This window comes from Vigna angularis, chromosome 10 (assembly GCF_016808095.1).
Source record: "Vigna angularis cultivar LongXiaoDou No.4 chromosome 10, ASM1680809v1, whole genome shotgun sequence".
Classification (NCBI taxonomy): Eukaryota; Viridiplantae; Streptophyta; class Magnoliopsida; order Fabales; family Fabaceae; genus Vigna; species Vigna angularis.
Genome location: NC_068979.1, coordinates 4,205,219 through 4,493,576, shown reverse-complemented (window position 1 = coordinate 4,493,576; position 288,358 = coordinate 4,205,219). Strand labels below are relative to the sequence as shown.

Below are 288,358 nucleotides of genomic sequence, written 5' to 3'. Positions count from 1 at the left end.
ATTACTTTTCTATTTTGTTAAAATAAAAATAAAAACATTACAAATTAAAATAATAAATATTTGAAAAATTACTAATATATTAAAAAATATCACACCTGCGATATCTAGATAGGAGATACGAACTCATGACAGAAAAAAAATGGGGTGGAAGAAGATATTTTTAATTCTATCCTTAATTTTAAAGAAATAATACTAACACCAAAAGGGAAATGCGTTAAGAACATTGGTTACTGTAAAGAATGCTTCACACACTGGAGTAATAAAACAAAAGAAATTGCCAATTACTCAGTAAACAAACTAAAAGAAAATAATAATATTAGATAAAAAAGAAATTTACTCTAGGTTCAATTATGATGGAGTAGAATTAATGTTGAGATTTGTTTGTAAAATAAATGACAAACAGAATCACAAATGTAGAGAAAAGTGGAGAATTAAAGAGATAAAGAAATAGGATAATAGAAAAAAACAATAAAAAGAAAATGAAAGAGATGAACTTTTAGTTTCATGATATTACATATCAATTATATACATATACATGCACATTTATATATATATATATATATATATATATATATATATATATATATATATATATAAGATATTAAAATAATCATATTAAAAGAAAAATGTTTTATTTCTATAAACTTAAAAAATTCTCTTTAATGCAGAAAACAAAGAGAATAAATATAATTTTATACTATATTTTTTTAATCATCTCAACTACAAAAGTTATTATGTAAGGCTTTATTATTTTTAAGATTTTTTAGAACTTTTACGTAATGTCCATACTTAAATAAATATTTTATTTAATTATTAATATTTATAAGAAAAATATATATTTTTATTCTTATTAACTCAAAATTTCATTTAAGATTCCATTTAAAAATTTTATTCCTGTTAATAAAAGTGCTAGAAAATACATATATTAAACGAAAATGGTCTCTTGAGATGTCCTTGATTAAGATAACTGTGAATCAACGATGGAATTTAACTCATTATGGCACCGTCCTATAACTCATTACTAAGAAATGGAGAGTATTGAAGAATTGAAATGTGTGCTAGGTTGACGTTTAAATAAGAAATTATTGGGTGTAGGTGCAGTGACGAGATTGCTTTTTAAATGCACTTAATTGTGGTTCGTAAGCGTTGCAGTATGAACCAGAAAGCCTGAGCACAAGAACAGTAGGAAAGTGTCGGCAAGGGTGCAAAAGTCGCTGCTTATTACACATATTCTAAGGATAAGATAGGATAATAAAATCAGCTCCTCTTCGTCGTAAACATTTTCCCATAAAATTGGGTAAACATTTTTTTATAAAAATAAAACACACCAATAAACCAATAAACTTTAACTTTAAATTTAACTCAATAGAAAATTTATATATAAAATAAAATTTATTATTAAATATATAAGATAAGTTCAATTTATAATTATAATATCCTACTGAAAAATAAACTTTAAATTTAACTTAATCTCATAAAACTTAAATCTGCTTTTGTCCTCAGATTCATAAAGAGTGTCAAAATATTTTGATTTGTAGAATCAAGATTGAGTCTTTTTATACAAATTGTCTTCTAATTTCAAGTTTAAATTATAGTATGGTGCTTAAATCTTCTTACACTATTCGGTTCATTAGGATCTTATGTGTATAAAACACTTCAAAATTGTATATGTGCTTGTCTTAATAGTTTCATAATAAATGCATAATAAAAGTATCTAACTACTTGAATATCAAATATGTATTTATAGACTTTAATAATTTGCTTCTAATTAAGAGTAATTCACTTATAATACATATATTAGTAATCTGATTTAAGTTTAACCTAATTACTCTTAATAGTTAATCTTGTTTGTGATCCGATCCACCATTTTATTGTCGGATGGTCGCCTGCTTGCTGACCAAACGATCATACATTACTTTTTTTTTTCTCCTCCTCAGCAACACAACCTTATGTACTATAATCCTCACCCTATGCTATCTTATTTTTTGAGGAGAAGGATGAATCAAAATGATAAAACTTACCAAAGAATTGCAATTCACGTCCATTATCATATTATGATTCATGTAAGCAGAAGCTTGGACTGGTTCTTTGTCACTTCAGTCATGCTCAAATAGCTATATGTAACTATTGTGGACTAATTCTGGTGTTTCAAACTTTCATGTTTGGTTTGTTCCTTCTGTGGTGGTGGACTTCGTCATCTTCTAATGATCAGAAAGTCCTAAAATTCATAAATATACTTCGTTGTTTGGTGAATGATGTTTTCAACTAAGCGCCATTTAAACATTTTTCTACCTTTAGGCAGAAAATACAGAATTGTGTCACTGATTTGGGACTGGTAATTATTTCATTTCAGCAGAGTGGGCTAGTTGGACAGCACACAGTACTCATCCTGTTCACTACTTCACACCGTCATTCTAGTTAGTTCAATCATTTAGGCAAGCTGAACACATTTTTGTGGCAAATCAATGCGATCCTTGGTTGAATTGTGGCACTTCAAATTCAAGTTTTTGTACAATAGTACTATAGTACTAAATTTGTGCATACAGAAAAGATGAGATGAGTAACGGGTGTTAGTTGGAAATCGAAGTAAAAGTATAATTTGATACGAAAGTAGAGAAAAGAGTAGTCTGGAATGTGATCCATAATAGCAAAGCATGCATATGATAAGTGTGGTTGGAAATTTGTGTAGGGTTGAAATGCAGAGTTCACTTTCAGTGCAGAGTCATTGCCAGTGAGCATTGATGGAATTTGAAATGGGTTCGGATTTCATCCTTTCCCTTTCTCTTCATGAACCGAACTAACACACAGACCCCACTTGAAATAACTTCATTGCATGGTTGGCTTTTGAAGAAGCACTAATACTACAACAACAAAGAAATAATTGATGGTCCTAAATAGTTACAAAGCAGCAGGATATTCGTTGTAGCATGGTGAACGCTTTCTGTTAGGATGTGGACTTCTGGAAATCAAATTGCCACACATGTTAATTCTTGTTTGTGGAAAGTTATCATGATGTGGCTGGATAAGAATAAAGCTTTTTTATCATTCTACATGGAATAAAGAAACAGTTTTAGATTTACTGTTTTTTATTTGGTACGAAATACTGTATTGTTCGAAGAGATATATGTTGCATCAGAAGGATGACTAAATATCTGTAGGATTGTACCTGCTACCTAATATCTGAATTTGCAGAAGCTCAGGTCCGTTTATTACCCGACCGGCTAATTAAGATGATTAAAAAGGAGTGAAGGGTTCCATACTTTTTTCTTGTTCATTGTATAACAAGAGTTAAAAAATATATAAATAGTCAAATTAAATTATAAATAATTATTTTATCAATAGTTTTAATTTAATCATTTCACTAAAAAATATTCATTTATTATTTATAAATAATTCTTTTTTATCTTTAAACTTCACATTCTCGTATAGGAATGACAATAAATAAGATTTGATTACTTAACCTCTACTTTAGAACTAGAAATTTCTTTTTATTTTTATGGTTTAATGTCTTAATAAGTCTCTATTTTTGTTTCGAATTTGAAATAGGTCCCTGTTATTTTTGAAGTCTTAATTAGATCCTTATTTTTGTTAATTTGATGCAAATTAATCTTTTCCGTCAATTTCATAAAACGACGTTAACGAGTGTGTGACGTGTCCTCTGTGAATGCAATTTTTTAATAGTCAGAAATAAAGAATGAAGTAAATATAGTATAATCCATGCTAAAATTAATTAAAGAGAGGGCAAATATGGAAAGTGGTAATGTTTTTTTTGCTGAAACATGCATCATCTCTGCAAGTGGGAAATCAAAATCAAATTGGGGGATTTTTCTATTCTAGGACTCGTGTCGTCTCAGAGTTGGAAAAGAGTGGATGTTGTTCGAGTGGATGCGCAATGGAGAATCAAATGCAGAATTCACATTCAACTTGCAATTTGCTTAGTTAAACCAAGTAATTCATTTAGAAAGTCACAGTCAGTAGTGGTATATGTAATAGAAGACAGTCCATGAATACGCAATCAGAAGTTTCGTGGTTTGAGGAAGGAAAGCGCAATCAGTGAAAAGGTCATAATCACTTGCAAATATTTAATATAGTGATGCACATTCTGCTGTTTTTGTAATAAGTGTATATCAGTATATTTTAAAATTATTGGTATAAAGAACTCAGTGTATATCAGTATATTCTATCATCTTAGTATTTGACCACAGCAACTCTAAGACGACACGAGCCCTAGAATAGAAAAATCCCCCAATTTGATTTTAATTTTCCACTTGCAGAGATGATGCATGTTTCAGCAAAAAAAACATTACCACTTTCCATATTTGCCCTCTCTTTAATTAATTTTAGCATGGATTATACTATATTTACTAATAAGGATCTAATTAAGACTTCAAAAATAACAGGAACCTATTTCAAATTCAGGAATAAGGATCTAATTAAGACTTCAAAAATAACAGGAACCTATTTCAAATTCAGGACGAAAATAGGGACACATTAAACCTATTTTTATTTATATCTTCGTTTTCAACAAAAAAGATTTTTTTTTGTCACAAACATATCCATATTTCCTGTAGAGAATGTGTGTACTCGTATTTGTCATTATTTTAAATATTAATTAAATACTTTTTTCAAAAAATATAAATTACAACAAAAAATACTTGATATTACTAAATATTCAATTTGAATGTGTTATAAGACTAAAAAAAGGTCGATATAGTTTTGTTATATTATTTATTAAATAAATTAAAATTGCTTTGGTGATTTAAAATAAAAGTAATGGAACGAATATGAGAACGTGGAAGAAAAGGATGTGTATATATTCATCTCATCTTCATGTCCAATTAGATATTATCTGTTTACTTAGTCAATGCATAAATTTATTTATCATAAATAGAAAATATTTAAATAATGCTTGCAAGTACAAATTTATTTGTCATTTTATTATTATGAGAGTAATATATTAAATAAATGTTAGATACCAATCTACTTTAATAAATTATTATATGTATAGGTTTTACTTTTGATGTAATTTGTTAAATATTTACAATAAAATTTTATGACTACAAAGAAAGATTTTTATAGATTAGTCATATCTAAAGAATGAGATTACAACATTTTTATAAGTAAAAACTCAAATTTAAGCTTACTTTTTTTATTCAAATAAGTTTTTATTTCTTTGAATCAAACTTGTCTATTTCAAAATGAGTGATCTTGTAGGTTCTAAGATAGAGCTCACATGATGTATAATGAAGTATTCAAATTAATCTTTATTTGAAAATAATAAATTTAGTTCTTATATGTGAATATTTGATGATTGTTAATTGTGAATAAAATAATAAATTTAGTTTTTATATGTGAATATTTGATGATTGTTAATTGTAGGCCCAATCTTTCAGGAACAAACTAGAAATATATTTTTCTCATAAAATGAATTTATTTAAGATAAACAATAGAAAAATATATAATTATGAAGGTTACTTTCAATGAAATTGTTTACTAACATTAGTTAGCAAATTTCATCATCAAAGTAAATGAAATGATTTAATTTATGTAAACATCATTTATTGTAAACAATGTTGTTTTAAGAAAATTGTACTTTAAAGAAGAATAATTAATGCAAAAATATCTTTGATATGAATGTGAATAAGAGTGTCAAATGCCAGTCAACCTAACTCAAATAAATTGACATATCACATGTTGAGGTAAATTAAATCAATTTAATCTAGCTCACTTAACTTTATAAGACAAAAATTTATTAATTATACTTTATCTACCATGAGTTGGTAGATTGACATACTTATGCAGGTTTTGTTTTACTAACTTATTTTGTATAAAGTTAAATACTAATTTGGTCCATGTTTTCTTTGAGTTTATTTAATGTGGTCTTAGTTTTTTCTTTTTTTTTTTTGATCAAGTCACAATTTTTGTTATTTTTTTCAATTTAATCATTTTTGCTAAAGTCATTTAAATAGTTAAAAGTGTAAGGTACATTGTGGCCAATTACTTTTGCGTGACACTCTATTTGGTTTTTTCTTCATGCAACTTTGACCTTCAAACATCATCATCTTTCTCACTTCCATCATCACCTCCACCATCAAAGTCTTATTCACCTCCACAAATTTCATTACCCATTCAACATTATCAGTTTTAAATTGGTAATTAAATTATTCTTTTTTGGTTTGCTTCCTAATTGCAGTAGTTTTGTGCATTTAAGACATAGGAGAATAAATTGGTGAAAATGGAAGAATTTCCAAAAGTACAAGAAATGTGTAAATTACCATAGTCACTCACAACTTTTACACATGTAACAGAAAAATATAAGTTCATAGTTACTTAATGTAAAATCCACTTCCAAGAAAACAACATTAACACTAACTTTCCAAGAAAGTAACATTAACACCAAATCTTACTTTCTCTAAATCACCCACAATTGCAACATTTTATTCAATCACAATGATTGGAAGTGAAAGATGTGCTCTTTGAGTGTTCGTGTGCCCCTGATTTAGGATTTTAGGTTCTAACTTACTCATTTTCTAACTAAAATGTCTCCGTTTTACTAATCAAAAGTGGAGAAAAAAAATGAAAGAAATGATGAATGAATGATTGAGAAAGAGGTGAGCTAAGAAAGGTGATCGAAAAAGGTGCAAAGACCAAATAACCACGTCATAGTAATTGACCACATTGTACATGTATCATTAACTATTTAAACTATGTTAATGAAAATGAACGAACATTGAAATCTAATTAGAAAAGAAAAGAAAACTAAAATTACATTAAACAAATTCACTGAATACATAGATCAAATTATTATATGTATTGTAATGCAATAAACAAATATTTAAAAATAATCACTTCTTTCATGAAACATTATTACAATGTGAAAATCAAATTATCATCTAAAATAATTTGGATTGATAAATAAATTAAATATCAAAATTATTAAAACATTATTGAAATTGAAATAGTATTTATAAAGATTAAATTGTAATATTAAAAATTTGTAGTAAAAGTGATGGAAGGCTGATAAAAGATGGTTGTTTGTAAATTATAAGTTAACCTACCTAACAAAATTATAATTTTATAACTCTCACAAAATTAACAAAAACTCACTAACATAGCTTAAACCTGTTTATTCCACATATTATATGAGCTGGATCAATTTGACACAATTAAAATATATATATATATATATATATATATATATATATATGTATGCATATGTATGTATATGTATATGTATATGTATATGTGTATATGTGTATATGTATATATGTATATGTATATGTATATGTATATGTATATGTATATGTATATGTATATGTATATGTGTATGTGTATATATATATGTATATGTATATGTATATGTATATGTATATATGTATGTATATGTATATGTATATATGTATATATGTATCTGTATATATATGTATATGTATATACATGGTTGTCAAACTCGCGAGATAACTCGTTAACTCGTTCGAGTATATGTTCCCAGTTATGGTTTCTGAGTTAACTCGGAACCAAACTCGTTTTTGGACTGAACTCGATAGAATCATACATGGACTCGGTGGAATCATTCAAAATCGTGATTTCACAGTGATTTAGCGAGTTCGAAAAAGGCAAAGACGAAGAAAGGAAGATTTGTTCTGTTTAGGGTTCAATAACTTGATTAGTGTTCTTCATTTTTATTTTGTTTCACTTCACCACTGATATTTGTCGCTCGTGGTCAAGCTTCGCTCCGTCCGATCGTCGTTTGTGGTCGCCGTTTGTGATCGCGTTTGGTCTGCTTGTCGATCGTGGTCGTCGCTCGTTCGCTTGTCGTGGGTGGTCGCGTTTCGTCCCCGATGCCGATCTCCTGATTTGCGATCACTGTCGCACTCGCCGCCATCCTCACCGCCTTCCTCGTTGTCACAGCTTCTGGTCCGACATTCTCCGAGTCGTGATAAGGGTTGATTTTACGTGTTTTTGTGTATATATTTTGTGAATAAATCAACACCTTCATAGCTTTTATCTTGTTTTATCCTCAAGTTTAGTGTGTTTTCTAGTTTTCTTGTGTTTTATTTAGTATATGCTTGTTTTTACCTCTAATCTCTTTATTTGAGTGTGTGAAATAAATGAATAGGAAACAATTCTAGTGGAGGAAAACAAGCAAGAACTCAAGAGAACATGTTTTGGGACAATAAAAGATCAATTTGAAGCAAATACCAGTGTTGGACGCCTTTGGAGCAAGCAGATCTACAGAAAAAGTGAAAAAGATACAGTACAGAAAAATCAGGCCAGGCCCCCCTAGTTCAGGGGGGCTAAGCGCCACCTGCACAGAAACTGATTTTTGGTGTGCTCGAGCTGGGCGCCCCAGGAAGGGGGTTGGGCGCCAGTCTTCACGCAACTCTCGCGCCGGGTGCCCCAGGAAGGGGGCTGAGCGCGGTAGGTGCTGATGTGTCAAAATGGGTTATTTAAACATGGGTCTCGCGATTTTTTGAGCATTCTTCTCCTCCTACACTTCATTCTTCACCTACAGAGATTGGGAGAGGCCCTTGGAGGGTGTTTGGGGTGTTGGGAAGCTCTCCCACTCCTCCTTGGGTCTTCAAGCTTCATCAATGGTGATTTTGCCCCTTTTGGGTTGAGGAAGAGATGAGTCACAAATTGGAGATGGAGATGCGAAGGGGAGGCGCAAATGGAGCATGGAGCATCTGCCAAAAACTTTGGAAAAGGCTGTGCATCCTTTCTTTGGTTCCAATTTCTTCCCTATCTCTTTAATTTTGTAGAACCCTAAGTTCTCCATCATGGAGGGCTTTTCCTATTTGTTGAGATTAGTTGTAAAACATGGAATTCTTATATATTTTGTGATGTTAATGTTATATGCTTTTCCAATTCATGTTAGTATTCGATTTCTATGCTTAATGCTTGCTTTGGATTGACCACCCATGCATGAATTTTGATTCTTGATGTATTGAGAAATATGAATTGAACTTAGAAGTGAAATTGAACACCTATTGGATGGAATTGAGATGTTTGTGAATGCATGAGAATGAAATGGATGAATTCTAGTCTTAACAAATTGTAAATACTCTCTGTTAAATTCCTTGCACACCAATTGTTTGATAAAAATACCAAAAAGAGTTTCTTATGTTTTTTATACACTTTGATGTCTAATTGAGTTATGAAAGGAAGCGTTGTCATGTATTGCATAAGTCCCTTGGGAGAGAACGATATTTATCACTTGCTACGCTGTGATCGGTGCACTCACCGTTTTTTCAGCTAACAAGCCGCAAGTGGTGTTGAGTGAAGTTTTCTAATTCTAAAATTAGAGCCTAACCCTGATCCTATATGATTTTATTAGAAATTGAAATTTTTATTGAAGTTGAAATTTATAATTTTTTATTAAATTTTTTATTTTAGTATATAAATGATTTATTAAAAAATTAAATTCTTATGGTTTTATTACATGAAATTTTTTGTTTGTTTTTCTAAATCCTAAGTCCTGCCATTTTTTAGTGAAAAAATTTAAAAGTAATATCAAATTCAATAATGCCAACTAATCCAAATCCAAGTGTATCTTCATTCCATAAATGATGCTATTACTATAGAAATAATCATAATGACTTTGATATTTTTATTTATATTTTATAATATTTTTATGAACAATATTCTTATGAAACTTATATATTTTAATTAATATATTTATATGAAAAATATTTTTATGAATTTATATTTTTTTTTCATTTAAAAATAAACTCTTACGAGTTTACGATTTGTATCGAATTTACTGAACTTTCACGAGTTTACTTAAACTTTCCCATTTGAAAACCTTTTATATATATATATATATATATATATATATATATATATATATATATATATTTATAAATAAAAGATTAAACACTTTGTACAAAAGATTAATCCAAAACTGATTTAAATGCATTTTGACTCTTTAAAGTAAACTTTTTTACTGAACCCATTTTAACAAATTTAGCATAGAAGTAAAGTTTTGTACAAAGTGTTTAATCTTATGCAACATTGTGATATCCTTTTTTGCTGATGCATTGATTATTTTAGAAAGAAAAAATGGAAACAGTTTTTAAATGCTTCTTTTTGTTGCAGGTGTAACTTTTTTTATGATCATAATCAAGTGGGCGTGGGTTGCTTCGTATTTTGTTTTCTCTCAGAAAGTGGGTTGGCTCAGCCTTTAACATCTGATTGGACTACACACTAGGAGTGGAGAATCATTCATTGTACAAATTGGGCCATGTCATCTTTTCACAAACAAGAAAAAAAGCTTTGGAGTTTAGAAAGCCCAAATTTGTCAATATGTACAATCAACGTCTGAGATTCATAACGTGTTTGAGTAAGTTCAGAAGAAGGAAACCTTAACATAATTTACCCACGTTTACCAGAAGTAATAAGTTATACTTTCTGTAATTTAATCTAAATTGACACGATTAGGTGAAATGCAATAACTTAATTTAAAATTAACTCAATCTTACAAATCCTTTGTATAGTATGAATTAGTGGTTTTTGTACTGAACAAAAGTAGATAAAACGACAAGAGATGCGAGCGTGGGAAAGATGTTATTATGTAAGCATTGGTATGCGGCTGAAGGCTGGTTATTAGTCGCTAGCTTAGCAGTGTGAGTATGAAACACAGCAGAAGGAATGCATGTTCTGAATCATTCCATCAGATTTACCAAACCCCAACCAGAGAAAAAGAAGAATGATTGCCAGGATCTTATGTGATTGCATAATGATAGAGTGAAAAGATAATACCATAATGTTGAAGCCAGAGAGAGATTATGTTCTTTCTCTTTCTCGCACTCAGACAGAAAGAGAGAGGGGAATGTAGAGTAATACCGTTGTATATGTATTCTATGGTGGGACTACTCTGCTGACAAATACTACAGAACCAATGGTACACCTCAAACCAAAAACAAAACACATAAAATTAAAGTTATGAATTAAAAACAGTATGCACATACATGCATGCAAGCATGTGTAAAATAAATGAAAAACGAACAAAAATCTACAGCTGTAAATGCATGTCCTCTAGTGGGAGATTTTCCCTCACATCTGGTGAAAAATGGTGGCCTTTTGCTGTTTATATATTCTACTTGTCTTATCTGCTATCATGTATTTGGGGTTCTCAGTTCTCAGTCAGGGATGTAATTGTAATGTAATGTCTATGCTTCTCCCTTGCAGTTGCAGCAATTATTATACAATCTTTGGTTTCTTGTTTTGACAGAGGCTCGTCGACCAAAGGAGAGGTGTTTCCCTTTTCGGGGCTCCTCCTTTTCTTGCCCCTCTGCATTTTTCTCATTTGTCCTTCTATGTTCCATCACTTCAACATGAAAAGGTCTTTTTAGCAATATATTTATTCCTCCCTCCTTCCACCCTGTCACTCACTCACTCACTCACTTTGTGCTCTTTGCTTCATCTTCTCCTACTATATTATACTCTCCGTCCTTTCATTTCTTAATTTCTCTTTCTTATTCACCTCTCTTCACTCTGTGCTCTTTATACACCACAATGGGACGACGTGATCATCACCATTTTATCTGTGCCCGAACACTCACACTTGTTACCATTTCTCTTTGCTTTCTCATAATTTCAAGTTGGACCCAGCTCGGACTTGTTACTGAAGGTTCATTCATTACAAGTTTTCAAAGCTTCCAAATGGACACCAGTACCATCTGCAACTAACAATTTCATATCTTTGTTCTAACAGGTCGAAAGACTCCCAAACAGAATGGATTTTATCAGGTACAACCCAGCTTACTTTTAAAGAGGTTCTTCACTCCCTGCTAATTATTAGCATGACTGATTCATTACTCATTACAAACATTAACTGCATGAGAAATGATGCTGATTTGTGTAGACAGTACATGATGACAAAACAATGGTAAGGGCGCAGATAGGCTCAAGGCCACCAAGATGCGAGAGAAGGTGCAGGTCTTGTGGACACTGTGAGGCCATTCAGGTACCTACAAATCCTCAAGCGCAGAATGGGAGGATCAACTCTTCAACTCTGTCAACTAGTGCTTTTCCAATGGGAGAAGGCGGGTCCAACTACAAGCCCATGAGTTGGAAGTGCAAATGTGGGAACCGTATTTTCAACCCCTGATTCAAATTGTTCCACAATGTAGTTGTTAGATAATCAAGGATGACAGCAACTGATTTACCAATTTTGTACATGAATATACATTTCTAAGTAATTCTTTTTGTTTTTTTAGTCTTTTGGCTTTTACCTCTCAATGACCTCTCTCTGAGGAGAGCTTTTATTTTTCTATAGTAAACTGCCCTCATTTCCTTTAGTTGTATCATTTGCGGCTGCTATGGTCGTCTAACATGTAAATTGCAGTTTACGAGTTAATTTAGCACTTACTTCCTCTTCTCTAAAGCAGATTCTGCAAGCTTAAAACTTAAAATGAGTGCCAGTTTGCATAGAGCAGCATAGTTGCTTTCTTCTGTTCATTTCTGGGGTGATAGTAGATGGACATGGAGATTGGAGTGAATATTTCTGTTTTTATTTCTTTTATTTTTCTGTAATATATATATATAAATAAATATTATATATATATATATATATATATATATATATATATATATATATATATATATATATATATATATATATATATTAGCATGGCTAAAACTTCCCAAATAATATGAGAAGTTGTCATTGGAGATATACAAAGGAGAAAAGTGATTTTACGACAGTACAATGAAACTTATAAAATTAATGGAAGGAACAAATTTCCTACCTAATATAACTGACATGCAACTAATTTATAGATGTATTACAGAACATTTGAAAACAAGTTAAATGATATTCTTATTTGTTTTCCCTTGAGAATCCTGCACTAACATGAGGTCAAAGAATACAATCAATCTTTTCTAAGTTTTGAAAAAACAGCACAGAACTGTGCTTTACTTTCTGTGTTCTTTCTATTGAGAAATCCTGTAGCACTCTCTAGACGGAGCCAAACTCTGCTACATGCAATATGAGAAAGCAACAAAAAGAAAAATTGACAACCTAACCTCTGATTGTACTCTTGATTTCCTTTTTTCTTATATTATTATTCCAAAACGTGAACAGACATTAATTGTTCACTACTTGTCCTGAGCGAGTATTAGGTTGCTTTCAACTAGATTTCTCATATACTGTGACCCACACCACTGAATTGGAGTGATCAATCTATTCTGCATTTTTCTAGAGCAAAAATTTATAAATGATGTCAAGCAGTTTAAGATATATAATGATTTTGTTTACTTAAATGAACAAGGAACAAACAAGACAGTAAATAAAACTAAAACTAAATTTTTGCTGAATATCCAAGTACTAGAATAATGAGTGATGTAACATGTTCAAAGTCGCACTTTGGTTATCACTCATGCATGTAGAAAATGATGAAGATGTATTATGAATGCATTGCCACTGTTTGACTCTACAGTGAATTGTAGTATTCGAGAATCGATATATACTGTGTGGTCAAACGATAATTGGCACTGATAACTAGCCACCGAAAGGAAGCAGAGAATGGTATGCAGAGCTAAAATTTTCCTAGTATCCTAAGAAATTGGCAGCAGTTTTTCCATTAATTGGTGGTAAACTGCTGAGTCCATGAACAGAGGGAGATGGTTTGTTGGAATGAAATCCTACTCTGTGATTTCTGTTCAAAATGACAACACAATAAGAAGTCACATGATGTAACACCCTTCCCATCTTGAACATGTTGATTGGTGCATCAATAGTTAGAAGACACCAGATCAGATGCTGTTTTCAGTAAAGCAAACTTTGTGAAGGGTTATATAAACTTCTTTCTGTGTCAGTTATTTTGAGTCCTTTTCGTAGATGTCTAAAAATACTCTTTCTTTGTACTAGTTTTTTCATGGGTGCTAATAAAATCATTTTCTTTGCCTAAACAAACATCAACTGAAGTTTTAACAAAATTAGAGACTAAATGGCAAATGCGTCAGATATGAAGATTAAATTCGAACCAAACTGCGTATAACTTGCATTGTCTTGAACAGCAATACTGGTACATTTGTTGTTTGGACAATTCGTCTTATTTTACGAATATCCAGTCACTACAATAATGGCTTCCACACTGTGGATTGAATAGATGATTGATGGATTTGCGCGACTGCTTTTGCATAAAAATAAGGTGCAACAGTAGTACCCTTCGAAAACCCATTTGTCGTGAAGCAAATTTGAACCCAATGCGCATAATTATTACTATAATTTTCTATTCTGTGTACATAACTTGTTGAAAACGAAGAACATGCATTGACCTCTTAATTTAAATGGTTATGCAACTTTCCAAAAGTTATGCGAAGCATAACCATAAATGGGTCAGAGTCTGAGACACAAAGAAGCTAATTTAATAACGGAAATTGATTTCAGTACCATTATTTCTTTGGTATCAATAGTAAGCCAAAAGCTTTCACTTTCATTTAGTTTCATGAGCATTTCTAGCCATCACGGGTAGCATTTCTCGTTCAGAAGATGATTGCGAATTTAATCATTCTACCCAATTGTAATATATCAAATATCAGAACTCTGATTAATCATTACATTCATTGCATGAAGAGAAATGTTTTCTTAACAACAAAAGTTACATTTATTGTTGCATCTGAAGATAAATTATTGCAAACTAGTTTTTGATTACAAAATGCTGAGCAGACGAAAATATGACTACAGAAAGAACAGAAGGTTGTGTTATTTGTTTAGTTGAAAAGTTGAAGGAGAAGGCATATTTTTGAGGTGAATAATGCAGATGAAGGAAATGGGATTAAGCAAGAAGTCCATGAACATATGGTATGTATGAAAAACAAGAAAAATAAATAAAGAGAATGTTGGTGCAAAGCAAAGGTCAAGACAGAGACAACTGAAAAGGTTGGGTTGGGGACCACGATGAGAAAAGGAATAGTGATTCCAATGCCCCCCATACATTACATACATGACATGATATATACAAGCCTTTTTCTCTCAAGTTTTTTGTGCTGTAAATATCAGCAACACGGTTTTGAAGATGGCCCATCCCTGTGGCGTGGACAAATAAAATGTACTGAATACACCAGTCATTACTTTAATTCCCATCTGATGCTGATGGAGCAGCAGCTGTGGTAAGTGATAAAGCACTCACATTCTCATTCTGATTCTTATTATTATTATTATTATTATTATTATTCTATTATATAACGCCTTTGTCAGGATATATTCACCAAAAAATGCCACATCCCACATCGTTTTTGGCATTAACCTCAATGCATTTTCAAGAATTAGTTGACTTGGCTCTATTGTTTTGGGTTCCCCACCTTACAAGCTACTTTAACCACACTCAATTCTTACCGTTTACTTTAACCACACTTATCAAACGTTAAGTTAAAAAAACAGACCTAAATATTCGTGTACCTCGTAACTAAACATCATGTGCTCACGTCTGAAAGGCCCAACATAAATCTTGGTTCGCTAAGATAGAATTGGGCCACAAACCTAGCTGTAGAAAAAAGAGGGGAATTTCTTCCCGCACCTCCATTTTTCCTCCTGCAGTCCCCATAAATTTTTATATTTCCATTTTACCCCTCCTAAATTTATAATAAAATAATTTCACCTGAGCCTCTCCTTTCTTAGTTGTGCACCTCTGCCCTCCCCTCGTCTTCACGCTCCCTACATCACCTACTTTGCTCCTTACACTATCATATCTTTTTAAATTCTAAAACTATTCTTTATATTTTAAAATATCTTACACTTTCACTTCTTTTCTTCAACAGAATGTCAACATTTATTAAAGAAAAAATTATTCAACGGATGTGCCACATCCATTAAGTTTTATTTTTTTAATTTTTAGTTTTTCAATTTATTGTATTTTAAATTAATATATAAATATTATTTAAGTTTTTTAAAATTATTACTTAATTATTTATAAATTAATTTTATTTAATAAAATAATAATTATTAATTTAATTTATGTATTATTATTTAAATAATAATTAAAATATTTTTTATAAATATATTAAAACGGATGTGCCAGATGTGGCGATATCCGTTGAATTTTTTTTTTAGTTTTTAGTTTTTTAATTTTTTGTATTTTAAATTAATATATAAATATTATTTAATTATTTTAAATTTATTACTTAATTATTTATAAATTAATTTTATTTTATTTAATAAAATAATTATTATTAATTTTAATTTATGTATTATTATTTAAATAATAATTAAAATTTTTGTTATCAATCTACTAAACGGATGTAACGGATGTGGCGACATCTGTTGAATTAGTTTTTTTTTTAGTTTTTAGTTTTTTAATTTTTTATATTTTAAATTAATATATAAATATTATTTAATTTTTTTAAAATTATTACTTAATTATTTATAAATTAATTTTATTTTATTTAATAAAATAATAATTATTAATTTAATTTATATATTATTATTTAAATAATAAATAAAATACTTTTTAAAAATCTATTAAACAGATTTGGCACATCCGTTAAAGTTTTTTTTTAAAATAAAAACAATAAACTAAAATATAAAATATGTAAACGGATGTCAATATCTGTTGAAGGTGAAACAGATGTTGACATCTGTTTTATAGAAGGACAAATTAGGTATGAGGGTGGTGCAGGAAGCTGTTGGTGGTGGTGGAGGGAGCAACTCTCCGTCTTCACTTATTTGAACCCTTCATCCACGATGTTTCATCCTGCACCTCTAACCCCTTCATCCTACACCTCCAAAATTTTCTAAAATACCCAAATTATCCTATAATCAAGAAACTTTTAATATTTAAAAAAACAAAAAATAAAATGGTCAAAGATTCTTCCTCTTACCAGTATGCACAGAAATTCTTCCCTCATACTTCTTTCTTGCATTTTAATACTCTTTGTATCTCATTTTTCTTCTTTTGAATTTTTCTCATCCTCTCTCCATTCTTCCAGTATAAAGGTCATCTCATTGTTAAAAATTTTCATATCAATTCTAAATACTAAATTTTTTAATAAATAAAAGAAAAATTAATAATTTATTTTATACACAAAATTTAACAAAAAAAACCTAATACAATAAATTAACATTTATAATTAAATTATAAAATCATAAACTAATAATATAAATTATACATTTATAAATAATATAATCAACTTACGAATAATTTAAATAACTATAAATGTGATTTTTTATATTATAAAAATTAAACATTTAAAATACATAACAAAATTTAATAATTATAAAAATTAAGTTAACTGGTTTTATTTATATTTTTTTATAAAAGAATTCTATTGTTAATTAATATTAATAAAAAAGCATGCAACAAACATAAAGCAATGTAAAAAGACTTAATAATGCATAATATTAATAAAGCAGCGTGCAGTAAGGAAAAAACATGTAAAAAAAAAAAGCTTAATAAAGCATCATGCAGCAAATAGAAAACAAGTAAAAAAAATGTAAAGAAAATAACAAATATATACAAATTGGATCTGCATGATACTTTATTTATCGGATATTGAGGACCGATGAGTACTTTCTCGGATATTAATATCCGATGAATATTTTCATTTCTATGATATTTATATTAAATTTTAAAAATTTATAAAAATTACTTTTTAACCATTAAAAATAATTTAATTAAATTATAAATTCATAAAAATTATACATAAATTTAAATATAATTATAAATTAATAAAATAATTAAATAAGCATACGGAATTAAACTTTAAAAAAACAAAAATTAAATTTGTATATCCCATATTTGATCGCATATCAACATTAGATGACCTCTCATTCGGATTTTTATATTCGATACACATATTCCAAATTTTATTAAAAATATTTTTATTAAATTTAATAAATTCATAAATATTATTTTTTAACAATTAATTTTTTTTAATTAAATTATAAATTCATACAAATTAATATATAAATTTAAAAATAATTATAAACAAATAAAATAATTAAATAACTGATATAATTAAATTTTTATATAATAAAGATCAAACATTCAAATATAGACATGTGAAGTTTTTTTATATTCTATTAATTGTTGATGCGCTTCTCATGTAAGTGAAACAAATTACAACAAAAATAAACTGTTAACCTCCCAACAATCTCCCACCACCAATTCAACCAGCATATCACCAGAAGTACGTATCTCAACCAGCAATGCATTCAAGTAACAACACTCCAACCAACCATCTCTTTCCACATGATAGGATGAAATGGAGGTGTGGTCAATAATTAATATACAACTTTTAAACAAAACATAAAATGGAGATGCAGACGAAGAGTTTGGTGATGTAGGATGAAACACCCTTCAGCCATTTATAGCACTTGATTAACATTTTTCGGACAACAACATTCAAAGTCATCCTCTCTTTCATATTCTTTTTTTTTTTAATTATGGAATGTCTATTTTGGAAAGTAGTTTTGAATCGAACTTTTTTTTCTCCATAATAGACATTTCGAAATAAAAAAAGTTCCAGATTAAATGTTCAAACATATTTTTCAAAACACCTAATTTAAAAGATATTTCCTTGTTAGAATATGCCATTCAGAATGGAACAAATAGGGTATTACTATTTACTTTTCCTTTCCTTCTTTTGTGTATCAAATTTATCTCATTAACCTTAATTTCTTTTTTTTTCTTCAAATAATTCCATTTATACACTCTCCTTTTATAGTTTTCACGTTTCCCATTTCTCACCCCTTCTTTTAGTTTTTTCTTTCACAATCGGAAATGAACAACCACGGTCCCAACTTTATCAGCATTGAAAATCAATTCACTCATCCTAAAGGTCCTTTCCCTTTTTTTTTTAAATGAAAAAAATGTTATTCATTACAACAATTCCGAAACATACTTTATGAAAGTATCCTAATTGGGAACTATCTCAAAAGTTACTTTTTATAACTATCTTGCAAGGTATTTTTGGAATGACAAAAATAATAAAATATATTTCAATTTTATGCACACAATCTACCATTCAAAAACATTTAAAATTCTACCATTTAAAACTCAACCATATTAAATTATACTATTTAAAGAAATACATTTAAGATTATATAATAAAAATATATTATAAATTATTTACCCTTAAGTTGAGCGTGTTCTGTGATCAACGGTCATGCGCCTCAGCTGCTTCTTTTCTGCAATTTTTGAAACATTGACGTTTTGTTCTACCTACAACAAGGCAGCAATTCCCCATGCCGAAGTGCTAGGCCTTAACAGCGTATGATGGGGAGCGACTTCAAGAGTTGCTTAAATTCTTAGAACCCTGAGCAAGCATGTGTGAATGCATGAGAATTAAAAAACAAAAAGTAAACAAGATAAAGAAAAAAGAATAAAGCTATTAATGTTGTGCATTCGATCGATAACCAAATGCACGGTTTCCCAGGACCTATTGAAGAAACAAACGTTGTTATTAGCTTAGTTTGATTTGGGAGGTATTAGTTGTATGTTAGTAATAAAGAAATAGAAAAACAAAGTGGCTAGAAAAGCAGGTGCGAGTGATGATATTATAAGCCATGATAGTGTACTCCCTCCAAAAAGAAGAGAAGAAAACAAATAGAAAGTATCAAAACTGTTGTCATGCTGGACAAGGTCTCTCCCTGACGAGTGATTCAGAGGCTTTTCTCTTAAAAAGTTGCCACAAACTTTCAAGATGCCTATCAACGAACTAAGTATTTGAGGATTTACTTTTGATACCACTTCAAAAAAATCTCTTATTAAAAAAAGTATTTTATATGTGTATATAAATTCACGTGTATTTCATGTTTTATTTGAGGTGAGATTTTGTTTGTATCCAACCATCATCACTGCTACTATTCATATAAGATATTGCACATTACCATTTGGCTCTGCATGCCTTCACTCCATCACCTTCCCTCTTCTCAGTTCAATCCATACCCTTTTCTCCAAACATTAACTTTAGCATAAAACACTTTCATCTCATGCATATGCACGTGTCACCTACTGTCCCCCCTAGTCTTTTACATACTTTATATCGTATGACATATGTTTTAATTTAAACGTTAAAATTTGAAATATAATATAACAAATTAAAAAAATTAATATTAAATTAAAAAGATTATATTCACTTATGAAGACTACAAGTTAATTCAAAACTTAGGTTAGGAAAAACATAGCAGCAACTGTGGATGGACTCTCATCCTTCATCTTCATGCCATGCCAAATTGTCGACATGTTGTTAATCCTTATGCCAAACAGACAATATAACTTTTACAATTTGTTAAACGTTTTGCATTTTTTAATAGCATTCCTATTTATTGGTATAGAAAGATTGTCCCTTCAATATTTCACTAAACATAAATTGAAAACTGATTTAGACTTTAATCATGAAATTTCAGATGAGAGACGTGAGTCGATTAAAACCAAGCGATAGTGCAAGAGAGAAAAGGAAAAATTTATTGTTTACCAGAGATAGGAACTAATAATTTGTCTTACTAATGCAAAAGAATAGAACTCTTATAATTCCATTAGAGCAGCAATTAATTATTAAGGGGTTAAAGCTAAAATCCAATGGTCGCCCCAAATTAAAATAAAGTTGCAACTTTTACACTCTTGTTTACCTTTGGTTGACCTTTTACACTCGTTGGCCTTGACCGTCCAATGAATTATCTTTTTATTCTTATACTTTATATTGATTTCAATTTAAAAAATTTTAAAACTAAAACATAGGTTTAATCGTTAAGTTACTTTTTATTTTCGATGAGCTAATATTGTTAAAAAAGTGTCACCAGCTTATGATTTTTTTAAATCTTTTTAAAATCTTTTTTATTTTTATTTTTTTTAATATTTTTTTAAAAATAAAAAATTTGTCACGTGTCAACTTCGTCATGTGACAATGACAATCCCAATTTAGCAATACAATTAGAAAAACCAAGAAGAAATGAGCATCAAATACAGAGAAACTGACCCCTATAACATTTTTGGCAATTCCAAACAATCCAAGAGTCATTATATCGGGTCACTACAAAACAGAAGAACAAAAGCTATTAGCAGATCCCACAAAGCTACCAATGATAATGATTAAGGAAGGAAGTTCTTGAAGAAGATTGTTATTCCATAAGAAATTCATTATCCTAGAAGGTTAGGCTTCTTTCTTAGCTCTCACGCTTGCTGTGTATCATCATAAAAAGCCTAACAGAAGCAACATAATTGCAACACGATAAAAAAAACGGTTTAGTACATTCATTTATTATTTTATATACTTTAATTGCAACATAGGGTGTCTCTGATAGGGAAATGTGAGAAGTTGGAGGTATGTATAATCTAAATAGGGTACTCTTGTTGTCTACTACTTTAAAAATAGAATTATTCTTTCAGAAAATAGGTTTATCATTTATGAAAAACTCAGTGTTTCGGTTGAAACTGTCTGATGGTTGGTCGTCCTTTTTTGTCCTACTCTTTTTTAACCGTTTAATCCTCTTCAATAACATAATCCACTCCGATGGGTTGTTGATTTGCAAGTCAGATATCATTTTCAAAGAGGTCTTTATTTTATTAAATAGATCAATGTTATTTTACCTGCACATCAAATAGTATATTTATAGGGTTGTAGCAGCCAAACACATTGATTAATCATTAATGTAGTATATTTTTAGCAAACCCAATAATTAATTATTAATAGAGTATATTTGTAAACCGTAAGGCAATCTAACACATTAATACCTGCTAATATACGTGCTAACTACCCATAAATGATCATTAACTCCGATCGGTATATTTCATATAGTACATTCGACATTAAATGTAACCTGCATAATGTCATATGTATATAAATAAACTATTACTTAACATGGAGAAGATCGACTACGGTTTCAGATTCAATTAACTAATATTCAGTGCTTCACATTATTTTCATTTTTTACTTTATAAACCATTTTATCGCTAAGGCTTTGTTGAATAGATTTGGGAGAGAGTGATTGAGGGAATTTCAGAGGATTTCAAGGTAAATTTTTTTGTTGTTTATTTTAGTAGATTTGGAGGTAACAACAAAAATTTTTACCTTCAAATCCCCTCAATTAATCTCTCCAAATGAACAAAACCTAAGTAACGAAGATTTTGGGGAGCTATTTATGACCTAATTTCTCCCCGCTAATATCCTGATCCATATTCTATCTAGACTTACTCGTGCGTCTTATTAATTTAATGACACTTTTCATCAATTCAGAATATTTTTTAAAAATTAAAAGTACAATATGAAAAGTATTTTACAAGAAAGTAAAAGAAAAAAAGTGTAGAAAGTAAAGGATGTTTCCGAAAATATTTCCCAAATCTAAAATTAATTTCCGAAATATTCAATCTAAAAATATTAAAAATAAAGAAGTTGGGGGAATACAACTTTCATGGAAGTGCAGGAAGAAAAAAGGAAGGTGCAGTAAGAAATACCTTTTTTCCATGTATTTGTTTTTAGCTTGTGTTCTTGGGCTTTATGGGCTTTAGCATTACCTAAAGACAAGTATTTAATCCCTGCAACGCAAGATTTTTTTTTCTTTAATTTTAAAATATAAAAATTAACGTTATAGAAGAAAACATTTTTTTAAAGTAAAATATTTAAAATAAAAATCAAAATTATACATGCTTAATAAAAATAGTATGATATACAATTAACTTATTTCCAATGTGTATAGTAATATTTTATATTCAAGTCATTATGGTTTTATTGAGTAATTCTTTTTTTAAGATTATTTTTTCAAATTATTTCAAAATATTTTTTGACAAATTAAAATTTGTAATATATATATATAAAAGAGTTATTTTTTATAATTAATGAAACCACCAAAAATAAAATAAACGAGTTAACACCAAGGTAAGTAGGATTAAAGTAGTAGTTCAAAAGCATTTATATAATTATTCTTAATACACATATAATTAAATAAATTACATTTTGTAATTATTTCATTACCAATGATTTAAAGTATTATGAATTGAAACGGTATTTTAGTATAAAAATGAAAAAGATTGATTGAGATTTGAAGGCAAGTCAAAGTCATGTTAAACATCAATTTTGAAAGTTAATTGACACACACACAACTTCTGTCTACATGCAAGATGATGGCAATTTTGTCATCAAGGACTCCAACTTAGTACCTGTCTGGCAGAGTTTCAACTCTCCAACCAACACCATCTTACCGGGCCAAACCTTGCTGAGTACTAAAACCCTCTTTTGCAAAGGGGAAGGACCTTCAAACTAGTCGTTGGGAAGTTTCATGTTACAAATGCAAGAAGATGGCAACTTGGTGCTCAAAGCGTACCTGTGGGCAGACCCTGCATACTGGTACACTTCACCCATAACCGCAAATATGACATTGGTGTTTAATGCTACCACTGCTCTCATGTACCGTGTCGACGGTGCTGGGAACATCTTCACCCTAACCGAAATCACTCCAACCCCGGTGGAGGATTACTATCACCGCGCTACAATAGATGAGAATGGGAATTTCCAGCAATATGCTTATCACAAGAGGAATGGGACCGGTTGGAGGAGGGTTTGGAGAGCGGAGGATCCCTGCAGAGTGAATGCTATCTGTGGTGTGTATGGCTTGTGCACTTCTCTTGACAATGAATCAATCAAGTGTGAGTGTATTCCAGGTTATATCCCTTTGGATGATCAAGATGTTTCCAAAGGGTGTCACCCACCAGCTGTCATCAATTACTGTGCAGAGAACAACTTCAAGCTCCAGGTCTTTGACGACACTGATTTCTATTTTGATACTCATCTTGTTAGCTTAGCTAGCGTTGACTTCGAAAGTTGTAAGAAGGATGTAATAGATGATTGTAACATTGTTGCTGCAACTTATGACCATTCCACCTCCACATGTGCTAAGAAGAGACTGCCCTTGCTGAATGCTAGAAATAACTCTTCTTCAAAGGGATTGAAAGCACTGCTTAAAGTTGCTAACAGGATTGAGTCTGGGACATCTGAACTTCCTAAGAAGAAAAGTTTTAATGTAAGAGTCTTTTTGAAGGTTCTTGTTGCAGTTACTGCAACTCTTGCATGTTTCTTTGGTGCACTTGCTGTCTACTATCATCCTTTCACTCGGAGACTTACAAGGAAAAAGAAGCATCTGAATGCAACAACTATTGGAATCAACTTCAGAGAATTTACCTTTCAGGAGCTGCATGAAGCAACAGACGGATTTACTAAGATTCTTGGAAAGAGAGCTTCTGGAAAAGTCTATCGTGGTTCTTTAGTAATAGGTGATGCAGAGATTGATGTTGCAGTAAAGAAACTGGAAAAGAAAATAGAGAAAAGTGATAGTGAATTCACGACCGAGCTCAAAATTATTGGTCGTACTCATCACAGAAATTTGGTGAGGCTTTTGGGGTTTTGCATTGAGAGTAGCCATCGAATTCTTGTGTATGAGTTGATGCCAAATGGTGCCCTCTCTAGTTTTTTGTTTGGAGAGGGAGAAAGGCCTCAATGGGGTCAGAGAATTGAAGTGGCTCTTGGAGTCGCAAGAGGCTTGCTATACTTGCTCGAAGAGTGCAACACCCAAATCATACACTGTGACATAAAGCCAGAAAATGTGTTACTTGACGCCAATTACACAGCCAAGATTTCAGATTTTGGACTCTCGAAGCTTTTGAACAAAGATCAAACTAGAATAGTCACTAAGTTAAGAGGGACAATGATACATGGCACCTGAATGGCTAAAGAGTGCACCAATAACTGCTAAAGTTGACATATACAACTTTGGAGTTATGTTATTGGAGATTATTTGCTGCAGGAGGCACGTTGAGATTTGTGAGGATGGAAAAGACAGTGAAGATTACAATGTATACGGTGGTGGTGAAGGGAGCAACACCCTCCATTCAATAACTTCCTCATGTACTTGTTTGTAAGGAATTTCTTCCTACACCCCGTGTTTTCTTAAAAATCAAATTAAACCCTGCTGAAATTATAGTTTCGGATTGTGTAATCTATAAATATTTTAGATTACACATCTAAAAGTCAAAATTATTAATTTTACATATTCCGTATTACAATTTTACATTTTGAACTATATAATTTATAATACAAATTTATTTTCTGAATTATATAATTCATAATATAAATTTTATCATCTGATTATCATTACCAGAGGATTACTCCCTCCACCGCCACCGCCACAGATTGGTCCTGCACCTCTACAACTTTTTTTTATTTCCAAAACTGAACTTATTTAAATATTTACTTTTATTTTTATCTATTTTAATCTAAAATTCTAATCTAATCTTATTTCCTTTCATTCTTCGTTGCCACAGCTCCCACACCCCACACCATATTGATTTCCGTCGACGGAACTTGCATATCCGTTAAAGGAATCCTCTCACTTGAAGTTGGAAGAGGAAGAAGAAGAAAAAATGTCTTGTGTGAAGAGAGCGCTGAGACAATTTACGTTCGGAAGCGGCAAGACGTCGGCCGCAACTAGTCGAGGCGCATAACGTCGTTTCATAGAGGCGGTGCGGCTGCAACGAACCGTAGATCTCAAAAGGAACACCACTTCTTCCCTGGGTGTCGTCGAACGGATCGAGTATGATCCTAATCGTTCTTTCGACATCGCACTCGTTCGCCGGCTACAAGGCGTCCACCACCGCCAACGTCGCGTCGGCGCTGCGGCCTGTTCGTCCAAGCTCCTAGCCCTCAATCCCACTGTCACTAACAGTGACAACATTCGTGGTGTTTAGTGATTCAAATCCAACGATATCAAGCTGGTGGGAAACTCAACTATGGATAAATCAAACGCCAACAAGTTCCTCGAAACGTCAACCATCTGCATCGTTTTGTTGCTCCCGAAAAGCATGGAAACGTCGTCTTCCAGTTTGTTCCTTGAAAAGTCTATCCGTTGTGGGTCTATGTTGGCCAGGGAAGCCAGAATGGGCCCCGAAAGCTGGTTGTGGGACAGCACAAGGCTTGGGCCAGGCCTCTTGAATGACCCAAAGGAATTCGGGATTGGACCAGTGAGCCTGTTGCAGCCGAGGCGCAAGGACAACAGGTTGGGCAACTGGGAAAGCGAGCTCGGTATGGGGCCGGAGAGTTTGAGTAAACTTTCTACTTTGTAAAGTGAAAATGAAGTTTTGAAGCGACAAGTTCTAGAAGCCGAGAGCAAGATTTCTCAGTCTTTTTCCCAAAAATGAATTATTGGTTGGAACAAACATCGACCTAAGAACCAAGATTGATGAACTTGAGGAATCATTGAACCGTGCACTATCAGAGAAGTACGCCACTACTCAAGAACTTGTGGCTCATAAGAACAGTCTAGCTGAATTGAATGATTTACAATCAAAATTCACTCAAATTCAAAGTGCAAATGAATCCCGCACTCTATAAGTAGAATCACAATTACAAGAAGCGTTGGAGAGATATACTGAGAAGGAATCAGAAATCAAGTGTTAAATAAAAAGCTGAAACTAGAGAATCAAATAAAGGTGCAGGGAGTAGAATCAACGGTTTCTCACATCCGTGCAAGGTAAAATGGGAATAATGAGGTATAGGGAGTAACATGTGGTGGTGGAGGGAGTAACTCCCTCGTTACCATGCATGGAAGATCTCACGATCTTCATAATCTTTCATTTCTCTGCGGTGGCTTGCTTCTTGATTTCCATTTTTTCTTCATCTGTACGAAGAGCAAAAGCGCTACAAACAAAAAGCTCTAATCACATCACATTATTCATTCATTCATTGCCGCCACGCTCCTCTGCCGTTGAATATGTTCTCTATTTCACATGAACACTGACATATATAGTTGAAATTCAAGCAAAAACCGCTCAATTATTGCTGCATAATTTACTTCATTCCATTCAAATGCACTACCACTACCACTGCTACTTTTTCTCATGCTGTTATGAGGAAAGAAAAAGCAAACGTACACAAGATGGGAGTCATAAGATTCAGAAACGTTGAGAAAATGAAACGTGTCGTCGTCTAAAGTTACGTCCCACCGGGCCCCGCATCTTTGATCTGTAAACCATTTCATCATACGGCCTTCTGTATAACTTCCACAGCGGCAAGAACGATTCCCGACACACCCTCTCTCCGCGCCGGAACACCATTCCCGCCGGCGATTTAAAAAATGACGGCCGAGGAGTGCGCTGCTGCACCGGCGTTCTGCTCGCCACTGACGTCTCCGACAGGCTCAGATACCAAGGCTTGAGGGAGTCAACGTGATGAGACGCAAAGCGCGAAGAAGAACATGATCCTGCATTCATCACGCTCCTTCCTCCAGTTAAATCCCCCGATGATGCATCCTCACCGTGGAAATCCAACGATGAAACCAGCTTCGTCACTGCCGATAGTTCCACGAATGTCCCCACACCCTGCACCCGCAGCACACACAATCATTCACTCTCCCACGGCTTTGGACCATACTTAAAAAGCATTGGTCATTGCTGAAAATGGATAGATTATTACCATAATTATGTTGTTTACTTTCCAAAAATAAGGAAACAGCGAGGGAGGGTCTATGATAAACGCTTTATGCAGTCGCCCAGGGTAGTATTCCCCATTATCTTCAGTGCTCCCAGCAGTAAGTTCGTAAAAGCAGATGCAGACATGTAAAAGCCTGCAACCAAACGCCTCCTTAATATACATGATTCCTTCAAACATCATTAAACACACTCATATCCATGTCCCTGCCTAATTATATTAACATTTTCTATGTAATTTGAGAGTATCTTCTGCATGATGCAAAATTTAAGGAACTAGGGCAAGATATTCATAATAATCAGTTCCATGAATACCATTCACAACATGGCACTATAGGAGTTTTGACCGTGACAGTTCATGGCCACCCATACACATTCTGAGAGTGCCTTGTGAAATGTGAATGATTTTGATTGTTCTGAGAGAAGAGAACAATAATTTTGTTTATATATATATATATATATATATATATATATATATATATATATATATATATATATATATATATATATATATATATATATATATATATATATATATATATATATATATATATATATATATATTAATAGATTGACATAAGTTCTCTTATGTAAGTTTGTATAAAATTTAATTTAGTTGAAAAGTGGGTTGAAGTACTTACTTGCATGGAAAAGCAAGACAAATTGCTGAACGTATTTTGGCATGGTCGAAACAGCCACCTCCATTGTAAAGACCAACAAACGAGTAAACCTAGAAAGAGAGAGAAAGAACCAACAGTGAAGAACCGCAGTTTAGTTCTACTGCAGTGTCTGCAGCAATGCAGATCATGAATTTAAGAAACAAAAGGTTCAGAACGATTCTTCTCTTCTGTTTCCAGACTTACATTTTCTGGGAATGAAACTTCTGATACTCTTGCTTCATCCGCAAAATCTGTTACACCATGTTCAACTCATTACTATTATTATATCATTATCTCACAATTAAACACCTTGAAGAAACTTGCAGAGTTTACACACACTCAAGTTCAGAAAAAAACAGGAGTATACTCATCGTCATGACCAGCCACGTACGCCAACCCATCAGACAGTTCTCCTGACAACTCATCTGCCATTAAATAATCTGTTTAAAAATAATTAACATAACAAAATTAGTAATGTTATGTTGAAGGAAAAAGAAAGAAGAAAACCCTTTGTTTTAGGGTGTGGAGGGAGAGTCATTCATCATCTATAGGGTGCATTCTGTAAGACTTCATTCAAATTATCTAAAGGGAGAGCAAGATTCTTGCTGGTTTTCACTTTCCTTTATATGTAAAGTAATAAGAAAGAAAAGAAGAATGTTAGAACAGCACTGTAATAATGTATATATCATAATTTACCAGCGCCTATACTCTCTCTCCAAGAAAGACAAGTTCTGAGTTGCTTGGCAGCTCTTTTCACATTATCCCCTTTGCTTTCAGAAATCGTTCCACACAAGCATAGTTGCAGAACTTCTCCTACACTCGAAACAGTTAAGAACAAAAAACATGTTTGTATCAGACCCAGAACACCACTTTGGAGTAATTCTCCTCCAAATAACGGCTTTTAGGAGAATATATATATATATATATATAAATATATATATATATATATATATATATATATATATAAATATATATATATATATATATATATATATATATAAATAACCAACAAACCCAGCATACTTAAAGGCAAGAAAAAGTAATTAAAGTAAAAACGACCAAAACTGCAACTGTTTACTCTCAGCTCAATAGATTTTCCACTTTTAATTACAAGTAATGTATTTGCAAAAAGAACAGTGAGTGAGTGGAAGAGGATGTGAAAGAAGAACCTGTTTAACAGTGAGCGGTGTTTGTTTCCTGATGAGTTCGAGAACTGCTTCAACTCTACACCTGTCTCTCTCATCCTTCTTACTCATTTAAAAGTCTTTGTTTGAGGGAGGATGTTGGAGTGCAAACAAAGCCCCACATTGAGTGAAATAAGGACTGGTCAAGGGTTTACATACACATAGATATCTCCAATGATAAGAGATCTTTTGGAGTGGTACCAAAAACAAATCCGTGAGGGCTTGACCCAAAGCAGACAATATCTTATCACATATGAAGTTCTATGTGTGTGTTGAACCTCCCCCAACTTTGTTGGATACTAAACTAATGAGAAGGACGACTTTTTAATCAAACTATCTCATCATATATATTTATAATTCTTTTTTAAACTATACAGTCACGTTCACTCCTTACATTTATTGACTTTTTGTTTTACCTCTTTGTGTTTTGAAGTATTATAGAAAGTGTGGTTAAATATGATCTTATTTATCATAAATGTGATAATACATACATGGAAAATGTGGTCATAAATCCAAAATAGAGTCCGACCACAACTATCGAATTAATTATCTTCATGCATAAGAATACTAGATTCTCCAGTATAAAAGATTGAAAAATCATCTCAAACCTCTCTTTTTCTTTTCTATTGCAATTTTTGGATTATTATATAACGATTTTTCAATTTTAAATTTTGCATAATTTTCCATTTATAGAAATAGATAGACTAGAAATAGAAACGACATCTCTTATCTCAATAACACCAAAGATAGGGATATGAAATGAATGGAATTAAGATGACATAAAGCACCAACTTTAACCCAAAATCGGACGGATTTAGGTCAAAATTTAAAGAGATACAGACAGGGACGGATTTTGGGGGCAGACACAAACTTTTAAAATTTCTAATAAATAATAAAATATAAAATTTAATATAATAAAAGATAAAAATTTATTACCATATTTTTTATTTTTTAAGTTACTTACGTTTGTATTCATTTTTCACATCTTTTCTTTTATTTCTAAGTAAAAGAAATTAAACACAAATTCAATATTTTTGTTTTTATTTTTCACTTGTTTATTGGAAAATATGTAACTCTCCTTTATCCCACTTTATAGTTAAATATTAGTTTTTTAAAAAAATTTATCTCATGAATTTATTGTATAATAATTTGTATATAATGTATAGTATTTGATTTCATTGGCCAATAAAGATGTGAAAATAATGGTAATAAGTGTAAAGTGATTTATTATTTATATAATATTTTTTTTCTCTACTATATCTATTATTTTTTATCTCTTTAATATCTCTTTATCAAAGGATTATTTGTAGAAAAAACGTACAAATATATTATTTTTCAGCTCTTTGCATGTGACGGTTGGCTACATATTTTAAAAGTTATATTTTGATTAATACGTTTCTACTCATTAAATAGTTTTTTTCACTGAAAATTAAACTGTACAAATAATTCTAGAGGGCTTAATTGATCCCTCTCATAATCTTTTATTTATAATAATAAATTAATATAAGAGTTCATGACTAATAGGTAACTCTTCGGACAATATAATCATGATAAATAGGGTAACTCTTCACACAGTATAATCATAATAAATAGGATAACTCTTCACACAATATAATCATGATAAATAGAATACTCCTTCACACAATATAATGATGATAAAATAGGATAAATAACCTAACATTTTCATTAAAATTAAAATAATCTATATTTGGAAAATATGTTAGAATACATGGTGTGCGAGAGAAGTAGAACGTAACAAGTTGACTAATTAATAGTAGTTTTTAATATAAGAGTAAGGGTTTAAAATTATTGAAAGTTATCTTAATATTTTGAATTAGAAATAATATCAAAATTTTATATATATATATTCAATTATTGTTTTATTAGTGTAATGTTTTTGTTACGATTCTTTATAAAATTTCATCAAATTTCACTTGAAAATGTGAATAAAATTGATTTTATTAGGAAAAAAATATACTTTGATATATATATATATATATATAATTTTTTTACATTCATTTACATTATTATTTTTTAATTTTTATTCTCTTTTCTTTTAAAAAATAAAAAAATAACGGGTGTCATCTTATTATTATTTTTTATAATGAATTTGGTGGTAGAAGGTTAGATGTATCTTTTTAGAAGAAGATGCTAATACAAACATATTTATTCTATTACTCTAAAATGTTCTTTTAGAATATCAGAGGATGTCTCACCAAAACCAGTCGCTGATACAATTTTTCTAAATTGATTTTTTTGTTAAAGTTTTTGTTTCACTATCTTAGTACACATGACATTTAATAGGTTAAGTATGGTATTAGTAGCAGTCAAAATAGACAACTACAGATAATAGGTAATATGCATAGAAAATTTACCTGGAGGTGGAGATGATGAGAATTCAAAAAAGCAATAGGATCAGCATCAGGAAAATATTTTTGAATATATCTTTCAACCGCGGCCTTGCTCTTAAAAACTTTGGTGAGAGATGTCTTCTCCCTTCTCTTCTCTTCCTTCATTTCAAACAGTCGATTTGGTAAATGAAGATATAAGTATTTACCAGACATTTGCTGTAGGTAAAATAAACAATTAATGACAAAACAATAAATAATTAATGACTGCACAGTCCAATACATCCGGATCATTTAAATCAAGAAATTAGAGAAAGGCATAATCTAAAGAGAATAAATGAGGAACTCACCTCTGTAACATTTTTCCCAAACAATTCAAGAGCCATTAGGGTCACTACAAAACAGAGAAACAAAATTATTAGCAAAACTCACAAAGCTACCAATACTTTTTGACCAATTAGATTGAGGTCAAAAAAGGCTCAAAATAAATTCTCACTAAAAAAACCCAGCTAAATATCCCTCAGGCTAGTCCATGGGCTTTTTTTTTAAATTAAGACTTTTTTACATAAACAATAAACAAGTCATTAATTAAATTTTGAGACATTATAACATCACGACACAACAGTTTCACATATCAATAGAAACTAAACAAGCTACAGTACATGATAGACAATTTTTATGCTTGAAAATAATCTCATTCCTCGATAGACAATTTTGCACATTAAGAAACACTTAATATCAAGCCATAGAAATGGTTAGGGTCGGACTCCATTGTTCTTTTAGAATGTCAAGACATTCCATTACTGTTGATGTTTGGGTGGAATACCTTAGTCCTAAAGGCAACCTGCAGTACATAAAGACGTTAAATTCAGCATTTCTAAACTATAGCACTTGACAGGTGTTAAAGATATTGACTAGCAGCCAGCACAGGTGCTTAAGATCATCAGTCCACATATCAAGAAAAAAAAAATGCATACAAAAAACAGGAGAATGAAACAGGCAAAGAACAGGAAAATTCTTAACACATGAGAAAACTCAAGATAATCCACTTTTCACTGAATGTGCGAGAAAAGGGAAGGTGATACAATTTGTATCAGGTGCTGCAAAATAACAAGACTTTCAACTAAAGAAGTGATACTCCTGCTTTCAATTTGTATCAGAGGTGCTACAACAAGTGATACTCTTGCTTACTTTTATGATAAGTTCAATTAAAGCCCTGTGGATTAACTAAAAACTACACCAAAAACTGATATAACAAGACAAATTTATTTACAATTAAATGCTCCATGCTCTATAAGAAAGTCATCTAATATAATGATAGAAAGTCATCCAACAGATTATATAATGTAAGATGACTTTGATTCACACTTTTGTCCATCACGGGCAAAGCAACAAGACAAGACTCCTAAAACACCCAGTCCTAATACTCTAACGTTTCCTACAAAAAAAAATATTAATATCCACAGCAAATTAGTTTAAAACACGCAGATCTTACTAAAATAATAAATACAAAATCCAATAAATTTTTTAATTGGATAAAACAACATGACAATTAATTTACAATATACTTTTCAAAGAAAATACCAATACTTCAAGCACGTAGCACTTTTTCCTCAAAATTATGAAAGCAGAAAGAATCAACAAATTTTCAAAAGATGGATTGGCCCAAAAAACAAGTTCTTTAAAGAATCTTTTGGTGTGACTGTAAAGTTTCTGTCAATTTACACACCAGTAAAGACCGACTCCTGTCATAGAACAGAGAAACACCTGTATCCTTCTTAACTATTTATTTAACACTACAGTAGAGAAACAGTGATTGAAATTTACTCTTTGATTTATTACAGTCATCAACCAAGTGTAATTTGTCTTCTTGACATAGCCAATGATGGAGATAGTGTTATCAACCATATATTGCAAATTTGTAAATAGTTAATTTATATAAGAATGCAGTAAAATCAATAATTGGTTTACTGTAATAAATTTATCCTTTTTTTATATACTTGGATTATGAAATTTGGGGCAGATACTAGTTATTAATCTTTTTACACTATTTTGTTAGAGAATTGGATAATATTTAGATGAAGTAGAGTAGAAAAATAAATAGGGATTTTATTGATTTTATTCTGTTTTCAAGATCTAGATAAAAGAGATATCACAGGTCCAAGACAGAAGAAAACCAAGAAGTGTACAAAAGGGAACTCTAAGGAAATTTGAGAGTCCTTGTTCTCCTTAACTTTTCTCTACAATTTTCAGTCAATACTCTATTAACCACTTAACAACTATCACATAGTGGTTAAAATCTTCTAAACTATTGGCAAGCTCTTCTGGTGTATCCATCACATGTGAATTGGGACAGCAGAACTAGATGAAGGACAGCGTGTTAATGTTATTGACATCCCAGGTAAAGACATGATAACATATTAATTCAGGAGCATGTGTGGTTGTGATAGGAATCACACTCATAATTCCCTATTAGCAGACTCCCGTGGGCTCAAATCCCCCAGGTTATGGCCCAATACACCCGTAGGTAAGAATAAATGGTTGTATAGAGAGAGTGTAGATTCCATTAGGGGTATAGGGAATATTGTTGTTAAGTCTAGAGCTTTTTCTTGTACTTGGGGCTACGACTCTTATCCTTCCCTGTTTTTTCCTCTTTTATTATCAATAAAATAGCGGATTATTCAATGTTATATGGGAATTGCTATCCTTTGTGTTTTGTTTGAGATCATTGCCCAAGTCATCTATGCCAACACTCGTTTCACTGGTTTAGGACGGAGAGGTGCTAAATATTGAATCTCTAATAACCATGGAGGGGAAGGAGGCCGAGGAAGGGAAGGAGATGGTATGACAAATCTTAAATTGTAGACCCTTCAACAACCGCAAAGAGCTTTCTTGTTCAAAATCCCTTAAATTTGAAGGACTTTTGGAGGGGTACTAAATTCTAATCTTTAGTCTATAGTGCTGCCAGTCACAACTTTATGCCTTTGTAGTCTGTTGGGACTCTAGGAATGAGTTTTACTAATACGTGGGGCTTTATAGTCAACTTTGGAAATGGTAGCTGGTGTGCTTCTCAATTTATGTGAGGGACTGAAGGTTAAAGTTGGCTAGTATAATTTGGATATGGATGCTTGTGTGTTGGATTTAAGAGGGGTTGACTTATTGTTAGGAGTGGATTTGCTGGAACAACCTGGACAAACCATAATAGATTGGAGGAAGACACTGAGTCTTGATGAGAATGGATGAACTATTACTCTAAAAGGGAACCACATATAGGACAAGTACCAAACTATAGCTTTACAGTGTATTTTAATAGAGATGGCAGAAGACTATGAAGTGAACTTGAGGAATACTAAAAAAAATCAGAACATGGAGGTGATACTAGTGCTATAATGATATTCCCATTGAGTGTGAGCTGCAACAAATTCTAGAGTTTCATGCCTGTTTCAGAAGATACTAAAGGGTTTCTTCCTCTGTACCAAGTGATGCCTTGATTAAGGCTTGCCCTGCCACATTTTTTATTCTAACCTGATTTCTTAAAGGAATTTATTATAGAACATGTTACATTTGGGCATGGGATTGATGCAAGATCAGTGACCCGTAGCATGTTTTAGCAAGGCACTATCCTTAGGTGTATTACCAAAATCAGTTTATAAGAAGGAATCATGATTCTTTCCTTAGCAATTCAACATTGGAGACTCTATTCCTCCCAAAGTATTAAGGAATTCACAGATCACTAGAGACTGAAACATTTTCTTGTCAAAAGACCAACAATGTTGACTTTTCAACTTAGTGTGTTACCTAATTGAAGTTATTTATAAGCCTAGGCCTATGAATAAAGCAGTTGGTGCTTTTTCTAGGAGGGACAATGTTGGTAATCTAAACTCCTTTTTTGTGAGCCCTTATTGGTCGGACTTTCCCAAACTAATAAAATAATTATTCTTGATCCAAATTTGAACCAATTATAGGATAAGCTATAGGTTGATCCAAGTTCTAGTCTAGCTTATGAGCTGAGGGAAGGTTTGTTTTTTTTAAGGGTAGTTGCTGATGTCCACTCTCATTCATATCCTTCTAACTGAGTTTCATTCCACTTTAGTGGGTGGATGTTCCGTGTTCACTAAGACCTACAAATGTGTTACAAGGACCTTCTTTTGGCTAGGCATGACAAAGGGAATCATGGAATTTATTCGTGTCTAAGAAGTAAACATTCTGCTATGTCTTCCCTTGGTTTGTTTCAACCTCTTCTGCTTACAGAATGGACTGAGGAAGACATTTCCATGGATTTTATCATCAGGTTACCAAGTTACATGGTTGTGAGGTCATTTTTGTGGTGGGATTGCTTATTCAAGTATGCTTATCTCCTTGAACTCAAACATCCTTCCAAAAAAAGTCAGTGGCTTAGTCTATTCCTAAATATGTTGTCAAGTTGCATGGGTTCCCAAAGTCAATAGTAGTGATTGTGATCCCTTATTCCTCAGTAGATTTTGGAAGTTGTTTTTGTCTTCAATTCAAAGTACTGTTCTAGGGATGACAAATTTCTATTATTCTAAAGTTGTTTAGTAACATTCCTTCATTGTTTCTCATCAGAGCAACTCAAAGAGTGGTGTATTTTATTGTCTCAGGAGTTTTGGTATAACCTCCGTTCACACAGCCACAGGTAAAATCCCTTTGGGGGTGATATGTGGTCATCTTCCTCCACTTGTGATTCGTTATTTGAAAGGGGAAACTATATTAGATTCGATTAAGTGGTAGTGGATCAGGTTGAAGCCTTGTGACAATTGAAGTGTCATTTCCATTGGAGCCCAATAAAATATGGAAACCACATGCTAATGCACACGGGAAACAAACCAGTTTTGCTGAACGTGATTGGGTTTACATCAAACTTTTAGGTGTCGTCTTGCATTGGTGAAGTCAATTTTACTGAACGGGATTGATTGCTTCCTGAACCAATACTAAGTTGTCTCACCAAGGTACTACGGTCCCTTTTAGGTGCTGTCTCACATTGGTGAAGCCATCTACAAGCTCATATTTTCAGTGACAACATGCATCCATCCCCTGTTCTACATATCTCAGCTCAAGTGTTCCAACAAATGACTTCATTAGCACCTCTATACCACCTCAGGTGGCTATAAAAGGCCATGATCCTTTGTTTCCAGAAGCTGTACTAGCCACATTAAAAGTCAAACATGGTGGTTGGTCATTGGTTGGGTGGCTTATTCTTTGGAGATCTCTGCCAGTGAGAGGAAGTTATGTGGGAATCAATTGTTGCTATCAAGGAACAATTTCTTTCCTATTGCTTTGAGGACATGCAAGATGCTACAAGCTAGGGAGACTTAGGAATTTTTCTATTAGGGTCAAAATGGTTTTCCTTGGAGATGGAGAATTCATCCACTGAGAATGAAATTGGTATTGATAAGAATCACACTCCTAAGCCCTTTTTAGTGTATTCTTGTTGGCCCAAATTCCCAAGGTCAGGGGTCAAACAAGAATTAGTGGGAGGGGCAAAGTTGGTTTTAGAGAGTGTAGAGTTTATTAGGGATGTGGAGAATATCATTGTTAGTGGGAGTCTACAGATTTCTCTCAGACTTGTAGGCTATAACTGTTATCCTTCCTTCTTTTCCTTCTATTATCAATAAAATAGTGAATTATTCAATATTAAATAGAAATTCTATTAGAGTGTTTATCTATGTCCTTTGTTTCTTGGAAGCTTTTGTTACATTCATCTGACCTACAAAGTTTCACAGGATTATTTGATTTGTCTTCTGGATCTGAGTATGTTCGAAAGAAAATTGTCAAATGCATTGATTTGGCTAAGGATGGGATACATGCTGCCATTTTGGTGTTCTCGGTTAGAACACGCTTTACTGAGGGACAAGAAACTGCTTTATTTGGAAGCAAAATTGTAGATTACATGATTGTGTTCTTCACCGGAGGAGATGATTTGGAAGAAAGTAAAGAGAGCTTGGGGGATTATTTAGGTCGCGAATCTCCAAAGGCTTTAGAGGTTTTTCTTTGAGCATTGCAATCTAGATTAAAGTCTATTTTTTTTTTCTTATATTCATTGGATTTTTAACCTGTGGTCTAGTTTTCTGTTTAAATTGAATGACGGGCTTATCAATCTTTGAACGTATTATACCTTTAGGTCAAAACTTTGATAAATACATTTGGTCTTTGCTGAAATTTTAAATATATATTGTCAATTTTGAAAGTGTGTACATAATTTTTTTTTTGGCTAATACATCCAATTTGTTCATGCCCCTCAGTAAGTGATTACCTAAACCTTTAGAATGTATTTTTTAACTCATTTTCCTGGTGAACATATCTTTATGCATGTTTGGATATGCTTTAAAAAGCACACATTTATTCCATAGCCTTTTTTGAGTTTTCCCTTCTAGAAGCTGCTTTCTTAACTTATTAGAAAAGTAATAAAACTGGTTTTATTTTAAGATTTTAATTTTTCATCTACTAAAACTTATCTAATAATGAGTACATTAAACATTTTTTAATTAAAACACTTTTTTCTTATGAAATTCACAAATAAACAGGTCTAAACACCCATCTGATGCCATTTGGAGATTAAAACTTTTACATGCAGAGAGATTGGTGCAATGGCTTGTTTTTCTCATCTGCTCTTGTATCATGCTTGGCAAATATCTTATATGGAATTGATTGTATATGTTGTGAACTTTAATATTGGTATATCTTGTAAGAAAAGATATAAATAACCGAGTAGCAGAATTCTTAAAAGTGCTTCACTTGCCTTGTTTTCATGTTGGATTAACTCTCGTAAAAAATGTCAGCGAGACTCTAATTTTGGTGGTTTTATTTCTTATTTATTAAATCTCTGTCTTGATTGATGTGAAACTCATCAAAATTTGTAATTGTCAACAAATTCCGGCTAATAAAAGTATTATTTTCTGCTTCTTTTAGTGGCATGATACTCTTTTTTTCCTGGCTGAATATATCTTGGATTATAGGACAGTCCATCTGCCGAATCTCAAATGGGAAATTCTTAGTTTTGTGGATCTTCAACTGAAATATTGAATTTAACTGCAGTGTAGGAAATTCTTGGTCTGTGTGAGAATCGTGTTGTACTTTTTGATAACAAGACTAAGGATGAAGGGAAACGTTCTGGACAAGTTCAAGAACTTCTCTATTTTGTAAACATTGTTCTATCACGAAATGGTGGACGACCTTATACAGATGAGTTGTTTACAGAACTGAAGGTGAAGCTTTTGTGAACATCAAATCTTGGAAAGCATACATGATATCAGCTAATTCATCATTTCATTCATTTGACTGCAGAAGCGAGCAATGGAGCTGCATAAGCAACAAAGAAAGGTTGATTCTTTTAAAGAAGAATATGCTAAAGATGCAATATCGGAGTTTGAAAAGCAAATACAGCAAACATATGATGATAAATTAAAGCGAATTACTGAGATGGTACTCTTTACGTCCATGACTTTTTATATTAACCATTTTAATTAACTTGATGTCATTTAACCTTTTTTTTGAAGTTAAATAATGTGACTCTTATATTTTAATGATTTTTTTATAGCAGCTTTGCAATAGCATATGTGCAAGGGAGTGGTCACTGTTTCATCTTGATGTTAAATCTGCATTTTTACATGGTCCCCTTGATGAAGAAGTGTATGTTATGCAGCCACCTGGATTCATTAAGAAGAAGAAGGAACACTAGGTATACAGACTGCAGAAGGTGCTTTATGGACTGAGACAAGCGGATTGACTCATTTTTAATCAATCTGAAGTTCAACAAATGTATAGTCGAGCATGGAGTATATGTAAAGGGAGATTCAGAGGAAGATTTGTTATCATCTGCCTATATGTAGATGATCTACTTGTCACAAGACCAAATCTAGACAACATAGATGAGTTCAAGAAAATCATAGAAGCTGAATTTGAGATAACTGACTTGGGAAGATTGAGCTACTTTTTGGGGATGGAATTCACCTATACAACTACTGGATTAGTAATACATCAGAGGAAGTATGCAAATGATTTTCTGAAAAGATTTAACATGATGGAGTGCAATATTACAAGGAGTCCTATGGAAGTCAATCTAAAGTTGATGAAGGATGACTCTGAGAAGGATGCGGATGAAACAAAGTTCAAGCAGATCATCGGTTCAATACGTTTCATTTGTAATAGCAGACCTGATTTAGCTTTCTGTGTGGGAGTGATTAGCAGGTTTATGAGCAAACCAAAGGAATCTCATATGCAAGCTACAAAGAGGGTGTTATGGTACATTAAAGGCTCAATGGACTGTGGGGTGTTATTCCCTACTAGAAGAAAGAAAACTGTAGAGGAGATAACAGGTTACATATACTCAGATTATGGAGGTGATCCGATTGAGAGAAAGAGCGCTTCAGGTTATATCTTCATGTTGAATTATGCTCCTGTTTCTTAGTGTTCTAAAAAGCAACCAGTGGTGGCACTCTTAAGTTGTGAAGTTGAGTATATAACAGGGAGTTTTGCTACGTGTCAAGGCGTGTGGATCAAAGAGCTTATGGAAGAGTTGAAGGTGCCTATGAAGAAGCCAATTCAGTTGAAGATTGATAATAATTCAGCAATCAACTTAGCCAAGAATCTCATTAGTCATGGAAGGAGTAAACATATAGAAGTTAAATTTCATTTCTTATGGGACATAGTGAATAAGGATAGAATTGTTTTAGCCCACTGCAAAACTGAGGTGCAGTTGGTTGATCTATTTACTAAGCCTTTAAAGATTGAAAAGTTTGATATGTTGAAAGAAACATAGGAGTTGTTTCTCTTAAGTATCTGACTTAGGGGAAAATATTAGATATTATAAGTCAGCTTTTGGTGGCCAGCACTAGTGCAGAAAAGGCCTTTAACGTCACCCTTTAGACGTCCAACCCTCGAATATCCAACGTAAAAAATGACCGGTGGCATTTTCTGTAAATAAAACAACTATATAGACGTCTATTCTAGAGGGAATAAACGTCTAAAGCTATATAGACATCTGATGTGGGGGAACAGACTTTTATATACTCATTTTTTAAATCTAAAAAGTCACTTTTTGACTCCATTTAAACGCCAGATCCCACCAATCTGACTTCTACAACCATATAGACGTCCATGTGGGGGGAACCGACTTCTATATACTCATTTTTGAAATCTAAAAAGTCACTTTTTAACTCCATTTAGACGTCTGATCCCGCCAATCCGACTTCTACAGCCATATAGACGTCTGATGTGGGCGGAACCGAATTCTATATACTCATTTTTGCAATATAAAAAGTTATTTTTTAACTCCAATTAGACGTTCGATCCCGCCAATCCGACTTCTACAACCATATAGACGTTCGATGTGGGGAGAACCGACTTCTATATACTAATTTTTGAAATCTAAAAAGTCACTTTTTAACTCTATTTATACGTCCGATCCCGCCAATCCGACTTCTACAGCCATATAGATGTCCGATGTGGGGGGAACCGACTTCTATATACTCATTTTTGAAATCTAAAAAGTTACTTTTCAACTCCATTTAGACGTCTGATCCCGCCAATCAGACTTCTACAACCATATAGACGTCTGATGTGGGAGAATCGACTTCTATATGGCTACATTAAAACACCGCGAACGCGAGATAGCAGTTACGCGCACTTAATGTTCATCATCTTCCTCGCGTTTTCTCTCTACGGGTTACACTTTTCAGGTTCGTTTTCTCACTTTTGCACCGTTTTAAATTAATTTTACTCGTGTCCTTGGGCAGTGTTCTTGGGCGGCGATTTCTTGCGTTTTGCTCTCCTCCAATTCTCTCCACTATGTTTTTGAAACCATCCAATACAAAAAAAACGTACAATACATTCTCTTCAACTAAAACATAAAGTTGTAAACTCGAATCATCATGAGCCATGAGCAACCCGAGAGGCCTCAAGCAGAAAAAAATGCAATCAAATACGGCAACGTTTTAGACGTCTGATTTATAGTGTCAGACGTCTATACAGACATCTAACCTGTATGGACCGGACGTCTATATAGACGTCTAACCTGTATGGATCGGACGTCTATATAGACGTCTGACCTATTGGGTCTGACGTCTCATTAACGTCACTCATATAGACGTTGGACAGAGATCAAACATTAAAAACCCAAAATAATAAACGTTTAAAGTCTTTTCTGCACTAGTGCAGCTGTCAATATAACACCTGCACATATGTTTTTCTTTGCTTTGTATAAAAACACTTGTAATCCATACAGAACTGAATATATAGATAATACAGTTTCATTCCTCTCTACCTCTGTTATTCTTTCAATGCATTATCTTCTTCATTACTCCAACAATTTACACCGTTAGAAAATCATTAAAATTTTTGTAATAAGAGAAATGTAAGAATGAGTTGTAAGCATTACGATTTCACTATTAAAGGAAATATTTATATTTTATACATATCGGAACGAGTGTTTTGGATGATATTTTTTTATTCGAAAACATATTTTAAAATATTCTATTCTGGATTTTTTTATATTCTAAAATAATTATTTTGAAATACAATTTTTAATCTGGTAATATATTCTGAACTCAGAAATACATTTCAAAATTGAAATAAAATTGAAACGGTTATTCCTAAAGTCATTTCTAAATGTTATTCCTAAAGTCATTTCTAAATCTTAAAAAGATGATGATATTTTGATAACATATTTTTATAATATTTTAACATTATTTACGTATCATTTTATAATTGGTACAAAATTACTCTACAATCAATAATAATAATCATAAAAATCACCATGGACCAATCACAGAATGACACATAAATAATATTAAAATATTGTCAAAAAAATGTTGTCAAAGTATCATTATCCATCTTAAAATACTTTCAAAAACATTTGCTGTAGATTTTATTTTTGTATTTTGGAATGATGGTTTAGGAAGGTATTTCTAGATTTAGAAACACATTTCAAAAGGCTTAAATGCTTACTTCGTCCCATGTTAGGAGGTAATTGGCATACACTAAACTGAAAATTACTTCCTAACATTAACATGGAAACGAAGTAAGCATTTAAATCTATTTTAAAACAAATATTTTAGAATAAAAAATCATGAAATGATTGTTCTGAAAATTGTTTTTATGTTTCGAAATATATAAATTTTCGTAGTGCTCTAGAAAATAAGTTCAAATCTAAAAATGCCTTCATAAATATTTATTTTGGAAATTTTTTTCTTATAATCCGTATAAGATGTTTCCGAAAACATTTTCCGAATACAATAAAAATAAAATTAAAATTAAAATTAAAAAATAATTATAATAATAATAAACTACAAATATAATGATAAACCACAAATCTAGGAATGATTAAATATAACTCCAAGAATATAAAATTATAATAAATTGGAGGTCTATATCATAAATATAAATTAAAACACATTGTTCAAAGTCCAAACATGAAGAAAAATTATCGACATTCAAATTATAAAAATATCCTTCATGATAGAGATGGATGAAACATCTCTGCCACTTTGATAGATTTGACGAGACATATAAATTTCACTTCCTTTTTATTGGAGGAATATTTCTACAGCACCACCATGAAGGAGCAGTAAACCAGGTGTCTGTCCACATGTCTATATCACCATGGAAGAAAAAGGGCTCATCATCCTCATTGCCAAAAGTGAAAATGCCCCAATTGTTTACATCAGTCCTATTCAAGCCTAAACGGGTCATTTTACGTTTTACATGACTAAAATCCCATTCATTCGCCCAAGGATCCATTTGATCATTGCATAAGTAAATGCTGTTTCTAATTTCAACTCCAAGTTCCTTTGCAGAGAAGGATGTTGAACAACATTTTCCCAAAAATATCATTTCATCTCCTAAATCCTTAACCTTCTTCCAAGCTAACTCCTCAAAGTCCATTGCATATACCTCAAATTTTTTGGTCTCAATCCATTTATTTTGTTTGAGATTAAAATATCTACGAACAATTAAAAGTTTCCCAATGGACTCCACAAGATATGTAAAAGTTTGATTGGTATCTTGATTCCGTAATATTATCCCGTCGTGTTGTAACTGAAATATACCAGGCCTTTGTACTTCATAAATCCGTGTTTTTATATCGGAAAGTGCTCCATCATCATTGTTAATGGCAGAGTAGATACTTCGAACATCAATTTGCCAAATATTTAATCCATCATCGAGAAGGTAAAAACTTCCATTACAAAATACAGCATCCTGAAATGGCTTATCTGTTTGTTTCTTATATTTAATCCATGAATTTGCTCCTATAACCCAAAAAGCCAACTTACGACGACGGCGGTGTACAAGCATGCAGATAAATTATTCTCATAGGGAAGCCCAAGAGAGCACCATTTTGTGATAACTTACTTGATGGAGGGAGATCAATTTGACTTCCTGAAAATGGATTCAGTAAGTTAACTTCAAGTAGAAAACTGTATACATTATTTACCATAATCAACCAGCCACAAAATGATCCCAACAATACTTTCCACATGACTCTGGCAACTTCAACTCCCAAACACGATTCTCTAATACACTTATACAAGTTTTAGTCTCATTGTTCCCCAGACCTGAAACCAAGAGACAAGGAAGTCCATGCCTTTGTGTACTAGGAAGTTCTTCTCCAAGAATGGCATTCCAACTCATACAAACTTTGCTCATCGATAAGCAATCAACAAAGGTCAATTTTTCAGCAATCAGCTAAGTATACCATGAGGGAGACTACACCAATAGTTAAAATATTTCTAGAGAATAACATTTAAAAATAATACTAATAACTAAATGAAAGAAAAATTTAAAAATAATATTAACAACTAAATAATAAGAACCATGAAGGAAAACTAACTGAATAAATAAATGTTTATTTACAATAACAAACTTACAGGGCGGATTGATCTTTCCTCAGTCATCTGAAAGAAAGGAAACATACAAAACTTTAGAAAAATGAATCAAGAAAAACAAATAGAATGATTTCCATGAAATGGTAAGACAAACCTAACTGCAACCATATTCATTAACGCTTAGGGATTTCTACCAAAACCCCTCTTCTTTCTGTTGTTTTATAGGAACCCTATATATCTAGGGTTCCTCTTCTTTCCTTTTTGTACAGATTGAAACAATACAGAGTAATAAAGTGTTTACCTTTTCTCGTTTCTTCTTCTTCTTTCTCTGGTTCTCTTTCTCTGCGTTTTCCCTCAGCTTCTCCAGCGCTTCGCTTGCCATGGAAGCCTCTCAGTGTTTGCACGAGCCTCTCTCTCTTCGACAGCCCTAAGTACCAGTTCTAATAATATTGATCGTGTTAATCAGAGGTTAAACGAAATAATATAAATATATAATACAGAATTTTGAAAAAGTACCTATTTAGGAAAGGAGAATGTATAAAAGCCAAACGAATAAAAATAAAAAGTATCTGTTATATATGGATAACTACTTAGAAAGATTTACGCTCCCAAATTCTAACCTTTTTCAGCAGTAATTATCAATTTAACAGAAAATCAACACGATTAGACTTTACCTGGTCAACATAGTAGAAATAAACAGTAGAACAATGGGCAACGGATAAAATAATTAGAAAACGTGACAAGTAATTCCAGATATATTTTATTTTAAATATGTCAAAAAATCAAATTACGATATTTAAATTTTAGTTATAGTTAAGATAATTCAACACATATTTAATCTTTATCAATTATCAAATATATGGTTAAGTTCAATATATAATTAATTTTAAAAAATATTATTTATTTTCTAAATTTCATTTTTTTATGTAATTTTTAATATCAACTATATATTAATATTAATTTTTCTTTTAACAAACATTTAGTGATAATTATTAAAAAATAAACAAGTCTTCAATGACTTTAATCATTAAATTTTTACACTAAAATTATTTTTTATCATATTTGTAATTGTAATTGTGAACCAAAAATAAACTATTTAAGAAAGAAAGTTTTGGAAGTCATCATCCTAATTTATTCTGAAAAACCTATAAAAATCATAAAATAAGACAAGGTGTACAAAACTGAATTTAGGTTCAGAGGTAGATTACGTTATTAACACCCTACCGCACAAAAAAAAAGGACTTTTAATTAATTGTACGATGATTGACCTTACTCTTATGTAATATCATTTAGAATGAGAAATCAGGGTTATGTGAAAATTTGTTTAGCAATGTTGATATTTTGGTTTTGAAAATTTTGTAATTTTTTAGTATTTTAAAAATGATGGGGAAAAGAAAAGAAAGAAGTACTAGACCGGATTATTATAATACTTATACCTTTTCTAAAATAATATTTAATTATTTAAAAAAGAATTAAACACTAAGACGTCCTATACATGCGGTCACATGAGTGCTCGTACATTTACATATGTGAAAACATCTTTATTCTTTATTCTTTATTTTATGATTTATTACTTTTTAAATGAGAAAATATGTAATAAGAAAATATTCTTTATTTTTTTGAATTGTTTATTTAATTTTTTTTAAAGAAAATTTGAAAGCAATACCAAAAAGATGAGGGAAGACTTTTTAAAATAAGATATTTGTGAGTAGTAAAAATAATGTTCTTAAAAAAAAATGTCAAACTTTAAGTGTAAAAGAAAAATGCATGCAATATAATATTCCTAACTTTCGGTACTCCAAACTATTTCTTCTTTTTGTAATGATTCTTGACAAAATCCATTTTATGTGAAAACTTATTCTCTTTTATACTTTTCTCCCCTCTTTCTATGTCCCTATTATTTCTGCATGTCTATGCTTATTTATATACACATATTGTAATATTATGGTAATGTTGCTTAATTATAAATTAATTGACAATGAACAAAACAGCCAAGAAAAGATCTTGGTTGCAAAAAAAATTAAATCAGATAAGATATTAAATATAATTATTATCAGAAATTTTGTCAATTTTTATAATCATATATTTCTCTTTTATAAAAAAACTGATGCAACAAATTATAGTATAATACTAAGATATTATTTTTAATTATAAACAATAATATTGCTTACAATTATTGACATAATATTGATTTAAATTATTACATATTAAAAAAAACATACCAATATTTTAAAAATATTTTCTAATAATATGTCTTGTAACTGGTATAAAAAGTAAAGGAGTGAAAATATACATAAAATTCTTGAGTTCTCACGCTAAATTAAAGTTTGAAAATTATATATATAAATATATATATATATATATAATTAAATAATATTCAGTGCATTACATTATTTTCTTTTTTTACTTTATAAACCATTTTTTTACTTTAATTTTCTTCATTCAATTCCTTGCATTTCATCGCACTCCCTCCAGATAATCAAAATAACTTGGATGGGTTTAAATTAATATTTCTATTAAATTCAAATAAAAAATTCAGTAGAGAAACTATTTTTGTATTTTTTCAAATTACATTTCAATAAAACTTTTAAATAGTTGAAATGTACAAGTATCCTGTTTTTCCATTGATTTTCAAATAGTTATACAGTATAAGACTTTCTTTCTCTAGGTTTATTCAATTTTTAGAATTAAAAATAGCAAATAACATATTTGTAGATACTATATAAACTCATGTCAATATTTAACAAAGAATATTAACATAGGTATAAATATAAATATTAACTTTTTTAAATTAAGCATAAACAAATATCTACATGTCCAGAATTTACATGTCCAGAATTTACATTATAAAGACTCTTAGTTATTTTATTCTCAAACATGCCCAGAATTTAAATTGTAAAGACTCCTAGTTATTATTTATACTATTTCAAAATTTATACAATTATAATTGTCATTATTATTTAGCATAAAAAATGTATTTCTTTTAAATCAAATTATTACTAATATCATATTTTGTTTATTTTTACTTTTTATTTAAAATATATATATTTAATAAATATTTGAATTAATAGATACACATACGTAGATAAACCTATTATTGTGGAATGAAAAGAAAACACAAATTTCATTCACGAATATATATATGAACTTTAATGAATATACAATTTCCCCACAATATGCATGCAAATCAACTTATTTCTTAATCATTAAAGAAGTTTGGAATTAAAAGTATTACACTTGGAATATAAGTTTTTTTCTTATTATAATAAAATCCAAATATGTCACTATTTACCCAACAAACAAAAAAGACAAAGAGTAAGATGGACCAAATAAAAAATGAACAAAAGAAAATGTCACAGCATCAATTATCAACCTGTGTGCACATGAGAAAACACTAAATATATATAAATAATAAATTAAAATTTCAAATATGCATTAATTAAGCAGGTTCAACACTAACCCTATATTCCATCCAAACATCAGAGGTTTGATGGATTTATACAAACATTCCACAAATTGCAAACAATGGTGTTTGAATGTTTGGATTGAGTTGATTTAGGTTTATAGTTAGGTACCCGCACTTTGAACACCTCCAACTCCCTCCTATGTTTTCACCACCGCTCCATCCCTTCCCATTTCAATACCCTCTCGTTTGTCACAAGTTATAGTCTCAAGCATTTTCTGTTGAATGGGTAAAGTTGTAAACATTTGACTCCATATAGTAATGAAAACTTTGTGCATTCTTTAAGTAGAGAAATCTTTAATTCTTTCAATGAATGCACTTAAAATTTGTATTCAAATTTCAAGACTTGAAAGGATACGAGAACCATTGGACCAACCTTTATTGACATTACCAAGGCAAGGAAAGAGGCTGTGCCTCAGTACTAAATAGTTTAATGCCCACAGTACAAACTAAAAGAAAACAAACAAAAACAAAAATACGGTACCTGCGTTTGATCCCCTAATCCACCACCCAAGAACAAAGATAGTGCTAAACTTGACAGGTAAACCTTAAGCTGTGGGAGAGCTAGGATGCATTGGAGAAGGTCATGTGATCATCTGAAACCATAAATAACGCCGACATCGGAATTTATCCACAGAGTACTAATACATGTTTTCCTTTTCATAAGCACTAGCGGCAGGCTAAACTAACAATAATTGAAAATAATGGTGTATAAGTAGCTCTACCAGGGTAAACTTTTAATTGCAGAATGTAACCTCGAGATACAATCTATAGCTAAATAATAAGACATATCTGAAAACCGACAATTGCAATAGTGACAGTTATGCTTGGAGTCCAATCACTGTTCCTTCCCCATCACCTGTACTGAAATGCAATTGGAAAGGCTAATAATGATCAGTGCTGTGCCCATTGAATATCCTTGATGTTGATCCCTTCCTTGACCATTTCATACAGCGGACTCATTTCCCTCAATTTCTCCACCTGCTGAACAGTGAGCTTCACTGCTCTGTCAATTTCAGCTTCGGTAGTGAACCTCCCAATTCCAAACCTAATAGAAGTGTGAGCCATGTCCTCCTCCACTCCCAACGCCCTCAAAACGTACGAAGGCTCCAGGCTAGCACTAGTGCAAGCACTGCCACTGGACACAGCCACCTCCTTCAACCCCATGAGCAAGCTCTCCCCTTCAACATACGCAAAAGACAAATTTAAATTCCCCACATAGCGCCTCTCCAAGCTCCCATTCACCACCACCCCATCAAGCTTCTCTCTAATCCCATTAAGGAGTCTTTGTTGCAAACTAGAAATCCTCTTCTCATCATAATCCATCTCGTTTTTAGCCACCTCGCACGCCGCACCCATGCCCACAACCAAAGGAGTGGGAACAGTACCACTCCGAATCCCCCTCTCTTGGCCACCTCCGTTCATCTGAGGCTCAACCCGAATCCTAGGCCTCCGACGTAGATACAAAGCCCCAACTCCCTTAGGACCATAAACCTTATGCCCACTCAACGACATCAAACTCACATTCCACTTCTCCACATCGATGGGAATCTTCCCCAACGCCTGAGCCGCATCAGTATGAAACGGCACATTAAACTCCTTGCAAATTCTCCCAATTTCCTCCACCGGCTGAACTACTCCAATTTCATTGTTCACCGCCATCACCGAAACAAGCCCCGTGTCGGTCCTAATCGCAGCCCTAAGCTTCTCCAAATCAATCAACCCGTCAGATTCAACCGGAAGATAGGTGACCTCGAAACCTTCCTGCTGGAGGTAGCGGCAGGAATCGAGGACGCACTTGTGCTCCGTCTGCGTGGTTATCACGTGCCGCTTCTTGTCCTTATAGAAATGCATGACGCCTTTGACGGAGATGTTGTTGGACTCGGTCGCCCCGGAGGTGAAGATTATCTCCTTGGGGGACGCACCTATGAGGGACGCTACCTGAGCGCGCGCGTGTTCCACGGCGTCGTCGGATTCCCAGCCGTAGAAGTGGGTGCGAGAGTGAGGGTTTCCGTAACGAGTGAGATAGAAAGGCAGCATCGCGTCAACTACACGCGGGTCCATCGGGGATGTTGCCTGGACGTCCAGATAGAGGGGTCTTCCGGAGATTCGAACGCCCTTCATCGTCATTCCGGACGAGTTGTTCCCATCGTGTTCCGGGACCGCCGCCTCCACTGCCGTGGAGAGAAGCTTCGGGCGGAGGTTTTTGGCTGATTTTGTGATGTAGTGACGGAGATTGGAAGCAACTAGCTTAGAGGTCATTGGATCGGTGAGGTTTGTGGGATGGATTATTCCCACCTGCTTGGAAAATGAGGCAGAGAGAAAGAGAAGACCTAATTTTTATTTTGATTATTTGATTTGATCCTTGGGGTTTCCCAATCCATGAAGAAAGGGTTTCCCTATCCAACTTCGTGGATAATCTAACGGTGGAGAGTGAGTTGAGTGTAACCGACTTGGGTAATTTATTACACGATGCCCCATTTTGAACTGCGATTCGTAGATACCGTTTGGCACTGACCTATCTCTCTTACCACGGTGTCGTTTTACCTTTTCTCAACTTGACTTATTACTATATAATTAAAAAAAGTAGTGAACATTATTTGGATAAACAGCAGTAGGGTGCTATATTTCTGTAGACTTGAAAATTTTATTCAAAAATTTTGTGAATATATAACGTAGAAACCAAAATAGATGAAAGGTCTAAACACTAAACTTAAAAAATATATATATTATCAAGTGATGGAGATGATTTGGAATTAATATAAAGAATATTAAAATTAAATTAACTGGAATTGCTTAACTATGGTTTATAGAAAAATGTTTATTATAAAATAACTAAAAAAACGCAAATGAACTATTTCATTATCTCAAATTTCTTCACTAACAAAATACGAATATCTTTCTCTTTTCATTTTTTTGTCAGAATAAAAACTCTCTTTTTACTATTATTTGCAAATCATTTAAATTAGAAGTCGATAAATTATTACCCAACATAATTTCATCAAGGTAATTCATACTTGAATGATAATATTTAGATTATTTTTAATCATGCTCCATGACTAAAATAGTGAGAATAAAAATATTTATCCTTTTTTAGATGCTTTTTTAAATTAAAAACATAACATTATGTTAACTCTAAATTTAATTTAATTTTACAAAATTGATTTATAAAATAAAATTTATATTATCATCAGTGATTTAATTTAATTTCACAAAATTGATTTATAAAATAAAATTTATATTATTATTCACTGGTGATATTATGTCAAAAAGTTAACTCTAAATTTAATTTAATTTCACAAAATCGATTTATAAAATAAAATTTATTTCCATTTATATATTATAGATTGACTTTATTTATAATCCATATAATCGATATAAAATTTTAAACATAAAACAACCAAGATGTGTATCCAACACATAATACAACTTTAAACATAAGACAACCAAGATATGTAACCAACACATAATACAACTGAAAAACAATTTGAAACATCAGTTAACAACAAGGAAGAGGAATCAAGTTTGCATATACAACATTGGAATTGAAAGATTATAAGTTAGATGTTACAGTGGACCAAGTGGATTCTACTTCAGCAAAATTCATTGACAGCCCATGAAAGCATGAACAAAACAAACGAGGGCACAAAAAGTGCTAACGACGATGTTTCTGATGAGTCAATCAATGTTTCTAATTCTCCTACATTTGACTACGCTAGACAGGTCGAGAATGAGAATGTTGATACCAGTGAAAATGAAAACGATAGAACTCAAAATGAGTCCGTTAAACTGCACAAAGGAAAAAAAGAGGTTACACACTGAACTATTTTAATTATATGATTCATTAGGATTTGAAATAGGTCTTGAAACTTTGTGATAAAAAAATACAATAATGAATTACAATAATCTAATTGTATTGTAATTATAAAAATTTATGTTTCTTCTCTTTCATCTAATCTTACTATTTTTCTTATTTGATCGTCAGAGACAATAATTATTATTCATGTGATTAATATTACTAGAATTGTTAAGATATATTTCTAGTTTACACAAATTAAACTTTAACATAAAAAGATATAAAGTTACATGATTAAATAAATGAATGATATTTTTTTATATCAAATTATAATGACCATGAACATATACAATGTCAGGGTTTTATTAGAATTTCACACTAAGCATTATTTTATTTTAAATAGGTTACATAATATTACATCAATTTTTAAACAACTCATTATTTTTGGAACACACTCTTGCAATTTTTTTCATTTGCACTTAAATATTTTACAGCTTAAAATTTAGTTTTGTACATTATTGTTAAGAGAAAATAACTCGAAATGTTTGATTTTGTTATTAAGATCTAAATCTTACTTTTAAGACTTTAAATATCTCATTTTATTGTAATAAATATGAGAATTTTCTCATAAAACATTATTAAAACCTTAAGAAGGCATCATAAAAGAGAAGAGATTAGAGTGAAAGAAAAAAGAAAAGGAGTTAAGATCAAAGGAAACATGATGATTTCTGAAGAAAGAAGAGTAAATCCAGAAGATGATTTACTGTCTAAGACTAAAACCATGGATTTGAAGGGGAAGCATTGTTGGCAAGAGTAACTATCTCTTGCACGACCATGTGTAGCAGATCATGGGTTTAGAATGAGGAAAAAAATGCATTCATTAAATATATAAAAGTGATAAAATAATGTTTATTTAATTTAGTAAGAGAGATAAATAAATAAAAGATTTAATACAGAATAGATGAGTGAGGGGTCGGGCAATGTAATAAGGGTGGGTATAACGATAATTAAATAAAATTAAGTGTTTCTTTTCAATGTTGAAAGAAACTAATCGATGCATAAGACGAGTCAACACTACCAAAGCAAAGAACCAACTTTGCAGTGTACATTAAAAAAATAATGAAATTACGCAAAAATAATAATTTAGTTTATTATTAACTACCACTTTGGATAGCGTAAAATTGTTGAAAAGTGCATATTTTCTTAATTGTAGAGGAGTGCGTAAATAATTGGTGGTAATTAGTATTAGACTATATAAAACTTAAGAAAGTAATGAGTGTTGCGTAAGAGCTTTGATCGTGTGATTGAAACAAATGGAAGCATGTAGAAATTGTACTAGTTGTGAAGAAGGGCATTGAGGTAGCCATGCTTAAATTTTCCAAGGATCCAAAATGTGGAGAGTAAAAATTCCAAAAGGGTTGCCACTTGCATAAAAAAACCCACGGAACATTTTTCTTTGGCAGGTCGTAACGCTCTCTTTCGTGTCACTGCAATCACCCTGTTTTCTAGAAACAAGTAGAGAGAGGACTTTTTCCCCAATTTTCCATCCATTTTCAGTGTGCCCAATTTTCCTAAACTCGGTAACCCTTTCTCTACACGGCTACTCCCGTGACAATCACTTACATAATCTTAATTATTATCAAAATTTAAAAATCTCATGATCACGCAAGTAAAGAATAAAAAATAAACCGCTAGAATTGAGAAATGCGTAATGCTTTTGGGTTCACAAAAAAATAGCATACCAGATATGTATTGCGTAATTGTGGTCCAGGAATGAAGCTTGAAACAGAAGCACATCTACCGCATAGGGCGAGTCAATTCAGTTGTCATGCTCCATGTAAATTCGCATCATTTCGTTCCTTTTTTAATGGCAGCAAAACCAGGGATTAGTTAGTTCCGTCAATAATACTTTAACTTATTTTTTGGTCAAATAAAACTGAGTCCACATGAACTCACAAATTAAAACTAGGTCTTGCAATTGCAATTTCATCGCCCCTCAATTTTTTTTACAAAAAATAGGTCTGGAATCTAACTTCTTTTGTATGTATTATATATTTTTAATTATACTCCTAATATGTTAAATATAAAAAAAACATTAAAAAAGCGAAAAATGAAAAATGGGATGCGACAGGTTGACTAATAGTGATGAGAGATGAGAAGCGACAAGGTTAGAAGCCGTTGATGTTGACGTTGCGTTGATCTAACGATTCTTGATGGAATTCGAGGGAGGATTTTTCCTCATCACCAACCACCCCAAGCGAATACACAACATCTTCCCTGCTCCACCCCGCACGCAGCAAAACCAATGATAGGACTCTCACGTGCCGCGCCAATGCCTCTTTGTTATTCAATTTCAACTCGTCTCCCTTCTTCTTCTCTTCCACCGTCACCATCTCGCGTATCTCCTCCTCCGTCCACCCTCCCTCTCTCAATTTCCACACCGTCCTATCCAAGCATCCCCCGAGCTCCTCCTTAGCGATGCCCCACCACCACCACCTCCCGCACCGGTCCTCCGCCAGCTCCGACCAGAACCTCACCCTCTTAGCCGCCGTCGCAGCCCACACTGGCTCATCCATTTCCTGCGCCAGAAGCTCCCGGAAAAACCCCGACAAGTCGAAGCTGAGCAAACAGACATCCCCGCTGTCATCCACGTAGAAAACAGGGTTCCCGGCGGCCTCAGGGGAGGAGGGAATGTAGCAATGCCGGTAAATCGGGACGAGGCGCGGTGCATCATTTAACAACCGGCGAAGCGCCTGGGTCGGGTCGGGCGGCTTCGGACCCCACGAGGGGTGCCAGAAGCGCGTGTTGGAGACGCGACGGAGAATCAGGGAGGCGGGGAGGTTGAGGAGAATTTGGAGTTGTTGTGTCGAAGAGGAACGCCAATTGGGGAAGCCTTGTGATATGGGAAGGCCTTGTTGGAGGATCGCGCGAAGGTCCGGTGGGAACGAGAATTTCAATTTGGATTCTAGGTTTCGGAGTTCTAGGTCCGACAATCCTTCGTCGATTACAACGTTCGAGGATTTTAGGTTGTTAAGGAGGCTGCTGGCGTACGCCGCGAAAGAGAAACATATTCGTTTCGGCCTCGGCGGTTTCCGCTTCGCTTTCTCATCCTCCTCCTTCTCTTCAACCGTGGCCATTCTTCACACTATGAAAATTGGTGTTCGTGAATTTGGGAAATCAAAACACAATGGGGATCACCGATTTTGTTACATACTTCCTTTTACCTAGTCATCAACTCTGTTTTCTGTTTCCAAGACTCCGCATAAAGTCATTACACAGAGAGAAAGTTTGTTTGACTTTTATAGGTTTTTTAAAATAAAATTAAAAATAAAAATACATTTATGTTGTTGCTGTTAACTTATAGGAAAGAGATGCACTGGAACTCTATCTCTATCCATCTCAAACTGAGAATGTATGGAGCTGTAACGTAACCATGTTACCACTCACCCACGTGTAATTCTCTATTGCCATTTAATATTTTCTCTTTTTTTTTTTCTGTGTATTCTTATTAATTTATCTATATCATTTTTCTTTTATGAGTTAACCCTACATTTGATCATAAGGTAAGAATTCTTATTTAGAAAGGATTACAAACCATTTAATATAAGTCCATCCATGACTTTTTATTATTAAATGATAAATCATTGTTCTACTCTTCATAATGAATGAATCTCTATGATTGGTGCATAGGAGAAGATATGAATGTACTCATTTATCTTGCTTAAATGGATGGTATTGGAATTAATTTACATGTTTGGTTTAATTACATTTTTTGATGACCCACTATCCCCATTTTCTGCTAACTACTATATAAGTTTCAACAATAAAGTCACAAAATTCAATTCTATACCTCCCATATTCTACCATATAGTCCGGATCACGGATTATATGATATATATAAAAACTTTTGAGAATTCTATAAACTTTTAATATAAATAAATATTTTGTTCAGATAACAAAAAATAGTGTAACTTATTGTTGATTAGTTTATAAGATTGTATAATTTTAAAATGCGTATGTTCTGTTTCTGTAGGTTTTTGTGGGTGCACATAACAAGTAAATTTGAATTTGTAGGTACATGACCTAACTTTGATGAAAAATAACCTGTTTTAACCAAAGTTTGAATTAGTTTCTTCCTTCAGTATAATAGTGGTGATGATTGGTGTTGGACTACCATTTGAAATGTTTTATTACTCACTTAAAAATATGATGGAAAAATAATTATGCGGTTACCTTGAATTCTAGAAATAGACAGTTTGTTAAAATTAATATAGCCTACATTTCATAAAAGTACTGTAATACAAAGAAAACATTCTCGGTCAAAATATTTATTATATAATTTTTTAATACGTCCTAAATGATCAATATCCAGTTTCTTCAATCCACAGTTTACTTTTAAAAAAATTAGCATATAATTATGTTTGCTTTCTTTAACCCAACAAGGAATATTTAGTTGATCATAAAAAAATAAACTTTAATGAGAAATAATTTTATATTGTTGGTCTTAATTTTGTTCCATTAGTAATTAAGGTTTTCAGAGAAATTTTAAGGAAAAATATCTATTCCTCATTAAAATATTAAATTTATATCAAAAGATTATTTTATTTTTAAATGCACTGAAGAAAATATATAACCAAAAAGTTTTAGTACCATATTTAGCCGCTGCAATTATGGATATCCAATTTGTGTTTTTTTTTTTGGAATTACTGCAATTTAACTATATTTTCAATGAAGTAACTGATAATTATGTTTTAATGCTGTTTAATATTTCCCATCGTTATTTTAGCTTTATATTTAAAGATTGAAACTTGTGTTATTTTTAATTATAAAGAAAAAAAAACATATTTCTACTGTGGTAAGAATTTTTATTTTATATTTTTTTTTGGAAAATTCATACAGAAAAAACGTTATGATATTTTTATACTATTAATAAAAATGGAAACACGTCTTATTAAATATAGAAGATAATTTATTTCAGACTGTTATTTTTTTTTTCAGTGTACTAGTTTATTATTTTATTAATAAACTTGATCTCATTATTAATAAAATGTTTGATCAAAATGGTAAAAAACATAACAGCTTGACCATTTACCACCAGTTAACCATAACACGTTAGTAAGCAAATATAATAATTTTAATTTGCTTATAATAATATGCACACTGACAATTTATACAACTAGTAATATTATTGAGTCAAATTGTCACATGATTAAAATTAAATGACTAAATTAAACTTTCAAATACTGCATTTATAAAACAGAGGAACTTAATTAAAATTTTTATTTATAAAGAAATAGATTTGAACAAAATAATAGATAAACAAAAAGTTTGGAGCTTTATTTTTGTTTTATTTTACATAACCGTGCTCGCTAGTCCAGGACTAATAAAGTACAATTTCAACCTTTTGATTTTGTATAAAATCAAACCTTATTCTACAGCCAACTCCACTCTGATACTGTGCAAATCCTTTAAGTGTATAGATTTAACAATCAAATCATTTTAAAATAAATAAGAGCAGATTTATTAAAAAAAAGTACATTAAAAGAGTTTCTACAGAATAATTTATAAATAAACTAATTTCAATTATTTTTACAGAAGATCTATTTATTTGTATTCAATTTACTAATATTAAAAATTAAGAAAAAAACTACTTATATTTTCCAAGTTTGAGGTGCAAGCCACAAAACTACAAAAAAGATGTTTATTCATTTATATTATTTAAATAAAATAACATGATATTTCATATTGTATTAACTTCTTTTCATATATATTTTATTATAATATAACTGCAATGTTTCTTTTACCAAAATTATATAAACAAGTGACTCATTAAGGACAAACCACTTGTAATTCCCTGAATGATGTGGCAAAATATTAACAAAAATCTACATACTGCTTTATAGTTCATAACAGCTGGATGATTATCCCAGTTGATCAGAGTGATTTCATTATCAAAAAATTCTACTGTTAAGGCAGTAGATGTAAGGCATTTCTTCACAAAACACTATTGCCAACTATTGCGGTAAACATAGCTTTTGGACTAGATGCAAAGCATTTACCCATGGGGCAACCAACCACCTAGGTTTTTTGTTACACCAATTTCTTCAGCTGCGGAGCTAGTGTCATCCCCCATTACCTCATCTTCATCTTTAGCTGATCCTTCAATATATTCTGAAACATCCTCCTCTTCTGCCAACCTCAAACTCCATCCAGGAGTTATGTTTTGTCCCTGTTGGATGAAAATGCCATCTAATACATCCTTTACATTGTCTTCCAAATGTCTGCCAGAATTCAACCCTGTATTTCCAATATATTTTTTAGATGAAGCACTCTTGTCATGGTTTAATACTTCTGAGGGTCTCAAGTCTTTATCCTTTCCAAAATTAACATGTACTCGACTTCCACATATCAAGACTCCCTCAGATTCCTGTTGAACATGACCTTGACATGCAGACTTGATTGGGTAAGTCTGATTTATCTGGGTGTTGCAGCTCCCATCTTTTACAGTATTTAAGATGTTTACGTTGTTTTCCTGCTGAGCCATTGTAGTGGCGAAACGATTAGTTATTTCTTTATTTTCCACCTTCTTAAGAATGACTTTTTCAAAGATGGGTTTAACTGGTGATTTATTCTGAGACAAAGAGTTACACATTGAAGGTCTTTTACCACCAGCCAGGAGGTAAGACTCGTTTAATGCATCGGCTGAGGCCAACGATCGATTAGGCCTCCCTCTCTTCTTCAAAGGTTGAGTTGTTCCTGCAGGCACTGTTCCAATAACTTGTTTAAAGGCCAGTTCTGCTTTCTGTTTGAATGAGGAGACTTCTGCTTGAAGCTTCTTCAGCTTATCCTTGTAACCAGAAACTTTAGCTCGCAATTTATGTGCCACCCTCCGCAGCTCGACATTCTCTGCTTTCTGTAAGAAAGAAAGTTGTTCATGTCTGTAGGCAAGATTCAAGGCACTAGAAGTCATAATGATCACAATTTGAGTGTGACATGGGGAGAAGTACTCACCTCAGCTTCCCAGAGTTGTTGGTACTTCTGAGTAAGTTCTGAAGGTGATTTGATATTTCCTATTTGAGAATAATTCTCTGCAGAAGCTGAGCAATTTGGCACCTTCGGTGTTGCCGAAGAAAAGTTAAGTGCATCAGGAAAATTGTGAACATAAGGATACTGCATTTGGTACAACTGAGCCATGTAAGAAGATGGACCCCAATAACCTGTAAACAACGTATCAAACTTTATGTTATTGCTTAAAGTATGTTTACTACACCCAAACTGTTCCTGGCATTGACAATGAAAGAAGCACACACTTCAAAAGCAAAACATTGGTCATGTTCGGGACTCATCCATGTTGAACAACTCAATAATTGCCCATATAGATTTTAAACTTTTAAGCCAAATCAAATGAGAATACCACAATAATTATACAAATTAGAGTGTATAGTATTTGAAATGTGTAGATGTATTATGTATACATCGACCCATGCTCTTCATTATATTGTTTTATGCCATTATATTATGGTCCTGTTAAGTTTGTTATATTCTTGCTTTCTGGATGACAATGATATAGAAGACCGTGTACTATGAACTAGTAAAATTCACCATGCTCAGAAACTTACATACGTGTCAGTTTCAACTCTAAAATAACTGTTGTATAAAGTACTGCATGCCATGTGAAGAGTAAGAGTTGCATACTTACATGGAAACACAGGAAATGGGTAATTGTAACACATACTAGGAGGTGGTGTCTGTGTTGTAGAGGAAGGTGCTGCAGGAAAGCCAGAATCAGTGAATGGGTGATAGATGGTAGGGACAATTGCTCCAAGTAATGGGCCAGCCACGGCGGAGGGTGGATGAGATTGCCAAAAGGGTGACGCTGACTGGGCAAATAGGTGTGGATACTGCTGCCATTGATTTAAGGCACCAGCTGCTGATGCTTGGGTGGGGAAGTGCATTGCCAAGAACTGTTGTGTGGCACTTTGAGGAGTGTAGGGCCGTTGAACAATTGAAGCTTGTTGTTGCTGATTTGAGTTAGGTGTGTTCTCAAGTGAAGCTGAGGAACTACTAATTTTGGCACTCGGAACAACAATCACATTTGGTTGTGCATTATGTCGCTTGGTCTGTTAATAATCATATTCATCTAAATAAATTCAACAGGAGTATTTAAACAACACAAAATAGAAATACATACATGTTATATTTCTTCGCAAACGAGGTATCCCATTGAAAAGATGATAACCCTAAGATACCCAAGATAGAAGAAAAGTAGATAATACAATTTTTTTTATGTCAAAGATAAAAAAAAACAAGCGAATAAAGAATCAATCTTTAATTCCTTTACTTTAAAATTCATTATTTTCCCTACCTATGACTGACATTCATTTTTAGTCTCTGATATTCTGTGGCGGCAGCAACATAGAACTAAGCCATACAAGGTAGGAAGAAAAATAAAACGAACAAAAAAAAAACATTCTTCACAAGAAGCTGAAATTGTAAAGGCAAAGATTGATTACTTTGGTAAAAATGAGAGATAGGATAGTTCCATACCTGAGTTTCATCAGTTGTGTGAGATTCTTGATTACAAACGAAAGCTAGTTTCTTGTCCTTCTTTCTGTTTTCCATAGGCTCTAATAAAAAAGTAATAACCTTAAACCGGCAATGCAAGGATTCACTGGATTGAAGCTGTAAATATTATTTGGAGACGAAATCCTTCAGCTTCCTTCAACTTCTTACCCGCGTGACTTTTCACAGCCTTTTTTCTCTCTCTTCTTTCTCAGTTCTTGGGCTGACTGAAGACTACTTTTTATTTACCAAACCACGTTAAAAAAAAAAGGAGAATTTGACTATACATGGCTTGATCGAATTTTGTCTCACATATACTATTCGCTACCTGAGAAAGAACGAGAATTCTTATTAATACTATTTTTTTTTAATTATTCGGATCATGACTGACTCAATTTTAACACTTGAAATTAAAAGTAAATGAAGATGGACAACATATAAATGTTTAAGGGTACAAAAAATAATAATAAGAATAAGAGAATTTTTTTTATGAGTATAGAGTTTAAGACAATCCTTTTGTTTGACAAAATTTGAAAATTTGAAGTAATTGAATGAGTTTAAAATAGATATTGCAGTTTAAATAAGGATGGATAAATATGATGATGAGTTTACAATTTGATGATCTTCACCAAAATTAATTAATATTAATCTATAATTGATGATGAACTTCAGAGATCTAGAGATCTGCATTTAATTTCTAAACTTAACTATTGATACATAATACACAAATAAGAATAAAACTAATTTTCATGTAATATGTATATCTCTTATTCATGATTTTGTGTAAGATACATTTGCTTTTATAGATTTTCAAATACTTTTTTATAAATAACGTTATATTTTCATCTTCATAAAAAATAAGTATTTTCAATTGTTTGTTTTGACTCCAGAAACTATTTTAGAATTCAACTTTAAAAAGAAATTCACTTTGACTTTTGTTTTTTTGTCATGGTAAAACATTGACCTATAAAAAGTGTTTTATTTAAAATTTGGAAAACAAATCAAAATCAAAAGAGATTAATTATATTCTTAATATGAATAATTTATCAATAATACCCATAGTTTGAATTGCATTTGTATGTGCATAGCATATAGTATATAATATGGTAGTATTGGATAATGATATATTTAATCAAACTAAATTGGTCGGTTAATTTCATATTATAAAAATTTAATTACTTATTTAGTCTATATTTTCGTTTAAAAATGTTAAGTTGATTCTCTAATTTTTTTTTTAATTTCGATTTGCAAAATTTGATTTTGATACGTAAAAAATTGATATAATTTAGTGATTTTCGTTAAATTTCTTGTAATGAATAAATAATTTTTATAGTAACTGAAATAATCATAGGGGAAATTATCGCACGAATGAATTAGCAAAGGACGGGACTCAAATAGTTCATGTCCCTGGCCAAGATAAGAGAACCACTTGGTTCGTTTTACATTTTGAACTGTAATAATTTTAAGTGACACATTTATTCTGAATTTCATCAAAGCTAAGTAGCACTATCAAAGAACCCCATCATATGGAAGTCAAAGCTATTAAATTAAAATTTTTATAAACTCAGTTTTCATAACTAAATTTGTGGTTGTAGTCTTCTCTATTTAAAGTGTGTTAGTAAAATAAATTTTATTCAAATAATAATACTACTAGGCTTAATTAATAAATTAGTGCATTTTATAGAATACTAAAAAATTTTACATTAATTATAATATTGTAAATAACAGTCACGGTTAAAAAAGATAAGTATATAACAAATAGCATATACGTCACTCCATTAAAAAAATTAAATAATAGAAATTAAATTAAAAAAATTAATAAAATTTTAATTGAAAATACTAAATGAGAGGAATTTGATCTTTGATGTAAAAAATTAGACCATGGAACTTTGAAAACCATATTTAATGTTGACCGTAAACTCAATTTTTTAGTGAAATAAGAAAAATAATAAATGTTTCTTCCCCACCTATTTTACACTTTCATATATTAATTAAAGTAGGGTAACGTTTTGGTGACATTGGTGAACTTTATATCTATATTCAAACATTGGTGACATTGGTGAACTTTATATCTACAATATTAGCTAATACATTCAAACATTACATAATTATTAAAAAGACTTTAAAAACCCATAATTATTATTAATCTTGTAATAACACGAAAAATTAATTATCATTCGATATAATATTTTATTTAGATTAATATAATTGTAGATTAAAATATTAGTAAATAGTGTCAAATTAGTGTACAGAATTTTAGTAGTATATGTGAGTGACATCCAAACATAATAGTGTGTTAGAGTAATTAGTACCCATAAAGTTTTCAATTCTAAGAGAGCCACGATCATATCATTGAAGTTGTTCTGTTCTGGATCATATCATTGAAGTTGTTCTGGTCCACCAGATGGACAATCCCATGGAAACAATCATATATGCAAACACTTAGAAAGCAAAGCTAATGAAAGTACATAAAAGAACACCATCACGAAAACAACCATAAATAAAAAGTAATGACATACAAACTTCGTAATCAATACTCATCCCCTTCCTCGCCTTCTTCGCCTTCCCCAGGCTCTGCACCGACCTCCTCATAGTCCTTCTCAAGGGCAGCAAGATCTTCACGAGCCTCGGAGAACTCACCCTCTTCCATGCCCTCACCAACATACCAGTGTACAAACGCCCTTTTAGCATACATAAGGTCAAATTTGTGATCAATGCGTGAGAAAACCTCAGCAACACTGGTGGAGTTAGAGATCATGCACACTGCCCTCTGCACCTTGGCAAGATCTCCCCCTGGAACAACAGTTGGAGGCTGATAATTGATGCCGCACTTGAACCCAGTGGGACACCAATCAACAAATTGGATTGTGCGCTTGGTCTTAATAGTAGCTACAGCTGCGTTAACATCTTTAGGGACCACATCACCTCTGTACATCAGACAACAGGCCATGTACTTACCGTGTCGAGGGTCGCACTTGGCCATCATAGAGGACGGCTCAAACGCGCTATTTGTGATCTCTGCAACTGAAAGCTGCTCGTGGTATGCTTTCTCCGCTGAAATCACGGGAGCATAGGATGAAAGCATGAAGTGAATCCTGGGATATGGTACCAGGTTAGTCTGAAACTCAGTAACATCCACATTAAGAGCACCATCAAATCTCAGAGATGCAGTCAGTGATGATATTACCTGAAAATATTATCATATCAAACTCAGAACACGATGATATACAATGATAAAGCAGAACTTTTACTTCCATTGAAATGTGTTGAATAGACGCAAACCTGAGAAACTAAGCGGTTAAGGTTAGTGTATGTGGGTCTCTCGATGTCAAGGGAACGCCTGCATATATCATAAATGGCTTCATTGTCAAGAAGCACAGCAACATCGGTGTGCTCCAAAAGGGAATGAGTGGAAAGGACGCTGTTGTAAGGCTCAACAACAGAGGTTGAAACTTGTGGAGAAGGATAGACAGTGAAACCCAGCTTGGATTTCTTGCCGTAATCCACTGAAAGTCGTTCCAAGAGAAGGGAACCAAGACCAGAACCAGTGCCACCACCCACAGCATTGAAAACCAGAAAACCCTGGAGACCAGTGCAGTTGTCCGCAAGCTTTCTGATGCGGTCCAAGCAAAGATCAACTATCTCTTTCCCAACTGATTCAAGAGATTACCGTAAGAAAAAGAATATGCTATTAGTTATTACAAAATGGAAGAGAATGCACAACATATCTTGTGAAATGTGCGAAAAAGGGGGAAAGAAACAGTACTGGTGTAGTGGCCACGAGCGAAGTTGTTTGCTGCATCCTCCTTTCCACTGATAAGCTGCTCAGGATGGAACAATTGGCGGTATGCGCCGGTCCTAACTTCATCAATGACAGTGGGCTCAAGATCTACAAAAACTGCACGAGGCACGTGCTTTCCTGCTCCAGTCTCGCTGAAGAAGGTGTTGAAAGCATCGTCACCTCCACCTGTCGTCTTATCGCTCGGCATCTGTCCATCAGCCTAAAACACCACACCACACAACAACATTCAACATCCATCCATTCCAACCAATAACTTCTTCGCATATTGCATACTCAACAAATTCAACATTGGCTACAATGAACACGTAGATGTCATTTTTTTTATTTTTTTATTTGAGATTATTTCTTAGCTATTGCCATTGGTCGTGCATGGCAAAATGTTAAGCTCAAAGTGGATCCACACGCAATTGTCCATAAACAAGGAATTCGAATTACAAAATAACTAAAAAAACGAAAAAAAAGAAGTAATTATTTATAATGTGTTGTTGGATTGGTAATATCCGAAACGGATCTTGAATTTACGAACAAAATAAAAGCAGTTGGATTACCTGAATGCCATGCTCGAGGCAATAGAGCTCCCAGCAAGCATTTCCGACCTGAATGCCAGCCTGGCCAATGTGGATGGAAATGCACTCTCTCATTTTCTCAGAGATGAAAATGGAAGGAAGAAGAATAAGGAAGAGAAGAATGCAGAGGTTAGCGTTTATGAAGACGCCACTCCCCCAGTTTGTGGCAGAATGATCCGTCTTTCTGGCTTGGGCTTCTTTCTTTTATAGACGTAGATGTATGGAACTTATTAAACACTAGAGCGAAACAGAGTGGTTAAGTGGAGGTTTAAACTTTAACCACGGTTAAGTTAGTTTCTTTTCATTCCACCCAAGAGGGTGAACTCAAACTTTGCTATATCCGATTTTACCCTCCTTCTTCCTGTTCACGCGCTCCATGACTCATCACCCTCCACGTGGATACCTTCTGTGCAACGTAAGGTATCCTTCTTTCCAAATTAAGACTCACTTTTGTTATTATTTATTTATTTATTTATTTCGAATTATACCATTTGAATGGGTTGTAACCTGTGTGACGGTCACTGTAACAGACTCAATTTTTAAATCCATTATTGTATTTATTTATATAATAGAAAACTAATTGACAAATAGTGCTGCTACTTTTTTTCAATTTAATTAAAAGTTTAAATAAAATAATTTAAGAGAGATACATATAAAGTTATGATATATATATATATATATATATAAGATTATTATACAGATATTTACGTCTACTTATCTCGACTTAAATTACAGAATAATGAAGCAATATGTGGAAACTTGATGTGGCACATAGAATTTTATAAAGCCATAAGAAATGTACGCTTAGAAAGTTGTGAAATTGAATAGAGTTTCCTTTTTGTTTCTGGGCAATTGGATGGGCTTGAGTTCTTAAATTTTCTATCAATACCCACTTGCCTTCAGGTCTCATTCACTACAGCTTTTCTGTATTGGAATCGCCCTTGCTTCAAAAACAAGCCATCACGAGGGAAAGAAGATGAAGAAAGATTCGGCCTTTCTTTGGGGAAGAAAGTAGTAGGAAAACAATTTCACCTTATAAAAGCAAAGATAATAATGATATTTTAACACATATTTTCTTTACAACATTTTGATAGATTATACGTATCACTGTCTTATTAAATTTAAAATACATCAGTATAACAATAAATAAATAATAAAAATATATGTGTGCTTTCTTAAAAGTTCTATATCAAAATATTTTTTTCTAAAAATAAAATATACTGTATTTTTTTCCCAACAATAAGTTACTCCAACTCTATCTAATACTTATCTTCAATAAAATAATATATTTATAGTTTCTAAATATTTGTATTGTGTAATAATTTAATAATATATGTAAATTAATTAAATTAATATATAAGAGAAAATTAATGAAAGTGAATAATAAAAACTACAAATATAATAAAAAAACAAAAATAAAAAGAAATATATGACAATTTTATAATAAATATTTCAAAATAATAGTTACTTCTAAAAAATTAGTTAATAATTATATTTAAAAAAAATTTGATAATTATATTATAAAAATTAAAATGAAATAAAAATTGTATACACCCTCCTTATATTAAGTATAAATATTCAAACATCAATTTCAATAAACAAAAATTGCTTAGTTTACAAACTTTCATAAATTAAAATTAACATTTCATGTAAGTTAAAAACAAATATTTTAAAAGTTTATGTAGGAAATTTTCTGTAAATTAATGTATAATTTAATCTTAACCTTCAGCAAACTTGTTTTTTTAATATGAAAATAGTTTGTCTCTAGACCATAGGATACTTTTATCAATGTGACAAGCTAATATTATTAGGACTTTGGAATTAATTAATCATGTTATTTGTGTTACATGGGTGTGATCAGTTTTATAATAGTACTGGAATAAGTTTACTTTCATAAAAATATTTTATTTGTGAAAATTTAAGACTAATGTTGGATAAGTGATTTATTTAATCATAAAAAACGAAATTTATATATGAAATTAGGTTGTAAATAAAAATAACATGAAAGTTGTTTGAGCTTCAACAATAGGAAAAATAAGGATAAAATTATAAGTATACTAGCTATTTAAAACTCAAATAAAAAACTTATACTTACCAACATAGCTGGTGTTTCTAAATCTTTTTAAAAATTTGTACAAACAAAGGCTATCATAGAATAAAGTATAATATTAGTGATACCTTAAATTTAATTGATATTTAAATTTCATAACACATTCTTGAAAGAGGGGTACAAAGATAAATTTGAAATTGAAATAATGTGATAAGTTTCTACGTGTGTTATTTTATAGAGTTTGATTGATTATTAATGTGAAACCATCTAATATCACACTAAATCAAATTAATAGTATATTATATTTATCAATAATTTATTAATTATTATTTACATTAATATGTTGATATCATAATACCTTATTAGGATTAATAGCAAGTCATGTATAATATTTACCCTAAATTTATTAATTAGCATTTCATACAAATAAAAGCACACAGAAATATTTTTTATTTAAGATCAAATATTAAGAAAAGAAATTATAATTACATAAATATTAAAATACAATATCAAATAATAATTACATAAATTTTAAGTAATTATAGAACAAGGAAACAAATTTCATACATTTAAATATTGATAACAGTTAGAAGATCAATTCATCTATTAAGAGGAAAATATCTTGATTATTTGAATGAACTTGGTAAATATTAAAGAAGTTGAAATATAAAGGAAAATTGTGTAAAAAGATTAAAGAGAACTTGAAAGCAAGATATTGTCATATGTCAACAAATAAATAAAGTACTAAAAAGACATAAATATAATAAAATATATGTCCTAATAACAATTAATTAAATGTAATTAAGATTTCTGTTTTTTTTAATACTATACATTATTTGATGAACGAAGTAAAAAATAAATATGTAAGATTACGATAAAAAGATAAATATTTTAAGTATCAGAATAAAGTTAAGTAAATATCGAAGAAATAAAACTTGAAATAGGATAAAGAATTGTATAGCCAAATAAAAATTTCTCAAATAAAATAAAAATCAGAACAAAAGAAAATAATAAACAAATAACTATGAAAATATTTCATATGTTTTTAAAATTAGGATGAGCTGGTTGAAGATATGAGTTTATTTGTGACAATAATACATGAAGATATTATTTTATTTATTATCCATACTGAAAAGAAAAAGTTCAGATATCAAGGTTATAAAAGTGAAGAGTTTACATAAATTTATTTGTTAAAATCGAGAAAACTCAGTAAACTTAATTCGTAAACTTGTAAAAATGTATTTTAAATGACAAAATATTATATAAATAATATCTTAATTCAAATAAGTTTATAAAATTATATAATTTAAATAAATAAAATTTATAGATATATTATTTATAAAAATAAATATTATAAAAGATAAATATTTGGATTATTGAAATTAATGATACATTTCGGTAAGGAGACGAGACATGGTGATAACCATGGAGAGAGACACAGGGGCGCGAGATATAGTGACAATCAGATCATGAAATCCTAAACTCGAAACGACCTTGTTTTTCTTAATTTTTTTCTCTTTCAAACTGGTAGAATTGTTCTAAACTCGTTATCTACACGATTATACCAAGTTTACATTTAATTTTATCAAGTTTACACGGAAAACGAGTTTACTTCCGAGTTAACTTGGAAATCATGTTTAGAAACAAACTCTTACGAGTTTACAAGTTAATTCGAGACTTTGATAATAAGATATAATGCTAAAGAGTACACGAATGTGTTTCTTTATATATGATTATGACTTTATTTTCCAATTCCCTGCGTTTTTTACTTTGATCAAAGAAAGGTTTCAGGAGCCATCATATCTACAAAAAGATTTACATTCGATAAAAAAAAATACAAAGTTTACATTTGCATGCAATGAAACTAAACAATTATTCCTTAACCATTAAATATGTAAAAATGTATATGCTCAAAATTTCCTCGTAAGTAAGAATTCATGCAAGCATACAGAGACATAAATAGCTTTCTTGTGGTGCCCAGTGAGACTCCCATACAAAATTTGGGTCCTTTTGTGGACAGAACCTGTGAAGCTCAACACAGTATCATGGCAGTTTATGGTCCTTGAGCAATTCAACCACCCTTCTCATGGAAGGTCTATTAATGGGAAATGCTGAGGTGCAGAGTAGGGCCACATTTAAAACCTTCTCAACCTCTTCATAGTCACAAGTGCTTCGGTTCAATCTTGGGTCCACAATCTTGGTCATAATATACTCTTTACCTCCTCCCACATTGCCACTTCCTCTTTCAGAGGACGTTGATAAAACAATCTCAGTCATCCATTTCACTACATCCTTGTTCTCACCAAATGAAGAGTCATTTGGCCTCTTCCCGGTGACCAATTCCATCAGCACAACCCCAAAACTATACACATCGCTCTTCTCGTTCACTTTCATTGTATAAGCATACTCTACAAAATATCAGATTCGTACAGATATATTAGGAATTACTCACATTCAAACCCCTTTCAATCATATTAAAGTATCAGTGAACTTAGTTTAAGGTATATGATCAAATGTTTGATTTCACATTACTAAAAAAATTATTTCAATTGGCCCATGTCTTTGTTAATGATCCCATTTCTTGGCAAATTCGCTCGCTACCATCACTATTGATTGTGTTCATATAGGGAAAAATAAAATAAAACTGACCTGGAGCAATGTAGCCATATGATCCAGCAACCTTGGACATAACAGCATCCTGGGTTGTCTCAAGCTGCAATGTCTTAGCGAGGCCAAAGTCTGCAACTCTTGGCACAAACTCGTGGTCCAGCAAAATGTTATTACTCTTCACGTCCCTGTGAACAATTGGCGGCACACAATCATGGTGCAAATAAGCCAACCCCTTAGCCGCACCCACCGCAATTGCGAACCTTCTAGACCACTCCATCAACTCCCCACACATTTCCTCACCATGCAACACATCCCCTAAGCTCCCGTTCTCCATGTACTCGTACACCAATACCCTAAACTCATCATCACTGCAACAAAACAACAGTTTCACAATATTGGCATGCCGAATCCTGCCCAACGTCTCAATCTCCGCCCTGAACACCAATTCAGTGTCAGGCTTATGCACTCCGCCGAACAGCTTCTTCACTGCCACCGTGTGCCCCGTTTTCAGCTTCACCCTATAGACCCGACCCGAACTCCCTGCTCCAATCACGTTCTCCCGGGTTAAGTTTGAAATAATTTCTTCTTCATTGAACCCAACCCTCTGAAACGCGGTTGACAAATACGAGCGCTTGGATTTACGGCGCGTCTTGCTCTTCAGGTACCACAACATGGACCCCACAAGGAGCGAAGCACAGGCAACTAAAATGACAATCGCAAGCAGAGAAAACGGCCTGCGTTTCGAACATGGAGGTAGGGTTTTGATAACGCCGCTGCATAGACCCGGGTTTCCCTCTAGACTGGAAAAGTACATTTGGTGGTTGAAACCTGAAGGAACCTCCCCGTAAAGATTGTTATCAGAGACGTTGAACTGGTTGAGTCTGAGGTTCGTCAACTCCACCGGGATCTCCCCTGTTAAAGAATTACTGGCGAGATCAAGGTTTGTCAAATCGTGTAAACTACCAAGTTCTCGCGGGATTGAACCGGAAAATCGGTTAAATGACAGGTTCAACTCTGTCATGTCGTTCCAGAGGGCCACGTTACTGGGTATTTCGCCGGTGAACATGTTCTCTTGCATCTTAAGTTTCTGTAACTTTTTCAACCCAGTTATGCACGTGGGAACTTCACCGGTGAAGCGGTTCTTGCTGACGTCAATCTCCAGAAGGTGAGGGAGTCGGCAGATTCGCGTTGGGAATTTGCCAGAAAATTGGTTAGCAGACAAAATGAGTTTGGTGAATGCCGCAGAGATGGAAGCAGAGACAGAACCTTCAAACCTGTTGTTGGACATTTCAAGAAACTGAAGCCCTGTAAGGGCCCAAAAAGCTGGAGGCACCTGGCCTGATAACTGGTTGTTCTGGATTCTGACATACTGAAGTGAATCACACTTCCCGTATTGCTCAGGGAGCGTTCCTGAGAAGCGATTCGCGAACGTGATGAGACGCTCGAGTTTGTTTCTCTTGCAGAGGTACTTTGGCAACTCTCCCACGAAGTCATTCGTCGAGACATCGAATTCCTGTATGTCTGAGTTTTGTCCCAGATCTTGTGGAAGTTTCCCGGTGAAGCTGTTGTTGAAGAGTTTCAGCTGATGCAGGTTGGGATTTGAAGCTAAACTTTCAGGAATTTCCCCCCCGAGAAGGTTGTCATTTAGGTTGAGAGAATAGAGACGCAAAGAGGCGATTGCATGTGGTAGTTCCCCGATCAGAGCGTTCTGAGAGAGGTCCAAGAGAATTAAACTACTGAGGTTTCCTAAACCTTGGGGTAATTCACCGGAAAGTTGGTTTTCAAATAGTTCAATTTGTTCAACGTTTTTCAGACCTGAAATGTTGTTTGGGATATTACCAGACAAACCATTTTTTGATAAGTCCAAGTTTTTGAGCGAGGTGAGGTTACCGATAGTGGGTGGAATTTCCCCTACGAGGTTAACAGCAGCGAGGAACAGTGTTTCAAGACTAATTAGGTTTCCTAGTTGGGGAGGCAACGGTCCTGGTTTGAAGGGGTTATAAGCTAGTTCCAAACGAGTTAACTCACTGAGATTGCCTAAAGAGGGAGGGATCGTTCCGCTCAGAAGGTTTCCGCATAAAACTAGCACACTCAGACGTGGAATCTGTCCAAAACTCCCCGGAATGTTGCCAGTGAAGTTGTTTTTCGAAAGGTCTAACACCCTTAGTTCGGTGAACTCCGGCGTGAATTCCGGCAGGTCTCCAACGAATAAATTGTCGGAGAGGTTCAAGAGACGGAGGTGGGAACAGAGGAGCAGGGAGTTGGGGGAGACAGAATTGGAGAGAAAATTGAATGCGAGAGAGAGGTTTTGGAGGGTGTGAATGCGACAAAAACCGAAGGGGAACTCACCGTAGATTCCAACTTCTGAGAGGTCAATGGAGACAAGTGATTGGTTTTGTGCGTCGCAGGTAATGCCGGTCCAGTTGCAGGGGTTGTGGTCTGTGTTTGGTACCCAGTCTTGGAGACTCTTGTTTTTGTCTTCAAGCTGGGTGTTCTTAACCCGAAGTAAAATTCGAGACTCTCTTTGGAGGGAAACCGTTTGGGATAAACCACTTGAGAACAATGTACATAAAAGTAAAATCAGAAACAATGGCTGAGGCATGTTGAACAATACAAAGAGAGCGAAGCAAGGAAGAGTTTAATTTGCTCTGTGCAAATGAAAATGCTTAACTTTTGATGGAACCTTGGGACCTGGTTGTTGGGTACGAGTCTCAAACCGGCTCCTTCCCTCGTGATAGCTCATCTTCTTCTTCATGCATGCGTACAAATGATGACAAGTGGGAAGCGGACATGACTGATGGGAGCTCACGCGGGTCTCTTGGTTTAAGTATATAAAAGGTATCATCTTTTAGGATTATGAGAGGGAAAGGGGAAGTTGACTGTGGAGTGGAAATGGACGTTTGTGTATCAGAGACGTGATTCGTGTTGGCGTATTTTCAAAGTTGTGAGAGAAGTGGCAAAAAGGAACTACTTTAACTGTACACGCCGAACCTGAAGCGGAGAACATGGGACACTGCCAATGGACAGAGGCATACTTCCAGAAAGAAGAATCACTTTTGGGATCGCTTTCTGGTGGATGACACTTTGACACCAGCCAGATAAATGATACTGTTGTAGGTTCCTGGTATCACCAAAGAGCTGTGTTGTAAGACTTTGGATTTTATTTGGACTAGTTTGGTGTGGATCACATCATTTGAGTTTGACACCAATTCACTTTCCTCTTTCTTCTACATGAATAATGCAACTAAAAAGGCACCATACGAATTATAAGAGTTTCTGATCCTATAACTCAGACATTCTAAAATTCAGAAATAGAATTTGTTCCACCCTACACCTATATTCTACTGTAAGAACAACTAGTACTTTGGAAAGAACAGGAATAATAATCATACACATCCACCTCATCGGGGTGAATTAGGTACACAGAAGAAAGTGATAACAAAGGAAACAATAAACTAATCAATAATTCCTTCCGATTTATTTTGTCACAAGTCGATTCTCAATTTATCATTTTAGAAAACCATATTTATTTAAATGCTCAGATTTTAATATCGTATTAACAGTTTTAATCTACGTAACAGGATATAAACTATCTATTTACTCATAAAGACATCACAGTGTGAGCTCTGAATGTATCAACAGTTCATTGAACCTCTGAGGTATATTCTTAGTCACATAAAAAAGACTAGAAGCTACCAAAACGTTACGAAATAAAACACTATAACCTTTCACTCACATACGTCAAACTAACTAAGAATAGAATTGCTTGATAATTTTGATACGCAGGTAGCCAGCTACAGTACCACAGGCTTGGGTGTGAGAATAAGTAAAGCCTCACTGCTGAGATGGGAAAATGACAAAAGCATTGCAGTTAAATTTCCAAACATCATAAGATCTATTACAGATTTGAAAATGGAATTTTAAAATACAGAAGTTAATGTTTGGGAAGAATGTGAAGCTCCTGGCTCTGCGTCGCCGTGAAGAATCAGCTATTTGGTACAAGAAGACAGGAGTTGTCTCCCACCTTCTTCCCCTTTACAATATTATTCCCGAGAGTCATTGTAAATAAAGAAATACTAGTACTTAATGAACCTCACTTCTTCCCATTCCACTTCATTATAGTAGTTCGAATTATAGCACTATTTTATGCTTCAAAGCATCAATTAAATTAAGTTACACGAGTTATACTTAACGTAATGGCTATTGCGCTGATAAAAAAAAAAGTAATGACTGATGACGCAATCCAAACAAAATGTGGCACGGTTTACTCGTTGTTAGCCAAGAAATTACTACAAGCATGCATAAGAACTTAACCAGCTCTCGTGATGGTTGGCTCCTTTGGCACCAAATACAGCATCACAAAATAATGAACCGTATAATAAATGCATTTGCTGACTCCACAGTTGTACTGCTGAATATTGTCACCATGTCAGTGCAATTCCCTATTAATCTTGATAAGGTGACAGTGACCTTTGCAAGTTGGCAAAAGAATTAGTCGTGAGTCGTGATAAAACATCATTTGGTCATTGAACTAGAAAAAAAGATACCTCTATTTACGCGTCATGAAGCTGTAGTTTCATGGCCATTTATCATAATGTCATGGACTTCTTAGTTACTGGCTATGAGAGGGAGGCACTGGCAAGCATTTGTAAGCAAATGGCATATTTAATGTTACATTCTGTATAAAATAACTTGTAACGAAACAAAAGGTCAAATTAGTTGAGCTACTTCAGCATTGTGGTTTATTATTAGAGACATTGGCTATCAGATTCTCTGTTACCACATCTATATAGAATCATATACACATAAGCGACAAGAGAAGACATGCTAATCTTCTGTTTATGGTATTGCTTTTTTGACTTGGCTAAAGATTGGGAATATTGTTGTCACTTAGTCATTGGATTGGGTTCCTTGATTAACCTCTCCAATTGGAAATGGTTTTTAGCTCTTGAACTTTTCCAGAGCTCTGTTGTGTATGTCATGTTTCGACGTTGAAACAAATGCTACACATGTTGACCTGTAATGACTTGTGTTCAATCGCATAAATACCAAAATCTTAAATATTCGTTTCAAACAATATTCACTGAAAATGTTTTCTGACTCGGGTACACCAATTTCGATGGACTACATAGCCCAAATTGAATACTGGTTAAAAAAAAACATGTGAATAACTTAATTCTGTGTTGATAATAAGCAACAAAAGATTATCATTCAGTTTCAATGTTTAATTCACATGCTAACTAATTAAATAAGGTACTCGTATGTACAAGAAAAACTTTATCGTAAGTCTAACCAAAACTGCATTCTCGTTGATTTTACAAGTTCATGGAGTATATTATATTATTTCGAAAATCAAAATTGGATATTGAAAGAGGGAAATGCCGCACCTTTTGACTGTACAGGAACACCATGGGGAAATTATTTTCAGGTTTGAAAATAAAATAAAGCATAAAGAAAACCGCGTTTGGCATACCACTAGTATTATTCGCTTCATTCATATTTGTTATGATTATATACACTCGTTATTCAAGATATACATAAGATATTTGCGATGAAGTATTCTATGATGCTCAACATTTCAAACTGAACATTGAAGATGCTATGAATGTTTCATACACCATTATGAAATAGCCCAAGAATGAGTTTTTTTTTTTTTCTAACAAGAACATAAAAACTTAAGATTAGAGTTAACTTTTAAGATTAATGACAATCAAATTAAAAAAAGAAATGATCTTTTATTGAAGCATTTATGTTCTGCTATTCAAACATTGGTTAGTATCATCATTCTGTGCAACACGAGGGAAGCTTCGGCAAGATTTGCTTTGATAAATTTACCACAAATCGAGGTTTGTGTTTATTTGAAGCAGTGGTTGATTTCAAGTTTGAGGAGTTTATAGCAAGTACCACCAGTTTTAACTAAAATTTATTTATTAAAAAGTATAAATAAATTTATAAATAGAAAATTAGGTTTGTTAAAAATGTATGATTATTATAAATTTTAACCAATAGTTGTGTTCGACAAAAATATGTTAATTATTAGCTTTTTCTGGCATACAACACTTTGAACTATATGAGTTGTTTACAAATTCGGTTTCAGTAAAGTTCTATGTTTTAGTAAATAAATCAAATTGATTTCATCATTAAATTCAATTAAATAAACAAACCCAAAATCTAAAAACTGAAAATATTTTATGTGAGCACTATTTTAATTATGAAAATGTTAATTTACTAATTATATATACATATTAAAAAGTTCTCATCAACTAATTAATTAGTAGAACATGATTGATAAATGATTTCATTCCTTGAACATGTAATTAAGAGTTTAATCGTTAACTCCTGATTATGTAATATCTCAAATTCGTTAAAGGAGTTGCCATTAATATACCATTTTGTATGTTCAATTTTTATTTTTCTTTTATCTTATTATCTTGAACACAATAATGGTAAGTTAAAAATACTTTAAAAACACTAGTTTCATAAATAAACATCAATCAAATTATTAATTAAACTAATTAAACCAAATAAGTCTGTACAAGCTTCATAGTTTTACAGTAAATCGGGACTTTAAATTTTAGTTTCTGCGAAATGAGTAAAGTAATATAACATTACAGATTTTCCAGGGGAATCTTAAGTTTTAAGTGTTCAATATTAATATCGCGTGTACAATTCACATCTTTAATAAATTAGGAACTGATGATTGAAGAAGTTGCTGAAGTAACAGCGGAACTTGAAAACTGTTTCGCCAGAACAGAAAATGAAGAAACGAAGAAATTTTTGTCAGCCCTGCCACATATATTTCTTTGTAATCCGAATAGAAGCAGCCACAAGCCACACCACAAATCTTCATATTTCCTTATGAAAAAATTAAGTACGATACCAAACTTATTTAATACTTACTAAGTGGATTAATAGAAAAAGTTAAAAGAAGATTCATAATCATTCTAATTAAGAACATAAATATCTGAACCATAAAATATGGGTGGATGAAATTTCATTGAAATAATTGATTCATTGCAGCGGATTCCTCCTCCGACAGATGAAAACTAGCTATTTTCTGGACAAATAATTCACGACAGAACAGAAAGTACACAAAGGAAGAAGAGGAAGAACTTGAATCCATTACGAACGAAAAGTTAACAGAAGAAGAAGGTGATTATGAAGAAATCACTGGCACAATATGAATAATTTCTAAGCCCACAAAATGAGCATTTAGTTATCAGAATATCATATATCCTTATAGATAATGAAGATACATGGCCTAACCCAAGTGAAAAAAGTTGGCCTTTTCTATGTGCTTCCCGTCCTCTCCAGAAGAACAAAAGAAGGAGAAAAGAAATTTCGACCAAATTTATTAACTTTTTCTATGTTATAAAGGGAACCATAAATCTAAAACTACCACTGCCTGGCTCCATTCTGTCTGCCTTTTTTTTTATCCATCTATCTAGATTAGAAGATAAATCTTTTTTTTTTTGAGAAAATTAACAAAAAAGAAAGGTGGGAAGAGCAGAGTTACATTGCAATCCTGCGGAGAAATGATACAACAACCTCAGCTCTTATTTGCGCAGCATGAGAAGGTGGGAATGTTAGCTTATATTGTTGGTGTCGGTGTCGGTGATCGTGTGTCGAGGGAGAGAAAGAAAAGGAAGTGTGCAATAGTGTTTTCTTCTTCTCTTCATTGTTGTTGTCACTGAGAGAAGGAAAAGAAGAAGCATGAGATAGGATAGGAAGAGAATGGTATATAAGAGAAGAGAAGAGCAGAGAAGTGTGTTTTGTTTTGTCCGTGCGGCAAATCAAATGCGTTTTTCGGCCGGTGACGGGCCTTTTTCGGCTTACGCTTTGTCCCCTTTTTTTTCGTAAGACACAAAACTCTCCTTTTCTCTTTCACATATTACCATACTAATTATTAATTACATTATCTTAATTGTATTTGGCGGATTAATGTTCTAGTGTTCGCCATATCGTAAACCATAACATGTGTGTGTGGATGCTGACGGGTTTTTTAAGCAGTTCTTGGCCGGTTTTCTGCGACAAAAATCGTGTCAAGTCCAAATACTTTTTTTAGATATATAAAACTCACTCATTAAGAACTAAAATAAATATTTGGCTTTAGATTTGTGGTTTTTATACATAGATTATAGATAATAGATATATAAGTACGATATATTTTATCTAAATAATAGATAAATTGGCTTTCTTACAAATTGTACATTCAAACATCGGAATTACATTAAAAAAATAAACTTTCTCTTATTTATATTATGTGTAATTCTATCTACAAAATTCTCAATAGTTTATAGTGATTAGTTTATCTCCATACAAGATAAAATAGTATGATTATGTTTAAATATTTTAGTGTCCATTACAAAGTCTTTTAAGGAAGACATTCACAATTCACCATGAACCCACCAACAACAATAACAACATTAATCTTAAATGGTAGGTTACAAACCACCACATATATTATGTTTCTATATTATTAACATATAAAATAATAATCTCTCTTCTTTTTTCTTCAAAATTAATAATTTAGGTAATCAAGAGTTTTCGTGAACTTACTCGTTGTAGTTTATGTATAGTAAACCTTTAAACACTCTTACTCAAATACTTTTATTAACATAAATGTAAGATTCTCATTGTTTGATCTCTTTGTATATTCACCTAAGTATTCGTCTCTCAATACGAAGATCTTTCATCTCAACTTTTAAGTTTAATATTCTCTACATCTTATTTTATCTTTTTATTGAATAACTATAAAGATATCATCTACTTAAAAAAATGAAAACAAAACATTGTTTTCTTCTTGTACCACTTTCGCATACTTCGATTTAAGTCATAAAATGTTTTATTTTGCAAGAGACAAAAATTTTCTTAATCTTCAAAAACTCCTTAAGTTATTACATATAGATTGCATCCCTATGTCTTAATTCTCCAACATTGTTTTTATGCTTAATTGTTATAGTTATAAATTATACTATTTAAATTTACATAAAAATTATTATCAAACAATGATTTTCAATAAGTCAGAAAATATCATTATGTTCAATTTTATACTCAAGTAAAACCTTTCATTTTTAGTTTTGCCTTGAATTTTTTTGTCTCCAAACACGGTATTCGTTCTTTTTTTCTTGAATACCTACTTGAATCCAACTACCTTCTTATGTTTAAGTAGATCAATAAGTATCCATATATGATTTATGTTCAAAGTAGGAGTGACAAAACGAGTCAACTCACATCACTTTGGTTTATCCCACTGTTGGTTTGAAAAAAACAAGGTGAGCAAGTTAGCTCATCGTAAGAAAGCAGGCTAAGAATCGTATCCCATCCCACGAAAGGATGGGTAGGTGGGCAACTTTTTCTTTTAATTTTTTTTTATTTTTAAATTTTGTTTTGTGTGTATTAAAAGTACATTTTTTTAAGATTTTTTTTAAACTTTAATAGATTGGTTAATATTTTTAATAGAATAAAAGAATTATTATTATTTTATATGTTAAATTATTTCTTTAAAATTAATAATTAGAACTTAATTTATAAGTATTAATGATTTAAGTTACAACATTATCATATTTTTTATCCTTTAAGTAATATAATAGAAAAAAATTAAATTATTATTTTATTAATTTTGATTTAAAAGAAAAAATGAATTGGCAGGCTAGTCAATCCCACCTTATCTTTGTCTCGCCAAATTGGCATATCAAACAAGATAATTCAAGACGGACCAGTGGATTGAAAACTTCAACCCAATTACCAAATTTTGACTGAGAGACAAGTTGGTTTGTAGGCCTGAGTATGTTTTGTCATTTCTAGTTCAAAGATTTAAGTTATTTATCCATGACATATTATCATTGTTAACATAGTAAATAATATCAATACATTAAAACTTTTGTGTAGGTTTAGTCGTCTTTTGCTCCCTAACACACATAAGCTAAGAATCATAACCCAAGTTGACATGTTTTTTATTTTCTCAAGTGAAAAATTGAGGTTAATTTGTATTGTTTGATACCTTTCCTAACTCGTCTAAACATCTTGAGAAAGAAAATTGGAGCTCTATTTGGGTTTTATCCTTGTTCTTCTTCATATACTTATATATCATCATTTGAATCTTGTTGAACGTAATATCCCTACTCATGAAACATATAATTTTCATGAGTTTCAACGTCCACAAATTATACTTTTTCACTTCTACAAATCTAACAAAAAAACACTTGTATTTGTTATTAAGGATGACAATGGAGCGAGGTAGGGACATGTTTCGTTATCCCATATCCATCCTCAAAGAAAAAGTTCATCTCTATCCTTATACCAAGTACAACGGATATGAAATTTTCGTATCATCCTCATCCCACCAGATAACCCTGTACCCGTGCACCCATACTTGTTTTCTTAGGGTTTTAGTATCTATAAATTAATTTTTATAAAATTATAAAAAATTCTTACAAAGAAAACATAATATTATCAAATATTCAAGATCAAAAGAAAGTATTCTCGTTTCTTCAATAATAAATATTTATGAAAAAATTATAATGATATATATTTCAAATTAGAGTATCAAATAAAATTTTTTGAGAATCAAAATACTTATTAAATTTTCAAACATTAATAAAATAAAGTTGATAAAATTTAAAAATGTTTTTAAAATATTACAAAAAGAAAACAAATATTCGAATTATTACAAATATTTTAAATGTCTCTCTACTCTAATTCTTTAAAGTTTAATGAAATCTCTTTTTTATACACTAATTAATAAAAAATTATAATACACCATTTACTGAAATCACACTAATAATAATTTAAGTTTAATGTATATCTTTCATTTTTTTAACCTCAATATTGGATGGTGATAAAAAAAATATTCATGACAATGACATTAAATTACTATATTTTTGTAAGTAAATTTTTTTTACACTGTGATAAAATTACACTTATGATAATAAGTTAGAAAATAAAAATAATTATATAAAAAATATCAAAGTAGTATTCTAAATAAAAATAAGCAACAAATAAAAACGTCAAAATGAAGTACAAATAATCAAATGTGTGTTAGAAATAATTAGATACACCATTGAATGAAATCTAAAAAAACAGATACATAACTAAAGGTATGATAAGATGAAAATACCTTAGATATTTAAGAAAACTTTTTAAATATGAAACTAATCAAAATGTGGAAAGATAATGAAAATTGTTTTAGAAAAAAAAAAGAGTTATTCAAATTAAACATAACATAAATAAGATAAAGAAGATAAATTTTTATATTATCTAAATGAAGGATTTTTCTATTAAACACTTAAACTTAAAGTTAAACATTCTCATGCGAAAAATTTAAACAATAAATAAAATTATAAAAAAGGAATAGAAATATTAAAATATGAGACAAAAAATATTAAATTTACATATATCATTAATTTACATACATTTTTTAACATAATTGTATAAATGTTATAATAAGATAGAAAAAATATATTAGGAATGTGAATTAATTTCATGATAAACTTAATAATTAGAAAAAGAAAAAAAAAGTGTAACTAAAAAAACAAAAATCATAAAATTAGAGAGTAAAAATTATATATATATATATATATATATATATATATATATATATATATATATATATATATATATATATATATATATATATATATATATTCATCTCTATACCCAATTTAAAACATCGAATAATACCCATATTTATATTTATAATATATTCTCCATCAAAACAGAACATATTAAACAATATTCACGAAGGCAAATTTATTTTCCAGCTCTATTTTGTGATTTCAACTTATCGTGGTTAAGAAATGTAAATATTACAATATTAAACATCCCATGAATAACACTATTATTTTTTATCTCTATTATGTGATTTCAATTTATCCTTATTAAGATATGTAAATGTTAAAATGTTAAACATTCGTGAATAACACAATTTGTTTACTTTCCACTCTACCTCACCATAAGAGTCTTAAAATTTTAAATAGACCATAAACACTTGTTTATCAAATAGATTATAGTATTTACATTCTCGTAAAGAAATTTAAGAAAATTAATTCTTAATAACATACATCTTACTCATTCATACAAATTTGATATATCATCTATGAAAAACTATTTAGTTAAAATGTACTTGCATCCTTTTCTTAAAAAATTATTTATTTTATTAATTATTTAAATCTTAATTTATTAGAGGACATGAATTAATAGTAATTTTTAATTTACGTATTTAATATATAATTATGATGAATATCTAAAAAAACATCAAAATCAAATTATAAACTTATAAACAATTACAAAACTTATAAAGCACTTGACATTTTTATTGAAATTCATGAAAAAAAAATAATCTTAAGAATCATTATAGTTAAATATTCATATCTATTAAAATAAAATTAATTTATAATATATGTAAAAAATATTAGTATAATTTGAACACTTTATTTAAAGTGTGATCCACTATTTGTTAGGTTTAAATTTATTCACAAATAAATATAAACTATTGTATTATAAACATTAATCTTTCATAAGAAAGAAATAAAAAAATGTAAATATCTCTCCTCATTACATATGAATGCTTTATAAAATTTTGTTGGTTGTGTTGTGATCTTTAAAACGTGATGATTCTATTTGAAATGTTTAATTGGAGATTCTCTTAAAAAAAACGGAGGTGGTGTCCCGTGTGAATGAGACTGAAATGAAACGGGATTTCCATTTACTTAGACAACTTCTGACGCTCACCGTGTTTACTGGACTGTGGTGGAGATTCCAATTTCAACAAAATTGGGAAAAAACACCTTACATTATACTCTTGTATTTTGTGCCTCTGTGTTTGTTGAACTCAAAAATTATTAAAATCATCGAATGGAACAATCAATTAACAAAGTTTTCACACGTGCGGTCTGAATAAGTGGTCAAAGGAATGAAACCATTTTCTTTGACCCAACAAGAGGCGTGGTTAGGAATTATGTTTTAGTGTAATTTACTTTAAACTCCAACCTTCCAAAATGTTACTGCTTATACCCTAACTCTAACAGTGTGTCTCCTGATGCACTCTCCTAACTACTGGACATTTAAAATAGTCACTCAAGTTAAATATTTTTTTTAATGGAACACTCAAGTTAAATATGTTTCTAAAAAAACACTCTTAAACAGGTTTAAATTATTTAAAAAATTTCATTTACCTTGAAACTAAACATATATTTATAAAATAAAATAAGACAAAACAATTAAACTTGATAATTGTCCATTAATAATTGTTACTGACTGTATTAATTACTCGTTATTGTTATTACCATTTTAATGACTATCCTTTATGACTCTAATATATGTCTCTCTTGCTTAGTTCTTGTATGACTTCGTTCATTGGCCATTCAGTCCTATATGGTACATTAGACAGAGCAGTCTCATATGATACACTGGGCCAAGCGGTCTATGCAGTAAAGTAGCAATATCATATTTCTAACTAGGAAAAAATAAATTATTAAAGTTTATTTTATTTTTCTAAATTGTATTTTTCTTTTTACTAAAGTATGAGAATTTATTCTACTCCCACATCATGTTAAATAAATAAGATAACAAGATGATAAGATAGTTTATTTTTATCATATTTACGTACATAAGTTTATAATAAAAGAGTATAATTATACTCATGGACTTTCTTTTAATATTACACTATATTTGTAATACATTTGTTGTTGGACTCAAATAGTTTGTTTGCTTTTTATTTTCTTTTTGGGTCAAAAAACACTGTTTTGTATTGAGTGTTTTATTTTACACCTCCATCTATATTTTCAAAAATTTCATTTTTAATCTTCTAACATGATGCACTTTCAACCTTTTTAAAAATTTTATTTTTAATTTTAATAAATATTTTTTTATTTTCATCTCCTTCCTATCATAGACACTTTAATAAATATTGTAAGGACCTATATTTTAGAGAAGGATGGGGACACGGTTGCATTATTAGAATGCAATTATTGGAAGTGCAATTATTACTGGAAGCAGAGCAAAGGAGAGGGTCGGGGGGGATTCATTTCAAAACCATTCTTTCTCTCTCTAAAACTTCATCTCCAAAATTCTCTCGTTTCTCTCTAGATTTCCAGCACCTTGAACCATAAGAATTCAATTCTGATGCTACCATGGCCTCCGCGGAGTAGAGGGCTTCATTTCAACCGAACGTTTTCGTCTTTCCGATCGGGGCAGAGTTCTTGGCTGTAGGATGGTTGTGCTTGGAGAAAACCAGGTAAGGGGAGTTAGATCTTTTGTTGGATTGTTGAAATATGTTGTATTTGATGCAAATATGGGAAGAAGGGGATGAAAATTGGGAGTTTCTGGGTTTCTGGAAATCTGAGTTCGATTTTGCAGAATTCTGCAGAATCGCGCGTTCGTCCCAAATGGCTCGACCAAATCGCGGTCGACGAAAATGTATGAGCGTTCGGTTTGGTGTTCTAAGGTAACGAGCGTTCGCGTTCGTCCTTAGGTAAAGCTAGTATTATATTAGACGTTCGTCCAAGCTGTATACAGTGAATTAGTTATTTTAGGCGTTCGTCCTTAATTTAGAATTCAATCACGAGCGTTCGTTTTGGTGGATTATTGATTTTTAGCGTTCGGTCTCAATTTGGATTCTTATGTTGGAGTAGTGAGCGTTCGGTCTTGGTGTATTAGTGATTTGGCGCAATCGGTCTTAAATTGGATTCTTAGGTTTGAATCTTAATCGTTCGGTCCCGGTGAAATAGTGATGGAGAGCGCTCGGTTTTAAGTTGCATTATTAGATGTGAATCTCGAGCGCTCAGGTTTAGTGTAATAGTAGTTGTAGGCGTTCGTCCTTAAATTGGTATTCTCAGAGAGTGATCTTGAGCGTTCGGCATTGGCGTATTAGAAATTGTAGCGTTCGGATTGAACTAGTATTCCAAGGAGTTGATTTAGTACCGAACGGTCAAAATGGATTTAGTAGCGTTCGGTCAGGTTTTGATTTAGAACCGTTCGGTTAAGTGGATTTCGACCTTAGCGTCCGGCCTGATAGTGTTGATGATGTTTAATATTCGTCATAGGCAGCGTTCGGTTTTGATGAGGTTTAATATTTGAACGTTCGTCTAAACAGTTAAGTCTAAGTGTTCAATCTTAGTGTTCGTTAAAATAGTGTTCGGTTTAATAACGTTTGGTGTTTTAGTGTCGAGTCTAAGAGATTGATCTTAAACGTTCGTCCAGACAGTATCCGATTTTAGTGAGGTGTTCAGTGTTAGCGTTCGCCCGAATAGTGTTTAATCCAGTGTGGTGCTCGGTTTTAGCGTTCGTCCAAATAGTATTCAATCTAAAGTGGTGCTCGGCTTGTAGCGTTCGGCCTTGATCTTTAGCGTCCGTCCAAATAAGTGTTCGGCCTGGTGTGGAAAATAGCGTCCGTTCAGTAGCGTTCATCTAACAGTGTTCAGTGAATAGTGCTCGTCCAAATAGTATTTTACAAATATGTTGGATTCTAAGTTCCTTTGCTCTTGGGTTGAATTATGTGTACTAATGTTTGGAATATTGTCTATGACATGTTTTATGTGAAAATATGTGAATGTATGAGATATGTTGGATTTGTTGTGATAATATGGTGGTATCTGATTATTCATAATTGTGGTTAAGGTTCAAAGTAACATTATAATTCATGGACGTAATTCCATGATCCTCAAGGAAAGGATACATGGTGGTGTTTTGGGGTTGTATAGAATGATTACATGGTAGCTTAGTTTTGGGGGTCATCCTGAAACTCCAATGGTCTTTCTTCTCATGTAGAGAGGTTTGAACCATGTGGTGAGGAGTAGCAGGAGGTCCTAGTCTTGGGTGCTTCCATATGATCCAAGGTGAGTGATAACGGATTAACCTCGTGACTGTGGCCGGGCGGTAGTGCCCAAAGTTCCACCTTGCGGTAGTGTCCAAGTTTCACAAGGCGGTAGTGCCCAAGTTTCATAAAGCCACCACGAGTGCAAGACCCGCCATAGCTCGGTAATCATTCTGGTCCGGATGAGTCGGTCTATAAAGCAACAAGTCGGGGTATAAAGTAACAAGTCTTGCGATGTCAGTTTACCATGTTTGGATGACTTTTGCATGTCGTGTGAGTGGGTGAATTGTGGTTTAATGAGTATGCTCTAATTGTTCTTTTATACGAATCTAAGTATGATTACATGAATTAATTGTGCTATATTTATAACATGCTTTTTTTATATCTAGCTCACCCTTGCATTGTTTTGTGTTGTGTGCTGTTTAGGTATGTTTCTTTTGCGATGATCATCCACTTGGATGGGAGCAGATGTTGTCGCGGAGTTTCCCTTGGAGCAAGAGCTGGAGGTTACTGTCAACACCCAATTTCGTCCGGATAAATATAATTTATCACAAAAAAAAATAATAATAAAAATAATCAAAAATAAACCAAAATGAAAAAACTATTTATTTTACTTTTTGCACCCCTAAATTTTCTTTTAAACACTTAATCCAATGGCCCAAAATAATCTCACTTTTTTTACTTCCTCACCACCCATCTTTTCTTATCACACCCCATTCTCCACATAACCATCCACCTCACCCTCCACATCATCTACCTTTTTCATTTACTTTTTCCACATCATTTCCATATTAATTTTATATATCAACTTTTCTAATTATTCCACTTACACTTTTTAATTATATCTTCTCCATCAACATTTTTTATTATCCATTTTTCTCCACCTTATTTTTCCACCAACTTTTTATATTATTTCTTTCACTTATTTTCCACATTAACTTTTACTATTCACTATATTTTATTTTACCTACTTTCTCCACCAACTTTTTATATTATTTCTTTCACTTAATTTTCATACCTAATTTCTCCACCACCTTTTTATATTATTTCTTTCACTTAATTTCCATACCTAATTTCTCCACCAACTTTTTATATTATTTCTTTCACTTATTTTCCACATTAACTTTTACTATTCACTATATTTTATTTTACCTACTTTCTCCACCAACTTTTTATATTATTTCTTTCACTTAATTTCCATACCTAATTTCTCCACCACCTTTTTATATTATTTCTTTCACTTAATTTCCATACCTAATTTCTCCACCAACTTTTTATATTATTTCTTTCACTTATTTTCCACATTAACTTTTACTATTCACTATATTTTATTTCACCTAATTTTTCCACAAACTTTTATATTATTTCTTTCACTTATTTTCCACATTAACTTTTTCTATTCATCTTTTTTTTATTATATTTTATTTCATCTAAATTTTCCACCAACTTATTATATTATTTTTATTCATCAACTTTCTTCATCCTTAACTCCATAAATACCTACATTCTCTTCACTTCACACACACACAAAAATTACATAATATCCATCTCTTATCTCTCAAAATCTCTTCATTCCATCCCAAAACTCTACTTCATTTTTCTCTCACATTTTACTATTTCCTAATCCCTCTATACATAGTAAATCCCATACCACATTTCTACTACAAATTCATCTTCTTCACCATCAATCTACCTCTTCTCACAACTTATTACAAGCAAAGTATTGCTTCATCTTTCAAATCTTTAACAAGGTACACATTTTCTTTTCATTCTATTTATACACATTTTGATCATTTTTTTTAGTTTATAAATTTATCCTATTTTCTACCATAATTTTATCCTATGCTTTTTGATATTTTTACGTCATAGATATTTCAACTCATCTCTCTTTCTTAATAAAAAAAATAAAAAATATAAAACTTTAAAAACATGTAATAATAAATATCGGTACGAGTACTTGTGCGATCGTACGCATCAGCCTAGTACTCGTTACCCAAAATATAAAATAAACAAAAAAAAGCCGTATGAGTGCTCGTGCGATCGTACGCATCAGCCTAGTACTCATTTCGCAAAACAATAAAATATAATAAAAAAGCTGTGTGAGTGCTCGTGCGATCGTACGCATCAGCCTAGTACTCATTACGCAAAACAATAAAAAACAAAGAAAAAGCCGTATGAGTGCTCGTGCGATCGTACGCATCAGCCTAGTGCTCATTACGCAAAAAAATCTAAATATTACATCAAAAAAAATACCAAAAAATATAAAAATCTTCAAAAACTAAAAACATCCACATTTTCAAACAACAATATATATTGCTAGCCAGAACTACGTGATCCTTGATTCTCCATCAAAAGTGGAGATACGTAGGAGCAAGGCTAGTCCTTGTCAGGTTCATTTCCCCAAAAATCCAAAATCATTTCCAAACAAATTTCTCAACAAATCCTTAAACAAAATTTTCAAGCAGTTTCAGAAAGAACTACGGAACCCTGATTTCTCATTCTTAATGAGAATACGTAGGAGCAAGGTCAATCCTTGTCGGGCCCAAAAAACTAAAAAAATACATTTTTGTTTCTTTATAATTTTATTTTAGGGGATAGTTACATATTTTGAAAACCACATCATATTCGCATATTTAGTTAAAGGTACTGCCTTAGGGTAGGCGTTGTAGGGTGCTAATACCTTCCCTACACGTAACCGACTCCCGAACTTAGAATCTCATTTTTGCAGACCATGCCTTATCATTTTATGGTTTTTCCGTAGTTTTCCAGAATAAACTATGGTGGCGACTCCAAATCTTTTTTTTCAAAATCCGTTTTATTTATCTTTTTCGGATCGTCGTCCCGTCGCGATTTTTTCCGGTTGCGACAGATGGCGACTCCACTGGGGAAATGAAAGAGAGTCAGGCCATTTAATTAGATAAGCGAATTCGATGTGGTTTTTCATTATGTTTTTATTCCCTTTTTCCTTATCTATGTTTGACATGTCTACTTATTTGTGTTTATTTTTGCAATTGTTATTTTGCATTATAATCTCCCTCCACACACAATATGCATATCATGAGTAAGGCCATATACCCGGGTCTGAGCGCAACTTAGAAATAGAGGGGTTGTATAGCGGTGTCACTCTGGGATGTACTTCCTGTCTGGCTATCGTGAGAACTCCAGCTAGAGTCTGTTCTCTTCATTTGTGTCTCCACATCTAGTTGATTACTCTGACTGTTGTGGAGAAACAGTGGAAAGAGTCATAGCTCTAGTGGCCTTGATTTAAGAATTAGGAAACCATCCTGGTGAGTGCATGTATGTGGTCTTAGAACTTTAAGTACCATCCTTCGATTAAGACACGAAAGGGAGATCGTTTTGTAATTTCTTTTTCATCTTTTCTTTGTATACAGCAAATAAATGTACCAAAAAAAAAACGTAAAAAAATTTAGAACAATAAAAAAGTACATGTTCTGATTCATATGTATTTTGTTTCGCATTTATCTTGTTATCGAGTTCATGGAATAATTCTCAAGAAAATAAAAATAAAATTGTCAAATAAAAAAATGCTTTTGAAGCAAAACAAAGATTTTTTGGTCCAATCGTTCAATTCAATTTTATCATTGATTTGAAATGTTCATCCGGCTTTCATGATATGAAAATGTTCAAGATCATCGTTTGACCACTGATCCATCGCCCATTTTCGTTCGTAAGAGAGGAGTCATCAGATAAGGGGCTTTATTCGTAAATGATCGCAAGCAATTCTCACCAAAGTAAATAAAAAATAAAAATAGGGGCAATGTTTTGTAAATTTTTCTTGTAATTTAAGATGTTTAGAAATAAAACAACCACGATTTATGTGTGAACTTGTTTTGTAAAATTGTATCGTCTTTTGGTAGTGATTTTATTAAAAAAAATGAAAAAAAATGTTCCAGTTTTGTTAAAATAATTTGTGAAAATTAGTCACGACTGAATTTTGTTTTTCATTAAACCATTTGGAAAATAAATGATGATAATTTGAAATGATTGAAAATATATTCCTTTGCTACTAGAAATTATATCATCTTTTGTAATCCAGTTTAGGGTCAAAAAAAAATATAAAAAAATAGAAAATATTTCAAATTACTTTGAACAAGGAGATTATTATGATTTTTGTAAAAAGAAAAATTTGCAGAGAAAATGTTTTCGAAAAATATTTAGAAAATGAAGCATATTTAGATGAAATTTTGTCAACAAATTTTTAAGTAATTCAATCCATTTTTAGTTATTTCACAAATTCAATAAAGTTCGCACACATTATAGATTGGTTGTTTGTTCTCTAAAGTTTTTAACTCAGAGGAAAATGTTTAAATGTGTAATAAGTTGCCCTGATGAAAAATAAAAAAGTGCGTTAATAGATTTGCTTGCGGGCCATTTTTGGATTATTTTCTCAATGATCATCACTTTTCAAGGGTCCATCAAATTTATAGTTTGTTCACCGTGTCATGGGCATTTTCTCATTTTGTACCCCATATTCCTTTGTCATCCGATGTATTTGTCATACTGGTTCAGAAACATTTATCCTGTTGAAGCCCAAATCGTAATCCACTGTCAGTCTTAATCTCCCTGTCTTAACCTTAACCTTGTCATGGTCGGCCCATCATCTGTGCCTAAGCCTAAACATTGTCCAAATCGTTTTCGTTATCGTGTCCGTGTTATAATCCAGCCATGTCAAGCCTGATTTTTGTTTTTAAACCTCTCTCTGTCTAAGCCTATTTTGGCTCTCATTAACATGTGTTATTCATTTTCATGGTCGTTAAGTGTCAATCTGATTTTCCATTTACATCCATTCAAGTCATGTTAAATTTGTGTAGGGGCATATTTCCACGTCTGTCTTAATGTGAGTTCATATTGGTCAATTTTTAGTCTCTGAGCATAAGCTTTTCCAAATTAGGGGCAAATTCGTGTTCATGTCTGTTTATCGAAAAAAAATGTTGACGCATTTTTAAAATCTTGAACAATTTTATACATGATTATTCAGATGTTTTTTTTCCAATTCAATGATAAATTAATTGTTTTTCTTTTAGACCAATTAAAAACAAAGGAAAATTTTGAGAAGAGTTCCATGAACCCAGATTGCATAATATGTGTAAATTAATTTGTGTATATTTTTGAACATGTACGTAAAACAAAAAAAATACATTTAAATTTACATTACTACAAATAAAGGTCTTCAGGTGGCCGAAACATAAAAAACCAAATTATAAAAAAAAAAACAACAAAAAATAAATAAATAAGAAAGGAAAATTACAAAAAATAATGTTTGCAGATCTATGGAGTTCTTGTCTTCTGCCGGTATTCTCGAGTTTTGTAAGATGAAAGTCTGCACAAAACTTATTAGGTAACAAAAAAAAACAAAAATATAACAAAAAAAAAACGCATCGTAATAAAGGAAGCATTAAACGTACATATTACGGAATTCGTCCAAGTTCGACCACTGACCGTAAAAAAAAAAAAAAGAAAGCAAATAAAATAAAGCATAATAAGCAATGTTCGTGGTTCGATCACGAGTGATCGTTAAGTTACAGACCATAAGAAAATTAATAAATAAAATTTTCAACGAAAAAATTCCCGAGCTGGTTGTGGTGGTCTAAGGGAGAGCTCCGTCAAAGGAGCTCTGGTTCGGAAGGTGAGAAGCATGGGTGGAGCGATTTGTCGTTCGTCTCTGTCGTCGTCGATGATGATCGGAACGGGGAACAGGTCCAGCAGCCTCGGCGCCCTCATAATTACCCAGTCGTATTCTTTAAAAAAAAAAAAAAACTTTGTGTCAATAATAGAGACGGAAGAGTAAAATTCAAAAAATAGAGGTGATCAGGTTTCTTACCATACATGTGTAGCGGCAGTTGTGAAAAGTGAGTGCCAGTGGGGTCTATCTCCGCTTGCCAGCGCCTGACCCGATTGCCATGGTTGTTGAACCAGCAGTGCACGTTATATTCGCTGGCATCTCCGAAAGCCCTTAGTCGAGACGTAATCTCGACGACTTGGGCTCTGCTGGGATGTGTGACCCCGTAATTATAGATGTTGGTCATCATCTTGATCTGATCGTCAGTAGGACGCCACCGCGGACTGATGTACCTCTCTATTTCCATCTCACTCATACTTCCTCTTGAAGTATTCTAAAGCGTAAAAATAAAAAAAAATATAAAATAAAAAGAACAAAAACAAAACAAAACAAACCATAAATAACAAAAATATTATGTTCATAGTCTAATGTCTTCTTCCATTGTGTTTCTTTTAAGCTAATTTTGTTCTTTGTATTGGGTCTTTCGAGTCTTATTGTCCAATTTGTGATCTGTTTCATGGTCCTCGCAAAGGTTCCTAAACGGATCTATGTCCATATTGTCCATGTCCGGTTCATACAAATAAAATTCTCTTTTTAAGTTTTCTGTTTTTATGGGGTACGTGGCGTTGTTCTACCTGATTGTCTCTGTCATACCTTCAATCGAAGGGAGATTAACGTCTGGTTTCCAGCCTATATACCCCTTAGTTTAAGACAGTGTGTTCTTGTTTTTAAAGTTAAGAAAGAAAAATAGAAGGTGAAGAGGAAAGCGAATAAAAATTGAAAATAAAGAAGCGAGCAGGAAATAAGGAAAAGGAAAGCATAAAAGAAAACAAGGAAAAGGAGAGCAGAAAAGCTTAAAAGAAAAACTGAACAGCATAACGGAAAGAAAGAAGCAAAGAACAGAAAGCGTAAAAAGAAAAAAAAAAAAAACAATAGAGAAAGGGAAGAGGGAAAGAAAGGCAGAGAAAGCGAAAAGGAGAAGGAAAGCAGAAACAGAAAGCTAAAGAGTTAAAAGGAAAAGAAAGCATCAAAGGGAAGAGGAAAAGAAGAACAGAAAGCTGAAAGGGGAGGAGGAAAGGAAAAAGGAAGAACGAAAAAAAACTTAAAGGAAAGAAAGAGGATTAAGATCTTAGAGGACTTACCTGGAAGCAGAAGGGCTTGCAGAAGCTGGTCGCAGGAGTCGAACGCCTCCGAAAGCACACGGGGGCAGAGGCTCCTCGCAGAAATCCAGACGCTCAAGGAAGAGAGAGAAGAGAGAGAAGAGGGAGAAAGAGAAGGATAGAGAGAGAGCGAGATCGGGAAAATGCCGCTCAGACGCCGAAGGGATACCCGTTTTATAGCTGAGCAAATCCACTGTGGCTACAGTTTCGGTCGCTGCAACCGTCTGGTGTCGGTCTGATTTCTTTCTGAGTTCAAAAAATAAAAAATAAAAATAATTGAAAATTTGAAAACGGGTAGGGTTTTGTTGGGTCGATCCGGCCCAATACAAGACTTCTTAGATGATCCGATTTCACCAAAAAATAATAAAACAAAATATAAAAAATATGATTAATAGAAAATTTTCAAAAAAATAATAAATGGAGTGATGTAAAATTTGAAGTGTTCAAAATTGTTTTTCATTTGCAGGATAAAGGACATTTTTCAGGTTCATTGGGCCTCATTGTCATGTTTACCTTCTTTGAACCAAATTCTTCTGAAATATAAATTTGAGTGAAGAATTATTTTGGCATGTTTGTAATTTCATATCACACCATTTTGTCTGATTTTATTCCTTCTTCTACATTTTGAATAAATTCAAAAAAAAAGGAACAGTGCTCGAGCCCATTAGGTCCATTGGCATTCGTGGTTTTCTCTCGAGTCTACTTCTTTTGAAAATATGTCAAAAATATTTTGTTTTCACATTTTTCCTGTTAAATGAGGTACCATTTTGAGATTTGTCAAAAAAAAGAGAATTCAAGTTAGATTTCAATTTTAAAGTAGGAATAGTTATCATTGAGCCCATCTGGGCCCATTTTCAGTGTAATGTTTTCCTTAGTTTTGTTTTCTCAATAAAATAAAACAAAAAAATATTTCCCTCATCATGTTTCATAAATTTCACATAATGTCATACTTCACTTTAAAACAAAAAAAAAAATGTAAAAGGCAATTTCAGTTCCTTGAGTCGCTCTGATATTGGGTTTGTCCGGCCCATTAGGCTCCCTATCTACATTCATTTTGCTTCAGGTCAAAGTTTGACCCATTTTTCTTTGAAGTCTTGTAAAATAAAAGTCATTCCAAAAATCTCAAAAAAGTATCAAAGTGCAAATTTTCAACAGGGTCTTTAGAGTACAATCTTCCAAGTTGTCATGTGTGATTTTCTTTGAATTTGTAGTAAAAAAATCTGAGAATGAAAGATGAACAGTTTTGAGCCCATTAGGCCCCGTTGTCATATGTGGTTTCTCTTGAACCAGTGCATCTGAATTTCTGAAAAAAAATAAAAAATGTTTATGAAGATTTTGTGTTTTCAATTCATAATTTCCCTTTCCATTTGTGTGAACAAGTATTTGTGCAAAAAAATAAAAAATAGAGGAATTCACACCCTTGTCATGGTTGTAAAAAGAATAGTGTTGGGCCCATTGAGTCTAGTGGTGTTGCAAAATTTTCTTTAGTTCAATCTTGTGAAATCCTCTTATAACAAAAAAATGAAAAAAATGAATTTCTTTTAGCTTGTTCCATAAACTATGAAAAATGAAAAAAAATGTTTTCTTTGTCATCTTCTTGTGTCAGGTTCACACGGCTCAGGTCATCTGATACATTGGGTCAATGTGCCTGGTAAGTCCAACTTCCTTCTATGTTACTTCTCCTCAGGTCCGATCCGATCTGGATTTTCCCGTGTCGGAAAGTAAAAAAAAAAGATCGGTTCGGAGCCCATTGAGTCCAATTGTCCTTCTCTGTCAAAAAAAAATACAAAAAAATTTCTTTCCGTAAATTGCATAATTTTCCTTCAGTAATATATTTGTCAAATAAAAAGCAGCATAATTGTGGCAGATACAAATTGTTAACAATGTGTTTTAGTACAGTCTTCCAAATTATCAGCGTGATTTTCTTGGAATTTGTTGTCAAAAAGAGGTCTAGTTTCCATGCTAGTCCGCAAGGCCCAGATTCCACACAAAAAAAAATCTCAATTTCCACATTAGCCCAGAAAGTTCATTTTTCATAATGGCTTGCAAAGCCCAGTTTCCATGCTGGTTCGCAAGGCCCAGTTCTACACTGGTCCCCAAGCCCAATTTTCCATTTTTGGCCCACAAAGCCCATTTTCCATACTGGCCCGCAAAGCCCACTTTCCATGCTGGCCCGCAAAGCCTAGTTTCCACATTGGCCGAGAAATCCCAATTTCCCCAATGGCTCACAAAGCCTATTTCCCATATCGGCCAGCAAGGTCCAGTTTACAAACTGGCCCGCAAAGCCCAATTTTCATACTGGCCACCAAACCTAATTTTCTCTAAAACAAAAAAAAAATCTGCTTTTCAACTAGCATCATCCTTTTCATTTCATATTACTTTTCTTCATGAATAAAACAAAAAAAATACGCAAAATTTGATTCAATTATTTTCAATGCAAATCATCCATTTTATGATATTTCAAAAAATTTGTGTAAGAGATGTCATAATCTCCTGGAGTCAAATGATCAAGTCACATTTTCTTAAGAGATATCTGTGTGTGCATTGCTTGAAAACATCATCCTTTAGCCTTCGCTATACCAATAGATTGGCCCAATCATGTTCTTGAGCCCAAACGATAAACACCAAGTTTTACACTAGGGCAGATTTTCCGTCACCTCCATTGGCTTTCATTTGGGAGATCCTGAAATCCGTTGTGAAAAAAAAAGAAGGACAAAAAAAAATGAAAAAGAATGAAAAATGACTCTGTTGAGATCATTTAGTCTTTGTCTCTTAATTCATCTTTTGAAAATAAAACAACCAAAATTTGAAATGATGTGTGGCCATCTTTCTTCATCCAAAAAAAAAACAAAAAACAAAATATATCCTTTGATACCAAATTTGAGCCAATAAGAAATTTCTTTTCAAAATTTACCCAAAAAAAAGTTACCATCACAGTAGAAGTCAACTCAAATTGCAAGAAAAACACACTTAGTGATCAAACGAAGAGAATTCATCAAAAGTGAAGCAAAAACAGAAAGAATCACAAAGTGATGACAAACAAAGAGTGAAATTTGCAAATTAGCAAAGAAAGTTAACAGTGTTGACGAATGACTGATACAAGGTGCAGATGGTAACTCTTGTTTCAAATAACCCACAAAAATTTATTTGGGCCTTCATATCTTTTCTTTTAATACCCTTCAGCTCAAGCCACATTACAAGCCCAATAAAAGTCCACGCGGATTGAATAATGGTTGCTTAAATTTTCATAAAGCTTAATTTTGAGACAAGACAAAATGACTAACAATGCAGTAAAAAAAATGATGAAAAATAAATGTCCTCGGATGAAGGGAACTCCCTTTTGATTGAGATTATACAAAGGAAAATCAAGCCATTTGGGGCAATCCTTTCAAACCAATCATTTCCATATCCATCACAAATTCATATCCCATTCAAACTCTTCCCCCGATTCCCAAACTAGGGGGCAACTTTGGGAAACTTTGTGAGTTTCATATGTTTTGGCCCATTCAAAATATTGGGTGTCTTTGTTAATCTTTCATCTGAATATTCAAAGCTCATACAAAGACTGGAGCATCCATTGTCGGGCCTCGCATGATCTTGGTCCGCCCTGAACTTCAAAGCTCGCACAAAGGCTGGGGCATCCCTTGTTGGGCCTTGCCTGATCCTGATTCGCCCCAAATTTTCATAAATCCATCACCACCAAAATTGGGGCAATTTGTAAATCTCACATGATATTCTCACTCCCTGATTCATGACTTATTCCCTCACAATTCCCAGATACATTGGTCCATACCTATCTTTTTACCATGCCCTCAAACTGGGCAACTTTTGAGTATCTACGACTTCACGTTGACATTTGTAACTGTTTTAAGGAGTAAGAGGCCCAAGTAGCCAACCCGGTACTCTCCACATCCTTCCAAACATCCTCCATACATTTGTCTCAACCCTTGATATCAGGCATGCATACACTGATGTTTCAAAAGAAAATGTTGAACGCACAAGTTTGAACATTTGACTTTAGAATTTGACATCCATCGTAAAAAAAAATGAAGGTCTAAATCTTCATAAATTTGATGATTTCAAAGAAAACAAATTGACTAAATAAAAAAAAAGTGTCATAGTTTCATAATCTTCCAGCAAAACAAAAACAAAAAAAATCACAAGTCAACATCATGTACATATTTTAAAAAAAAAAAAAAAAACTTTGAATTTGTTCTCGTAAATATTTATCAAATCTTCTTCCTTTCAAAAAGACAAAAAAAATCAACATGCATAAAATCTTTCTCCTACAATTTCCAAATTTACATCAACCATGTTTCTCATTTACAAAAAAAAAATATATGGACACTCATTTCTATCTCAAGAAATAAAATATAAAAACAAAAATCAAATCAAAATAAAAAAAATCAAAATAAATTTTTTTTTCAACATCTCAAAATTTCAACAAAATTCAAAATTTTCAAATTCAAAACAATCAAAAAAATTTTACTTTCTGTCATTGATGTCTCGGCCCTCTGTAAGACAATGGTCGAGCACAACAATCAAACTCAAATCATTCACTTATCCATAGGGTTGGTACACCCTCCACGAGGTTTCTACACCTCATGAACTTCATCCATAGGGTTGGTACACCCTCCACGAGGTTTGTACACCTCATTAACTTATCCATAGGGTTGGTACACCCTCCACGAGGTTTCTACACCTCATCAAATTCATCCATAGGGTTGGTACACCCTCCACGAGGTTTGTACACCTCATTCACTTCCATAGGGTTGGTACACCCTCCACGAGGTTTTTATACCTCATCAACTTCATCCATAGGGTTGGTACACCCTCCACGAGGTTATTACACCTCATTCACTTCCACAGGGTTACAACACCCTCCACGAGGTTATGACACCTCATTCACTTCTACAGGGTTACGATCACCCTCCACGAGGTTACGACACCTCATTCACTTCCACAGGGTTACGACACCCTCCACGAGGTTATGACACCTCATTCGCTTCCACAGGGTTACGACACCCTCCACGAGGTTATGACACCTAATTCACTTCTACAGGGTTACGATCACCCTCCACGAGGTTATGACACCTCATTCACTTCCACAGGGTTACGACACCCTCCACGAGGTTATGACACCTCATTCACTTCCATAGGGTTACGACACCCTCCACGAGGTTATGACACCTCATTCACTTCTACAGGGTTACGATCACCCTCCACGAGGTTATGACACCTCATTCACTTCCACAGGGTTACGATCACCCTCCACGAGGTTTCTACACCTCATCAACTTCATCCATAGGGTTGGTACACCCTCCACGAGGTTACGACACCCTCCACGAGGTTATGACACCTCATTCACTTCCACAGGGTTACGACACCCTCCACGAGGTTATGACACCTCATTCACTTCTACAGGGTTACGATCACCCTCCACGAGGTTATGACACCTCATTCACTTCCACAGGGTTACGACACCCTCCACGAGGTTATGACACCTCATTCACTTCTACAGGGTTACGATCACCCTCCACGAGGTTATGACACCTCATTCACTTCCACAGGGTTACGACACCCTCCACGAGGTTATGACACCTCATTCACTTCTACAGGGTTACGATCACCCTCCACGAGGTTTCTACACCTCATCAACTTCATCCATAGGGTTGGTACACCCTCCACGAGGTTACGACACCCTCCACGAGGTTATGACACCTCATTCACTTCCACAGGGTTACGACACCCTCCACGAGGTTATGACACCTCATTCACTTCTACAGGGTTACGATCACCCTCCACGAGGTTATGACACCTCATTCACTTCCACAGGGTTACGACACCCTCCACGAGGTTATGACACCTCATTCACTTCTACAGGGTTACGATTACCCTCCACGAGGTTATGACACCTCATTCACTTCCATAGGGTTACGACACCCTCCACGAGGTTATGACACCTCATTCACTTTCCTGTTGTTCATTGTCCATTTTGAAATCCAGACGAAATTAGTGATCTTTCTTTACTTAGCTTTTACTCCGATAATAAAAAAATATCAAATTTTCATATTATCCAGTAATATCTAAGTAAAGAGGGGCAGCTGTCAACACCCAATTTCGTCCGGATAAATATAATTTATCACAAAAAAAAATAATAATAAAAATAATCAAAAATAAACCAAAATGAAAAAACTATTTATTTTACTTTTTGCACCCCTAAATTTTCTTTTAAACACTTAATCCAATGGCCCAAAATAATCTCACTTTTTTTACTTCCTCACCACCCATCTTTTCTTATCACACCCCATTCTCCACATAACCATCCACCTCACCCTCCACATCATCTACCTTTTTCATTTACTTTTTCCACATCATTTCCATATTAATTTTATATATCAACTTTTCTAATTATTCCACTTACACTTTTTAATTATATCTTCTCCATCAACATTTTTTATTATCCATTTTTCTCCACCTTATTTTTCCACCAACTTTTTATATTATTTCTTTCACTTATTTTCCACATTAACTTTTACTATTCACTATATTTTATTTTACCTACTTTCTCCACCAACTTTTTATATTATTTCTTTCACTTAATTTTCATACCTAATTTCTCCACCACCTTTTTATATTATTTCTTTCACTTAATTTCCATACCTAATTTCTCCACCAACTTTTTATATTATTTCTTTCACTTATTTTCCACATTAACTTTTACTATTCACTATATTTTATTTTACCTACTTTCTCCACCAACTTTTTATATTATTTCTTTCACTTAATTTCCATACCTAATTTCTCCACCACCTTTTTATATTATTTCTTTCACTTAATTTCCATACCTAATTTCTCCACCAACTTTTTATATTATTTCTTTCACTTATTTTCCACATTAACTTTTACTATTCACTATATTTTATTTCACCTAATTTTTCCACAAACTTTTATATTATTTCTTTCACTTATTTTCCACATTAACTTTTTCTATTCATCTTTTTTTTATTATATTTTATTTCATCTAAATTTTCCACCAACTTATTATATTATTTTTATTCATCAACTTTCTTCATCCTTAACTCCATAAATACCTACATTCTCTTCACTTCACACACACACAAAAATTACATAATATCCATCTCTTATCTCTCAAAATCTCTTCATTCCATCCCAAAACTCTACTTCATTTTTCTCTCACATTTTACTATTTCCTAATCCTTCTATACATAGTAAATCCCATACCACATTTCTACTACAAATTCATCTTCTTCACCATCAATCTACCTCTTCTCACAACTTATTACAAGCAAAGTATTGCTTCATCTTTCAAATCTTTAACAAGGTACACATTTTCTTTTCATTCTATTTATACGCATTTTGATCATTTTTTTTAGTTTATAAATTTATCCTATTTTCTACCATAATTTTATCCTATGCTTTTTGATATTTTTACGTCATAGATATTTCAACTCATCTCTCTTTCTTAATAAAAAAAATAAAAAATATAAAACTTTAAAAACATGTAATAATAAATATCGGTATGAGTACTTGTGCGATCGTACGCATCAGCCTAGTACTCGTTACCCAAAATATAAAATAAACAAAAAAAAAACCGTATGAGTGCTCGTGCGATCGTACGCATCAGCCTAGTACTCATTTCGCAAAACAATAAAATATAATAAAAAAGCCGTGTGAGTGCTCATGCGATCGTACGCATCAGCCTAGTACTCATTACGCAAAACAATAAAAAACAAAGAAAAAGCCGTATGAGTGCTCGTGCGATCGTACGCATCAGCCTAGTGCTCATTACGCAAAAAAATCTAAATATTACATCAAAAAAAATACCAAAAAATATAAAAATCTTCAAAAACTAAAAACATCTACATTTTCAAACAACAATCAATATTGCTAGCCAGAACTACGTGATCCTTGATTCTCCATCAAAAGTGGAGATACGTAGGAGCAAGGCTAGTCCTTGTCAGGTTCATTTCCCCAAAAATCCAAAATCATTTCCAAACAAATTTCTCAACAAATCCTTAAACAAAATTTTCAAGCAGTTTCAGAAAGAACTACGGAACCCTGATTTCTCATTCTTAATGAGAATACGTAGGAGCAAGGTCAATCCTTGTCGGGCCCAAAAAACTAAAAAAATACATTTTTGTTTCTTTATAATTTTATTTTAGGGGATAGTTACATATTTTGAAAACCACATCATATTCGCATATTTAGTTAAAGGTACTGCCTTAGGGTAGGCGTTGTAGGGTGCTAATACCTTCCCTACACGTAACCGACTCCCGAACTTAGAATCTCATTTTTGCAGACCATGCCTTATCATTTTATGGTTTTTCCGTAGTTTTCCAGAATAAACTATGGTGGCGACTCCAAATCTTTTTTTTCAAAATCCGTTTTATTTATCTTTTTCGGATCGTCGTCCCGTCGCGATTTTTTCCGGTTGCGACAGTTACTAATGTTGCAGAGTAGTCTTCTTATAATTTCCTGATTGAACACTTGTAATGTTTAATCCTTTCAACTGTTCAAGTTTAAATTTTCAGTTTCTTTTATTTCTCTATATTTGGATGTTAACGTCTTTATTATATAATATTGGTTATTATATAATCGGGATGTTACAAATATCGTTTTATTTTATTATCTTTCTTATTAGAGGAATTTTACACCACCTTAATAATAATATAATTTAGTTTAAAATTTAAGAATTATTTAATATAACTTTACATTTTAATAATTATTAAAATATGATTTATATTATAATAAGACTAATATTAAAAAAATAAAAATAAAAATAATAAATTATATTATAAAATTTGATTTAATATATTCACATGTATTAAATTATATTAAAATATTAAAATAAGTTAAATAATTATTGAATTTTAAATAAAAACAATTTTCTTAAAAAATTTGTTTATGAGATATCAAAATCACTTTTGTTTTTATTTAAAATTTAATCAATATTTAATTTAATTAAAAATTATAATATTATTTTATATTTTTATAATTTAATAACTATTAAAATATGATTTATATTTTTATAATAATTTTATTAAAAAATAAAAATAAGAGTAACCATGAAAATAAAAATAATATTAAAAATGACATTTAATATATTTAAATATATTAAATTATATCAAAATATTAAATTAAATTAAATAATTATTAAAATTTAAATAAAAAATAAAATTTTAAAAACATGTTAATCGAATATAGAGATTCGATAAATTTATGATAAGGATATGGATGATAAATAAAATTTTCTAAAATTTTAATTTTTATTTAAATTTTAATAATTATTTAATTTAATATTTTAATATAATTTAATATATTTAAATATATTAAATGTGATTTTTAATATTATTTTTATTTTCATTATTATTACTCTTATTTTAGTTATTATTATTTTTATTTTTTAATAAAATTATTATGAAAATATAAATCATATTTTAATAATTATTAAAATATAAAATATAATAAATAATGCTATAATTTTTAATTAAATTAAATATTGATTAAATTTTAAATAAAAAACAACTGATTTTGATATCGATAAATAAGTTTTTGAAATTTTTTGTTTTTATTTAAAATTTAATAATTATTTAATTTATTTTAATATTTAAATATAATTTAATATATTTGAATATATTAAATCAAATTTTATATTATTATTATTATTTTATTTATTTTATTTTTATTTTTTTGATATAGTTATTATTATAATATAAATCATATTTTAATAATTATTAAAATATAAAATTATATTAAATAATATTTAAATTTTAAATTAAATTAGAATTATTATTAAGGTGGTGGTGTAGAGTGTCTTTAATAACAAAGAGAAGAAAATAAAAAGATATTTATTAAAATATCTTTAATTAGTTTAAGAAAATAAAATCATATTTATTAAAGTTAAAAATAAAATTTTTGAAAAAGTTGGAGGTACAGATGTTAAAAGGGTAAATTGAAATTTTTGAAGGTACAAGATGAGATGTTAGAGGTGTAAGATGAAACACTCTTTTGTATTTTGTAATGGGCTTATTTACCTTCGGCTTGTGGGCCTCTTACTCACCCTAACACCACGCATACATAGGCACGGACAAATTAAATTAAGAATATAAAATACGTTGAATTATGTAATTTCAATTTAATGGGAAATAATATTACAAATAAATTCATAAAAACAATATGATAAAATGATATCTTATGAATGAATTGATTTTTTACGATAAATTATAAGAAGTATTAAAATTTCTATTATCAGGTAAAATTTATTTAAATTCGTAAAGTTTTCTCTTTTACACATACTATCGTGAAATTTTAAATATATGATTTATTCGTGAGTGTTAGAGAAATGGTGTGTATAAGCTTTTTTCCTGTTTTTCCCAATGCACAAATCAATGTATATCTGACTTTGGTCATCTAAACTTTTTCAAACTAATTAAACCGAAAAGTTGTAAAGTATTTTCTTACGACCTAACTACTTTTCATCTAGTAAATATGATGTCCACGTTGTAATAAATGGCATGCATATGCTGCTGTTAAATTTGAGGATACATGTCTTGCATCTAATCTTTTGAAGATTATTCACTAATATGAATGAGATATTAGTTCAATTTATTAAAAAAAATTAACATCTTTAAGATGATGGATTTATAAATATTTTTATTGCTTAATTTTTTTCATATTAATCCAGCAAATGTGCATAAGTTACTCATTTTTTTTTAAGAATATATTTGAGTTGGTGGTTTATTGTCCTTAATACTCTGTTCACTTGGATGAATTTGAAAGAGATTGATTGAATGGATTTGGAAGAGAGTGATTGAATGGATTTGAAGGTAAATTTTTTGTTGTTTATTTTAGTGGATTTGGAGGTAACTGAGAGTGGATTTGGAAGTAAATTTTTTTAATCTGTCACATCAATTAAATCCTACACTAATTCTCGCAAACTTTACTTCCAAATTCACTTTCACTTACCTCCAAAATCACTCAAATAAACAACAAAAAATTTACCTTCAAATTCATTCAATTACTTTTCCCCAAATCTATTCAAGTGAACAAAGCCTAAGAGAAGGTATCATGGAAAGAAAGTTGATATCAAACAAGTAAATATTTTTTTTCTTTTTTGTTGAGACGAGTTAATGGAGTAAGTTTTATATTCGTTAAGAACATAGTTTGTTTTTTAGAAATTTACCTTCTTCACATAGAGTGAGGATAAGGTGGGACATTATTAGAGAATATATATTAGAGAATATTATATTCTTAAAAGTTGATTTTAAGTTTATTTCAATTTCATAAAATTAATTTTTAATATGAGATTTGCAGTAAGTTATATTTTCTAAATTCGTCTAATATTTACTCGATGTAGAATCTTCAACACATCCGCTTACTCTTAAGTATATACGTTTCAAATGTGGAACTAAACATTAAATAGCAGTTCAATAGTCGATGACACGATAGATCAAACTAATAATAAATATCATTATGATAGACTTTAGGTAACTCTAATTTCCTCTTAAGGAATAAACTTTAAGTATAACTCAATCGTACAAATCAATTTTTTAAGATTGATGAGACTTAAAGTGCATTTCCCAATATGATATCAGATATATCTAAAACTTATCATAACATGATTTATTGTTTGTTGGACCTCTTGTATCACATATTATCGAAATATTTATTAACATTTCCTTTATGCTCAACATGTATATAACTCAAAAGAATGTATTGAAAATTTTACATTAATTAGACATAAAATGAATATACAATAGGTATAATGATTTTGAAATAGTAAGTTAAGTTTAAATTTTACTTTTACAAAATATATATTAAATTTTTAATTTTAAAATATCAAGACTGAAATAATACGTGTAAATACTTTAAGATGGAAAATGAATAAAAAATAAGATAAAAATTTGTAACTAAAATTTAATAACAAGAACAAGAAATAAAAACTCGAGTAAATAGAATCCAAGTTCTATTCGATGAATGTTCAAAAACTCTCTGCCTACAACTTGGGAAAGGAAACATGGGCCTTACAATTACATGGACTCATAGAACAATGATGTTGGGCCATGATACTGGGCTTCTCACCATGGCTTTAGATACAACAAAATTCACACACTGAATGAAATTAAACCCTCTCGCGTGTTGAACGCAAGGTAAAAAGAAAAATTAAAAGAACATACTAAGTGGTTGAATAAAATATTCTTAAAATACCTTTTAATAAATTTAAATTTCTATTTGTTATGACTTTTTTTATTTTTATGATATCAATCATATAATTTTTTAAAGGGAAAAAAAATCTCAATTGAAGCATGTTATTATTAAATTGATTTTTTCCTCAATTAGCATGAAGAACGTAGTTTAAAGAATGAATTTCATTTTTAAATGTTAATGAGAAAATTAAATGAAGTTAACCAAATCACACTCTCTTTGAATAAACAAGCCTAAGAACATAGATAATTAGTTGTCTTCCTTCGTCTGTGAATTTGACAGGGTTCGTATTTCTCAACAACTTTGTCTCCCCCAGACACTATGAGTACATGTTTATTTTAGGATATTGATAACACATGGATTACATAATTATTTTTAATTGAGAATCGTATGAGAATATATTAAAAGTTATAGAAAGAAGCATTTTTTTTTACGTATTTTAATTAGCAAACATTTAATTTTTTATCAGCATTTCAACGTTATTGATTAAATGTTTTATTTTATTACTGCGATACTAATATCGCTGCAATTTGGACATGAAATGACAAATGAACATGTAATTTCAGTTTTTTTTTTTTGTCAAACATCGATCCTAACCATTGGTCAAAATCTCCTATTTTTGTCTTTGTTACGTCTATGTGGTGCCAGAAAAGCGTAGGGCAGTGGGAACAGCCCAAAGAACTTAAATTGGGGGACCTGTCCTACATACAGATGCATTATAGGGATAATAAAAGATCACGTGCCGTGGATATCAGTTAAAATAATCTTACGATAACTTACTTTTTAATATTTTAATAAAAAAATATATTAGATAATGGAACACTTTCATGATCGTCATCAATGTAATTACCAGTAAACGTCAGTGTCATTTAAAATAAGAGTGATTTATATAAATATAAATAAGTAAAATAATAAAAATAATGATATTTAACAACATATATTTTATAACATTTTAAAATCGTGTCATTATTTGATTAGTTTATGTTAATATTTATAATTATTATTATTAATTGTTAAATAATTTTGGACCAATCACAAAATAATACATAAACGATATTAAAATGTTATTAAATATTATTATTTAAATAATAATAACCAAACTATTGGGTTAATGAAAAATTAAATGATAAATATTTAATTAAAAATATTAAAACTTTAAATATAACAAAAAAAAATGTTAAGAATCTAACTAAAAATAACTAAATGTTAAAATTATCTAAAACTTAATAAAAATCCCTTCTTATTATCTTTCAGATATTTACTAAATAAATTAACTGATTTTTTTCTGTGATTAGTTAGCATATTAGCTAATATCATTTAAAAATAATTCTTTTACACATAAAATAGGGGCATAGCATCACTCGAGCCGGGTGCTCTCAAACTTTTCAAAATTATGTGTATTATAATAAAAATTTATGAAAAATAAACAGGTAGATTTTTTTTTATAAAATATATGTTTAATGTAACATCCCGATTATATAATAATCAATATTATATAATAATCAATATTATATAATAAGGACGTTAACATTCAAATATAGAGAACAGTCAGAATTTTGACGTGTAATTAAATGTAATAAATTACAGTCATCCAAATAAAAGGAGTAAGAATTTAAACTTAAACAATTGAAAGGATTAAACACTACAAGTGTTTAATCAAGAAATTCTAAGAAGATTACTCCGCAATATCAACAACCTCCAGCTATTGCTCCAAGGGAAACTCCGCGACAACATCTGCTCCCATCCAAGTGGATGATCATCGCCAAAGAAACGTACCCAAACAGCACATAACAAAAACAATGCAAGGGTGAGCTAGATATAAAAACATGTTATACAGATAGAACAGTTAAATTCAATGTTTTCATACTTAGATTCGTATAAAAGAACAATTAGAGCAAATTCATTAAACCATAATTCCACCCACTCATACAACATGCAAAAGTCATCCAAACATGGTAAACCAACATTACAATACTTGTTACTTTATACCCCGACTTGTTACTTTATAGACCGACTCGTTACTTCATAGACAGACTCGTCCGGACTAGAATGAATTTTGTGTAGCTTCGATGTTCGTGCACCCGGGTGATGTAGTAACTGGAACTCTCATCAGCTGCCACCCGAGGTTAGTCCTATCTGTCCAGATACCCTAGGACTAGGACCTCCTGTCGTTCCCACACATGACGTACCCCCTCTACGTGAGGACGAGTACTCACGGAACATCAGGATGAACAACCGGCTAAGCTTCCCACATTCATTCTTTACAACTCTCAATAATCAAATTCTGAGTCGTTCCTCCTTGGAACGCTCATTTAATCATTCATACTTTCATTTCATCTCATATATAGTTCATCATTCACTTTTGATCATATATTCATAAATTGTAACCGAAATATTTAAATAACATAACTTACTGTTACATTGAACCTTAACCCCAATTATGAATAATCAGATACTACCATATTATCCCGACAATTCCAACATATTTCATACATTCACATAATTCATGTCATAGATAATATTCCAAACATTGGTACACATAATTCAATCTAAAAGCAAAGGAACTTAAAATTCAACATATTTGTAAAATACTATTTGGACGAGTACTATTCACTGATACTATTGGACGAACGCTCACTCAATTAAGGACGAACGCTCAACATGTAACCGAACACTCAACAATTTGGACGAACGCTCCACTATTGGACGAACGCTCCACTATTGGACGAACGCTCATATATTCGGACGAACGCTCACTCACTGTTTGGACGAACGCTCGATGTTGATCATTTTGGACGAACGCTCGGTTTGGACAAATGGACGAACGCTCACAGATGAAATCAAGGACGAACGCTAAAAATTGAACTAAGGACGAACGCTCACTCACACTCGCTCAAAGGCCGAACGCTCAACACTGAATTTAAGGCCGAACGCTTGGTCGAGCCATTTGGACGAACGTTCACAAGTTGAAGTCATGGACGAACGCTCTGAAGTCATGGACGAACGCTCACTCACAAAAGCAGGCCGAACGCTTAACTGAGAACCAAGGGCCGAACGCTTGATAGAGTCATTTGGACGAACGTCCAATGTGGCTCAATACGGACGAACGTCCAATTTGAGTCAAATTGGACGAACGCGCTCCGCAGCATCGCGCGCTCAGGCGCGACAGATGCAGAATGCAGAATTCTGCAGAATGCAGAATTCTGCAGATTTGAGGTCATAACCTCTCTTACCATTTTCAACCCTTTTTAATTAACTTCTAACACCCTTAATTCATGTTTTATACTAGATTGGACTTACCTAATTGATTATAATCGTTCCTTATTCAATTCTTAAGGGATTCATACTCAAATTCAACCATAAAACACCAATTTTCATAACTTTGATATTCAAAATCCAATTCTACCACTTTACACCTATTTTGATCAATTTGATGGTTCTAACAAGTCATAATACAGTGGGTGAAACTGTTCCAAATGCTCAATAACACTCTAGACTCCAAATACTCAAAATCACTACCTCACTTCCTCTCCAAATGACTAAAAAGCTAAGAAATTCCAACTTTCTTCAATTCTAAAACATACACGATTACATACATGAATCAACACATCAATTTCAGTCCAACCATACATACAACCACAATTTTCCAGCATCCTACTCATGCAACAACTATCCACATCCAGAAAATCCAACTCCCCTTACCTCTTGAAGACCTCCTAGCAAATCTTGAACCAATCTTTGCACTGTGTTCCTCTTCCCTCTGCTGTTCCAGTCCTCTGCTACAGTGCCAGCTCTCCCTTTCCAGATTTTGCAGCAAGCCTATTGCTCCTCCAGATGCAGCACCGAACACCCCTCTCAGAGATATGGCAGCAAGAATTCTACTCTTCCCGAAGTTCAGAACCAACACCCCATGAATCCATGGCTTCTTACTTTTAAGGGAAAACAAATAAATTGGACCCTCCACTGCTGGAAGAACCACAACCGTTCCCTTCTACTCCTTGGTGCAGTGTCCATTAACGAAGGAGATGATGGTGTCTCCCTTAGTGGCTGAAGCACTCCAAAGTGGGAAGACCGACTACCCATTTTGATGCTGCCGAAAGAATGGAGCCCCCACCACTTACAGTTGCACCATCTGCTGTTAGATAACCGCCCCTCCCTCTTCCAGAAACGTGTAGCCACCCACATGAGGCCCACCTCCACCACAATTCTTTTCCAAAGAATATACGGTCCTTACATTTAACATTCATAAATAGTAAAATGTAAAATTGAATATAATAAAAAATAAAATTATTAAGATATATTTTTTCTATTTTCTTTTTCTTCTCCTTTTAATTTGGCTTTTATGTTTGTCTTTCACTCTCACATACGTTATTTTTTTATTACGAGGAAAAAAAGAAATTTAAATATACACTTATTATTTTACTTTCATTTCTTATATCATATTCTTAAAGAAAAAAATAATAATTTTTCTTTGTTTTCCTTGACAGTGAAATATTATTTTTATAATATAGTGTTTTTTTTTTCATCTCATAAGTTTATTATATAATAACTTTTGAATGAATATAATAGGAAAATTTAATTATTATGTATTTTTTTATTTTAATTTTTATAATTTATTTTTTAAAACTTTAACCTTTTTAAATAAAATAACTAAATTTATTTTTTAAAAATGATAAAAGAAACGTTATAAGTGAATATGAAAACAAAATAACCTCAATTTCTTCATCTATGAAATAAGATATTAATGATTCAATTATTTAATTAGAGAATATTTAATAATAATATGTGGAGTAATACAAAAAAATATCTTTAAATATGGAATCTAATTAATCAAAGTGATGAATTAGAAAAAATTATTTAAAATATATTATATACAATTTAAATATATAAATTTTAAATATATTATTTTAATACCTTTAAAATTATTGATCAAGAATTACAAATAAAAATGTAATCTTAAAATGCTGTCTAAAAATATAATTATATAATGATATATAAGTATAATAAAATCAGTCATTGAAAAAGTAATTTTAAATAAGTTACACTGCAAAATATAAATTTAAATAAAATTATTTTTTCAAATCAATTTTAATTTCATAATATGGACCAAAAAATGTAAATTATGGAATTAAATTATAAAAAAAAAACTGTTAATGATTTTTTATCAATAATTTTACTTTAATTATTTCATTATAAAAAGTACATAAATAAAATTTACTGATGAATAAATTATTATAATATTTATTTCTCAAATAAATGAGTAATTAAAATATTTATACTTGTCATATAATAAATATCCTTGTTTTATGTAGGATCTATCATGGATTTACGTGGAGGTATTTACTTTTGAGTTTTTTTTGTTGTAGTCCAAATACAAACATCAATGTCAGCAACATTTTTTTAGTTTTTCACATTTCTTTTTACTTTAAATATTATCTTTATATAATATTCTTCAATGAAAAAAGTATTCTTTAATGTAACGGAAAAAACAAGAAATAATATTTGTATTTTATTTAATAGGATTTGAAAATGAAAAATACATTACTAAAATAAATAAATAAAAAAATCACATTTTAAAGTATACTATGAAATATACGTAGCTATGATAATTACGTCCAGACTATAAGTTAGTGGTAAAATTTAATATATTTTTTAAGACTACCTAACATTATATTAATTGGTATTTTAATGTGATACACATTACTCATGAAAATAAAGACATACTAAATGAATGTAGTAGTTTAGTGGCAATTATTAACATAATAAGTTTATTAGTACTATTTAAGTGAGTATTTATAACTACCAACAAGTTTTTGATAAAAAAGTATATAATGAATGGTTATTTGTCAGGGTAATATATATCTGAATTAAAAAGATTCAGCAATAAATACTTGTTGCCATTTTTAGTACTTGATAAAGTAATTAAAAGATAAAAATGTATGAGGCAATATTTGAGAAAAACATTAATTGATGAAAAGTGGAACATTATATTTGATCCTTGAATGTATGAGATGCAGAAGAAAGAGAGAAGAAGAGATGTGACAAACATTATAATAACTACTGTGGTGTCTGCAATAATAAATGAAGTCAAAGAAGGTAATGAGATGGAACAATACTAAAAAGACAGATCTTGTGGGCAACCACACAACACAAATAATCAATCACTCCAGCTACTACTTCGACTTCTCATAATACATGTACTTTTCCCACCATAAAAAACCAACTTTTTTTTAACCTTAATATAAATTTAAATCTTATATTAAGTAAAAATAAAAAAACTTGAACATCAAATAACATAAAAAATTTATAAAATTATTATTTTAATATTTTAGATTAAAAATGATATTATTATGTTTTATAATTTAGTTCTTATTTTATTGATATTATATTTTTTTTCAGTGTAGTTAATTAAAATGTCTAAATGCAGAACTTTTGAATGATCACCAGCCATTTTTTTATCTAAGAAAAAATGTGAGATGTTTGACATGATATTTCCAAATGCAAACTGTCAAATAAGAATCTTATAAGAATATTTAGAGGGAGAGCTTGGGCAAATATTCAAAACAAACAACTGCGAGAAAATGCAGAAAATAACAGTTTTCATTCATCTTGTTTTCTGACACACCTTTTTCCTAATACACTCACCATTAATCAAAATTATAAAAAATCATAATATTTTATCATTTTCATTTTATTCACAGCTTTTCACTGAATATGTATTCTAAAAATGTTAAATTTAGGTATAAGGAGATACCAACAACATATATGGAGTGAATTTAATTGTTTTTATCTGGTTTCTGGTTGCATAAATGCAGAACGTAAAAATAACTAAAATTGTATATTTTAAGAGTTAGATAATTAAATTCATCAATTTAAAAATAAGCAATAAAATTTAGAAAAAATAAAAGAAAAATAATTTTCCCTCAAAAATTGATTGAAATTATTCACGTCGTAGGGTACTGTGCATGTCGTAGCAATCCCTATCCTGTATGAGTTTTGATAGATTTTTGGGTAAAGTTGTTTGTCGTTTTGGGAGAGATTCATCTTTCTTTAACCATTCATCTTTTTCCTTCGTTTCTCAATTTCAGTACTTTCAAATAATTTGAACTTGAAAGCCGCATTGAAGGGCTTTATCTTGTGTTCTATCGTGTTGGATTTATCTTGCACATAGTACCACACAAAAATTGATGTATAGATTTTGTCCCATGCTTATGGTGTCTCCGTTGTCCACAGCTTCTCTGGTTTCAATTCCATGTTCCAATCCTCAATTCTCCAATCATACACCAATAATCACTACCAATTCAAGTTATATTACGTATTTTCTTTCCATGCACAACTAATGCTTTATTTTTTTATAATTAATCTCCGTTTTTTATTATTAATTTAAATATTTTATTATTATTCCATTTTTTATTGATATCTTTAAATATTTATTCTTCATTTAACTTATATTAAATTAGTTTGTTAAAGATTTTCTTAGAACTCAATTTTAGATAAATAAAGTTTATTCTTTTCCTTATCGTAGCTTGATATCATAGTATTTATGTCATTTAATGTAGGAATATCGTTTCCGGGACTATAACATATGCGTTTCTAAATAGTGTCTCAAGAGTTGTGTTACACATTAATCTCATTTACGCACATATGTTATTGTGTGAGTTGTCCACATTTGTGTTTTTGTGATGTGCATAATTTATTTCATCTGTTTAAAAACTAAATTATTAGTTATTTAAAATAATTATTAGTTATATATATATACACACACACATGTAAATAGAAATCATGTGTAATATCAATTTCAATATATTTATAAATATGATTTAAGTTAATTATTTTGTGGAGGCTATTTCTTAACAAAATATATATATATATATATATATATATATATATTTAAATGATGTTGCTGTATTTAGTAGCCCACTTTTCAATATATTTTTTATGTTCTTCTTAGTATTTAGACACTATTTACAAACTTACTTACAAATATTTCAAACAGGTAAATGGTACGTTACATTCAATGACATGAATAGTACAATGTAAAACCAAGATGAGAAAAACTTACACTCTCTGCATAGCCAAAAAAACGGATTTAGAGGAGTCGCTTTAACCAACTACTTAAATAAAAAATTCTACCAACAAAATTTGTAAGCAAATCCAATTTAACAAATTAAAGAGCGTATTATTTCAAATCTTCATTTAGTTTAACACTAAATAATAACTTATTCCTACAAAATAAATTTTAAAACTAAGATTATTAGGTTAAAAGAAATAAGGTAGCATAAATTAAATTTCAACTTGGCAGCTTTGTTGAAAAATAATAGCCATGTAGTCTATCAAAATAGCATATAAATCATTCCATGTTTGCATGTTTAAGGAATCGTTTGATTATTTTCTTTTTCAGAAAATTAATTGAATTGAATTTTTTTTTCCAACGACCTGATTGACTGTATGCTTTTTTTTTTTGTTTTATTTCTTGTAAAGGTGTGGAATCATGAGATTATTTACCCGTCAGAAAATAAAATATTTGAATAAAAAGTGTCACCTTTTTTTTATCATTTATTTATTTATCTTGTGTCAATGAGATCCTCTACCAGCCATTTGAATTTTTGATAATTTTTCATTCACAAACTACTTAATAATATCTTTTCTGGGACCACATGAATGTTCAGTTAGACCTAACCAAAGAACCTCATCCTTAGTACAACCGTGAGCCTCTTCCCACCATCGTGGTTTTGGATTCAGAATGAAAAAACATTTTATTTATAAGGGGACCCTCGTCTCTCTCGCTCTCTGGTCCAGAAAAAAGTAGTTTAATATAATAAGTCTTAATGGAAATTTGAAGGAGATATAATACAATGCACGAATTTTTCACACATAGCACACATTCACTTTATTTTTGCCAAAATAGCATACTGTTGTGTAGTGTTACTCTCGAAAAAGTATGCCAATGTAAAGTTTCTTGCATGAGTCTTCAGAGAAATTGTGGCACGACAGATTCTTATGGTTGCTAGCAAGGCATCCCTAGCAAAGGTTTATGTGAATCTCCAACGAGACAAATAACTGGTCAATCTTCCTAAATAAATTACTACACTTTATTGTAGGAGGTGAAATATGACAACTCGACGCATAACAAAACTAATATTTAATAGAGCATCACGTGGTAAACCTTCGCCTAGCTCTTTCTGCAAGGTGAAACTAAAATTCAATGGCTACAATTCTCTTGGGATTATATCAGGGCCAGCTACCATGTTTCAAGCAGTGTGGTCCGTTTCCAGAATGATTGAACGTTTACGCTAAAGATAATATACATATAAATTGATCACAAGATTTATCTTTTTTAGTTATCCCCAACCTACCTCTTATGTTATTTAAACGGGGAAATTCTTCTATCCTTTTTGTCTTCTGGGAAAATGAAAAGGCTAAAGCTAAAACACGTATTATGATTCACTCCGATTTTCTCGAAACATGTTAACTTCTTCAAATAAGCTAATCCAAAACCTGATTGATAGACTCACAGTCACAGCTCAGGCTCACAATTCATACTGAGGCAATTCTCTCAGGATTCACCACTGTTCAATACCCCAACCAGTTTGCATCGTTGTGTCCCTTTCACACTCCCTATTATTGATCCCCTCAATGAACAGGGTAATCCCTTGAACCCTCCCCAGCGTACGCCAGCACAACGACGGCTGTAACAAAGATTAAAAGCAGTACTGCATGATGAGGACAATGACTTTATAAGAAAATACCCCCACCAATCCTACTGTACAAAAACCTTTAAAAAACCCAGACACTAACAGAAAGTAAACGAATAAGCTATCACAAACCAAGGGAACTATAATTAAACACTAAATAGAATTTCAGATGCTAAGAAGATCGGCTGGTGGAGATTGAGAAGGATTCTGATGATCTTTAGAGGCTGTGGATGGAGATTCTAAAGCATTGGATGATGTCAGAGAGGATTCTGTTAAGTCCTCCTGTTTAGAACCAGGTGGCTTTGGAAGCTCTGTTAGCATTTGGACTACTTCACGCATAGTTGGTCTCTCTACAGCCTGTTCTTCAACACATAGCATGGCTACATAGAAAACATGCATCACTTCGTGGAGGGGAACCGAAGAAAGCCTAGGATCAAGAACTTTAAGAACTTCTTCCTTGCTAGAGTCCGTCATTTTCCTTGTCCATTGCACAATGTCTACACCGTCACCAAATTCCCCAACAGGTTTCCTGCCAGTTACAAGTTCTAAAAGAACCACGCCAAAACTGTACACGTCGCTTTTTTCATCAACTTTCAATGTGTAGGCATACTCTGCAATCAAACATCAATAAGGAATCATGAACTGAAATGAAGCAGGCTAATTAATAAACTATAAGTACCAACCAAACATGAAACAGGTATCACAAGCAAAATAAAGCAGGCCACATTGATTAGAAACCAAGTAAAAGAAAGGCAGTACGTGAAAATTTGTATATAGTTCTATAAATCTGGTATTTTGCCCATAACCATCAGTTTTCTGTTGCGAATGATTCCAACCTATGACTACAGTGTTATCTACTTCATAGGTGTGGAGAGCGGGCTATGGAAAACAATCAAATTCAAACCAAGCAGAGCTACCTACCATTTACTTTCAGTACTTTGGCTTAGAAATAAATAGACTAAATAAATAAGCACACCAATCAAGTGATCATTTAGGTATGATAGAAAATCAAAGTGAAGAAAAACCACGCGGCAATGTTAATTAATTTAGGCGCATCACCTGAATATCAACAGTCAACACCTAAACATGATGATAGTCAGTGAGTCAAATTCTCAACAATAATTGAAAGTACAAACAGTAATGATCGGGCGGGAAAACATGTTGCCACATCCATGTAGTAATGCATTAATTATGACAAAATTGAACAGTACCCGGAGCTATGTATCCATATGAACCAGCAATAGCAGACATGCATTCAGATGTTCCAGAATCTTGCAGGAACTTGGCTAGCCCAAAATCAGCAACATGGGCTTCATGATTAGAATCAAGAAGGATGTTGTTTGACTTCACATCACGGTGAACAATGAGCGGAGAACAATCATGGTGCAGATAGCAAAGCCCTTTGGCAGCTTCCACGGCAATTTTATACCTTATGTCCCAATACAAATGACCTCCCTTCTTTCCATGAAGAACCTCACCCAAGCTTCCATTGGGCATGTACTCATAGACCAAAAGGTTAGTCTCATGATTCGAACAGAAACCCAGCAGTCTAACAATGTGCCTGTGTCGGATTCGACCAAGTGTCTGAATCTCCGCATTGAACCCGTGGTCGTGGGAAGAGCCTCTACTCATAGCGGGAAGCCTTTTCACGGCAACATGATCCCCGTTAGGCATAGCCCCTTTGTAGACAATGCCTGCACCTCCTTTGCCTATAATATTATCCTCCTTCAAGCAATGCAAAACATCATCAACAGTGAAGTCCAAACGTTGGAATGCAGTCAACTTCCATGTACGAGCCTCACTGGCCTTCTTCAGTGATCGAGCCTTAAATATTGCCGCCACAGCAAAAGCAATGGAACATAAAAGCAAACCGACAACAAGTAGAAGCTTCAAGGAAGACGAGAGTCCTTTGGCATGAGGTTGATGTGCACCATTGGCAACCCCATCCTTGCAAGCACCTAAATAGGGACCACAGAGGTCAGGGTTTCCCAGGAAAGACGTGTAGTTGAAGTAGCTGAACTGACCGGTACCAGGCACCAAACCAGACAGATTGTTGTACGAAAAATCAACAGATGTTAAGCTTTGCATCGAGGATATTGAAGAGGGAATGCTACCCACTAAATGATTACTTGAGAGATTAAGGTAATTCAAGATCCTCATTCCAGTAATCTCATTTGGGATCTCTCCGGAAAGCTCATTGCGGCTAAGGTCCAGAAAAGTCAACAACTTACACTGACTGATCTCAGGTGAAATAGGACCCGAGAACTTGTTGCCACTAAAATCAATCTTTGAGAGCTGTTGCAACTTCCCAATCTGAGGAGGTATCCGACCAGAAAACATGTTACCGTCAAGAAGGAGCTTCTGCACGCCGGAGAAGTTACCGATAGAAGGAGGCAAAGACCCAGAAAGCTGATTGTTGGAGAGAGTTATCTGACCAAGATTAACAGCTACAGAGCCCGCCTCCGGCAACTCTCCAGATAGATAATTATCCTGAAGCTCAACCTGGGTCAGTTTGGGAAGTCCAAAAAGCCCTTTCGGAATGGACCCATTTAGAAAGTTCTCTCCCATTCGAATCCGAAGAAGGGATTCACAACTCCCAAGCGATTCCGGAATTGGACCGAACAAGAAATTCTCGAGAGTTATCAAAGTCCGAAGGGTGTTCCCAGAACAGAGATAAGGAGGCAAAGTCCCGGTTAATTTGTTAGAAGAAAGATCAACAACGTTCAGTCTCCCGTTCTTGCCTAAACCCTCAGGAATGCTACCTGTGAAGTTGTTTTCCCACAGTTGCACCACTTCCAGTGACGGAAGGTCCCCTATAAACTCCGGTATTGCTCCATGAAGCTTGTTCCTGAACAGGTTCAGCAGCGTAATATTCTTGAGCTCGCTGAAACTAGCCGGAATCTCGCCAGAGAGCATGTTGTTAGACAAATCCATCGATTTCAGGCTCTTCAGGTTCCCCAGCTCCGGCGCCAGAGGGCCTGTTAGCGCATTCACCTGAAGGAACAGCGTGTCCAGCTTCTGCAGCTTACCCAGCGCCGGTGTAATCTCGCCAGACAAACCACAGTACGCGGCGTCCAGCCTCACCAACTCTGACAAGTTCCCGATCTCCGGCGGAATGCTGTCCACGTAGGTGTTGTAGTAGCCGAGGTAGAGCTCCCGAAGGCTGGTCAGGTTCCCGATCTCGGGCGGTATTTTCCCGCCGAGCTCGTTGCCGGAGACAGCAAGGTACTCGAGGCGCGGCCACTGTCCGTACTCCGGCGGGATCCGGCCGGAGAAGAAGTTCCCGCCGAGATGCAAGTGGCGGAGGTTAAGCATCTGCGCGACGGCCAGAGGGAGTGCGCCGGTCATGTTGTTGTTGTAGAGGTCGAGGACCTCGAGGGTCTGGAGGCGCGAGAGCTCCGAGGGAAAAGTTTGGTTAAAGCCATTGTTGGAGAGGTTGAGGAGGCGGAGGGCAGAGAGGGAGGAGAGAGCCGGAGGGATGGGGCCGGAGAACTTATTTTCGGCGAGCGAGAGATTGGAGAGGAATGTGAGGTGAGCTATGTCGGCGGAGAGAGTCCCGGAGAGGTGGAGTCCGGTGAGGTTGAGAGCGACGACGTGGCGGTGCGCATCGCATGTGACGCCGAGCCAGGAACAGTAAGAGGTGGAGGCATTCCAGGAAGAGAGAACTGGTGGAATGGCATCGGTAATGGCTGAACGAATAGAGCGAAGGGCATTGTACTCTGAGAATGGCAGCGAAAGGGTTTGATGAAGATGGAAAAACAGAAATAGAAAGAGAACACGCATTGGGGTATGGAAGAGAAGAGAAGAGAAGCGAAAAAGTGTAGAAGCTAGAAAGAGAAAGAGTGATATCCCCAAACTCAAACTCTTATCTTAAAGGAGAGGGAATTTTCTCAACATATGAATTCTGATTCAACTCTTTTTACCTTTTTCAAAATATAATTAACGGAGCTGCTGCTGGTGGATCCACCTCCTCACCAACTCTATTCTTTTAATCAACCCATTTTTCTAACCTTAACTTCTCATCTACTATTCTTATACACTTGGAAGTCTGGTCGCAAACTCACCAAAATACTTAGCTATGTGTATCAATACGAATGGGTGGCAGAGATACCGGTTCTATTACTTTATCGTAAAGTATTATTGTTATCTTCATCTCATATTACTTATACTTATGTATTTAATTAATACAATAATTTTCTCTTGATATCGTAACAAATTAGGACAACGTTTACTAGAATGAGTTCATTTATCAATCTTAAGATTGTATACATAGTTTCACAGTAAGCATGAAAATAAGGTAAAACAAATTAACTTCGTATATAAAAGCAATTAATTTTGATAATGATGGTGAAGGTAAATAAAAATTAAGTTGATTTTGAACTCATGAGAATCGTAGATATTAGTTTAGAAATTAGTTTTATATTTGTGCAATATGTTTTTGGAGTGTATATATATATATGTATGTAGATATGTATGTATGTAGATGTGTAAATATATATGTATGTATGGATTTTGATTGGTAAGGTTGGGAAGGAATGGATTTATAACAATGATGACATATTTATAGTGAGAAGAAGATACAATAAAAATTTAGTAGAATGTATAAAATTAATGTTTTTTAATTGTAGAAACTTATGGTATAACTCATTTAGGACTTTAGGATTTATTTATAAATTATTGATTTTTTAAATTTTGATTAAGTTAAAAAAATTTAGTATTGTTTTCGTTTATTCTATGTGTTGGAATATATCATTACCTTGAGTTGTTGTCAAGTTTTCATTATTGAAAATATTGGTGGAATTATGGCAAATTAAATATTTTTAATAAATTTGATTTGAAAGTTTTGAACTGGTTACTTTTAGTTTAAATAAGCTTTTATGCAAGTTTACATGCAAAACCAGTTGTTCTGGCTGTTTTATATGTAGGAAGAAGATTATAATTATTAAATATTAGTTTATTTGATTTGATTTATTTTTTATGCGATGGAACACATTATTATTTCAAATTGTGGCCGAGTTTCTAACATACAAAAATTTGGTAAAATTAGGATGAATAAATTTTAGGCTAAATTATATTTTAAGTGTCTACTACAAAAAATATTAATTATACAAAAAATATTAATTATCTAAGGATTTATCCACGATCACATGAGAGATGATAATTACAATTTTCATTAATTCAAAATTAACTTAATAATTGAGGTCATATATTCTTTCTAATTTAAAATAATTATTTAATTTTAAAAATATTTTTAAGACATATATATTAAAATATATATACTAATAAATTATAAAAAAAATTATTGACCTTATTAAATTCTTCAATCGAACAATCCATTATTTAATACTTATAAATTATTATAATAATGTCTTCTCTTATATTAATTTTTTCTAAATATATTTCTTTGAAAAAACTTGAATTGAATCTATTATAAACTTGTATTGAATTGGTAGAGTCAAATGTCAAACATAACTTCTTTTGGTTAAGGAAGTTATTTTATTATTGTAATTTTAAATTTTGTTACCATTAACAATTTCAATTTTATTTTAATTTACTTTTTATTACTTAAATTAAAATTTATATAAAAAATCAACATAAAAATAAATTGATAATATTTTTTTATCAATTAATGTTTTTTTTTAATTTCTTACACATCACATCATTCACGAACATTTATTTCATTTATCTATTTAAATTTCTTAATCTAAATAATCTTACAATTTTGTTTGCATTTCCTCATATTCATCCACTTAAATCCGCTCATTAAGCAAACATGATATATTATAGACGTCGTCATCTTAATATAATAGAACAGTTAGAGTAAGACTAACAGTTTAGTTAAGGTTACGATCATCCAAAATATTACCAGAATTTGAAAACTTAAACATAAAGGACTACTATAGAGTATTTTCAAAATAATACAACTTAATTAAGACCATAGAAGTACTAAGATGCAGCATCCCCGTCCTCCAACGCTTGCTCCAGGGACACCTCCTCAACATCTGCTCACATCCAAGTGGATGATCATTGCAAAAGAAAAGCATACACAAGCAACACAACATAGAAGCAAGGGTCAGCTAGGTATAAAAATCATATTATACAATCACACACAACATGCAAATCAAAGCATATATAAATTAGACTACACTATCAAGACTTGTTTCACTTTAAACTTGACTCGTCCGGACTAGAATGATTGTCGAGCTATGACGGGTCATGCACTCGTGGTGGCTTCTACTGTTTTGCAAAGTCGTTGCCAATGGGTTTCACCCTACCACACTCACGAGGTTAGTACATCATCACTCACCTTGGGCCATACTAGAAGCACCCAAGACTAGGACCTCCTGCTACTACTCACGACATGGTTCAATCCTCTCTACTTGAGAATGATTGACCATTGTAGTTTCAAGATAACCCCCAAGACTGAGCTTCCATGCAAATCATTCTAAACGCACTAAAAGGGCACCACCATGTATCCCTCCCTTGAGGATCATGGAATTACGTCCAATACTGATACTTTTCACTTTCAACACAACAATACATCATACCTTCACTTACTTTCAATTTAACCACATTACAACAATCATACTTTACACGGAAATCATCACACACACTTAATTTACCCAAAACAATAGCTAAAGAACTTGAACCGAACGCTAAGAGCTTTGGCCGAGCACTCAGAGCTTTGGCCGAACACTATGAGCTTTGGCTGAGCACTTAGAGCTTTGGCCGAACAATTAGAGCTTTGGCCGAGCACTTAGAGCTTTGGCCAAGCACTTGGAACTTTGGCCGAACACTTAGAGCTTTGAGACCGAATGCTATGAGCTTTGGCCGAGCACTTAGAGCTTTGGCCGAACACTTAGAGTTTTGGCCGAACACTTAGAGCTTTGAGATCGAGTGCCAGTCAAGACCGAACACTCATTAAGAGACCGAGTGCCAGTACAAGACCGAACACTCTTTAAGAGACCGAGTGTCAGTACAAGACCAAACACTCTTTAAGAGACCGAGTGCCAGTACAATACCGAACACTCTTTAAGAGACCAAGTGCTAGTACAAGACTGAACACTCTTTAAGAGACCGAGTGTCAGTACAAGACCGAACACTCTTTAAGAGACCGAGTGTCAGTACAAGACCAAACACTCTTTAAGAGACCGAGTGTCAGTACAAGATCGAACACTCTTTAGGAGACCGAGTGCCAGTACAAGACCGAACACTCTTTAGGAGACCGAACGATCATGAACTGGTAAGACTCAAAAGAGACCAACCCAGTTATGACTGAGAGCATCACAAGACCGAACGGTCAACTGCAGCGTTCTGCATAATTCTGCAAAATTCGGCATAATTGCAAACAGAACCCAACATGACCATTTCTAACCATTTTTACTAACTTCTAACACCCTTAATTCTTGTTTTATACTTCATTAAACTTATCTAAATGATTCTAAACATTCCTACTACCATTCTAAAGTGATTAAAACTCAAATTTCAACTCTAAAACATCAATTTTTCCAACTTAGGGACCCAAAACCCAATCCTACCGTTGTGCACCTAGTTTGATCAATTTAGTGACTCAAACAAGTCACAAATACAGTGGCTAAGACTGTCCCAACAGTCCAATTTCGCATTAGGCCCCAATTGCTCAAAATCACTACCCCACTTCCCTTAAACATACCTAAAACCGCTACCTCCATACTTGATTTCCCATCTAACATTGTTACCACAGAATTTCCACTCCCAAGTACTTCCTACCAGTCCAATTTACAACAATTAAGTTCATCAAACTCACTACACAGGCAATCAATCACAATTTCATCATTCACACTTTTCATTAGTTTCATAGTTCAGCACATACCACCCAATATTCCTAAAACCTAACATGCAATTCAAAACAACATACTAATCAAACTTCCCCACACATAGAGAGCATATCATCAATTCAAAGAAACATAACTAGCTCCCCTTACCTTAGGGTTTCACGGCTAAGCTCGCAACTTGATTCGACAATACTTGACTCCACAAGAACTCAACCAAACCCTACAAACCACCCAATGGGTGACAGAAGAGCTCTTTGGAGCTAATTTTTGACAAGAAATTGAAGGAGATGGTTTCTAATTACATGCCCTAGGTTCCCAAAAGAGGAGGAAAAAGGGGAAACGACTTACCCGCTGAAGAACGAGAATCTAATCGGATGGTTGCGAAGCTCTCTGCGTCGCGGTCACTTGAGCACCACCTAATCAAACATGCAATAACTGAATGTGAGGAAATGATAGAGAGAAGGCAGAGAGAATAAGAATCAACTTTCTAGAGAGAGAGAGAGTGATTTTTCAAGAAGTGAACAGAATTTAGTAAAATTGTTAAGTTGTATACATAAAAGAAAAAACTCTTCTCTTCATTTTAATCATTTTCTTTATTATTTAATATATATATATATATATATATATATATATATATATATATATATATTAAAATAAACAATAAAAGTATCTTTCTTAGATCTCAAATGCAAAACTATTTTAAAATTGATATATCACAATAAAAGTGAGAAAAGTTAAATTAAAATGTTGTAAAATAAGTCTTAAGGTGAAAATGAAGGTATACACGAAATCTAAGTTTGCATGTTACTCACAGCCTTTGAAATGTAATAATGCTTGCTGATTTTTGGATAAAAGGCAAGCATCATGTAAAAGAATATACAGGTTACCCCCATACCGAAGAATAATATAAATTTTGTAATCGGTGAGAGTTTTGATTATTAGGGTTGCAATTGCCAAAATTGAAATTAAAGAAAGTGTACTTAGATAGTTAGATCGATAATAAGAAAGAGGAGGAAGCAGATACATTCCACTTCTGTACAACAATGATTCCAAAAGGACAAGGGTAGTTTTGAATAAAAGATGTGCAATGTTGACCCACTTCACCTTTTTCTCTAATAGCTGCTCCTTTCCTTTCTTCTTGTCCTTCTCTTACCATTAGACTAATTATTAAAGAATATGAACCTCACTTCCTCTTGTCACTCTTGACCACTTGAATCATAATGGCGCATCAATGGTCACGTCACTCTTCTTCTTCATGCTCACTGCAACACTGCATCTAATCACTTTCCACGCTATAACGTTACAACAAGCAACCACAAAAACTGCATGTACCCTTTCACGTTTCACTCTCTCTACTTATAATTTTCCTTATTATTGACAACGAATTAATCAGTATAATGAAATTTTCACAACATTTTAATATTATTATTTTTTAATTGATTTAAAATTACTATACAATTAATAATAATAATCATAAATATTAATATGAATCAACTACATGTAGATAATGTTAAAATATTGTAAAAAAAAATGTTGTAAAATATTATTGTCTTACGTATTTTATCTAATCCTTACAACCTCGATACTTTTTTATACGTTATATACGTGAACTCCGTACAGGTATTAAATCTTCATAATCAACCAAGAACTCTTGTTTAATCATTAAAGTATGAATCTTGATACACAAACCGTATTGTCATAATATATACTTAACTAATAGCCAAACATAATATAATTGTAATAAATGTTAGTTTATCATACCAGGATGATAACCAGATAAGGAAATGTAAAAGAAAAAAACTTGCTAGACGAAGTCACAAAATGTCGCAAAAGTATCCTCTATTTTTTTAAGATAAAAATTAAGTTTTAAGTTAAAGAAAAAAAATTAGAACTTTAAAAAACAAGCATGAGTTTTTCCCTTTTTGTCCAAATTTATTATTATTTAACTTAAATTATCCTGTCAAGTAAAAAGCTGATGATATGTTTTTTCCACGTAAAAATGTTAGTTTATTTGAAACCATTGTTTTATCTATTGAAAACTATATTTATAAAATAAAAAATTGTGTAAAAGTAATTTAATATTTACATAAATTATTTTAATGATAATAAAAGAGCATGTATTTAATTTTTTTATACATAAAAAGATTGCTTTAATTAATAAAAAGTATTTCACTAACGGTTTACGAATTATACACCAACTAAAAGCGATAAAAAAAAATATATTCAAGAGATTTTCTGTTATCTTTCAATTAGTGTCGTAAAATTGGGTGTAATATGCGAGTTAACCCGGTCCATCACATGTTTGGGTCGGGTTGAGTTTAAAAAAAATGTAATTTTTTAATGCGGATTAGTTTTCAACATAGCTCACTTAGAATGTGGGTTGACTCACCAATCCACCTAATTTAATTTAATTATTTATTATTTTGTGTTTCAATATTATTAGTTAGCATTTTTTATTATATTATAGATGAAGATAAAAACAAAGATAATTTAAGTGAAAAAAATATTATAGATTTATCTGTTGAAAACTCTAATATTATAAATGGACAAGTGATATAAAAATTATCAATATTAAAAACTTATTTGTTCATCTTTTGTGTTTGTTTTTGGATTAGGCTTGGATTGTATGATATTTTTTTATTTTATTTTGATTTGTCTTTGGAATTTAACATCATTTTAGAGTGAAATTTATTTAGATTTGAATTAAAAAAATTATAATTTTTTTTATTTTAAAAAAACTTATAATTAAGTGAGCTAGTGAGACAACCCGTTTAACCTACCAAACCATGGTGGGTCGAGCCGGGTTCGAATTTTTTTAATTCACTAATAAGTGAGCAAAGTTGGGTTTACTCACTAAGTCACCAATCCATAGCGCACCAGACCGGATCGAGCGAGATTACCCGTTTTGACAGTTCTACTTTCAATTATATCTTGAAAGAAACAAGAAAAAAATTATTTATATATAGCTTAATAATATTAAATTGCATGAAAAATTAATACATAATTTGTAATTAATGTATAAATGTTGAGTTTTTTTTTCAAGAAAAGCCCTAAAGAAATATTATAAGTGTAAGCGAAATTTAAAATCTTATTTATTTTCAAGCAATATATAATTTGCGACTTATATATAAATGTTGAAAAAAAATAGCAAGAGTGTCCTTAAAAAGAATAGTGACCGAAGTCTTTAATTAGAAGATTGGCGGAAGCGTTTCGTTATGAATTTTTGTTTTAGAAAAATAAAGTAAAAACTTTGGCAAGAGTTATCTTTGTCACTTAAATATTGTTTTAGAAAAACATGAAAATAAAATTAGAAAAAGGATGGTGAGGGAAAAGTAAAATATAAAACACTACATAAACAAATTTTTAATTTTTTTTTCTTAAAACTAAACAGGCAAAATATACCACCAATAAAATATGACTTGTCATATAAGACACTTACTATATTTCACTTAACTTTTTTATCTTAATTTGTTACATTCAACTCATTTTTACGTTCCTATATAATTTTTACGATATATCGTGAACACACTTTTTTATTTTTATTTTTGAGAGTATAGTTAAGATGACTTTATAAATTAATTTAAAATGTAAAACTAGTTAAAAATTTATAAATGGTATATGTTTATATCATTTAATATTATCTTTGAGTAATACTGCTTTTCTTGGAGACTTATGGTGAAATTAAAAATTGTATCAGTAAATAATATAAATACAATATTCTTTTTAGTTGTAAATCATTTATTATTACGTCGTCGATGTTTGATCATATCAATATCATATTGTTTTCAAATATGCTAAAATGTAGATCATTTCACTTATTTGTATTATGCGTTTAATATGAAACTATATTTTTAAAATTGATTCAGTGCTTAGATATATTGTTCACATGTTTTAGAAATTTTCGTTAGATAAATAAAAAGCACGACAGAAAGTTCGTGGAAAAAAAGAAAACAGTTTAATGAATAAATTTAATGTTTTGTTAATTAAGTTTTTATATTGTAATGTTTAGCTGAAACATAAAATAAAGATCAATAATAAAGTGAAGTACATTATTAGACAGTAGTTTCGAGAGTGCAAATTGATTAGGGGACCACTCTAACTAATAATACAACTAATTAGACCTGAAATTGAGAATGCGTTCAAATCCATCCTATTCTCTAGCTCAAACTTCAAAACGAAGTTTAATATATTTCAACGTCACTGTCCTTCTAATTCTGAGAAACAACTTAGTGGTCCCTACTTTCTATCCTAATCTTTTGCTATACAATTTTCAGATCAAACAATTATTCTCTAATTAACCAAAATATCACTTGCAAATTCATTTTTAATCACGTAGTATATTCACAATCATGCAATAGATTTTCAAATACACTACTATATATAGAATTTTTTTCCAATTTTACATATTTCAATGCCAAATGTATTTTAAAAAAGTCTTGTTTTTTGTGATAATGCAAAGATAACTTTTAGACCTATATGAAATTTTGTAAAATTGGTAAAGTAAGTAAACTATTCAAATCTACTTTGGATATTTTTGAACGCAAATAAATTTTTATTAATTTTAAACATAAAAATAAAATTTGGATTTTCTATTAAGTTTTTTTTATCGTACCTTCAAAATAGACACTGATTTTAATAATTTAAAATATATAAAAAAGTTAATATACTAACACCGATATATTTTTAATATCCATTAAAAGTCTAACAGAGACTCTGATCTCATAAGAACTGAAATTAGAATGGCAAAAGTAATAAATAAACTGTAGTTATTTCTAGAAAAAAAGTATACGTTTTAACAAAAAAAAATTGATATTTCAAGCTATTTTTAAAATTTCGATGTGCATATAATATATTTTGAATTTTTATTATAACTTTTTCAAATGAAGTGAAGTATATAGATATGAAGATTGAATAAATGGCAGCACCTAATGGGTATTTTATTTAACGAAAAATAATCAGTATGAGAAATTATGAATAATAGAGTAGGAACTATGATTAAGAAATGACAATGATAATTGAGGAGGAGAGAATAGTGAAGCTTTTAATTGCGTGTTTCTGTCGTTTTGAATCCAACAGTCTCCTTATCCAACATGATAAGGTTCAACAATTCCTATCACCCAACAAAATGCACTTCTTTTTTTGTTCACAAATTTGGAACTTATAACCTGTATTCAATTTCTGTGATAATCCTATTTTCCCCTTAGTAATTATAATTAAAACTATAATTCAATAATAATAGTTTATTTTAAAATATGTTGTATTCCAAAATAGCAACTAAAAATTTAATCTCCTTCCCTTACTAGCTTCTGTTTCATTGCTACTATTTTCATAAATTCCCAACTTTGTTTTCGTTATACATAACATACGATCATAAAAGAAACAAAAACAAAAAAATGCAATAATAAACTATTTATCACAAAAAAATAATAATTGAGAGATATAGTATTTTTTCCAATATTTTAAATTAAAATAAGTTAACTTTGAGTATCAAGCTACAAAGAAAATTTTAGACTCTTCCATAAGATTATCCTCCTTTTCTTCTTTTATACAAAAATAACTCAAGTAAAACATCATATATTTCGTCCAGAAAAGATACGACTAACTTCATTCTTAAGTGTGATCTTTTTCATATCATATATCCTATGAAATATTTTTGACTCTCACCACTTAATTATGTTTTTGTATGTGAATTTGATAATAATAAAGTCAAAAGAATCCCAAGTATTTTTCAATACACTTAACCTCATCCTAAATTAACATTTATCCTTGAAAATTAATTTAGGATTTATCCTTGAAAATAGTTAATGTAACAATCATAATAGACTAAACTTTCACCAATCATCCTACATTTTAGAGGTATAGCTAAGTTTGTAAAATAAACTATATATTAGATACTATTCTTATAATTTAGTTTTTTATTAACAAAATATTATTATACGAAATTTATTGATATAAATGTTCTTTTAATACATAACTCAATAGAATCATAAATATAATTTGTGATGGACAAAGAAAACCATTTAGTAAAATATAAACCACGATATTAAAAAATGTCACAAGGTTATAATTGTCAGAAGGTTATCATCCAGTGGCAATCCTATAAACAAATTAAATTTTTTGAAAATTTAAAGCTTTCTTATCACTTCATATTTTTCTCATTCCTATCCTCAATTTATAACATCTACTGGACATTCTAATAAGCAATCCAATATGCCATATTCATTACTATAACATTAAATTTGATTATCCCTTTTTTATTATTACAAAATAAAGAATTAACACTTCAATCATGTTTTCAAACAACTCATCAATCCAACATGCTTCCAATCATATATTTTAACTCAAAATTTCACAAACCACACTGCTACGTAGAAAATTTACATTTTGAACCATAATATATTTCAAATAATTCCTTAACTTTTTCATATTTAATAGTCAACTACAACGTTCATACCTTGGTATTTAAATTCAACCATATAATTTTAGAATTGAAAGAAATTTAGTTTTCCTTACCTTATATAGAATACACTTATCAATACAATTATTACTGTTATTTCCCTACACGACTTCACCATTTAAGATTATTATAGCTACACAAAAAATAAATAAAACCAATGATGATGACATAATTTTAGAATCACAACAAGATGGATCCCATCGGGAAAATAAAGAAATTACATTCAATTTAGAAAAAATGTGCACATATAAAAAACAGATTAGTTTTACATTAAGGACAGAAACTTGAACTTATCTTAAATAAAATTAGATTATATGGTAGAACCCTTCCAAAATTATAAAAGTGGTCAAATTTTGTTTGAAGGAGAAGAAAGAAAGGTGGGAGAACCTAGCTTATGAGAGTTGAAAATGAAAGGGGTTTTAGAATCTGCTTTTGAAGTAAACCTCTTAAATCTTTAACTTTTTATTATATATAAATTAACAAGAAAATAAATAAAATATTTTGATAATAATATATAATTTTGAGAGAGGACTCAAAAGAGAAGAAAAAAAAATTATATTTTGAAATATAAAGCAATATAAGGTTTTTTTTAATAATTTTTATAATACAAAATTGAAATTAATAAATGATTAATATCAATGATAAAAAGTAAAAAAATAATTTGCATACTTTATTATGTAATAGTTGTATAATTTTCCTTGTTGGACCATGATATAATTACCTTTTAGCAAGTCATTTATCAATAAAATTTGATAAAAAAAATACCTTAAGGATTTTATGTTGTTAGATTTTGTAAATATTTGTTTTCAAAAGTGATATGAGACAGGGTTTAAAAGTTAATAAAAAGTTATATGGATATTTTAAGTTAAAAAGATTAAATGTATAGATTAAAAGAATTTTTTTCATTGCTTTAAAATTATTGTCTCTCTAAAATCTAAATTATCGCTCCCTTATTTCTACATTTGTTTGGCCATCTTTTACTCTCTTTCTTTTTCCAAATCACAGTTGAAAGATAAGAGAGAATAACTCTAAAGTAGTAGAACAAAACCGTGTTTAAAGTTTGGCTTCGAAAGTAAATTAAAATATATTTGAGTATCCCAACCCAATCATTTATGAAGAAATAACTTCTCGAAGAAAAGTTATTCTCAAATAAAAAACAAAGGTACTTTGAGATTTGATTTTAAATTTGATAATATTTTGGAAACTCAAAATATTGATCTAGTTGTATAAATAATTCTTTTTTACAAAAAAATAGTTTGTTACCTGTAGTTGCCCAAACCTAAAAACAATCTCATTGAAACTAGAATTCATTGTTATCATAAATTTTAATATATTTAGGATATTATATTTATTATTTTTAAAGTTTGAAAATTAAAGTATCAAACATTGAAATAAAGATAAATTTTGATTTCTTGTTAAAGTTGATACACTAAAAATATATTTAATTTTAAAAAGAATTATGAATTCTAATTACATAACATTATAGCATTATATAATAATTGTATCCTCTAAATTGAATAATGTATTTTTGAATTGATCGATTCAATGTTAATTTAAAAATATTTCTTAGATTAGTCAATCTGTACAACTTTTTCGACTATACCATTATTAGACATTCATAATGTTGGGCTTCATGGTCCACATCAGGATGCTCCTTCATTTTAAGAGGGTTACTCCCTCCACCACCAGATGTTGCTTCCTCCACCTCTTCATTATCATTTTGTCCTACAGTTAAAAGTTTTTTATCATGAGGGTTGATGTAAATCAAGATTCATTGAACAACACATCTCTCACCACCTCACTTTTTTAAAATCCTAATTATGCCCCACCACCTTACTTTTCTCTTTTAAAAATTTATTTTATTTTTTAACAATTTTTAATACATAAAAAATATTACAAAAATTATGTAAAATCTACACAAATAAACATTTACAATGTTCATAAATTAAAATCTACAAAAAAAAACTAAAAATAAAAAGATTAAAAGAGTTGAAACGCGAAGTCTTGAACGGATGTGGGAAGTCCGTTCAGCCTTCAACAAATCTCGACATTTGTGGACGTATCACAAGATCCATTGAAGACTAAACGGATTTCCGACATCCGTTCAAGCTTTTGGGTTTCTCTTCTTCTCCCTCTTACACAGGAGACCATATACATCCACATATAGAGCACATATACCAAAAGTGTGTGCAAAGAAGAGATGAAGAAAAAAAGTAAGGGGGTGGGGGCTCTCTCTGTGAAGAAGAGAGGAAGAGGGAAAGTGAGGAGGTGAAGTTTGTGTGTAATTAGAGAAAGAAAAAGTGAAGGGGTGGAGGTTGCGGAATTAGGGCTTTAAAAAAGATAATAAAGTTAAATGATAAAAGTTTAAAACTTTTAACCTAGGATATATTTGGAATAAAAAAAATTAGGGAGGTGTAGGGAGCCGTGGGTGGTGGATGAGTAACTCTCTCACTTTAATTCTTAGGTAAAAGGGACTCAGCCCAATTAAAATTGAAAATAAAAGTGTTTCATCCTATACCTCCAAGATATCATCCTGCACTTCCAAAAATTACATTTTTAACCTTCTAACATCTCATCCTACACCTCCAACTTTTTCAAAATTTTCATTTTCAACTTTAATGAATATTTTTTCATTTTCTTTTGTTTCTTATTCACCATCTTAATAATAATTTAATTTAATGTAAAATTTAAATATTATTTAATATAATTTTATATTTTAATAATTATTAAAATATGATTTATATTATAATAATAATTGTATTAAAAACTTATAAATAAAATAATAAAAATAAAATTAATAATAATAAAAATAAATATTTATAATAATATATTAAATTATATTAAAATATTAAATTAAATTCAATAATTATTAAAGTTAAAAGAACAAAATTTTGAAAAGATTTATTAATCGGATATAGATATCCGATAAGTAATGTCACGGATATCCATATATGATGAACAATTGTTTTTAGAAATTTATTTCTTATCTAAATTTTAATAATTATTTAATTTAATTTAATATTTTAATATAATTTAAATGTATTTAAATATTTTATTTAATATAATTTTATTTGATTTTAAATAAATAATTATTTTTAAAGTTTTGTCTTTTATTTAAATTTTAATAAGTATTTAATTTATTTTAGTATTTTAATATAATTTAATATATTTAAATATATTAAATATTTTATTTAATATAATTATTTATTTATTATTATTATTTTTATTTTAATTATTTAATTTTTATACTTTTAATATAACTAATATTATAATATAAATCATATTTTAATAATTATTAAAATATAAAATTGTATTAAATAATATTTGGATTTTAAATTTAATTATTGTTAAGGTGATGTAGAGTGTTTTTAATAAAAAAAAGAAAAAAATGAAAAAATATTTTTTAAAGTTAAAAGTGAAATTTTTGAAAAAATTGGAGGTGTAAAATAATAATGAAATGTTAGAAGGTTAAAAGTGGAATTTTTGAAGGTGCAGGATGAGATGTTAGAGATGTAAGATCAAACACTCTGAAAATAATTGGGTCATTTCACCCAATTCGTATAGCCCACCAAAGGAGACCGGGCCCATATACTACAACTTACTGTTTGGAAATTGGTATGGCCAGAATGCGTTATATATATATATAATAACGTAAATAAAAAAGGAAGAAGCTGAAATAGTTAAAGTCAACTAGTCGTCAGGTGTATATAAAATTTGTTTTGTCGTTTATTTTTTTAACTGGAATGACCAGAAAAGACAAAAAGACTTGTAGATTGGTTTATGAATTAACTATAATAATATAATAATATGAAGTATTATGATGAAACTGATAATAATATGAAATAATTAAACATAGATGTAGATCGAAGAAAGGTATGGGTATATTCAAATGGTTACCAGATTAGCAAGAAGATCGCATAATCTGTGGTGGGACCAAATGCTTTCCTCTATTAATTTCCAATTTTATCTCATATACTCCCAGTTTCCTCTGTTTAATTCCTTGGTACACTTTCTATTTGTTACAAAGAAAAGTTACAACCAATAATACTTTAGTTCAATTATTCATTTAATTTCCACGTACGCATATTATTTTAACCAGGTTTGATCTTTACATAATTTTATTCCAAGTAAAAAGTCAAAAGAATTAAAGATAATATACATAAGAACTAAACAAGTATATTCTTTTAGTATAGGAATTAAAACCAAAGTTTCTTAGCCATAGAATGAAGTAAGTAATTCAAGATGTTCTATTTTTAAATTTTGTAAATAGTGTAGAACCGTCATTTTCGAAATAATATATCAATGGATGAATATCGAAGCAAGATATATAGATATATAACTTGACCCACAAAAAAGATAGATGCAACTAAACATAATGAAATAAATTTAAGAATGAAAAGAATAGCAACTTGTCGCGGCTACAATTAGAAGAATTTTATACAGAAGTAACCAAACACAAAACGACAGAAGAACAAATTTAAAATTCGTGTCTGATATTTAGTATCTATCAAACCAGAACCTTTTTCACAAGCTGAGAAAAGACAAGAAAGAGGTCTATATGGTAAGTCAAGCCTCTCAAAAACCCCTCTTGAAAAATCTACCAAATATCTGAACATGCTATTCTGGTGTAGGGTAACATAGCCGATTAATCAACTACGCAAAAAGCAACAGAAGAAGAAACCTAGGCACCGTGTGCTTCTGTTCAAGATTCCCACAACTCAGAGCTGAACAAACCTATGTACACTATGCAAACTACTCCGCAGGCCCTTCATATATAACTCCAGAATCCAGTTCATGGATGAAAAAGGAAAAATAAAGCACTGCGATTAAAATCATTATTCACTAAACTTATTCTTGTATCATGAACATCATAAACATAAATTCATTGAACAGTTAGGCTCCATCAACTTGCTTCAAAGCCTTTCGTAACCTTCCCAGGAGATCCTTTGCTGCCATGTAGTTTTCCTTCATCTGCAGGAAAGAAAAATACCATGTTGGTCTTGGTGTATCCACGAGAGACTATTATGTAGTCTGAAATGGTGATTAACTAAACCACACTTGCATTGCATGAGTATTGTTCACGAGTACTAAAAGGTAAATTTTTACCTGAGCAATAATAGTTACGTCAATATTGTTATTGCCGAAGGGCAAAAGGCTGCTACTCTGGACAATGAACTGAAGCTTTTCTAATTCACTGAGTATCACTGCCGCACGCCCACTGTGTTTATCGCTCTGAGTTCTGATGAGCACGTCTTTCCCAGAAACTCTTACTTCGATTTCAGGGAGTGAATTGGCGCAGTGGCTGTCAGAATTTTCACCGTCAGCAAAGAGAATAGATCTTTTCACCAGGACTGAAGAACCAGTTGTGGTCTTCGCTGATTTCTCCTCTAGATTTTTCACGCGCTCTCGTAGTTGTTTCACATACTTGATAGCATCTCCCAACACAGAAGCCTTGTCCATCTGTGCATGCAACCACACACATAACTTAGTTCAGCATTTATTTATTGTTAACATAGGTTAAGTCTTCAACCGTGTGTGCTCTTTATATATATAAATTGTAACTGTGATTTGATCAGATAGGATCTAGCATAAGAGTTGAATTAACGTAGTATGCCAGGTGGTCTGGTAAAGTTTGTTCACTGAACCTAAGGTTTGTAATGGCATGGCCCTGATGAGGATGTAAACCTAAGTGACCAAAATTTTTGAGGCTAGATAAAAAAGAACAGTAATTGTTAAGCTGAGAGTACCTTCTTGAGGCCAGGAAGGACGGCAGAAAGAGCGATGAACCTCTGGCTGAGCTTTTCCCTTCGTTTTCTTTCAGCTATTACGTGCTCTTGGGCTTGGATAGGGTTCCTAGTGGTTAAGCCAACCTGGTTCGTTCGATTATCAGAACTGAAAAAAGTTTTGTCCTGATATGAACCTTGAGAAACGAAGTCTGTAAAGTCCATGTGCTCACTGGACGGGTTTTCGCTTTTAGGCTTCACATGGAAGTTGTGAAATTGCTGGGAAGCACGTGGTGAAGCATTAAAGTGGCCAAAAGAAATGAATTGGGAGGAAGGAGAAGCGGAAACATTGTGGGGAATTGAGTCACCCGCACAAGTTTTGAAGGTATTGAATGTGTTCTTGAGCCTCTTGGTTGGTCTTGGAGGGGTAAATGACTGATCAGAACTTTGAGCTGGGAAACAATTTAGAGTGGTTTCGGAGTTTAGCCGATAAGATGAATTGCTCTCAGGGGATCCGGAGAAAGACTCGAAGTCAAAGTCATCCAGTGGGCATGCAAAAGAATCCATCTGGTACTGATCAAGAAAGATTGGATACTCCATTTCCTGTCAAAAGTCAAAGTAAGATTACTTTTTCTTCTTATATGTGCTAAGAAGCTTGTGAGTTATGATGAGTTCCTATGCATTTTCTTACAAGTTCAGGCAAGTAATTGGTGGACGCGATTTCCATCATCTTCAGTTTCCTTCGTTTATAGAGGCCTGAAAGAGAGTCAACAAGACATCAATTAATTATTTCGGAAGATAATTGAAGAATCAAGAAATGAACTTTCCCAGTTGAGTTGAATGAAAATGATGAGGAGAAGTAATAAATGAAACATTAATCAGTAAAATGCGAAAAGATCTTGCAAAGTTTGGGTTGGGGAGATCATAATGAGTGAAAATAAAAGAGTGAAGAGATTGAGAAAATATGGTACCTTGAATGGAAAATTCGAAAAGCGGAGGAGAGGGTGGAGATTGAAGAGAAGAGATTAAGGTTGTGAAGTTGGGAGATGAGAAAAACGATGTTGTTGGGAAGGTTTTATAAAGGGGGCAGCGCACACGCTTCATACTCGGGTCAATAGGAGCACGTGTGAAAATGTATCCCATGTTCTTTGGTGGTCAGTTGGTGACTTTTGAATGCGGCTGATCCCTGTCTTCACTCACATTTACATTTGGTCAAACTATGGGTTCTTGTTTGTTTCCATCGTATGTATTTTGTTCATCTTCCTCTCTGTTCCAACATTTTCAGCATCATTCAGAACTTAAAAGTGGTATTTGGACTCGAGAAAAACAGAGAAAGCAGAAAAGACGTAAACAAACAACTTTCAACAGATTTTCCTCTCATATCATGTGAAAACTGTGCTAGGATGTTATTTTAGCCTAACTTAATTTTACAAAACCGTTTTTTTAATATGATATCAGAGTCATGATTAGAACCTATTAAAGCGAGTTCTATATGGGCATTCTATTTTTCTATTTCGTTTACTATCGAGTTGTTATTGGATCACCCATTTCTACTATCACGCATCAGATATCTATACCTGGATGTGAAGAGGTATATTGGAAGTCCTAAAAATAAAACCAATTTATAATATATATGAGTTGTAAACTTCACCTTTCAAACCGATTTTTTTTAAAAAAATTGATTTTGTAAAGTTGAGTTAAGTTCATTGTAATAAATATATTCATTTAAACGGAAACAAACACAACATGAGTTTCACATTATTCATAAAAAAAAAATCTTTTGATTTAATTTAGAGAATTTACAACTATGATAAAAATATATATCGCAAAATAGGTCTTGAAATTTTGGTCTCATCTGTTCTAATTTGGTGAGTTATGTTACAGTTCAGTTTATTAGGTCACTTTGATTGGTTCAACCGTTAAATTAGCGGATCAACTATGGAATGAGACAGGTTGATTTTTTTTTTTTTAAATCAAAATTAAAATAAAGAATAATTTATAAAAATAATTTTTGTGTATTATATTAATTTAATACGAAAATATATTATAATATTTTATCATAAATAATCAGCATTTATAAATTAAATCACAATTATTAATTATAATAAAATAATATATCTAAATATAATAGTTATTTTAATTTATTCTAATTACTTAAATACAAATATATTATAATATTATGTTTTAAATATATATATATATATATATATATATATATATATATATATATATAATATAAAATTTTAAAAAAATATGGTTAAATATATTTTTGACACAATACATTTCATATATGTATATATTATGTTTCGAAATTTTAAATATATTTTTTATTTTTAAACTTTAAAAATAAATTGTTATAATCATTTCAATTAAATTATGTTAATTCTTTTTCATTTATCAAATGCACTTTGTGTTAGTATTTAAATTATTTATGTGGTTTAATACATTTTGATTTTAATGTTAATTAAAAAATATGTTTAATACTTTAAAATTTAACATAATTGGATTAAATAAATTATATTCATTTATTTTTTAAATTTGAAGATTAAAGTGTATTAAAGATTCATACATACTTATATTTTAATTTCACATCAAAATTTAAAGCCTAACAATATATTTAAAGAAAAAAAATATTAAAATAAAAGAATTTTAACTACTAGCTCGCCAGTTATCCCTTCAAAGAGATGAGTTGGATTTTCAACTCAACGAGTTATCTTGTTCTGCTCCACTTTCAGCATATCAATAACAATGCAAGCTAAAAGGGATCAAACCAGCCCATTTTCACACCTTAAAAATATTATTTCGTCTCATTATTATAAACGTCTAGTTAATAATAAAAGCACGTTAACTCATAATTAACCGAAAAGTAAAATACACATAAAAAAGTGAAGGAATCTTGAGTTTAACTATAAGTATATCTCATAACAATATTAACACGTTTATTAGATATTAGGTGAATTTTAAAAATAAATAAAAGTACTTTTATTTTTTAAATGATGATATAACCCGATGAATCGTGTTTGTATTTTAAAAACATAGTTTTATGTACAATTTCTTTAACTAAGTTGTATTTGAATTCATAACTTGGAAATTAAAAGTTATATATTGAGAAATGATTTTATCTTTTAAAATTGACAAATTTCAAACTTGTTAAATAAAAACGTACGTAAATACACAACTTTCGTTAAATGAAATTTTAATAACAAGTTTTGTTGCAAACACAATTCTGTATTAAATACTTATCTTGTTGAAAGTCTGAGATAAAATCAATTTATAATTTATAAGTGAGTGCAAACTTCATCTCGAAAACCGATTTTGTAGGGTTATATTAGATTTAAAGTCCATTTTTAATATATCTTTTTAAACCACACTAAGTTAGTATATTTGAAGTAATTGGAATGATAAAATGGTTAAATTAAAAAGGATTAAATTTAAGAAAAAATGATTAGTAAATATTTAATTTAGTCTGTTAGGGTAACAAAGGCTAATTTATTATCTTAAAATGATTAAAGTCATAAATTGTTTAACATGAAATACTTTTTTATTACAACCCTTTGTTCCTTCCCACTCCCATCAAACTGGAAAGAAAACGCAGACAACTTTCCTCTGAAATAAAATATAATCATAAGAACATGTCTTTCCCCTATTTTCTTTATTATCGTTTGAACACCCACTATCACTTTTCTTCCTTAATTTTATGATTATTCATTAGCATCACTCTTTTTTTTTATTCACTCGTTGTGTTTCTGAATGATTCATTCTAAGCTTACACGTTTGCTTTTCGTATATCACTTTCAAACCAGAATTCGATGATCGCTCGCGTAAGCCTACTGACGAATGAATCTCAACTTTGTTTCCAATCATCTTATAATTATCAAATATTATAATATACCTAAGTGGATCAAAATTTATCATAACTTAAACAAGTATCAATAAATATTTCATGTCACCTATATCTACTTCTATATAGCCTTTTATCCTTTTCGTAAATCCTTGACTTGGTTTTGATGAAAATTATAATATATAGTAAGCTTGTTGATACAGTAAACAACCATCAATTTTGCTTTCAAATGTTCACAAATACTCACACAAAGCCTCTACAGTTGTCATTAAAGGAAAAATCAGAAAGAAAAAATTATAAAAAAAAGTAAAAAAAAAAAACTCTAATTTAAACATTTTTACGTTAAATGGTTAGATATTTAACGTAAATAAATTTCAATTATTTATAAAAATATCCGACATGTTTTTTCGCCGTTTTCTCTTTTTGGTCCAACAGAAAACATATCCAACAGAAAACATATGACATATTATGCATAAAATAGCCCATATTTTTTTCGTGGTTTTCTCTTTTAAGTCCAACATAAAACATTTGACATTTATACAACTAAATCATTTTAAGGCCTATTTTCTAAATTAATATATTAAAAATTATTTTTTAGGATATCAATCTGTATTACTTTTTGTTTCGGTAGGGTTTGGAGGTCCCCTGCTAAAATATTCCCGATTGTACTTAAGACTGGATGAACATTGAAGATCGGACGGACGAACTCTGTTCGAAGTGCTTCAGGTTGAAGACCGGGCAGACTTTTCTCCAAGCGGGCGGGTAGGCTCCCTAGTTGTCCTTGCATTCCAAGTTGTTCGTTCTCCCTCCTCCTTCTTAAAGCCGAATGGGCGGGTACCTGTTAAAGGCACTCCGACGTTCAAGTCAGTAAAGTGACCGAGCGGTCAGTACAACAAGTAATGCGTGTGTATTATGCATCGTGTCTAATAAAGTCATACCTGAGACCTTTATTTATATTAGTTGTGATGGATTTTTACCTTTCGCCAGCCTAATGACGGTCCAACCACACCTTAACCTTTATTAGGGGCTTAATGAGTCATTACCGTTTATAATTTAACCATGTGGTCGCCCTGGTGATTGGCCTGGATGGTCGGCCTAGATGTTCGGCCTGAATGGTTGGCCTAGATGGTCGGCCTAGATGATTGGTCTAGTGATTAGTCTGAATGGTTAACCTGAATGATTGACCTAATGATTGACCTCGATGGTCAGTCTGGTGGTGCACCGTACGGTGTACTCTTTATTACATTACTAACCGTAATAAATAAAGTGAATGATGAATAGTATGATATCCTTAATAATTTTTCTTTTCAACGGCCTTTATCACATTATTTGTCTTATATGTAAACCTTTTTCCGAAATTATAAGAATTATGAAAATAAAAACAATGTGGAAGAAACATAATTTCCTAATACATTTTTACAATATTTTTGTTAGAAATTATAAATTCGTATAAATCTTAATTTTTATTTAACAATTTTTCTCTCTGAATTAATGTTAATTATTTAACGATAAAAAATATTGAAAACCGTGTTAAAAATATTATTGATACTTCTATTAAAAGTTTAAAGTGAGAAAATATGTTATGATATTTGCATTAACAATTATAAATTTAATTGCTGTTCAATGAACTTGTTAAAATAATAAATAATCTATGATTAAAATAATAATTAAACATGTAATAGTAAAATAATATATACATTTATCCAATGTACACGGTATCAGATCAGAAACTGACACATTCCACGCGTTTAATATACTGTTGGATGATTAATGATGACTAGTATCAGGTTTCTTAGTTAATTTACCGTTGAATAATACCAACATAAAATGAATGATTAACTCCACGTGAAAAGTGAGGTCAATTTTATGTCAATCAGTTTTTCAAGTTGGAAAATACTTTTTTAATAGTTTTTTTTACAACTTTTTTATAACATTTATGTAGTTATTGGTGATGGGTTTATTTTAAATATTTTTAAAAATAAATTCAAATAAATTAATAAAATAATGATGCGTAATTTATAAAAAAATTATTATGAAAAATTATTAACATATATTCTTTCTAAGTGTTGACGACTGACATTAACCATCAAAATAGGTGTGCCTTCCTTTTAGTTTTTATCATCATTCTGTTAAAATAATGGATTAAAATAGTTTTAATAAGTTATATTCTCACTTATTTTGAGTTATGATATCAATTGACATATACAGTGTGATTGATTATTTTTTATAAATTAATTAAAGAGTTAATATGATTTTGATCTCCAAACTATTTCAAAAAATTAGTTTTATATCTAAACTAAATTACATATATATTCCGTATCTATAAAGTCAAGTAAAATATATTTCTTATTATAAAACGCAAGTGAAGATGATAATATTATAGTTATCGTGGAAGTCCATTTTATACGAAAAAAAATTCCGGGTATTATTTGTTGGAAATGATGTCTTAATAAATTTTATAAAGAATAGAGACGAAATAGATATATAAATTAGTGTAACGATAAAACATATTTTTTCAAAATAGTTTGAAAAAAAAATATATTTACCATTTTATTTTTCTTAATAATACTCTCTAACTATAACAGCGATATAATAATATATAAAAAGTATTGAGAACAACAGTACAGATTTAAATTGTATGTTATTTTCTGTACCAACTTATTTTATATATATATATATATATATATATATATATATATATATAATAAATCATTAAAAACAACTCTTATATTTTATTAATCAATTTCATAAAGTGATTTAATTAATAATTTTAACTAAAGACATATATGTCATATAATGTTTATTGGGTAAAAATTATTAATATTTTAATTTGTTAACGAATCATATTATTCTTATTGTTTTTCTCTTCATATCCCTCAAAAGAAAAAATCAAAAAGAAACTCAAGATATTTTATAAAAAGAAAAGATCATATATCAGTTTGTTTGTTAATTGTTCTTTTATGTCTAATCTTCTAGGTAAGCTTCTATTTTTTTTATTTTAAAAAGAATTGAAACCTTTTATATTTAAAGAAAAAGATTTATTATTTATTAATTATTGATATGTGTTTTTATTTATAATTTAACAATTGGTATCATGCTAGTTTGTGATTAATTGGCTTGAATCCTATTTTAATCTCTCTAAATTCATGAAAAATTCTATTTATAAAATTTGTGATTTTTCAAAAAAAAAAATCATACTTAAGTTTTTCAAAACAACTTAATCGCCATAAATTTAGTCACAGATTATTTATGAAAATTTAAGGGATATTTTTATGACACTTGTTGACATAGACTTTATAATTAAACTCACATTATATTTTATTTTTCAATTCATATCTAGAAAAGATTACAAAGAACATCTCTCATATAAATAAATTGCTTCAGCCCAACTGTATCACAGACTGGAAAAATTAGCTGTTGAATTATATATCTATTTAAGATTCTGTGGAAAAATTAGTCCATACATGTTATTTTCTTTTTGGTAAACCGCTAACATACAGTTTCAAACATCGTGCAACTATGACTTCATATTTAGTCTCCATTTGTCTGTACTTAACTGCAAATCTTTATCAGATCCTGATTCAATTAGAGAATACATGAAGATAGTAAAGAAATGAACACAGCTAGGACTAGATTTTAACATTTTTTGAGCCATAATTGAATACGTGTTCGTTGCAAATTAACAAAAAAAGTGCAGTGGAAGAATTCTTCTATCTCATGTCAAATTCATACTTATTTCTAATTAAGAGAAGTTTAGAAATGTCTAAATGATTATTTCAGGCTAGTCTTAGATTTGAAAATAAGAAGAAAAATGTTTAGAATTGGGTTGTGGCCCATTTACTACTTATTATATTTACAATCCAGTGAATCTACTATAGCAATATTTAATCCTTGCTGTGATGACATGGTATATGAAATAATAAAAAAGTTGAATTGTTTTAGTAAAGCTAGAAGAAAAAGATAATCTCTTTTAGCAAAATGACATATATCAGATGGATCAACCGAATTTATAGAAATATCTTAGTAATATGAAGACAAAATTTTCAACCTATCATGAGACAAATCTTTCATTCTAAAATGCCGAAGCTTAGCATCATCAACATTTACACAAAATTTATTGATGTTGGCATTTTTATTAGAAAAGGTGGTAATATCAATTATATTATCCCATTGTTGCTTTGTGATGCCTTTTAAATACTTGAAGTCCTTTGTGATAAATGTTATGTAACCTCTAAAGTGTACAAACACTTCCTATTTGCAAAGGAACAATGAAACAAATAGAAGGTTGAAAAATGGTCAAACATTTATGATTCGCAATCAATTTTGAAACTGAAATTAAATTGACTTGAAAAGAAAATGCAAATAAAACATTGATGAAAATGAGAGATTTGGACAGTACCAAACTGATTAACGCTCGATTGATTTCCATTAGGTAAAGAAAGTAGTATAGATGAAACTATGAATGGAGAGGAAAATATTTTTATTGTGCGATATATGATTTGTAAACCCTGTGTCTAGTACACCATCCCATCATTAATTAATTTGAAAACTATTGATATGATTAGAAGTTGGGTATGATTAGAAGTTGGGGTATGTAAAGATGATTGTTAAAGCAAAGTCATCAAACTCTTATTATTGAGAAAGTTGAATATAAGAATTAGGTCTACAAGAAAAATAGGTATTATTGAAAGTCAAAATCTCTCGAAAACTTAAAAGATCCGTTGATAATGATTTTTTTACCGATGATAACATTTATCCACGAAATTTTATATTCATTCGTAATTATCAAAGGAAAAATCTGTTGATATATATTTTTTCGGTATTTATTGAAGGAAAAAACTATCAATAAATTTCATTAGTAAATATCGCGATCTGGTTCATCTTCTTATTCATCTTTCCTTCTTTCTTTCTTTTAAGGTTTCATTTTTTTTTTATTTTTTCTTTTTTAGAATCCCGCTTAACTCTATCATCGATAAATGAAATATGTATTATTGATAATTTTTTTTTGGTAAATAAAATATACATTAGTGATGAAATTTTATATAATCATCGATAATTATTAAAGGAAAAATATTTTGATAAATTTTGTCAATAATTATCAAAGAAAAAATTCATCAGTAAATACCTGGCGCATCTTCTTTCTCGTCTTTCCATTTTGTTCTTTCTATTAGTTTTTTATTATTCTTTAATTTTGTGTTTATTTTTTTCAAAATAGTCCTGTTGTCGTTCACTACCGGATTTTTAGATTTTCAGTTCGATGATGCGTATGTATTTCAAGTGCACTATCTAATAGTGGAACTGCTGGTTTTGTTATCTGCAAACAGGTTCTAGAGGTCGAGATGCAAGTGAGTGATGCTCGAATGGTGGTGAAGCACGTGAATTTGCATTTTTGTTGGTGACACGATGGAAGCTCTCTAGCAAGTGCATGATGCGTTATCGACTTGTGATCTCCACCAAGTGCTGATGCAAGATTTGTTAACGTTTGATAAAGCTTTGATTTGCATCAATGTTGCGGGTTTTGTTTTTAGAGATGAGATGGAGATACTAGATGTTGTGGTCATGAGAAAATGGAGATAAAGAAGGACACATTGCACTTTTTTAAGAGAATGGAGATGAAGAAAAAATCTTAAAATTTCATTGATGTTTTCATATATTTTTTTTTATAGTAGATGGATTAACCTCGTTGTATTTTTTTAGCATTGATGAATGAATCCATAGTCGTGTTTAATAAAGTTCTTCTCTCCCTCCTTGGATTTGTAGCCGTTGGGTTGTCATGAGAAAAATTGGAAGAGAGATTACTAAAATTAGTGACGTGAAAAAAAATACCAAGAACTTTATACCATATAAATTAATAAACTTTCTTTTTTATAAAAGAAAAAAGAAAAAATATTTTTTTAATCTCGTATACTTTTACACTTCTATATGTATATTTATTTAATGAAATACGAAAACGAAATAAGAGCTGTAGTTATAACTCATAACTGATAGTGTAATTATAATATAATAAAAAATAAAAACAAAGTTATATAATGAAAACTTAAAAATTGATATAAGATTTATTTATTATCTAATAATCCTTTTAAATTTCAAAAAAATGGTTTGATTATGTAATTTATAAATTTCATAGTCTAAAAATAGTATCTAATATATATATATATATATATATATATATATATATATTGATTTAATAATTTTTCATATCTAGAGATACACATTTGATTGATTAGTAATAATAGGGTTTGTTCCATTCTATTTTAATTCACTAAAAACATATTGAAATAAACTGACATGAACACTTACAAGTTAACATGGACAACACTTACAGGTTAACATGCACAAACGTAAGTACGTGTAAATTTAGAAACAATTAACAAATTTTTTTGTAAACATTTAATGTCATTATTTTTACAAAATTATATGTTTTAAAATTATATTATTTTATTATAATAAAGATACATATAAACTCACGATAAAACATATATATTAATAATAATAATAATAGTAATAATAATAATAATTCTCAGTTTCTACTTTTAGACTATACTGATATTTTCTCTTTTCTATGTTATAATAGTAAATTATAATAAGTATTTTTAATCATATATATGTTTGTTTCACCTTAAGCATATATCTCATTATATCATTATCTTTAAGATTTTCTTTCAAATTTCACGTTAGATTATAACACCCAAATTTTCATTATTTGTATTTTAAAACTTTGTGATTTAAAAAACTGAGTTAATTATATGAGTGAATACTTTTTATTTTTAAGTATCTCTTGTTATCAATTCTATTCAAAATTCAGATTTTAAATTTAAGATGTTCAAATAACACACCCGAGTATGTCAGAATATTAACTTTTATTATAATTTGTCTTATGTTTCACATGCAAGTCCAGGACCAATTTATTTTCATCCAATCGACCACATTCTCCAATGGAAAAAATGTGGGTCAGCAGGATCAAATGTTTAATAGGAAAACCTAGTTCTTTAATGTTTTTTTTACTATAACTAAATATCTTTTTCAAAAAGAAAATTGATTTTAATTAAAATAACAAAATATAATATAAAAAAGTTACATATATTTTTGTCCTTTTTTGGAATAAAAAAACAGAGACATTGAATGCAGCATCTGAGATTCAATGATGTTTTGGGCAACCGTGCTGCGATGCATTATCAATATTATCACCTACCGCTCCATGACATGTTCACGTGGATTTCAAAGTAGCCATGCGGAGGTTCTTTACAAGGTCATTTATAGTCAAGTTGTACTCCGTCCCCATCTACAAAAAATGTTAGTCACTTATCACTGTAAATTATTAAAAATCTGGAAAAGTATTTACTTTTCTTTACCTGAGCAACAATTGTGATATCAAGGTTGGAATCTCCAAAACGCAGGACACTGCTATTCACAACAAAGAGATGAAGGTTTTGAATCTCCACAAGCATTTTCAGCAAAAGACCTTTTCGCTTTTCGCAGTGGATGCGAAGGAGCACATCCTTCTCTGACACTCGTGCTTCCACGCGAGGGAGGCTTTCCCTAAAACACCCATCACCGTCGCCTGAAGCTGAACCATCGTGGTAGCTCAGCCGTGGCTTCTTCACCATCACCACCTCAGACTTCTCATCTCTCTTCTTCTTGTTCTTTCCTTCAAGATTTTTCAGACGCTCTTGAAGATCTTTCACATACCTGACAGCGTCTCCCAGCACTGAAGCCTTGTCCATCTGTTCATTCACCCTACCCAGTTAACCACCTTTTCTTCTTACAATTCAATCAATCTTTCTGAGAATAATTAATGTCGTGATATGTCGTGTGCAATGAACAAATACACATGATCTATGAGAGTTGAGGAAATTTTAAATTAAAACTAAGGCCTTGAGTGAATACGAGGGAGAATAATGGAAATTTTAAATTAAAACTAAAATACGAGGAAGAATAATGGAAGAGATTCAAGAGAATCTAAAAGATAAATATTTTGTTCCGTATATTTGAATGAATTTGGAAATAAATATTTTTAATTTATTATATTAATAAAATCTTATATTAATTCTAAAATATTTTACTTTTAAATTTATTTTTAAATTTATTTAAATAAATAATAAAAAGATTTATATCTAAATTTTTTGACATCTTTTTAATTACTCTCTCGCAAATTCATTCAAGAAAATAATGCCTAAAAGTGCGTAATTTAAAAAATTGAAAGATAATAATGCGAATAATTTTATAATTTTTAAAAACAAGTTATAATTGTAAAGTAAGTGTTCATTTATTGGAGATTAATTTCAATCACTAGCTTACAGTGAACAGTACCTTCTTTAAGCCAGGAATGAGAGCAGCAAGAGCAATTAAGCCCTGGCTCACTTTCTGTCTCCGTTTTCTTTCCGCGATGATGTGATTCCGACCGTGACCGGAAGTCTTGCGGATTCCTTTGTCTTTCAGATTTTTTGATGATCTTGTTCCGTTCTCTGGGATTGAAACTGAAACACCTTTGTTCTGTTGCGGCGGGCTCAGCGCAGCAGAAACAATCCCTTGAAACTGAGTGTTCTCCACAGACAACGAGTTTGAGTTGTTTAGAAACATAATCTGGGAGGGTGGTGAAGATGAGGAAGAGGAAGAGGAGGAAAGTTTGGGTGAAAAGTGTTTGGTGGAAATGGGGGTTGAGTTCCAACTGCAGAGATTCGTTTTGGGCTGATTGATGGAACTGTTGAAATTAGTGGTTTCGGAATACAACATGTGACTCTCCGAAAACAAAGGTTGCTGATGCTGTGGTAGTGGCAAGTTCTCTAGGGCACTTGCTATCTCAAGGGAAAGTAACTCGTGATCATCTTCAAGACATTGTCGGAACATGGTGCAATCCTCAGTTTCCTGCAACAGTTGAAATAAAATAAAATATTAGTAAATCATTATATGTTTGATCACAGAAAATAGTGATGATGAATGAAAATTATTACGAAATCCAAAAACCAGCTGGGTTCTGATGAGTCCATGGAGATGCGTAAATTTGTTCCTTGTTCTCACATGCGTGACCTTTTCTTTTAGAATTCAGAGGTTTTCTTTATTTTTTTATTGCACTCGCCCATGGTGTGCAATCTTGATAGCTGTCAAGTACATTCTTTACCTACACGATAAATTATTATGACACACTTTTAAATTTATTTTTGACACATGTATTAGAATAAAATAATTATAAAAATATAAAATTTATATTTTCTTTTATAAAATAAAATAAAATAAAAATATTATTAAATGAATGAAAAAAATTTATATATATCAAAAAGAGACATTTATAAAATTCAAGACTAAAATTTATTACATGAAATTTTATTTGGTGTCTCCTTAAATAATTTTTTATGTCAAATTTATTGAGATAACAAAGATTTAATTTTGAATTCATCAATAAAGGTCTTGATTTTAAAAATGTATTAGAACATTAAAAAAAGTATATCTAAATTGGTCTAAACTTTTTAATATTATTTAATATATCAGAATAATTTTGAATCAATTTTTTTGTTTTATATTTTTTCCTTTTTCTCTTCATTTATATGGCACATATCAATATTAATAAATATGATAAAAAATTGTTAGAAGGACCAACATTTTGAACTGGTTTTGAATTTTTAGCTCTTTGATTATTTGAGTATTGGAAATATTTCCTTTTGCCCCGTCTTTTGTGGGAGGATGATTAAAATTGCTTCCTTTAGTGCTAATAATGTTTTTCTGAAAAAAGAAATATCCCGACTAAACAAATTATAACAAAAAAAGTTTGTAAATATTATATTAATTATTTAGTTGAAGAGACAAACAAAATCATAATCAATGATATAATCAATGATATAATCAATGATAAGATCCATTATATTAGAAAAATCTCTAAATAAGAAATTATTTATTGATCATAATTGATTACTTTCTCAAGATAATCAAATATTTTTTTATCATATATATATATATATATATTTATTCTTTTTTCTTTTTTTTTTCAAGTTTGAACATCTTAAGATTAGGATGACAACAAACTGTGGTAAGTAAAAATAATCGTGTCATCTCATTATTGTATCACCAAATATATTTTTACAAAATCTTTCATAGTTTTACTATCAACAAAATTGGTAAAATTTAATTTATCGTGGTTAAGAATCCATTTCAACTTTTCAACTATACACTTAATTAACTTGTGGCAAGTTGAGTTAAATACATAATGAGTGGACATTTTGAAATATAACATGCATTCTATTAGAAAACCTCTAAATAAAAAATTATTTATTGGCCATAATTGATTAGTTCCTCAAGATAATCAAATATTTTTTTATTATATATATATATATATATATATATTTATTTATTTTTTTTCAAGTTTGAACATCTTAAGATTAGGATGACAACAAACTGTCGTCAGTAGAAATAATCATGTCATCTCATTATTATATCAACAAATATACTTTTACAAAATCTTTCATAGTTTTTCTATCAACAAAATTGGTAAAATTTAATTTATCATGGTTAAGAATTCATTTCAACTTTTCAACTACATACTCAATTAACTTGGGGCAAGTTGAGTTAAATACATGATGAGTGAACATTTTGAAATATAAGATGCATTCTATTAGAAAAACCTCTAAATAAGAAATTATTTATTGTCCATAATTGATTAGTTCCTCAAGATAATAAAATATTTTTTTATTATATATATATATATATATATTTTCTTTTTTTTTCAAGTTTGAACATCTTAAGATTAGAATGACAACAAACTGTCGTAAGTAGAAATAATCGTGTTATCTCATTATTATATCACCAAATATACTTTTACAAAATCTTTCATAGTTTTTCTATCATCAAAATTGGTAAAATTTAATTTATCGTGGTTAAGAATCCATTTCAACTTTTCAACTACATAATGAATTAACTTGTGGCAAGTTGAGTTAAATATATGATGAATGGACTTTTTGAAATATAAGATGCATTCTATTAGAAAAACCTCTAAATAAGAAATTATTTATTGGCCATATGTAAGACCCATGAAAAATATTTACCTTAATAGTAACAATTTTATTACTAGATTTCTTTGTGAATGGAAAATATAATAAGTTTATGTAAAAAAAATAAAATGTGGAGAGCTAAATAAGAAATTTTGGTAGCTTAATTGGTAGAAAATTTTGGTGATTTCAAGAACATGGGTTCAAACTCTCTTCTACCTTTTTCTAAAAAAAAATTAAAAAAAAATTAAAAATATTGATAGTGGATAAAGCACTCAGATTTTAAGGCATTATTGAGGGATGGTTATTCTGCACAAAGAGAGGAAGAATCAAGTGAGAAATCTTGAGAAATAGAGAAGAAATAGTTAGGAAGAAATTTTTAGTTGCAAGAAGAGTAGAGGTTCTGGAGGGTTTTCGGAGAAACAAATTTTGAGCAAGAGATTGAGTCTGGAATAGAGGTAGGGGAGCTAACCTTTCTAAGCTTTTATATTATGATTTAGTATTGTTTTATTACTATTCATGTCTTGAAATTCTAGTATTGTTTTATTATTATTCATGTCTTGAAATTCTATGTGAATACTGTTAGTGAAAACATAGGTACTTGTTATATATCTATCTATATTGAATTTCTGTGTTAATATTATATGTTGTTGTTTTGAATCTGTAAATAAGAAATTTGTTAAAACTAGTTGAGGAACACTTTGGCTAAGGAAAGACTTGGTACTTAAGTTGTCCATTGTGACACACCTCTCTTTCTTGGAAGTCTACTCGACAAGTTTTTAACTTAAATCTTGTTGAACAGATTATGTACTATTAAATTATTATGCAATATATCTTGTTGGAATGAAAATTTCTGATGAATTCATGTTACTGTGGTAGATATGGAATTATGAACTATAATTGTGATGGTAGGATAGAGGAATCTTAAAAACCGGAGTTGGTACATCCCTTATCATAGAGTAGCCCTGGTCAAATTCAGTAAGTTGTGACTAGTCATATGTACTGGCGTTTATGGTGAGTTTGATTCGTCAAACATTTGATTCTTCTCCGGTGATCATTTATGGTGATATTTTAGTATTGTTAATTTATTTTGTGATATATTCATTTTGTATGATTTCTATGATGATTGTATTTTATTATATTGGATTTGAATTTATGCATCTGAACATGATATGAGTATTATGAGGAGATTTTGTAATGGTATAATATGAGTTGAGGAATATGAGCATGGTATGAGTTTCGTGGAGAGATTCTGTGATGATATGGTATTTGTGTATATGTTGATGTTGAGGATCCTGTTGTTGGAGGTTATCCTGATACTCTAATAATCATCCAGTCTCAAGTAGAGAAGGATGAATTATGTGGTGAAAGGGGCAGGAGGTCCTGGTCTATGTGCAGGTTTTGGACATAGTGTTGAGGACTAACCTTGTGAATGGTATGGAGTATTTTGGAAGTGTATTTGTAAGAAGAAGTAGAAGTCATCACAAGTGCATAATCTCCCGTGACCGCTCATCAACGTATCATCCGGATGAGTGTCTATTGGGTATTGTGGTGTCTATTGGGTATTGTGGAACGAGTGTTTATTAAGTATTGTGGGATGAATGTTTATTGGGTATTGTGGGACGGGTGTCTATTAGGAATTATGGTATGATGGGATGAGTATCTATGGTGTGATTGTGGTATGATGGTATGAGGGTGTCTAACATAATTATTATATGATGTTTGTATCAAAGTAATTATGCATGTTTTATAAATGATTTGTTGCATGTTAGCTCACCCTACTTATTTGTGTTTGTGTATGTGCGATGATCGTATAATTCGTTATACGGGAGCAGATGAAGGAATGTCGTCTGATCCAGTACCAATGAAGAAAGAGATAGAAGAATAAATTAGAAGAATTCGAGTTATATTTATGAGTTTGTAGTTGAAATCTGAGTTTAAAACACACACACACACACACACACACACACACACACACACACACATATATATATATATATATATATATATATATATATATATATATATATATATATATATATATATATACATATCAACTATGAATTTTCAAGTGTGAGATTATGAGATGTTACCTTAAATGTAATGCTACAATATATAAATTATGAATTATCAAGTGTGAGATGATTGGATGCTACACCATAATTGATTAGTTCCTCAAGATAATCAAATATTTTATATATATATATATATATATATATATATATATATATATATATATTTTTTTTTTTTTCTTTTTTTTCAAGTTTGAACATCTTAAGATTAGAATGACAACAAACTATCGTCAGTAGAAATAATCATGTCATCTCGTTATTGTATCAACAAATATACTTGGGTTAAATATGTTTTTCGTCCCTTAAGTATCACACGATTTTGGTTTTAGTCCCTACTCGAAACTTTGATGGTTTTTAGTCCTCATAGTATTGAAACTATTAGAATTAGTCCTTAAAAATGGACGGCGTCAACTTTTAGTTGATCTGGCAAACAACGAGACCACGTCTTCTTCTTAAGTATCTGCCACGTTGCTTCTTCATCATCTCAGTTGGGGGCAAAGCTGAGTTCTTCTTTTTCGTCATCTGAGATTAACCAATTCACCAAAGGCTCCCTATCATCCTTCTCGTCAATCCTCAACGCCACTTTCAACTCCTTCAACCCTTGTGCTGCAAATTCGAACCTTCCACTCCTCAACGCTTCCTTCACACTTTCTAACCTCTTGTTCAACCCCACAACGGTTCCAACCAGCCCTAGGATCTCCTTCTTCACCTTTAGCTCCTCTTTCTTCACCTTCATTTCTGACACAACCTCGCGCACCTCGGCATCGATCGGTCGGTCGGAGAGGAGTCAGATAATGGCGGCGACGTCGTCGGAGACTTCGCGAGTCTGCGAAACGGCATCGTTGCAGAGAGAGAAGAGGCGCGCGAAGTCTTCACGGTGTGAGACGAGGTAGGACTAGACCTGAGAGCGGATCTGGAGGGATTGCGACTCGAGGCGCTGGATCAGGAGGTGCAGATCGGGCGCTGATAGAGGGGAGGTTGGGTCCGAGAGGTCCTGGGCCGAGAGAAGGTCGCAGAAGTTGATATTGTCGAAGAGAGACTCCATCGACGGCGCTAGCGTGGTGGCGAAGATGGCGGAGACTGCTAACGTGCGCTTGAAGTGTGTGTTTGTGTGGAGGGTGTTAGCGTGATGGGTGCGTTTGGACTTGATGGACTTTTGGTTTCAGCTCTGCGTGACATTGGTTAATCTGAGATGACGAAAAATAAGAACTCAGTTTTGCCCCCAACTGAGATGACGAAGAAGCAACGTGGCAGATACTTAAGAAGAAGACGTGATCTCACCGTTTGCCAGATCAACTAAAAGTTGACGCCGTCCAGTTTTAAGGACTAATACTAATAGTTTTAATACTATGAGGACTAAAAATCATCAAAGTTTCGAGTAGGGACTAATACCAAAATCGTGTGATACTTAAGGAACGAAAAACATATTTAACCCAATATACTTTTACAAAATCTTTCATAGTTTGGTAAAATTTAATTTATCGTGATAAAAAATATATTTCAACTTTTCAACTATATACTCAATTAACTTGTGGAAAGTTGAGTTAAATATATGATGAGTGGACTTTTTGAAATTAAAGAAAAATAATTTTCCTAACTTAATGTATAGTTGTTTTTTTCTCCCTACGCAAGAGCAGAAAATAATGCATTTGGTAGATAATAGGAAAGTGTAGATGAAAGTTGATATATAAGGTTCCAGTGGTGCATGCATATTCCTCTTCAGATAATTCCATGTGCTAGATTAGTTACATAATGTTTCAAAATTTCACTGCTATACACAGTCTTGTTTAGTGGAACCATATGACTACCTTCAAAATATCCCTGCAAAGCTAATAATAAGATACTTTAATTTAGATCCTTATGTTACTTTTGCAACTGTCTCAATCACTTTAAATTTTAGAAAAGGAATATTTAGAGTTTATATTTACAAAGAATAACTTAAATTATGATGTAATATTATTTTAGATTATATATTTTTCAAAAGTATGTAAATCACTTTTAAAATAAGAATAAAATGCAGTAATATAGATCCTACGCATCTATGTTATGATCTTCAATTTTGGTAAGAACTTCGTATATATTTATGTATGTTGAATATAATAATTGTGAAAAGTATTATTTTCTCCCTGATATTTGATTTAGTCATGTACATGCAATGTTTCTCCCAGGATCAATCATTTTTAAATATGGTTTACACATTGAATACTTAAATGCTAGATTTAATATTGAAATGAATATAAATGTAGAAGACATTACTCAATAAATTAAATTTGCATTTATTTCTAACAAACAACATAATTTATTAATCTTAACATTACCAGTTCTCTTTACAGAAAACATTTCAAACTGAAATCATAACAATTTGTTGCATTTTTAAATAAGATAAGAGATATTTGCGAACGTTGAAAATCTATTTTTGATGTGGGGATTATTTTTATCGGATCACTTTGGTTACGTAAGTATGACAAAACCATCCTTTGGAAAATAAAAATCATAATTAATTAACATATACGACAAACAAAAGTCAGAAAGAAATCAGAATAAAAAGTTGCTGATAATATGGTACACCGCTAAAGGACTCAGAATCACCGTTAAAGATAATTATAGAACAGAAAATATTAATCGCTAAGGTAGTGATTTCTTACTCTTTAGTCACCGTACGTATAGGATTGGACATGTTTGGAGGATTATAAATAAGTTCAAAATTGAAATTTTATTCTGTTTTTTAAAATATTTTTGTTCTTTGAATTTAAAAATTAAAATGTATATGGTTTTTTTCAAAACAGTGTTAAAAAATTGTTAGATTAATATTAAAATTAAAATATGTCAAACAATATAAATATTTTAGACAAAAAGTTTAAAATCTTTTTAACATATTAAAAAATTAGATTTATTTATTGTTAAGTTTGATTGTCAAATTATATTAAAATATGAGATAGACACTAATTTTAATTTTCCGTTAAAATTTAAAAATTAAAAGCATATTTAATTTGAAATATAAAATCAATATTTGGATTCACTTTAACATTTCTTTATTTGAAACATGAGAACGTTAAACAGATTAAAAAATATAAATTGTAACTACTCAATAAACAACATATTATGAAAATTTAGAACTTAATTAAATTAAAACAATAATGAGAATAAAGCATAATTTTGTAAAATAAACTTTGATAGTATGATGTGAAGAATGTCAAAGTCGAAGAATAATGAGAATGCATAAGAACATAACACATTTACCCAACTTTCTTAGAAACAATGATAAAGTCATTTTGTTCAAATAGAAGCAAAGTTAATTTTAAATTATTTACACATAGTAAAAGTTCTTTTAGTTGTTTAGTGTTGATCAAGGAAACAAAATATAATAACTATTGCATTGCTTTACTTCAATACTTCATTATTCAATATCTTCCTTTATTCCTCAACCATCTAAATTTCTTTAGATTATCTATTTTATATTAAATTGGAAATCCACTGTACCTCCAAATATATAAAAAAAGTTATCCATTTTACCCCAATATCTATCTATCTATATCTATCTATATATATATATATATATTTATATTTGGAGAATTTTTTTTATACGTAGAGGTACAATAGCCCATAAAAATATAGGACATCCGTGCGGGTCTGTAGTTGCAATTGGCGATATTTTTGCATGTTTGAATTCTTAATGAACACAATGATTACAAAAGATTATTCCTGTAAGGCAATGACTTTAAATTAAAAAAGAATTAAAATGAGCATCACCAGCACCAAATCTAAAATATATTCATAACTGCCGTTTACCTTATTATCATATAATCCTACCTCACTATTCATGTACTATTGACTCCACTTTTTTAATTCACTACTCAAATTTACTGTTCTTTCTTAAAAAAAATATCAATAAAAAAACACTAGACAATTGCAATATAAAATCTGAGAGTGAAAAAATTTATCAATTTGTATTCATCTTAAGATTAGATAATAATTTTAGATAACCAAAGTGTACTAATGATGAAATATTGAAGGGTTAAAAGAAAAATATTTAAATATCCTTCACTATCATAACTCCACTGTTATGATCGCGGTACCAAACCGCTACTAGAAAAGAAAAAAAGAAAAAAAGAAAAAATGTCAAAAAGAATCATTTCAAACAAGTTTTTCAAGAAAAATATTTCATATGTTTCAAAAAAATTCTTTTCAGAAACCCTTTTCATATAGGTGTTTCAGAAAATTCATTTTGCAAAGTATTATATGCATTTTCTGAAAAGTGTATTCCGAGAATTTATTCAAAAAAATATGTTCCGGAATGTATTTCACCTGTTTTTTGGAGATTTATTTCAAAATTTCACACGAAAATTTTATTCTGATATTTCGTTTCAGAAAATTAATTCTGGAAAGCCTGTTCCGGACATTATAGTTTGAAAGTCACTTTTATAAGGATAAAATGGTCACTTTCATAAGAACATTTAAAGGACATTTGTGATTATTTAAAAGGCTTGATTTGGGCTCTTTTCTGGGCCAGATTTCACAAGCAGTCTAGAGGGGTTACTTTTAACACCACTCCATATTGTTCCTCCATCATCATACATTTTAAAAATTTGAAAACTATCTTTATATTTTAAAATATTCTAACTCCTAAATTTTTTCTGAAAGAATGTCGATATTCGTTGAAGAAAAAAGTACTTTAATGAATATATTACATTCATTCATGTTTTTTTTTTAATTTTTTATTTATTAATTTAATATTTTTATATAATTAATTAAACGGATATGGTCACATTCGTTAAGATTTTTTATCTTTTATAGTTTATTAATTTATTATATTTTAAATTAATATATAAATATTATTTTATTTTATTTTAAATTTATTATATAATTATATATAAATTAATTTAATTTTATTTAATAAAATAATTATTATTAATTTAATTTATATATTATTATTTAATTATTTAATTAATTATTATAATATTTTTTATATTATTAATTAAACGCCACATCCGTAAAAAAAAAAATTTCAAGTTTTTAATTTACGGAGATAGTCACATCCGTTTGACGGATATCAACATTCATTAAAAATGAAATGGATGTTAATATCGATTGAAGGTAAAACGAAGATGGACATGAGTAAATTAGGTATAGGGTGGTTCATAGAACATTTGGTGGCCGTGGATAAAGCAATACAAAACTTATTTTTAAACATAATTATACACTTTCTTTTATAATCTTAATTTATTGCGGTCTCAATTTACTAAAGCTTCTTAATAAAATACTTAATCATATCACACATACAAACAGAAGTGAATGTTTGCGGAGTCTGTTAACAATTTAAGTCCATCACGTAACTGGAAAAAATCCTGGTAGTAACGATACTTTTAAATATAACCGATGTTTAAATAATTCAAGTTTATTTATATTTCTATAATAGAAAATCAATGTATAAAGTTATTAATTCAAATTAACCAACTTAAATATCATTTTAAATTTATTAGTATTTAAATTTCTTTATTTATTTCTTTTATACATTAAAAATATAAATTATATGCGTCAAATAATCTTGGATCTATGAGAGCACTTCAACATTATAAATATTTCATTGACATTGATAATGTCTTTGTATTATATTATCTATTATATATACATACGCTTCTCTTTACTTTGTCTCCGAAAGCAAATTAACGTTGTAGTTTTATGTTTTATTTAGAAGATGTAGACCATGTATTCTAGAAAAGAGGCTATTTTATATTTTATTTACCAAGATGAAAACTACATATAGAATATATTTTATAAACAAATTAAAAAAACGTCATAATATTCTCAGTAATTGACAACACGAAAATCTAAAACCTAGCTTGGACCTTGCCACGTTGAAGTTGAAATCTATGTTAACCCATATAAGGAAAAGACAAAATGGATTCATCGATGGTATATTTGTAGAAACTTATTTGGTGACCACGGAATTAAATTTATCTACTAATATTAGCAACTACTGATATATCTTAAAATCAACCACTAATATATGAATAATCTCAGCGTTGCAGTTAAAATTTAATTAGAACAATTAAAAAAACAACTGAAACCCAATAGATGGTTAATAATTGAGAATTCTAGTTGCTTTTGCTTGTAAAGATTTCTTTCTTACAGATTTTGTCCCATTAAATTTAATTTTCCCAGATACTGAGGCACGTCTCATTTTAATTATATTTTCAATAATGCAGATATTTCAATAGAAAGAAAATGTGTCATTCCACCAAACACGACATCAGCTAGATGCTGTATCAGTTTAATAGATAATTTCAAGCATAAAACTGTATCAAATATTCAAAAAGATTTTTTTTTTATCACACATAATAGTGTTAAACGATTTCATTGTATTGCGTTTTTGTTAATGAAGGGTGCATGCGATCACTGTTCTCCATTACTCATGAATTAGGTGAACTGTGAAAGAAGTGGGAGAAAGCTTTACGAAAGACGGTAGATTAGAAAAATATTATCGGAGAAACTTAAGTTTTTTATATTTATTTAACATTATTTTTTCTTACTTTTTATTTTATTTTTTTAAAAAAATATAAAAATTTATATTTTTATGATCATTTTATTTTTATAATATATATTAAATAAATGTAAAAGCATCTCATTCTATTATTGTAGTACCATTGTATTAACTTACTTAAATGAAAAAGGAAAATGCAAAATTAGTTGATGGCTTCAACATAAATGGAAAACCAGAAAAAATCATGGAATTTCACGTAACTGGAGAGTTGCCAACGTTATCTCCACATGGCAGGGTGTGGTTGGTTGTTGGGATATTCTAATCAATCTTGTCCAAGTTGACCACTCCATCTTCAAATCAGCTTCTCTTCCTCACGACTCATACAAACCACACCCACAGAGATACGAACACGAACATTGGTATAACAATATAGGAGATGCTGTCATATGTTATTGTATGTTACAACCTCGCTGGCAATTAATGAACAACGCCAAATCTCACACCTTTACTTCTCTTTCCTCCTTCTGAACAATCCTTGTCCTTGTTGTTGATGGAGCTGTCTCTGCGGCTCACTCCTTCGCCTTCGAGTTCAACTTCATCTCTTCCTGCAGCACTTGCTCACTGCTCCAAGCTCTGTGAATTTCAGCCCAGGAAGAAGAAGAACAACGTGTGTTTCGACGCGCCTAAGCTTTCGGTGCGTTGTGTCAAGGCTTCGGCGGAGGGAAGCGGCGACGCAATCGATGATGGAAAGGCTCGAACTGGGTTCACTACACCTGCCATGGAGGTCACCACATTCAACCGCAGCACTTTCAACGATGCCGACTTTCCCGTTTGGGAAAAGATTGGTGCTGTCGTCAGACTCAGTTATGGCATCGGTGAGTTTAGCTCAGTTCTGACGACATCACGCTAACTTTTAAAATCTAATCAGTACCAAACTTCTGAACTTTTCTGCTACCCTTTTACTTTCTTTGAACTGAAGCAGAGAGTTGCTTTGTTGTGTAGCACATGAAGTAAAAGTGTTGGAAGATTCTCTTTAAATCAATCGAATTAATGAATTTTCCACTCGGGAAAATGGAAATTAGATTTTATATGTGAGTGGAACTTTACTTTTTCTAGCATGGGTTGATTGTGATGAGTTCCTTGTTGCAGGGATTTATGGTGCCATGGCTGTTGCGGGGAGTTTTATCTGTTCGATTACAGGAATTGACTCTCTGGGGGGTTTCCATCTATCGCTAGATGCCATTTTGGAAGGACTTGGATATGCAGCTCCTCCAATTATGGCCCTTTTGTTTATACTCGATGTAAGTTTGTTCACACGAATTGAGCCTTTGTGAATCTAAACTTTCCTCATTTTGAAAGCTCAAAGTAACGAGTTGACATGTTAACTAATAGGATGAAGTTGTGAAGCTATCACCCCATGCCCGTGCCATCAGAGATGTTGAGGATGAAGAACTGTGGAGCTTTTTCTATGGGATGTCCCCTTGGCAGGTAATTTGATGAAACTTGCTTGCTTTGACATTGTGAATTGTTTGAAATCTAGTTCTATGACGAAGAAAGATCTAATTGAATGTTCCATGCAGTTTATACTGATGGTTGCTGCGAGTTCAGTTGGAGAGGAGCTCTTCTACAGGGCTGCTGTTCAGGTTTGTTTAGGAGCTTCTGCCTCTGGTTTTGATTAATCTTTGGATAAGCTTAAAATTGGGAATAATGAAATGCCTTTTGTGTTTAATGTACCTATGATGAATAATTCAATTATGAATAAATGCATGCAGATGAATTAGATCCGGTACTGCCTAAGATGAAGGACTGTTGCACAGTTCTTCAAGTGTAGCTGGATTCTATACTTGAACTTGAACTCTATAGTGTAATGCCCGGTAAACAGTTGAAAATGTAGAAATAGTATATAAGAAAAACAAAGTTTACAAACATTAAGTCTTAAAGTTTTAGATTGGAAGAAATATCTGGTATTTTGTATGGACAACTCATATCTTAGAGATAGTCAAACTTTCCGGTCTATCTCGACAAAAAAAATAAAATTCACATCACTAAATTCATTTTGTCTGCTTCAAACTAGAGCTTTATGGTGAAAATTTGTTGATGGTGAAAATAAAAGAAAAAAAATTGTAGGCTTTATAGTCATTGTTTTCTGCATAGGACACTGTATATGTGTGTCTAATAAGTTATTATTGCAATTCGACAGGGGGCATTGGCTGATATATTCTTAAGAGGCAGTAATCTTATAACAGATGCTCAAGGAATGGCATCATTGGTACGTATGTGTACAATTTCTTAATTTGTTATGATAAATTTGGTGCCTTGACAACCCATAATGATGGGAGCCTCATGCACTTAACAACCCATTATTCAGTTTCCTTTTATGTTACAAGTGTTAAAAGCTAAAAGTTTGATTCCAAAGGCTAACTTATGATTTTTGTATGGTAAAATGTAGACTGGTGTGCTGCCTCCATTTGTTCCATTTGCTCAGGCATTTGCAGCAGTTCTTACAGCTGTCCTTACTGGATCTCTCTATTACATGGCTGCCTCTCCTAAAGGTCACTTTTTTTTATTTCTCTTTTTAGACTTTCCCTATTATGTTTTCAGTCTGATTAACGAAGGCCTTTTTTCTTTCTCTTTCAGATCCTACTTATGTTGTTGCACCTGTTACACAGTCTCGCTCTGGTCGTCAAGATTTGAAAAAGCTGTTTGAAGGTTCAGTTCTTTTCTCCTGTAGCACACTTTTGGAATCAGTTCACATCTTCCTTATTTGTCATCATTCTAAACGAGTGAATTATAGTTCTGTCAACAGATTTATATTGTTGTTTCCATGAAAATAAGATTTGGAGCAAATTTGACTTGTTAATTTACTGATAAGTAACGATGGTACATTTGATCAAGAAAATGCCTTTGAGAAACATCATTTATCATTTTCTAGCAGTGATGTCTTGATCTGAATCATTCTAATTTTGGTTTGCAGCCTGGTATGAAAAACGGCAAATGAAAAAAATCTATTCTCCACTTCTGGAAGGATTACTAGCCCTGTACCTAGGTCTGGAGTGGATCCAGGTAATCTTTAACTTGAAATTTTATTTATTTCACAATTATTTGGTTGTTGTCTTGGGTTTAAGAGGTAAAAACTAATTTTTATTTATTTATTTTTCTGTTTGGAATGCAACGTGACAGACTGATAACATTCTTGCTCCGATTATCACACATGGCATATATTCCACTGTGATATTGGGACATGGGCTCTGGAAGATACATGACCACCGGCGTAGACTACGTCAGAGAATCCAACAGTTAAAATCAGAAGAAAAAAACACCAACTAGATTTTGAAATATTATCACTGTTTTTGGTTGAAAAGAAGTGTATATTAGAGTTGTTGTATAAAGAGAATATATGTATACTCATTTTAGTTTTTGTCTCGTACATAAAGAATAATCAGGTTTTGTTTACAGAATTTTCTAAATAAGAGTTGTCACCTTTTTTTCCCCAGTAAAATGGGATAATAAAAATGTTGGTTCTTTTGGTCAGCGACACGAGGTTTATAACATAGACAATTGCTAAACGTATTCGCTGTAATTGTTAAACATATTCTCTCTTTCAATTACCTAATACCCTTAAAACGCAACTGCTAAACAGAAATGGTCAACTCTACAAGAAGAAAAAGAAAGGTAACAATGAAAACAAATGGAAAAGTATTTGGAGAATTTGAAAGGGGATGGCTGTCAATCACGACCATATGTTTTTTAATGCCAAAAACTAAGATTTTTTTTTTTATCGAAATTACTCGCAAGTAAAAACAAGAGAATTGGATCAACTGTTCACCCAACATGAGTACCAAATTAATGAATCACTGATTGAATATTATATTAATGATTAAACTGAATCAATATATAAATAAAATCTGGCATAGACTTTATTGAAAGAATTTGTTTACATGTTGGTAATATTTTAGCAATTGAAGGGTATGGAGTCCAAGTTTCAATCCATAAACGACACCTAAAAAAAGAGAAATAGAAATAGGGGAGAAATAAATGCAGAGATTGAGTTGGAGAATTGACGAGATGTTGCAATAAATGAAATGTGCATATCGGGAAAAGAAATGATGAGAAGAGAGACTCAAGGGCGATGCCTAAAGAGAACGCAGCATCAACCATAGAGAAACACGTTTTATTAGGGAAATTGGTAAACTCGTATCACTACTATTATGGGCTTTCGTCAATCAGGATTGCTTTTTCATCCCAATTAACCGAACGAATGAGTTATCAAGTCCATGATTTCTTTTAATTATTACTACTATTATTCAAATAAAATATGATTCATAATACTATTGGTATTTTCTTTAACCTACAAACTATGTTTATCAATAATAGATATATTATTACACTTTAAATGACTCCGGTGCATCCATAGGTAAAAATACTAGTTAATAACAATTTTAAGGCAACTTTTTCTAGAATCTGCCCGCACCCACATACACTTTTATATTTCGGATTATATAATTTAAAATATAACTTTTTGATTTCTGTATTGTATATTTTGAAATATAAAATAAAAAAATAAATTCTAAATCATATATACCAAATTATAAACAATAATTTAATTATACATTCTATAATATAAGATGAAAAATATCTTCTTCCATTCCGGCCGGAATACAAAAATGTATGAGTACATGCTAAAATTATGGAGGTGCAGGAAGTTTCCATTTTCAATCTAAAAGTATAATATCGGTCCTAGATCCAGTTTTGATTGAATCAACTAGTCTGGTCCGAATCTTAAAATACTGCTCACAATGTTAAATTATTTATCATAAATTTAAAGTATAATGTAAATGTTAACAGGTGATTATGAGTTTTAATTATAGTATTTATATGTTTATAAATATATATATTTTTAAATGTAATCTAGAGACTAAAATAAAAAAGTAATTTACTTGCATGTATTTGATGTTTAAAGAAAACACTAGGCAAGACAAAGCATTTGTGTACAACCTTGTTGGTATTTGCTGCCATTTGTTTAAAAAAGGTACTTTGGCCGGAGAAGTGTATGGGGATGAATGAAGAAGTGAGTAACCTCTTGACAGCCCATGGAGCAGCAGTATTATTTTTCTCAATCTTCCAGCTGAGAGATGATTCTCGCAAAGACCCGATATCCTTGGGACATATCCGTGAAAAGGCAGTACTCGTTCGCAGCATGGTATGTAGCCATTAGGCCTGGACATAACGTTAAATACAATAAGGTACTTTAATTACTTCCAAATTCAATATGCATCATATTATTCTTAGGCATGTCATACCGTAGCCAGATGTTTGGACATCAAAACCTTCTTCCTGTGACACAAAGAGGGAGCTTAAGTATTTAATCTATGTAATACAAACGCTTTTCATGAACCAATGAGAGTATTTCTCTTTCACCTGTAGTTCCCGAATGAGAGGCAAACTCCCAGTAATCGAGTAAGGCTTTACGTACCCAACCACTTCTTCAGTTGCTTTGCATAAAACATGGAAACCTTTAGAATTAAGATCACAAGCAACTCCAGACAGTGCCTCGTTAAAAGTTAAAGTTAGGCTGTAAAGAAGAGGAAGGAAGCCTAATGAGTAACAGATAATCTTTTAGTTCAAAGAAAACGATCCAATCAAGAGATCGAAGAAGATACAAGTGATTAAAGATTCTAAAGTAAATGGCTGACTATTTGGAGTTGAGCACTAAACCAGAATTTGCTACGTCAGGGAGGATAGACAGGGTCTCACCTTCCTCTTATGTTTTCATCGGGTAGGACATATTTTGAAACTGGACCTCTACTTTCTAGCTTCTGAATATTCTTATTAATATCGTCCACGTATTCTTGCAGCTTCTTCATTACATCCTTTACACTGACCAAGGCATTACGCATTGGATATGATATTATTTACATAAAATAAGTAAAACTGAAAACTGCCATCCTATAAATATATATAATTTGCACTTACAATAAGCTAGTAAAACAAATAAAGAAAAAAAACTGAACCATATAACTTCCTTACAACCAAAAATTTGACCGTACTGTAAGACGTAGCTTACTTGTAGAATGGAGTCAACCTGCAGCAAACAAACGAGATACATCTGTAATGCAATGCCATTCTTAATAAATGCCCAGGGTAATTCCAAGGAGGAGAATTAACCTCACATCTCCTGAAATAGTACATTCCCCTGGAATTTGGTTGATTCCACCTCCTGGATCTGCAGTAAGGATGTAATAATTATGAAATGTGTAGATTTTATTCTTCATAAAAACAAAAGGCAGACAACTTACAGCTCCATTGGGTTGGTTTCATGGTTGATGGAGTTGCAAACCCGTAGACCTGTTCCTGAGGATGAGGTGGGAAGTCTCGGTAAAATCGGGACTGGATTTCCTTTAGAGCATCCATGCCTAGCTCCAATGCATTAATAGCCTACAAGTAGCCAAATGGAAAATAAGTTTTCAACTGTGATACTTATAACAAATATGCCCAATTTTCAGGCAGCAGGGATATGACACAAGAAAAATACAAATATAGTATTGGTATTTCCTTTATATCTGAACGAATGATACCCAGCAATTGTAACATGATACACACACAATCAAGCACAGGATGCAGCCGAAAGTATTTTCTGCTCCTTAATTAATTTTGTCAATAATAAGGTAGGAAGTGAAAGCAAAGGTGTATAACCAGGGATGATACTGTAATACAACAGAAATATTTTACTTTTTACTCAAAAGAAGAAAATAGGCAGTATCTACCAAATATCGTTGGGCTAGAGTGCCAGAGTAGCAATCCTCTTCCAATGGTCCCACATTTTTGTTATGCCATGTGTAAAGTACTGTAGCTAATTTTTTACCTCACTACTTTACCATATTTTTGCTTATTTTGTGCTCAAATAAGCATACCCTAAATAAAGACAAATGAAACCACAGTACAGTCCTCATCAAACCTCAGTTATAACTCTTCCAGACGCTAACTACCTAACCCTTTAAATCCAAACCAATCACGCCATAAACTAGCCCGGAGGTTCTGACACCTTACAAACCAACCAATACTTTTGACCCCAGGATGCAGTTCGTATAGCCCAAACAAGCTACATGTCTTAAGACTAGTCTAGATGGTGAATACATGGCTACCCATAACACTCAAACAATCAAAGGTCTACTTAACATGACCTGGTGGTGAATAAAAGATAGAATTAAAATTTAAAATCCCCAGTGATTTGTTCCATTACTTTCCCAGCATTCTAAATTTTAATAATGTTAAAAATTTGCACATAAGCTAAACTAAAATTCTTTCCTTAACAAACAATATAAGCATATTATTACTCTAATGCATAATAAATAGACATGTGTTAATAGAATGGATTATTATTTGTTAGCTTCTATCCCTGCATAGCACTGGTAAAGGTCTTTTAATCTGTTGAATTACAGACTCACATTAAAATATCTATTGCTACCAGACCAAGACAGCAACTACAACATATCTGAAAAGCAAGTTTGGCCGTATAATGGGCAGACGACTCAATTTAATATTAAAATAGACGTAAAAACAGATTTGTATTGTGCAGTTATTCCCATAGTTTTCAGCTCCAAGGGACAGATCATGGATCCTTCAAGTTAATCAAGTGAAAACTATTACTAAGCATAAATGTGAAGCTGAAATTAATTTGAGCTGTAACATTTCTGCACAACCGAATCACTATCTAATAAGTCTAAGTATCAAACAATTCCCAAATATTTTACTAGCTTCAAGTTTGCTATGATTGCACACATTTGACATGCCTTTATAGAGGAAAACACTTATTATATTTCATATTTGCTTACCTTCTGAACTAAAGCAAAGCATTTTTTTTTCACGGATTCTAGTGGTAAATGGCCATGTTCACAAGGCATTCTTTTAATTTCAAATGTTTAAAGATTTTTCATTGTAAAAAAATTTTGGGGCAGGGGGTTCAGAGGAACATATTTCATCCATTCCCCAAAAACCGTGCCCGGACGCAATCATAAACAAAAGCAGAGTTCAAGAAGCAATTATGATTGGATCGGTCACATTGTGCTAGCCTCTTGGATAATCAGCACATAGAACATTGTCAATACTATGTGAAGACTTTATCAGACAGAAAATATAATTGCTCAGAAAATTAGAACAAGATTGTAGGCAATAATATAAGAGCATACTTTATGAGCTAATCCACTGTGAAAGAGCTTCCCCGTGACCTGAAGTTTCCAAGGTATCATACCACCAGTCCCTACGCATGGTTGTTTATCTGCCGTGTCAATCCAGTACCTGAGCAGAAACTGCACAGAATTAAAACTAGCAGAAATATTAAAAGTGGAACTGAAATCGCTAATAACGTTTTTTAAAGAGATCAATTCAGAGTTACTTAAGAATTTCTTTAATTTTAATTTAGACACGCATTAACGAGATAACAAAGACTTACAGAGGGCCATTCTTCAGCTTATTGAGGAGACCATCTTTGACAAGCGCATCCACACCAATACCAGTAATTGAAGAATTCTCTTCGTTGGCTATAAAAACAGCAACAACAGATGATTTCAAATTCGGCTTGGTTTGCCCGAGCTTTTTCATGAGTTCCGCGACAAGTGCCACGTGGCCCAGACAATCAGTAGTTCCACGACCCCGAAGCTTATCCCCATCAATGCTCAGTGAAAACGGATCAAAATCCTGCATCACATCGAAATGGTTGCGAGTGTTATGGTGGTGATGTGAGATGGTAAATGGCACAAAATAAGAAAGAATGAATGGATACCCAATCGTTGGGATTGGCGGTGACGACGTCCATGTGGCAACCGACGAAGGAGAGGATTTTACCGGGAACGGTGCCGGGGTACTCGACGATGAGGTTCCCCCGTCCGGGAGTGTAGGTGACGTGGTTAAGGAGCAAGGGACCGCCGCCGGTGGTGGTGCTGAAGGGTAATAGAACGTCCAACACGTGTTTCACCACTCTGTCCTCCTCGGGAACGAGCTCCGGTGGGTTGTTCTGCACGTGCTTTGATTCCCCAATCAGCTTGGAGAGAAGAGGCACGAATGAGTCCCTCTCCAGATCCCCTAATGTTGCTAACAACTCCGCCATTGAATTTCCAAAACCTTTCTCTTCTCTTCTTCCTCTTTCAGTTTTCCTCTTCTTCTTACACTCTTATCCCATTCCTACTTCTTTGTTACGTTACGTTATTCTGCTCCTCGTTCGGTTTCGGTGCATACTTCGTTCTTGGACCGCGGTGACCCACCTTGAATCAAGGGCCCAGATTCAGCATATAATGGGCCAATACAATGAATATCGATTCCAGCCCATTTAGTTACTCAGGTTTGAAATTCGAAAGATAAAGTAATAAACAAAAAGCTTTATCTGAACTATTATGGGATTCAATTTTACTATAATACATCTTTTGTCAAAAACCAAGTATATTCGTTATTCCTTTCATTTCACAAATATTTTTTCATGAAATTCGAATTATCAATCAATTGTAAACTATTTTATGTTATACCAACTCAATCAAAAGCGTCTTACATTATTTTAAAGTTTATATATTTTGAAATAATTGTTTACTAATAAGATTTTTAACTTAAAGTGAATACCATTATTACACCGGATTAATTTCTGAAGGGTATTCAGATATTAGCACCTGGTATTTTATTTCATCCGAAACTCATTAAAAAAAAGTTGTAGGAAACAAGTGACTATATTTCTAAATATTAGGGTGCATAGGAATTTTTAATTTTTTTAAAATATATTTAAAAAAATTAGTTTTATTTATTTAGTTTTTAAAACCCTTGCTTTGAAAACAAATTTCAAAACTTAACAAGTTTTTAGATGAAAAATTAACTACTCACTAACATAAAGTTATTTTATGAAACGGTTTTTCAAAATAACAAATTGGAAATGATGACTTTGATACTGGTTGTGATAAAACACATTTTATTTTATGATATTAGGTTTATTTAAAAATAATTTAACATGAGATTAAGAGTCTTTTAAAATTAAGAATAATAAAATAAAATCAAAGAAAGTCTTAATTTTTTTAAGAAAAGGTTAAAAAAACATTAAGACTGGGATGGTCTTGAGTAAATATAAATAATAGCTGGAATATAATGAAGATGATACGTAAAAAGGCAGAAGCAATAAATAAATAAATAAAGTGTGTGAATTGAAAATTGAAAAAGACCAAGCGGACATTGTCATATTCTGAGTGAGAGGAGAAATGTGAATGTATGCAAAGTATGTATGTATGGATATGTTTACGTCTATTTCTGTGCGGGAAGTGTCACTGTTAAGAACAGTCAATTGTTAGAAGGAAGGGAAAGAAAAAAAAAAAGGAGAGTGACAGGGTTCCATGCAGATGCAGGCAAGGTAAGCATAAGGAAAGAGCAATGATTATCGATCTGTGATGACTGACTGGGTATACGAGCCCAGACCCTGACCACGACTAAACCTCAATCCCACCTCCACCTAATATAATAACCATAATCATTAATTTAACATTAATACATTTATTAAGAAGTGCATGCATGCAGGCAGAGTAGCTTTATAAATAAATATATAGTTTTTTATGGGTATGTAGAGATGTTAGGTTTAAATTCCTAAAAAAGTAACCTGGGTCGGTTAAATATTCTTTTGCCGAGAAGTTACAGATGAATAGAGGACAGGACAGACACTGAAAGCATGGTTTATGAGATGTGAAGATGTTTGAAAATGGTGGTAATAAAGCAGAGGGTAGAAGAGAAGAGAAGAGAAGAGAAAAGGGGGACCAATAATTAAGGTGTCCATAAATATATGTGCTCCTCTTAGCTGGCTGTCCTGCGCTCCTATGGTTTTCGCGGGGACCGCGACAGGGTAACGTTAATTATATACAATCTGTCCTATTCTCAAACATCAACACACTCTCTCTAATACTCTTTACAAATATTATATCTCCACACCACACATCTATTTCTTCCCTACGCTTCAAACCAGACAACACACCAAAATAAACTTTTACTAACTCTCATCACTCATCACTCATCAGATCATGTAACACAATCATCTCTCACACCACTCACAATATTAAAAAATGGTTTTAAACCTAAAAAGAAACTGATAGAACAAAATGTCCACATAGATCTCACTAAGATAGGTTCTAACTATAGTTCTGATACAATGTTAGAAGTAAGCTTTAAGCCTAACTCAACCCCATACAAAACCGGCTTATAAGGAAGAGTTTGCACCCTATTTATATATATTATAACTTAACTTTATCTTTAGTCGACATGAGATTTCCAACACACAACCTAACTTTTCATTATTTCTTAAGTGAAACATAGATCTCGCAAAACATATAATATCAATAAAAATATCCTTTTAAAATTATTAAAAAATAAATTTTAAATTTGAATAATAATGACAAGTTATTAAACTTTAAATCTAACTTAATCGTACAAAATTTGTTACGTAAAATTAATTTTGACTAGTTTTACAAATTAAATTAGACTAAAATTTTATTTTTTAATATAATATATGAGTAATGAAATAAAACTTACTTTAATAAAATTTGTTGTTAATTAAAATTACAGTTCTATCTTTTATTTATTGAATTTTTTATTAATATTTAATTTCACTGTATACGTCTTGACATGAAATATATACTTAAAAGTTCTATCCATTGGAAATAATATATAAGTAGAAATCTTGTTTTATAAATTAATTTTGTAACTTGAAATGAACTTAAAATTTGACTTTTTAACAAAAACACACAATGATTAATAAAAGCAAATGTTAAAATAATTTGGACGTTTTTATCTAGAAATATGTTTTAATTTATTATTGTTTTATTTTCATTATTATATCAAGTAATGGATTATTTTACTTGATATAATGAAAATACAGCATCTACATCTTAAAGTAAACATCAATGAAAAATAGCGCTTCCATATCTATGATGAGATACTATTGAAGAGTACCCTTCCTTTATTGTACAGAACATTTGTTTTATATGTAGGGTCACTGAATTGATTCCTGTGTATAAATGTTGATTTAACATGGAAGCGTTTTATAATTTAATTTGACTTTCTTCAGCAATGGAGTTGAAATAATTAAAGCAGATTTTGTGTAAGGTGTCGTGATCATCTTATTATACTTCTATTATACTCACCTAATTCAATACTAGTTTTAGTATCTCTTAAATCTCAAATACTTACACCTTTATTCAAATATAGTGCTAAATATTAATTCTTTTAATATATTTTGGGGAAATTTTATCATAAAACAAAGGAATTACTTTTATATTTATAAACTAGAATTTCCCTTTCATATGTACTTTTAAGTCTACTAAATATTCTTATTGTCAAAGAAAATGAAGAAATATTTTATTTAATTCGAAAGACATATTTATCCTTGTTGTTGTAACAAGTCAAAATAAAACTCAAATTACTATTTTTCTCCATGACATTTGTATAATTAAGTGACATAAATAATTACCACTTATAATCAATATTGGTACATGATTACATAAAATCAGTGATTTAAAATTTTAATTAATCTAAAAATATAATTTATTTTGCATAGTATTAATATTTAAAGTTTAAACTCGCCTCAAATTTACATTAAAATTAGATTTATGTATTTGAAATGAATAAAAATAACATTATATGTTTAAGAGTAGTCACATGACTTGGTGTAGAAGAAAATAACTCAGTAAATATTATGTAAGAAATGTTGAAGCATCAAATTAATATACAAAAAATTATAAATTTATAATGTAGTTTTTTCATCTTTTACCAGTTAATAATAGATGAAAATACAGTTAAGTGTAACTTAATTTCGTTTGAATGGTACATTTACTTATATAAAAATCGATTTATTTCTATATGACGTGTATCTCCAATAAATAAAATCACATCAAAGGGAGTATTTAATTATACCTGTTTGGAAATAATCATTAACTCAAGAAGTCAAGACATAAATGTGAATGTCAAGGTCAAAATCACACGCAACCCATCTATATTCGCCAGCAGCACCTGATCCTACAAACCTAATGTGATACTCTAAAGTCTAATCTATCGAAAGTTGGAGGCTTCAAACTGATTAAGAAATCATGTCCTTTATGAATATAATGTTTTCTAATATGTATTAAAACTCTAACTTATGTATATACACACACACAGAGAGTGGAGTATCTGATATGTAATGAGCTGAAATTAGTGCTGATTTGAGGAAGAATTGAGGTCGGAGTGTCGTTCTGGGCCATGTGTTTGTCTTATAATTGTAATAAAACGACATCATAAACCAAACAAAGGTCATATGATTACTCACGTAAAAGTGATTCGAGTTTTGGATATCTGGGTTGGAGTTAGGACCACATGCAGGGAGAAGACATTCATATTGAAGTATGCAACAAAACTAGAAAGCTATATAAATGTACGATTTCTGCTCAAGCCTTCCTCAACAAAGATTGCACGCCAATGCTGCTGCTTAATAACTAGCAAGAACACATGCACATGTACCACGGGGTCCCCTGCATAGTTGTAGCCCACTGACTCCCATTTATTGTCCCCATTTTAAGTTTGTTTTAGGAAAATGTTTGGTGGACATGCATTGGGCTGTCCACATCCCCATTCAGAAACAAATACAAAAGAGAGAGAAATCATACTTCTGTCAACTAATAACATGAACTCATAACATATGCTACTCCTTATTTATTGAACTAAACATATTACCCAATTTTAAAAAATTTATATTTGTAACATTTCACATTACTATTTCCAAAAACACTACTCCTCTCCAATGGATTTCGGTGTGGAAGCCTACCAATTTTGTAAAGTTTGTCTTTTTATCCTGATTATGAGATGTAAATGTCTTTTTTATGCTGAGTTAATACATGATTCTCTCCTTAAAATTATGTCTCTAAAGCATCTGTTGTTGTCTTTTTACCGGGGGACAACTAAGCAAAGAGGATTGGCAATTTATCTGAAAATGAGGCGCAATCTATTGTTAACACGCTATCAGAATTTACATTCAACTTCTGTAAACTTCACCCTAGCAGTGAAAAGTACAGGAGTGGAATTAAAGCTGGTCATAATGTTAATCAATTTACCTAAATATAAAATATGAAATTAACTTCTCTAAATGAAATTTAAATAATAAATAAATAATAGGAACTTTCTTTACGTACTAATTTTTTGGACAAATATTAAGCTTTAGAAACAGACCAACAGCCACCCATTTGCCTAATACTACAGTTCTGCTGTACTACTGTTACATTACTTTAATCTCTCTTCTGAGTTGCTTCGCAGTGATGACACTCTATAACATGGAACTAAATGATAAACACCATTTCGATGAAAATGAAGCTTCTCTCAAAGGGTTGAGTAGCTGCAGTTTCCCAAGCCTCCTTCACTCACACATATACCATTATGTAATTCACGGAAAATCGGTTGGTCAAAACCATGGGTCAGTACACTGCTCGTGTTGTGGAGTTGAAATCCTATTTTGAGCTTGATTGAGGTGAATGAAAAAAAAAATGTTATCAATACAAAAAGTCATGTAAAATGTCATTTTTAAAGTAATTCAATGCATAACAGTTATATATACTATAACTATTTGCAATTTATTTTGGGTGAATCTGATATTTTGCATTTTAGAGGCTACCAAATAGGAGCAAATCTATGGAGTAGAGCATTTGTAGCTGCTGTTAAAGAGGATGCTTAGACATTACAATTAGGATCACAAGCAAGTTAGCATCTGTTGTCTTAACGGACGGAGCAGAATCTACAAAACCTACAATTCTGCAGCTTTTTCTCCCTTTCAAGTTTGAACACATGTTTATATCTTCTTTCGATTTTTTAACTCCAAGAATAAGTTGGGATTTCATCCTTTTGGATTCTAATCTATGATAAAACTTTTAAAATAATATATATTGAAGTGAATAATTATAAATGAATTCATTTGTTTTATTTATATATAGAGCAGTGCTTTGACGGAGAAGTCTTTTAAATGATCTGCAGTGGGAAATAATTAATAAATGATGAAATAATCTGAATCTTACACCATTTATGCCAAAAGAAAAAAATTTTGGTGGATGATACTTGAAACTAACTCTAACAATGTAAAGATAACTTAATCCAAGAACTATTAATTATAATTGTAGATCATATAAATATTTTCCCACCTAACTTTTTTCCCCCTGTAATTCATATATATTCATAATTTTCATTTCAAGAAATTACAAATTTTATTTATATATATATATATATATATATATATATATATATAGAGAGAGAGAGAGAGAGAGAGAGAGAGAGAGAGAGATCGTTTTAGTTATTTTAAAATGTAATATTATAATAAATTTCATTCATGTTAATATTTTTTATGTTTTCTCAAACTGAATTCATTTTATTTCATAATTTTTTTACTTACTCATTTTTACTTATTTCAGTTTTCTGACTTGAACAAACAAAATGTATGAATGTAAAAAAGAAAGAAAAAAAAACTCTATGAAAAAATATAGTATGTTATTCATCTCTCCTTTATTATTTTACTATATTTTAATCCGTTTGGCTTTTATTGTTTCAATGATACCGTATCCGGTTGATCCTTTCAATGACAATGATGACAATTGAAAAAAACAAGGATAGTAAAGAATAACTATTTATTGGCTTTATATCAGTAAAATAACCAGTTAAAGTTGTTTATAATAAATACCCTGTCCAATTTTTTATGAAATAAATATTAAAATAATTAATTATATAATGTAAAGAGTAGCACTAAATTTATCTTTTTAAATTACTTTTAACATTCATATGGTATACATTATTTCTTAAAAAATAATCTTGAATCTATTTACTCTTCCCTAATGCATACATTGACACTCGTTTTAAAAAGATATATATTAAAATGTTTTAAATTACCCTTTTATATAATAAATTAATTAATGTATAGTGGAATTCTATTTTTCATCAACAGGAGGAGTAAGGTTATAAAAGTACTCATCCCAAAATCAAATCTAAAAATATAAAATATTAATTTGAGATTAAGAAAACTATTTATTTATACAATTAAGGTACGGTTTCTTTTTAATGTGCATATTTCGGTTTTCGGTTTTATTCTTTTAGTAATTTTTTAATTTAAATGATTATTTATAATAAAAATTACAAAACAAATTATATATAATAAAATTATAAAAATAATTTAATTTTGCAATTATATTTTTATTAAAATAATTTAACAATATTTTTTGTTTTAATATCTATTATAAAAATAATTTGATTATTATATTAAACACCATGGAAAGTATAATATGAAATTTAGGATTTTCTTTAAAAATTAAGAAATATAATTAATACTAGTACAAACTTGAGTGTAATTTTTGCTATGGTTATATATAACTACTATGGAATTGGGGTGGAATAATATTAAATTATACTATCAATAATATAGCCGATAAATTATCTCTTATAAGATGTTTATTATTGTATAAAATAATTATAATGCCTTTTACAACTTTTTTTATATAAAAATATAAATCATACAATAATCAAAGTATTAAAAGTAATTATTTTTTTTAAAATAGAAATATTTAAAAGATAAAAATTTTAAAGTACATATATTCAAAATAATGCTATCCCTTGATATTTATAAAGAATTAAATACAAAGGCAAATGGTGTCTTACAAGTATTTAATATTTTCTTACTTAATAGGTAGAAGGATTAGAAAAAAAAGTTTACAATTGATATGAATAGTATACTGAGATATTTCACAAATAAAAAAGATGACCTATCTTTATTTTAAAATGAAATAAATTTTAAACTTTACTTAACTACTAATTTATTAACTGGTAAACAATAGACCAGCTAATTAACTCTTTTTAAATAATTTCAAATTTAATAGTTAATAGTAATAAAGTGTGTGCCTTAATCAGTGGTTTCTTGAGAGATTTCTTAGAAATAATTTGAAATTAACAATGTTCTTATACAATAGGAAAACAGTTAAGGAATGACTTACTGAGTGGATGAAATAGAGGGATAGAAAAAACTTAATTAAGTTTTAAGTTTGATATATATATATATATATATATATATATATATATATATATATATATATATATATATATATATATATATATATATATATATATATATATATATATATATATATATATATATATATATAATGATAATTTAGATTCTATTTTTGTTTTAAGTACTCAAACTTTTTATGTTTTTTATTTGAGATTTTGTTGTGTTATTTTTTTTATTAATTTGATCATATGACTATTATCTTGTTTTTCTTATTTATATATATTTGTTAAAAAATTTAAGATTTTGTGATTAATATAAAATAATATCGTATTAAGATAAGAAGACTAGTTTTATTACTGTCATGTTTTCTTACTTTATTGTTGTCGTTATTCAACACACTTTAAATGAAATTAATAAATCTTGTTTTGTTTTATACTAATTACAAATTCATTGTTTTAACACTTGAAGGCAAATAAGTAATAAGAAGTCATGATAACAAAAGTCATACAATACGAAAAAATTAAATTAAAAAGTATTCAATTAAAAAATTAAAAAATTCGATTAAAAACTTAAAATTCAATTAGTAATATATATGTTATGTATAATTCACATTATATATATAATCCAAGTCAAACATAGTAGCTTTTCCTAAATCTTAGTGTCAATATTCCATAATCATAAAAGTTTTGTAGTATTTCATCTCTTAGAATTAGAAACATTTGGAGGTTTAATTTTTCTTTATATTTACACAAAGCTCAGTACAAATAAATATATAGATACAGAGGCAGGTGAAATGAATTTATCAGTAATGAACCAAAAGAAATATTGAACAAAATGACAGTGGGAAGTTTGCAGTTTTGTCTAAACAGAAAGGTGTGAACAGTGAAAATATTATATATTACTAAAATGACATAACAGGTGAAGGATGGAAAATAATCCCCACGGAAATGTATGCCCAGACAGACATATATGTATGTACTTAGACAACTCTAAAATAGAAAATGACACTTCACTGCAACCTTTTTCAGTGTCTTACTCCGAAACCCTAATCTCCTCCCATAATTACTGCCAATATTTCTCCAAAAATTAATACCAACTTACATTTTTTTCTTTTTCTTTGAAAAATTTACATGTGGTGCCTCTTTCCTTCTTTCCCATCCCCACCCATAGCTTGCTCCTCCCTCCATCTGCACCTTCAGTCAAAAAACAATCACACACAGATGAAATCGATCAACCAACAAAAATAACAAAATCGAACCCAAAACAAAAACCCACAGGCCTATCCAAATCTGGACATGGTAATGCTATCATATCACAAACATCATCAAATAACATCACTGTCGATCTCTTCCAGACACACAGCCAAGAAGGAGATCAGCGAAATAACAATACTTTAGTCACTTTACTTTCTCTTCTCATTTGCTAATACCACTATATGTGGTTGTGGTTTAACCTTTATATCTATTTATATTTTTGAGTTTCTGGGGGCAAGATTTATGAGGTTTGTGTTGGTTTGTGGCCGAGGCGGAGCTCTAGATCAAGCTCTTCGAGGTGGCCGGCAGCAAAAGAGGAAGAAGTTGCCGATTGTTCCACTTTGCTGGAGTAGAAAGAGGAAACAGTGGCAGTGTTGATCCCAGTCGAGGGTGCACCAGGAAAATTAAAGGAAGTTTGCATCAGAAAGTTGGTTGAAGGATAGGAGGAGATAGAGAGAAGAGTGGAGGGAGAGGGAGAAGAAGAAAGAGTATTGGTAGAGGGGGAATTAGAGAAGGGTGGTGCACTAGGGCTTGGTGGCAAGTGGTAGAGGAGGCATAACCCAGCATTTGCAACAAGGTCTTGAGGAGGGATGTTGATGTAGGGTGAAGAAGTGGGAAGAGAAGAGATGGCGGTGGAGGAAGGAGGGGGTTGGTTGAGGCGTGCACGGTCGCGGCGGTGGACGTTCATGTGGCCGCCGAGAGCTTGGGCGGAGCGGAACTCCCTTCTGCAGTATGTGCAGGTGTAGGAGCGTGGAGGCCATGTGGTTCCCATGATGTTCCTTGTGTCTTCTGCAAAAGCTCTGACCTCCCATGAGTCATCGTCGTCTTCTTGGTGGTGCAGTTGCTGGCTAGGGTTCCACATCCAAGAGGAGGGGGTGGTGGTTGTGATGTTAGGGTTTGGTTGAGGTTGTTGTTTTTTGGGGTGTTGGGATTGTGATAATTTTTGGATCTGGGTCATGGAGACTAGGCCAATCTCTGCAGCCATGGTACAGTCACTGACATTTAAGATAGATAGAAAGATAAAGAGATAGATAGAAGGGATGGGGATGAAATTTGAGCAAGATTAAAAACAAATTAATTTGGTTAAATAGGGGAATGGGGGTAATTAAACAGCTGGGTCAAGACAAAACTAAGCTTTAAAACATCAAATCGAATGTATCACCAATGTTTGAAGTAAGCAGTTGGAACATAGTGAGATTGACATTGTAGTAGTAGATTAATTTATTATTGTCCACACAACTGGTTTTTACCTTTGCTATGGACAATTTCTGTTCCTTTGGCTTCTACGCCACATAAATATCTCACGCTGTATCTCCGAATAACTTCAAATTCTTACATTTCTCAAATCAAAGGGATATTACAAACAAATTAAACTGCCACCCAAACCAATAACATTTTAAAGAAATAATAATATAACCAGTCATAATTTCTTAAGAACTTTAAAATTTGAATTATAAACCAAACTATATAAACGTTCAAAAATACTTATAAAAAAAATGCTTTTAATTAATGATACGTTACTGTCACTGTCACATTCTTTACATTGATTTTAACAACGTCATTTCAAGAATGTGAGTCTTCCAACATCAAAGTGTCGCAAATAGCTTTATTCCTTAGTCGCACATCCTCAATAAAATTCCAAACATGTATACACTAAGTGAAGCAAATAACATATAGCCATAACTACGTAATTTTGCTTTCATTACTTCGCCTTAATGATTTGATTAGGTTGAAAACTTCTAATAAATCCCACGAATTAGAACAAAAAGCCTTTGATCTTTTATCAGTCATATACAAATTAATAAATTAGTAACACATCATATTAAAAAACAACTCAATCAATAAACAAATTTATCATACTTTTAGTTACATGGTAAACCAGAAAATGTTAAGATTGCATATTGGACAACACATAGTGAAATCCCAAACAGCAACTGAGACATTCCACCCAAATCTCACAAAATATTTATATTCTGCATTCAAAAAGACGCATAAACCCAACTTTTTCATCGCTCTGACATGTATAAGATTTTGCTGATGTAGTTGTAGCTCTCTCCTTTTCAGGAGAATTTGTTAGTTTACGATCTTAACCAATCTTTTATGTAAAAGTAATCAAAATCGTCATGATTTTGAATCACATCATATTGGAGAAGATATACCTTCTGAGTGAAAACGTTAGTGTTCAGAGGTATCGGCTTTTCCCACTTCCAATATCACAGTTGGTGTTAGATCAACAACCATCACAGTCCCTTAATTCATGCTATGTATGTTCACTATATGCTGTGAAATCTGAGATATGATCTAATATTGAAAATTTTATTATTTATTATTACTTTAATAAATCTTGAATTTTATTTATTTTTACTTATGCATGCAGTGTACTGGTACTGTGTCTGCATGAAAGTTTTGCTATGCTGTGCTGTGAGACACAACGCAGAAGTCATACTTGACAGCTTTAAAATAATTAAGAAACATATTATGATGACTATGATTGGAGAATATGAAGATGAGACTAAAAAATTATTAAGTGGATACCGAACGGTTAATATTCAGCACCTTTCGGTCCATTCATTCAAGACTGTTTGGTCTAGCTACAGTAAAAATGCCAGTCAATCAGGTCAAATGGTTTTATCAAATAATAGGTCGAAATTGGGCCAATGTCTAAAGTTATTGGGCCAATAGTCCAACAGAAGATAAAATAATCAAGGATATCTGATTAAAAATATTGATAAAACTGTTTATGAGCAACTGACTGAATTTTAAGGTAATTTTGTTTATATTTTATTGGGTTCTATGAGATTAGATCATGAGAAAACTTATAAATAAAGGTCAAGAGTCAGGTACGTTCACTAAATACTCAACTAAGAACCAAGGTTCTTCAGATTCACGTCTAACTTGAGCGTCACGAATTCGAAGGCAACCGATCGGCCAAGACTGACGTGACCGAACGGCCCAAACGAAAGTCAACCGAACTATTTAGGCAGAAGAAAGACAAGCAGCTCGGACAATCCCAACTTTCGAAAAGAAGAAAGACGCGTAAAAACATATTAGTTTCTCGGTCCCGTAAATTCATACAGGTTTCTTATTTAATAAAGAAAACTGTGGATTAAAAAAATATTGATATTTAAAAGACAGAGAACTTTTTTGCTGGTTGTCTTTGTATATGGAGGAATAAAGTAAATGAATAATTTTATAAAATAACCAAAGAGCAACACTAATGCTCTCTTTTGTAGGTTCTTCCTTGTTAACACGCAACCCCAGCAGAAAAACCTCTAAGGATTAAAATCAAAAGTGCAGTAATTAACAAATTACGACACCAGACACATATGGGACAATTGATGAAGAAGTTAACATTTCCTGAAGAGAAGACATAGCTTTCTTCGCCTACGAACATACCAAGAAACAACTTCCATACGTTGTGGTGTCATTGTTTGTGTCGTCCCACTAGTCCATGCCACTAAATTCCCAGACAGACATGAAACCTTAGTTAATTTATAGTTGACTTGCACTACAACTCATGTTACGTTCATTAGTTAAATAAACAATTGCATATCCTACTTATTGAACAAGTATAATGCTACGTTTACAAGCAATGTTATATTTCTTTCACTGTCTCTGAGTCTAGTGAGTAACGAATTGTTTGAGTATTTTAAATTAAAAAAGCATGTGTCTTTATCGGATTATTAGCCTTATCGTTCGGAAGTATATTCCTCGTGGCTGGTGTCACCAATTCCCAGCTCCCATCGCTTGTTTTGCACTTCGATGAGTATGTGATATCATATTAATACTAATCCAATAAAAGACAATGATAAAGGTCGCTCAGAAAGAAGACAAAAGGAGAAGAAAAGGAACAATTCTTGGAAACTTGCATGACAACAAATCTTGCATACGTCTCTGTCAGATTAAAAACTAATGTTTCTTAAGGAATGATTTCAAACTAATGCACTCGGTTAATTAACATGCGATTTCGTCTTTAAACTCATTTTTTTTCCTCTCCAATTTATCATAATTATCGATGCTATTATTTGTTCCCGCATAGTGTTTAAGTCCAAAAGTTACCCGAAAATGAAGTAAGCCAATGTCTCCCGTTTTCTCCTAAATTTTAATTATATATCAAAAGAGAGAGAAAATTAATAATACATTTCATAACTTAATAGATAATTAGATGGAAAAAAATCTACCTTTAAAAATGGACAGTTAAAAATCTTGTAGTTAAAATAATCTTATTTTAGTTCATGCGTACTCATACTACTTTTAATTTATAACTTGAACTTGGGCACGTAATGTCAAAGCAAATTTCAGGAAAGACGGGATGTTAATGCACACAATTTGGGGGCATTAACAGAAATGAGCTTTCAAGTTGATTGGATATTGTATTGAAGCTTTGCGAGTGTATCTCCTTACATCACCTTACATTTATACAAGCAATTCTACATTTTAAAAATAACCTTCTTCCGTTCAAGTATTCAAAAATCTTTTTGATAAATTTCAAAATCTATTAAAAAAATATCTTTCACCAAATTTTAAATTCGTTAAAGTATTTTTCAAAAGCTTCAAAAAATTCTAAAATTCGTTGAAAGCTTCAAAAATTCGTTGAAAATTTTTTCTTTAACAAATTTCGAAATCTATTAAAAAAAATAATGAGATGTAAGGTTTTTCTAAATATACATGGTAGTTTTAGAATTTAAAAAAAAAAATAAAGATACAATAAGAATTGTAGAGTGATGTAAGGAGAAACACTCAAATTTTGTTTGGACCTATAATGTTTTCTTTGTTCTGCTTCGGACTTTTACTTCTGCACTCACAATATGTTTTCGTGCACACCAGCAAAACTATCGAACTAGAACACAAATTTTAAAATAATATTTCTATAATAGAATTTACAGTATATATAAATTAAATTCTGGAATAAGTTTGAGATTTTCAGAATAAAGTTTTTGAAGTAATTCTAAGTATTTTGGAGCTGTAGTTAGTAATTGTGGAAAGCAGGAAGCAATAGCCTCTGCTTAGTTTGTGGTGGGCTTTTTACCCTTTATGTCTCTTTATTGTGTAAGGGCCGGCAGTTTGAAAATTTTTCAGAAGCCCTATTTGTGAGTAAATTTGATTATAAAGCGTGTAAACGTATGTTGAACCACATTCATACTTTCTAAGTAAGAAATGCTTTAAGATTAATAGACATGTATGGTGTTAAATGAAGTGCATAATGAGTTCAGTTTCTCGAGCCTATTGAAATAACTATTTTGTAATTAAATATAAGAATACTGTTGCACGTGTGAACAGACAAACGACGTAAATAACCTACAAATTGAGAAGGTCTACCGTATGAATTATGATAATAAAACGACAATATGGTGTCATTATCACCACGTGGTCCACTGTTTAATGATGGTGTTTTGGTTTGATCGTGCTTAATACTTTTTAATAAACCACAGGCGAGATAATGATTTTTTTTAAGTGTGGCCCCTTTCTCGGAAAGAACAAGGAACACTAGATTATTAAATTATGTTGTTAACAAGTTGGCCATTAATGTGTTACAATGAAGCAGACTTTTGTTCCAAATGATGGCCCAGAATGGGCTGGATTAATAGGTTCTGCATTTGGATTTGTTTCTATAGTTCCACATATGGATCATTGCCTTTTCGCGTCACAATTAATTTTCTTTTGAATCTCTATTTTCTTTCCCATTTCGAAAAGGTTAAAATAATTAACTCTTTTATTCAACTTAATTCTATGTGAACTATGTCAAAGAACAAATCTAATTAATAGAGTTTACAAAATGTTCTCTTGTATAAGTAGTACTAATAAAGGAAAAAAAAAATCTACATTCACACAGTTTGAACTAACTATATTTTAAAAATGGTTAAATATGTATTTTATTCATTAATTTGAAGTGAAAATTGAAATTTGTTCTTTTTAACTTTAAACATAGACATAGACAGAGCGTTTGGGATATAGGGATAGACTCAATAACTTGGTCATTCTTAGCATTAAACTTAATGCAAATTGTACGTTAAATTGTAGCGTGACTAAGGGATTAACATTTTGATATATAAATTTAGACTAGTTGTTAAGGGATTAGTACTAGTATGTCATGATGTGAATGTTTGAATGAAATAATAATATATTATACAGAGTTTTATCTTCATATGATTCATGAAACTCAATTCTAACGTTTTCAATATAAATTTCTTGTTCACCAATTGTTTGATAAAATACCAAAAAGAGTTTCTTGTGTTTTTTGTTCATTTTGATGTCTAATTGAGTTATAAAAGGAAGAATTGTGATGTGTTGTACAAATGCTTTGGGAGAACCATAAACTTACTCTATATTACTTGAAACGATTTGATATACTTCCCAAAAAGTTATCATAATTAATTTCAATTTTTACTAAAAATTAAAAAATAAAAATATATTTAACCATTTGAAAAATAAATAAAAAAGTTTAATATGGTTGAATTCGATGTTAAATACGGGTGTCATTTTAATTCAGTTCAAAAAATAAAAAAGCAATTCAAAATTTTAAAAAATAATAAAATATATATTTTTTAAAATTTTGTAAATAAAATTAATCTAGAGATAGTAATTTGCATATGTAATTCGATGTTGCATATTGTTTTTTCACTTAATTCAGTTTATTGCGAAAACCGTATTAAATTTTAAAAACAGTAATTGATATATTTGAACTATAAGCAATAACATACAGTAATTCCTCCAATGAAAAGTTATGATAATCTCAATTCAATGAAATGTATATGCTAAGCTTATATATCAATGACATACCTTAGTGCTTTAAAATGAAAATACGTTTTTAATTACAATTTAAAAATTATAATTTAACAAGTGTATTTTAAAAATTAATATATAGATATATAAGGTGAAAATTAATTAAAAACAATACATTTAATTTTTGCCATTGTATTTTAGAAATAATGCTGAACTATGTTATTAATTGTTGGTAAAAAAAAATTATTACGAAGGCAAGATGAATTTTATGTTAGCTTTGCCACAGAAATATTGAATTGGTCAGCTCACACGGCTTTCTGTTCTTCTTTTCTCTATTATAACAGAACAGCATTGGATACTTATGTTAGGTATTTTTATGATGATTTATCCAAAAGAGGAAAATATCCTAGGTAGGCATGGCATTTCTATCATCCCAATAATGACCAAGACAAGAAACACATATAATAAAGGTTTAATTGCTTCCTTTGTCCCCAGTTTGGTTGAATTGTGTCAAATTCATCCTCATTTTTAAAAAAGTTTCATTGTCGTCCTCACGTGGTGTAAAAGTTTCATTGTCGTCCTCACGTGGTGTAAAAGTGTCAATTGAATCCAAACATAGAAAAAATTTGTGTCAAAGTAGTCATTTTTCCTATATCTTTGTGTCTTCCTTTCATACAATCAAGTACAGATATTCATTTTACCTTATCCAATTTAAGGCTTTTCATAGCTCTAGAGAAGTGACATATGAAAGAAAGACACAGAGATATAGGAAAAATGACTACTTTGACACAAATTTTTTCTATGTTTGGATTCAATTGACACTTTTATACCACGTGAGGACGACAATGAAACTTTTTTAAAAATGAGGATGAATTTGACACAATTCAACCAAACTGGGGACAAAGGAAGCAATTAAACCTATAATAAAATACCAACTACTGCCTATTGTTGTGTCTTTTTATATAGAAAAATTACTTCAAAGAGTTAATTAGTATATGGCATACTAATGCATTGAGCTATATATGACATATAATTAACATATTAAAAATAAGTTAATTCTTAAATATTAATAAAAAAATTAAAGCTTAGGTAAGCCCTCGGATTTAAGTGTGTTATAACGTTAAGTTAATAATACCTATTTGGCTTCCGAATTCAGATTACGAAACCGATGTTAACCTTTGCATTATATATTACATTAACGATGTTTAACTTATAGTATTGTTTAAAAAAACGACAATTTAGTGTGTGAATTGGCATCAGAGATAACAGTTGCTTTGAAAAACCCGAAAGGGATTAATTTAATAAATCGTTTGCCTTGTTAATTAAAGCCATGACCCTCAGTGTAAGTTGAGTTGTAGCCACTGTCATAATCGTCATTAATTAAATGAAAAGAAATGGTATTGTTTGCAATGAACACATCATACACGTAAGCATAAAATTACAGATACCACTTTTAAATATCGGAAAGGATCATATATTTGATGACCTTTACTTAATTAACGTACGAAAATGAATGATATTACATAAATATTACTGCTTGACTTTTCATTTACAGCAAAAAAATTAAAACGACAGAATACCGGTTAATTAATTATAATATGGTTGAAAAAATAAATTAAAACCTAAAGCATGATTGCGTTTTATCATCCATTTTCTTCCTTCAATCGTACCCTTTTGAAGATCTTTGGGTTGTGATTCTACTGGTTTGAATGCGTCACGGTTAAGCTTGTGATCACAATTAACGTTGATGGTGTTATTCAGATAGAGTATGGATATATCACAGAGCAGAAACATCGTTATCCTCAAAAAGTGTCTAAATATGATGTTGGTAAAGTGAACAATTCATGTACATATATGTATATTGGTTTGACATGAAGTTTGACAATGGCTGATATGACAAAGTAGGAAGAGGTGAGTGATGGGAGTTGGTGGCAGTGGACCTTCCAAGGATGGATTAGAATTGGAACGGTTCAATCATGATGATCATGTCAAGGGTGGTGGTGGTGGTTGTTTGATTTTCCTTCTTTTATTTCCTTAATCTCTTGTACACTTTATGACAGAGAAACAATCCTCTTCCCTCTTCCTCGTCCTCTTTTTTGCCTCCATTGTTGGAAGGTCACAATTGAGCGTGACTGCATCACAATTTAAGAAAGCCTAAATTTCAGGGAACTTGCCTTTCCTAATTCCTAATTCATATTCCTCGAGTTCACCTCTTTCTACGTTATTCATCTTTGTTTATTTTCATAAATGTTTCGGTAGGGTTTATGAGACCGAGACACTAACCTTCGATTTGTGTGTTTCGCTTATTGATGGATTGTCACTTTGGGCGGAAGGGGAGGTAACTGCAAAAGACACTCTGACGCTCAAATTAGGAACGGTTTAATAAATGGGACTATATTTTATTATCATAGGTCCCTTTTCCTCGACATTAACTTTATATTTATAGGGTTTATAGCAATTAAGCTCATTAATTCATATTTGATATGACAATAAATCCAATAATACTTGCTAACATACCCGCTAACTATTCATTAATATCATATTCTTGTGCAATATGTCCTGTCAATCAATCATAAATAACGTATATTCGCATTTAATATGGCCATTAAATGTATTAATTAGCCATTAATGATATTTACCTTTCCTTATTGGTGTACTCGACAGCCGGTCGGTCACGAGGCATAGTACAATAAACAAGTCTTGACTTTGTATTATGCAAACACCTTTTACAGATGGCTAATACCGATAAAGTAGTGAACAAAAAGTAATTTGTTTGAATTAAAAATTAATTTAATCGAACTAAATTGAATAATATTTTTTCTGTTAAATTGCACTTTATTAAAATTTATTTTCTATTTTGATTCAGACACAACTTTAAAATAGATTGGAATAGGTCAAAGGTTGAGATGGGTTGGGTTGGACTGAAAGTCAAGACAAACTTATTTAATCCAAATTCAAAATGAGTAAGGTCAAACAGATCAGGTCGAACCAAATGTTGAGAAGGTCAAACAAGACCGAAGATTGAGACAAACTAACATGAGTCAAAGTTCAAGATGATAAACTTGGGTCAAAGGTTGAAATAAGTCGTATCAAACTAAAGATTGAGATGACCTAGGTTCGGCCAAGGGTTGAGATAGGCCAAGTCGGTTAAAATGTTGAGACGATCATAGATGAAACTCGGTAGAGTAAGTCTGACCGAATATGGCCAAATTCTGCCTCGACCAAAAAATCAATCAAATTCATTCGGAAGAGTCACGGTCAAAGTTTAATTGAGTCGACCGTAATTGAAAATTAGCCAAATTCGAGTGAGTCGGCCATGGCAAGAACTCAATCATGTTTGTCTGACCAAAATTCAGCCGAATAGGCCTCCACCGAAAATTGACTGAATTCGACTAGTAAGTCACAATTGAAACTCAATTGTGTTTGTCCCGATCGAAATTTGGTCGAGTCAGCTTCAATCGAAAATCAACCAAATTTGATTGAGTAACTCCTACCAAAGATTGGTAGTGTTGTCAATAACCAAACTGAATTGTAACTTTAAAGACTCTTAAACAAGTAAAAGGTATAAAATAAAGTAGTTTTAAAGGTCAAGTTTTCTAGAACTATAGTACAATTCATTAATCTAAAAAGTTCAATTATTGGTATATAGTATAGTTAATCGATAGGTCCATATAATTCAATTAATTATGATAACTCCTAATCATTTATTTATATTTTTTTATCTAATATATTTTAAATCTAACCCATTTTACATGATCTTCGTTGCATCAAGTTATATATATATATATATATATATATATATATATATATATATATATATATATATATATATATATATATATATATATATTAAATATTAATAATTAAATTGGATAAAAAATCTATATGACAAATCTTATAAAATAATTATTGTCTTAAAACTAATTCAATCTCTCTAAATAAATTCATAAGATAAGTTTTGCACTGTTTTAAATTCATTTTATATGTAATTGATGTAAGAAAAGAAGTAAAAAAGTTTTTTCGGCTCAAAAATAAAAGTGTAAAAAAAGTAAATATTAACCACCAATATGTAAACAAAACATAGTAGACCAGGTTTCACTCACCTTCCGAAGCTACCTTATTGGCTGAAGTCAGCTTAGATCAATATAATGTTGGGTATTAGTCATACAGCACAAGCACACACAACTTAAATAGAGAAGATAAAATACTGATAATAGGCAAAAATAGAAATTTTATACTGGTGGAAGAAATTTACAGCACCTCTCTCTTTCAATACAAAACTTCTCATAATTATGAAAATACAAAAAATGAGAGAATAGGAGAGAATGAGATATATAACAAAGGGGGCAAGGGGTTTCTTTTATAGCCACCAAGCCATACCCCTTTACAAGTTCCCACCAATGTGGGACTTCATTCCTCACAATCTCCCACTTGAAGATTTTGATGAAACTAATCAAATCTTCACACCATCTTTGCCTTCTTGTTGCTTGTTCTTCTGATAAACTTCAGTAGAATCGAACTAACGTAAATATGCCAATAACCTTTGACACCTAATTCTGATTCTCCGAAACGCAATGCAACACCTGATCAATATTTTACTGCTCTCCACCTAATCCTACCACGAACATACTAACCATTCCCACTGCTTGTGCAATGTCTGGTCTTGTACGCATCATAGCAATTATAAGGCTGTCCACCACCGATGCATACGGTACTCGAGACTTTTCCATCCTCTCCACTTCACTGCTAGGACTCATACTTGAGGATAATTGATAGGAGATGGGGTAAAACTGGCTTGCACTCTCGCATGTTGAAGCGCAGCAAGACTTTCAGTAAGTTTTACTTCTGAGAAAGCCAAATCTTCCTATCTTTTTCTATCTCGGTGAATTTGCATCCCTAAAATCTTGTTTGTAGGTCCCAAGTCCTTCATATCAAATTCCCTAGCCAATTGTTCCTTCAATTCTTGGACTCGAACTTTGTTGGAGCCTACCACCAACATATCATCCACGTACAACAGCAAAATGATGAAATCATTATCCTCAAACATCTTGTAGTACGTACAATGGTCTGAACTTAATTTGTTGTATTTGAGGCTAATAATGAAGGAATCAAATCTCTTATACCAACACCTTGGCGCCTACTTTAAACCGCATAGAGATTTGTTCAACCTGTAAACCAAGTTTTCTTGTTCTTCAAAGCCTTCTGGTTGGAGCATCATTTCATTCCTGCTTAACAATAACCTTGTGAGCGGTGGAACTCACAAGCAATACCCCTTCACATTGTTAGCATAGCCCAAACACTTCATTCTTTCCTAGTTTCAAGCCCTACTCGTGCTTTGGTTTTCTTAAACTAGTAATAACAACACATTTGACTTCCTCTTGATGTAATACACCCACAAACTCCTGGAATAAACTTTGCTCCTCCTAGGAATAACTCTGGTGATTCCCTTACATCATAATGAACCAAGTCTTCTTGTGTTTTCTTTTTTGGCAGTCAAACTTGCAAACTTCGATCTATGTTGTTGGCTTATCACACAGTGCTCGCATAAAGGTAAAACAACCTTCTTAAGCCCGAGTACAGATTACGTTCCGCCTTGCAAACTTCACTTTGGCATATGTCCAAGTACGATGTCACGTCAACATCGTTTCTTCTTGACTTGTCAATGCAACCATTGCATTAGCTTTCTGCAACGTATCTCCCATAAGCACATGTCATGATCTTCTGAGCTTTTATGACTTACCAGATTTCCACTCTTTCTCACAAGAATATTCTTGTGTGGAGAGACTTCACCTCATATAATTTTATGAGGGGATCCCAAATCTCCCTTGCAATTTCTTTCCACTTCTACTCTGTCATTTCTACGGGTTTTCCTTCAATTACAGCTATGCAATTGTCCTTTCTCAAAATTGCCTTTATCTTCAATTTCCACAACGAGAAATTGTTCCCGTTGAACCTCTCTATCTTGTATTTTGTTGTCATAATTTCTAAAATATCGGCTTATGCACTTCTCACTATGAATAGTATTGTCTACTGGAACAACACAGGTAAACCGTGAAGTAACACACCAAGAAGTTCCCAGGAAAGTGATTCAAGGGTCTGAATTACTGAGTATTGTCACAGTTTCCACAACCAAACAAACGCAAAGAATTCTCCCTGCTTCACACAATGACTAATGCTTTGTTTAGATATATATTGACATCAAATTTAGCACAGATGTTAGAAGTAGACTTTAAGCCTAACTCAACCCATAAAACTAGTTTGTAGGGTGAGGTTTGCACCTACTTATAAACTATGAATTGACCTTATCTTTAATCAATAATGGGTGGTCCAATAATGGCCCGATAGCGGAACAATATGTCCAATAAACAACAAATATCGCTAGGATAGACTCTAACCATGACTCTGATACCATGTTAGAAGTAGATTTTAAGTCTAACTCAACCCACAAAACCAGTTTGTAGAGTAAAGTTTGTACCATAAACTATGAATTGGCCTTATCTCTAGTCGATGTGAGACTTCCAACACACCCCCTCACGTTGAGGTATATACATCTTGAGCGTGAGATTACACATTTTTAATAGTCCTTGACTCGAAACAACATGTATTGTGATTTCTATGAAAAGTTTTTATTTTAGGAGTTGGTGTATGTTTTAAAAGGGTTAGAGCAAATGATAAAATTATTTATTAATTTTTTCTTGATAAAAGAAAAAACAAATGATAATAATATTGTAAAATTAGAATAACCCATATAATATTAAACACCAATCTTTCACAAATAAAATATTTTTTTTATCACGATTATTTATTTTTACTTTGTTTTTTATAGTTTTAATTTCTTTTGTGATATTAAGAATAAATAAATAGTTGAGGTTTACAGAGCGCTTAAAAAAGAAATAGACCGAGCGAACACAAACAGAAGTCTACCAGCAAGCCTTATCATAACGCTAATCAGCTTATGCATGCAGTTTTTGATTGCTTGTCAAATATGCCAAAGTAAAAAGCTGAGGCAATTTCTTCTTTTTTTTTTTATTGTTCAGTTATAGTTTATAATTGTTATTTCGAAATCCTTAATTAAAACATAAACAACTATATATCCCTTATTTATTTTGAAATTTAAATTTACAACATCAAACATCCAACCAGATAATTTCTCTTTCAATCCATCTCCTTTTGTCGTGTTTATTTTTAGCAACAATTAGGAAGCACGAAGTCTCTGAGAAGTACCAAAATTGCACGCATGCTTTTGAATGTTCACCTAGGCAATAATTATTAGTTACATCTTAATCAAGATAAAACTATGATTACATTTAGACAGTCCAACGTCCAGTGACTGTATGTAACAAGGATATGTTTCGCTAAACGACATAATTTGTTTTTTGAACAATCAATTTAATTAATCAAGTGTTTTTATGAGATTACATATTATTTATAAATTCGTATAGTTATAATAGTTGTTTTTATCTAATTTGTAGATTCTGCCTTTCTACCTTAAGTAAATTATTATAGAAGGATCATTGGGAAGAATGGGTAAAAAAAATTCCCCTGTATTTTTTGGTGTAATCACGTTAAAACATAAGAAAATGTGGAAGAACAGTTTGAACAATTCCGATGGATGTATATGGATTGGTTGATACTGAAATTTCTTCGTTGGTAAATTGTCGTTTCAGGAAATGTAAACGGCAATTATGTGAAAGATAGAATCACTTCTGACAACAATGAGAAGGAAAGCTGGAAAACTGATTCCAAGGAAACCCTTTTAAATCTACTTTCTATATTTCATGTCCTAAGCCTTTTGGCCAATTATTACTGATTTACCGTACTTAATATATTGTTTAATAATTTATTTATTTTTATAAACAAACTTTCTTATAACTAGCTTATGTGATAGTTTTTTTATATTTTAACAACCTTGCTTTTACAAAATACGATGCTTAACTCATTTAATGATACCTTATAGCTATTATATTTTGCTAAATTAATATTTAATTATAATAAATTTATTATTTTTAAGCTGCCAAGAGGTAAAATATAAATAAAAAATTATATATGAGTAAAATTTTATAGTAACTTTTATTAATTATTGACTTTATATATAAGTAAAATGTGAGTAGTGGGTAAATATGGGTATATAGATATTTAAGTAACACGTTGAAGTGACAACCACAGCACAGCACACCCACTTGCATCATTCCACACTCTTTCTTAATAATTAATTAGTAATTAATAATTGTAATTAGAATTTTGTGGTGGAGTGAGTAACTTTGGTGGCCGCGGTTCAAGTTTCCAAGTAAACCCAATCAATCTAACCCGGTCAACTTAAATTACATAAACCGTGGTTCATGTCAAGTCAACCTCCCAAAGACAAGATCCCTAAATTCATGCAAAACTGTTCTCAGCTAACCCCATCCACACATTCTATTCATCTGATATTTTTCTTTCTATTTTTCTCTGCAATTTTTTTACTACTTTTAAATCATTGAGAAAGTAAAGACTCACGGAAATCAAAACTTTTTCTTTTGGTTTTAACTTTCTCTTCAACACAAAAGTGATTTGCCACCAAAGTTAAATAATTTTATTTTTAAATAAAGTTAGTTTTTATTTTAATTATAATAATAAAAAAATAATATAATAATAATAATTAAAATATTTTTGTAATCTATCAAATTTGTTACATCATTCATTAACTCACATAAACTTTCTTCTTAATTTTTTTAATCATCATTTTTTTTAATTCAAACAACTCAGTATTCACATCATTTTTCTCACAAATCAATTTTCTTCAATTCATCTTCAAATCCAAACACAATCTTAATCTTTGTCTTGTGATGTTAAAAAAGTTTAACTTTGAATAATTTATTTATATTTATATTATTGGTAAAAATCTAAATGTGAAGACAATTCTCCCTTTAAATCTAAAAAAGTTAAATATCTTATAAAAAACAAATTTATAAATTTATTATGTTTTGGTTTTAAATTAGAAGTTGTATCAATCTTTTTGTGATTGGACTTATATTTATAATTTTGTTCTTAGAAGATGTATCGATTTATCAACTTTGCGTGAAAAAAGAGAAAAAATAAATAAAACAAATTTGATATTTACATTTTAAAATTGTACAAATAAACAATATAACACTAATATCATATGGGATTTATTTTTTCTCATTACCATTACATAATAGTAATATTAAATCCACGAATCTTATATTTGAGATAAATACTCGAATACCATAGTATATATATAGATATATAAAGTGAAATGTCGGCATGCATTTTCTTTGACTACGCATATGACAAATTCGGATTTAATTTTCAATTTAAGTTTTGTGATAAGATAGATATGTGTCTCTGACTAATTAGCCACTTTTTTTAGATATCATACTTGTATTGTTTCAAGGTTTGACATTTGTGATTATAATAATGTGCCATCTTGTTTCATGGTGAAAAAGGTAAAATATATTGAGTTTAAACACTTGATGTATTGAAATTTCAACAACGAATGTAGGCGTTGTGGTAGTTGTGTATAGAGATGAGTATACTATACTAAAGTATAGTTAACTATATTTTTAATAAACTTAAAAAACTATAGTTGTGTAAATAGATTCAAGATTTTTTAAGTATTGTCGTGATTTGTGAACCAGAAATATTTTGTCCTTCTATTAATTTTTTTATAACCCTTTTGAATTAACTTTTGCGTAATTTAAAAATATTTTTCACTTATTTTTTATTGACTCCTTATAAAATGTTGAGATGTTTTTAATAATATAACATTATTTTAAAAAATATTTTGTTTTCTTGATGGTATTCTCTACGTTACATAAAAAAAAGTTAATTTTTTAAGATAAGATATAAAATTATTTTCATTTTTTTAACAAATAAATATATGTGTTAGTGTTAACTTAAAATGCTTATAAATTTCGTTTAATATAATTGGTTAAGCCAATTCTAACACATGTAAAAAGATATTTAAAAAATAAAAATAAAAGCGTAAAAGTATTTTAATATTTTTTAGAAAATAAATATTTGTGTTATTGTTAGAATAGCATTTATTTAGATTACATTAATAAATTTTGTTTACTGTGGAACATTAATAGAGTTAGTTTTGTCAACTTTATCACGACACTAAATATTAATTTTTGTATTTATATTTATTTTAGTTATCATAGGCTCAGTCAACACTTATATATATTATTGGATTCGTGAGTTTTTGTAACAATGAATAAGAGTCATAGAATATTTTTAATTTAAAGACCTATATTTAAAGATAATAAATTTCGAGTCATAATTTTCTTTTCTCAATTTTTATATAAATTTTTTCATACCCATCTCATGTACCCACTCTAATCATCTTCACTTACACATATCTTTCATTCACAATTTTCTCTTAATTGTTTGCATTTCATTTTGTTAAAAAGGAAGGTGTTTGTACAAGATTTTTTTTTAAGTATATCATTAGCATCGTACAAACCGACACATGATACTAAAAATATATCATATTGTTGATACTAAATTAAATAAATTTTAAAATAAAAGGACATTAACGGCAACTTGACTGATGTTAAATTGTTTTGATTAAAAAATTAATTTAACAATTAATGGTAAATTAACATAAGTTAAGCATCAATGTTAAACCTACTGGGGTATAATTTGATTTTTACTTATTAGCACGGGTCAAAAAATGACACTAAATGTATACTTTTTTGGATGGTATTCTATGAGATGAAAATCTTTTACCGAAAACTATACCAATGTTGTTGTGAATATTAGAAAATTATCACCAAAAATAGTAGAAAGCATATATATTAAAAATGATAAATCTTTGACAACATGATTTGTTATTATATTGGAATAACACTTGACCAGTTTAAAATTAAAAATGATGTATATAATATGTAAAATGTGGATGACTGACCGATATTTAATTTTATACAAATGAACATTTTATGATATATTTTGAAGTAAGAAATTTAGGTGAGATAAAGACCATGATAAATGTTACTGCTGTAATTTTCGTTTTATAGTACTTTATAATGCATGATACCATCCAAAAAGTACCTAATATATCTTACGAGTATGAAATGGAATTAAGATAATTGAATTCAATGGATAAACATTTAACATAAGAATAAAAATGTAGTTATTAAAATTTAAGGGCAATTTTCATCACGTCTTGTAATTCATTCCCTTTGCAATTTTCTTAAAATAAGAACATTAGAAATTCATTTTGATAGTGTGGTGGATCGAGTTTAAGAGCATTTCAAGTGGAGTTTCTCAAACTGTCACCGATTATGTTTGATTGAAGGGTTATATTAGAATGCAATTATTGATAAATCGCGCAGAATATTTTGCTTTGTTTAGTATAATGTTGAGAATTTATAAGAAAGTAAAATATAACTTAAAGTTGAATATCAATTATTTTAAGATTTTTTGATAGAAAATGGTATCAATCCAACACAAATCTCGTTTGTATTATGTTTTACAGTGAACCTCTTTCTCAATAAACTAACACACAATCATATTTTTATTAATAACACACAATCATATTTTTATTAATAACACACAATCATATTTTTATTAAAGTCGCATCCACGACTATGATGTTGCATGAGTCCCTGCAGAGAAGTGAATTATTCGACCTTTGATTAATGTTTTCATTAGGTTTGTTGGTCCAAGGATTGAAGACGAGGCAAAGTTGTTGTTGTTAGATGGGCGGACAAATGAAATATAACACCAGTGTTGTCCATGTCTAGTGACTTACAATTATGGTTTCATTCTTCTTTTATAAATCAGAAGGTCCTAACGTGGTTATCGCTTTGTTAATTTTAATTAGAACGAAGTTGTTCCCAAATTCCAGCTTGAGAACTCACACAGCAAGCTTGGGATTGAATACTTGGGTAAGGGGTATCTATCTATCTATCTACCCAAATCTATTAGTTGAAGAATTATTTGTAATTAAAGTTGAGAACACTAATTTATCCAATAATGAATTTAGGATCGCGTACCACGCACGCTCCGGGAAATGGAGTGACGATCACTTGCAACCTATTCTTCCCACGCCACCATCGTCCTTTCGAATAAGGAAGATTGAATTTGTCACCCAATAATTAGTATTATTTTACGTCCATTCCTTGAACTTTTTGTTGTCCAAACAAATGACTGCGTTTTAGGTCTCTGTCTCCTCTCTCTTCCTTCACTTGCTTCCTCTTCTTCTTCTTCCTCTCTTCCTTTTCTTTCCCTGCACTCCATCCTCCCTTCATTCTCTTTCTCTTCTCTATTTATCAATTCTTCTACAAGCTACCTCTCCCTCCTTCCTTCTCATCGTCTTTGTCCTCTTTTTCGTTATCTTATTTCTTTACATAACACCTCTTTTCCTTAAAAAAACCATAAACAAAAGCAAGTGAAAAAGAACACACGCTCCTAGTATTACTATTTATTATTATCGACACCCCAAAAGGGTAAACTACCATTTTTTATTTTTGTTTGTTTTCTTTCAACAAAAATTCAATACCTCTCTCTTCCTTTCATGCGTCTATGTCTATGGCTGGTTTGGATTTAGGCACGGCTTCGCGCTTCGTTCAAAGTCTCCAAAGACCAGACTTTAACCAACAACACCACCAGCACGAACCTCAGGAAGACGACAGACAGTCAGACCCTTTTTCGACCGAAGATGGGGCGCAACAAGCCAGCCCCGGCGACGTGGTCGGGCGGCGGCCGCGAGGGAGGCCGGCGGGATCGAAGAACAAGCCGAAGCCGCCGGTGATCATCACCAGGGAGAGCGCCAACACGCTCCGCGCGCACATCCTCGAGGTGGGCAGCGGCTGCGACGTGTTCGACAGCGTCGCCAGTTACGCGCGGCGGCGGCAACGCGGGATCTGTATTTTGAGCGGCAGCGGCACCGTGACGAATGTAACCCTGCGGCAGCCGGCGGCGTCGGGGGCGGTGGTGACTCTTCACGGGAGGTTCGAAATACTGTCGCTGACGGGATCGTTCCTTCCTCCGCCGGCGCCACCGGGAGCAACAAGTCTGAGCGTATACCTGGCCGGAGGACAGGGGCAGGTGGTGGGTGGGAGTGTGGTGGGAGAGTTGACCGCGGCGGGACCGGTGATCGTGATCGCAGCGTCGTTCACCAACGTGGCTTATGAACGGTTACCGTTAGAAGAAGAAGAGGAACAGGTTCAGATATCCGGTGGTGCCGGTGTGGGAAATAATAGTAATAATATTATTAACAATAACCCTTTTCCCGATCCTTCTTCGGGACTCCCTTTCTTCAGTTTGCCCATGAATGTTCAGTTCCCGGTGGATGGTTGGGCGGGAAACTCAGGTTCACGTTCACCATTTTGATCGCTCCAAAACGGAGTCGTTTTCAACCTTTGTTACTGTCTCTTACATCTTACTCTAATGTGAGATTAATTGATTTATCATTAGATGTTGCCTATCGATGATGATGTGTTGTTCAATTCAGGTCAGCCATTTCATGTACTTCACACAAATTTATATATGCTGTGTTACAGTTGCTGTTTTTTTTCCTGCTACGAAGGACGTGTGTTGTTGTAGTTGTTATATTTTTTTAGTGTAACCGGTTTTCCATTTTATCTCTGAGATCCTTCTCTTTTGTGGAGCCATGTATATGATATATGACTGATATATAATGTCTTGATTAGTTGTTCCGTTTTTTTCTTCTTTTAATTTGAGGGATTCAGATTTGAAACAACCATATGCACTTGCTAGCCTCCTGTTTCATACCATAACATTAATTGTATGTATTAGTTAGGATTTTATGAAAATTAGGGTCTAGTTATAACAAGATCTAATGATATATAAAAAGCTTAAATTTGAATTATCGTGGCTAGAAATCACAAATTCATATAACTATTATGCATGCAAACATATCCCCTGTCATTTTTGTGTGACTATAATAGTCAAAATTGGTTTCCTTCAATTAATCTTATAAAGTAATTTCAACGTGACTTCCTTTGACTAACTTATAGATTACAAGAACTTTCAATTATTAAACCTTAATGTTATTATATAGGTTTAGAGAAGATACATAATGAGCTTAAAAAAATATATTGATTTATTTTTATTTATACCCGAAGTTTGAGTTGCTTTTGGTTCCTTATTTCCTCTAAGGAATTAGTTGAACCTGCAAAATGTATCAACCTTAATTTCGCATCCAGATTATAGTATGGAAGATGTGATCAACAGCAGCTTCTGCTGGCTTCTGATAACTAATAAACTACTTGTGGTAAAACATGAATTTGAATTCTTTGTAAAGATTTTAGTGTTATGATATGTTAAGTCTTTAAAATGCAGTTATATAAACTAATTTTAATGTTTTGAAACATATTAAAAATTATTTTAATATATTAATAAATATCAATGTATTTTAAAGACTCAACATAGAATAAATAACACTTAAAAACTCAACCGATAATCTGGGATTCGTAAAACATTTCACTCACTAACTTAAAAACTTGGGCAATCAATCTTATGGTGATGAAATCAAATTCTAGTAAAAAAGCTCCATAAACACACTGGTGTGAGGGATGGTGATTACAACATATTAATTTTGGTTAATTCATATTTGATTAAAGATAATCTTAAATGGTTAGGAAGGGGTAGGCATATGCTATAGTTATGAAGATATTGTCATTGATTGCATTATAAGCCCTTTTTCCCGGCCGGAATCACTCTGATCTTACCATATATGACCTTTATTTATTGAGTAGCTTGAAGGGGTTAATTAGAAGTCGGACCTAATTAAGTATATATTTATCCATAGATCTGCAAATCATTAATGGTTGTTGGATAAGGTGGCTAGGTTTTCGGCGCTGAAGACATAAATAATTCAAAGTATGTGTTGTGTGAATTATTTCCATGGGGATGGTCTCCCTTGAAATCACTGGATACCATGTGGAAAAATTCGTTAGACCCAATTTGCAATTAAAGAAATTCAAGTGTTCAATGAAGAAATTTGTCTTCCACGTTGATATTATTTATCAAACACCCATACAACAATCATTATTGTCATTATCGTCCCCTTTCACTTCAAAGAAAGAAACGAGAAGAGAAAAGGACAGAATTATGAGAAGAAAAAAAAAGTCTAAAATCCTAATTCAAAAACAGTTTTGCATATATATAATTCATAGTAAATAAGTTTTAATTATTTATAAAAATATCACCATGTAACTTTTTTTTCGCTGTTTTTCACTAAGACTTAAAACGTGTAACTTTGAAAGACTAATTCTACTATACTAATTTTGGAAAAATTATGACTCTTGAAATATTCCAATTTTGGGGCGTTTAGTGTTCAATTTTTACTACGGAATTCAACTCCATCCAGTTGCGGCCACTTCCAATTAGGTTCTGAAAAACATAAGCAATTTGCAATGCAGACATTTGACTGTACCTCCATCTTGACTTTAAGCAAAGTCATTGACTTTAAGCATCCAATTAAGCTAGCATACGATCTGGAATTCTTAAAAGTCAAACTTTTCTTATTTTTCAGAGCGTGTTATATTATTTATCCAGAAATAAAAATCATACATAATAACTTAGAATTTTTCAATCTATATACAAATATTATCTATACATAAAAGAAAATACATTTCAAATTACATAGCCCTTGCAATTATGAATTAAATCCATGTCAGAAACCTAACATTATTTCTGGTCTAAAGTATATGTGTTCCCCATCTTTTTTATTCCTGGATAAAGTGTGACTCCATCTTTAATTTTTCAGAGTGTGAGATCAATCACATTGATGGATATATATTTTAAGATTTTAAAGTTATTTCAGTGGCGGCTATTCGGACTTGTATTTTTCTTTTAAATAAATTATATTAAATAGCATAAGTATCCAGAAATAATCGAACCAAAACTATAATGGCCTTATCTTGAGAGAACATGTTCCAATTTTATGAAAATCTTAATTATAATACAATGATAAAGCTTAACGACGAATCCAAGAATACACATAAGAGGTATACGACACCTGAAGGGTAGTTGGGAAGAAAGATTCCTGTTTCCTGTCAATTAACATAAACAAATTGGTGCAAGTGTGGTTAATTATTAACTAACAAAATATTTAATAAGGTTTAGATGAAGGAATCAGGTTGACTGAGTCGTAATACAATATAATATTTCATCCAAATGTTCATACCCATTTGTTTCTAAGCTGTCAACTTCTTTTATATATTTCCATAAAATAATACTTTATAGCAGTTGAATTTTATATTACTTATGTGTTTGAAATTTAATTATATATATAGTAATTAAACATAGCCACGTTTTTAGTATTGTTGATATAAAAATGGTGTTGTGGCATAGTGGCCAAAATGATAATGATGTCAAAGTACTGCTAAGTAGCTTTGAGAGTCTTTTATTCAAACGTCAAATTAAAAAGGCTTTGAGTCTAATGTTAAATTTAAGCTATGATGAACATTTGTAGCAACAAGAGTGATGTGTGAGTAAATGTAATTGCATTCATGTCTTAGTTTAGGTCATTTGCATGCATAATTGCATTCATTGAAGGATTTAGTCATGGATTATCTTTGTTTCGGATCATACATTGGCATTTTGTGTTTTTATTGTAGATTGATGATTTGCCAAAATCACAATTTGGGAATAATTGATGTACAAGATACCAAGATGAAACCAGAGAGTTCAACAACCAAGCTGTTAACAGTCTCACAACCTGTGGAGTTACATGTGGATGTTGCTTCTAAATGGAGTTGCAAAACAGAAAGTTCAACAACTGTGCTGTGAAAGTTCCCACAATCTGTGGAGTAATCTGTGGATTCACTTAAGAAAACAGAATTAAAGCAGAGAAGAACACAGGCAGAGTGGGGAGTTTTCCATGGGCTGTGAAAGTTTCTAGGAGCAGTTATTGATCTCTTCTATGACTGATTTAAAGAGATTAAATTAAAGGAAAATTGGAGGAAGTTAGGGAAAAGGAAAACCACTCTCCTAAAAAGGAGGAATTTGTGGAAATGATGGGAGAGAAATGAAAACACGTGGAAGGGGGAGACAAAAAGGGTATTCACGCACAACAAAGGGGTTCTTCTTCTTCGTCTTCTTCTTGGAGCTTTGGGCTGCAACTTTTTGCGGAACTTTTTGCTTTTTGATTTTTCTTTTCCATTATGCATAACTAAATTTCCTTTTTTTAGTGGATTGATGTAGTGCTTTGGATTATATTTTCTAAACCTTTTTCAATTGATGTTAAGTTCATTTTAATTATCCCAGTGTTCTATTTATGTTTTAATGTCTATTCTATGAGCAGTTTCACAGTTGGGAGATTGGGAATTGCTTGCGTTTATAAATAGAACATATTAGATGCTGTCACAATTGGGAAATTGGGCAGAACTAGTTAGTTTGAATTGAGATATGATTGTTCTTCATGATCTTGTTGAATTTGTAATTGGCCTAAGGGATTGGGGATTCAAATTTAAGGGATACGTTTGCTTACTAAGGGATTAGGGGTAAATAAGCTCTAAATAAACTCAAGTGGATAATTATAATTTACACATCGATTGAAAATGGGAGGAAATTATATGAAAAGGTATGAAATCAATTCTCTAACATTGTTTATATCATTTGAATTTCCATCACTTGTTTATGTTCATCATTTTACTGGATAAATTTCATCACTCAAAATTAAGTAAGTTAGTAAACTGGTACTCAACTCATTCAATCCCAGAGGACGATATTTTGTTACTACAATTACGATTGGTACACTTGCCAAACGTTCATCAAAGAGCTTGAAACTTCAATATATGTTATAATGTTTTTGTATCGATGTTGAGTTTATTTACATGTTTATAATATCCACAAAAACATTGTTGTAATAAGTAGATGCTAAATAATAATATAATAACCCAAGGTTTTAGGAAGATCGATTGTAAAAAAAAAAAGTTATTTTACAAAAATTTTGTGGTTCTTGATACTGCTGATTTGTTTATGTGATTCGTTAATAAATAGTTTAGGGTGTTGCTCCCTCCACCATCACACCTTTCTCTCTCCACCTCCCTTTTACTATTTTGCCCCTCAGTAAAATTTTATTTTTAGGGTTATTATTTTTTAATTTTATCCATTCACAACTTATTTCACTAATAACCTATTCTAGTCCCGTACATGAGTAAAATACTTTTTTTTTCATTTTAACATTATATTTCTTCCTCTCTTTCTTTCGTCATTGTGAGATACTACAAGTTGTAAAGGTTGGTGGTGATGGAAAGAATTATCAAGCAATCTTCCTCTCGTGGTGCAGTGTCGCTCTCGTGGTGCAGTGCGTGGAGTGCTTCCTCCAGGTGCGTATTCGAATAAACCTTGAAATAAAACCCTAAAATAAAAAACGTAACCTTTAAACGGAGGTGAGGATGTCAGCATCTGTTTAAGGAAAAACGGATGTCGACATTCGTTTTACCTTAAACGGATGTTGACATCCGTTGAAGGTTGAAGATGTTACCTCCGTTTAAAGGTTACGTTTTTTATTTTAGGGTTTGTTTTATTAGGGGACATCCGTTGAAGGATGTCACCTCCGTTGATGTATACTTCCTCATGCTGGTTGATGCTCTGGACGCTCCTCGATGTTCCTCCACACCACGGCGGCGACGCTCCTTCACACCACAACGACAATGGAAGCTTTCAAATCAAAAAAATAACTGGGAAGAAAAAGGAATGGAAGTGCGGGAGGTGGGGAGGTGGGGAGGTGAAACGGAAATGGAGAAAGAGGAAGAAAGTTCCGTGGGTAGGTGCTGGGAAAGTGAAATTAGGGTTTTAAATTATTTAAAATAGGGTAAAAGTAAAAATCTTTTTAACTTAAGGATATAATTATATTTAAAATAATATAGGAAGGTGGAGGAAGTATAGGGTGGTGGTGGAGGGAGCAACACCCAATTGTTTATTAGGACCTAAGATTTCATACTTTATCTTTGGACCTACTATATAGATTGATAGTTCTTTTAACTGTTATTATTAATTACAGAAGTAGATTCATACATTATAATAGTATTGTTTGAATTTTTGTATTTTATACTATTTGACAACGTATAAAATTTGATAGAATTCGTATACATATTGGGATATTTATATAAAAATGTATAACTTATTAAAATTCAAGATTTTTTTTTCTTAAAAAAAGAGAGTATTGGGTTAATTTTAATAAAAAAAGTATTATGATATATAAACACATTTTTCTTGAAGACATACACTCGACGATTATTATCAATGTTACAAGATTGTATTCATAAAAAATTACGTATAAATAATAAATTGATTATGCAAATATGAAAATTATGTAAGCATATTTGGTTGTAACTAATATCTTGAATCTTAAGTCACAGCATATATGGAAAATATTGTAGAAGATACTTTTGAACGAGCATTGGTTAGAAATAAAATTATAAAAATAAATTATTATATGTCCCATTAAAACAGAAGAAATATTTAGCCAACCAATAAAACAATTGCAGTATGGTGTCTTACAAGTCCTGAAGTAAAAAATAACTTCCAAATTATATTGAAAGTCAAAAATAAATTCCAAATTATACTAAAAAATAACTTTCTAATTATGTGATCTGAAAACCAAAATTAAATTTTGGATTGTAGATCCGAAAGTCAAAAAAATAACATCTAGATTGTATAATCTAAAAGGCAAATGGAAAAAAAATTATAAGAATGCAAAAAGAAAGTTATGCAGGTGCAGGAAGCAACTCCTCAACCCGAAGAGTATAGTGACCCAAATCCATATTTCGATGGACCAATAGCGAAGCCCTTTTTCTATTTCATATGGGCCATATCAAATTCATTGTATATTATATTCAGAGAGTTACTCCCTGCACCACCCCACTTTGCTTCTGCACCACCACATTTTCTTTAAATTCTAAAACTATCCTTTATATTTTAAAATATTTTATACCCCCACTTCTTTTCTTTAACGGATGGCAACATCCGTTGAAGAAAAAATTCTTCAACGGATGTGCCACATCCATTGAAGAAAAAATTCTTCAACGGATGTGCCACATCCGTTGAGGCTTTTTTTTTTTTAATTTTTAGTTTTTTAATTTATTATATTTTAAATTAATATATAAATATTATTTAATTTTTTTCACATTATTACTTAATTATTTATAAATTTATTTTATTTAATAAAATAATTATTATTAATTTAATTTATGTATTATTATTTAAATAATAATTAAAATATTTTTATAAATATATTAAAACGGATGTGCCATTTCCGTTAACAATGTGACGACATCCGTTGAATTTTTATTTTGTTTTTTTAGTTTTTAGTTTTTTAATTTTTTGTATTTTAAATTAATATATAAATATTATTTAATTATTTTAAAATTATTACTTAATTATTTTTAAATTAATTTTATTTTATTTAATAAAATAATTATTATTAATTTTAATTTATGTATTATTATTTAAATAATAATTAAAATTTTTGATATAAATCTACTAAACGGAGTAACGGAGGTGGCGACATCCGTTGAATTAGTTTTTTTATTTTAGTTTTTTATATTTTAAATTAATACATAAATATTATTTAATTTTTTTACATTATTACTTAATTATTTGCAAATTAATTTTATTTTATTTAATAAAATAATAATAATTAATTTAATTTATATATTATTATTTAAATAATAAATAAAATATTTTTTGAAAATCTATTAAACAGATGTGACCACATTCGTTAACGGATGTGATCACATCCGTTGAAGTTTTTGTTTTTTTTAAATAAAAACAATAAACTAAAATATAAAATATGTAAATGAATGTCAACATCCGTTCACGGATAACAACATTCGTTGAAGGTAAAACGGATATTGACATCCGTTTTATAACAAGGACAAATTAGGTATAGGGTGGTGCAGGGAGCGGTTGGTGGCGGTGGAGGGAGCAACTCTCTTATATTCAAAATGAATTAACTGTCATGAAAATTGGACTATTTCTTGTCCACTTACTTTCAGGATTTCTTCTTTCTGCACCCATATAGTTTATTTCAGTAACTTTATAGAATATGGAGAAAATTCAAATTGTCCACGATAAAAGTTTGGGAAATGATACTTCAACAACCACTTTTGACAACATTTTGACACGGGACAGGTGTCAAAATGCTAGTGGTCCACATGGAAAATTGAATTGAAAATTTTAAATGACGTGGAAAGGGAGTGCATAAGGGGTTTCAAGTTTGGCGATTCAAATTTCACTTTTCAGATTTTCAATTTGGGACATTCGTAGAGAGAGAAGAGAAGCTTGAGAGAGAAAGTCGAACCTAGAGAGAGAGTTCGAGAGAGAGCTCCGACGGAGTGCCCGCCGGAGTGCCGTCGGACAACATTGAACGTCGTCGTCTTTCTTCCACCCCTCCAGCCAATTCCGATTCAGGGCCGCCGCAGCTCCGGCGTTGGCCGACGAAACGAAGACGGCATCGTCTTCCCTCCGACCTAGCCAACTAAGGGCGCGTTTTGAGTCTCGATTCCTCCCACCCAGCCAACTAAGGGAACAATTACTTAAGATTTTATTAACAAATTCGTGCCACAAAAACCACAATTTGTAAGACTCATGGTGCAGGAACAGATCTGGTACCAAAGGCAAAATAAGTGAGTACTTGGGTTGAAGTTTTTGCACAGCAAGGTCAACTACGTCCACCACACTCATTTTGGAGTGCCTTATTTTTTTGTGGGATGACATTGAGAAATACGAAAGAAACACAATGCCCACTTACACAACTATAAGTTGTAAAACTTTATATGTTGTGGATCTTTCATACAAATGTTGCATTTGATTCATGTGTTGTGCATTATTGTCTTTGCAGAAAGAACTACAACAAGTTAGGGAGCAATATGTTTGTCAATGGATTTTGGATGTCGACAACGTGCAGAGGAATCAAGTGTTGCAAGATTTAGGCATTTTGTAGAATGTTGGGGAATATTGATGAAAGAACAATTGTTCTTACATTTCATATTTTTCTATTGGTTGTACATCACTTTTTATTTCAGAAATTGTTGACAAATATATTTGGCAGTTCAAATTCAGTTTGTAGTACTTAATTGACTTAAGTACCCACTTATATATGTGCTAAAATTTTAACTTAAGTACCCACTTATATCGCCCTTGGAATTTATGTGTCTGCACCATGACTGTTACTAAATATGGTTTGTTTGCAATTTTTTTTTAATAAATTCTTAAATAATTGTTCCAAAATTACTTAGAAGTAGAACAAATGAGGGAAAATAAATAAGGCACCCCAAAATGAGTGTGGTGGACGTAGTTGGCCTTGCTGTGCAAAAACTTCAACCCAAGTACCCACTTATTTTGCCTTTGGTACCAGATCTGTTCCTGCACCATGAGTCTTACAAATTGTGGTTTTTGTGGCACGAATTTGTTAATAAAAACTTAAGTAATTGTTCCATAATTACTTAGAATTAGAACAAATCAGGGAAAAAAAATAAGGCACCCTAAAATGAGTGTGGTGGACGTAGTTGGCCTTCCTGTGCAAAAACTTCAACCCAAGTACCCACTTATTTTGCCTTTGGTACTAAATCTGTTCCTGCACCATGAGTCTTACAAATTGTGGTTTTTGTGGCACGAATTTGTTAATAAAAACTTAAGTAATTGTTCCATAATTACTTAGAATTAGAACAAATCAGGGAAAAAAAACAAGGCACCCTAAAATGAGTGTGGTGGACGTAGTTGGCCTTGCTGTGCAAAAACTTCAACCCAAGTACCCACTTATTTTGCCTTTGGTACCAGATCTGTTCCTGCACCATGAGTCTTACAAATTGTGGTTTTTGTGGCACGAATTTGTTAATAAAAACTTAAGTAATTGTTCCATAATTACTTAGAATTAGAACAAATCAGGGAAAAAAAATAAGGCACCCTAAAATGAGTGTGGTGGACGTAGTTGGCCTTGCTGTGCAAAAACTTCAACCAAAGTACCCACTTATTTTGCCTTTGGTACTAAATTTGTTCCTGCATCATGAGTCTTACAAATTGTGGTTTTTGTGGCACGAATTTGTTAATAAAATCTTAAATAATTGTTCCAAAATTACTTAGAAGTAGAACAAATGAGGGAAAATAAATAAGGCACCCCAAAATGAGTGTGGTGGACGTAGTTGGCCTTGCTGTGCAAAAACTTCAACCCAAGTACCCACTTATTTTGCCTTTGGTACCAGATTTGTTCCTGCACTATGAGTCTTACAAATTGTGGTTTTTTTGGCACGAATTTTTTAATAAAATCTTAAGTAATTGTTCCCTTAGTTGGCTGGGTGGGAGGAATCGAGACTCAGAACGCGCCCTTAGTTGGCTGGGTCGGAGGGAAGACGATGTCGTCTTTGTTTCGTCGGCGAGCTACGGCGGCCCTGAATCGGAACTGACTGGAGGGGTGGAAGAAAGACGACGGCGTTCAACGTTGTCCAACGGCACTCCGTCGGAGCTCTCTCTCTCGAACTGTCTCTCTCTTGGTTCGACTCTCTCTCTCAAACTTCTCTTCTCTCTCTACGAATGTCCCAAATTGAAAATTTAAAAAGTGAAATTTGAATCGCCAAACTTGAAACCCCTTCTGCACTCCCTTTCCACGTCATTTAAAATTTTCAATTCAATTTTCTACGTGGACCACTAACATTTTAACACCTATTCCATGTAAAAACATTGTCAAAAGTGATTGTTGAAGTATCATTTCCCTAAAGGTTACATTGTTTTTTTATTGAGAACTTGAGGAATGCTGGAAAGCACATTCCTTTTCTATTACTCTCTTTTTAGTTTTATTTTTTTAAATAAAAAAAAAATGTGAAGAAGACATCATATTTAATTCTTCTCTCACATAAATTTTAACCATTAAAAAATCATTCAAAAGTGTGTATAGAAAGTATACACTCCTTTTCTTTCCTCTTTCAATGGTAACCATGTAAAAACAACCACCGTCACACCAGAAATAAATAAATAAAAATTGTAGCTTTTGTAGGAAAAAGTAAAAGATAAAAAAAATAGAGGTTCTTTTGAAGGCAAGTAGAAGCCAGTTGATTGCTATTGACTTCTGACCTACATTTTTAGATGCTTTTCAAGTGTCTCTGAACACGACAGAAACATCAGCTACTGTGTATGCCATTTGCAGACACCGGTTGAAACATCTTTCGGCAGAGAAATTTTAACGAAGGATTCAGTTCTTCTCAATCCATTTTATCGTTTTTCTCAAAGTGATGAACACTCACACAATATAGGTCGTAAATTCAGAGGAAATGCACCTTTCATCAGAGGTGTAACATGACTGCAGAACACATGTAATAATCACGTAAACAAAAACAGAACAAGATATTCCAGCATCCTAATCCGTTCCTTGTTTGCATTTCAGAAACAAGCCTTCGAAAGTCAGCAATTTATATTGAAATTAATCAATAAATACATTAATTAAGCTTAAATTAAACATGTAAGCAAGTTCAGGATGTCGACAGACACACTTCAACCAACAAAGATCAGAAGCCACGAAACTTGGAAGAAAACCTTCTCCCACATCCACGAACCTCTTCTTCTGTGTGAATGTAAAAGGAATATTTTTTTGTCTCAATCAACACAAATAACAAGGTGGGAAAAATCAGCCATTAAACCAAACTTTTATAATCTAAATGTGATCCCATATCAAACACATAGTATGCATTAGAAACTGTATTTTTTCCGTATCTGAAATTTACAAAACAGAGTAATTGATTGAGATGATGAGTAATTGATTAAAGAGATTCACACATCGTGAGTATAGAAGTCAATAATCTCCTTCAAATTGAGCTGGAACAAAGAAGAGGCATCATTGTGCATGAGCCACAACATGTGCTCGAACAAGATGTCATCCACGTCGACAAAGATTACTCTTCTTTGAGTGGATGTGAAATGGAAGTGCTTCTTTTCCGCTGCAGGATCCTTCTTCATGGATATGTCCATCAAAACGCGAAAGGGGCTCTCTTGCAATATGAAAGGGTCAACCATGAACACCCTCTTCTCTTTTCCCACCACCACCGTCACGCTCTTCTCCGATTCTTCCTCCAACCCCTCTTTAGGAAGCGCCATGTAACGCAAACGAGAACCAGTGGAACGACGCCGGATCAGTGAAACTGGCATCACCAAACAATCCATGGATGCAACAAAAGCAAGATACGATGTTCCAGCTGAAAAGGGGAAGAAGAAGGAGAAGAAAAAAAAAAGTGGATGATCTCTTCTGACTCTAGAACCTGCCAACGAGTTTATATAAGTATATAATAATAATAATTACATTATGTTAAATATTAGATAATAGCTTTGGGATTTTAATAATTATTATTATATTAATATTTAGGTGACCAGAGAGAAAAGAAAGGGTTACTTTGGATGTATACTTTGGGTGGTGACTTCTGCAAATGGGAAGTAGCCGTTGGAGAAAGGATCCCTTGGACTGCAAGAGGACACGGGTACCCTAGGCTCGTCACCAAGCGCGTGGGCACGTCGAATTTTAAGTTAATTTTACTAAAAATTTCACTTCCGTTTATTAGACCTATTTTACTTTTAATATTATAAAAATAAAACCGTTTTTGGTCTATGTATTTGTTTATTAATTTTTATTTCCGATGTTTGTTTTTGTCATAGTTTATCTTTTCAAACCGTTTGCTCAAACTGAGAAATTATTTTGATAACAGTAAAGAGATTCAATGTGTAATAAATATAAATCATTTATTTTTAATTTTAAATTCGTATAAGCTTTGAGATGAAATTTAGATTAATAATAGTCTAATTACGATTCAATTTATAACAATGATATTTTATTTTAAACTAATTTTTATCAACTTATTAATTTTTATCAACTTAAACATTGCTAAAGGAGGGTAACGATTTGACCTCTATGATATATTTGTTAATTTTTTTAATATTGGTTAACTGTTTTGAATTAATGACAACCTAATTAGAATCTAATTAGTAATAAACATATTTTATTTTAAATTAATTTTTATCAACATAAAAGTTGCTGAAAAAAGATAATTGTTTGTCATGTATGATATAACTGTTCGATCCCTATGAATTTTTTTTATATTTCTGATTGTGTGAATCGTCCTGTCATAAATTAACGGCCACAATAAAAAAAATTACTAATATTAAAAATAAAATACGTTAATATTATTATTTATTCATTTAAAATTTGTTAGTATTTTAATAAATCAATTTTTCTTTCATTGGATGAGGAATTAGTGGCGCGTGGGTGAAGTTTGGATTGCCGACTTCGGTGAACAAGACACGACATTGGATTATACATCTGAACTGATGTGTTAGCATCGGTAGTAGGCAGCTTTTCTTTTTTTGCACCGTGACAAGTGTTATTTATGATAAGTAAACGTTAATGTATACCAATAATGTAAATAATAACTTTCATTTTTTTACCATTTAATCCAAAGTTATAAAAGGTTAATTCGAGCTTATTGTCATGTAATCTCAGACAACTCTTAATCATAACGAAATGAGTCTCACTGATGTATGAATAAATATAATTCTATGCGCACAGAATAATTAAGTGATTATCAGACACATTTATTGTAACAATTAATTGACAAGTTATGTATTTAAAAGCGAAACAAAAAGCAGGGTAGGCTAATAATTCGTGTTAATGTTATAGTTAGTTATTTATGGGTCAAATATTGTTGTGTTTTGGTAGTTGATGGTTACGCATATGATTGTTCCTATGGTTAAAGGTATGATGAGTGAGATTACTATTACCGTACTAGACTAGATTTGAAGTAACAAAACATAGGCGTGTGCAATTTTTGTTACATAATCATGTCCTAGATATTATTAACTGACGGATGAAAACGAAGATTTGAAGTGATTATAGTTGGAACAGATATGAAATTAGGTAAACGCGTTTTAGAGTGCAGTTACCATTTAGGTTGTCGGTGCTAAAAATTTGGAAATGTCAATTCCGCGTATTAACGTGCACAAATGCCTGCTCAATGGTGGTTCATTTTCAATTAATGTTTTCTTTGAATTTTGACCTGTTCACATTGGATTAGTGACCCCTTTACTTTACTTTTATTAAAACAAAAATAAAACGACAGTTTTCAAAATTTTAAATTATTTAATACGTTGTTTGGAATTCTTAAACTAAAATTATTATTTTATGAATTTTACTAAAAAGATAAATCCAAAATTATTATAATTAGATATTGGTAATCGTGTTTTACCATTTTTTAATCTCTTGGTGCTCTGTATCTTTTTATTTTCTATAAGCTTGTTAGAGTAATTTTTTTTTGGGTTAAATACTAGTTTTATTAATTATATATTTCATTTCTAGTGTATAAAGAAAACAAAATATAATTTTGGTACAGAATTTTAGTTTGATTAATTTTGTTTTAATTTTTCAATGGTTAAAGAATTGAATATGTGTTTGATCTTTAATAATTGTTATGCCATGTTTATTTATTAAAAAATTAATGTTAATATATGATTAACCTAGGAAAAAAACTACCTTTTACTTTTTATTTTACAAATTTAAAATTCTGTGACTCTTTCAAAATTAATTACATATTTTTTTTAATAAACACACATAAATATTAAGTTCTTTTTATTACATTAAAAATAAAACACGATTAAAATTTACTATACTACATTGGCTATTTATGAATTTTATATATTAATATTCCTTTTGTACAAAAAGATGTCTATTTATTAATATTTTCTATTTGTGTTCCGTATCATCAATCCTTGATGTATTCTTAGAAGATATGATTATTCCATAATGTGACATATTATCTGTATAATAGAATCATCATCATCCTACAAAGAAAATGTAACCATAAATATTTTATTATTTATCTCTTAATTTATGGATTACATACTATAACAAAATTTAAATATCTTATTTATCTAATATTTGATTAATAATAAAATTATGTTGATTACATTTTTATCGGAATCTCACATGCAACTTTATGTGGTGGGTGACTAAACTTCATATTCATATAAGAAAATTGAATTAATATTTTAGAATATAGTTTTCAATAAATAATAAGACTAAAAGTTTAAGTTTGAAATAGTATCTCTTATATAATTGTATCTCTCATATTATTAATAAGAAATTAGATGATAAATAATATTTGTTTTAGCCTAAGTTTTTTCAAGGGATTCTAACTACAATATTTATAATTAATTCAATTATCATCTATTTATGGATATGGCCAGAATTATAGTTGTTTCTTCGTTAGTAGGACTTGTATTATACGACGTTATTGGGTGTCAAAATTCACATAGTTTGACTTGTTATGAATTTGTCTCATGTGACAATTTGTCTAGTAATAGTTCCAACAAAATGAGAACATTGGAGTCTTCATAAACAACTGATCCACATATTATTTCCTATGAAGGTACACAATCTCTCTCAGTATTTGATTATATCGAAAGGAACCATGATTGAGGTACTTACTAGAAAAAATACATTAATTAAAATTATAGAAAGGAAAGAGCTTGTCATAAATAAAAGGAGCAGAACTCATATTAGGTTCTTTCTTCCATCTTCCTTGGTCTAAGTGGCACCACCATTAAAAAAGAACTATAAAACTTCCTATTTTTGTGTTATTTCAACTATCCTAGTGAAAGGTATCAATGTTATAAATTTTGAACAAGCTTATCTCAATTTTTCTTTTCAATTCTAGAAGACTTCATCCAGTATTTATTTTTATTCCAAAAGAGTTGATCCAGAATAGTTTGAGTTGCAGTGTTGCAATCATATCCATTGACAGCATCAACACACGAGATTTAGTCATTCAATTAGTAAAACTTACAACAAAACACCCAAACTCTTCCAGAACACAATATTTCAAAATCCAGATCAACTCTTTCAAACTAGAACAATAAATTCAGATGAAGTCTTTCGAAATAAAAAAAAAATCCAGATCATCTCATCCAAAATCTACGACAAAAATGCACTTTTTCCTAAAATTCTAACATAGAGTTGTCGACCTTATAATAATTATAAACTGTATTATACAGACCACAATTTTTCTCTCCAGATAATCCCATCCCAAAGGTTGATTTAAACCCTTCCAAAAAAGTCTAATTCAAAAACTAACACGCAAAAGACGAGGGCAATGGTCTTTTGTTAAATTATAGGGGTGCAAGAAAAACAGCTCGCATATAGTATATCTAGTGAACACACAGATCCAACTCTGTAACAAACTCAAATAATTAAAAGCTATCATTGCTAACATTTTCAAATGACAAAAATCCTAGTCAACATAAAATGAAGATAAATAGATTTAGACCTTAAGATAGACTCTACTAAAAACAGTCCCAAAACCAATAATGCATGTTAGATTTTGGATTTTGATCTCTAGCCACTACCATGAAGAATCATTAAGCGAACGTCCTGCTTCTGCAGTGTTGAAACTAAAAATGCATCTTCACTGCTGAGTATGGCCAGCCCACAGTTGATGATGGTACATCTGCAGGTTATGAATAGGCTGACTAGCATTGTTAGAGAGTCCCGGGCCTCCCGGGCCCTTAATAAAATTACTATTTTCATTATCCTCAGATGATTCGGTTGAAGGCCCCTGAGAAGTAGGAGTGGTCGGAGTCGTAGGAGCACCAAAAGTTAACAATTGGGATGATGGCGTCGTAGAACGTCCAGATTTCAAGTTATTTGAGCTAGACTTTTTTCCATCTGCAATAAAGCTACCCACAACGACCTGTTGACATGCATCGTAGTTAGATCAATCCTTTTGTAGAAAAAGACTACAATAGCCAAAAACTTATATACACAATGTTTTTTATCAAAGCAGAAGAAAACTTCCAATATATTTTCCACCATTTGACAATTTGACATAAATTTTCCACCATTTGAGAGCTATACCTGCACTGCTGATGCTGCAGTAAGAGCTCCAGTAACTTCGCCACCCAATACTCGTCCATCAGGACCTGCTAAACTTATACTCAAGGAACGCATTCCGATATGACCATTATTATTTTCAGATTGTTGAGTAAAACCTGTAAGTGATATGATCTCAAATTCACCCTGTAATGAAAAAGACATGTGAATTAAACTTTAAATACAAACGTGTTATATCAGAGTAAAAATAATGACACAACCAACAGTGTAAAAATAATGACATAGTGACAATGAGATTACGTAAAAATTAAACATAAGAACTAAAGAAGCAGATAAATTTGGTTAGTTTCCAGAAAAATAAGAATATTATATGTTTAAACCCAATTACTAAATTAAATCACTGCATAGTATACCTTTACTAATGAGGACAGTGCATGGAAGATGGGAAGAAGCCTCAAATAAAAAAAAATTGTAGGTTTCACAGGCGACATTAACACATTAACACACAAATCACAAATTTGAACATTGTATTTGGAAAAGGTATAACCAGGACCTAATAACAAAATACACCCTTCACAAAAAATGTTTTGGATTAACATCAATACAAATAAAGAGATATTTTACTAAGGGTACCTGTGGTCCTAATAAAAAAAGGAAAAAATAATGGTGAATATCAGATCAGAAAAAATATTGTGTTAAAATTATAAAATATAAAAGATTGCTAGAAACATTCTTTTCATTGCATAGGAAAGACACGCAGTCTGAAAACTTTTGTACATAGTTAATATAAGTTTATATAAACTGAGCTGATAAATTATTCACATTGCCATTTTTAATATGGTAATTCTGTTACACAGCTTTACGTAATTGTTCAATCAATTAAAGATATGATGCGTTAAAACTTTATCAGCTTAAAGTCTGTAAACTAATGCAAAATGTCAGCTCTTTTTCTGTGTCTCAAAGTAGAAATTGGTTTGAGGAAGGTCAATAACATCTACAATAATTAGGATATTATGGAACATCAAATATAAATAAATACTAATTCTTATAACCAAGACACCAGGACTGAAGACCTGCCTTCTGAAATGTACTTAACCCATCTTCACCATCCCCAAATTAATCCAATTCCAACTGTTACCTTCCCAATACATATTAGACTGGATAAAACCCATATTTAATAGCACCAAACTCCACATCGAAGATTTCCAGCTGGTTCCCATGACTGCAGCTTCCAGTAATCAGACGGCATACATAAGCTATATATTTCCTGTTCTTTCAACGCCTAGAAGATTATAATATTCTACAAGATGCATACAGATAAATTTAACTCATTTGTATTGCCTAAGAAACTTCTGTCTTCTTTACAGTGCGTTTAATACAGATATAAGTCAACAATACAGGAGATGAATCCCATAGAGGATAGCACGCTATTAAACCTTTGAGTACCACCCAAAACCGAAGAAATATAATTTCCACGGCACATTTTTTCTGAACAAATTAAGTATTTTAAAACAAAAATGAAACAATTGCAGAATTTACTCGTTTCACAAAACAGATAGCCTCCAATTGTGTTATTTAGCTTTACATCTATTCATTCAGAGAGTTGAATCAGGATTGTGTGGAATAATTTTAGTGAACTTAAGAACAATTCAGTTGATATTTCTTTCCATAACAATTCTTAAATCGCAATAGTTCCACTAACAGATTCAAAATTGTATCCAAAAAAACATATCACATGAAATTAAAGGGAAAAAATGAAATTACGAGAGATAAAAAGAAAATGTTTCTGGTAGATTTTGTGCTTAAAACCTAAATAAACTCTGTCTTCAAAAAAAATATTAAGCACGTGCACAGGGAGATAATATGTGTATTTCTTCAAATTCTACCTTGACACAGCTAATATGCACACAAGCACACCAAACAAAATTGTGGCCTCATTGGCCAGAACTTCCAAAATCAAGGATCACAACCAATATTGACAGTTGAAAATGGTTGTCTAAAGGATAGTGATGTAGGAGAATGTAAAAATACCTCATACGATACATCAGGACCAGATAGGGATGAGACGGAAGGCGGCTGTCGAATAGTGACATTACGAATAGGACCGACGGCAGAGAGAATACAAACTGCCCGTGGCCCTTGCTCACAAAAGGCCATAATTTTTGCACCAATGTCCTAGAAACAAAGACATCCAGTAAGAAAAATTTGCAACAAAACCAAACATCATGATTGTGATAAATGAGTGAGCGATCATAGTTATACCTCGCCAGCTTCCGCTGATATTACATGCGGAGTAAAGCCAGTTCCAGAGATTCCTTAAGAAAAAATACAGGATCAAACCACGTAAAAAGCAAAGGTAGCGAAAAAGCGAAAAAGATAGAAAGATAGATACCGAGAGCGTCCATCTGTTTTTTTCCGGAACCAGGAGGACGTCCGCGGTGCTTCTTGGCGGGAGATTCCGCAGAAGAAGCGGCGGGATAATTTGGGACCAGGCCCAAGGCAATGTTGCCATCTGGAGAATATTTTCTGGGCCGGCCCCTTTTCTTCTTCGAGGACTCCGAGGAACCCACTCCGAGCGCGCACGGCTTCAGCGCAGCCTCGCAGGAATGGTTGTCGTTGAGAGGTTCGGGAGGAGGTGGAGGAGGAGGAGGGTTGTGGTGGTGATGGTGGTTGTTGCTGATGAAAGGAAATCGGGCGGTGGCGGGGGCCAACATGGAAGGGTAGGAGGTGGGTCCCATCATCATGTTTGGCAATTGCGGTTGCTGGTGCGGTTCCCGAGAATCCATGACGGGTGAACGGAGAACAGAAGAGGAAAGCAAAATGCGGATCGCAGAGCGGTGGTGGGACCGGAATGCGTGGGGAAAAACAGAGATTGGATTTGATCGAAAAAGAACGCAGCGATTGGCGAAGGAGATGCGTGGGAGTTGAAGAATGAGAAGAAGAAGGAGAAGAAGACGAAGAGAGAAACAAAAAAGGGAGAAGAATATATATATAAGGAAGAGAATAAGAGGGGTAGAGAGGGAACACCCGAAGCGGGCTTTGGGCTGATAGTATTAATTTAGGGTTTTACTTTTAGATTTTGTTTTTATTCCCTCCCTTTTCCCAATTTATTATTCTTACTTTCCTCACACTTTCACAAGATTTCCATTTGGATATGATCTGATAGTTACCCATTTGCCGCTTCCTGTCAACTTCATCCTTCGCTTTCCATCCTCCCATTTCCTTCTCATTTTTTTACCTTTTTTTATTTATTTTTAAATTCATAATTATAATATATTAAAACCATTTTCTCTTTATTTAATTAATCATGTTCATAAATGTTACTAATTACATCACAGACAATGCATTGAAAAGATGTAGCACGTTCATGAAAAAAATTACTTCATTTAAACTAGTTGTTTTTTTACTCGTTTGATGTTTAATCTTTGTTATATCTAGGTGAATTATAAAAAAATGGTAAAAGTACAGTTCTCATCATACTAAATATATAGATAATAAAAATCATATAGTATTTAATGTTGTTGATGAATATTCTTTTATTATGTAAACTTATACCTGACATACTAGTATAGCATTTAATGCTAGTAATTATTTATATAAGTATATATATTTTTATATAGTATTCGTAGAAGACCGAGTCATGGATGAACTACCCGTCAGAATAAATTTGATTAAATATAGTGTTGAAGTTTTATTTAACAAACTATTATTCTAATATGTCAGTCGTTTTTAAATTTTATTCATAATGTGTTGAAAGTCGGTTATGGTAACATAATATGTTGGTTCAGAGATCTTTATCCCAAATATCTGCGAAGTTAAAGCATGGGTAATACCTAGTATCATTTACTAAAGTAGTGCGATTTTTTTATACATGGATTTTTAAAAATTTACGAAAATAGATCAATTGTGTTTACGAAAGATAATTTTAAAATAAAATAAGAAATTGTATTTTTTAAACACAATTTTATACGATTAAAAAATGAAAATGTACTTTTAAGTTACGATTTTAAAATTTTTATATCATTCTAAATAATTTCTATATTTTATTTCTCCGTTTCTATTATTTTATTTGTTTTTATTTCATTGTTGGAAATAATGTATGCGCATTAACAATTTTTTTACGGTTTTTTAAATATTTATATAAACATATATCTTTTATTCTTAATTGGTTTTTAGTAATTTGATTAATTGGTTTTTAAAATCTTTAAAACTTTTTATATTTTTAAATTTTCGTATAATCGTATATTTTTAAATTTTGAGATATTTATTTTAATAATTTAAAGTTGTTTGTAATCTTTTATATCTGTAAATATCTATAAAATAACATTTTATGGAAGTGATTTAAAATTAGTTAAATTTGACTATTTTAATATTAATTTTTTTTAAATAAATGATTTTGTTATGAAAAAAATTATTATTTTAAATTATTAAAAATAAATTTAAAATAAAAATATTTGTATATAAAAAAAATTTAAAACGTAAAATATTAGAAGTTTCACGTGATTTACCGTATATAAATTACACTTATTTATAAAATTGAGATAAATTTAAAATTTACTGATGTATAATTATTTTAATAATATAAAATGTGAAAAATCATGATTTAATATTATTATTTTTTAAGTTAATGATATAAAATGATAAAAATCATGGTTTAATATCATTATTTTTTCGCAACATAAAATCGTGTTTGATATAAAAGTTGAATAGAACTAATTATTATGATATAAAAAATATTGGAAAATAAATTTTTTGAATGAATACATGAAATATAATGTTTATATTAAACTTTAGTTACATGCAAATTTAAAATAGAGTAAGTTAATTTTTTAGTATATAATAACTAAAAACATGGTAACATTTCTCTCTCTTATATATTGATAAGTGTGAAAAACAGATGTTTTGACACTTATAAAGGATCTCAATTTTGTAATTATTCATGTTATTACTCAGTGAAAAGTCGTAATAGGAGGTAGATTGTGTTGTAAAATATTGTTCAGGAAAAGTTGTACAAAAGTGAATTTGTCAGCCAATTATCGCATAGCAGAAGCAAAATTCGCAGAGCCAGGAGAATACATTCGCACAGCGCACCACCATTGGTTCGCTGAGCGAATCATGCCAGTTTGGAGATTTCAAGTCTTGAATTCGCACAGCGCACCAGAGGCTGTGCGCTTAGCGAGTTGGTGCAGTTGATTGCTGAATTAATTTTAATTCGCACAGCGAATCTGCTTCTGTGCGCTGAGCGAATGGAGCAGGTTTTATGAGAAATAAAACTGTCTCTTAAAAGACGTGCTTTGGAGGAGAGAAGGGAGGAGACAGAGACACGAAAATAAAAAAAAAAAAAGACTGGAGAACTGCTCTGGATACCATTAGGAGACCTCTCTGAAGACATCAAGACTGCACATCATGCAAGGAATTGCAGAAATGAGTATGTTTGTGATGTCTAGGATAGGCTAAACTTTTATTCGTTGGAATTGACTGTAATGGCTGACATTTGATGTAATCATGTTCAATATAAATTGTGTTCGTATGCTTTTCTTGTTTACTTTTTATTTTATTTTACGGAAGTAAAATAAACTTGTTTTTATATTTAAATTATACTGGGAAGTAAATTTGAGTAGAGCAACCAGAAGGAAAGATGCTAGGAATAGTTTCAATTCTTCTGGTCATCAATAACATCGTTCTTAATGCAACGTTTATGTTTAATTACTTAAGGAATTAATAATTGAACATAATTCTTTAGAACTTGTTTTAAGGAATTAAACCAAGATACTGTGATGTTGATGTTTGAACGCAAGTTATATTGCTCAGAATAGTTACTGTAATGTGGTCATGAAGTCAATTCCAATGAAGCTTTCTTTAAATTTTAATTTCAATTTTAAGTTGTCATATACTTTGAGACTATTAATTCACTTATATTTTGTTGTTCAAATTGATTTTGATAAATAAATTTTAATTGAATAACGTAACACAAATTCCCTGAGGAGAACGATACTTTACTTATCACTGTATTACTTGTAACGATTTGGTATACTTGCCAAAAAGTTATCATATATATGTTTATTTTTATTATTTTTTTCAATGTGTCCTATATAACAACTACTAGTTTTTCTGTAAGATTATATAATTTGTATTTTTTAACATCACATTAAAATATATTTTTAAAAAAATACTTCTTCGTTTTATATTTATTTAATCATAATATTACCAATAACTTGTTTTCTTTAACTACAAAGTGTCACACATAAGTATATGCAAATAAATATGATTACAAATAAATTAAAGACTCAAACACTCTCTTAGTTTATTTGTTCACTTTATTTAATATGATTATGATTTTTTTTTTTGGTTTTTGTCATTTTTTATGATAGTGTTTAAATTGTTAACACAACATATATAAGATGATAATTCTTATAAAGTAGCGATAATTTATCTAAGGTGTGCCTTGTGACACAACTCTTATCTTATTCTTGTTCATAAACATTGGAATTTCATGAATCTATGACTGTTAGAGAGACCATCATCGCCATAAGAAACTCCGAAGAGAAGTTCAACAACCCTAAAGAAAGATTTATAGTTTATTGTGAAAAATGATGTTGAATGAAGACTAATGAATTTTGTAATGGTGAAAAATGATGATAATAACTAAGTTTAGCGTGAATATGAAAAATGGAATTGATGAAAGAAATTGGGGCATAAGGATACCGATGAATGAAGTGTGTGTGAGGTAGATGATTGTTTATAACATAAAGGAATTAAGAAGTGATAAAAATTTGATTGGGAAGGGGTCAATTTTTTTTTATGTAGGTTTAGGGATTTCGCTTGCACGAGGGATTTGCGTTCACAATGAAGGTTGAACATTGGTGTTTCGCTTAAGCGTGTTCGACGTAAATTCATTTTTTGTAATGAGAGAAATTTAGTAAGTGTTTGACTTTTCGAATATAAAACTGTAATATTGGTGTACATTTATTTTTATCTCCGGGTGGAGATGATCATGGTGTTTTACAACTAATACAAGCTACTAAGCAAAAACATAACACTTTATTCAAACAATGTGATCTTCTATAATTTTTTCTAACAATTTAGACATCATTATAAAAAATAACTAAATTAAATAAAATTAACTAAAATAATGATAGATAAGAACCAAATTGAATAAAATAGGAAAAATAAAACCAACATATAATTTAAGCCTACACTAAAATCTTGGATCTACATTTATTAACAATGTTAATTTTGTGAAGATAAGAAAATAACCAGGAGCAATTTAAAAAATTCGAGACCAAATTAAAATTTTTAATAATAAAGAACTTGAATTAAACAAACAAAATTAAACAATTTAATTAAGTTTTTACCGAATAGAAGATGACTGGTACGTTTTTTTACGTGAACTACATAGATTTTTCAAGAATAGCACCCAAGCAACATTTATAGCATGTTGGATTTTATTTATAATTAAAAAAAATCAGTTCACTGAATAAACTCACTGGGTAGCCCACGTGTTGTAGAAGAACATTGCTGAACAGAGTTGAAGTGTTGCCGTGCAAAGAAACGCTGACTCGTAAAACATTTTATTGGTTTCCTTCTTTCCTTCTCGCAGTCCACCACTTTCTGTTGTTCTTGTTATTGTTTTCTCTGCTGCTGCTAGCCTCAGATCTGCCGCTGAGCCGCGGTATCTGATTGTTACTCTTCTTCGAAAGCTTTTCGTCAGAGAATTTGGAAGCTGATACACCGGATTGGAGATGCCGGTGGCTGCTTCCGCTATATACTTCTTGAACCTCCGCGGCGACGTTCTCATCAATCGCCTCTACCGAGACGATGTTGGGTAATATCTATTTCTTTTCTCCTTCGTTCTCCTTCTCATCGCTCAGTGAAGTCAAAGCGAATCATTTCTGTTGCTTATTCTCTTAAATGTTATAGGATTCTGTTTTCAACATCTTTTGTGTTTGGAAAACTGTATTCTGGAAAATAAGTCGTGCTGTAATTGTTCGTTCTGATTACCCTGTAATGTAGCTAGGACCAGTGAATAGCGATAAGTATTAAGGAACTTTTGCTTTTGGAATGCCCTTCTTGGAAACCTGGAACTTGGTGATTGCGCTTGTTGGAAGTTTATTTTTTATTTCGTCTGGAACAATATCACGTCTTCTAACTTATTGAATTACGTTGCAGGGGAAATATGGTTGATGCTTTTCGGACACATATAATGCAAACAAAAGAACTTGGTACTTGTCCTGTGAGGCAGATTGGTGGCTGCTCTTTCTTTTACATGAGGATAAGCAATGTTTACATCGTGATTGTTGTCAGCAGCAATGCTAATGTAGCTTGCGCTTTCAAGTTTGTTGTTGAGGTATTTAACTTCTTGCTACCTCTGTAACTTATCCGATGATGTCTGGCTTGATCAGTTGAAGTACGATTCATGACGTGGACCTTTTTCATTACATCCTTTCTCAACTTTGAGATGAAAGCTTTGCTGTCTATGTTGCTCGGACATTTGATTTCTGTCTTTCGATCTAGAAATTTGATCATCATTAACTAATAGTTATATAAATGATTACACGATTGATATATGTCCTCGTTGCAGGCAGTTGCACTATTTAAATCATATTTTGGCGGTGCCTTTGATGAAGATGCAATTCGCAATAATTTTGTACTTATTTATGAGCTCCTAGATGGTATGTAATCATGTGGTGATGAATTAAATTCGTTGAATTTTTATGTTGCAATGCTGAAAGTCAGTTCAAGGGTTTTAGTTTCCAATAATTTCAAAATCTGTCATTTGTTTGAAGAATATTTTCTGGATAAGTTCTTATTTTTCTGTTCAAAGTTTAAGCTAGTGGTTACACTGAAGAGGTAGATGCAAGAAGTTTCTATATGATTTGAATTTTCTTGAAATATTTCATACAGACACACAAGTTAACGTAACTGGGTCTATCTGTTTTGTCAACGGATTGAAACAAAACCAGAGGCTTAAATAGCTGCCCTATAGCAGCATAGTGGCCCCGCCCTCTATAGGGGCTTCCGTAGTGGCTAAAGCAGACCAAATAGTGGCCACAGGGGCACTATGGTGAACTAGGGCTTTACTAGTGAAATGTAACAGAAGGGGCTAGTTTCATATGATTGGATTTGTGAACAGTGCGCTATAGTTTTGCTATAGCAGTGTAGCAGTGTGGAGCAGCCCCTGCCTGCTATAGGGGCTGCCGCGGCGAATCAAATTACAGGCTCATTAGTGGCTGTTGCAGCACTATTCTATGTGTTGATTCTTGACATTTCTTTGAAAAATGACATTAGGGCTTTTTTGGGATTTCCATTTACAATGCTGAAATCTACAGCTGTAATAGTAATGAAGATGATAAAGAAGACTTGAATTTAAGAGATGGTGGTTTACTATGATTCCTATCTAGGAAACTTGTATTTGAATTTAGTTGTTATTTACTGCATGTTTTGTCTAGAGACACACCTGTGATTTTTTTTTATTGATTCTGAATGTCATTAATTGAGTAATTCTTTTGTCATTTTTGAGAATTCCTTGTGTATAGTATACATTTTTTTTAAATAGTGGTTATCTTTCTATAATGTTCTTGGGGCTAATTGCTACATGTTTGCTATCCAGGATTTCAAACACCAGAATAAAATGTTTTTCTAATTCAAACTTGGTGTAATAATAAAATACTAAATAGTATTCTCATGAAAAAAATATTTATCATTTGAATTCAAATGAGTTTATGATAAATATTTTACATATATCTGCAGAAATCATGGATTTTGGTTATCCTCAAAATCTTTCTCCGGAAATCTTAAAGCTTTATATTACTCAGGAAGGAGTGCGTTCCCCATTTTCATCCAAGGTTAGTCTGCACATGTTACTGTGTAAACAAACACATTGAATTACACGGTGGACTTAGAACTAGCATGAATTACATTGAGATGAAAAAAATTAGAACCTTGGAGAATAGAATATCTATAGTTGCATGAATATATGAACATACCAAATATCATTTTGTTGGAGGGAATAGCGGGAAACACCTCACCACAGATATACCTATGCAAAAGGTGATTTCACATGTTACTGGCTCTGTGTGTGCATGTGTTATCTGTCTGTGTTTGAGTTTACCTTTCTTAATGCGATGTATTGTTTAAATAACTCACTAAATCCTATAATTCATCCTGTGCTGTGTGCAATGCTTGGGTGATACAGCCTGTAGATAGACCTGTTCCAAATGCAACTTTACAAGTTACTGGTGCTGTTGGTTGGCGGAGAGAAGGCCTTGTATACAAAAAGAACGAGGCAAGTTGTGTAATATCTTCCATTCTTTATCATTAGTGCCTTTCTGTTGCAAATTACATCATTTATCCATTGCAGGTCTTCTTGGATATTGTGGAGAGCGTGAATCTTCTTATGTCTTCAAAGGGTAGGTCATGAATTTTCCTTGTCTCCACAACATTGATGCTTGCTTGATTGTTTGATAATTGTGATGATTTTAGGTGTTGTTCTACGCTGTGATGTTACGGGGAAGATTCTTATGAAGTGCTTTCTTTCTGGAATGCCTGATTTGAAGTTGGGTTTGAATGACAAGATTGGCCTAGAGAAAGAGTCAGAAATTAAATCTCGTCCTACTAAAAGGTAGTTTTCATTTGAACATGATTCCGAATTTTTGTTTTTTTACATTATCATTTGAAACCCGTGTTTGTCCTGTTTTATTACAGTAGAGAATTGTGTGTTTACCTTTTTTCTTCTAACACGTAGTCCATCTCGTGTGTCGTACTAGGAGGACAATTCATCCTTATGTTTTGTTTGCTCAAATATAATAGTAATATTGTTTTCTACTGTCAACAAAATCCATTTTGCAGTGGTAAAACTATTGAGCTTGATGATGTAACTTTCCATCAATGTGTAAATCTGACAAGGTTCAACTCAGAGAAGACAGTTAGTTTTGTGCCACCTGATGGTGAATTTGAACTAATGAAGTAAGTTCTTACCTTCTCTTTAAATCCTCATAATATATAAAATTTTGTGGACCTACAGCAAACTTCTTACAAGCATGCTTTGGTGGGAAAAAGGAGCAGGTGGATAAATGGATTTATGATTCCTTTCCTTGCTGTTACTCTTCTTGATTAACTATTTTAAAATAACTCTTTGTTGGTTTTTCTGCAAGGCACTTGATAATGTATTTCTTCCTCGATCTTCATCACCAAACTTAAAATGCCACAATGGATTACTGTCATCTCTATGATATGATTTAAGCTTCTAAGGAAGAGTTTTATTTCTTCTATGACACCTCAATAAACCACCAAAAGCGACATTGAAAACTAATTTTTCTTTGGTTCATATTGGTTACAACTGCCCAATTTTCATAAATCCAGTTCTCTTTAATACCAAGGAGCTAAGTCAAGGGGTGCATCTGAAATCTGTCTTACAAACATCCATTTGTTGAGTTTATTAGGTTTTCCTTGCCTTTCCTACAGATTTATCTTGTTTGCTATTACCTAATATTGCAATGAAAATGTATCGGGTGCTCATGCCGTTCACAGTCTATTATCATCGCAGTTTCACTTATTTAGAAAGATGATTATGCTTTCTCAGTTGTTGGATTACTTTCTTCTTTTCATAACGTTTGTAGCATTGAAGTGATTCTCATTTTCTGCACAGCATTAGCTTCATCATGAAATTCAAAGGATATTTAGTAGCTCCAAGAAGTATATTTTACCATTTTGCATCACTTGGTTTATAAAATCACAAGTGATTTAGGATCAGGTGAATTCTTAACGGTGCCAGAGGTGGCATCAGTCTTGTCTGATATCTTGTAAGATTATTTTATATTGATAGGTATCGTATCACCGAGGGTGTTAATCTTCCCTTCAAAGTATTGCCCACCATCAAGGAACTTGGTCGAACAAGGATGGAAGTAAATGTTAAGGTTTGAAATTTTTAACGTTGAAGGTCAAATATATTGAATGTCATCTACCCCACATTCGTTTTACCTGTTATTAACATGTTTTTCAGGTAAAGAGTGTCTTTGGTGCAAAGATGTTTGCACTAGGGGTTGTTGTCAAAATTCCTGTGCCGAAACAAACAGCAAAAACGAGTTTCACAGTCACATCTGGTCGAGCAAAATATAATGCAGCTATTGATTGTTTGGTTTGGAAGTAAGAGTCTCACTCTGCTATGATTACTATGTGAAATGGAAGTTATTGAAAGTGTTTTTCCGACCCTAACTCAGCATCTTGAGTAACCTAAATGTATGCTGTTAGTAATTTTATGTTTTAGCAATCATGTTTGAATAGGTTACTAATCATGTTTGAAATATTTTATTTTACATAGTACGATAGGATAGGATTCCCAGATTTATTTTCTAATTTAACTTGTCAGGGGTACCATTTAATGTGGTTTTCGGTATTAACATCCTATTCTATTCTTAATTTGTAGACTAAGAAAATTTCCTGGGCAAACTGAGCCGACATTGAGTGCAGAAGTTGAACTTATTTCCACGATGACAGAAAAGAAATCTGGAACTAGACCGCCAATTCAGATGGAGTTTCAGGTTTGTTGTCTGTTGTTTTTACAAATTCCATGAAAATGGCTGGAACGTCCTGATTGTCTTAGAAGTATATGTGAAAGCTTATTCATGAAAATGGTCGGATGTGTAATTTAATCCAGTTTTATTATATAAATGTCAATTACGGAAATTAGTAATCAGGGCTTGGGACCTGTATATTCATTGCTATATTAATCTATATTCAATTCATTCGTCGATCTAGGGGAAATGAAATGGTCTTTCCTTTTCTCTCTGTGGACAAATTTTTTTTTTTTTGAACTTTCCTTTTTTCTTTTTGGGTAAGCTTAGTGGACATTGGCCTTCTGCTGCGGGGATGACATCTGATATAATATTTCACATTCTCTTGTTGAGAATCAGTCTGGAAAGAAACACTTTCTTCCTATATAGTAGCTTGACGTACAAGTCTTATATTTCATAATGCAGGTTCCCATGTTCACGGCATCTGGTTTACGTGTCCGTTTTCTAAAGGTAAGGTATCCAACTTGATTTACGAGGCTTTTCTGTTTTTAACATTGATATGGTTTTTGTAATTTACTCTGTGAAGGTATGGGAAAAGAGTGGATACAACACTGTTGAGTGGGTTCGGTATATTACAAAAGCAGGATCGTACGAGGTAAGGTGCTAGCCGTCACATGGGAAAACGTCAGATTAATGGATGGAGATGGAAGCAAAACCAAATAGTTAAAAGCACTCTTCTATGCAGTTACCAGTTATAGCTGACTTTCTTCTTAGCATCATCACATAGAGTTCCGTCAAATGTTTGTGGTTGTTCATGTAAATTCTTAATTGATTCCGTCTCCCTTGTCCACATTGTATTTTATTTTAACGATGAATCGCGCGTTCAGTACTTGTTTTTTTCGCGCTAAATGTAGGCTTTGATCTATACTGAAGCTCCTCCGTGAAAATATAATTATGGGAGGGAGTTTACTTTGTAAGTATACGATGATTCGTTGCTTCAAGGGAAGAACTTATCTGTGTTAAAAAAAAAAGACTTACATAAATAATTTGAATCTCCAATTCATTATGGTTGATTTTGTAGTTGATTTTCATTTAATACTAACCATCTTTAAATAGATCCAAATAAGACTTTCAGCCAAATAAAATCATAAAAACTAAAAATAAAATATTAACTAACTTTAAATAAATTTACTTAATTTATTTTTATTTTATATTAATAAAATAAAATAATATTGTTTGAGAAATTAAAATTACATATTTTTATTTTATCTTTATTAAAATCAAATTAAATATTATCGGATCTAAATTAATAAAATAAGATTTAAATAAAATTATTAATAAATTTTTAAAATTTTCAAGAATAAAAGTTATCACATAACACGAAGAAGGGCAGGGATTACTATATTCCTATTTTCGTTTGTACAAGGAATATGTTGATGAAATACAACTACGTATAAAAATTTCTTCTCACAATTTCCACTCATAGTTACATATATTGAAGGAATAACATTTTATATATATTCAAACAATATTTTATTTGAATATAATATAATGGTTAAATCATTTTAGATTATAAGCAGGTGAAAATAATCTCGGGACAATAAAATAAAAAGTTGAAAAAAAGAATGAAGAAATTATAATCAAAAGAAATTAATTAAAATGTAAAATTAATATTTAATGAAATCGAAATTTAGATACAATGATGTGTTAGAGTTTTAATTTAATAATTTACATCATAAAAAATATTAAATATAATTACATATTATTTAAGAAAAATTAAAATTTAACTGAAAAATAGAATAATAAAAAATGAAAAGGAAATAGAAAAGGAAGATGGAAGGATGCAGAGCGTGTAGAAAGTGGAGGCGAAGGATTGGTTTGGTTGGGTGTATATAGTATCCCATGGTATCTCATCTTTCGTACAACGACTGCAGCTGCAAAGTGCAAGCAAACGCGTGCAGTGCAGAGGGATCCTTGGTTCGCTGCAACGAACACCACGCCTTTTCTCTATACCCTCTTTGATTCATGGGACTGTTCAGAAGGATTGCTGGATTTCTAGGGATTGGAAACCACGATCACGATTCCAAGGATGCCGCCGCCGATGAACACGATGTCCATCCTGGTACGACACCGTATCGAGTCAGAGAAACCGGTCGTCCTCGTAAAGGCTTTAGCGTCCCTGCCCAGGTCGTCGTCGATCGCCACCACGTCCCACCCGTTCTCACTCTCTCTACGTCGGGCGACGGCGGACTTCAGGTCCTTCCTTTCTCTTCATTCCAATTCGGTTGGGTTTTATAACCATGCATTTAAATTTTGGGAAACCTAAAAATTCATGTCATGTTAGCGGCACAATTATTGCTTGGATCTTATACCTCATTTGTAATTTTTGACCTTTTTTCTACACAATTTAACTTTACACATAAAGGAAAATAGAAAACTTGTGTGCTTACTTTTGTGTGAGATATCAAGGCTCTTGTGAATTGTTGGGACTGTGCAGAGGATAGTAATATCTTTTCATTGTTTCAAATTCTATTATTAAGATTGTAAATAACCCGAGTCTATAGTTCCTGTGTTGAGTATTTGTGTATGTTCGTACGCGACAAATGGATCCCTTTTTTCGATTGGAACTCCAATGAACAATTATTTTAAAATGGTACTTCCCAGGGTCTTGAATAAAAAAAAAATGGTCAGTTTAGTTTAATTGTTCTTCATTTGAAACATAGACATTTTTCCTAAACTACATAAAAATAAGGGAATCATTGTAATAAAATCTCAATTAGACGGAAGACAGATAGGTAAAGTTAGTTCGAATTTGCTTACGCTTAAATTCATCTCTCAAACTTTTTTATCTCTTATATATGAGATTGAAAGGAGTATCTTATAATGTTTGTGTTTGGGTAAGATAGTGCAGCTCTTGGACTTCCTACCTCCGAAGCTGAAATTCAAGTTCTAGATGTTGTATCGTTTTATTTAAGTTATATCTTGTGAGGATGTTATGATATCTGATTTCATCAGGGAAAGAGTACATTGGTATGACTTTGTAATGTTGCAGTGCCATTGTGGATAACTGCCTTTGTCTTTATTTTCTTACTTTGTGCTGTTAATTTAGGATCACTCTTTTTTTCTAGCTGATAGGGGAAGCGGAACACTTTTGTAAGCTTAAGAATGAAATTGACAGCATTTGGCTTTTATTTGTACTTTAACATAGCAAAATTAGGTTGGAGGTGTCCTACCATTGGTGGCGGGGTGATTCTTGTCATATTCCACTAGAATTAGTTCATCTATGTATAGTGTTGGAGTTTAAATCTGCCGTCAATGTTCCTCGATTACATGAACGGATGTACTTTACATTCCTCAACCCAAACACAAAGACGAGTATGGGGAGGGGATTATTTAAAACTTTAATTGGTAATGGAAAATTCTTAGACGGTTCGCGTTGTACCATATCTTGTTTCAAAAGTAGCTATCAAATCTGTTCTGCTCATGATCAGCGGATCTTATCCTTGTTTCATGATTGGGAGTTGTCATTACAGCTTTTTTTATGCCCAACTTTTTGGCAGATAGCTTCTATTATTACAGTTACAACATTTGGACGTACTATGTACGAGTTAGGAAAAAATAAACAGCTTGAAGTTAAGACAAAAGACTCCAATCAATGATAGATGAAAGAGGGGAGGGGAAATATAGTTGCAAACTAGGGATTTTGGTGCATTCATGACCTTATGCTTGTGCTTTTACATTTTCTTTTGTCTCCATTGCCTAGTAGTTAAGTCTGGGAGTATCGTGGTCAGATAAATTTTCCTTTGTCTAGTAATTTACTGCCAGCAGGTGTTTAATATTTTTGGGCTGTTGTGTTTCGCTTCATCAGGGTCTGAGTTGGTATACTAAGCATCTTACGATGGACGAAGATGGAGATGTGGCTGATGAATTCCTTGAAGAGGTATTGTCAGTGATGCCAGAAGGACTTGGAGAAGATCATCATAAAACACAAGCAAGGTTTAAATCGAAGAAGGGGACCAAGGAAGTCAGAGTGAACAAACAGATCCTATTAGATGGGAAAATTATTCTTCATTGTGTGGAACACCAGGGCAGATTGTAGTAAATTGGTTCGGATATTGGTTCATTCGGCTTTTTCTGTTTAGTTGTGCATACTGTGGAATCTGTAGTTAAACACTAACATTTTAACTGGGCTTTACTTCATGGTTCCTTTTTGCATTTTAGCTGTCTTTCACTAGCTATGAATATATGTTTGGGAATTGCTACACTTGATGAAAACATGTGGGAGTTAAATGTACAATTTAAAGAAGTAAGTTAATGGTACCCAACAAATTTAACTTCTAAATCTCATGTCCAAGCTACATTACAGTGGCTGGCAAATTTGTAGGTCTAGCGGTTGTATTTGGTAGACATTGAGTAATATAGATGGGTATCTTGGCTGAGAGGACCACGTGTGAGATCTGCAAAGAAGCTATGAACTTTAACAAGTGGATTTAAGTGTAGTTCGTTGTGAATTATGAGTCTCCATTAAGTACTGAAATCTTGGACGTACTATTCTTCTAACTAATTGACAGTTTGTACTTGTTATTCCTTTTTGGCTACTATTAGCTAATGCTTAAACTGTTGCTATGCTTATTAAATTAATTGAAGGAAATTTAATTTGAGAAAAGTTGCAATCGATTGTAACGGATCGGCTTACCATCTGAATGTTTAAAGAATACTGAGTTTTCTGTTTGTTGTTCAGCACTTCTGCTCAAGGAGGGCATCTTGTTTGAATGCAAGGTTCTCGACCTTTACTAATCTTCTGGGTTGATGTACAATTGTAACGTGGTTGGCCTATTTAGAACAATTGACTTGGTTAGTTGAACAATTGGCCAAAAGGAACGATAGAAATTATATATCTTGTTTAAAAATTGGTAAGAACATAAATTGTTGTTCAAGGTGGTATTTCATATGGAGTTAACTTGCTACCACTGAGTGTGGGTACTGAAAAAATTGTTGTTGCAAGTGATTTATCATGTGAAATTCTTACTTAAAAAGTCTAGAATTCCATTCCTGATTTAAAAATGAAGTTATAACTTGAGGTTTTATTTTATTTTTAACAATGTATCAACATTACAAGAGGAGAAATATCAAATACGTTTTCAATATGTAAAATAAATGTTTGATTTGACCCAAAAATTTGTGCACATTAAATCATTGAGATGAATTAACCTGCATTAAATATTACAATGGTATTAAAATGGACTAGAAGAATATGAAACATGAATTCCAAAGTGGCCAATGGTTTTTATTCCATATTGTTCCTCTTCTTTATTTTTTTACACAACCAAAGTCAAGACATTTCATTGATCACTTAATGATAAATACATGGTGGCATGTGGTGGTGAACTTTGAGTCTAGCATAGTGTGTTGCTTCTTTTGAAAGAGAATGACAATCAATATTAACTTGTCTCTGTACAAAGTTAGCCATATAGAATATATGTCTGAGTGAGTTTTGAAACTCAGATACCTACGCTTCATTTTTTCTTCCAGAATCTGTGTTTGCTATGTTGACTTTATTTACTACCAGCCCAGAATCCAACTACTTTTGTTCCACATCAATGAGCCACTCTATAACTTCTAATTAGTCATCTTCTTACTCCCTAATATATTTGTAAATTTTAAAATGACAAAAAATCACGTCTCTGAGTTTACACCTATATACGAATTGTAATTGTTTACACCCTTTAGTTACACCTGTACCAATTAAAGAGACTAATGCATGAGATTTTCTACCTTTCAGTTTGAAAAAAAAATTATTTTTCATCAATGATAATAGAGCTGAACGAACTCTCATATCTGATCTAAACCAAATCCAATCCAATTCAGAAGATACTGCTTTCCAGCCACAGTCACAAGCACTTGTTATATGACTATAATAGTATGTAGCAACACACGAGAAATAGTGAAGAGACAACGACTACCTTAAGTCTTAACCTCATGATGCACGTCTTATACTTACCAAAGACTAATCTCCATCGAATGTGACATTTTAAAATGAGTGGAACACAAATATTAAACCGAGTGAGCAGTGACATATTCAACGCTGTTGGAGAACACGGGGCAATATCAAAGAAACCACTAACGTAAAAAGAGATGTCCATATCAGCATTCACATTCATCAGTTTTTGCTACCTCAACGCTTCAAGTTGAATACCGAAAAACAAGTTTCTTGAGTTAATCTACCAGAAAGGGTGACTATGTTGCGATTCAGAGATAAAGATGGGATCTTTTGTTTCCTTTTTAACCTCTCTTTTTATATAAATTTGTTGGCATCTTTTTGTTCTTTACAACCTCATCCTGATGAAATTTTACTCTTTTTCTAGAGGACCTTTTGGTTGATTCAAGAGGCACTAAAATCCTATATGAAAGAAATATATGATGTGTTTGATTCTGCTTCAAGCTTCACAAAACAAGTATCAGCAAGGGAAGATAAACCTTATCTAAAGATGCCAATTTTCTAAAGCACTAAGAATCAATAATCTTATCACAAATAGTTATTCCAAGTAGCTTTTAGGAAGACACTGCCTTCCATATTGGAGAACTATATAAAACTGCACTGACATTGACACTGTTGGGGCGACATCGATTCCTTAAAGAGGCTTACACTGCTTACAAATAAAGCAGTACATGGTACACCAATGATACCAAAATTATTTAATTATTTCAGTAAAGGGGAAATAGTTCATACATTTGAGGGGAATTTTCTCTGATATAACATATTCACTAGTTACTCCTCAAGGGTGATGAGATGCAACAATTAAAATCAAGATCGTGGTGTCTTCAACGAATTTTAGAGAAAGATTCTGCCATTTAGGTGTTGAATTTCTGCTCAGTGGTACTTGTTGAGGCCTGCATCATTCAGTAACAGCAATGTAAGCAAGATGTATATAAGAATGCAGTTCAAATTATTACACTAAGTTGCTAAGCAAGGAAGAATGCATAACAGAATTACACGGTTGCTCTAATAAAAAAGAGCACTTTTTGAATCTGTGACACACTGTAAAGTATTAACCTAAGAAGAGATTGTACTTACCCCAACTAATGTTACAAAACTGCAAACGGCACATTTCACGGATCTTGCTCCATATTGGTACCTCAGTAGCATCTTACAGTTCCCACAGTTGACATGTGCCACTTGATTTGCTGTTACAATGTTCATACATACGAAATAATGACTCAAATAATAACAATTTAGCATACTAAAGAAACTCGGTCTGCATATCAACATGATTACGTATACATAACACAAACACTCGCCATTTTTTATTTTTAAAGCTCATCAGGGAGTTCAAATTCTCTGTTGGATTTTGGTTTTATATTTGGTACAGAGAAACTAACACAGAAAAATTAATCAAAGAATCGAAATTTCATCACAGGCTGTTTGTGGTTTAATACCTTCCAAAGCCAGATTGACTGTGTGACAACAAGAACATTGCACACTTGTGGCTCCACGGATGTACATGAGTAAAGTGTGACAGCCTCCACATACTAACTGGGCCATTTCTGTGCATATGCAACAAATGCTTATGATTCGAAAAATTGGAATAGGTGACAAATTGAACTTCATAAATAACAAGAATTAGAGAGAGAAAGTGCACGGTACCAGGAGGTGGCACAGTGGTGACTGCATTGCAAACAGCACAGCACACAGAGGTGGCTCCAACTGGGTAAAGCAGAAGGTTTCTACACCCAGAACAGACAAGATGACTCTGCGGACCTGCTTAAGGAAGGTTTTGACATAAGTTTGCATGTATCAAATAAATGACCATTTATTTTTTACCCTTTTCTCTTTGATGCCATGGCCATAAATGTTCTAGCATTCATTGTGTCATTAATACAGGTCCAGTTTTTCAAAATGAAAAATACAGAACTGTACTAAACACATCTTCTTGTTCAATCTTCCATTTGGGAAAGGAAATTTCATTCTCCACTCCCCCTTTGAGTGAACTGAGCATTTCTATTTTATATCTGTGAATGGTTCTAAGGGACTCTGTCCCCAAAACAAGAAAAAATCGGACTTTTGATTTTTACGGAAATAATAATTGTGTAATCATTCTACCACCAACATGAATAGCAAATAAAGAAAGAGTAGAGTAAGCAAAGGTACCATTTGGTGGAGGCGCATATGGAGGTGGCGGAAGTGGCGGAGGGTAGGGGGCAAGTGGAACCGGCATTATCTCAAAATACTAAACTCTACGTAGAGAATAAAACTCTCTCTCCTCCCATTGAACAACTCTTAGAAAAGAACTGAAACATGAAAGCTGACGATGGCATAAAAAACCATGGAAAATGAACTGTACTTTGTCATTAATAGCAGCAGAATCAGAAGAGAAAAACCTTTTACGAAGCAGATTGTGAAAGCAACTAAATTTGCAGACGGGGTAACGTAACAAACGAAGTTCTCTTTCCCTTAGGGAGCCATGCATGAAACAACTGAAAAGGTAGAGATAAAGAAGAACAAGATCAACAACAAGGAAAAAAAAGTTAACACACTCTCAGAAAAAAATTAGATTAAATAGAATAGTGTACTCCCAGTGGGGGCAAACACAGGTCCTTGTCAACTGTTACTGCTGAAGTGGAGAGAGAGAGTTTTTGCATATGTACGAGGACATTTGAAAAAAAACAATGGCCAAGAAAATATGTTAGATGCGACAGAAATTAATTTAAAGAGTATTCAGAAGTTTTGATCCTCCTGTCAAGTCCACCTAGATAATTACGAACACTCTTAGATTCCTCTTTTCAGATTTCAGCTTTGCTGAATGCACTTTATCATATTCCAAACTTTTAATTGTTTGGTTAAACATTTTAGAATTTGAAAAAATTTGGATAATAAACAATACAAATGTCAGTTTAAATGGATAGAAATTATAAAGTTCAACAACATGTCCTATATTAAAAAATACTTTTAAGATATACTTCTTCCTAATAACTTGTAAGAAAAATTGTTCAATGTGCAGGATGAGTTGTGAGAGTATAATTAGTGAAGCAGAAAAGGACCACTTTTAACATTTTCCTTTGTGCAAATACAGTGGGAAGACAGAGAAAACAGCGAGAATAGGAATTATTATTACTAAGATACAAGATGACAGATAAGGAGCATGACTGCTTAATCTAAAATTGTGGTCCTTCCTCTTACTTATATTCCAATCTCTCCCTTTTCCCAAAAAAAATTACATTCTTTTTCTATTTTATTTCTTCCAACTCTTATAACATTACCAGTTTTTTAATGTACACTGTTCACTCTGGAGATAACTAAGGTTTTGAATAATACAACTATTCACAACGTTAATAATATCTTTTTAATCCTCATATTCGTACAATTTCTTTGTTACAAGAAACAATTTGAATTAGAAATTATTTAAATAACAATTTTCATCATGTTTAATCAGTCTTTTAGAATTGTACTAGACCTAATAATTTTTACTATTGCTCCCAGGTGATATTAATGACAATGTCTCACCTGAGACTTTTTCTTCTTTAATTATTGATAAATATATTGATAATTGATATTTTATGTTGTTACAATATTTTGTTATGATCATGTGGATTTCCAAATACCTTTTAATTATTATGTAAAGTCTCAGTTGGCATATTGTCTAAGACATTAATTTAACTAATAATTTTATCAATTTAACCAAATTATTACATTGGTTTAACCAATAGTTCAAAAAATACAGAAAGAAAATATGAAGATAAATAATTAATGTGCACCACATGTAAGACGTTTAGTTATAACACGTGTTAGTCTCTTAGAAAATATTTTTTTCGTTTTAAAATATTTTAGAAAGGTATATTTCCAACATAATAAGGTAATTTAACTTCTTCAAAAAGTACGATATATGGCCAATCATAAAGTTTTCAAGAGTTGATTTTTTAAGTAGTAACTTTTATTTTTCTTTAAAAAAATTAGTTTTATAAATAATATGAAACTTTCTTGTTTAACGGATCTACTCAACTTAATCGGAAGCATCAAACTCAATAATTTAGAAAATCTGTGTGACTAAAATAGAAAAAATCATTAATTGTCCTCTCAGGTTTCTTTTAAAAGCATTGATGTTTGGCTAAATTTGACTATAGATTGATGGATCGGTCAAATCCACTATATTATGCTTATCCTATCTTTTAGTGGGAACAATAGAATGTACCATTAATATTACCACTGACCAATCTTTTCTTTTCTTTTTAACTTTAGATATATGCTTTAATAATAGATCCTTGGTTACTTTTATATAAAATTATCAAAATTTAGTTCATAATCTACTGATAATACAAATAACATATATATTCATTTGTATTTTATTATCATAATTTATCGAAGGATAATACAAATAACATATATATACCTTCATTTGTTCATAATATTTTTAGTAATGATTTTGTCTCACACAGTAATAATGTTTTCAAACTGAAGATATATATAGACAGGTAGTAGTAATGACTTAACTTTACAACCTCCTCCTTCTTCTTATTATTTAAATTTTAAGTATGATAAAAGTGATAAAATATAATAAGAGACAAATGGTTAAGAAAATGAGACATATAACTAAAGATACAAGTGAATTGAGGTAATTGATAAATAGAATTTAAACTACTTATTAAATGAAATGAAATAAATTTAACATTAAAATTGAGAATTTTGGAAGGAAAACAATTTTTCTATATCTATAAATTGGAACATTTTTGTACAGTTTGAGAAATTTACTCTCTTTATGTTCAGTTTCATCCCGTAGAGGTGAAATATACTTATCCTTCTGTGCAAATATTCTTTATTAGTCATTGTCCTGTCTCTTAGCATAATCGTTACCTCATGTTTATCCTTTTGTGTACAGTGTTATCCATAAAGCTTGTAAGTATTTAAAGATCCTGGTTCTGGTGATCTTATGATGATATTTACATAATAAACCGTATAATCATTCTTATTATAAAATTAACATATTTTTAATTAATTTAATGTAAAGAATGTTATGAATAAAAAATTTATTTTAAAAATTATAAATACATATTTAAGATAAAAAAATAAATAATTATATTTATTACATATCAACTACAACTATGGTAACTGTCAAATAAATATTAATTTAATATTAAAATATCTTCTATAAATAAACTTCAACTTAACTGAACGAAAATGAACAATCAGAAAACAATAAAAACACTTTTTATTTATTTATTTTACTTACTTTAATTTACCGATATTGTATTTTAGATCATGATTTATAGTGTAGCTTTTGCTTATTGAAAATTGTTAATAAAATATGAAAATATATTTTAAAATAAAAAAATGTGACTGTTATTTACAATACTATACAAGAGAAAGATAATTACAATCTCTCCAAATGTTAAATTTTTTTTTCCGGCATCTTTCCTAATGTTAATAATACAATTTTGCCGATATCATAATGAGCGGAGAGTAAAAGATCAATAATTTATAATGTATTTTGGAAATTAATACTGTAATTTATATTTGCCAATATTTTCCAAAATATGTAATTTCATTTTTAATATATTAATAATATTTTCATAAAAAAGAGTAATAAAATGTCGTCACTCAGTGGGACAGGATAGTGTGGAAAACAATTACGGAGGTGCTAAAAGCAAAAGTAGAGGATTGCCCAAACATTTTTGAGGGCGAGGGCCCACATAGAGAAAGCTATAAATTGACCAAACCCGAAAGGAAAATTTGAGGTGGCACTGAGCTTCACTGAACTTGAGTGAAAGAACTGATACTAGCTGAACTTGGCACTCAGATTTTCATTGCTCTGTTCTATGAACGAAACATAGAAGAGGGCAATGAATTACAGTGATAATATTCTCTCCAATAGCCCTCTGTGAGTGTCACTATCCTTATTCCTTTTCAATTTCATTTGTTTTTATCTCTTTGTGTTGAATTACTTCACATTCACAAAATTATTAGAATGATAACATGGGTTTCAGTGTGAAGAACACAAACGATCAAGCTAATTGCAAAACACTCTGGACGAAAGAATCATCTTCCAATTCAGACAATGGATGGATGGTGCCCTATAAATACTATGCTGTCAATGGTCCCATTTCTGATTCAAACCCTAATGTTGACTCATCCAGTTGGGTTTTGTGTAATGCGGTTCAATTGAAAGACATTTCGTTGAAACGCATGGAAATTATATACAAGGACACTGTGTCAAAGCTTGTTGCTTTGGGGCACAATGAGGATATTGCCGTGAAAGCGATTTTGCTCAATGTTCATTGTTATGGCTCCAATGATTTGGCTACAGACCTGCTGCACAACACCTTGACTTGTTTAGAAGAGGGGAGCATGGACATGTATGAGTTCAAGCCTGCGTTCTCTGATTTGAAGAAGCTTGAGGAGCACACTCTGAAGAATCTTGTGTCTTTGTTGCAAGAAGTGAGACTCGAGTTAGGCGAGGGTGATGCTATGTGGTGTCTCCTCATGAACGATTACAATGTGTTAAAGGCAATTACCATCCATATTCCTTTTGTAAGCATGTTTCCTCCTCCTTTAACCGAGCTTGAGAACGAGGAACGGAGATTTAGAAAAGGAGACTCAGATATTCCTTTGAAAGGGTTCTTTTGTGGTAAGGAGATGACTGTACGTTTACAGAGAGACATTGAGTTCCCGAAAAAATTTGATCTTACTCCTGCCATGATTTGTTCGTTGAAAAGCAATGTTGTAGCGTTTACTGACGGATACAAGGCCAACTCAAAACAGATGCAGTCAAATGAAGGAAAATTTCCTGGGATTAGCACTGTTTCAAAATTGGACTCTTCATCTGCTTCTGTGGCCATAATGCTTGGTGATTTGCCTAGTGATTCTCACAATATGAATGACCAGGATGACTTTAAGTCTGTGCTGAGTAAATTTCATCATCTAAATATTGATGAGAACTTGGAGTTTGTGGCAGAAGATGAGAAGGATTCGGTGATAGTCACTCTAGTGCATCAGATAAAGGATCTTGAGAAACAGGTAAAGGAGCGGAAAGATTGGGCACATGAGAAGGCAATCCAAGCTGCAAGAAAGCTAAACGGCTATCTAATTGAGCTGAAAACATTCAGGATAGAAAGAGAGGAAAATCAAAGACTGAAGAAGGGGAAAGAGGCAAATGAGGAGCTTGAGGACCCTACCATGGTGAGACTCTTAGAATTGGAGGAGGCCTTGAGAAAGGTTTGTGGTCAAACGGATCTTGCAACTGCAGGAGTTGGGAAACTTGAGACGGAGAAAGCTGAAATCAAAGCAGAGTTAGAAGCTTGTAAATTAAGTGCATCAGAGTATGTCGCAAGCTGCTTGCAAATTGCAAAAAAGGAGAAAAAGTGCTTAAAGAAGCTTCTGGCTTGGGAAAAACAGGAAGCGAAGATAAAACAGAATATTTCAGATGAAAAGCAGAAGATTTTGGAGATACAAGAAGAGTTGGCTCAGATTAAACAACGTGCAAAAGAAGCTGAGGTATGCTCATATCATTTTGAAATCTACATTTTCTGCATAATGGCTTTGAATTGAATGTATCTAACCTGAATTTGGAGTCTGTTGAGTGATTTTGACACTTGTCTAATGTTTATTGAGTTTGGGTTTGTATATTACTGGTTTGGTGTAGTATTTACCATCAGGGACTTGGATAAAATTGTGGTGTCTTCTTTTTTATTTGTTACATTAGGATGTCTTGTGCTTGTAACAGGACAGTGTATGTGCACTGTGAATCATGGGAAGCAAAAAAGAGGAGCTTTGTTCAATGAGACACGTATCTGACTTGGATATTTGAGCAAGGCACATAATGGCACCTACAATCTCAACAGGGTGCTTTGAATTCCTCTCGTTCATTGCGTGTCTATATGCTTCTTGGCATGTGTATAAATATATATACACATGCATGGTGTTCTTTTGGATTATATGCTTGGTCTGTTATTTTTATTTGAAATCAGCCAAAATTGAAGTGATTTCTCTTGAATGAATTCATCAATTATACTAATATTCTGGAATTGCTCACGTTAATTAGAAAATTGCTCCAAATTATCAGGTATAGCAGTGTGTATATTTGTATATATGCCTGTTGACGGATATGTGAAGAATTCATGTCTTTTAGTCCATGACGATCCTACATACACGCGTTCAATTTCTTGGTGTCTTATTCGTAATCTAGAAAGTGAATCATATGAATGTTTGTCATGGATATACCTAAATTTTGTTCAGTTCATTGCATTCTGATCGATTAGTATTGATACAATTTTGTCCGCATTTAATGCACTCAATGCAACTTTCTCACCATTCAACCTCATGAAAATGGAAGTTTTTCTCTGGTGCTTTCTTAATTTTCTGCTCGGTAGTCCTTTTTTCCCGAACTTACTTTATAATTAAACTATCTGTGTATCAGAACATATGCTTGTCTTGAATCCTTTATTCTGCGTAATAATTACTTATGACAGGTCATGAGGGATGAAGAGTTAAAGGCTAAGGAGGAAGCCTTAGCACTGATTGAAGAGGAACGCCGTTCTATGGAAGCAGCTGAGGCTAATAGAAAAAGAAATCTTAAGGCTTCAAACCTGAAGATGGAGATAGATTTCCAGCGTCGCAAAGATGATCTTTTAAGACTGGAGCAGGAGATTTCGTGTCTCAAAGCATCTGCACAGTCTGCTACTTTGCCTACATGTGAGTCTGAGGAAGCAGAGCCCCACACAGAGATAATTGCTAAGCTACTGCGAGAATTAGATAACGTGCCGGATTTTTTTGGAAAAGAAGCCACCGGTAATACTTATAGAGAATGCGTTATATGTGGAAAATATGAGGTTTCCGTAGTTTTCTTGCCATGTGCACACCAAGTTATGTGTGCCAGTTGCAGTGAAGAGTATGGAAGAAATGGCAAAGCTGTTTGTCCATGCTGCTGGGTTCCAATCGAACAGAGAATTCGTACATTTGGGGGAAGTTCGTAGTCTTTGGGGTGGGGCGTGGACATGATTAAGAATAGTTTATTTACATAAAAGCTTTGTTCTGACGTCAACTCAACGTTTTGAAGGTCTGAATATCTGTTATTAGCTAGAAAATAAGAAATAGGAAAATAGGAAAATAAGTGTTTTGAAGGCATTAGTCAAGGATCATAACATATAAAGAATTGAATAGCACCAAATACTGTTCGATCTTTTGATTTATAGATAATTATTCTTTTATTGCATGGTTCCTGGGCTCGAGACTAAGAAATAAGCAGCTGCACTATCTGCGTTGGTTAGATCTTATAAATTTGGAAAATATACCTAGGGTGCACAGTATTTTACCTCTCTAGTTTATTTTTCTCAGACCACGCTCTTTTATTTGCTGTATCCTAAATCTCTTTAAAATTTATGCAAAATTAAATAAAATGGCATATTTGTGGTTAATAAGACTAAAACAAAATAGTACTCAAGTAAAATAAACTTGATGGAATTTGATGTTTTACTTAAACGTTTGAGACGTTTAAAGGCCATTTTTAAAAAATAAATGAATCGGGTAGTGTTTGATTATAGGATGATTATGTCAAATGTATTCTATGCAGGTTCTATATAACAAGATCAGGCATGGTTAACCTATTCTTCTTTTTACTTTTTGTCTACGATGAGAACCCATTTGATGACATAAAAACAGTAGAACGTAATTTTACTTTGACCTCTTTATTTTGATAGTGTAGAACTTTAATCTCTATAAATGTAACTTAAGGTCTGACAGCATATTAGATGGGATTGAATGAGGCTTAAATTTTTGTTTTGTTGAGTTATGCAAGTAGTGCGCAAGGATGATCTCATTTTGGATAAATTTTTTTTCCACACCAAAATGAAAGAATCGGACCTATCCCTCTCCTAACATGTTGGAGAAAACTGAAGAGTACAGATGGCAATTGGTTTGTGGAGGCAGATGTTGAAATCTCAAGCTTCGAACGGATGGAGTCATGGAGAAGTTGGAAATGCACGAGAGAACCGCTTACTAATATAACAAAACAAAAGAAAAAGAAACAAGATCAAGTAACCCCAGCTGTTTGAGGACTACATTTAGATTCAAAAAAGCTACCTTAAATATCAAATATGTTCATACCATATTATGGCTATTATTGGTTGTATTCCCGTGAAGCCCAAGTAGTCAACAACACCTTTGAACGCTACGATCACTCTATCATTTGCACAGTGCCATAATGCAGCTGGCAGCAGCACTCTTTAATGCCAATGAAATGAAACTATCAATTATTAGGTAATTCAAGATCTTTGACGTGCTTATAGTCTTGATCAATCTATACGTGAGTTCTGATTTCAAATTTATGAGAAAGAAAAAAATTAACAGCATCTAACTATGTGATTTTAAATGATTCAATGAAGAATTACATGCACTACCAGCACCTTGCTTTGCAAATGAAATGTGACTCAGTAACAGCCTCAATGAGTTAAGAGTTAGGTCAACCAGAACCAGACAGTTTAAACTGGGATTTGCAAGTAAATATTGCACCAGCACTTAAGTTCTGCATTGTACTTTTATGTACGTAACTTGGTCGGTGCAACTTGTCACCTTCACCATATTCAGCATCAAATTCAAGTATTTCTACATATAATTTACATGATGTGGTGGAGAAAATTTGAAGCATTCTTTGCCGTATTTTAATGGCTTACATGTACCCTCATAATATTGACCTCCATAAAAAATACACTGACAACATAATCATCAAGGTAACAGGGAACCAGTCACCACAAAAAATAGTACCTGTGTAATTGGAGTTCCCTTCTCTTTTTCAACTTTTTAAGACTTGAGAGAGATACTCAGTTTAAAGCACTGCCACTTTAATGGAATACACGTGAAGGTAGAAATGACATTGCCAGCTTCCACCTTTCACCCTCCTTATAAAGTTTCACACTTGCTTCATGGACAAAATTGGGGTTCTCTTTCATGCATCTAGACTCCCCATTAACCCACAAAATGACAAAAATATCGATTCCTTTTCCGTTTTATAAAACTATTTCTTGTGTTATGGCTACTGAAATATGAAACACCTCCTGAGAAGCCTATTAACTTGTTGCATTTCTACGTTGTCACGGTCTCTACTATAGTGTCGTCTCAAGCTAGAACTTGCACCTTGATAATGGTTCCCAAAGTTTATGCTGGCCAGGAAATGGCAATGGTTGAGAATGATAATTGCATAATGAATGGTAACTGGAAGAAACGTGTGCATGTTTTTGGTGAGAGGGTGAGGAGAATTCCTACTAAGGCTTGGCAAACTACATGGAGGGTGGGACGTGAAGATCCAAGAAGGTTGATCCATGCAGTCAAAGTTGGTTTGTCCCTCACTCTGGTTTCTCTGTTGTACTTGTTGGAGCCATTTTACAAGAGCATTGGACAGAGTGCTATTTGGGCTGTCATGACTGTGGTGGTTGTGTTGGAATTCACAGCAGGCAAGTAATTCTCTTAAATGACAAATTTTTGTGATCAAAATTAACTACTCTCATTACTTGATACTTTCTTATGTACAATAAAAGGCCCTTGCTGCATGAAATGTTTTGGATGACCTTAACGTCTTTATATGGTTCCAGGGGCAACTTTGTGCAAAGGACTCAACAGAGGATTGGGAACACTGTTAGCAGGATTATTGGCATTTATTGTTGGGTATGTTGCAGATGCATCTGGCAGAGTCTCTCAAGCTATCATCATCGGAGCTGCAGTTTTTTTTATAGGTGGATAGATTTGCTTTACAACTTTATGAGAAATCAAGACTTGAAATTGATGCTCCTGATCAAAAGGGCTGTCTTTTAATGATTCTACCAGTGTTAACATTCTGATTAATTATTCACTTCATTCTTGGTTTTTCTCAATGGAGAGAGCAAAATGATCATTAGCATAAAGTTAGCCTGTGATGATGACTAAAAATTAATACTCTTATTGCAGGAGCTCTAGCTACTTATATCAGGTTTATTCCCTATATCAAGAAGAATTATGACTATGGTATAGTTATATTTCTCTTGACTTTCAACCTTATTGCTGTCTCAAGCTACCGGGTTGATAATGTGTTGAAGATTGCACATGAGCGTGTATACACCATTGCCATAGGCTGTGCTGTTTGCCTTCTCATGAGTCTTCTGGTATTTCCAAATTGGTCAGGAGAAGACCTCCATAATTCCACTGTTTACAAGCTTGAAGGCCTTGCAAAATCTATAGAAGGTACACAAACTTCTAATATTCAAATCTATAGAAGGCATTTCCACTTTAGAAAAATAGTCTCATCCCATGTTATATACATTTATTGGACACATATCCAGTTTCTGAATTTGATCATTTTTGCAGTATCTGCACTAGTTTTGAATACACACATCTTCTCTTTCATAATTTAAGATTATTACTTTATTTATATAAATTATGTGTATGGCTGATGCATGTTTGCATGTGTGTTGTGAGAAAGTGTGTTTGAATGTGTGAAAAAACAGTTAATATAGAGATTCTTGAAATCATATAAATTTCAGATTATGTAATAATTTCTTCTGTAAAAGTGTATGCGCATGATGTACATTTGTGTATTTGCAGTCATGTTAATTTTAATCTCCCTGTGTCTTTTACCTATAGTAATATTAACTTCAGGCTTAACTATTTGTAGTTTTATAAACTTTTCCTTTAGATTTCTACTCTGAAGAATTATATATTTCGATTCTTCTATATATCATTTTAATATTTTTTAGTCCATACATATACATATCAGTTTTAGTTTTTATCATCTAAAATTGCATAGATTAAAAATAATGTATTTACAGAGTAAAATAAATTACTTCGAAGTATAGAAACTAAAAGAGAGTTTATTCGGGTGCAAAAGTAGTAAAAGGCAGTGATACTTATTTTCTTTACCATTTCTTGTGAAATTAAGACATTGAAGGAAGTTAAAAATGTTGCAGCCTGTGTGAATGAATACTTTTATGGAGAGCTAGAAGGATCTGGAGATATAAAATTGTCTGAGGATCCAATATACAAAGGTTATAAGGCTGTTTTGGATTCAAAATCCATCGATGAAACACTGGTAAGGCAGTGAGTGAGTCATGTATTAATTAGTTCATTCAAATACATTCATTATCTTTGAATGCAGCGAATCACTTGGTTCTATTTTGAATTGTGCAGGCATTGCATGCAAGTTGGGAGCCAAGGCACTCTAGGTACTGTCACAGATTTCCATGGCAGCAATATGTGAAAGTTGGAGCTGTTCTGCGTCAGTTTGGTTATACTGTTGTGGCCCTTCACGGCTGTTTGAGAACAGAAATTCAGGTATCAGCTTCATAAATGTTGCATTTGAAATAAAGTTTAATCAACATTTGATATTTGTAAATGTCGTTAATTGAAAAAGAGAATTGAAAGTTATTTTCTTAAACTGATATCACTTGTTTTAGACACCACGATCTGTGAGAGCCATGTTCAAGGACCCTTGCATTCGGCTTGCAGCAGAGGTATCGAAAGTACTGATAGAACTTTCCAACAGCATAAGGAATCGCCGGCATTGCTCTCCAGAAATACTGTCCGATCATCTGCACGAAGCCCTGCAGGACCTGAACACTGCCATAAAATCTCAACCTCGGCTCTTCTTGGGCCCGAAACACAGGCACAACCAAGCCAGCAACATGTTCAAAATAGCTGCCGAACAAGTTGGGCATGGAAAGACCTCCCTTTCAAGTGTTAAAACCGATTCTTCGGCATTGCTGGAGTGGAAAAACAAAAGGGTTACCACTGAACAGACAAAGGAATCAGAACGAAAGTCTCTGAGGCCCCAACTGAGTAAAATTGCAATCACTAGCCTTGAGTTCTCTGAGGCTCTTCCTTTTGCTGCATTTGCATCTTTGCTTGTGGAAACAGTTGCAAAACTGGATCTTGTGATCGAGGAAGTTGAGGAACTGGGGAGACTCGCATGCTTCAAAGAGTTCATACCTGGTGATGAATTTGTTGTCACTTGTGACGAGCCTCGAATTGACGTGTTTCAGAACCATTTACCATCTCATGGAGTGGACTAACTGAGAGAGAGAAACCTCACATAATCTGTTATTTGATGAATGATGATGATGAATATTAATATAAATAATAATATATTTCAGTATCTTTTAGATTTCTGATATATATGTAGGAATATTTATCAGCACCATGATATATTTCAAGTTATAAAGATGTTTGCATGAATTTGGCGATTACAGAAATTTTTTTAATGATTCCAACAATGTTAACATTTTAATTAGTTCACTTTATTTTTAGTTTTTACCATCTCTCTTTTCGGTCTAACTATCCAATTCATGCAACCAACAATTTTTATTTTTATTTTTTACATGTTGTGACTCACCAACTACACATTACTTAGTTTTTCTTTATCTCGTAAACACATCTTATTATTTTTACTTTTTGACTATACAAATATTGTTTATTATTAAAAGTGATTTTTTATGACAGTAATGTGTATAATGATATAAGTAGTTTAATATAATGATTTCAGTAGAAATACACTTGTTTAATAAAACTCTCTCTCTCTCTCTCTCTCTCTCTCTCTATATATATATATATATATATATATATATATATATATATATATATATATATATATATATATATATATATATATATTCAATTTTAATAATTTAATTTACTAAATATTTAGATATTATCTGATTTTAATATGAATATTTACTTATTTAAGAGGATATGGATAAGATGAAAGAAAACAAGATTCAAAGAGAATCCTAATTACTTAATTTATTTTTCAATTTAGCTATCATAGGTTTCTTTTCTTTAATTCTAGTTTTTATTTATCTATTTCTCTTAAGTTTTCTAAAATAAAAGAAATTGAAAATGTCTTCTCATCCTATCAATAAAACACTCTTCTATTGTATTTTAAAATTTAATTCAGGTTATATCATAAATGAATCACACAAGTTACAAATTAACAATACTCTTATCATTTGATTATAAAAAGGTTGATTTATTTTTGCATCCTTTTCACCTTTTGTTTTCTTTTCTATGATTGAAATCTCTATTTTTTAGGGACATTTTTCACTTCTTAGATTCAAATTTAGGAAAGGGTTCACCAATGTTAAATTAAAAGTATTTAACAAAAATTAAAGTACTCACTTTTTTTTTAATCTATTATCTGTCATGAGTTGTGAGAAAGTTGATCATATCAAATAAAATGAAGATTGGAGAAATAAGTTACTTTGAAATATTCATGGGGTAAAAAAATATATATATACCTTGTAGTTAGTGTGTATCTCTCTTAGTTGAAAGCTTGAGCAGAGGATAGTAAGAGGAAGAAACGATGAATGGTGTAGGATTCTCTCCGGCGGCATGGAGTTCTTTGATCCCTTTTTCATCATCTTCTTCTTCTTCTTCTTATTCTTTGTTTCCTCAGAAGAAATTGGTGAAACCCAAAGCCCTTAACAGAGCCTTCACCTCAGACCCCTACGTTCTGGAACTGGCCGAAACCCTTGAAGAGAGCATCCCCTCCACACCCTCCACCCCTCTTCCTCTCCACAACCTCCGAAACGCTTCCTCCGAATCCCTCCTCTCTACTCCATGGCCTTCCCGCCGGGACGAGCCCTTCCGCTTCACCGACCTCACCTTCATCCGTCAATCCCGCATCCTCCCCCTCTCCCATCCCTCTCCCGTCAAAATCATCACTTCCCACCTCCCTCCCGCCGTCTACGTCGGCCCCCTCTCCGCCCTCTCCTCCTCCTCCCTCCTCCACACGGTCTCCCAATACCTCCCCCACACCTTCCCCGACGCCGACCTCTTCTGGTCCATCAACGGAATCGCCGCTCCCGATTTAACCCTCGTCTACGTCCCGGAGAACTGCCACCTACAAGACCCCATCCACTTCCAGTACACTCCGCCGCAGCCCCCCACCACCCACCCTTCCGACACCATGTACCTTTCCAATCCCAGGGTCCTCGTCGTGCTCGAGAAAGGCGCACGTGCCCATATAACTGAAGACTTCTCCTCCGAGCAGGGGAACGACAACGACCGTTATTGGAGTAACGCTGCTTTTGAGGCGGTCATCGGAGAAGGTGCCAAGCTTTCTCATTCTTACATCCAGACACAGTCTTTCCATGCCGCTCACACCAAATGGACCTCCGTTCGCCAGGTCACAACCTTCGATTCTTCAAGCCGTTGCCTTTATATTCATGGACTTTGCTAGATCGGGTTGTGAGATTGTAGCTTCTGTGTCAATTGTTTCCTTGCAGGATTCGTCTAGTGCTTATGAACTCACAGAGGTAAGCGCGGGAGGAAAGCTGGGGAGGCACAATCTTCGTATTCAGCAATTGGGTCCTGATACTGTCACCGAGTTATCCTCTCTGCACTTGTCTGTTGGTGATCAAACGCAGGACCTGCATAGTACTCTTGTATTGGACCATCCACGGGGCTATTCTCGACAACTTCACAAGTGCATTGTTGCTCATTCACAGGGACAGGCAGTTTTTGACGGAAACATTAAGGTTAACAGGTATGTATATGCACTTATGCTGCAATATGTGAATGAAATGCACTCCGTACAATCTAATGAGAGACTAAGGTTGTGGTTGATTTCTACAATGGAAAGAGAAATGAGAAAGTATTTCCCAGTTTTTGTTTTTCAAAGTTTTAGATGAGAAAGTGATTAGTAAATAGTGTGAAATTGTTTCACAAAATGGCTTCTGGAACTAAAAAATGTTGAAAAGGAAACAAACAGATCTCCAGGTGAAAAAGTTGCTGTCATTCATTGATCGTGCTAAATAAAACAGAGGCATGTGTTTTCAATTTCAATATGTATAAGCCACTCTCTATACGAGCAATGTACTATTTGGTGCAGGTATGCTCAGCAGACTGATGCAGGTCAGTTGACAAGAAGTCTTCTGCTTGAACCTCGTGCGACTGTGAATGTTAAACCAAATCTCCAGATTGTGGCGGATGATGTCAAGTGTTCCCATGGGGCTGCAATAAGTGATCTGGAAGAAAGTCAGCTCCTCTATTTCCAGGCACGTGGCATCGACCAAAACACTGCTAGAAGAGTTCTAATTTTTGCCTTTGGAGGAGAGGTGATAGATAAGTTTCCTTGTTCTTCCATTAGAGACAGAGTACGAAGTCATATTAAAAATTTGTTGGATCCATCCTCTAATTGATCATCATACTAGGCGTCTGTTAAATGTAAAATGACAATTTGAAATAAAAATGAAATTCTTTTCATCAGAATTCATTTGTTCGACAACATTGAAGTGTATGTAGCTTGATGCTTCGTCGTGTATGACTGATCTGTGGATGTGTTTTTTTAGTGAAAAATGCATTTGTTTGTAGGAATTTACAATCCTTGTGTTATTTACTAAAAGTAACAACTCTAATTCGCTGAAATTTATTGAGAACCATGAGATTATCGGTGAAATCATGAAATCTTGCCAACCAGCTTGTTCAGAGTTTGGACGTTGAATCTGATTCATCCATCCAATAATGTATTGCTCTTAGTGCATTCAGCTAGCAATCCATGGCCAGGGTTTTTCCTTCAAGTCACATGGAATGTTGGTCATATATTTTTCTGAGACTTTTTATCTGTTTCAGCACATTTTATTTTTGTGGGTTAAAATTCCAATGAATTTAATATGAATCGTGTAAAATTCATTCAATAGGTGTGTCAAAAGAAGAATGTTAATAGAATATGTTGCTGACGTTTCTCCTTTACTGAAATCCTAAGATGCAAATAGACTCACGTATTGTTTGTTGTGTTGGCGTCTGATTTGACAAGTTTTGGTGCTTTCAGCTGCCTTATTTGATTTACTCTGTTTCAAACACAATTTTCCTGCTTCAAACAACAAAATCGAAATAATCAGTTCTGCAAAGCCAATTTGGTTCTAACAACTCTTAATCCAAAAGTTACATGGAGTTCATAGCGATAACAAATCTAACAATTTGGCTTGAAGTTAAGTTTGTAGTTATTACACAGAATTTTCTTTTAAAAATTAACAGTTGCAAGCACGTATGTGATTCCCATAAATGAAGCCATATTACTGGGTCAAAACATGTCATACATGGCTTGCCAAAAAATGAGGGTCTGGCAAATATTACAGGTAAAGCATACACACCCAATATAGATGCATTAGTTATCCATTAGTAAGAAAATGTGATAGCATTTTATTGGTTATTCCTGCCCTTGGTTTGTTATAAAATGTTTTTATATAGCTTCTAGATACCTTCCTTATTTTGTTGACTTAAAAATATGCGTATTTTAAATACTACAAATAAAATTTAAACTTTTTGATTTGTTATTAGTAATACATTTAAACTTTCATTTATTTATTAAGGTTAGGTTACCTGCATCTTTGTATCCGTTGCATTGGTAAATGGCACTGTAACACGTTACTGATTGAAACTCACGGTTTTATTTCTATTTCTCTTTGTATCTCTCTTTAATTTCTATCAAGTCCATCAAATTATACAACTTTTTAAAATACCTTCATTTTATTTTTTCATAAATTAGAAGTTGAATTTTATTTCTTTCTTCTTTAATCCTATCCTCTTTACTGCTTTCCTCAAAACCAAACAGGATATTAGTTTTCGGCAGGGAATATTTCATTCTACAACTTAAATGCAATGATTAAATTGAGGCTGTAATTCAGAATCATGTTAATCTGCAATGGTTGGAATCCACCTTCAATTACATATTTTCTTCTCTTACTAGTGACTGCTCTAAGCTCAGTCAGTACATTTGTATCCCCACCAATATACACCCACATCTCTTGGCTCGAACCAGAGAAAGAAAAGGAGCAAAAAAAGAAAGAATGGAAAGGGCCTCCGCTACTAAAAATTTCTATCATTTTTCATCTCTATAAACCTGGATAATAGATGGGAAAAGAAATTGACTACGATGACGGAACAAAAAAGAGAACAGTTTAAAAAGGCTTTACATGGTTCTTTCTCCTAAAGAGACTTCCCAAAATCGGTCCGCAATGCCCATTCCTAAGCTCATTTTAATTGCATTTCGCATCTCCCAAGTCTGAATAGAGCTATACCGGCGGCTTCTTGCCAATGAAATGTACGGTTCTTCTATTCACAACTCATATTGCAAGACCAGAATGAACATTGAAAAATGGGTCGACTTTGAGTTGAGCAAGGTCTCATGGATACTTCCCTGATGATTTCCAGATTCTTCCTTCAAGTGATATCACCATTACAGTCACATCATCATGATACTTCCTCCGATCTCCTTGAGGTATATCCAGCAACTCATGGAAATCCATTCCTGCAACCATTGAGTTTAAAATCACTACTCTAAATCTATAAGCAGTAGTTGACAAGCCCAATCATTTGAGCAAAAACTTAATTCCAATATTGCATTAATAATTTTCTTGTTCTATCATATTTCCTTGTGTTAGCTAACTTAACCCCTACCATAGGCTGGGGTTGTAAAATACAAACTGACCACTGGCATCAAACCTTTTCTCTACTAGAACCAACCAATCCTATGCACATAGAAAAGAAAACCCTCTTAAGATCCGTCCATAAGAGGGATAATATAGATATAAAAAAATGTGAATATGTAAAGTCAGATAACTTCTAAAGAATAAAAAATTGTATAATAGGTGCTCACTGCTCACAAACACGTAAAGCAGTGCCCCCAGAAAGTCAAGATATTAAACATACTATTATAGCAGCACCCAATGAATAACACAATACTACTAAGACAACACATTATTGAAACAAGTTTTTCAAAAAGAAAAATGGCTCAAAAATACGACGCGAAACAGCAGTTAAAGACAAAAGATAACCATATATTAAATCACTGCTCGAGATATAAGGGGGGATACATTTCATTCAATTTTCCAAAATATATACACTGCAACTTTTGTGTAAACAACTTAAAATATCCATTACTTTGTTCTTCGGGCAAAATCCAGTTAAAATAAATATATCCTCGATGTCAAAAGGAAGAGTCACATCACATACGTAATGACTGGTTTTGGCCATAAATATAGTATATGCATAGGTCCCCAAGTCAACCAATAAAAAAGATTGACTAAATTACTATTTTAGTTCACTATTAATTCTTGATATGTAATTTTGGTCCTCACGATCTTCTTCAGCAATTTTAGTCCCCACATTTAAAAAAAATCACAATTTTGATCTAATTTTCACTTTTGAAAACGTTAATTATTTTAGATCTAAGATTCAATTAGACCAAAATAAAAGAAAAAATAACCACGTGTGCACAATTGAGAAATAAACCAAAATTGCAAATCTTGACTAAAATCACGGGAGAAAAAAGGGAAACAGCCAAAATGACATAGTACAAATTAAAAGGGGACCAAAGTTACACTTTAACCAAGAAGTTTTAATGTTCGACTATTTTTGAACAAACATTGGGAGAAGACATGCTTTTACTAATTATATAAATGAAGTATCAATTCAAATTTATAAATTAATTGTAATTTCCTCCATATTTGTCGTAAGACAAATTTAACATGTTCACATGAGCATATGCAAAGATCTAAGAAAGATTCATGTGAGAAGAAGATCTTTTTACCAGCCTTCTTGGCAGCACGTAGGAGCAGCTCTTCTATTAAATGCTGGGCAGGATCTCCATCCGGAAACTTTTCCATAAAGCTCTCGACCTGAGAAACCACTTCTTGATTGCTTAGGTATTGATACAAACCATCAGATGAGAGGATCAAGAACTGATCTCTAGGGCATAATCTATGGTGACGCAATGAAGGGAAGCAGGATATATATGGAGCAGTGCCAATATATTCATTACGAAACATTTCCAGCACCACATCATTCCACTTTGGCTGCAGAAACACGGAAAACATCAAGTCAGCATAATTTTCTTACAATATTTAAGTCTCAGAATTGCTTCCTTGAACAAGAGGGATGATAAACAAGCAGGACTCCATTTTGTGTGAATGAGAATGGCCATGTGCAGCAGTGCCGTAGGCACTAAAAAAAGTCAGGTAGCATGAAATGAAATGTCTCTCCATAGCCAGAGTAGGAAGTTTGGCTTACTCTAAAACCAAGTCTTCAAGCTAGGATGACCCAACCACACATCTAAACACCATCACAAAAGCTGAATACACATAAAAGCTATGCACTAGTTCTCCAAGTCCAAAATTAAAAACAATTTTCTGCAGGTTATCCAAAATAATTTAAACTTCATGTAAGCTTTTCTTGTTGACACTAAGTCCTAGCCTGTTCTATCCAAAGAAAATTTTTATACAGACCGAATACATTGTAAATAAATTATACAGTGCCCAAGAATGACAATCAATCTCCTATTACATAATAGTGGATATCAAAGTCAATAATCTTCTCGTATCTGACAGTCAAAAGTAAACAAGAATGAAATATTAGTACAAGAAAGTATTTTAAATATTTGAAGGCACCATACCTGTTTCAAAAATCCAGCACCAAAAGCTCTAGTAACCTTAAGACGGCCTTTCACTCTATCATTCACAATACAATGGCTATCATCAGGATGCTCATTCTTAATTCTAACAACTTCCTGCAAAACATTAAGCTTCAAGTTTCAGACATCCAATACGAATTGATCAGAACATGATTGGATGAAAAGGAAATAAAACTAATAGTGGCAGAACTTCTAAAATTAAGCACACCGCAAATAAGCACAAAGAAAAATATCTAAATTCAATATAACACTCACATGACTCGTAAATGAAAGCTACAAAGTGAAAAATAACATGCCACATAAAATAAAAAAATAAAAACAAAGAATGCTGAATTTGGATCAAATCTTCAAGAGACAATCTCATCCCTGGTCTTTGGGATATGCTAAGACAAGCACACACATCACACGAAGAGAGCAGTAGTAAAACCTAAAGGGAAAATGCAGCATCATTAGCAATATATGAATACAGTATGATATTCCAGAAAGCTACCAAAGGAAATACAGAAAATTTGAAGGATACTGAAGCCTTATAATTAACCATGAAATCTTGCACCCATGTGTTAGAATGTAGAAAATATATCATCATCAGACGAAGGATGAATAAGTACAGACAAAAACAAGACAAGAAGTATTGCAATGTGATAGTCCGAAGGAAAACAGGGAGTGTGGCCCAATTACAAACTTGCCTCTTCAATGCTGGTGCTGTGATCAGTGGACAGCTGCAATGCAACCAACCTCCGTTCCCTAGCAGGACCCTCATTCCCTAACACGACACCACCTTCGTCTGGAGCCGAAGACTCCTCCACTATGCACTCCCCGCTTGACCCAATGCCTCCACCATTTCCCGTTTCCTTACTAGTAGCGTGAACCTCCTCACACTCATAATGTGCCACAATGGCGCGGCTATCCCCCACGTTCATAACATAAACATCCTCATCCCTCATCAACACAGCCAACAGACACGACCCCATCAGAGCAAGCTCCGGATTGGTATCAATCAGCTTATCCGTCATATCCAAATAAGCAAGCTCAGTCATCTCAAGCGCCCTAGACAACGCTCCCAAAACCAACTCATGATCCACAGGCCCCACTTTTCGCTTCCTCCCACCGTGACCCTTCTCCTCCTCCTCCTCCTCTGCCGTCGTTGGATTTTCCACCTCAACCTTCTCTTTCTCCTCCCCCACGCCCAAGCTCCACGGCAACAAACTCCTCCCGTGACCCTCTTTATGCCTCGACAACCCATGCTTCAACTTAGACAAAATCAACCACCGTCTACTACCTCCCGAACCCTCCTTGCTAGCACTGAGCGCATCATCAACCGAAAACGCAAACCTATCAGACCCGGAAAGATCGAGCCCGTTCTCCGCATCATCCTCCTCAGCCAAAAACTCCCACAGCCTTCTCCTCCTACTTTCAGTCCCCTCCGCTTGAAACGTCACTCTCTTAACCGATCCTCGGAGAGAACTAGAGTCTTCCTCCACCTCCACCTCATTCCGGGGTTCAGCTTCATTATCCTCCAGCTCAGGTGCAGGGTTAGTTCCCTGCACCTGCGACTGCGGTTCTTCAAGTTCCCAAAACAAACCCTGGAGCTCTTTGTGAAGGGCACGGTAAAGATTACCCATGAGAAACTCTGGCGCATCAGGGCCATTGAAACCGTCGTATATCCCTACGAACAACCAACCCTGTTCTTCCGATACAACGACATGCACACGATCCTCCCCCGCTTTTCCCAGCGCCCACTGCACATTGCTCTCGTTCTCCGTCTCACTCGTCGCTTCCGTCTTCCCCTTCCGCCCCACAGGCACCACCCAAGGCCGCTTCTTCTCCGAGAGACTCCGCTGGAAGGCCTTTCTCAACCCGGCAATGCTCTTCTTCCGCTTCTTCTTCACATACACTCCACCACCGAGCGGAGCAGAGAAGGGCACTCCCGCAGAGCTCGAAACGGAGTCGTCGAGGGGTCCCGAGAGCGCGCCGCTCTCAATTGGCCCCGAGAGAAAGAACGCCTTCCGCTCTCTCTCAGAGGGAGCAGTTTCTCCTCCTCTGGGAGCGGGCTGCAGAGGGAGAGCGCTGAAGGAAGCCGTTCCTCTGAAGCCATTGACGGTGGTGTCGTCATCCTCGGACTGGAGCACGGTTTTGGGCACGGAACTGTTGGCGCTGACCGAGGCTCCGGAAATGGCCTTGAATGCGGTTTCGGGGAAATCGGAGCGATGAGAAGGGGAGAAGCGGAGAGAGTTGGAGGGAGAGAGGATGCGATCGGAATGAGAGGGAGAGAGAAAGCGCGCGGAGGATCTGACGTAGCAGAAAGAGTGGCCTAGGGTTTCGTCCAATGGCTCTGTCTCCGCAAAAACCAACTGGCTCTGGTTATGGTTATGGTTATGGCCATGGCCACCATGGCCACCATGGCCATGATTGGAAGATGCCTTGAAGCATGAAAAGAGATTGCAGAGTCCATTGCTTCCCATCACATTTGAGTTCCCCCAACCAAACCCCACCCAACAAAACTCACTCTACTAATTCACCTTCTCTCCACAACACAATTAAATAAATTCAAAACCAACACACAAACAACAACTATGCTCAGAACCAGCAACCCAAAACAATACAAACTCACTCTCTTACTTACACACATCAAAATAATACACCCCACTTAAATAATAATAATATTCTAAATAATATAATATCCTTTTTTTCCGTTTTTTTTTTCAAATCAAAATATTTGTTGTCTTCTGTGCCCTTTGTTGGCACTGTCCGAGTTTGACGGTTATGTGAGCTGGCATCTCCGCAATTACTCTTTTTCTTCCAGTTTTCTTTTTCTATTTTCTTCAAACGCCTCTTCCACAGCTCATCCTTCATAAATACTTTTATACCTTATTTATTGCTACTTCTGTTATTAATCATACTTTCATTAAACTTAATTCAAACATTAATCACACTTTAATTATTTATCATCTACATAAACCTTTACAATTCCACACCATTCAAATACTGCATTCACTTTTATAACTCCATTTTACAATTATTAAAATACGGAAAATATAATTAAATATACTAATACATTATTTTCTCATTTTTGGATCATAAAAATATTTTCTGTTTTATTCAGCGGACATACGCGGTTTAAGAAGACGGTATGAAACTTTATTTTAAAACAAGTATCTGTCCTTTGACATTTTTTATAAGTGTCAGAGCAGAATAAAGTGTGCAATATTGTATAAAGAAAAAGAAGAAAAACAAAAGGCATTTTTAAAGCTTCATATAATAGCAGTAGTAAATGTCCATGGTCTTTGTTGACTTCTTTAAATCGGATTTTAATCTGGAAAAAAAAATTATCATGTCTAAATTTCTAAAATAATTTTTCAAAGAAACTTAAATAAGTTTAGCATACCAGGCGTGAGTAAGGATAATTTAGACAATTCATGTAATTCCGGTTGGTTTCTTAATCAACTCTTTATAATTAATTAAAAACAAAAATAAACTGTGGTCCATTAATTATTTTTCATGCATATTTATCTTCATCGAGAATTAAATTAGAAACGTATATTGAAATTTGAACATTTTATTATTTTATAATATTCAGTATAATAAGACAGATGGTCCATCCTTCACATACTCAAATAAAACCGTCAAACTCAACAATCAATTTTTTATCATATTTAAATGAATGATCTCATCAGAATAGAGAAACACACCTAAAGTTAAACTTTACGTTAATTCACATCAATAAATTGTTTGATATAACCAAATTTAATGACTTTTTGAATTATGTAACTCACTATTTATTTAATTTACAATAACTTTATGCAAAGATAATTAATATTAATTATAGTATTACTATATATATAAAAAAAATTAAGTGATAATAATTGTTCAATTGATTTATAATTATGTTACTAACTATTTACCCTATTCATAATAAATTTATATTGAGAAGATAAAATATTTAAACAATTGTTATAATAATTATTTTCTTATCATTTATCACCTTTTATTAAACAAAATTTTGAATCGTTTAAATTTAACTTAGACAAATGAAAAAAAAGAAATACATACTAAACTTTTTCATAATTCTCAACAATAAAACCCTATTGACTTCATGTATTAGCAATCCTAACTATTTATTTGTTTCACCATGTATTATTGTAAGTTAAAACCATAATCTACATATTGATATATTTTATACAAAATAAATACTTAAAAAATATAAAATTTGACAAAGTTAATTTAATAAAAGTTATACCAAGACCTTGATGGATCTTGACTACTGATTTTATGAGAACCAAAATAATATACTACGTGTAAGAAATTTATCTTTTATTTTATTTTGTAATATTGTTTTGATAAATCATTAAAAAAATCTATTCAAATAAAATGTATTTCCTATTCTTATAAAAAAAATTGTCATAATTCAAATATTATTAATAAATTATTTAAATTTGGATGGTTAAAAGCATTCACAATAAAAGAGTAAAGTTCAAATTTTAAACTAGTTTTTTTTTTAAATGATATTACCAACTTAATGAGCAAGTAAAAAAAGTTATAATCAATTGTTTGAGTTTTATCTTTAAAAGGTTATTTTTTTTAGATTTAATGTCTATTTTACTTTTCTTTTGTTAATTTTGTTTAAATGTTTTTTCTATTTTTTTAGTTATTTAAAGTGATTTCATCTTTTTTGTAAAAATGATTCAATTTGTTCTTTTTTTTTCACATGGTTTAAAACGCTAACAACACAAATACTGGCAAAATCAACCCAATTGAGGTGACAATGTTAAAAGTATTTGGCCTTAATTAAAATTTTCCCGTTATAATTATTCTCTCCCTTCTGATTTTTGTTCTCGGACAGACCCAGTTTAAGGTGTCCTCTAGGTTTCGTAGGGTTTTCTTATTCTCCTTTATCTTAGTTAGGGATCGTCTTCTCCTTTTCTGGTTAGGGGTCGTGATTGACTAGATTGAATTTGGGTTCTGTTATTTGGGGTTTCTTCTCTACAGGTTTTGATATCGCGATTTGGGGTTAGAGTTTTGATTGGGGTTCTGTTATATGGAGTTTTTGTTCTTAATTCTTCTATACAAGTTTTGATCTTACAATTTGGAGTTATGGTTTTGATTTGGGTTATGTTATTTGGGTTTTATGCTCTTTATTTTTCTTTACAAGTTTTGATCTACGACTTGGAGCTAAGGTTTTGATTTGGGTTCTATTATTTGGGGTTTTTGTTCTTGATTCTTCTCTACAGGTTTTGATCTCGCAATTTGAAGCTAGAATTTTGATTTAGTTCTATTATTTGGGGTTTATGTTCTTTATTCTTTTCTATAGGTTTTGATCTCACGATTTAAGACTAGGGTTTTGATTTGGGATTCTGTAATTTTTTTCGTTTGGAGGATGATGGTTCAGTTGTGGTTATCTGATGGTGGTTTGGTTTGGGGTTTTCAGTGGTGGTTTGGGTGCGAGCAGTGGTGGCTGACAATGTGTTTAGAAAGAAGAAGATGATAATCTATTAAGAATAAAATAAAATAAAAATATAAAAATCTTTTAACATTGTCACAGTAACCACCTATTACAAAACTGAACAAGTCATTCAAAATTGGCTAAGGGCGACATTACATGTTAGGGTTTTAAACCCAAATTAGCAAAAAAGATCAAATTGAATCATTTTTACAAAAGATAAGACCATTTAAACAACTCAAAAATAGGAGGATCATGAACAAAACTAACAAACTAGAAGACAAAAATAGATATCAAACATTTTTTTACTTCTCATATTTTAAAACAATATAAGTATATTATTGTATTTTAATGAACAATGTGTATAAATTTTGGAAGCCAATTTCAATATAACAAGGGTCCACTCACAATTCAATATTATTATAATTTCATATATATTTTTTGTTTACATTTAAATATTTATTTCATGATTTAAATATTAATAATATATTGTATCTATTGACCAGTAAGTACTGATCTACTAATCATTTTAATTAATCTACATATGTCAATAATCAAGTTTAAACGAATTTAGGTTATGATTAAATTGACCTTAATCAAAAGTTCATAAAGAAAATTATAATACAAAATAAATATATGATTGATGAAATTTTTTTACTATACATTTATTATAATGTAATTATTTAATCCTTCGAAATTGAACTAATTTAAATATCAGAGTATTTTAACATGTATGTTGGATTAATTCGAATACCGATTATTCAAATAGAGAATAACAAGTTACATGAAAATTTGTTTTAATTTCACATCAAATTGAAACAAATCATTTTCACATTAATTAATCTTAAGTAATATCTTTTATATGAGATGTAACTACTTTTAATTCAAAATTCAATAAAAAAAATAATCTAAATATTAAGTAATAAATATTAAGTAATTATTGTTATCACTTACACCCTTAAACAATGCAAATTATTCTCAGTTTAATTTTTTTAAAATATTATGAAAATAATAAACTTTCATAGTTTATAAGTAAATAATAATATATAATTTATTCATACTATTAACATGCATAATATTTTATCGATAAATAAATTTGACTGTATTATACTTTTTAAAGTTTACTTTATTGCACTATTTTATTTCTTGATAAGATATCATTTCATTACTATTTAGTTTTTATTTGTATATATTGTAAAAGTCTTCAAGAAAAATATAATTAGAAAAGTAACAATATGGCAGATTATAGAGTAATTTACTTTATCATGATGGTATAAGTAACCAAGTAATATAATTTTAAAATTTTAAATATAATTAAACGAAACACAACTATAAATTTTATATATAAAATAAGAGCATTGCATTGTATATTAGTATATATTGTATGTGATAAAATAACAGTGTTTTTTTTATTTATTATTTGAATTTGAATGAATACTTAATTAATTTTCAGTGTTGAGCAGTTTTATATTGAATGAAATAGCTTAATTACATTATAGTAATATGCATAGGAATCTCACACAGCATATAGTAGCATGTGAAATGTTATTGGGAGCAGTTAGTAAGTATGCATGACAGAATAGGTACTTTGAAGTTTGAATTCCAGAATCTACTTCCAAAGTCTCAATCAAAGTCTTAGTGTCCTCATTTTACTACTTTACCTTATGCTTTTTTAACAAAGATTCACACAAAAAGTGTAAGATTCATCCATTTATGTCACACCCACTTAAATATTTTTTAAAATTTATTAAATTTAATTTCTTGGATAATATCTTTTATAATATGAAGAAAAAAAAACAATTGTAAATTTATGTACAAATTAACACATAAATATCAAAAATATATTTTACACACTCCTAAATAAACATGTTGTCATATAATATCAAGATCTGTCTCTTTCTCATCTCTGCAAGTCAAAGAGTTTGTTGGTTGGAGGGACGCATGAAGCTAAACGACGAGAAGCATGATTCAAAGTCACGACACTGTTATGAACTTTTTACCTTTTTTATTTTTATCATTTTTATTATTTTTCTTATACTAAAATAAAATCCATAGTCCCTCTATTTTTATATATATAAATAGGTAAAATATAATAACTAATTTTAAAATTTATGAGAAGCCATATGTCAACGTGATACCGAATATGATATCATATGTCATGTTCCGTTGAAAATTCTTGATCCTCATTTGCTACAGTACCCACACTATGTATATATTTAATTATTTTGTCATAAATACGTGTGAGATTTCTAATCTTTCATGTACATCTGGGTCTCAACTTAGAACGGTTGAGGATGTTAGCGATTGACACGTTACAAAATTCGTATAGTTTCTCATTGTTTGTGAGAATTTTCAATGGATTTAAGAACTCGTGGACAATGATGTCAACTACTCTGAGCGTGATTCTTCTTTAGCCAATAAAATAGTTCATACTAATTAAATGATTTAATAAATTATCTTCTTAAATTTATGCACAAGTTTTAAGAAATTATTGTGAAAATAATAGTTTTCAATATGAGAATATTTTTAACACCAAAATATAAAATTATTTTTGAGTGTTTAAAAATAATATAATTATTTTATTATATATCACTTTTTAATAAATTTATATCACTTATAAACATTTAAAATTAGAGTTAAAGTGGAGAAATTAAAAAAATGTGAACAGTATGATTTATTTGGGGACATGGGTCCAGGACATGTATCAGTTGGTCAACGACCTTTGACAGAGTTGCTGAAACTTAGGTCCACCATTTCCTACTTTGACGTCATCCTTGTCGGGTTTGTGGGTAATATACAAAATATTATTATAATTTCTTATATCAATAAAAAATAATTTAATTAATTTTTTAAAATAATATTATATATTATTAAATATTTTTAACACTAATTCTTAAATGTATATTATTTAATACCAAATAAGGTATACATATTTCTAATATTTAACAGAGATCGATAAAAAACTTATCATTTTTAAAAACTGTAAAATGTCTCGTAAAAAACTTATCATTTTTAAAACTACAAGAATCAAATAAAAAAATAAACCAGAAAAGAAAAAGAAGGGTGAAAATTGTAAATTTTTTAAAGAATGAAGCTCTCAGACAAATATATATTTATTTTAATATATTTTCTTTCATATAATAATTTAAAAGAATGTTTCTTATATAATTTAGTGTATAGAAGAAGAAAAGAAAGCATCTTGCAACTAGTCTACACTAATTTCTAATTTTTTTTATTCTTTTTGAAGTAATTAAATAACTTATTGTTAGAGTATAATGTTTTATCACTCCTTTTAGCATAGAGTTATTGCATTCAACTTGTATATTTGAAATTTACTATTTATATAGCATGTAACTTCATGTAATAAAACTTATGTTACATGGATTATTTACAAGCTTAAGATAATTTTTTCTTTTTCTATAATTCATGAATGGGTAACACAACACAATAAATATAAATAAAAGTGTAAAAAATTATAAAATGATATTTTATGATTGATAGTGTTTTTAAAATAGTTAGATTTAATTATTTTAAGATTAAGATATTTAATATAAATAAAAAGTTGATAAACGAGTTTTATTATTTTTTTAAAAGAGTACATTATTTTTTTAGAGTTTTCTTAATTCTCTCTCATTTCTCACTTTGTGTTATCCAATTTGAAGATCGAAGACTGTTAGTACAATCCTTATGACGAGTCTTTCATGTCTAATCGATTAGTTCTTCTATTCAAGTAAGTTAATATTTTTTAGCTTTCATTGCGTCAAATATGTCATCTTCTTGAATGTACCCTGTTTGGGTTGCATGTGCTCCTTTAATCTTCAATGTGGTTATCTATTAATTAGTGATCATAATAGTAATGACCTGTATGCGATTTTAAATAAAGTATCCTATGGGCTTTAAGGTTTGTGTGTCATTTTAGAGTTTGGGGAACATTTTACCAGGTAAGGAAGTTAGTCTATGATCTTAATTTTTTGGTTTTGCTTGCTTGAATTGAGTAATGCATGTTGATGGTGTGACAATTTTGGTGTTATGGTACTACTTAATAAAAGTTAATGTGTAGACACTATAATTTATGAGTTATATTGGTGTTGTATGTGTTGTTGAAATTTTGATGAATTGTGGTTTTATATTGAAATGGAATGAAATAATTCTAAATTGAACAGTTAACTTAATTGGTGTTAATTAAAGACTGATTTATATATATATATATATATATATTTGAACTAAAGAGAATGATAAAGGTATCAATTAGAGTTAATTGAGCAAGTTATATTTTTTCACATTCAATTTATGTTTTCCATCATGACATTGGGTGGTAGAATAAAGCATTGGGTGCCACTTAAAATTTCAAAGTTTGGAGCATTTTCGCTCCAAGGCGTAAGGCGCAGGATGGCGCAGCCGGGTGCCACTTTAATAGTGGCTCCTTGACTTGGTTATTGTTGGGTGAGCCTTTGATCCGTTGAGCAAAACCAAAGTCAGTGAACTCGTTGACTTTTGTGTTGTTAGGCATCATCTTGTGTAGTTGGATGTCAACCTTTAAAATTCATCCAGAGGTGTTCTAGGAGTTCTGTCGCTAGGCACTAGGTTTCCTCGCTAGGCGTTAGGTCCTTGGAGTTGAGCACACCTCTGATACCACTGCATCTTTGAGTGATTATTTTATGATATCAAGTGTGATCTTAATACTATATTTGGTTTGTAAAGTGAATCAAATGTATGAATAAATGAGTTGTGAGACATTTGCAAGGAAGAAATTGCACTAACAATAAAATAAACCGTTTACCTAAAAATCCGGTTGGTTGGAGAACCTGACTATCTCGAAGACACAACCGTTAGGTCGTGCTTGATACTGGGTTAGTTGATTCCGTGATTTACGGTATTATGGCCAGATATTTCTGACCGCTTGTTCTTTAGTTTATTAGGATTAATATGTCCATTTTGACTAAGATTGACCGAACGTCTTCTCTCTGACCTTTGACTGGATTTTCGTGATTTCGCGAGCTAATGCTAACCGTTTAGCACAATCAACAAACGATCGCTAAAAGGCGATCGCTGAATGATTGATGCCAAAAGCGGCGAAGACGAGCATATGACATTCCCGAACGATCGTTCTACCTAATGGGTGGACGATCGTTCGGGAATGGTCATAAGACAGCTCGCTATTGTGCACTTTATTTATCCTTAGTGGTCGTCTGGGTTGTCAGTCGATTGACTCAGATATCCTACCATACAACACTTAATATGTGTTTCACTAGGGTGTGCCTTGAGAGTAAGGATTAATCCATTTTGTAAAGCTATCATGAATTCTATTAACCATTCATACTCATGCAAATGAGATTGGTTAAGTGATGAGAGTGACGGGAGGTCTTGTTATAAAGACGATTTTAGAGTTTTTATGATTGTTATATGGATTGACCTTGCGCGAGACAACTTATTAGAGCAGCTCGATAAAGCAATATATATCACCATAAGTGCAAGGTTTCACAAGTTTAACTTAAGTGCACTTATCTTGATAAATTTACCCTACAAAAGTTTGATTGTATGGGTTAATTTTTTAATAATTGCATTTATATATAAATGTGTTAATTAAATAGATTTTGGGTATTTAGTATTTATTTATATTTATTTCTTAACTAGCTTACCGTAATTTTTTTTATTGTCTTCTTGTGTGCCTTCTTCTTACAATAATCATCATTGTGGTGTGAATAGAGAATGATGTATGACTTGATGCATCTTAAGATGTTGAAGAGCCTTCAGTTTAATCCTTAAAATAGTAGTTCCTAATTGTAATGTCGAGTGTTGTGGGAATTTATGTATATAGTTGAATAGTTTCCTTATATATCTAATATGTTAGTATGATATCATTCCTTTTGAATAGCTGTGTTAATATTATATAATATGTTATTGATTATTAGCTATGAAGAAATGTTAAAAAGAAAAAAAACTTTTTAGAACAAAGTGTCAAATTTTTTCTTATTTCTCTCTCAAACTTTCTACTTCTTGATTTTGTCTATTTTCTTATTTGATTTTATTTTTGAATATGTTTTTACTTCTTTTATTCACTCAAACAAAATTAAATGTTGATAAGTACATTTTTAAATATGCCATTATATAAGTAAATAGATTTAATATTATATATAACAATTTATAAAAGGTAACACATTTGCTTCATTTTTAAAAATAAAAACATATCCAAACTTTAAGAAGGCTATTTTGTGTGATAAAGAAAAGTTGTGATAAAAATTTAAAAATTTCACTTAACAATCTTTTGTGAAGAGCAATAAACAAGATGTGAATTTTGAAAAGAAAAAAATAATCAATAATTTAGGAGGTGTTTAATTTTTTTATAAAACATTTTTTAAATTAGAAAATATAATTATTATTTAAACAATAGTAATAAAAAGAACATAGAATGCTATATATTTATTTAAAAATTAAATGAAAAATATTTTACTCTACAATACATTTCTCAAATATACCCTTATCAAGCATTTTTCATTCTATTTTGTAAATAAAAAATATTTAGTATTTAATAAATGGTGAAATATGTTAATGAAATAAAATACAAGATGTTTTGTTTCACTCTAATAGCATTAGTTAAACAAATTGTGGCGCATTAAAAGATGACATGTTTCTTATTTGTTGCTAAATTATTCGTAAGCTGAGACTAATGTTGGTTAATATTTTGTCAACCAAAGCCCATCGCAACTTACAGGTATGTGGAAGTATCTACATAAAAGAATGTTACTCCCTACACCACTACACATTGCTTTTTATACCACCACACTTTTTTTAAATTCCAAAATTATTTTTTATATCTTAAAATCTCTTACACCCCTCCTTTTTCCTTGAACGGACGTCGACATCCGCACATCCGTTTAGTTTTTTTTTTTTAAATTTTTAGATTTTTTAAATTAATATATAAATATTATTTAATTTTTTAAAAAATTATTACTTAACTATTTATAAATTAATTTTATTTTATTTAATAAAATAATTATTATAATTTAATTTATATATTATTATTTTAAATAATAATTAAAATACTTTTAAAATTTTATTAAAATGGATACGGATGTGGTAACATCCGTAAAATTTTTTTCTTTTTAAAGTTTTTAGTTTTTTATTATATTCTATTTTAAATTAATATATAAATATTATTTAATTTTTTCAAAATTATTATTTAATTAATTATAAATTAATTTTATTTTATTTAATAAAATAATTATTATTAATTTAATTTATGTATTATTATTTAAATAATAAAATAGTTTTTAAAAATTTATTAAAATGGATGTGGGCAATTCATGAAGTTTTTTCTTTTTAAATTTTTAGTTTTTAATTTATTATATTTTAAATTAATATATAAATATTATTTAATTAATTTAAAATTATTACTTAATTATTTATAAATTAATTTTATTTTATTTAATAAAATAATTATTATTAATTTAATTTATATATTATTATTTAAATAATAATCAAAATACTTTTAAAATTTTTTATTGAAACGGATGTGGCAATCCGTTAACGGATCTCGCCACATCCGTTGAAGATTTTTTTTTTTAAGTTTTTAGTTTTTTTAAGTTTTTAAATTAATATATAAATATTATTTAATTAATTTAAAATTATTACTTAATCTTTTATGAATTAATTTTATTTTATTTAATAAAATAATAATTATTAATTTAATTTATATATTATTATTTAAATAATAATCAAAATACTTTTAAATTTTTTTATTAAAACAGATGTGGCAATCTGTTAACGGATCTCGCCACATCCGTTAAAGATTATTATTTTTTTTTTTAAATAAAAACAATAAATTAAAATATAAAATATGTGAATAGACGGATGTCAACATCCGTTGAAGGTGAAACGGATATTGACATCCGTTTTAGAGAAGGGTAAAATTGGTATGGGATGGTGTAAGGAGCATTCGGTGGTGGTGGAGAGAGTAACTGCCTTTTGAGATTCGATAAAAGATTTTTATTATCAAATTTCAAAATTTAATTAAATCTTTAAAAAGTTATTCATCAAATTTCAAAATCTAATAGAAAAAAAAGGTAAGATCGTTTTAAAAAAAAAGCTTCATCCTTCAAAGAGTTTCACCCTAGACCTTGAAAGAATTCTAATTAGCACAATATTGGAAGTGTATGGTGAAACAGCCAAAAAGATAAAAGTATTCTAATTAGCACCGTACAAAAACTATTTTTCATTTTCATATTGTACATTTTTAAAAAGTTGTTTCTTTTATAACAAAAAACTTTTAGATTATTTTACAATCTGTAATAAAAAAAAATTATTTTCAGATTATGTAATTTTAAAGAAACTTCCAAATTACATAATTCAAAACATTTTCTTATAAAAGAATTAATTTTGAATTGTGAAATGTAAAAAAAAAAAATCGTGAAAAAAAAATATTTCAACTGCACAATCTAAAAGTAAAACAAACCTCCAAATTTACACAATTTGAAAGTAAGCTAGGCTTTCAAATTACAAAATTCATTAGTTAAAAAAGTTTCCAAATTTGGGAGTTGCTCCCTCCACCCCCACACGTCTCTTTCTCCACCTCCCCAATTTTCTAAAATGCCAATTATATCCTTCTAAAATGACAATTATATCCTCAAAAGTTAAAATTTTTTATTTTTATTATTTTAATATTTTAATTTATTTAAAACTTCTGATTTACTTCCCTCTGCACCTCTTCCTCTCTTCCATTTCCGTTTACCTTTCTCTCTTCCGTCAAGCTTCTTCTCCATTTCTCCATTTTCGTTTATCATTTTCTCTTCAAGCCTCATCAACCTTTCACTTCTATTTCTCCATTTCTTTCTTCTTACCATATATAACATTTAAAATTATAAATTTAAATATAAATTACTGTAAATAAAATAAACAAATAAAATAAAAACGAAACGTAAAAGGAACACTGCCTCTGGACGGATGACATCCTTCAACGGATGTCAACATCCGTTTAAGGCAAAACGGATGTCGACATCCGTTTCGCCTTAAACGGATGTTGACATCCGTTGAAGGATGTCATCCGTCCAGAGGCAGTGTTCCTTTTAGGTTTCGTTTTTATTTTACTACGTTTTGCGGCTCATGCAAGGATTATAGGCTTGGATATTCAAAGGATTATTGGAAGTATGGGAAGGGTTTAGGGTTTAGAATTATAGGAAGGATTATGACTACGTACCTGGAGAGGAACCACGACAAGGACACTACACCATAAACGCACTGCACCACGTATTGCACCGAGAACAAGAGGAAGATTGCTTGATAATTCTTTTCACGATCACCAAGCTTTGCAGAAAAATATTTTACTCATACAAGGAACTACTACGTAGGTTATCAGTGAAATATGTTATAAATGAATAAAATTAAAAAACAATAATTTTAAAAATAAAATTTTACTGAGGGGCAAAATAGTAAAAGAAAGGTGGAGGAAGGGGCAAAAAAGTAAAGGAGAGGTGGAGGAAGAGATGTGTGGGGGTGGAGGGAGCAACTCCCATCTCAAAATTGAAGAAAAAAATTCTTCATCAAATTTTGAAATTGGATAAAAAAAGTTCTTCATCAAATTTTAAAATTGGATAAAAAAAAGTTTTCATCAAATTTCAAAATTCGATGAAACTAAAAAAAAATGGAGTGTAGGATTTTCTGAATTGAAAAAAAAAAGATTTGAAATTTTAAAAAGATTTGAAAATGCATGATGAAATGATTAGAGATACAGGTGAAACAACCTTATTCCTTCCAGTGAATTCATTTATGACCCAACACATACATCAGGCAGGACGAGGCAATGAGTAACATTAATTGTTTGACCAACTTCATTGGGCTGCACATGAAAAGTACGGGTGTTGCTTTCTACAGCCCCATCAAATTTCTGCTTACACCCTATTAAAAAGGTTCCTGATTTTTCTGTAATAGGAAAGGGTTATTGCTTTCTGGAAAAAAAAAATTCAGAGTTGTTTACAGTGTTCCATAAAATAAATTCCGGAAGTGATAGGGTGCTGGAAGAAATATGACAAGGTGCAGAAAGCAATAGCTGAAGTATGGGGGTTCATAAAGAAATGGCCCAAGCTTTTTTGGGCTAAGTGAGCCGTCTAAGAATGTGAGGCTCACTTTACTTTTATCTACAATACTTTTAGTTCTTTAATTTTTCAGTGGTTGCAAATATAGAAGGATTCAATTAAGCTTTTTAATCCGATAATGGCACAGATACCTCAATATAGTAAAATAAATATATTTTCTTAAAGATTACTTCACATGCTCCCCCTGCTAGTCTTATTACGTAATAAAATTATTTGAATAAAATAAAAAAGTAAAAATAATTAATTAAAAGTAACATAAAAAAACCCTAAAAATAACATTTTTTTATAATATAATAGTATATATATAAAGAATATAGGGGTTAATTTGATTTAATATGAAGGTTAATATGAGTAGTGGAAAGAGAATGGTCGATGGATAACATAGCAAAAGGCAGAACATAAAGAGGATGAGGCTTTCGCTGCCGACCATTCATCGAAGATAATATATGAAGAGTTGCATGCACTGTTTCAGTCATATTGTTACTATTATATCCCTCCTACAACATAAGCAGAAACAGAGACAACACCACAACCTCAATCTCTGTCTCTAATGGCACTCAGGATGTGGGCTTCTTCCACTGCCAATGCACTCAAACTCTCTTCTGCCTCCAGACCCCATCTTCTTCCTCCTTTTTCTTTCTCCAGATGCTTATCTACTGGTATTTACACTTCTTTCTCCGCATTCATATCTCTATCAAAATATCATCTTCACACTCTTTTTGCTTCTTTCACAGTCTTGGATGGACTCAAGTACGCAGAATCACACGAGTGGGTCAAGCACGAAGGCTCAGTCGCCACCATTGGTATCACTGACCATGCCCAGGTTCGTTCCTTCCACCCCTTCTGCACTTAATCAGACAACGCTAAATTATCGTTTTTTTTTTTGTTTTCTGGTTGCTTCTCCTTATATCTTACGCAAACATCAACTTCAGTAGGCTTATGTGTTTTTTGGTTACAAAACTTTCTTCCTTACAATTTAGCAGAAAACTTGTGCAGTTGTTTGTGCAAGTTCTACGTGTATTACAATATAATTTTCACGAAACTTCTAGTTGAGATATTAATGTTCATAGTAATATCTAACATATCTAACATGACATTATTTGAAGACTTAGCTTTGCAATAATTGCAGGGCCATCTTGGAGAGGTTGTGTTTGTGGAGCTGCCAGAGGCAGGTGTTACAGTGTCCAAGAGTTCTGGGTTTGGAGCTGTTGAAAGTGTGAAAGCATCAAGTGATATAAACTCTCCAATATCAGGGGAGGTTGTTGAGGTTAACAAAAAGCTCACAGAAACGCCTGGCCTGGTGATAAATTCTAACCTTTAACAACCCTGTTTCTTTCTTCTACTTTATCTCAGGAAGTTAATCAATAATTATGTTAAGTATGGTTTAAGTCCCACCATTAGATATATATAAATGCTTATAAATATTATCTTACAAGTTGTTTTTTTTAAGTAGGATTATTATAAACATTAAAAGAACTTTTATATATGCATGCTTATAAATATTATCTTACTGTGCATGTACTATTTTCTTGTAATGAGAAACTTATAGTTATTTTTGTATTTTTGGCATTTGAATTAAGGTAAACTCAAGCCCATACGAAGATGGATGGATGATCAAAGTAAAGCCAAGTGATCCTTCTGAGTTAGAGTCGTTGTTGGGTCCAAAGGAATACACAAAATTTTGTGAGGAAGAAGATGCTAGCCATTGAAGTTTGGATTGGCTCCTCACTTTTATTCATGTGTTTATCATCTTATTATCTTTCTGAACAGTTTTTTTAATATGCAATAGAACTGTTTCTTTCCATTTTTCCTTCCTCTGCTTTTCTCTTCTGTCACCGACACTTTTCAGTGTCTCTGCGTTATGATTTCTTTAATAAAACTGTTTCTTTTTTTAATTACAGAGATAATGATATTGTCATAATAATAAACCTGTTTTTGAACATAAATGCATCATTCGAAAGAAATTCTGTTTGAAGAAAAAAAAGAGTAAATTTGACTCTTTCCATAATTCATATAAGCTGTGGCTGTATGTTTATGTTTTCTTGTAGAGAAATATTTTTATGTTTGACCTTTGTGGGTATGATGTGACCTTAGAAGTTACACCTTAACTCGAATAAATTTACTAAAATTCTAATATCATATTAGAAAAAGTTGATTTTAAGTTTACCATAACTTTATTAAAATGATAAAATGATGTAAAATTTATTTGTGAAAAAGAGTTCCAACAAACTCTCCTATTCCATATCAAAATGTGATGGATCGAATGCATTTATTTAGCTCAATTAGTAATATTGAATTCGTGAGATTGATTCTTACACACCTTATTAATGATGTGAAAAAATTGAATTATTCTAACCTCTTAACAATGAATATATAGAATTTGTGAAAAAAATGATTGCTGTCTTGGTTGATGAAACAAGTAAAAAATAATCACAGTTGAAATTTGAAAAATTCTAAAAAAAGCTATAATAATAAAATAATTTTGTTTGTGGAGTATTTGATAATATAACATAATTTAAATCTTATCATATCATAGAGATGAATTAATATAAAGATAATCGATGTTTTTCTTTATGTCTTTTATTATTTGTTTTTCTTTATGTCTTTTATTACTTGTTTTTCTTTCAACTAACTATATTTGATTTGACACGTCCTTATGATGTTCCTTTTTTGAAAGCGATAAAAACAATTATTTTTATCAAGCTCTTAATAAATTGTTATTTGATAAGAAAAAATGTTATCTACTAAAAGGATTTGTAAAAGTTAAATTATATTAACTATGGATTCAAATCAATATTAGTTTTTGAATGGTCAATTTGGTTGAAAATAATTTTATGATAATTAATATTTTAAAAGAGATAATATGAGAAAAAGAGTAAGCAAGGTGAAGGGAGAAATTACATATTAAAAAATAATCATAAATTATAAGAGTAACAAAACATGTTAATATGATCTGTTTAAGCTTAATCACTTAACTAAGAACATGTTGAGGATTACAACTCACTGTCAATCATTTATCTGGTTGGGCTCATATCTCATTGGTGTTTGTATCTCTTTGGTGAACCTTCTCCTTGTTAGACCTAACAATGGTATCAGAGTCGTTGGTTTGTCTTGGTGAGCGATTGACAAGTATAATGGTCCCTATACCGAAAGTCTTTTTGGCAAAAGGTATTCAGATAAGCGAGTTCCATTAAGATAAATGGCGGTTGAAAATGGCTACTCGTGGTTGTGGTTAGTTGGGAATGCTTCCACTAGAGGGGGAGTGCACCTATGTGGAAGGGACTCATCCTTGAGGGGGAGATTATTGAGAATCCAAGTGTGAGTCTAAGTCTCATATTGGATAAAAATGAGAAAGTAGAGCATTATGTGAAGATGAAAGACCCATTAAGTCATTGCCTTAAGGTTTTGGGTAGAGAGTGATGTCAATCCTTTATGTAGTTGGGCTCATAATGATAACTTTTTGGACGGATTCCAAGCTAAAAAGACATAAATAAATTATCAACTAAACTGTTTCATACCTCAGTCGAACTGGCGGACTCACCTAACTAACTCGCACGATTGGCCTGATCGTAAGATTGGCCCGTTAGAGTCGACCTTCTTTGTCATCCTTAATAAATTATAAATTTTTAGATCTATGGAATCAACTTATTTTTAAAGATTGTTTTTAAACATCCATTATTAATATTATCCCAAAATTAGGCAGGAAATTACAAACTGCACCTTTTTTTTTTTATAAAAATCATGTAAAATATTTAAAATTATCTTCAGGGCCAGGTGTTAAACAGTGACAAAAGGGAGTAGACTGGCTTTAAATATTGGTACAAAATAAAGACCGATGGAGATAAATATATAAGACAAATTTTAAGGATTTAAGTTAGTATGAGTATTTTCCTGCACGAGTGATTTATTACTTTTGTAAAACTAATTGCATATTTATGGTATAAGGAACAAATGGCATAAATTAGCAAAAATGGAATACTATAGTACAAAAAGAAATAAGAATGATGATATGGACTAATTAAATTATAAAAACTACAGAAATTGGAATTACAGAATTTTTTGTCAAAGGAAAAACCAAAGCCTTTTTCTTCTTTTTCTCTCCCTATTTTTCTTCTACCCAAAGCGAAAATTACATAACTTTCTCCATTATATAATACATAAGTTACTCATTTTATTTTCTAAAAGTATCACAAATATTACATTTCACGTATATAAGCTCTGCAAAACTATTTGCAACTTTCTACAGTTTTTTTGTTCCTTTAACTTTTCACGATCATTTTGAAGTATATGTATCTAATGATTTATGTGAGTTTTATAATTCTTGCAGAGCAGTTATCTAAGGGCCTTTGCAATGGTAGATAAGTGATTCGACAATCTGGGTTAACTCTCTCCATCCTGCACCATTCAAATGTTTAAGACCAATCAGATTCAAACAAATATAACATAAAACAATGCTTCCTTTGACTAACCTTCTAAGACAAAAAATAAAATAAAAAATTCAAAAATATGTAAAAAATAGATGAAACCTGTAGTTAAGAAGAAAATGATGGAGGAAAATGGTGATCTCAAGTTTGGCCAGGTCGCTCCCAGGACAAAATCTGCTTCCTAATCCAAATGGAATAAAAGAACCTGCTCTTGCTGTGTGATTCTGCAGAATACATAATTTTAACACACATAACATATCATCTTCTGTTCCTCAAAAATCAAACTCACAAGTTCAAGAATGAGTGGAAGAACTTTTTTTTTTTCTGCAAAATTAATTACTATATATCATACATACTTCCCATCTGGAAGGATCGAATTCCTTTGGATTGTTGTAAGTTTCAGGGTCCATATGCACCCCTCGGTTCCAAACCAGAACTTTCCATCCTTTTGGTATAGTAAAACCTGCAATTTTTCATTTTTCGTGAATGCTAAGGTACTGTAATGAACGAAAATTTTCAAATGTTGTAAGAAATACTGAAAAATATGGGCACTGAATAACTAAACTAAACTAAACTAACCATTGATGCTGAGGTCAACCTTTGCCTGTCTAAAGTTCGCAAACGAGATAGATGTTTTGCGCAGCATCTCATGAATAACCTATTCAGAATATAGTTTTCTCAAATTTAAACAGCTTCATTTCTCATCTTAATGATTCAGACCCTCATAAACACAGATTACATGCCATCAAGAACTTATATATATAAATATAAATCTATATACCTTTGAAAGATATTCCATTTGCTTAATTTCCTTTATGTTCAGTCCTTTCTGAGTGGAGGGTCTTGCTTGCATGATCTCTTCTTGTTCTTTCTGGAAGGTGCAAAGTTCTGTGAGTAAAACCCCTGATAAACAATATAGAAAAATGAAAAAGCTATGAAAACCTTAGCCCTTTGGAAGAAATGTGAGTGTTGTGTGAGGTAGATGATAGTCCACAATATTCCATGAGCAGAACTTTCGTGGCCAGCTAACAAGAACACCAGAAGTAAGTCTATAATGTCTTCATCCTCCAGCTGCTTACCCTCTTCATCTTTCACTTCCATCAATGAATCCATCATATCCCTTTTCGTCTTTCTTTTTCTACTGTTGCTCCTTCTCTTTAGCTCCACCACACCTTGCAGCAACTTCGTCAACTTCTTTCGTGCCTGAATACACATACATTAAATATTAAAACCGACACCATCACAAAACCGCGATTTCTTCTATTAACTGCCAAATTCAACATCATAGAATTACGTTACAACATGTTGGATTTGTTTTCTTTCTCCATGCCAGTTGGCACATGATGGCATTGACAGTTACCAATCACAGGAAATTAGTTAATTTACTTAATTAACTAAACGTTGTTCCTGATTTTGATTAATTAAGGTTGTGGTCTAGGCTTAAAATAATAATTAACCTTGACTGCTTTATAGAATGCAAAGCCTGGGAGATTGATAGGCAGTGACTTAATTCCGCGACTGAAATCTCTGTACAAGTTTTCGACCAAGCCAAGATCCACATGGTGAACATCAGAGCCCATGAAAATGGTGGTGATGATCTTAAAAGCGAACTTTCTCAACTCTGTGAGGAACTCAGAAGGAGTGCTCATGCTAGACAACTCTTCCAGCAGTTTGACAGAAGCATCTTCTATGAGACCTACGTACATGGACAATGCCTCGTGGCCAGTTATGGGAGAGGTGGTTAAGCGACGAAGACGCTTGTGTTCCTCATTTGAGATGCCATGGAACGATCTCTTTCCAAAGAGGGAGGTGGTGGAAGCAGGGTATCCAAGCTTCAGTTGTTCATCATCTGTGAGAACCCTACGACATGTCTCTGGGGTGCATACGATGATGCTAGGGCTTCCAAATAAGAATGTTCTGTACATACCAGTCCTGCCATATCTATATACATATATACATAGTTTGTTGATCAGCCATTTCCATGGTGGACTCATTTTTTATGTGAAGTGTGGAGTGAAGAGAAAAGATATACCTGAAAACAAGATCATAGATAAAAGAATCAGGATCAGATTTGAAAGCTTTGAAGAAGGTGAGCATGTTTCCCAAGAAAGGCCAACCCAGATGACCAGGTGGAAGAGGGTGTTGCATGTTTCTTCCCACCCTTGAAACATAGTACCATTCATTCACTCTCCAAAGAAATCCAAAGACAAATGCATATCCACCCAACAAAGCTGCAAACAGGATGAACCACAAAGAATGCAGAAACATCATGCTGCTTATTTACATGCAAAGTCCAAAATTGTTGAAGGGTATTTATAAAGATTGAGAGAAATCAACTCTCATTTCATATATTATTGTCAACTATATTATTAAAAGGTTTCATACATTTAATACATAAACTTTTTACTCCTTCATAAATACCTCTTTGACAAGTTATACTGGTTATATAAATTTGATAAAGTACTTTTATGAGTGAAAAATGGCTTATATGTGAGAACATATATATCACCTTTCCGTACTCCCTCTCTTTGTTGAAAAATTTAGGTTTTGATGATATATATATATATATATATATATATATATATATATATATATATATATATATATATATATATATATATATATATATATATATATATATATATATATATATATATATATATATATGTTCATGGTGTTATGGGATTAATATTTGACTAATGACGGCTAGTTATTTGAGTGAAAATTTAAGCAAAGATCTTTGGGACCCAACTCTAGAATTAATTATTTACTTAATTGGTTAATTAGCATTAATTGTGTTATACGAAACGACTTGCCTACTTGATATGGTGAATTAGGTGTCACCTTATAGAATATATAGTTAAAGGGTATTATTGTGTTTGAGTTCAAAATGTAGGAAGATATCAAAATCAGGGAAGAAATATTGCAGTTCTTAAACCTATGAAGTTTGACAAATTCTATGATTCGCATATACTTTCTTACAATGGCTTTGTTGTGTCTGCAAGGTGGCAACAGGTTGGTTGATATGACGTTGTATATTCACTAAACTCCTCCGATATTACTCAATTTGAAGTGCACAACAAGTTTAGTTCAATCCTCCACGCGTATAACATGGTTATACATTTCCAACTTTATTTATTTTCTGAAGTTTCTTCCTTGAAAATTTCATACCAAAGTATGAATTTCTGTCTTGGAACAAAATTTTCATTTTCTACTCGTATACGTATCCGTGATTCCTTGAGAAGTTAAATGGAAATGGAGGAGTTGTGTTATTAACTTAATAATGGAAAAAACTATTTTCATAATACACATTCTATATATAATAAATATTGAATTAAAACATAAATTAAATTATTAACAAAAGTTAGTAAAAATAATAGTATAATTTGCATACGATTGGGAAGCAGCTGGTTAAATAATATTTCAGATTTGACTGATGTTGTTGAAAGTGAGGTATATTAAAAATATACTTTTTATAACTTTTCTACCGATAAACTCTTTCAGGAGTTCGCGGGACGGTGTCAGTTCAATGCCTTGGGTTACCTTAGTTGATTGGTTCATTCATACGAAGACCAAATTAAAGCTACTCGTTCAAAGTACTCATATATTGCTTATAATTTATAAAACTGAACTAAGGAGATGTGCTCTGAATTCAATTTCTCAGTTTAATTTGCACAAATGTTACACAGTTGACTGATATTGTTGAAGATCGGTGTAATTATCGAGATATTTGCAATATAACTACAAAATTTTGTAAATCAGTTTCTTTTATAAATCACTAGTGAATTATCAAAAATGAAATTTAATCAATAGTCTATTTTCTTATTTATTTCTATAAATAGAAATTATTCAATTAAGCTCTCATCATTAATTAATAAAACCTGACTGATATATTAAGAAATAAATAACAATATACAATTAAAAAAATAATAATACTTTTTGTTGAGTACAAACAAAGTTTCACATCAGATAAAATAAAAAATGAACACGAGTTTATATATACATAATATACCCCCATTGGTAAGAGGTCTTTTGGAGTGATACCAAAAGCAAATCTGTGAGGATTTGACCCAAAGCGGACAATATCCTATCAGTGTGGAGATCTATGTGTATGTGATGATTTTGAAAGTATTGTGATCCGATGATCAAGCACTACAAGCAAAGTTTGACTTAAACGGAACTCGAAATACTTAGAGCGGAGGTCCTGGAGGCCGAGGACGAGGTGGATGTAGTCGAGGCAATGAAGTGGAGCAACCAATCACATGTGGAGATGAATCTCTTTTTAATGAACTCACCAAGGTGGAGGTCGGATTTGTGTCTTTGGGAGATGACTCTAAGGTGGCCGTGAAGGGATGTGGAACAATCTGGCATATGCAGAAGGATGTGAGAGTTACAGAGATTAGGGACATTTACTATGTTCCTAAGCTAAAGAGAAATATTTTAAGCATGAGTCAGATAATTGAAAAAGGCAATTCAGTTTTTATAAAAGACCAGATACTGTATTTAAAGGATAAGCATGGTCGTCTAGCAGCCAAGGTAAAAGCGAAGAAAAACCGATTGTATAAACTGCAGCTGAAGATCTTGCATAAAAGGTGTTTGAAGCAAGATATGACTAGCAAGAGCTCAGATAACTTCACTAGTGAGGTAAATGTAGCATGTTTGTTACCAGTTACAGAAGATATAAAATTTGAAGAAGCCATGCTTGATGAAAGATGGAAGAAAGCTATGGATGAAGAGATTCAGCGGATAGGGAGACTTATAGATGAAGCTAATGAAATTATGAATAAACAGAGGGTTGAGCTTGAGGAGTTGAAGAAGGCGACTCTTGAAAAGGAAGAAAAAATATCTAGTGTTCTTGAATCAGACAAAGAGGAAGATGAAGATGTTGAGAAGAACCCGATGAAGATGTCGCCCAATATTGTTGAGAAATCACCTAAGGTCAGAAACGAGTTGTCAAGGTTATTGAGAAGTCGGGCATAACAAAGTCAGTCAAAGCGTTAAAGAGGTCAACCAAGGTAAAAGACATGAGGGGCATAAGGAAAAAGAAGAAGTCAAATATGATTGAAAGAAGCAAGCCCGATGTGGGATGATACACATGAAAAGCATGCCAAAATAAAGGATGAAAATTTAAGTTTATGGGAGAGCTTTGTTAGAATAAACTTAAATTTTAGGGATTCATTAAAATCTTATTTTATTAGTTTTGGGTTTAGTAATATTTGGTTTGATTTTGATAAAGATAAAATAGATATAGGTAGTTTTGATTTTCTTTTATTTAGGAGAGTATTATTTTATTTTATTGATATAAGATAGAGATAAACTAAGTAGATTTTATTTTGTACTTCACCGAAGATCCTATTTACACCTATTTAAAGGTTGTCAAGCTTTAATGAAAAAGTAACTCAGTGAATTCAAGAATCAAATTATTTGTGTGAGTCACCTTTTTTTAAAAAATTTAACTAAAAAATCACCCTTACAATAATAATGGTAATAAAAATGAAAATATCATCCTTACAATAATAATGATAATAAATATGAAAATATGACAATTTAAATTCTTGTTTTCTTTAATTAAAAATTTCTAATTGTAAATAATTCAATCACTTTCATTAAATTTTAAATTTCTATTTTATAAAAGTCCTTACCAAACAATGTTTAATTATAATATATTTTAATTTGTTTAAAAGATAAATTACACTCTTAAATTCCTTGTCTAAACACACTATAAGCTGAATTTGCTTTTATTTTTCACTGAAGAAAATAAATATACTCATGCACATTAAGTGAAGAACCAAAAAATCATTGAAGTTTTTATTGTTCCAAAATTACGAAAAGGTCTCAAATGAAATAAAAAGTCAATTCGATCTCATTTTATCTAGGCAAATTTTGTTTCAAATTCGCAATTAGAGATGTGTCCCCATTTTACCATTGCTTAGTCAGCAAAAAAAAAAAAAAAAGAGTTCTTAACGCCTACTCAAAATTGTCATCCACAGCCTCCAACCGTACAATGAACAGAACCCAAGATTTTAGTGTCACTTCTCCACATATTGAATTTTCCATGAACATAAACAGAATACAGAACCAAGCATGTGTGACTGGTGAAAACAAGTGGTTGAAGATAGTCCACGTAGTATAGTCATAACCAATTCAGAACATTCGGTACAGCAGAAATTCAAAACATAATAAAACAAGTGTAGAATATATTACAGTCTATACTCCTCTGAAGTTTTATCAGATTTTGACATCGGGAGACTCAACATAGGAGATTGAAATCAATTCGGACCTAAACTTGTCATCCCAATCAACATTTGGTCTTGCAAAGCCATCTGCGTCCTCGCCGCTTTCAGGCACAATATCTGAATCCAGAAATTTATCAGGTAAAGCATCAGAGATAGCAATGAGTAACTCACGTGACAGCTCCTCAGATGCCTTCTTGCTCGGTGATTTGCTATCCATATAACTTTCTGATATTTCCTACAAGTCCAAATTTGTTTTGAGGATCCAAAAAATCAGATATTCCCAACATAATACCGCTTGTTTCAGTCTTCCTAATCAATTACAATCATTATCACCACTTTTCTTTTTCTTTTGTCAGTTATACTAATAAGGGGATTGAAATCATTGCATGTGCTTAGTGTCTTCGTGTGCGTTGCTGGAGAAACCCAGTTTTCTATTATATCTTGATCTCATTCTTATACACCAGTCATATGGTTAATAAGTATTAAAAATGAGTTCATAGAGTAAAGGAAAATTATTAAATTAGCAAACCATTACATGAGTATCATAATAACCAAAACATGGCATCCAATGAAATTAATACAACACACAAATGAAAAAAAAAGTGCTAGTAATTTTGAATGACATATGACCACTTCCATATCACCCTTTTCCTTGAAATATTTCCATAAGAGCCACAAGAAAAAATATGACAGCAGCATATTTAAAGTGAATGCAACCTTCACATACTACTTTCAGGGCCATTCCCCTAGTATGATAAACCCCCAACACATTGAACAGCTACGAACGTAACCAAGGTACATGCAGCAGATATAGAACTACCAATAAAGAGAATTTAGTGACAGTCACGCCACTGACAAAGTAAATAATCGCGTGAAATAGCAACAAATGAGGGTAGGTTAAGGCCAAGAATAGCGACAAATGACGATGCTGTCTAATTTGAATAGTTTAGAGACATCCATAAAACTGGTGAGTTATCAAGAAGGTGAAGATAGGTTCCACATTCTGTGCCACTTGATTATTCAATTTTCTCTGTTTGGCTAGTTTCCATTTCATGGTGTACTTTGAGTGGTTTGACAACACAGATGATCGGATAGTATGTTCAACACCGGGAGCCATGGCTTAGCTGAAGTTTGGTAGACCGGTCTTGAAGATAGAATAATGACACACACACAGAGTTCTAGCATAAGGCAAGGATGGGCTCTTGGAGCATACTTTCCAAGTGGTTCTTGACTTGGAGGGGTACCTTGCATATCCTATAACTAAGAAACTCTGGCCTAACTAGGGGAGACAACATCTACGAGGCCGAATGACACGACAAGAAGCAATAAATCAGACTCCTTTCAACATTTCCAGTCGGCATTCAAAGTCTTCTTCCATTGAGTTAATTATCTATAAAGGCAAAAGGAACGGTACTTGCTAATTCAATCAGAAGGGTTGGCAAAGAGATTGTCTAACACAACCAAACACTGGGTGGATGCTTACACAACACTAAGTGTGCATTCTAACTTCATTTCGTATTCTCGGTTTTATGCCTATATTTGATCTTCTAAGCCAACATGGATCTGATTTCTTGAAGAAGGACACACTTAATACACACTCAACCAAAACAGAAAATACCATTTTGATTCTTCCTGTCAACTACCAAAGAATTCATAAACCCGAAACACCAAAAGGATTATTCAATCAACCATGATTTGTTATTACAGTTACTATTGTTGGTGGCGTTTTTATCTCTTGAAACTAAAAGTGTATGGAACTGGTTCGATTCCACGGGATCAATATCAATAAAGAACACATCCACTATCACATAATCTTGCAACGAATTTAATTTTCTTGCAATTGGGTCGTTGCAGTTGGCGATCAACGTCTCGAAAAGAGTTGCTAATAACAAGACGAGCCTATATTCACGTGAAACAAAAGACCGCACAGAACATTCCGTAATAACGAAAACGCACCATAGAAATTAGGGATCGAAAAATGGATAACGCTACCTTATTTTCAGCGCTTCAGGATGAAATCGTCTTCGCCCTTTCTTCGCCTTCTCCACTCCGATCCTTTTAATACTCTTTGCTAATTTCCCGTCCGTTAGATTTAATATGATAATGTTTCTTTTTTTTGATGAAAATTGGCGCTTTATATTCGTAAAATTAGGTATTAGGTATATGTACAAAACAAAAGAGGAAGTCTCGATTGGATTACTCCAAATTAAAAAAAATAAAAAAATTGGACATCAGAATTTTTAAGTTTTTACAAACATATGTGTATATAATTTTTTTAGAATTTTAAATTCTCATGTTTAATATGAACTAATTGAAAATAATTTCTACGAAATTATTTCTATTTGAATTTAAATTATAAAACATGGAATGAGAGACATCACTTGCGTCTTTAAAATGTTTTTTTTTTCTTGGGATGAGTCCATAAACAATGATTTTTTATTAAATCATGGAATTTAAATAAGAGGTCTATATAAAGTTTAGGTGTGAATGGATTGAGATATACTAATATTCTGGATCTTTCAATTTTAGAATGCTATGTGTGATATTGAAGAGGATGACGATTTTAATTTTCAAATTGATGAGGTAATAAGGGCGATTATGAAGTTTATATGTTAAAAGATTAAATTCATTATTTTATTAACAATTATTTTTTTGTTTTGAAAAATTATTTGAATTTAATATCTTTTAAACCTCTTCAAATGATTTAGTTTATTTTTGTCAAACTTCTTTTAAAATTTAATTCAGTTTTATACTTATTTAATTCATTTCATTCATTTTTTTTTCAAACACCTTGATTTCTATCACTAATTTTCACATTGTCATTTATATTCAGCACAAATTTCAATGTTGAAGGCTCTTACACAAGCCCATGTTCCATGGGCTTATTGGGTTTAATGTACGCATAATGGAAAACTGACCAGTAAAAGAAATTTCTTTCCGTATCCCATAAATATCAAAATTCTGATTTTGTTATTAAAAAATTTCTTTTAAAGAGCAGCACATCTCAAATAAATATTTTGGGATGCCAAATTTTTTTATATAAATATATTAAAAGGTTTAGACACCAAATATATAAAATATATTAAAATTAAAAAATATATTTCAAATTATTCATAAATTTCATACATAGAAAAAGAGAGTCAAAGTTGTCCTCAATCCCTTCTAAGATTCGTTTATGCTTTTAAGTTATACAATACAAAAACACTTCATTTTCAGTTTGTACAATTTAAAAAATGTATAAAAAAAATTTAGATTGTATAACCTGAAACACTTTTTTTTAATCTATCCATGATACAATAATAAATAAAGATGATATCAAAGATAAGAATATGATAGAAATAACAACAACAAAGAAACAAAGCGACATTGAGATAAATTAATCTTTAAATTATTCTCGTGCACATGATAAGAAGAAATAAATCTTCACATTAAAACTTAACGAGTCATCTCTTTAATGAGTTGTCTTTTTTTTTTTCTTTGATTTAACTTTATTATAATTAAAAAATAAATTAATGATCTTTGGTCTATGGAACTTCCAATAGCTTTATCAAGTTGAATATATTAACGTATGATATTAATTAATTAGGCAGGTATAACATGCATGTTTGGTAATGTTTTGTTATTGTAATAGATTATAACGTTAATAGCATGAAATAATTGTAGGGTTGGAGAAAATAATATCCAAAGAATCCATATAATTGGAACGTGAAGATCTCTTATTTGGGTCACTAATAATTGATTAGAGAGAGAAATAATGAAAGGTAATATTGAGATGAGGTAATGGTGTTGGAAATCCCAGTGTTCATTTTTGTTTTCTTTTCTATATTTTATGGAGACTCTCTCAAAAGTGTTAAATGTTGGACAGAAAGGTCTAAAAAGAAGTTGCTACATTTAGGTTATATGCCTTAAAACTAAAAAAAAATAACAGGAAAGTGAAGTTTTAGTACTTTTTACTTTTTATTTTTTATTTTTTATTTTTCACAATTGGAGCATCTATTTACGAAACAGGTTTATTAGGCAACCTAATACAGTGGAACATCCTAAGCGAGGATAATCAATATTGGAAAACAGACTGTTATTGAGAGAAAGCAAAATGTAGTGCTTTGCTTATTCATTAATTTTGTCCTTTTCATTTTACTAAGGGTCTTTTCCATTTAATCACTCTTATTTTAAACCAAAATCACTTTATTTTATTATAATTTGCTAAATAATCTTCAAGTAAATTTTAAGTTTAATTTAATCCCACAGAACCATTTTGAAAAATAAAATTTACACCAATATAAATTATGGTTGATGTGATACTGATCTTTCTTCTTCTTAAAGTTATATAAATTAAAACTAGAATTTTAGATAAATTATATTAGAGTTTTAACGAATTAGTTGTGCTAAATTAGTTTTCATTTTGTGTATTTTTTATTGCTTTTCGTTCAGAAACTTTTACTGAAAAATTTGTCTCGACACATTAGAAATGTTTCGAACTAGAAAAGCCAAAAGATTATATTTGTTTTTCTGAAATTGTTTATAAAACTGTTATTTCATATATATGACCCAAATGTGGTTCAACCTTGTACGCAATAACTTCTTTTGCTGTTCAAAATCATATGGCACCTTTATTTCAATCTATAACATGGGATGGGATTGATGGGAAATATTAGTTGATGTATTAGCTTTATTATTATTTTTCGAAAATTTAATTAATCAATCATAGATTATTCACAATATAATGGGAGTACAAAAATTCCCATGTTTCTCAAATTTCAATTGCGAATAAAAATAAAAGTATTTATATTCTTAAATACAGAGAAAAAGGAAAAAAATAAACACTAGCAAAAAGAACTGAAGAAAGTCTTGCTTACTTGTGTTTATCTAAATTCGAAGCGTTTGAGATACTTCTTCTTCCTCTTTTGGACACTAATTTTAGATTAATTTCCCTCTTCATTAAAGTGATTAATCAGTCACAGCTTTTCCATCTCTCTTTGTACTCTATATAATATTATATGGGAAATATTAATCTGATATAATAATCTTAACTTATCCTTTGAATACAAAAAAAGAAAAAAAAAAACTTATTCTTTATTTTCTCTTTCCTACCCATCTCTAAATATATACACAAATAATAAAAAAAATATAAATATAATTTCTAAAAGTATAGAGTAGAAAAGGGAAGAAAAATCTATTTGTATCTATCAAAGTAATTAAACAAAGCTTCTTAAAATTAAGTAACACAAATAAAACATATATATCATGTTAGGAACAAAAGAAAGTTTGATTATTTTCAATTGATAAAGGAACCTAATTGATATGTTTTTTGTGGGTTATCTATCATCTATGCTGCTGCCTAAATTTAGGTCTTCCATTAAGACATAATTAATTATCACTTGTTCAAAATTCGCTTATATTTTTTAAGATGGAAAATTTTGAGGGAGTTCAACTTTTAAATAAATTTAATGTATTATACACTAAAATAACTTATTTAATTATTACAACTTTGAAAAATTAAAACGATGGAAATTTTATAAAATATTTTCTCACGCAAAAAGAAAAATCAAATATTTGGTGAAGTGATGAAATGACTTTTTATCTAAATCGGACATTATTACTTTTCCTTTTTCGAGTAATGGGAGAAGGTGAAAGCAACTTAAAGTGTTACATTTGGTGTTACTGTCGTTATTGCAATTCCTTTCTTAATTGAGAGAGTCCAAATTCACCATCAATCGTCCTTTTTTATATAATTTTAGTTAATTAATTTGTCATTGTTTGCACTAGTAAAATTGTTGAATAATCTAATTTTAGGGTAGTTCTAAGACCTAAGATTTAATTCGAGAAATAAATCGGAAAATAAATAAAAAGATGAAACATAAATAAGTTATACGTATTTATTTTTTTATTTTATAAGATCAATTTTATTTTTTTAAATTTTATTTTCTCTAATTTTTTTAGAATTATGAAGTTTGACATTATTTATATTACAAAAATATTATATCATGGAGGAGGTGTTGATGGTGAATCAAGATAGTCTGTCAGATCCTTACAAAATTTTAAAAGTTCAGTTAGAACATTGTGGTATTTTAGATGTACACAGAAGAAGAGGAAACAAGAATAATTTTCATTTTCAAATTTTCATTTCTAACAATTAAAATTATTGACCCATAATTCAACATAACCCAAAATTTCAATAGTCAAAATAAATTTGAATACAAATTCTCATTTAGTTTTCAATTCAATCCAATTCCAATTAGCTTATATTGTGTTCAAATTTTCATACAAACTTTCCTACCACAATTAACAAATCATTTTAACACTAACATTAAAAAATTCTCATTTTAACACCCAAACATCAAAATATGTTTAATTACTTAGTTCAACTTATCCAATTAGATTGCACACTAAATTCTACAGTGAATCAAACCGCTCACAATTTCAAGTACAAAACACTGCATCTTCAAAACAAGTTAATTCACTTCATCCACAATTTCTCATACAAAAATATTAAATTTTAGGAGAAAAATAATATATTTCTAATGAGACATACTCTAAATTCCCTTATATTGAAATGATTTGAAGAAGGTAAGAACTAAATGGTTGAAAATGAAGTGTTGAGGTAGAACACCACCCACTTTCATCAATCGATTAAAGTTTCAAAATCTAAACAAAATAACACCCTCAAGCTTTGTAACCTAATTTCAGAAAAGAACAAAACCATGCATTATAGTTTTTCTCAAATTTTTCATGTCTACTTCTTTGATGAATTAAAGTTTTGAAGGGAGAAGATAAAGAACACTTACCCTTGCTCCACTCTACTTCCGACCTGGGTTGTACTCTTAGAAAACCAATTAAGGAAGCGAAGGAGATTCAAATTGTAAAATTTTGGAAGAAAGGAAAGAAATGAAGAATAAGGTAGTTGGAGAAGATGATGAAAATATATAAATAAGTTTCTTATATAAATTTTAAATTTTTATCTGCATCCCATTGTTGGTATCCTCATATCTTAAACCAACTTGAACATTAAAGTTTAAAACAAATCTTCCATTGCTGTTACGAGTTTTGAAAAATTCTGTAATTAGATACATGGAATGGCGCATTTGAAGATAAATTAAGAAGAAACACGTTTTTCATCTCATGCCATAAAATACGTAAGAAAAGAATATGATTTTAAAGAGGAGTGGGCATGGGAAGGTATGTTTCCACCATTAATTAATATCCAACCATTGTTGATTATACATCTAATTACAGGGATAAAATATGATTATGTGTTGTACATCAAATACAAGTTTACATCATTGGGCAAGCATGCGTTGTTGTTTAGTGCACTAACTAGTTAATTATCCAATTCATACACATGTCATAGAAAGTTTCTGTGATGGTAATTAAGGATTATTGTAAAGTATTATGGTATTATCCAGTGAAGAGACATGAGATTATGAGATGGAGAAGGTGATAAGTGAATTCAGAGATTGAAATTTGAAAGACAATAAAAATAGTTGTTTAATGTATTGGTAAGGTAATATGCAGAGGAAGAAAAGAAGGAAGCAGAAAAAGGAACCAATGAATGTGCATGTGTGTGTGAATCAGCATGGCCTATAAACGGGTCATTGTCTGCCTCACTCACCTCTCTTCACCATACCAACACATCAATCACTGACATCATCAACGTTGTTCCGTGAAATTGATTCTCTTATTAGAATTCGGTCACGACGTTGATGTTTTCTATGAATGATCATGGGTGCCATCTGACTATATATCTTGACAGAGAATATATTGTCATAGAATTTAGGAGAGAAAGGATCACACTTAGACATGGTGTAGCCCACGATAAAAGATAACCATTTTACAATTTATACATAAAACTTAATATTCTACTCTCTCTATCTATCAAAAGTGACAGTGGTTTTACTCTTCCTAACATAGTCAACATATTTAGATGAACTTGCCATCTAAAAACGTATTAAATTTTGATAACGACAACATGAATATTCTCAAATATTTGGAGTAATAAAACATATTTTCTTTGTGATTTAGTTAAGGGGATGTTTGTGAGTGCTGTAGCGAGTAAGAAAATGTGCTTTATGGTGTTATTGGTGATAAGTCGGTTAGATTCATGCAATACGAGCAATTCCATTTCACCGTCAAAGTTAATATTGGTTAATCACAATATCCATATTCAAATCAATCAATCAATCATCGTTTTAAAAGCCAGATGCTGATCAAATTAAAAAAATATTAAATATATAATTCTTTTTTTTATCTATAGAACTTACTTTTATGCTTTTGTTTATTTGAAAGGATTTTATAATCAAGAAGATGGAAATTAGATGATTTATTGTGTTCACATACAGTGATTTTAGGAGAGAGTTTGCGAGATTAGCACTAACTTCTATTTTGCTGATAAAAGAGTTTTTGTGATTGTTTTATGCATTTTTACCATCTTCTTGCATGTTTTGTTAATTTAATATTTTTTTTCGTCCAATTCGTCCAATTATTAAATGAGTTTTGTGAGGTTAATGATATGAGAAGGTGAAATTGTGAATTTAGTATATATATATATATATATATATATATATATATATATATATATATATATATATATATATATATATATATATATATATATATATAACCCATGAAAAATATTTAGATTTAATAAATAGTAGTAATTTTTAATTTTTACGGATAAAAATAAAATTTAATAAAATTATGGCAAGAAAAATTAAAATTTATGATAATAATTTCAGAGGAAGGAGTTTAAAATTTTGAGAATTTATTTTAGAAGATTTTGAAAAAAAAAATGAATAGTAAAAAGTGAATAGTAAATAGTGAATAGTAAAAAGTAAATAGTAAAAAAAAAATTAAATTGTGGAAGAGATAAACACTCCACGTAGAATTGAATCATCAAAGATAAGAATTTAGCAAATGGTGATTAAAATAATACTTTTGAATAGTAAAAATGAATAGTAAAAAATGAATAGTAAAAATGAATAGTAAAATTTTTTTTGGCTATAAATAGCAAGGGAGGGAAGGCTGAAACTTGCACCAAAATTCTAGAAAGATTTGTGAGAGAAGAGAGTTGGAGGAAGTTCTAGTTGTAGAGGGGAAATTCTGGAAGTTTTCGGAGAACAGTTTCAGAGGAGGAGATTAAGTCTGGAATAGAGGTAAGGGGAGCTAACCTTGAGTATTTCGTTTTGTATTATCTTGAGTCTTGAATATGCAATATTTTGCTTGTGTCTGATCTTAAATCTTGAATATGAAGTATTTTGTTTCTGTATGATCTTGAATTTTGAATGAGAACATGCTTTTGTGTTTAGATCCAAGTGTGATAGTTGTAAAATGTGGTGTTGATTATGTTATGCCATTTGTATATTATTAGTTGTTTATTTTTGTATTTTTGGATAGATTAGAAGTTGTCTAACCGGCTCTGCCAGATTCAACTTCTTGTATTCCCCATACCTTTTATTGTTTTCTTATTTATTTATATTGTATTTTTGGAAGGATGAGAAGTTGTCTAACCGGCTCTGCCAGATTCAACTTCTGTTTCCCCAGAACTTTTATTGTTTTATCTATTTTCAGTACATCTTTTTGGAAGGACGAGAAGTTGTCTAACCGGCTCTGCCAGATTCAACTTCTTGTTTCCCTAGAACTTTTACTGTTCTATTTAATTTTTATCGCATCTTCCTGGAAGGATTAGAAGTTGTCTAACCGGCTCTACCAGATTCAACTTCTTGTTTCCCCAAAAAATTTTATATATTAAGATTATTTTAATGATTGTCAAACATTTGATTCTTCTCTGGTGACCATTTATAGTAATATTTTATTATTGTTATTTTGTTTGTAATATATTTATCTTGTATGATTTCTGTGATGAATGTATTTTATGATGTTGATATGAAATTATGCATCTGAACATGATATGAGTGTTATGAGGAGATTTTGTAATGGTATAATATGAGTTGAGGAATATGAGCATGATATGAGTCTAATGGAGAGATTCTGTAATGATATGGTATTAGTGTATATGTTGATGTTGAGGGTCCTGTAGTCGGAGGTTATCCTGATACTCTAA

At 31.5% G+C, this 288,358-nt stretch overlaps 26 protein-coding genes and 1 pseudogene across 36 annotated transcripts; 11 read left to right on the top strand and 16 right to left on the bottom strand.

The window, feature by feature from the left end:
* The first annotated feature begins 11,156 nt into the window (after nt 1-11,156).
* On the top strand, nt 11,157-12,368 carry LOC108335498 (EPIDERMAL PATTERNING FACTOR-like protein 2). Its single transcript, XM_017571521.2, has 3 exons — nt 11,157-11,632; nt 11,717-11,751; nt 11,867-12,368. The coding sequence occupies exons 1-3, from the start codon at nt 11,518-11,520 to the stop codon at nt 12,110-12,112; spliced, it is 396 nt and encodes a 131-aa protein (XP_017427010.1). The 5' UTR covers nt 11,157-11,517; the 3' UTR covers nt 12,113-12,368.
* Nucleotides 12,369-23,053: 10,685 nt separating this feature from the next.
* Nucleotides 23,054-25,653, top strand: LOC108334770 (G-type lectin S-receptor-like serine/threonine-protein kinase LECRK2; annotated as a pseudogene).
* Nucleotides 25,654-26,028: 375 nt separating this feature from the next.
* On the bottom strand, nt 26,029-28,140 carry LOC108334768 (uncharacterized). Its single transcript, XM_052869666.1, has 3 exons — nt 28,058-28,140; nt 27,403-27,553; nt 26,029-27,308 (listed from the first exon to the last, which is right to left on the bottom strand). The coding sequence occupies exons 2-3, from the start codon at nt 27,403-27,405 to the stop codon at nt 26,883-26,885; spliced, it is 429 nt and encodes a 142-aa protein (XP_052725626.1). The 5' UTR covers nt 27,406-27,553; nt 28,058-28,140; the 3' UTR covers nt 26,029-26,882.
* A 5,352-nt stretch (nt 28,141-33,492) lies between these two features.
* On the top strand, nt 33,493-40,448 carry LOC108335717 (immune-associated nucleotide-binding protein 9). Its single transcript, XM_052869480.1, is given in 7 exon segments — nt 33,493-33,528; nt 33,898-33,952; nt 33,955-34,008; nt 37,349-37,608; nt 38,666-38,830; nt 38,910-39,047; nt 39,163-40,448. Coding segments are annotated over 7 exon segments (849 nt in total). The 3' UTR covers nt 39,304-40,448.
* Nucleotides 40,449-42,963: 2,515 nt separating this feature from the next.
* LOC108335715 (cysteine desulfurase, mitochondrial) lies at nt 42,964-50,306 on the bottom strand. 7 transcript variants are annotated; one of them, XR_008245788.1, is made up of 5 exons: nt 48,635-50,306; nt 48,394-48,505; nt 44,748-44,886; nt 44,489-44,515; nt 42,964-44,000 (listed from the first exon to the last, which is right to left on the bottom strand). XR_008245788.1 is itself a non-coding variant. In XM_017571829.2 (2 exons), the coding sequence occupies exon 1, from the start codon at nt 50,169-50,171 to the stop codon at nt 48,804-48,806; it is 1,368 nt and encodes a 455-aa protein (XP_017427318.2). In that variant the 5' UTR covers nt 50,172-50,306; the 3' UTR covers nt 47,848-48,505; nt 48,769-48,803. The 7 variants fall into 7 exon arrangements, 1 of the variants encoding a protein (XP_017427318.2); XR_008245790.1 differs by having other exon boundaries at nt 48,714-50,306; XR_008245786.1 differs by having other exon boundaries at nt 48,769-50,306.
* Nucleotides 50,307-53,654: 3,348 nt separating this feature from the next.
* Nucleotides 53,655-55,199, bottom strand: LOC108335392 (uncharacterized). The gene has a single exon (XM_017571407.2). The coding sequence runs from the start codon at nt 54,840-54,842 to the stop codon at nt 53,874-53,876; it is 969 nt and encodes a 322-aa protein (XP_017426896.1). The 5' UTR covers nt 54,843-55,199; the 3' UTR covers nt 53,655-53,873.
* A 2,335-nt stretch (nt 55,200-57,534) lies between these two features.
* LOC108335383 (uncharacterized) lies at nt 57,535-60,492 on the bottom strand. The gene is made up of 4 exons (XM_017571395.2): nt 60,253-60,492; nt 59,405-59,825; nt 58,717-58,922; nt 57,535-58,618 (listed from the first exon to the last, which is right to left on the bottom strand). The coding sequence occupies exons 1-4, from the start codon at nt 60,325-60,327 to the stop codon at nt 57,761-57,763; spliced, it is 1,560 nt and encodes a 519-aa protein (XP_017426884.1). The 5' UTR covers nt 60,328-60,492; the 3' UTR covers nt 57,535-57,760.
* A 2,101-nt stretch (nt 60,493-62,593) lies between these two features.
* On the bottom strand, nt 62,594-64,812 carry LOC108336077 (tubulin alpha-4 chain). Its single transcript, XM_017572395.2, has 4 exons — nt 64,618-64,812; nt 64,034-64,268; nt 63,550-63,920; nt 62,594-63,454 (listed from the first exon to the last, which is right to left on the bottom strand). The coding sequence occupies exons 1-4, from the start codon at nt 64,708-64,710 to the stop codon at nt 62,798-62,800; spliced, it is 1,356 nt and encodes a 451-aa protein (XP_017427884.1). The 5' UTR covers nt 64,711-64,812; the 3' UTR covers nt 62,594-62,797.
* A 3,673-nt stretch (nt 64,813-68,485) lies between these two features.
* LOC108336113 (LRR receptor-like serine/threonine-protein kinase HSL2) lies at nt 68,486-72,539 on the bottom strand. The gene is made up of 2 exons (XM_017572451.2): nt 69,335-72,539; nt 68,486-69,093 (listed from the first exon to the last, which is right to left on the bottom strand). Exons 1-2 carry the CDS (start codon nt 71,895-71,897, stop codon nt 68,729-68,731), a joined length of 2,928 nt encoding a protein of 975 aa, XP_017427940.1. The 5' UTR covers nt 71,898-72,539; the 3' UTR covers nt 68,486-68,728.
* Nucleotides 72,540-113,750: 41,211 nt separating this feature from the next.
* Nucleotides 113,751-117,970, bottom strand: LOC108335788 (leucine-rich repeat receptor-like serine/threonine-protein kinase BAM1). The gene is made up of 2 exons (XM_017571942.2): nt 115,204-117,970; nt 113,751-114,603 (listed from the first exon to the last, which is right to left on the bottom strand). Exons 1-2 carry the CDS (start codon nt 117,773-117,775, stop codon nt 114,158-114,160), a joined length of 3,018 nt encoding a protein of 1,005 aa, XP_017427431.1. The 5' UTR covers nt 117,776-117,970; the 3' UTR covers nt 113,751-114,157.
* Nucleotides 117,971-132,729: 14,759 nt separating this feature from the next.
* On the bottom strand, nt 132,730-135,129 carry LOC108334767 (transcription factor bHLH18). The gene is made up of 5 exons (XM_017570706.2): nt 134,958-135,129; nt 134,678-134,742; nt 134,011-134,589; nt 133,370-133,723; nt 132,730-133,234 (listed from the first exon to the last, which is right to left on the bottom strand). Exons 1-5 carry the CDS (start codon nt 135,127-135,129, stop codon nt 133,157-133,159), a joined length of 1,248 nt encoding a protein of 415 aa, XP_017426195.1. The 3' UTR covers nt 132,730-133,156.
* A 9,759-nt stretch (nt 135,130-144,888) lies between these two features.
* Nucleotides 144,889-146,898, bottom strand: LOC108335457 (transcription factor bHLH18). The gene is made up of 4 exons (XM_017571478.2): nt 146,779-146,898; nt 146,138-146,692; nt 145,180-145,551; nt 144,889-145,109 (listed from the first exon to the last, which is right to left on the bottom strand). Exons 1-4 carry the CDS (start codon nt 146,812-146,814, stop codon nt 145,035-145,037), a joined length of 1,038 nt encoding a protein of 345 aa, XP_017426967.1. The 5' UTR covers nt 146,815-146,898; the 3' UTR covers nt 144,889-145,034.
* A 10,828-nt stretch (nt 146,899-157,726) lies between these two features.
* Nucleotides 157,727-160,887, top strand: LOC108334674 (uncharacterized). Its single transcript, XM_017570571.2, has 9 exons — nt 157,727-158,231; nt 158,506-158,657; nt 158,749-158,844; nt 158,937-158,999; nt 159,557-159,625; nt 159,806-159,908; nt 159,994-160,065; nt 160,331-160,419; nt 160,537-160,887. Exons 1-9 carry the CDS (start codon nt 157,907-157,909, stop codon nt 160,681-160,683), a joined length of 1,116 nt encoding a protein of 371 aa, XP_017426060.1. The 5' UTR covers nt 157,727-157,906; the 3' UTR covers nt 160,684-160,887.
* Nucleotides 160,888-162,272: 1,385 nt separating this feature from the next.
* On the bottom strand, nt 162,273-166,550 carry LOC108334661 (acetylornithine deacetylase). The gene is made up of 10 exons (XM_017570558.2): nt 166,136-166,550; nt 165,806-166,050; nt 165,543-165,651; nt 163,653-163,791; nt 163,522-163,579; nt 163,421-163,438; nt 163,111-163,233; nt 162,775-162,928; nt 162,657-162,690; nt 162,273-162,573 (listed from the first exon to the last, which is right to left on the bottom strand). The coding sequence occupies exons 1-10, from the start codon at nt 166,457-166,459 to the stop codon at nt 162,470-162,472; spliced, it is 1,308 nt and encodes a 435-aa protein (XP_017426047.1). The 5' UTR covers nt 166,460-166,550; the 3' UTR covers nt 162,273-162,469.
* An 8,635-nt stretch (nt 166,551-175,185) lies between these two features.
* On the bottom strand, nt 175,186-176,753 carry LOC108335512 (probable transcriptional regulator RABBIT EARS). The gene has a single exon (XM_017571536.2). It carries the CDS (start codon nt 176,612-176,614, stop codon nt 175,871-175,873), a length of 744 nt encoding a protein of 247 aa, XP_017427025.1. The 5' UTR covers nt 176,615-176,753; the 3' UTR covers nt 175,186-175,870.
* Nucleotides 176,754-194,427: 17,674 nt separating this feature from the next.
* Nucleotides 194,428-195,941, top strand: LOC108335480 (AT-hook motif nuclear-localized protein 23). The gene has a single exon (XM_017571501.2). The coding sequence runs from the start codon at nt 194,881-194,883 to the stop codon at nt 195,688-195,690; it is 810 nt and encodes a 269-aa protein (XP_017426990.1). The 5' UTR covers nt 194,428-194,880; the 3' UTR covers nt 195,691-195,941.
* Nucleotides 195,942-206,941: 11,000 nt separating this feature from the next.
* On the bottom strand, nt 206,942-207,597 carry LOC108335479 (auxin-responsive protein SAUR77). The gene has a single exon (XM_017571500.2). The coding sequence runs from the start codon at nt 207,481-207,483 to the stop codon at nt 207,094-207,096; it is 390 nt and encodes a 129-aa protein (XP_017426989.1). The 5' UTR covers nt 207,484-207,597; the 3' UTR covers nt 206,942-207,093.
* Nucleotides 207,598-211,444: 3,847 nt separating this feature from the next.
* LOC108335135 (AT-hook motif nuclear-localized protein 8) lies at nt 211,445-215,242 on the bottom strand. The gene is made up of 5 exons (XM_017571075.2): nt 214,584-215,242; nt 214,454-214,506; nt 214,223-214,366; nt 212,216-212,377; nt 211,445-212,051 (listed from the first exon to the last, which is right to left on the bottom strand). Exons 1-5 carry the CDS (start codon nt 214,975-214,977, stop codon nt 211,767-211,769), a joined length of 1,038 nt encoding a protein of 345 aa, XP_017426564.1. The 5' UTR covers nt 214,978-215,242; the 3' UTR covers nt 211,445-211,766.
* Nucleotides 215,243-219,672: 4,430 nt separating this feature from the next.
* Nucleotides 219,673-225,762, top strand: LOC108334611 (AP-2 complex subunit mu). 2 transcript variants are annotated; one of them, XM_017570489.2, is made up of 13 exons: nt 219,676-220,016; nt 220,361-220,538; nt 220,773-220,863; nt 221,942-222,036; nt 222,387-222,476; nt 222,552-222,600; nt 222,674-222,812; nt 223,040-223,156; nt 224,016-224,106; nt 224,193-224,335; nt 224,616-224,730; nt 225,169-225,213; nt 225,290-225,762. In XM_017570489.2, exons 1-13 carry the CDS (start codon nt 219,934-219,936, stop codon nt 225,368-225,370), a joined length of 1,317 nt encoding a protein of 438 aa, XP_017425978.1. In that variant the 5' UTR covers nt 219,676-219,933; the 3' UTR covers nt 225,371-225,762. The 2 variants fall into 2 exon arrangements, 1 of the variants encoding a protein (XP_017425978.1); XR_008245764.1 differs by lacking the exon at nt 225,290-225,762 and having other exon boundaries at nt 219,673-220,016; nt 224,193-224,428; nt 225,169-225,219.
* A 768-nt stretch (nt 225,763-226,530) lies between these two features.
* LOC108334670 (uncharacterized) lies at nt 226,531-229,045 on the top strand. The gene is made up of 2 exons (XM_017570567.2): nt 226,531-226,959; nt 228,572-229,045. The coding sequence occupies exons 1-2, from the start codon at nt 226,729-226,731 to the stop codon at nt 228,800-228,802; spliced, it is 462 nt and encodes a 153-aa protein (XP_017426056.1). The 5' UTR covers nt 226,531-226,728; the 3' UTR covers nt 228,803-229,045.
* A 2,153-nt stretch (nt 229,046-231,198) lies between these two features.
* On the bottom strand, nt 231,199-233,368 carry LOC108335189 (protein LOL1). 3 transcript variants are annotated; one of them, XM_017571145.2, is made up of 7 exons: nt 233,275-233,368; nt 233,083-233,178; nt 232,853-232,992; nt 232,349-232,465; nt 232,141-232,248; nt 231,779-231,888; nt 231,199-231,594 (listed from the first exon to the last, which is right to left on the bottom strand). In XM_017571145.2, exons 3-7 carry the CDS (start codon nt 232,917-232,919, stop codon nt 231,556-231,558), a joined length of 441 nt encoding a protein of 146 aa, XP_017426634.1. In that variant the 5' UTR covers nt 232,920-232,992; nt 233,083-233,178; nt 233,275-233,368; the 3' UTR covers nt 231,199-231,555. The 3 variants fall into 3 exon arrangements, with proteins under 3 accessions (XP_017426634.1, XP_052725736.1, XP_017426635.1); XM_052869776.1 differs by lacking the exon at nt 233,275-233,368 and having other exon boundaries at nt 232,853-233,006; nt 233,083-233,258; XM_017571146.2 differs by lacking the exon at nt 233,275-233,368 and having other exon boundaries at nt 232,349-232,462; nt 233,083-233,253.
* Nucleotides 233,369-236,433: 3,065 nt separating this feature from the next.
* Nucleotides 236,434-239,903, top strand: LOC108334722 (MND1-interacting protein 1). Of its 2 annotated transcripts, none has more exons than XM_017570646.2 (3): nt 236,434-236,573; nt 236,680-238,186; nt 239,161-239,903. In XM_017570646.2, exons 1-3 carry the CDS (start codon nt 236,536-236,538, stop codon nt 239,662-239,664), a joined length of 2,049 nt encoding a protein of 682 aa, XP_017426135.1. In that variant the 5' UTR covers nt 236,434-236,535; the 3' UTR covers nt 239,665-239,903. The 2 variants fall into 2 exon arrangements, with proteins under 2 accessions (XP_017426135.1, XP_017426136.1); XM_017570647.2 differs by having other exon boundaries at nt 236,435-236,573; nt 236,660-238,186.
* Nucleotides 239,904-241,629: 1,726 nt separating this feature from the next.
* Nucleotides 241,630-244,946, top strand: LOC108335232 (aluminum-activated malate transporter 12-like). Its single transcript, XM_017571202.2, has 6 exons — nt 241,630-242,136; nt 242,275-242,415; nt 242,627-242,899; nt 243,622-243,743; nt 243,842-243,985; nt 244,108-244,946. The coding sequence occupies exons 1-6, from the start codon at nt 241,827-241,829 to the stop codon at nt 244,720-244,722; spliced, it is 1,605 nt and encodes a 534-aa protein (XP_017426691.1). The 5' UTR covers nt 241,630-241,826; the 3' UTR covers nt 244,723-244,946.
* A 1,013-nt stretch (nt 244,947-245,959) lies between these two features.
* LOC108334603 (protein ABCI7, chloroplastic) lies at nt 245,960-247,918 on the top strand. Its single transcript, XM_017570472.2, has 3 exons — nt 245,960-246,833; nt 246,934-247,193; nt 247,539-247,918. The coding sequence occupies exons 1-3, from the start codon at nt 246,009-246,011 to the stop codon at nt 247,846-247,848; spliced, it is 1,395 nt and encodes a 464-aa protein (XP_017425961.1). The 5' UTR covers nt 245,960-246,008; the 3' UTR covers nt 247,849-247,918.
* Nucleotides 247,919-249,316: 1,398 nt separating this feature from the next.
* LOC108336051 (protein phosphatase 2C 29) lies at nt 249,317-254,735 on the bottom strand. Its single transcript, XM_052869775.1, has 4 exons — nt 252,799-254,735; nt 252,099-252,208; nt 251,238-251,502; nt 249,317-249,956 (listed from the first exon to the last, which is right to left on the bottom strand). The coding sequence occupies exons 1-4, from the start codon at nt 254,576-254,578 to the stop codon at nt 249,832-249,834; spliced, it is 2,280 nt and encodes a 759-aa protein (XP_052725735.1). The 5' UTR covers nt 254,579-254,735; the 3' UTR covers nt 249,317-249,831.
* Nucleotides 254,736-268,101: 13,366 nt separating this feature from the next.
* On the top strand, nt 268,102-269,445 carry LOC108335331 (glycine cleavage system H protein, mitochondrial). Its single transcript, XM_017571326.2, has 4 exons — nt 268,102-268,300; nt 268,376-268,464; nt 268,771-268,941; nt 269,222-269,445. Exons 1-4 carry the CDS (start codon nt 268,192-268,194, stop codon nt 269,348-269,350), a joined length of 498 nt encoding a protein of 165 aa, XP_017426815.1. The 5' UTR covers nt 268,102-268,191; the 3' UTR covers nt 269,351-269,445.
* Nucleotides 269,446-271,672: 2,227 nt separating this feature from the next.
* Nucleotides 271,673-274,336, bottom strand: LOC108335602 (beta-amyrin 11-oxidase). Its single transcript, XM_017571630.2, has 8 exons — nt 274,098-274,336; nt 273,523-274,006; nt 273,008-273,268; nt 272,847-272,936; nt 272,645-272,723; nt 272,422-272,528; nt 272,168-272,289; nt 271,673-272,036 (listed from the first exon to the last, which is right to left on the bottom strand). The coding sequence occupies exons 1-8, from the start codon at nt 274,334-274,336 to the stop codon at nt 271,943-271,945; spliced, it is 1,476 nt and encodes a 491-aa protein (XP_017427119.1). The 3' UTR covers nt 271,673-271,942.
* Nucleotides 274,337-288,358: the final 14,022 nt, after the last annotated feature.

Coding starts and splice junctions, on each gene's coding strand:
- LOC108335189 (XM_017571145.2), bottom strand. CDS start 232,919: ATGCCGGTTCCACTTGCCCCCTACCCTCCGCCACTTCCGCCACCTCCA. Junction 232,466..232,852: donor ATATGCGCCTCCACCAAATG/GTACCTTTGCTT, acceptor ACCTTCCTTAAG/CAGGTCCGCAGAGTCATCTT. Junction 231,595..231,778: donor GTTTTGTAACATTAGTTGGG/GTAAGTACAATC, acceptor TGAATGATGCAG/GCCTCAACAAGTACCACTGA.
- LOC108334670 (XM_017570567.2), top strand. CDS start 226,729: ATGGGACTGTTCAGAAGGATTGCTGGATTTCTAGGGATTGGAAACCAC. Junction 226,960..228,571: donor CGGGCGACGGCGGACTTCAG/GTCCTTCCTTTC, acceptor TCGCTTCATCAG/GGTCTGAGTTGGTATACTAA.
- LOC108336077 (XM_017572395.2), bottom strand. CDS start 64,710: ATGAGAGAGTGCATTTCCATCCACATTGGCCAGGCTGGCATTCAGGTC. Junction 63,921..64,033: donor CGCTCGTGGCCACTACACCA/GTACTGTTTCTT, acceptor CTCTTGAATCAG/TTGGGAAAGAGATAGTTGAT. Junction 63,455..63,549: donor TTAACCGCTTAGTTTCTCAG/GTTTGCGTCTAT, acceptor TAATATTTTCAG/GTAATATCATCACTGACTGC.
- LOC108334611 (XM_017570489.2), top strand. CDS start 219,934: ATGCCGGTGGCTGCTTCCGCTATATACTTCTTGAACCTCCGCGGCGAC. Junction 220,539..220,772: donor CTTTCAAGTTTGTTGTTGAG/GTATTTAACTTC, acceptor TCCTCGTTGCAG/GCAGTTGCACTATTTAAATC. Junction 222,037..222,386: donor GTTCCCCATTTTCATCCAAG/GTTAGTCTGCAC, acceptor TGGGTGATACAG/CCTGTAGATAGACCTGTTCC.
- LOC108335135 (XM_017571075.2), bottom strand. CDS start 214,977: ATGGATTCTCGGGAACCGCACCAGCAACCGCAATTGCCAAACATGATG. Junction 214,507..214,583: donor AAAACAGATGGACGCTCTCG/GTATCTATCTTT, acceptor TTTTTTCTTAAG/GAATCTCTGGAACTGGCTTT. Junction 212,378..214,222: donor GTCCTGATGTATCGTATGAG/GTATTTTTACAT, acceptor TTTTCATTACAG/GGTGAATTTGAGATCATATC.
- LOC108334674 (XM_017570571.2), top strand. CDS start 157,907: ATGGAGCTGTCTCTGCGGCTCACTCCTTCGCCTTCGAGTTCAACTTCA. Junction 158,232..158,505: donor CAGACTCAGTTATGGCATCG/GTGAGTTTAGCT, acceptor TCCTTGTTGCAG/GGATTTATGGTGCCATGGCT. Junction 159,626..159,805: donor CTCAAGGAATGGCATCATTG/GTACGTATGTGT, acceptor GGTAAAATGTAG/ACTGGTGTGCTGCCTCCATT.
- LOC108334722 (XM_017570646.2), top strand. CDS start 236,536: ATGAATTACAGTGATAATATTCTCTCCAATAGCCCTCT. Junction 236,574..236,679: donor ATTCTCTCCAATAGCCCTCT/GTGAGTGTCACT, acceptor CATGGGTTTCAG/TGTGAAGAACACAAACGATC. Junction 238,187..239,160: donor AACGTGCAAAAGAAGCTGAG/GTATGCTCATAT, acceptor TACTTATGACAG/GTCATGAGGGATGAAGAGTT.
- LOC108334661 (XM_017570558.2), bottom strand. CDS start 166,459: ATGGCGGAGTTGTTAGCAACATTAGGGGATCTGGAGAGGGACTCATTC. Junction 165,652..165,805: donor AAGCTGAAGAATGGCCCTCT/GTAAGTCTTTGT, acceptor GTTTCTGCTCAG/GTACTGGATTGACACGGCAG. Junction 163,792..165,542: donor ACAGTGGATTAGCTCATAAA/GTATGCTCTTAT, acceptor GGCTACTTGTAG/GCTATTAATGCATTGGAGCT.
- LOC108334767 (XM_017570706.2), bottom strand. CDS start 135,129: ATGGGATACATTTTCACACGTGCTCCTATTGACCCGAGTATGAAGCGT. Junction 134,590..134,677: donor CCAATTACTTGCCTGAACTT/GTAAGAAAATGC, acceptor GACTTTTGACAG/GAAATGGAGTATCCAATCTT. Junction 133,235..133,369: donor ACGTAACTATTATTGCTCAG/GTAAAAATTTAC, acceptor TCTTTCCTGCAG/ATGAAGGAAAACTACATGGC.
- LOC108335480 (XM_017571501.2), top strand. CDS start 194,881: ATGTCTATGGCTGGTTTGGATTTAGGCACGGCTTCGCGCTTCGTTCAA.
- LOC108336051 (XM_052869775.1), bottom strand. CDS start 254,578: ATGGGAAGCAATGGACTCTGCAATCTCTTTTCATGCTTCAAGGCATCT. Junction 251,503..252,098: donor GTGCTGGATTTTTGAAACAG/GTATGGTGCCTT, acceptor GTGTTTCTGCAG/CCAAAGTGGAATGATGTGGT. Junction 249,957..251,237: donor ACGTGCTGCCAAGAAGGCTG/GTAAAAAGATCT, acceptor CAATGGTTGCAG/GAATGGATTTCCATGAGTTG.
- LOC108335232 (XM_017571202.2), top strand. CDS start 241,827: ATGGTTCCCAAAGTTTATGCTGGCCAGGAAATGGCAATGGTTGAGAAT. Junction 242,900..243,621: donor CCTTGCAAAATCTATAGAAG/GTACACAAACTT, acceptor AAAATGTTGCAG/CCTGTGTGAATGAATACTTT. Junction 243,744..243,841: donor AATCCATCGATGAAACACTG/GTAAGGCAGTGA, acceptor TGAATTGTGCAG/GCATTGCATGCAAGTTGGGA.
- LOC108335715 (XM_017571829.2), bottom strand. CDS start 50,171: ATGACCTCTAAGCTAGTTGCTTCCAATCTCCGTCACTACATCACAAAA.
- LOC108335788 (XM_017571942.2), bottom strand. CDS start 117,775: ATGCGTGTTCTCTTTCTATTTCTGTTTTTCCATCTTCATCAAACCCTT. Junction 114,604..115,203: donor ATATGGATACATAGCTCCGG/GTACTGTTCAAT, acceptor GTTTGATTGCAG/AGTATGCCTACACATTGAAA.
- LOC108335498 (XM_017571521.2), top strand. CDS start 11,518: ATGGGACGACGTGATCATCACCATTTTATCTGTGCCCGAACACTCACA. Junction 11,633..11,716: donor GCTCGGACTTGTTACTGAAG/GTTCATTCATTA, acceptor TTGTTCTAACAG/GTCGAAAGACTCCCAAACAG. Junction 11,752..11,866: donor AACAGAATGGATTTTATCAG/GTACAACCCAGC, acceptor TGATTTGTGTAG/ACAGTACATGATGACAAAAC.
- LOC108335602 (XM_017571630.2), bottom strand. CDS start 274,336: ATGATGTTTCTGCATTCTTTGTGGTTCATCCTGTTTGCAGCTTTGTTG. Junction 274,007..274,097: donor ATCTATGATCTTGTTTTCAG/GTATATCTTTTC, acceptor ATATGTATATAG/ATATGGCAGGACTGGTATGT. Junction 272,290..272,421: donor TCGATCCTTCCAGATGGGAA/GTATGTATGATA, acceptor TGTATTCTGCAG/AATCACACAGCAAGAGCAGG.
- LOC108335383 (XM_017571395.2), bottom strand. CDS start 60,327: ATGGAAAACAGAAAGAAGGACAAGAAACTAGCTTTCGTTTGTAATCAA. Junction 59,826..60,252: donor ACACAACTGATGAAACTCAG/GTATGGAACTAT, acceptor GATTATTAACAG/ACCAAGCGACATAATGCACA. Junction 58,619..58,716: donor AACAACTCTGGGAAGCTGAG/GTGAGTACTTCT, acceptor TCTTTCTTACAG/AAAGCAGAGAATGTCGAGCT.
- LOC108335512 (XM_017571536.2), bottom strand. CDS start 176,614: ATGGCTGCAGAGATTGGCCTAGTCTCCATGACCCAGATCCAAAAATTA.
- LOC108335479 (XM_017571500.2), bottom strand. CDS start 207,483: ATGGATTGTTTGGTGATGCCAGTTTCACTGATCCGGCGTCGTTCCACT.
- LOC108334603 (XM_017570472.2), top strand. CDS start 246,009: ATGAATGGTGTAGGATTCTCTCCGGCGGCATGGAGTTCTTTGATCCCT. Junction 246,834..246,933: donor AATGGACCTCCGTTCGCCAG/GTCACAACCTTC, acceptor GTTTCCTTGCAG/GATTCGTCTAGTGCTTATGA. Junction 247,194..247,538: donor GGAAACATTAAGGTTAACAG/GTATGTATATGC, acceptor TATTTGGTGCAG/GTATGCTCAGCAGACTGATG.
- LOC108335457 (XM_017571478.2), bottom strand. CDS start 146,814: ATGGACTCATCAGAACCCAGCTGGTTTTTGGATTTC. Junction 146,693..146,778: donor CCAGCTGGTTTTTGGATTTC/GTAATAATTTTC, acceptor CAACTGTTGCAG/GAAACTGAGGATTGCACCAT. Junction 145,110..145,179: donor ATATCACAATTGTTGCTCAG/GTAAAGAAAAGT, acceptor CATTTTTTGTAG/ATGGGGACGGAGTACAACTT.
- LOC108335331 (XM_017571326.2), top strand. CDS start 268,192: ATGGCACTCAGGATGTGGGCTTCTTCCACTGCCAATGCACTCAAACTC. Junction 268,301..268,375: donor CTCCAGATGCTTATCTACTG/GTATTTACACTT, acceptor CTTCTTTCACAG/TCTTGGATGGACTCAAGTAC. Junction 268,465..268,770: donor GTATCACTGACCATGCCCAG/GTTCGTTCCTTC, acceptor CAATAATTGCAG/GGCCATCTTGGAGAGGTTGT.
- LOC108336113 (XM_017572451.2), bottom strand. CDS start 71,897: ATGCCTCAGCCATTGTTTCTGATTTTACTTTTATGTACATTGTTCTCA. Junction 69,094..69,334: donor ATATGGCTACATTGCTCCAG/GTCAGTTTTATT, acceptor GATATTTTGTAG/AGTATGCTTATACAATGAAA.
- LOC108335392 (XM_017571407.2), bottom strand. CDS start 54,842: ATGGCCACGGTTGAAGAGAAGGAGGAGGATGAGAAAGCGAAGCGGAAA.